The 264351-nt window shown below is 42.9% G+C and overlaps 1 protein-coding gene across 4 annotated transcripts; it reads right to left on the bottom strand.

Annotated features, from left to right (window-relative positions):
- Positions 1–31870: 31870 nt before the first annotated feature.
- On the bottom strand, positions 31871–244659 carry ARHGAP28 (Rho GTPase activating protein 28). Of its 4 annotated transcripts, none has more exons than XM_040432823.1 (15): positions 244312–244659; positions 88760–88956; positions 85850–86067; positions 77792–77879; positions 75009–75151; positions 67896–68061; positions 67723–67814; positions 64327–64404; positions 61137–61299; positions 56350–56432; positions 52487–52684; positions 49588–49731; positions 44798–44925; positions 35218–35276; positions 31871–33235 (listed from the first exon to the last, which is right to left on the bottom strand). In XM_040432823.1, exons 2-15 carry the CDS (start codon positions 88926–88928, stop codon positions 33144–33146), a joined length of 1821 nt encoding a protein of 606 aa, XP_040288757.1. In that variant the 5' UTR covers positions 88929–88956; positions 244312–244659; the 3' UTR covers positions 31871–33143. The 4 variants fall into 4 exon arrangements, with proteins under 4 accessions (XP_040288757.1, XP_040288755.1, XP_040288759.1 ...); XM_040432821.1 differs by lacking the exon at positions 244312–244659 and adding an exon at positions 204563–204859; XM_040432825.1 differs by lacking the exon at positions 244312–244659 and adding an exon at positions 133574–133659.
- Positions 244660–264351: the final 19692 nt, after the last annotated feature.

Raw genomic sequence — 264351 nt, 5'->3', positions numbered from 1 at the left:
AGCTGCAGTTTCTCTCTCTCTCTTGCTCCCTGAGACTGCATGCAGTGAGAGGGGAAGGGAAGGAGAAGCGGAGAGGCATCTGTTTTTGGCTTAGGGAACTGAACACTTTTATGACATCTAGAAGATCTGCACCTGCCTACTGAGTGATTATAATTTTTTTTTGTGTTACAATAATTATGCATTCAGCTGTCAAGCCCTCTGACAGAGGTTTGTCTCTGTGTGGAACATATGATTAGGCATGTTTAACTTCAGGATTCTTTCACTGGTAGTGTGACCCAAACATACACATTGGCCTAAATCAGGCAATGTTTATCTAACATGTATGGGACCTTGACTAGTGGACACAGGCAGTTTAGTGATTATATAAGCAATGATGGACCTGATACCAATTCTGTATAGGAATCTTGTTTATCATTTTAGGATAGTTAAGGCAGGGTTCACATCTGCGCTGTGAACTCCGGCAGTCTACCTAATACAAACAAAGCAGATCTTCTGTTTTCTTACCTTTAGGCCTCATGCACACTGCCGTTTTTCGGGTCCGCATCCGAGCCACAGTTTTTGCGGCTCGGGTGCGGACCCATTCACTTCAATGGGGCTGCAAAAGATGCGGACAGCACTCCGTGTGCTGTCCGCATCCGTTGCTCCGTTCCGTGGCCCCACAAAAAAAAATAACATGTCCTATTCTTGTCCGTTTTGCGGACAAGAATAGGCATTTCTACAATGGGCCGCCCGTTCCGTTCCGCAAATTGCGGAAGGCACACAGACGGCTTCCATTTTTTGCGGACCGCAAAAAACGGAACGGTCGTGTGCATGAGGCCTTAGTATAATAAAGGAATCTGTATTCAGCTCTCATTGCTGAGCAACACACTGTAGACTGGACTAGTTCAGGTAATGTGCACTGCTAAGAAACTATACTTTTTGTCAGAGTTACCAGCAGCCAACATTTTTATGGACAAATTGGAAAACCAAAAGGAATCATAAATATAAAAAGTGATAGTACTAATACTAGCAGCATTTACTGTGAGCTGAAACATGTTGAGAATTATACTCACAATGACCTGCACAAGCCCCGCTAACTTCAAAAAATTCAAGTGGAACACTCCCTATTTTTATGTACTGTTAAGGAATATGGATGGCTGGAAGCCCTGTCTTTCTGTGTTCTTGTGCTGCAAACAGCCAACAGCATTGTATAATATATCACTGATTCCTGGGCGACAGCAAAATAATGACAATGCCACCAATGCCCCCTTTAGTGGGCACAGGGTATATTAGAGAATTATTAACAAATGTCCTGTTAGCACAGTAGACAGGAAGACACAGACAGTGAGCCCTAACTGGAACCGAGCCGCTTTCCCTGCCTACTTGCAGTGCAATCCCTAAACAGCAAGTCCACAACGTGGCAACGTTCCCTGCCATGCTAGGTGCAAAACAGACTGACACAGAGACAAACAACGCTGAAAACGTGGTCGTATGGGAATGGGTCGTAAACAGGCGGACAGTACAGTACAAAATCATGAGAGAGGGTAGTCAGAAGAGCCAAGCCAAAGTCAGAACCAAACAGGAATCACAGTAGCAAATCACGAAAGAGGGAGAGAGGTGCAAAGCAAGCCGAGGTCAATATAACAAGCAATCCAAATCCACAAAAAATGCAACCAGGAGAACAGCAAGGGAGTGAAACCTATAACTGGCAAGGGTAGATTGCCAGCAGGGGACCTATAAGGTTCTGATCCAGGGACTCGGCACTCTGGACCAGAATACAAGTAGTCCTAAGATAGACAGGCAGAGCAATCACTCAGCCTGCATCATAAACATACACAGGTTATACCTATAACTCACTAATCACCAGCGAGCACGTGCTGCAGGAAGGAGTAGAGCGAGTGCTCAGTTGCTACAGACAGGGGGTGTGGATTAGGCAGCTCATCATACAGGCGCGACTCGACAGCACGTCTCACGTCGCAGCCAGGTAAATTAGTAACATTACCCCCCCTTTTACGCGGGACCACTGCACCCTCAACCTGGGGTGCAGGCCTCAAAGGAAACTTAGTAAGAAATTTCCTAATAAGGCAAGGAGCATGGATATCCCCAGTCGGCACCTATGTCCTCTCCTCAGAACCATATCCTTTCTAATGTATCAAATATTGAAGAGAATCCTGTACCTTCTGGGAGTCAAGAATTCTCTCCATCTTGTACTCAACCTCATCAAGGATAATAATCGGATCAGGAGGTTTAGGTGGAGAAATTGTAGGAGGCACATATCTTCAGTTGTGGACTTGGGGAATACATAATGAATTCTGAATGATGATGGCAGCTGCAGGCGGAAGGATACCAGATTAATGACATATATATTAATATTAGTGATAACCGAGCATGCTCGGCCGAACACCAGTTCGGCTCGAGCATCTCGATGCTTGGCACATGGCGGTAATCTGGCGATCTATATTTTTAGCGCAACCTGCAAAATTTTACAGACCCAAAGTCCTTCTAAGGACTATTGTGTGTGGCAGCAATATCTATTTTTTAGCACATCCTGCGCTAAATAGCGTACAATAGTTAGGCCGCTGCAGACAGCGTCATTAGATGTAAAGTGTGCGCATCCCATAAAAATATCTGTGACATCCAGTGTACTTTTTCCGTAGCCGGTGTCCGCTGCGGTCAGTGACATTAGCTGCGCCACATCTCCTGTGTAAAGTGTGTGCATCCCAAAAATATCTGTGACATCCAGTGTAATTTTTCCATAGACGGTGTCCGCTGCAGACAGTGACATTAGCTGCGCCACATCTCCTGTTTAAAGTGTGCACATCCAAAAAATATCTCTGACATACAGTGTACTTTTTCAATAGACGGTGTCCGCTTCTCACAGTGACATAACCAGTGACATTAGCTGCGCCACATCTGCAGTGTAACGTGTGAGCTGAAAAAATGTATCGGTGACATACAGTGTACTTTTTCAATAGATAGCGTCTGCTGGGGACAGTGACATTACCAGCGCCACATCTGCAGTGTAACGTGTGCACAGAAAAAAATTATCTGTGACATACAGTGTGCTTTTTAAATAGACAGTGTCCGCTTCTGACAGTGACATAACCAGTGCCACATCTGCAGTGTAACGTGTGCACTGAAAAAATGTATCTGTGACATACAGTGTAATTTTTCCTGTAGACATTGTCTGCTGCGGACAGTGACATTAGCTGCGCCACATCTGCAGTGTAACGTGTGTGCTGAAAAAATGTATCTGTGACATCCAGTGTACTTTTTCAATAGACGGTGTCCGCTTCTGACAGTGACATTTCCAGCGCCACATCTGCAGTGTAACGATTGTGCTGAAAAAAATATCTGTGACATCTAGTGTAATTTTTCTGTAGACAGTGTCCGCTGCGATCAGTGACATTAGCTGCGCCACATCTCCAGTGTAAAGTGTGCGCACCCAAAAAATATCTGTGACATCCAGTGTACTTTTTCCGTAGACGGTGTCCGCTTCTGACAGTGACATAACCAGTGCCACATTTGCACTGTAACATGTGCGCAGAAAAAATTTAGCTGTGACATACAGTGTAATTTTTCCGTAGACGGTGTCTGCTGGGGACAGTGACATTACCAGCGCCACAACTGCAGTGTAACTTGTGCGCTGAAAAAATGTATCTGTGACATCCAGTGTACTTTTTCAATAGATGGTGTCTGCTTCTGACAGTGACATTTCCAGCGCCACATCTGCAGTGTAACGATTGCGCTGAAAAAAATATCTGTGACATCCAGTGTACTTATTCCGTAGACGGTGTCCGCTGCGGACAGTGACATTAGCTGCGCCACATCTCCTGTGTAAAGTGTGCGCATCCAAAAATTATCTGTGACATACAGTGTACTTTTTCAATAGACGGCGTCCGCTTGTGACAGTGACATTACCAGCAACACATCTGCAGTGTAACGTGTGCAGTTAAAAAATTTATCTGTGACATACAGTGTACTTTTTCTGTAGACAGTGTCTGCTGGGTACAGTGACATTACCAGGGCCACATCTGCAGTGTAACGTGTGCGCTTCAAAAATGTATCTGTGACATACAGTGTACTTTGTCAATAGATAGTGTCCGCTTCTGACAGTGACATTCAGGGCTGGCGCCACCAGTAAAGCGTCTTAGGCAGTCGCCTAGGGCGCCATTTAGCAGGGGGCGCCCGTTGCAGTGTAAAAAAAAAAGTTAGTTATATAAGTTCGGGCAGCGCCCCTCATGCTGCGCCTCCTAAACGGCTGAGCGCTTGCCGCTGTAAAGAATCTCCGGCCGCCGGCCCAGTGCTGCACAGCCTGCCTGCGTCTGCTGTCATGCTGTGTCTGCTCTGTGCTGTTGTTAATGTAGCGTGGCCGAGCTCTGTTCGGTCCGCGGTACAGGAGCTTTTGTTTCCTGTACCCGGCCGGGTGAAAGGAAGTGCTCACTTAGTGTGCACTTCCTTCCAGTCCGGCCGGGTACAGGAAACAAATGCTCCTGTACCGCGGACCGAACAGAGCTCGGCCACACTACATTAGAGGGGGGGGGGATATGATGATGTCATGAGTGACAAGGGAGTGGGGGGGCGGAATGATGAGTGACAAGGGAGGGGGGGAATGATGAGTGACAAGGGAGAGGGGGGGATGATGAGAGTGACAAGGGAGTGGGGGGGGAATGATGAGTGACAAGGGAGTGGGGGGGAATGATGAGAGTGACAAGGGAGTGGGGGGGGAATGATGAGTGACAAGGGAGTGGGGGGGGAATGATGAGAGTGACAAGGGAGTGGGGGGGAATGATGAGAGTGACAAGGGAGTGGGGGGGGAATGATGAGAGTGACAAGAGAGTGGGGGGGGAATGATGAGAGTGACAAGGGAGTGGGGGGGAATGATGAGAGTGACAAGGGAGTGGGGGGGGGAATGATGAGTGACAAGGGAGTGGGGGGGCGGAATGATGAGTGACAAGGGAGGGGGGGAATGATGAGTGACAAGGGAGTGGGGGGGATGATGAGAGTGACAAGGGAGTGGGGGGGAATGATGAGAGTGACAAGGGAGTGGGGGGGGAATGATGAGTGACAAGGGAGTGGGGGGGAATGATGAGAGTGACAAGGGAGTGGGGGGGAATGATGAGAGTGACAAGGGAGTGGGGGGGGAATGATGAGTGACAAGGGAGTGGGGGGGGGAATGATGAGAGTGACAAGGGAGTGGGGGGGAATGATGAGAGTGACAAGGGAGTGGGGGGGGAATGATGAGAGTGACAAGAGAGTGGGGGGGGAATGATGAGAGTGACAAGGGAGTGGGGGGGAATGATGAGAGTGACAAGGGAGTGGGGGGGGGAATGATGAGTGACAAGGGAGTGGGGGGGGCGGAATGATGAGTGACAAGGGAGGGGGGGAATGATGAGTGACAAGGGAGTGGGGGGGATGATGAGAGTGACAAGGGAGTGGGGGGGAATGATGAGAGTGACAAGGGAGTGGGGGGGAATTATGAGTGACAAGGGAGTGGGGGGGAATGATGAGTGACAAGGGAGTGGGGGGGAATGAGAGTGACAAGGGAGGAGGGGGGGTAGAATGAGAGTGACAAGGGAGGAGGGGGGTAGAATGAGAGTGACAAGGGAGGGGGGGGGTAGAATGAGAGTGACAAGGGAGGAGGGGGGTAGAATGAGAGTGACAAGGGAGGGGGGGTAGAATGAGAGTGACAAGGGAGGGGTGGTAGAATGAGAGTGACAAGGGGGGGGGTAGAATGAGAGTGATAAGGGAGGGGGTAGAATAAGAGTGACAAGGGAGGGGGGTAGAATGAAAGTGACAAGGGAGGGGGGGTAGAATAAGAGTGACAAGAGAGGGGGGTAGAATGAGAGTGACAAGGGGGGGTAGAATGAGAGTGACAAGGGAGGGGAGGTAGAATGAGAGTGACAAGGGAGGGGAGGTAGAATGAGAGTGACAAGGGAGGGGGGTAGAATGAGAGTGACAAGAGAGGGGGGGTAGAATGAGAGTGACAAGGGAGGGGGGGGGTAGAATGAGAGTGACAAGGGAGGGGGGGTAGAATAAGAGTGACAAGGGGGGGGTAGAATGAGAGTGATAAGGGAGGGGGTAGAATGAGAATGACAAGGGAGGGGGGTAGAATGAGAGTGACAAGGGAGGGGGGTAGAATGAGAGTGATAAGGGAGGGGGGTAGAATGAGAGTGACAAGGGAGGGGGGGTAGAATAAGAGTGACAAGGGAGGGGGGGTAGAATGAGAGTGACAAGGGAGGGGGGGTAGAATAAGAGTGACAAGAGAGGGGGGGTAGAATGAGAGTGACAAGGGAGGGGGGGTAGAATAAGAGTGACAAGGGAGGGGGGGGTAGAATGAGAGTGACAAGGGAGGGGAGGTAGAAGAGAATGACAAGGGAGGGGGGGTAGAATGAGAGTGACAAGAGAGGGGGGTAGAATGAGAGTGACAAGGGAGGGGGGGTAGAATGAGAGTGACAAGGTAGGGGAGGTAGAATGAGAGTGACAAGGGAGGGGGGGTAGAATAAGAGTGACAAGAGAGGGGGGGTAGAATGAGAGTGACAAGGGAGGGGGGGTAGAATGAGAGTGACAAGGGAGGGGAGGTAGAATGAGAGTGACAAGGGAGGGGGGTAGAATGAGAGTGACAAGAGAGGGGGGGTAGAATGAGAGTGACAAGGGAGGGGGGTAGAATGAGAGTGACAAGGGAGGAGGGGTAGAATAAGAGTGACAAGGGGGGGTAGAATGAGAGTGATAAGGGAGGGGGTAGAATGAGAATGACAAGGGAGGGGGGTAGAATGAGAGTGACAAGGGAGGGGGGTAGAATGAGAGTGATAAGGGAGGGGGGTAGAATGAGAGTGACAAGGGAGGGGGGGTAGAATAAGAGTGACAAGGGAGGGGGGGGTAGAATGAGAGTGACAAGGGAGGGGTGGTAGAATGAGAGTGACAAGGGGGGGGTAGAATGAGAGTGACAAGGGAGGGGGGTAGAATGAGAGTGACAAGGGAGGGGGGGTAGAATGAGAGTGACAAGGGAGGGGAGGTAGAAGAGAGTGACAAGGGAGGGGGGGTAGAATGAGAGTGACAAGAGAGGGGGGTAGAATGAGAGTGACAAGGGAGGGGGGGTAGAATGAGAGCGACAAGGTAGGGGAGGTAGAATGAGAGTGACAAGGGAGGGGGGGTAGAATAAGAGTGACAAGAGAGGGGGGGTAGAATGAGAGTGACAAGGGAGGGGGGGTAGAATGAGAGTGACAAGGGAGGGGAGGTAGAATGAGAGTGACAAGGGAGGGGGGGTAGAATGAGAGTGACAAGAGAGGGGGGGTAGAATGAGAGTGACAAGGGAGGGGGGTAGAATGAGAGTGACAAGGGAGGGGGGGGGTAGAATTAGAGTGACAAGGGAGGGGGGGTAGAATGAGAGTGACAAGGGAGGGGGTGGGTAGAATAAGAGTGACAAGGTAGGGAGGAGGGGGAGAAGAGAGTGAAAAGGGAGGGGGGTAGAATAAGAGTGACAAGAGAGGGGGGGTAGAATGAGAGTGACAAGGGAGGGGGGTAGAATGAGAGTGACAAGGGAGGGGGGGTAGAATGAGAGTGACAAGGGAGGGGAGGTAGAAGAGAGTGACAAGGGAGGGGGGGTAGAATGAGAGTGACAAGAGAGGGGGGTAGAATGAGAGTGACAAGGGAGGGGGGGTAGAATGAGAGCGACAAGGTAGGGGAGGTAGAATGAGAGTGACAAGGGAGGGGGGGTAGAATAAGAGTGACAAGAGAGGGGGGGTAGAATGAGAGTGACAAGGGAGGGGAGGTAGAATGAGAGTGACAAGGGAGGGGAGGTAGAATGAGAGTGACAAGGGAGGGGGGGTAGAATGAGAGTGACAAGAGAAGGGGGGGTAGAATGAGAGTGACAAGGGAGGGGGGTAGAATGAGAGTGACAAGGGAGGGGGGGGTAGAATTAGAGTGACAAGGGAGGGGGGGTAGAATGAGAGTGACAAGGGAGGGGGTGGGTAGAATAAGAGTGACAAGGTAGGGAGGAGGGGGAGAAGAGAGTGAAAAGGGAGGGGGGGGGGGAAGAGAGTGACAAGGGAGTCCCCAGAGCCAGACTGCAGCCAGAGACCAGATCATCTTATTGTCCTGGTGGTAAGTGGACAATGCAATATGTTTATTATTTAATTGTTTAGTTATTAATACTACATTGGAAACTAATTTACCTCACATTTAGGGTACATTCACACATCCGTGTGTGTTTTGCGGATCCACAAAACACGGACAGCGGCAATGTGCGTTTCGCATTTTGCGGACCGCAAATTGCCGGCACTAAGAGAATATGCCTATTCTTGTCCACTATTGCGGACAAGAATAGGACATGTTCTATTTTTTTCAGGATCGGAATTGCGGATCCGGGTCCGCAATTCCGGATCGGGGCCGCACGGCATAGAAATGTATGGGTCCGCAATTCCGTTCCGCAAAAAAAGACAGCTACAAGAAGCTGGATTAACCCTAAGGGAAACATAGCAGTTCTTTTAATTTAAAAGCTGAGAAAGGGGTGGAACATGATATGGGCAGATCATCTGATAAGGGGATGGGGGGGGGGGCGGCAATTTTTATCTTGCCTAGGGCGGCAAAAATCCTTGCACCGGCCCTGGTGACATAACCAGTGTCACATCTGCAGTGTAACGTGTGCAGTAAAAAAATGTATCTGTGACATACAGTGTACTTTTTCCGTAGACGGTGTCTGCTGGGGACAGTGACATTACCAGGGCCACATCTGCAGTGTAACGTGTGCTCTTCAAAAATGTATCTGTGACATTCAGTGTACTTTGTCAATAGACGGTGTCCGCTTCTGACAGTGACATTGCCAGGGGCACATCTCCGGTCTAACGTGTGCGGTTAAAAAATGTATCTGTGACATACAGTGTACTTTTTCCATAGACGGTGTCCGCTGCGGACAGTGACATTACTAGCGCCACATCTGCAGTGTAACGTGTGCAGTTAAACAATTTATCTGTGACATACAGTGTACTTTTTCCGTAGACAGTGTCTGCTGCATTCAGTGACATTACCAGGGCCACATCTTCAGTGTAACGTGTGCGCTGAAATTTTTTATCTGTGACATACAGTGTACTTTTTCCGTAGACGGTGTCTGCTGCGGACAGTGACATTACCAGCGCCACATCTGCAGTGTAACGTGTGCGCTTCAAAAATGTATCTGTGACATACAGTGTACTTTGTCAATAGATGGTGTCCGCTTCTGACAGTGACATTACCCAGGGGCACATCTGCAGTGTAACGTGTGTGTGCTTCAAAAATGTATCTGTGACATACAGTGTACTTTGTCAATAGACGTCTGCTGCGGAAAGTGTCATTAGCTGCGCCACATTTGCAGTGTAACGTTTGCGCTGAAAAAATTTATCTGTGACATCCAGTGTACTTTTTTGCGTAGACGCTTCGGACAATGACATTACCGGTGGTACCTCTCCTGTATAACGTTTCCTCATCCCAAATACCTGTGACATTCCCTGTAATTTTTTATTAGCCGCTGGTGACAGCATTGACATTATCTGCGGGATATCTCCTGTATGATGTTTCCACATCCCAAATACCTTTTTAAGCACAAGAAAAACAAACTCTTGAGCATCCACAATCACAAGATGATGACGGTGGGGAACGGCAACTACTGTTTAATGAGGTGAATGATGATGAGACACAGTTGCCAATAACTCAACGGCAATTACTGTCTCAAGAGGTTGATGAAGAGGATGAGACACAGTTGTCAATCACTGAGGTAGTGGATAGGTCAACAAGTCAGGAGGATGAGCAGAGTTGAGGAAGTGGAAGAGGAGGTGGTGGACGATGAAGTCACTGACCCAACCTGGGAAGGTGGAAAGCCGAGCGAGGACAGAAGTACAGAGGGGGAGGGATCTTCTGCACCGCAACAGGCTGGAAGAGGCAGTGGGGTGGCAAAAGGGAGAATCCGGGCCACACCAAAAAGGCCAGCATCTGTTCCCCGGAGCACCCCCTTGTGGGGTTAAAATAGCAGTCTGGCGCTTTTTTGAGGAAAGTGCGGACGACAAAAGAATTGTAATTTGAAACCTGTGCCATACAAAAATGAGCAGGGGCGTGAAGACTAGCAACCTCACCACCACCAGCATTATCCGCCACATGACATTAAAGCAACTTAATAGGTGGGCCGAATGCCTGGGTCCACAATGTGTGTCTGCGGGTCATGCCTCTTCTTCACTTGTGTTACGTGCTGGCCAATCCCCTGTCGAAGGCGTAGGCCCGGATGCCTCCCGCCCTGCTCCTGGAACTTCGCAAGCACCATCAGCTACCACATCCACTTCCATGTCCCAGCGCAGAGTACAAATGTCCTTACCCCAGGCAATTGAACACAAGCGCAAATACCCAGCCACCCACCCACAGGCCATAGCACTAAATGTGCAGCTTTCCAAGTTACTGGCCCTGGAAATGTTGCCATTTAGGCTTGTGGACACTGAGGCCTTCCGCAGCCTGATATCGGTGGCCATCACGTGTTACGCAGTACCCAGTCGCCACTATTTTTCAAGGCCGTGCCCGCCTTACACCAACATGTGTCCTGTAACATTACACGTACCCTGACCAACAAAGTTACTGGGAAGGTCCACTTAACCACAGACACATGGACAAGTGCATTCGGGCAGGGACGCTCCATTTCCCTTACGGCACAATGGGTGAATGTTGTGCAGGCCGGGATACTAAAATGAGCATGCTGATTCCAAATTTGAACTCGGAATTTGCCTGACACGTCTAGATTTTAACCCCTTAAGGACCCTGAGATTTTCCATTTTTGTGTTTTTGCTTTTCACTGCCCGCTTTCCCATAGTCCTAACTTTTTTTTTCTATTCACATAGCCTTATGAAGTTATGAGGGCTTATTTTTTGCGGCACAAGTTGTACTTTATAATGGCACCATTTACAGTTGCATACCATGTAGTAGGAATCGGGATAAAAATTCCAAGTGGGGTAGAATTGGGAAAAAATGCAATTCTGATAAAGGTTTTTATTTATTTTTTACACTGTACACTATGCGGTAAAATTTACTTGTTATCTTCATTCTCCAGGTCGGTACGATTCCAACGGTACCACACTTGTATAATTTTTCTTGTGTTTTAATACAGTTTTTTTTTTTAAACCTTTGGGGAAAAAAAAACATTTTATTTTATAACCATATTCTGACCCCTATAACTTTTTTTTTATGTGTACGGGGCTGTGTGAGGGCTCATTTTTTGAGGGACGGTCTGTTCTTTTCAGTGATACCAATTTGAAGTTTGTGCGACTTTTTAATCACTTTTTATAAAATAATTATTGGGTAGTTGAAGTGACAAAAAAATGAGAAATTGGCTGTTTTCATTTTTTTCCCGTTACGCCATTTGCCGTATGCCATTAATGCCCATGGTGATGCCCATGGTGTTTATTTTTTTATTATTTAAGTATTTTTATTTTACGGAAAGGGGGGTGATTTGAACTTTTATTTTTTTAAATATTTTTTATATTTGCAAAAAAAGTTTTACTTTTTTTACGTCACTTTGGGTGACAATAATTGGCAATCATAAGATTGCCTATTGTGTTCATTGATGTCTATATAGACACCATTGAACACTTAATTTGCACTATACCAATACAATGCTGCCACCTAGTGGCCTGCATTGGTATAGTCATCTATTAGGCACCGAAGCCTGCTTGAGGATTTAGCCTATTAGATCAATATAATAGGTTCCCCGATCTCAGCCGAGGAACGCTGTTACCAGAGCGGAAGTGCGTGACTTCCGCTTCCGAACTGCTCAGATGTCGTTGTCACATTTGACCACGGCATCTGAGAGAGAACATTTATGTGATCAGCCTTATGGCTATGGCGCCCGCTGCACGTGCGAGCGGGCGCCATGTTTGGGGACCGGACTTTTGCTGTACATGTACAGCGGTGGTCCTTAAAGGGTTAAGTTATACATGCAAAGCCTATCAAGTTATAATATTAATGCATTATATTGGAGATATTCCGACCTGTTCGGACACACTCAGGCTGATGTCGTGATCAAGTGATCTGTTATAGTGCTATCAGTTTTGAAACTTAAGATGGATAAAAGCAAATGTGTTAACAATCCAGACAATTTCTGCTACATATGTGGCAAATACACTACTTATGATGTCACGGTGGGGAGTGTTTTTTTGCCCAATAGCAGACGAAAAGGTATTTTTTGCGTGGTGTAATGGCCGTAACTTGGCGGCGGCTTTGGAGCTCGGCAAGCTCACACACATCTCATGCCTAGCCCACGTCTTAAAATTAGTGGTTCAGCGGTTTCTCAAAACCTACCCCAATTTGCCTGAGCTGCTGGTAAAGGTGCGCCGCAAGTGTGCACATTTCCGCAAGTCATTACCAGCTTCAGCCGGTCTGTCAAGGCTGCAGCAGTGCTTGAAATTGCCAGCTCACCGGCTGTTGTGCGACTTGAGCACGCGCTGGAACTCGACGTTCCACATGTTGGTGTGGAGTGGGCCTGGCATGCATGTTGGTACCTGCATTCCTTGGATATAATGGAGGCCATTTTGGCACCAAAAATGACAGAAATTAAAGCAGGCCCAGCATGCATGTGGAACCTACACTCGCTGAATTAGAATTTAGTGTTAGGAACCCGTCTTAAAGAGATCGCCTTGATGTGCGGCAGACGGGCTCAAATAATTTTGTACAAAATGATTTGCCAAGCATCTCTAATTTATTAGTATAGCACTTGCAATTATTATACAATTTTGTACTTTATTTGGTTTGCAGAGGGCTGTTGCATTGCATGTTTTGTTTTACAGTGTTGTTCTCAGCCATAGCAATGTGCCCCTGTGCTTTGGGATGTGCTGACTGACCCCCTTTTTCTTTGCAGTTTGTACTGGAGGTGTGGCTGACACCTCAGTCGTGCACTCCTGACCAGCTCGTCTGCCCCATAGGCTGATTTTAATTAGTGTGAGTATATAGCTTGGCCTGCTCTCCCTCACTCACTGGAAGCCATTTGGCACCAGGAGAGAGATAGTTTGTGGACTCTCATTGCAGTCTTTGGTGGCCATTTGGCACCAGGAGTGGTGTGGAGTGGGCCCGGCATGCATGTTGGTACCTGCATTCCTTGGATATAATGGAGGCCATTTTGGCACCAAAAATGACAGAAATTAAAGCAGGCCCAGCATGCATGTGGAACCTACACTCGCTGAATTATATGGTAGCCATCATGGCACATAACAGGTAGAATTTAGTGTTAGGAACCCGTCTTACAGAGATCGCCTTGACGTGCGGCAGACGGGCTCAAATAATTTTGTACAAAATGATTTGCCAAGCATCTCTAATTTATTAGTATAGCACTTGCAATTATTATGCAATTTTGTACTTTATTTGGTTTGCAGAGAGCTGTTGCATTGCATGTTTTGAATCAACACAGATGGTGAGCGGCGATAACGCTATTATCAGCATAACCATCCCACTTCTGTGTCTACTCAAACGCTCTCTGCTCACAATTAAGGACGACGCTTTGCATGTGGAAGACGTGGAAATGGTGGAAGACATTACACAGGGTGATAGCCAGACCACCCTCAGTTCGTCTTCTCAGCGCGAATTGGACAATGAAGATTAGGAGGAGGAGGAGCAGGAGATGGTTGCCTCCGCTACAGAGGGTAGTACCCATGGAAGTTTAATTCCATCTGTTCAGCATGGGTGGGCAGAAGAGGAGGAAGAGGCTGAGGAGATTGAGAGTGATCCTCCTAATGACGACAGTGAAGTCTTGCCTGTTGGTACTCTTGCACACATGGCTGGCTTCATGTTAGGCTGCCTTTCCCGCGACCCGCGCGTTATACACATTTTAGACAATACGGATTACTGGTTGTTCACCCTTCTCGACCCCCGCTACAAATAGAACTTCTCATCTCTCATTCCTCTGGTGGAGAGGACAAGCAAAACAGTGAAATACCAGAAGATCCTTGTTAAAATATTTCTCCAAAAATTTCCATCTGACAACGCTGGCGGCAGAGTCCGTAGTTCCTTGGCCAACCGAGGAGGGGAGACAAGGGGAACACACAGCAGTTCCCACAGAGGCAGGGCAACACTTTCCAAAGCCTGGGACAGTTTCATGACACCCTGCCAGCACCCTCACCCTGATGCGCGGCCTAGTGTCACAAGGAGGGAACATTTTTGGAAGATGGTGAAGGAGTACATAGCAGACCGTGTCAGCGTCCTCAATAATCCCTCAGTGCCTTACAACTACTGGGTGTCCAAGCTGGACACGTGGCACAAACTGCCACTCTACGCCTTGGAGGTGCTGGCCCGCCCTGCCGCCAGCGTTTTGTCTGTGCGGGTATTTAGTGCTTCTGGTGGCATTATAACAGATAAGCGTATCCGCCTGTCAACTGAAAATGCTGACAGGTTGACTCTTATAAAAAAGAGCAAGGCCTGGATTGACCATGACTTCTCGACTCCACTAGCGTTGAGCGAGCATGCTCGGTTGAACAGTAGTTCGACTCGAGCATCGCTATGCTCTGCACATCGCGGAGTTTGGCCGAACAACGCGTGTGCTTGAGCACGATTCAGTATAGCTCGAGTCAGTATATTTAAATCTATTTTATCCTCTATTTCTATGCAGGAGATCACTGTACAGTGAGGGAATCCCTCAGTGTGAGTCCGCAGCTTAGGAGTCCCTGCTCTTACTCCATATATAGCTATGTCCATATATGGAGTCAGTGCTTGGGGACACCCCAGTGTATTTAAATCTAATTTAGCCTGTATTTCAGAAAAGTTTCTGGATACAAACTTACAACCTTCTGCATTAGAGGCAAGGCACTCAACCACTATATATGGAGTCAGAGCAGGGACTCCTAAGCCAAAGAAGAGTCCCGACACCCACCCCTCTTCAGAACAGGGGGTGCCTGGGGTTCTCCCATTGACTTCTATTGTGCTCAAGTGCGAGCACAGTGCCCGATCAACACTAGACTCCACCAGAGGAAAGCTGATGAACATAAAGGCCCTTTAAATGTGTTGTTTATAATGTACTGAATACACTGTGTATTCTCATGCACCCCTTCCACCACAAACAAGGGTATATGGTTGAATCTTCCTTTTCTCATCCTCCTCCTCCTCTTCCATCATATCAACATGCTTATTCGTCGCATATATGCCCTTCGCATATAATGTTTTACAGGGTCAGATCAGCTGCAGGCCCTCGCATATAATTTTTTAGAGGGTCAGCTCACCAGCAGGCCCGCACCTAAAATCTATTACAGGGTTAGCTCACCAGCAGGCCATCACATATAATTTTTTAGAGGGTCAGCTCACCAGCAGGCCTTCACCTACAATCTTTTACAGGGTCAACTCACCAGCAGGCCTGCACCAAAAATCTTTTACAGGGTCAGCTCACCAGCAGGCCCTCGCACAAAATCTTTTACAGGGTCAGCTCACCAGCAGGCCCTCGCACAGTGGCGTAGGGATCGCCATAGCAACCATAGCAGTGGCTATGGGGCCCTACGCCACTGGGGGCCCGTCCGGGCCGCCTTCTGTTAATTTTTTTTATTTTATTTTTTTACACACACTACAAACAGCAGCCAGGCCCGAGCCGCGGACCGCCCGCCCACTACACTAGTGTAGTGGGCGGTGAGCGGGCGGTCCGCGGCTCAGGCTTGGCTGGGGAGGAGTCAGGACACGCAGGGCCGGGCCGACACAGAGGCTGGGGAGGCTCCAGCCAGGCCACTGAGTAAGGAAGATCATATTCTAACCCCCCAGGCGTTCCCATGGTGACGGGGACGCTTGCCTGGGGGTTAGAATATACCATCGGATCTGAGTTTTCAAACTCAAATCCGATGGTATATTCTAACCCCCAGGCGTTCCCATGGTGACAGGGACGCTTGCCTGGGGGTTAGAATATACAGGGCCACGCCGCTCACAGGAGGACATTTATAAACTAATTAGTAACTTGAACTTTAATCATTGACAGTGCTGAATGGTGATCTCTTTACTTGCATTGGATACCTTAGCTCTGTCTTAGCTCCGGTAACGGTAACAGCAGGCAGTGCGGGGGGGCGGCGCTCACTCACGGATGTCACACGCCTGCTCCTCCCACTAGGCGGCGCAGGCGCGTGACGTCAGTGAGTGAGCGCCGCCCGCCCGCACTGCCTGCTGTACCGTTACCAGAGCTAAGGTATCCAATGCAAGAGATCAGCATTCAGCACTGTCAATGATTAAAGTTCAAGTTACTAATTAGTTTATAAATGTGCTCCTGTGAGCGTCGGGGAGGGGGATCTGTGGATGGCACTATTTAGGGGAGGGGGATCTGTGGATGGCACTATTTAGGGGAGGGGGATCTGTGGATGGCACTGTTTAGGGGAGGGGGATCTGTGGATAGCACTGTTTAGGGGAGGGGGATCTGTGGATGGCACTGTTTAGGGGAGGGGGATCTGTGGATGGCACTATTTAGGGGAGGGGGATCTGTGGATGGCACTGGGGGGGGGGCCATAAAATTATTTTTGCTATGGGGCCCATGCATTTCTAGCTACGCCCCTGCCCTCGCATATAATTTTTTACAGGGTCAGCTCACCAGCAGGCCTTTTACCTACAAACTTTTACAGGGTCAGCTCACCTGAAGGACCTCGCATATAATGTTTTACAGGGTAAGCTCACCAGAAGGCCCTCGCATATAATTTTTTACAGGCTCAGCTCACCAGCAGGCCCTTATCTACAATCTTTTACAGGGTCAGCTCACCAGCATGCCCGCCTTAAATTCTTTTACAGGGTCAGCTCACCTGCAGGTCCTTGCATATAATGTTTTACAGGGTCAGCTCACCAGCAGGCCTTCACCTACAATCTTTTACAGGATCAGCTCACCTGAAGGCCCTCTCATATAATGTTTTAGAAGGTCAACTCACCTGCAGGCCCTCACCTACAACCTTATAGAGGGTCAGCTCACCAGCAGACCCTCACCCACAATCTTTTACAGGGTCAGCTCACCTGCAGGTCCGCACCTACAATCTTTTAGAGGGTCAGGTCAGCAGCAGGCCCTTAACCATCATTTTTTCGATGGTCAGCTCAGCCCTTTCACTTAGTACAAATTTTTATGATCAGTCAGCACAGTGACTTGGTCTAAATAGTGCCATCACTCAAGATTGCCGATATCATACTTTTTCTCAGCAGGGAATTGAAACCTATAACTGGCAAGCGTGTATTGCCAGCAAGAGATTAAGGCTACTTTCACATCTGCGTTTTAGCTGGATCCATCAGGGGATCAGCAAAAATGAATCTGGCCAATAATACAACCGTCTGCATCCGTTATAGTCAATAGGGACGGAGCGGCATTCCGGGGGCACAAGTGAACTAGCGGCAGGACGGATCTGACAAGCTGTTCACCCGCCGGAACAGCCTGCTGGAGTCCCGTGCCGCTAATGTGAAAGTACCCTAAGTAAGAAGCTATAAATCATCAGATATTAAGTGCTATCTAATATATAAAGCTGAGTGTATGTGTGTGTGTGCATGTATGTTCGCTAAAGAAATCCGCACCGTCGCATTTACAATCATGAAATTTGGCACAAAGGGACATCAGGTGTCTGGGAAGGTTTTAGACCAAGTCTTAGCTCTCTAGCACATACCGTTCCTGAGAAATTCCCAAATAATGCATTAGCCAATAGAAACCTGGTCACATGACCCTTGCCAGCCAATTGAAGCTCGCAGGCCAGTCTCCACATACACACAGCTTTACACCAGGTTTCCATAACAACCCAGCCATTTTTCTTCACTGCTGTAGATGAGCTTTAAAGGAAATCTGTCACCAGGATAATCGCTATTGAAGTAAAGCCATGGAATAATAGAACTTATTTCTTTATTTCAAGATGTGCCTTTGTTCCAACAATAGATGTTTTGATCCTCTAAAAATCCAGTTTATTTGGTATGCAAATGAGTCAGTAAGGTGCCCAGAGGGGTGTCACTCTTGCAGGAAGGAGTCCAGACACGCCCCTTGCCACAATGAGTTCCCCCTTAAAAGACAAACTTAAAACCCCCGCCCCCAGCTCCCGCTAAGCCACGCCCCTTATCCGATTAGGCCACGCCCCTCCCACTCCTTCCTGCAGCTCACTCTCAGACAGCACAGTGCTGCTATCATAGAGTGAGCTGTTAAAAAGGACATGCCCCTGATCCGGTTAGGCCACGCCCCCTCCCACTCCTCAGCCCACAGGGATTGAAAAAATGAAGTTAAAAATCAACTTCTAGGTCCCGCTAAGTCATGCCCCGATCTGGTTAGGCCACGCCCCCTCCCACTCCTTAGCTGACAGGGTTTGAAAAAATGAAGGTTAAAATCAACTTCTGTCAGCTGCAGGGGTGGGAGGAATGGTGACTTTCTCCCTGCAGCTCACACTCAGACAGCACAGTGCTGCTGTCTTAGAGTGAGCTGTTTAAAAGGACACGCCCTCGATCCTGTTAGGCCATGCCCCCTCTACTCCTCAGCCAACAGGGATTGAAAAAATGAAGTTAAAAATCAACTTCTAGGTCCTGCTAAGTCACACCCCAGATTCGGTTAGGCCATGCCCCCTCCCACTCCTCAGCCGACAGGGATTGAAATAATGAAGTTAAAAATCAACTTCTGTCAGCTGCAGAGGTGGGAGGGACGGTGAATTTCTCCCTGAAGCTCACACTCAGACAGCATAGTGCTGCTGTCTTAGAGAGAGCTGTTCAAAAGGAGACGCCCCTGATCCGGTTAGGCCATGCCTCCTCCCACTCCTCAGCCGACAGGGATTAAAAAAATTAAGTTAGAAATCAACTTCTAGGTCCCGCTAAGCCATGCACTGATCTGGTTAGGCAAAGCCCCCTCACACTCCTTAGCTGACAGTGGTTGAAAAAATGAAGTTAAAAATCAACTTCTGTCAGCTGTAGGGGTGGGAGGGATGGTGACTTTCTCCCTGCAGCTCACACTCAGACAGCACAGTGCTGCTGTCTTAGAGTGAGCTGTTCAAAAGGACATCCTTGTGTCCATCTAGGCCCTATGCCAAACGGAGGACAGGGAGTCTGAAAGCCGGGCTGTCTGGCCTAAAACTGGACCTCTGGCCACCGTAGGGGCAGGCTGCTGTGGAGGTCACAGTTAAGGGGATGGTCCGCTATGGAGGTCAGTGTTAAGGGGCAGATTGCTGTAAAGGCCACTGTTAAGGGGCGTGCCCCTGTGGAGGTCACTGTCAAGGGGGTGGTCTGCTGTGAAACTCACTGTTAAAGGGGAAGGCTGCTGTAAAGGTCAAAGTTAAGGGGGTGGGATGCTGTGGAGGTCCAATTTCAAGGAATGGGGCACTGTGGAAGGATCAATGTGCCCCGTCCCTTGAAATTGGACCTGTCTTAGAGTGAGCTGTTCAAAAGGACACGCCCAGGATCCAGTTAGGCCACGCCACTACCACTCCTCAGCTGACAGGGATTGAAAAAATGAAGTTAAAAATCAACTTCTAGGTCCCGCTAAGTAATGCCCCGTTCTGGTTAGGCCACGCCCCTCCCACTCAGCTGACAGGGATTGAAAAAATGAAGGTTAAAATCAACTTCTGTCAGCTGCAGGGGTGGGAGGAATGGTGACTTTCTCCCTGCAGCTCACACTCAGACAGCACAGTGCTGCTGTCTTAGAGTGAGCTGTTCAAAAGGACACGCCCTCGATCCTGTTAGGCCATGCCCCCTCCCACTCCTCAGCCAACAGGGATTGAAAAAGTGAAGTTAAAAATCAATGTCTAGGTCCCGCTAAGCAACACCCCAGATTCAGTTAGGCCATGCCCCCTTCCACTCCTCAGACAAAAAAAAGGGGACAGGATGTTGTGTAGGCCACTGTTAAAGGGGCGGGCGCTGTGGAGGTCCCTGTTAAGGGGACAGGGAACGGTGGAGGTCACAGTTAAGAGGACGGTCAGCTATGGAGGTCAGTGTTAAGGGGTGGGTGCTGTAGAGGTCACTGTTAACCCCTTAGGGACGCATGACGTACCGGTACGGCATGTTTCCCGAATCCTTAAGGACCCATGACGTAACGGTACATCATGGCTTTAAAATGCAATTGCGGCGCCGCGGGGGTTAATCGGTACAGGATGCCGGCTGAAATCATTCAGCCGGCATCCTGTCACAACGCCAGGGGGGTCGTGTGACCCCCCGTATCGGTGATCGCAGAAAACCCCAGGTCAATTCAGACCTGCGGTTTGCTGCGTTTCCGGTCCATTCGGGTCTCTGGTGACCCGATGAACCGGAAAAAGACTGCGATCGGTAGCGTGATTACACACCACCAATCGCAGTACGAAGATTTGGAGAGGCGGTGCTGGCCGTGGTACTGAATGCTGCTGTCCAGGGTGCTGATTGGTGCAGGGGAGAGATGCGCGAGATTCAAACTTCCTGCGCTCCTCTCTCCCCTCCTCTTCCTGTTCTGCACGAGCACCCTGCAGCACCGTCCAGCACAGCTCCTGAGTCCCCCCTAATCGTCATCCATCACCCTCCTGCACCCATCGCCCTCCAGGTAGGTTAGGGTCAGTGAGGGAGAGGCACCGTTAGGCAGTGATAGAAGGGAAAGGTTAGTTAGGAAAAAAAAAAAAACTTTATCTAAAACTTATTGTTTTATTGCTTTGAGACCCTAGACCCCCCTGCCACTTCCCCCCCCCCCCCCCACCACCAGACCCCCCCACCACCACTTTTTTTTTTTTGGGCGTGCGCTGACTGGCTGGCACTCTTAGCGTCCGGCCACTGTTAGCGCATCGCCCACCCCACCGCTGATCAGCGTTGTACCGCTAATCAGCAAGTTTGAACTTTTTTTTATTTTTTTTCCTAACACTTGCACCAACACCCGTGCCCCCACACACACGCACATACACACACACATACCCATGGCCCGCTGGATGTTCTCAGTGGAGGAGCCATACGCCCAGATTGCCTCCGACTGCCCCAGTGAGGATGAGGATGACCCCACGTTCCTCTTGTCATCCGCATCCTCCTCATTATCATCTGATGACGATGAGCCCCCAAGGCGGCGGAGACGCCGCCAGGCGGAGCCAGGGGCCCCACATGCTAGGGATCCTGTGGCCCACCCTAGTACAAGCCGCCCTGGGGTTCGTACTGGTTTCCCGGCCCACCAAATAAGCCCACCGGAGCCCCCTGTTAAGGGAGCGAGGCACTGTGGCAGTCAATGTTAAAGGGGCAGTTGCTGTAGAGGTCTCTGTTAAGGGGGACGGGAATGGTGGAGATCACAGTTAAGGGGACTGTAACCTATGGTCAGTGTTAAGGGGCTGGTGCTGTAAAGGTCACTGCTAAGGGGGCGGGCCCCTGTGGAGGTCACTGTCAAGGGGGTGGGGTGCTGAGGAACTCATTGTTAAAGGGGCAGGCTGCTGTGAAGGTAAAAGTTAAGGGGGTGGGGTGCTATGGAGTTCCCATTTTAAGGAGATGCGGAACTGTAGGGGGGTCAGTGTTAAGGGATGGGGTGCTGTGGAGGTCAATTTTAAGGAGGCGGGGTACTGTAGATGTCACTGTTATAGTGGATACTATCGATATCTTTTAATGACACACACAAACATTAAATAAATTGGATGAAATATACCCGTGCGAAGCCAGGTCCTTCAGCTAGTTTTATATAAAACCCAACAGATAATAATACATTGTGTGTAGGGTTGACCGAACCTGTACTGTAAAGTTCGGTTTCGTACCGAACTTTAGGATTTTTGGACCCCAGACCCGAACCCGAACTTTTCAGTAAAAGTTTGGGTTCGAGTTCGGTGTTCGTCGATTTAATGGCGCTTTTTGAAAGGAGCAGCCAATCAACAAGCGTTTTACACTTGTGCCCTTAGAAGCCATCACAGCCATGCCTACTAATGACATGGCTGTGATTGGCCATTGCAGCATGTGACCCAGCCTCTATATAAGCTGGAGTCACGTAGCGCTGCACGTCACTCTGCTCTGATTAGTGTGGGGATAGGATGCTGCTGCTGTGAGGGAGAGAATAGGAAAGAATCTTTAATCTGAAGTGCTTGTTAACTCAGCGATCTACATAGATTTAGTTTTGTGGGTGCAGTGCACAATCTTTTTACCCTGCCCTTGGCCAGTGACACAGAAAAATAACTTTTATCCGTCTGTTAGTTAGGTGGGTGGCGGCGGCCATTTTATGCAAGCTCAGTGCACCAGCACAGCATATGTGCATTTGTGACATTCAAATACAAGCTTGAAATACTGCAATAATAATCTGGGTTTAAAAAAAACACTGATTTTTGACAATATCCTACATCTGTGGTCTATGCTGCATTTGTTAGTGTGACATACAAGCTAGAAATACTGCAATAATATTCTGGGTTTAAAAAAACACCCATTTTGGGCAATACCCTACATCTGGGGCCTATGCTACATTTGTTAGTGTGACATACAAGCTATAAATACTGCAATAATATTCTAGGTTTAAAAAAAACACCCATTTTGGGCTAAATACTAAATTTGCGGCCTTGGCTGCATCTGTCAAAGTGAAAAACACGCGTTAGATACTGGTGTTCTATTCTGTTATTAAAAAAACACAGATTTTGGACCAAATACTAAATTTGCGGCCTTGGCTGCATCTGTCAGTGTAAGATACAAGCTTGATACACTGCAATAATATTCTGGGTTTAAAAAAACACCCATTTTGGCAATATCCTACATCTGGGGCCTATGCTGCATCTGTTAGTGTGACATACAAGCTAGAAATACTGCAATAATATTCTGTGTTTAAAAAAACACCTATTTTGGGCAATACCCTACATCTGAGGCCTATGCTGCATTTGTTAGCATGACATACAAGCTAGAAATACTGCAATAATATTCTGGGTTTAAAAAAACACCCATTTTGGGCCAAATACAAAATTTGCGGCCTTGGCTGCATCTGTCAGTGTGAAATACACGTGTTAGATACTGGTGTTCTATTCTGTTATTAAAAAAACACCCATTTTGGGCAAGATCCAAAATTTGCGGAGAATGAGTAGAGCGTTGAATAAGGGACGTGGCCGCGGTCGTCCTGTTGCAGGGAGAGGACGTGGTCGATCTGTGCAAGCTACACGCACAAGTGAAACACCTTCCTCAGGTGCGAGTAGGCGACAGAACCTTCAGCGTAATTTGGTCGGGCCTAATGCGTCTCTACGAATGGTGAGGCCGGAACAAGTACAGGCGATAGTAGATTGGGTTGCTGACAGTGCCTCCAGTTCCTTCACATTGTCTCCCACCCAGTCTCCTGCTGAAAGATCAGAGTTGGCACCTGTAGCCGATGTCCATCAGTCTTTCACCTCACACCCTTGCAAATCAGCCAAGCAGTATGAGCCCCAAGTCATGCAGCAGTCTCTTCTGCTTTTTGATGACTCTGCTAGCAGGGTTTCCCAGGGCCATCCACATAGCCCTGCCCCAGAAGTGGAAGAGATTGAGTGCACTGATGCCCAACCACTTATGTTTCAAGATGAGTACATGGGAGGACCACCGCAGCACGTCTCGGATGATGACGAAACACAGGTACCAACTGCTGTGGCTTTCTGCAGTGTGCAGACCAACAAGGAGGGCAGGGGTGAAGACAGGGTGGAAGATGATGTGGAGGATGATGAGGTCCTCAACCCCACATGGAATCAAGGTCATGCGAGTGACCTGTGTAGTTCAGAGGAAGAGGCGGTGGTCGCACAGAGCCACCAACACAGCAGAAGAGGGAGCAGGGTGCAAAAGCAAAGCGGCCGTCCCCTAGACAGTACGGATGCTACTGCCCAATGCAGCAAGGGACCGAGCACACCAAAGCCAGCTCCAAGGAGTTCCCTGGTGTGGCAGTTCTTCAGACAATGTGCTGACGACAAGGCACGAGTGGTTTGCACGCTGTGCAATCAGAGCTTGAAGCGAGGCAAAAAATTTCTCAATCTGAACACAACCTGCATGACCAGGTATCTAAGTGCATAGCACGAGCTGCCGTAGAGTAGACACCTCAAAAACAAAGAAAGGTCTCTGGCTCCTCCTGCTTCCTCTTCTGCTGCAGTCTCGGCCTCTTCACCCGCAAACAGAGCATCTGCCAGCAACACCACCACCTGGGTCACCAAGCATCTCCACAATGTCCCACAGAAGCATTGGGCCCTCCATCTCCCAAACACTAAAGCTAAAGAGGAAGTACCCCCCTACCCACCCACGATCCCTGGCCCTTAATGCCAGCATTTTAAAACTACTGGCCTTTGAAATGCTGTCATTCTGTCTGGTGGAGATGGAGAGTTTTAAAAGCCTTATGGCGGTGGCTGTCCCACAGTACTTCGCGCACAGCCGCCACTACTTTTCTAGGTGAGCCATCCCTTCCCTGCTCCACCAAATGGGGGACAAAATCAGGTGTGCACTGCGCAACGCCATCTGTGGCAAGGTTCACCTAACTACGGATACGTGGACCAGTAAGCACGGTCAGGGACGTTATATCTCCCTAACAGCACATTGGGTAAATGCAGTGGCGGCTGGGCCTTAGGCGGATAACAGTTTGGCGCATGTCCTTCCACCACCGAGGATTGCAGGGCGCTTCTCTTTTCCTCCTGTTGCTTACTCCTCCTTCTCCATTTCCTCATCCTCTACCGCCTCCTCATCCGGTCAACGTAACACCTTCACCACCAACTTCAGCACAGCCAGGGGTAAACGACAGCAGGCAGCTTTAAAACTTATCTGTTTGGTGGACAAACCCCACACCGCGCAGGAGCTGTGGACTGGCCTTAAACAACAGACAGATAAGTGGTTGGTGCCAGTGAGCCTCAAACCTGGACTGGTGGTGTGCGATATTGGGCGAAATCTCGTAGCTCTGGGACTAGCCGGTTTGACGCACATCCTTTGCCTGGTGCATGTGCTGAATTTGGTGGTTCCTTAAAAATGACCCCGATATGTCAGAGCTGCTGCAGAAAGTGCGGGCCATCTGTGCGCGCTTTCGGCGTTCTCACCCTGCTGCTGCTCGCCTGTCAGCACTGCAGCGTAACTTCGGCTTTCCCGCTCACCGCCTTATACGCGACCTGCCCACAAGGTAGAACTCCAACTTGCACATGCTGGCCAGACGCGGGCGAGCAGCAGCAGGCGATAGTGGATTTTCAGCTGCAGCACACACGGGTGAGTCGCTCTGCAGAACAGCACCACTTCACCACCAATGACTGGGCCTCCATGCGAGACCTGTGTTCCTTGTTGCGCTGTTTCGAGTACTCCACCAACATGGCCAGTGCCGATAATGCAGTTCTCAGCGTTACTATCCCACTACTATGCCTCCTTTAAAAAAAACGCTTCTGGCGATGATGGAAGAGGATGTGGCACAGAAGGAGGAGGAGGAAGAGGGATCATTTCATAGGGTTTCCGGCCAGTCATTCACAAGTGGCTCCAAGGGTGGATTCCTGCACCCACAAACGCCAGATACACAATTGTCCATCTAGGGCACAGTTCTGGAGGATTACGAGGTGGAGGATGAGGAGGAGGAGGAGGAACCGTGTTCACAGCAGGGTGGCACCCAGACCAGCTCATGGCCATCACTGGTGTGTGGATGGGGGGGATACAGAGGACACAGACGATACACCTCCCACAGAGGACAGCTTGTCATTGCCACTGGGCAGCCTGGCACACATGAGCGATTACATGCTGCAGCCTGCAGTGTCTCCGCAACGACCGCCGAGTTGCCCAAATTCTAACTTGTGCTAATTACTGGGTGGCCACGCTGCTGGATCCCCGTTACAAGGACAACGTACCGTTCTTAATTCCCTTCACTGGAGCGTGATCATAAGATGCGCAAGTAGAAGCGCACGCTGTTAGATGCACTGCTGGTGGCATTCCCACTTGACAGCAGGGGCACAGTGGAAGCATAAGGCGAAGGCAGAGGAGGAGGCAGAGGTCGCCAACGCAGCTGGGGAACCACCAGCACCTCAGAAGGCAGGGTTAGCATGGCCGAAATGTGGAAAAGCTTTGTCAGCACGCCACAACAACCAGCACCACCAGCTGATATGGAACATCTTAGCAGGAGGCAGCATTTCAGCAACATGGTGGACCAGTATGTGTGCACACGCCTACACGTACTGAATGACTTGTCTTCCCCCTTCAACTTCTGGGTCTCCAAATTGGGCACATGGCCTGAGCTTGCCCTTTACGTCTTGGAAGTGCCGGCCTGCCCTGCAGCCAGTGTATTGTCTGAACGTGTGTTTAGCACGGCAGGGGGCATTATCACAGACAAGCGCAGCTGCCTGTCTACAGCCAATGTTGACAAGCTCACGTTCATTAAAATGAACCAGGCATGGATCCCACAGGACTTGTCCGTACCTTGTGCAGAATAGACATGTATACCGGCCTTACCCAGCCATTGTTATACTACAGCGCAATTGCTCATTGTTGTATTTTGGATATTTCCCACTCTTTTGGAGTCTACCCTAATAAAATAAAAAAATTAATTAAATAAAAAACAGTGTTGGCTACCTCTTCCTCCTCCACCTCCGCTTCCACCTACACCGCTACATCCACCGCCTCCACAAACTCCTACTCCATATGGACCTCCACCTCATAAATCAAGATCATTTTTTTTTATTTATACGTATTTTATTTTTGTCATTTCACTCATTTTTCTGTTACATTTTTGGGTGAAATTCACAAACTTTTGGGTGTGATACACCCCTGCTCTACCTAGTAGACAGGTAAAAAAAAACACTAATTTGCCTGTTACATATTCGGGTTAAATTCACCAATTTTTGGGTGTGATATACCCCTGCTCTACCTAGTAGACAGGTAAAAACATTTCACTAATTTGTCTGTTACATTCTCGGGTGAAATTCACAAATTTTTGGCTGTGATATACCCCTGTTATACCTAGTAGACAGGTAAAAACATTTCACTAATTTGTCTGTTACATTGTCAGGTGACATTTTACCAATTTTGCCGTATACAAACCCCTGCTCTGCATAGGTGACAGGGAATTAAATTTCAAAAATTCTTCTTTAATTGACGCGCGCCACCTCCTTTACTTGTAAGCTTCGGCTTGAATAATTTGTCCCACTTTTCCGCTCGATCAACATTTAATTTCATCCATTGACCTCCCTTGGATGTGGTATATCTTTCTCGCGCTCCTTCTCCGGCGTGGAACCCTGATTCGCCGATAACCGTGATCAACATGGTAGGCGCAGAAAAGAACATCGAAAGTTGATAGAGAAGATATCCAAATGGATCGTGGACGTCACAAGGACGTGCGATCAGGCAGAAGTTATCTAGAGTCAACAAAGCGGCAGCAGCGTCTCTCCTGTCTAACGTTTCCAAATCCTAAATACCCCAGTGACATTCCCTATAATTTTTTAATAATCATTCCAATAACAGGGTATCTTAAGAGTCCTGTATTGTTATTTATCGTCACTATCTCACCGAGTCGGGAGTGGTTAATTGCAGCGTGCCCCCTCCTTAACTTAGAAGCTTCTGCTTCAATACTTTGTCCCACATTTCCGCTCGATCACATTGAATTTCATCCATTGACCTCCCTTGGATGTAGTATCCCTTTCTCACGCTCCCTCATTCGCCGCTAACCGTGATCAACATGGTAGGCACAGAAAAGAACATCGAAAGTTGATAGAGAACATATCCAATTGGATCGTGAACATCACAGGGACTTGCGACATAGTGGGGCGGTATGTGTGCACACGCCTACACGTACTGACTGATGGGTCTGCAAATTGGACACATGGCCTGAGCTTGCCCTTTACACCTTGGAGGTGCTGGCCTGCCCTGCAGCCAGTGTATTGTCTGAACGTTTGTTTAGCACAACTGGAGGGGGTTATCACAGGTTATATTTCCCAATGTTTTGGGGTGTACCCTAATTTAAAAAAATAAATAAAATTAAAACCAAAAAACAGTGTAGGCTACCTTCTCCTCCTCCACCGCAGCTTCCACCTACACTACCACATCCACTTCCTCCTCAACCTCCCACTCCATATGGACCTCGTCCTCCTAGATCAAGAGTATTATTTTTTATTTTTACGTATTTTATGTTATTTTAAGTCATTTCCCTATCCACATTTGTTTGCAGAGCACTTGCCATGCTCTTAACCACATTTTAATGCCATTTGCAGCCCTCTAGCCCTTTCCATGACATTTTTTGAGCCATTTTAGTACTCCAAAGTTTGGGTCCCCATTGACTTCAATGGGGTTCGGGTTCGGAGTCAAGTTAGGTTCCCGAACTCGAACTTTTTTGTGAAGTTCGGCCAAACCCGTTGAACCAGAACATCCAGGTGTCCGCTCAACTTGTGTGGAGTAGGGCAGAAATACTGCTGAATCAAACATCCATAAAAGTTATGAAGTCAAAACATTATAATGATATAAAACCAAAATACTTTTTTTTATCTATGAGATACAAATCTACTGAGCATTTTCCATGGCTTCAGAGAGGTGATTATGATACAGTCAGTATGGCTTTGCTATCTTTCAAAGCAAGATTTAGCTCTACATTAAGTTAAGCTGCACTTCCATAATCTCTAGTATTTGAAGGCTTAAAGGAAATTTCATTACAATTGGGACATGAAAGGGTGTTCAGTGATATCATGAGATACAGATAACAGTCATTTAAAGAGGTTCTCCCTGCCTCCCCCTTTTATAAATGAGCTAGTATACATATGTTTAAAGGGAACCTGTCACCTGGATTTTGGGTATAGAGCTGAGGACATGAGCTGCTAGATCGCCACTAGCACATTCGCAATATCCATTCACCATAGCTCTCTCTGCTTTTATTGTTTCAAAAAAACGATTTTATATATATGTATATGAGGCAAGAAGCCCAAGGAGCTGTTACTAACGTTTCTGGAGCCCATCCACGCCCACTGTGAAGGAGCCCAGCACTGGCCGCATCCTCTGAATCTCCTCCTTGCATCTGGACATCACAAAGCTAGAGTGCCGTAATCTCGCGATGCGCGAGCTAGCGCATGCGCAGTGTCGGCATAGTGTTCCTTCCCTGTGCTGGCATCAGCCTCAGGGAACGAACTGCACATGCGCTAGCTTGTGCATCGTGATAGTACGGCGCTCTAGATTTGTGACGTCAGGGAGCAAGGAGGAGATACGGAGGATGCAGGGTGGTGATGGGCTCCTTCACAGTGGGCGTGGCTGGGCTCAGAGTCAGAGAACGCTGGACTCATCTCTCAAGCATGGAGGAGACTCATCTAAGGTTCATTTACATACATATAAAAAAAAAAAATTGACACAATAAAAGCACAGAGAGCTATGGGGACTGGATATTGCGGATGTGCTAGCGGCGATCTAGCAGCCCATGTCCTCAGCTCTATACCCAAAATCCAAGTGACAGGTTCCCTTTAAAAAACTTACATATGTATTTGTTGATGTACTTTTAGCCTCAGTTACTTTTTCAGTTAGGTCATATTTTCCCTTTATAAGACTATGATCCCCCAACGTATCCCTACCCACTGGATACAGAATACGTTTCTGATTGGTGGGGAGGTCTGACCGCTGGACCATCATCAATCACATAAACGGGGGTTACAAGTCCTCTGAATTTAGAGGTGGTCAAGCATGCACACTGCCATTCCATTCACTCTCTATGGGACTGCAATAGCTGAGTATAGCTCTCACAAGAATAAACGTTGGGGGCATTTATTGCAGGTACGGTAAAGTCGGGAAATCAGTCCCTTCATTTTCTCCCTTCTGTTTAAATAATTTTCATGTAGTGATTTTAAATGCATGTTGGTAAAAAGGGTATTTCACCTTTTTATGTTGATGACTTATCCTCCAGACAGTTCATCAATATCAGATGATGTAGATGTGAACACAACCTAAATTTAAAGACTATGTATTACTATGTTGCTGTAACTACTTCTTTATAAAAAAAAACATATTGGAACTTTATGGCTATTTTGGCGTGCAGCGGTACCATTTTTTAAGAACTCAGCATAGCAAGATACATGCATGGACCTTGTATGACAAGACACAGAGTCTGGGCTACCACATTGTGTCTATATGAGACTTTATTCCTCTCTAAATAGAAAACTCAGATTAAGAAAAAACTGGTTACAGTATAGACGCATGGCAGGCCATGGCTCTATATATTAGATCTGTGCTGAGGTTTACCCATCCTGAATGACATACTTCCTTATTTCCTGGGGCTGTCCGACAATTATCCCTGAATATAAATAGGTAAATATGCCATGTCATAGCTAACCTGGATTGAAAGCCTAACAAAATTAGGATTACGTTTGGGAATCTATAGTGAAGTATGACTGTTGAGCGGTATCTGTTGGAGGTATCTGTAGGACATATAATTTTTTTTTTTTAATAATCACATTGATGAAGTCTGTTTTCCCGAATCACTACGGATTTTCAAAAGGAATGGGCTCTATAAAGTCCAGTAAAACCCACTTAGCTATTGCACATAGATTTCAAAGTTTTCACAACATTGCAGCAATAATGATATTGATATTAATGGTCTTTTAGTAAGTAACGTAAAAAATTTGGTAATAGAAATCAGTGATGACCTGGGATTACAGACTTCTCATCAATAGGATTTTCTTATACAATGCTTTCAAAAAGACTTCAGACTCTTTAAATTTTTTCACGTTTTATGTTATGGCCTTGTGCTAAAATAAAAAAAAACACATCGAGTTTCCCCCATCATTCTGCATAATACCCCATAATGACAAAGTGAAAACAGAATTTTAGAAATGTTTGCACACTTATTTAAAAGGAAAAGCTAAAATATTGCATGAACATAAGTATTTAGAACCTTTGCTATGACACTAGACATTTCTTTCTGGGGCCTTGCATTTTTGGATCATCTTTGAGATGTTTCTATACGTTGATTGTAGTTCACCTGTGGTAAATTCAGTTGACTGGACATGATTTGGAAACACACACCTATTTATATGTAAGGTCTCTGCTGACAATGCAAGCCAGAGCAGAAACCAAGCCATAAGGAGGAAAGAACTGCCTGTAGAGCTCAGAGACAGGACTGTACGGAGGCACAAATCTGGAGAAGGGTCCAAAAAGTTTTGCTGCACTGAAAAGTTTCCAAGAGCACAGTGGCCTCCATCAGTCTTAAATGGCAAAAGCTGGCTGCCCCACCAAACTAAGTTAATCAGGGGGAAAGTGCCTTGGTAAGAGAGTAGATAAAGAACCTAATCATCACTTACTGAACTCCAAAGATGATGTCTGCAGAGGGGAGAAACTTCCAGAAGGTCAACCCTCACAGCAGCACTCCACTAATCTGGGCTTTATGGCAAAGTGGCCAGAAAGAAGCCTCTCCTCAGTAAAGGACAGATTAAAGCCCACCCGGAGTTTGCAAAACAGAACCTAAAGCCTCAGACTGTGAGAAAAAAGATTCTCTGGACTGATGAAACCAAGATTGAACTTTGTGACCTCAATTCTAAGTGTCATGTCTAGCACTGCTCATCACCTGCTAATATCCCTACAGTGAAGCATGGTGGTGACTTCATTATGCTATTGAGGTGTTCATCATGCTATTGGGTTGCTTATCAATGTCTGGGGAAGGGAGACTGGTCAGAGTTGAGGGAAAACTTAAAGTAGAGATTTTCCTAATGAAAACCTGATCCAGAGTGCTTTGGACTTCAGATTGTGCCAAAGGTCCACCTTCCAACAAGAATATAACCCTAAGCACACAGCCAAGTAGTAGCAGTAGTGGCTTAGCGACATCTCTGTGAATATTCTTGAGTGGCCTAGCCTGTGCCCTGACTTGAACCCAATTGAACATCTCTGGAGAGACCTGAAAACGGCTGCCTCTGACGGTCCCCATCCAACCTGAGAGAGCTTAAGATGATCTGCAGAGAATAATAGCAGGAAATACCCGAATCCAGATGTGCAAACCTTGTGGCATGCCACTTAAAAATCACTTTAACTTCACTTCCTGAAAATGCACGATTTTATGTTTTATTTTTCAATGAATTGGCAAAGACTTTTAATATTCTGTTTTCATGTTGTCATTTTGGGATAATGAGTGCAGAATGATGAGGAAAAACTTGATTTTTATTTTATTTTAGTACAAGGCCACAACATAACAAAATGTGAAAAAAGTGAGAAGGTCTGAAGACTTTTTGAATGCACTGTAAGTTTCCATGACATTCGATGATTTTCAATGAATTTCTCATTTAAGTCCCTTTTATAATGGCAGCTGTGAGGAATATGAGCAAAATAAGAAAACCAATGACCAAAGTCTATTCTCCCGAAGGGTTAGGTGCCTCTCTGTATATTATGACACAATGCAGCACCTTTCTATTGAACACTGGATTTATATAAGTTATGCTTATACATGTGAATTCATTTTCATACAAACCTGCAATAATAATGCATTCCACAATTAAAATAAACAAGTCACGCAAGAATCGTTTCAACACAAGTCTAAAACATACATGCCAGTTGGCAAGGTGCCTGGATATTTCAATTTACAACATATCCCCTGGCAGAAACACTCATGGCCTATGGAAGAGGCACCCACTATTGTGAATGTTAAAAACATATTATGTGAATACTGAAGTAATGACAGATGGTTGACATATGTTACCATATGTGCAGAGGAAATGTTTAAAAAATACAAAAAAAACAAACATTATGGAATATCTACAAATAGATATAAAATGTAACTGTACAAAAGTAGTGGTTCCTATACAAAAGGACGTACAACAGTTATAGTCAAGATTTCTTCTGAGATGCTGAGTAAAGCATTCATGTCACAATATAAAGAGTTTCTAAATGCATCAATGTGACCCATGAAAGGGTTCAATGTCTGTCCAGCAGTAAAAAGGCCAACATTACATCAATGTCAACAATAATACTTGTAGAAGGGACAGTCAGTAAGGACTGAGGATCGGATCTGACAGCCCCAGCATTCTGGTAGTGTTTTACTTAGTCAACAGAACCAAGGACTCCCAGTCAGACTCCCAAGCTGGTACTTGCCAGGTCTTGAGCTGCAATCTGACGAGAGCAGGTACATTCAGCTTAGAATGGCCGTTAAATGTTTTACTTAAAAAAAAAATTGCATAAATTATATTCCACTAAGAGCAAAAATAATATGCTCATTCAAGGGCCACATATTTTCTCCACAGATTTAGTGTTCACTTTCCAAAGTACCCATGTCTTCATAGTCTATCATCTCAAGCAATGTCAGTCATAGTACATAGCACCGGTACTGCCCTCAGTCCAATACATTCCATCAGTGTGGCTTGAAGATGAAGGAATTGCTGCACAATCCATAGTTCTCAGCTGTTTTTGGGTTTTAATATCCATTCTGCATTAGGATTTACATGATATACATCCAGCATATAGGTGTCTGGGTCTAAGCAGTGTTCACCTAGAGAAGAAAAGAGTGGTGTAGTCAGTGACAGATGGATTACATTTTGGGTAAAAACAAAGTCAGATTGCATGCTCACCCGGCTGTTCAAAATCCAAGGGAGGCGCGGATAGACGTAAGGAACCAAGCGTCAAATGCAAAGAATCAAACAGAAGAAAAATCCAGCTTCCCAAGAAAAGTGATAATCTTTAATACATATGTGCCTTACAAGCCGACATACAATACATACATGTCTACGTGTTTCAGATCACAAAAATGTGGACCCTTACTTATGACTAAGTAATTTCATGAGTAAGAGTCCACATTTTTGTGATCCGAAACGCGTAGACATGTATGTATTGTATGTCGGCTTGTAAGGCACATATGTATTAAAGATTATCACATTTCTTAGGAAGCTGGATTTTTCTTCTGTTTGTTTTTTTACATTTTGGGTAAAGATCTGTGAACACTTTATAGACATATTGTATTATGTTACTAATCATATTACTTGTTAGCATAGCTGTAACCTTCTGACTGACCCAGGATTCTAGGATGGAATGTACTATGATGTCATACATCAGTTTTAATAAATAGTGCACTGGAATAAGATCTAACAAATTTATTATAAGAGGCTCGGGTCTCTTAATACATTTGGTGCATTTTAAGGCAGTCCATACAGGGCGGTTGCAGGGACGTTGCTGGCGGGGGCCCCTGTCCCCACAGTTTCCCTGCCAGAGCAGAAGTGAAGGCATTCTGTTCCTATTCATGTAATCACTGAGACCAAGCACTGGCATCAGCAGTCACCTGGGTAAGAATGGAAAGTGAATGCAGAGGCTCAGTGGTCATATGGCATCCATACACACATAACCATAGGGTTTGGACATCATCACTTCCAGTCCAGTGGTGAATGAAAGTGGTGGAAATGGAACAGCAGGGCTTTGAAAGGTAGCATTATTTTATTTTCGTGTCTGTCATGAATTATTTTTATTTAGGTCAGACAACCCATTTAACAGATACTGTCGGTAGTGCTAAAGCTGTAGCAGGCTTAAACAAAGGTTGTAAACTGAGTCGGGCAATTACAGAGGCATTTATCATTGCTGATTTACAGATGCCCTGAGCTTTGGAAAATTGTTGCTCACTGCCCGTTTCTTGGTTATGATCCAAAAGTCCGGCTATTATTAAACCAGAAAACAGGAAAAAGGGCATCAGATGGAAAAATAAGAGTAACGACCTGGACAAAGCTATAGTGCATTACAGAATGATTTCTAAAGCAGTAGTAAGCTTTATATAGTGGTTGTTTAAGTTCCTAACTGATAACATTTTCTGGGCCATTGTAACTTGTAACCACATTCAATTTATAATGCCAGTGGTGTGGAAAATGTCCTCCTACAGGTGTCGTGGCCTGCTTCGAATCTGATACTTGGTACCTATTATTACTAACCTCAGCTGATGTTTTTAGGTTTCTAATGTGAGAACACATTACTGCAGCATTACAGATAGTCTTGAAACATTCTGGCAATTTTTGAGTCGTTTTATTTCTACTTAAAGTAAAGCTGTAAGGAGATTTCTGCTGCCCTATCTGAGAGCAAGAATGGAGGAAGAGAATCTGAGCTTTGTGATAAACAGGTTTATATGATTTAAAGCAGAAAGGACTCCTAATAGAGACAGTGAGAGTCCTAAATTACTCCGCCCACACACAGTGATTGACAGCCTTCTGTGTACACACTGATACAAGACGAGATGATCCTACATGGGTGGAGTAATCAGGACTCTAACTATCTCTACTCATCCTGTTCCAATCATTTAAATCTACAGTATATATCACAGAGTTCAGCTCCTCTCCCTCTATCACCTCCAGCTCTTAGATAGGGCAGCAGAAATCAACTGACAAGTCCCTTTTAACCTTGCCTGCTACATTCATACAACCATGGTAGATCATGAATATGATTCAGTCGAGCAAGCTATGGCATCATACATAATGTACAGCTGACAATCATGCTTACCTATGTTTCCTCCAATTTCATATAAACTTTGGTTGAGTGATTTATCAGAAGTGCCACGGCTGAAAAGCAAAACAGAACATTTCAGGCCTTTGATTGGAAACATCTCTATGTAGTTTGCTTTCATTCTAAATATGTAAAACCAACCTATTGTATGAGATTCTTGGCCCCAGCTGTCATCTCTGCGTTGTATTCTCTGGGGTGTACCACTAATTAGTTCCAGAATTCTAACCAGACATTCTGGTGCAAAAATGTTTGGTTCCCCTCTTATTACTATAATGAATATAGCCCTCAACAAAGATTCTCGATTCATTAAACAAGAAGAGAAAGCCAGATGCCACCAATAATATTTGTATAATGTTTACAGGCAAATAAACAAAATCAGAAAATAATCTCTAGTAAAAATGTAACTGCACCAGCTGCAATGCAGAGTTAATTCAATCACTTCGTAAGAAATACTGATTCCATATTGCCTGCTATTAATTGTGCTTGACCTTCTATACACTGTGTGCAGAATTATTAGGCAAATGAGTATTTTGACCACATCATCCTCTTTATGCATGTTGTCTTACTCCAAGCTGTATAGGCTCGAAAGCCTACTACCAATTAAGCATATTAGGTGATGTGCATCTCTGTAATGAGAAGGGGAGTGGTCTAATGACATCAACACCCTATATCAGGTGTGCATAATTATTAGGCAACTTCCTTTCCTTTGGCAAAATGGGTCAAAAGAAGGACTTGACAGGCTCAGAAAAGTCAAAAATAGTGAGATATCTTGCAGAGGGATGCAGCACTCTTAAAATTGCAAAGCTTCTGAAGCGTGATCATCGAACAATCAAGCGTTTCATTCAAAATAGTCAACAGGGTCGCAAGAAGCGTGTGGAAAAACCAAGGCGCAAAATAACTGCCCATGAACTGAGAAAAGTCAAGCGTGCAGCTGCCAAGATGCCACTTGCCACCAGTTTGGCCATATTTCAGAGCTGCAACATCACTGGAGTGCCCAAAAGCACAAGGTGTGCAATACTCAGAGACATGGCCAAGGTAAGAAAGGCTGAAAGACGACCACCACTGAACAAGACACACAAGCTGAAACGTCAAGACTGGGCCAAGAAATATCTCAAGACTGATTTTTCTAAGGTTTTATGGACTGATGAAATGAGAGTGAGTCTTGATGGGCCAGATGGATGGGCCCGTGGCTGGATTGGTAAAAGGCAGAGAGCTCCAGTCCGACTCAGACGCCAGCAAGGTGGAGGTGGAGTACTGGTTTGGGCTGGTATCATCAAAGATGAGCTTGTGGGGCCTTTTCGGGTTGAGGATGGAGTCAAGCTCAACTCCCAGTCCTACTGCCAGTTTCTGGAAGACACCTTCTTCAAGCAGTGGTACAGAAAGAAGTCTGCATCCTTCAAGAAAAACATGATTTTCATGCAGGACAATGCTCCATCACACGCGTCCAAGTACTCCACAGCGTGGCTGGCAAGAAAGGGTATAAAAGAAGAAAATCTAATGACATGGCCTCCTTGTTCACCTGATCTGAACCCCATTGAGAACCTGTGGTCCATCATCAAATGTGAGATTTACAAGGAGGGAAAACAGTACACCTCTCTGAACTGTGTCTGGGAGGCTGTGGTTGCTGCTGCACGCAATGTTGATGGTGAACAGATCAAAACACTGACAGAATCCATGGATGGCAGGCTTTTGAGTGTCCTTGCAAAGAAAGGTGGCTATATTGGTCACTGATTTGTTTTTGTTTTGTTTTTGAATGTCAGAAATGTATATTTGTGAATGTTGAGATGTTATATTGGTTTCACTGGTAAAAATAAATAATTGAAATGGGTATATATTTGTTTTTTTGTTAAGTTGCCTAATAATTATGCACAGTAATAGTCACCTGCACACACAGATATCCCCCTAAAATAGCTAAAACTAAAAACAAACTAAAAACTACTTCCAAAAATATTCAGCTTTGATATTAATGAGTTTTTTGGGTTCATTGAGAACATGGTTGTTGTTCAATAATAAAATTAATCCTCAAAAATACAACTTGCCTAATAATTCTGCACTCCCTGTACAGCAGCGCGTAAAAATGTCACTTATCAATGGCACTTGTCTTTGAACAACTAATATTCAGAAGAGACTAAGAGCTTCTGAGCTATTTCAACAATGACATTTTAAGACTACAAACACAAAATATACAGTTGCAAGAAAAAGTATGTGAATCCTTTGGGATGATATGGATTTCTGCACAAATTGGTCATAGAATGTGATCTGATCTTCATCTAAGTCACAACAATAGACAATCACAGTCTGCTTAAACTAATAACACACAACAAATTAAATGTTACCATGGTTTTTTTTGAACACACCATGTAAACATTCACAGTGCAGGTGGAAAAAGTATGTGAACCCTTGGATTTAATAACTGGTTGAACCTCCTTTGGCAGCAATAACTTCAACCAAACGTTTCCTGTAGTTGCAGATCAGACGTGCACAACGGTCAGGAGTAATTCTTGACCATTCCTCTTTACAGAACTGTTTCAGTTCAGCAATATTCTTGGGATGCCTGGTGTGAATCGCTTTCTTGTGGTCATGCCACAGCATCTCAATCGGGTTGAGGTCAGGACTCTGACTGGGCCACTCCAGAAGGCATATTTTCTTCTGTTTAAGCCATTCTGTTGTTGATTTACTTCTAGGCTTTGGGTCGTTGTCCTGTTGCAACACCCATCTTCTGTTGAGCCTCAGCTGGTGGACAGATGGCCTTAAGTTCTCCTGCAAAATGTCTTGATAAACTTGGGAATTCATTTTTCCTTCGATGATAGCAATCCGTCCAGGCCCTGATGCAGCAAAGCAGCCCGAAACCATAGTAGATTCACTAACAGGGATGTTAGCATATGCCAGAGACTTTTGTAAGTCTTTAGCTGACACTCTAGGATTCTTCTTCACCTCATTGAGGAGTCTGCGCTGTGCTCTTGCAGTCATCTTTACAAGATGGCTACTCCTAGGGAGAGTAGCAGCAGTGCTGAACTTTCTCCATTTATAGACAATTTGTCTTACCGTGGACTGATGAACAGCAAGGCTTTTGAAGATACGTATATAACCCTTTCCAGCTTTATGCAAGTCAACAATTCAACAATCGTAGGTCTTCTGAGAGCTCTTTTGTGCGAGTCATCATTCACATCAGGCTATGCTTCTTGTGAAAAGAAAACCCAGAACTGGTGTGTGTTTTTTATAGGGCAGGGCAGCTGTAACAAACACCTTCAATCTTATCTCATTGATCGGACTCCAGTTGGCTGACCCCTCACTCCAATTAGCTCTTGGAGATGTCATTAGTCTAGGGGTTCACATACTTTTTCCACCTGCACTATGAATGTTTACATGGTGTGTTCAATAAAAACATGGTAACATTTAATTCTTTGTGTGTTATTAGTTTAAGCAGACTGTGATTGTCTATTGTTGTGACTTAGATGAAGATCAGATCACATTTTATGACCAATTTGTGTAGAAATCCATATCATTCCAAAAGGTTCACATACTTTTTCTTGCAACTGTATATAGGCAGAGTGTCTGTGCAAAGATCCTTTTGTGAGGAGCGCTTAAAGGAAACCGTCATCAACTTTATGCTGACCTCACTGAGGGCAGCATAAAATAGTGACAGAAATGCTAATTTCAGCAGTGTGTCACTCATGAGCTAAAAGTAAGTCATTGCCGAGAACCAGCATCATAATCATTGCAGAACATGCCTTTAATAGAGTCAAATCTACCTGAGAAGAGTCATGGTTATTCATAATCTCCTGCACTCTCACCCATCTGCTGATCATTGGCAGTTCTCTCCTACAGAGAAAGGGAGAAAACTAGGTAGAAGACTGTCAGTCATCAGCAGGTGGGCGGGAGAGCAGGAATTCAGGAATAACCAGGACTCTTCTCAGGTGGCCGTGACTCTTTTCCAGGCCCAGTCTGCAATGATTGTGAGGTTGGTTCTCGGCAACTACTTACTTTTAACTTTTAAATGACAGATCGCTGAAATCAACTCACCTGTCTACTTTATACTGCCATTAGTATGGGCAGCATACAGTTGATGACAGGTTCCCTTTAAAGGTTAAATATTTTTGCAATCTTTCTTTGCTCCTATTCATCCAATACATTTTGAATAAAACCCTCATGCTGTTTTGTGTATACAGCTTTATGGTTACAAACAAATCCATAGAGGATATGTTTAGTGGACAATTTCAAACAGTCCAAACAGCCCAGCAGAATGTAATCCAGGCATGGTGTGGATTAAGCTTCACCCTCTTCCCCATTTTTCCTCTCCCACTGTAGGTTAGAAAATGAGGGGAAAGATATGATGTAGTAACCCACGGGTAGGTTCACACAGAGTTTTGTTGGAGGAGGTTTTGAGTCAGATTTTCCTGCAGGTGATTCAGCCAAAGCCAGCAGTGGATCCATCAGGAAGGAGAAGTATAAGTCCTTCCTTTATATTTCTGATTCCTTTTGAAAACCTGCAGAAAAATCTATTTCAAAACGTACTCCAAAAAAATTCTGTGTGAACCTACCCCATGACTGTAACGGTTTATTTAGAGCTTATACCTCTTGATATGTACACGTTTGAACAGGAGCCGTAGACACAAAATGGTAGAAGATTTTTAATCAAGACTTACTCTAGAGAAACCCAATTTAATGAAGTGCATGCACACCAAGCCTGACTGCATAGAACAAACATTTCTCCAAAACCCAAATTCCTCTTGTAATTATTCACTGTAATAGCATTCAGTTTTCCTAATAAATAATGATTTGACCCTACTGTATACTAAACAGATTTGGAAACCAAGACGGCAGCACACAGGTATAACACATGAGATAGTGGGGCCTAAGATAAACGCATGTAAACATTAAAGCCTGCCACAACAGAGTTTACGGATTTGCTGCTCCAACTCTGATTAAAAGAGGGTTGCAACTTTTTTAAAGTGTTAGTTCTCTCCTACTAAGGCTTTTGGGAGTAATAGACATCACCCCTATAATCCAGTTTAACATAGACATTTTATACGTAGATGCTGTTATGGAAAGCACCAATCAAAATGTTACTTTAATGCCTTCCTGCCTTACTTCTTTCTTAAAGTGGTTTACAGGATTAGAATAAAGAGGTCTTCTTCACTCATGTCCATTAGTGCACCCCCATTCAAGTAAATAAGGCTGTGTTCAGAAGTGAAACTTGATGCTTTTGGGCCCCAGTGCAAAATTTGTAAGAGGGCCTCCTCTTATTATATGTCATTTATAATAACTGTCTCTTCTTTATAGTAACGGTCTCTTCTTGCTATGTAGTACCATAATGAAACCTTGGACAGGAGTTCTGCTGGTTACTTTAAAGGGATTGTACATGTTGCTCTATTATAGCTATAACCTGCTGGCCGGCTGTTAGAATTGTGAAAAAAAACGAACATTACATTCCTGAGCCCCCTCTAATACAACATTGCCATTCTGTCTTTTTCCCTGGTCTGCAGCCATGACAAATTGTTTTGGCTTATAAGAAACGTTTGTCCAGCTCATCTAATCAGCATGTAATATCCCCTGTGCCCGGAGTCAAACCAGCAAGTTCCTGGATGTGTAGGCAAAGTGAAGTGAAAAAGACGATTCCGGCACTGTATTTTCTTCCCATAAAATCTTCCTCTTTATTAAATCACAGCATGTGCGGACAGTATCACAAACAAGTAGTTGTTTTGACGCGTTTCGGAGACCTTCTCCTTAGTCGTAACAATGTTGTCTGAGGGTTTAGAAAATTTAAAGACCCATGTACCCTCCCCCAACTGGTGGGTGGTGGTAACATCATGTCATAGCTTAATCAACCCAAAGACTCACACCTGGAGTATCATTCTCAGTGAACATATTAGTTAAAATAGCCCCACACGATGCGCTCCGCACTACCCTGCGCTTGGACTATGCATGTCATCATGGCTAGAAGCCTTTGCATATCAAGAGAGCAAGCACAAGCGCAAGGTGTGAGGAGACGCATCATGTGAATAAGGCATGTACAAAATATCAATAACAAATAAAATATACATACATATAACCTGTAGAGAACTCTACATGCAAAATGGGTGGAGAGATGGATTATGCATGGCCACAATCTCCTAGTTATTATAATATGAATGGACATATTGGGATTTGCTTGTAAGTAAACCATAATAGACAGACATATAATATGATATAGTAATTATCATCCAATGGCAACTAAAAGGTTAAATGCTAACTTCAGATATAAAAATAAAATTATTGGTAGATATACATCAGTTCTTTCTTTTGATTAAGACCTGTTGGCACCCTTGTATTTAAAAGGAAAATCCAAAAGGCCTCTCTCAAAAGTATTTTCTTTTGGTGGTCCCCTCCCCTGGCTGGCACCATTACCTTCTCAATTGCAAATGCACGGAGGGAACCCGTACTACGATTGTGTGTGTGGATGAAGTGTTTGGCAGCACCAGATATATTAAGAATAGATGGATTTGAAATGTAGTTCAAATGTTCTAATATTCTGTTTTTGAACTTACGTATGGTGCTGCCAACATACAGTACAGACCAAAAGTTTGGACACACCTTCTCATTCAAAGAGTTTTCTTTATTTTCATGACTATGAAGGCATCAAAACTATGAATTAACACATGTGGAATTATATACATAACAAACAAGTGTGAAACAACTGAAAATATGTCATATTCTAGGTTCTTCAAAGTAGCCACTTTTTGCTTTGATTACTGCTTTGCACACTCTTGGCATTCTCTTGATGAGCTTCAAGAGGTAGTCCCCTGAAATGGTCTTCCAACAGTCTTGTTGAGTTCCCAGAGATGCTTAGCACTTGTTGGCCCTTTTGCCTTCACTCTGCGGTCCAGCTCACCCCAAACCATCTCGATTGGGTTCAGGTCCGGTGACTGTGGAGGCCAGGTCATCTGGCGCAGCACCCCATCACTCTCCTTCATGGTCAAATAGCCCTTACTTTCAAAGTTTTCCCAATTTTTCGACTGACTGACCTTCATTTCTTAAAGTAATGATGGCCACTCGTTTTTCTTTACTTAGCTGCTTTTTTCTTGCCATAATACAAATTCTAACAGTCTATCCAATAGGATTATCAGCTGTGTATCCACCTGACTTCTCCTCAACGCAACTGATGGTCCCAAACCCATTTATAAGGCAAGAAATCCCACTTATTAAACCTGACAGGGCACACCTGTGAAGTGAAAACTATTTCAGGGGACTACCTCTTGATGCTCATCAAGAGAATGCCAAGAGTGTGCAAAGCAGTAATCAAAGCAAAAGGTGGCTACTTTGAAGAACCTAGAATATGACATATTTTCAGTTGTTTCACACTTGTGTGTTATGTATATAATTCCACATGTGTTAATTCATAGTTTTGATGTCTTCAGTGTGAATCTACAATTTTCATAGTCATGAAAATAAAGAAAACTCTTTGAATGAGAAGGTGTGTCCAAACTTTTGGTCTGTACTGTACATCAAATTACACTCCACACACTGTATGACATAGATCACCCCCGTGCTATTGCAATTGATGATAGGGAAGGTTGTGGAATGGTCAGCATTGTGGAAACTTTTTTTGACTGATACATACTTGCATGTTTTACAAGGATGGCTACCACATTTCGTGAAGACTTTGTAATTGATCCACATGCTCTGTAATTTTTTGTCTTTGTTGGCCATGTACAGGGAAGGGGAAAGGGAACTCGCCATGGTTGATGCTTTTCTAGGCACTATTTTACAGCCATATTTTAAAACATTGTACAGAATATTGTCATCAAATAAAATAGGCAGACACTTCTGCACAATGCTTCATATTTTATTGAACTGCCGGCTGTATGTCAAAACCAATGTTGGTGGGTCTTTCTCTGCTATTTCCCATTTGTATTTATCCTTTGCTTGCATGTTATCCCTATTCATAGCTTTCTTACTGGTTTTATTTGCTGTTTTCATATATTCGCTGGCTTTTTGGTCTGCAGTTTTATTAAGGGTATTTTTAGATCCAAATAATAGATCGCATCTAGATTTGTTTAACACAATATTAATCCCTCTTTCGAGCATCCATTTCGAATATCCTCATTGCATACATTTTTCCTATATTTGCGTCCTGCACGTTTTCTTCGTTTCTTGATGACTTGCCATCAGTTGATTTCTCGTTATTTTTATTTCTTTTATAGTAAGACGGCTTTACTGTGATATTTTCACGTTCACTAGCAGGCAAGCTAATGTCATCCTGTGAGGCTTGTGAGGCATCCGTATATTCTGTAGAGTTCAATTCAGACGAGAACTGACTCTTGCGGTTCTCTGCGTCTTTCGTTGGTATTTACCATGGTGCTTTAATATGGACTTTGGGGTGGAGCAGAGGTTCTCCCTCCTGCCCCATTCATACACCTGATTCCGTGCATAGTAGTGGAGATCTCGCTGAAATTTTGAGTGTTTGGTGCTCATGATTTTATCTTCCAGTTGTTTAACTGATGTCATAATTTTTTGCTCCATCTCAGTATAATCAGCTTCTCCCTCATATTTGATTAGACTATCTTTCCTGGATTTCAGATTGTAATGATTGTAGTTTCTCATTTTCACAATCAATAATAAGCGCCATAAGTTCCAATGAACAATGTGACAGAATGCTGTTCCACTTGGTAATAAAGGTATCGGAAAATATGGTGGTGGGCATTTTTTTGATCCTTAATCCGCGCGGGATCATCGATTTCTCTGTATATTTGACAAATGTCGTATAGTCCCACCATACGCGGGTTTCTTTCTTGTGATTTAATAAAGAGGACGATTTTATGGGAAGAAAATACAGTGCCGGAATCGTCTTTTTCAATTCAAATTGTTTTGGCTGCAGTGGTGATATTCTGTATGTCACTGCGGCCAATCTCTGGCATCAGTAGTCTTAAGCCATACATTGATAAGGCCAGTGATTGGCTGCAGTAGTATATATGATGTTGCACTGCAGCCAAAACAATATGTCACAGCTGCAGCCTGAGGAAAAGGATAGATTGGTGGCACTGAAACAGAGGGGGCTCAAGAAGGTAAGGTAAGTTTTTTCATTATTATAACAGGCTGCCAAAGGTTACAGCTATAATAAACCAACTTGGACAACCCCTTTAAAACATCAAAAACAAATTTTAAAATATTGAATTCTACTAATTTTGGGCTAAAAATCGGACCCCCGCCTGTCAGATGCTGATGATCTATCCAGAGGATAGATCATCAGTTTAAACAAACTGCAGAACCCCTTTAAACATAGACCACTGTTGAAAAGTGGCTCGGACCAAATGTCACAGAAAACGGCTCAATCGCCATGACTTTTTTAAGCCACAATACTGATGTAGGTATCTGATTTGTGTTTAAAGCAGTATGCCAAAAGGTTCCTGGGATATTGTATTAATTCTTTTATGTAAACCTACTTTAAAATAGGTAGTCCTAAATTCTAATTAATTACATTAAAAACAGATGTAAGACAACGGATCATCAAGTCATATGACATAACAATTGTGAAGCTATTATGTTGCATAAAATGAATATAAAGGGAAGGAAGCGGAGGGACAGATCACCACAGCACCTGTTTTCACACTGAAACCGCGCCAGGATGTCTTTGGCTTTTGTCCGAGTGTTCAGCTGGATTGCCATGGAAACCTTTGAGTGCAATGGAGCATAGACTCTTATCACTCCTTCAGGTACATCACAGTGCTGAAATATAAAAGCAGAATGGAGCTGTAATAATCAGAACACAGGGCGCTTTCTCCTTTGGGCTCAGAGGCGATGATGGATGTAGTATAAATTAAACCCCCCCAAAAAAACATCTAGACACTGTCATTCTTGGATCTTCAGTTTACAATGTTACACAACACATATTTTATAGGACTTGAGTGCAAATCTAAAAACATGTCACTGAAAGAGATAAAAGTATGGATAAAGGTGGGATTATGTAAGAAATTATTGCAACCAATCAAACAGTTTATCTTATAGTCTTCACTATATACTGAGTTCTCAGAATCAGCACCAGCAAGAAGCAGAAACGTTATACTAGGCATACACATGATATTAAATATCAGATACTATCAGATGTTTGGGTAAGATCTCAAACTAAAAGGACAGTAATCACATTAAAAATGGAAGCTCCACCAGGGATTGATTAGTAAATGTGCCACAATCCACGTCTAATCTCACTTTTAGCCCTTAAACATAGACCACTGTTGAAAAGTGGAGCTGACCAAATATCACAAAAAACGCCTCAATGAGAGAGAACTGATCACTGGACTGGGAATCCTAAACCTCATTCTTCATAATTATACATTCTACAGCTAGGTCCAATACAATGCGTTTATTTGGTCAGATTCAGAGAATCTACCAGTACTTTTTTAAAAGATAGCTATTACAGCACCTTTTAACCTACCACCCTTCTACTGTATTGTATTTTGCATAGTGTTTCATTGACTCCCAAAAATGTCATGGCAGATGCAACTCATCTGACACCGAACACATCTCAATATTCTCAGAACTGTTAATTAGATAAGCTATCAGGGAAGTATTCACATTGCACATGGCACGTACCAAGTATCAGAATAAGGGTCCATTCACACGTCCGTTTTTTCTTTCCTGATCTGTTCCGTTTTTTTCAGGAACAGATCTGGACCAGATCTGGACCCATTCATTTTCAATGGGTCCTGGAAAAAATCGGACAGCACAATGTGTGCTGTCCGTTTCCGTTGTTCCGTTCCGGATGTCCGAAAAAATATAAAACATGTCCTATTCTTTTCCGCAAAAATCGGATCCTGGACCAATACAAAGTCAATGGATCCGCAAAAAACGGAAGACATTCGTATGTCATTACGTATGTCATCCGTTTTATGCGGATTCCGTTCCTGGAAATTAGGCTTCCTCCCCAGTATTAAATGTGACCAGTGCGGCCCCCCTCCATCTATATTCATTGGTGGCCAGTGCGGCAGTGCGGATTCCCAGTAAGTTTTCTACAGATCCGATTTTTCATTTCGTGAAAAACTCAGATCCGACAGTATATTCTAACACAGAGGCGTTCCCATGGTGATGGGGACGCTTCTAGTTAGAATATACTGAGAACGGTGTACATGACTGCCCCCTGCTGCCTGGCAGCACCCGATCTCTTACAGGGGGCTGTGATCTGCACAATTAACCCCTCAGGTGCTGCGCCTGAGGGGTTAATTGTGCATATCATAGCCCCCTATAAGAGATCGGGTGCTGCCAGGCAGCAGGGGGCAGACCCCCCTCCCTCCCCAGTATTAAATGTGACCAGTGCGGCCTCACCTCTCCCCCCCCCCCATCATTGGTTGCCAGTGCGGATTCCCAGTATTAATAAATGTACCCAGTGCGGTCTCACCTCTCCCCCCCCCCATCATTGGTTGCCAGTGCGGATTCCCAGTATTAATAAATGTGCCCAGTGCGGTCTCACCTCTCCCCCCCCCATCATTGGTGGCAGTGCGGATTCCCAGTATTAATAAATGTGCCCAGTGCGGTCTCACCTCTCCCCCCCCCCATCATTGGTGGCCAGTGCGGATTCCCAGTATTAATAAATGTGCCCAGTGCGGTCTCACCTCTCCCCCCCCCATCATTGGTTGCCAGTGCGGATTCCCAGTATTAATAAATGTGCCCAGTGCGGTCTCACCTCTTTCCCCCCCCCATCATTGGTGGCAGTGCGGATTCCCAGTATTAATAAATGTGCCCAGTGCGGTCTCACCTCTCCCCCCCCCCCCATCATTGGTGGCCAGTGCGGAGAGTTCCGATCGGAGTCCCAGTTTAAATCGCTGGGGCTCCGATCGGTTACCATGGCAGCCAAGACGCTATTGCAGTCTTGGCTGCCATGGTTACTTAGCAATAAATACAAGCATTATACTTACCTGCGACTGCGAGCTGCGATGTGTGTCCGGCCGGGAGCTCCTCCTACTTGTAAGTGACAGGTCTGTGCTAAAAGCAATGGGCCGCACAGACCTTTCACTTACAAGTAGGAGGAGCTCCCGGCCGGACACACATCGCAGCTCGCAGTCGCAGGTAAGTATAATGCTTGTATTTATTGCTAAGTAACCATGGCAGCCAAGACTGCAATAGCGTCTTGGCTGCCATGGTAACCGATCGGAGCCCCAGCGATTTAAACTGGGACTCAGATCGGAACTCTCCGCACTGGCCACCAATGATGGGGGGGGGGGGAGGGAGAGGTGAGACCGCACTGGGCACATTTATTAATACTGGGAATCCGCACTGCCACCAATGATGGGGGGGGGGGGGGGAGAGGTGAGACCGCACTGGGCACATTTATTAATACTGGGAATCCGCACTGGACACCAATGATGGGGGGGGGGGGGAAGAGGTGAGGCCGCACTGGCCACCAATGAATATAGAGGGGGGGGGGGCCGCACTAGTCACATTTAATACAGGGGAGGGAGGGGGTCTGCCCCCTCCTGCCTGGCAGCACCTGATCTCTCACAGGGGGCTATGATTCGCACAATAATTGTGCAGATCACAGCCCCCTGTAAGAGATCGGGTGCTGCCAGGCAGCAGGGGGCAGTCATGTACACCGTTCTCAGTATATTCTAACTGGAAGCGTCCCCATCACCATGGGAACGCCTCTGTGTTAGAATATACTGTCGGATTTGAGTTTTCACATGTTTCCGTTTTTTGCGGATCCGCAAAAAACGGATGACATACGGAAACATTTTCAGGAACAACGGATCCGCAAAAAACGGACCGAAAATCGGGATGTAGCAAAATACGGACGTGTGAATGTAGCCTAAATGGGAAGAGTTCTTTAGGGAAATACCATCCAATCTTGATGTCTTGTGACCACATTAGATAAATGACCGTTCCATACAGTTTCTAGCTGACTTTATCAAACTTCCTGCTGTATTTTCCATCTTATTTACATTACATACATTCCTTTGCCTAGTCTGGTGCATGTTCTTATATAGATGGCATATGATCAAAGTCAGCACTGTAAACATTTGCCTGGAAAATGAATGCACTCCCTTTATACTAACACTTTGTTCTAATGTAACTGAAGTCCAACTAACATTATACTAAGCTTCTAAATTGATAAGCCCACCAAGAGAGAAAAGTCACTATTCATTTTCTTACAAAATAGTGTCTGCAATGTTGTTAATTATTTTGGAGACCCTCCTGAACACATCCCTTATATCATAGTTTACTGTCCCCCATGAAACTAACATGAAGGTAGTGGGACATACGTATTTATTAACTGTAATCAGATATCAATGCTTAAATGTGTAATTGCTATTTATTTAATACTGTGTAGGGACAGGGATGTTAAACATTTTTGTAATATGGTTTATTAGGGAAAGATGTTTCTTTGTACTAGAAAACTGGATGCAAACAGTCTTCACAGCAAAGCTCTAACTAAGCATTGCCAAGTAGACTCTGTCTTCAGTTCAACTCAGCACTGAAGATGCTTGTGTGTAACATACAGAAGCTTCCAGCCTGCCTCTTGTCACTACCACAGTCGCTGACTATGTGGATGGGACCCATCACTGCCCATTACGCTGCATATCTGACTTGTTACACACAGGTGTCTTCAGTGCTTAGCAGAACGCTGAAGACTAAACACAGACTCTTCTTAGCAATGATCAGTTAAAGCTTTGCTAAGAAGACTGCTTACACCTTGTTTTCTAGTACAAAGAAACACATTCTTCCCAGTATATTCCAACAACACTGTCCCTACAATATATCTAAAATAAGCTATAACAATTGTTATATTTTAACACAATCAATCTTAAGAGGTAGCGTTCTGGTGGCTCCTCTGCAGCGAAGTCCAGGATGATGCTCTTAGAGTTGACCCTAGCCAAAACGGGTTGGTTTATACAGTGCCACACCCACTACCCGTAACACCCAACAGGATGTAGACAAGTCACAATGCTAAATGAGGGAGGTCTCAGAGGTCCTAAACACTGATTATCACCCACTCACACAACTACCATCTAAGAAGAGTGTAGGTACTTACTGTTACACACAGATAAAAGCCTAGGGCGATGGTCACAACGCTTTGATTTTCTTTTAGTGTACAGTATCACAAGGCAATGAGGACCATGACATGGGCTGCAAGGTTCTGTATACAGGTTATCCTGCTGATTTTACAGTAGCAGCAAAGTAGAAGAGGATTCACAGGCTGCACAAAAAATCCACAGCAAGTCAATTTATGCTAAGGATTTCCACAGCAAAAACTGTGTATCAATAAGTATGACCTTTTTTTTTTTTAACATTGAATGACTGCAATCTTTCATTGGCTTGCCGTGTGCATTAAAAGTATCTAAATGTGAATTGACACAGATAGAAATGTTATTTTATCTAAGGATGAATATTAAGACACACCTCTCTTCTTTCAGGCCTTTCACGCTCCATAGTCTTTCTCCTTAATAATTTCCTTACGCTCTTATCGAAAATAAGCTGTTTCTTGTTATTGTTCAACGCCGCCTCATTCATTTTCCGTACTTGCGAGATCAGAAAGGCTGGAACCTATATTAAGACAGGAAGCAAACCTTAAGATGTCTGTAAAACAGTTTTTACTATATCAGTGCTTATACTATTACTCGACAGCAATAAAAGTAATAAGTAGCAGACTTGTTTGTGTAATTTGGTGGAAACATCCTGTGATTAGTGCTTGGTTTGCATTACAAATGTAAGTTCCTGGAGGTTTAGTGCTTCTCTTTATATGCCTTTGTAGCTAAAAGGTAAAAGAGAGGTTTATACACAGCGTGGAATGGAGTCTATCTGCAGAGAACAGATGTGTGCAACAATGTCTATTTCAGCTACATGACTGAACTAGAGCCAGTATAATATGTATAGATTGCACAGTTCCCAATTTAATACAGTACTATCATAGAGATGTACACGTAGGAGATGTTAAACTACATAAAGAGGCACACTAAATAATATTTATACAACACGGTTGTCATATGTTATAACTGCTACACAAACAGTGTTAATCGCATTACTTTAATGCCTGCTACATCCGTAGTCTACTCTCTTGGTAAAATTATCTTTTCAAGCCCTCCAGCAGCTTTGTCAACTAGACTTTGCTGCTCTCATGGGCGTAGCTATAGGGGGTGCAGAGGTAGCAGTCGCTACCGGGCCCAGTAGCCTGAGGGGGCCCAAAGACCCTTGTGCCACATAAGAAGACACACAACGCACTGAGGGAAGGGGGGCCCAAGCTGAACTCTTGCACCAGGGCCCATGAGCCGTTAGCTACGCCCCTGGCTGCTCTGATGATTATTCATCATTGCATGTTAGTCTCATGGTAGTACATGCCCCCACAACAGCCACTGCAAACAATATCTAGTGTAACATGGTGCTCATTAATTTAAATGGTGAGCATACATGGCCAGAGCTGAGGCCAACAAAGTTTTGTTCTAATGTTTAGAGAAATAGGGCTTTCTATGTTAAGCAACCCCTTTATAAAGATTATTCATAAATGGATAAACCTTGGGAAGAATAAAGTTTGGATAACCTGTCCATTTTCACAGTTATCCTAGATGTAAAACTGACACAACTTGGAAGCATTCCATAGGAACATAACTACAAAAGACCTACATTTCATCAGACCACAAATATTTTTACCTACATTAAGAGATCCAGTTTTGCTGCGGGAGAAACTACTGATCCTATTGTGCTTTACCTCTTGTGAACAAGCTGATTTATGGATGTTTCTATGTTTTGCCCCATCTGTAAACACCCCAAGATTTGTTCTGTTGAACTCTATAAACAATGCAGTGGGCAAGAATTAATGAAAGGAGGTCACTGGACCTTCTTTCTTCCAATAGTGTTGAGACTCAAATATGGGACCCACACCTATCAGGCATTTATGGTAAATACTGTGGATCCTGTGGAATACCTCCTTAAAGGGGTTGTCTCATCACAGACAATGGGGGCATATTGCTAGGATATGCTCCTATTGTCTTATAGGTGCAAGTCCAACCACTGGGACCCGCACCTATATCGAGAACAGAGCCCTGAAAGTGGTAGAGGGCACACTGCGCATGAACAGCCACCTTCCATTCATTTTCTATGGGGCTGTCAAAAATAGCCGAGCGCTGGCTTGGCTATTTCCGTCAAGCCCATGGAAGTGAATGAGAGAAGTGGCCGGCCATTTACTTCTATGGGGAGCGCGGTAGGACCAGCAACTATAAGACAATGAGGGCATATCCTAACGATATGCCCCCATTGTTTGTGATCAGACAACCCTTTCAAGCATCATAAACCACTAAGTTCCACAATGTGTTTAATTTGACATTTGACACCAAACTGTGTAAATTAAATCAATGACAGCAAATGCATTTAGTAGGTGATATTCCTATTTCAGTACTCTAGGGGTTCTCTGGGAATTAAGAAAATAAAATTACCGTACTGAACTCCTCTCTGTACTTTATGTCTCCTCATTAACTCCATCCTTACAGAGATTCAGCTGAAGATCTTATCAGCTATATTCAGGATCAGGGTTGAGTGAATCAGGTTCTGATTGCTGTATCCGAACCTGATTCTTTTAGTAACTACCTTAATAATATGGGCTCCGTCTTACTATGAAATGTATGCCCTCCGTGGAGGTCTTTCTGAAGTTTCTGCAAATAATGTGAGACTTACTTTGCCTTGCTTCTATCACATATCAGTTTGTTTTTTTGGCATAAATTACTGTATCAAAATACAAAGCTGAACTTGGCTTTGTTAATGAGGCACAAAGCCGATTTTGTCTTAGTATTTTGATACACTAATTTATGCCAATAAACTTACTGGCGTGATATAAGTGAGACAAAGTCTTGCAATATTTACAGAAACTTCGGAAGGACCTCCGCAGAGGACATATATTTTACAGTAAGATGGAACCCATATTAATAAGGTAGCTTTCAAACGAATCGGGTTCGGATACAGCAATCCAAACCCAATTCTCTCAACCCTATTCAGGATCATAATCCATGACAAGCAGAGCAGAGAGGACACTGAGGCACCTCTTTAGCTCAGTGTTCTGAAGTAGCCTGTCCTGCTGTGTGATGTGGACAGATTTTTTTGTGTACTAATAGGACTGCGGCCATTTTATTTACCTTGATGATAGAAACCCCAAACAAAACAAGCCATTTTAAATAATGAAAGATATTAGGAAATGTATTTATATTAAAGTAATATTTACATATTTTAAGTAATTTTATTTGTATTAATTCTTGGAGAATCCCTTGAAGAACCTTTTTGTTCTATAATCTTAACATAAAAATGTATTTCTCACCGTCCATAAAATGTCCTGGTACCTAATTAAAATTCGGACAATGTGTGCAGTAGATGCTGCCGCCTTCATCTCTTCTTGGCTGGGACTTTTGCCTTTGTAAATAAACAGGTTTGGTGCAAGGATCATTGATACGTTCCACAAACTCATTTTGTTTTTTACTTCATTTGACACAACTTTTTTAAGGAAGTGCAGTAAAGCCTAATAAAAAAAATACAATGAAAACAATGTAGAAATAATGTTATTTCTTATAAAGTACAGAACAGTAGAAGATGGAATATAACAGATGTTACATATCTTGTCATAGGTGTTTATGAGCCACCCACAACCTCTATCCCCTCATAAACATCTGACAATCTTTTCTAAATAGTTGATATTGCTGGTATTGCTCAAACGTATCACAGTCCAATTTATAAAAGACCCTGCAACAAGCAGGAATTATGTCTGGTATGAGGGCCTGACATCCTGCACCCCTGACAATTAGCTGTTTACTTGTAGATCCAGAGCAGGAACCACACAGTATGTCCATTGTGTAGTGGACAGAGCTGGTTACTGCAGCGCTGCTTTCCTTCACTAGAATGGGAGCAGCATTGCAGTTACCAGCTCTGTTCACTAAACAATGAATGGAGCTGTGTAGTTTTGGTGCCAGAACAACTCAGGAACAGCTGATTGGCGAGGGTGCTGGGCGTATCCTGAGGATAGACCATAAATATCACCGCAAAATGTAGATACCGGCCGTGTGCGTTCCAACCCTATGATAGAAATGCTTATTCTTGTCTGCAATTGCAGACAAGAATAGGACATGCTCTATCTTTTTTGCAGGGCCGCGGAACGGAAGTACGGACACTGTGTGCTATCCACATCTTTTGTGGCCCCATTGAAGTGAATGTTTTCCCACCCGTTCCACAAAATTGCTGAACGGATGCGGACCCAGAACTACAGAAGTGTGAATAGATCCTAAAGTGAATGTATCACGCTATTAATAACTAAAACAAGTATTTTTCTAATTGTTTTTTTATTTTGTGGTTTTAGCTTTTTTATTATTATTGTACATGACTATGGGGAAAAGTCATCTTCTCTGAGCTGCTGTTCTTTTTCACAGCACTTACAGATACTTACAGGAGAAACCACATAGACATAGGAAACTGGGGTCTGTATTTTGACTTCTACGTAAGCTGTTTGGCTACCCTGTGACATACATCATGCAGAGGTCACTGTGCAGGAAGGGGGAGGAGGATAGATAATGTGGACTTTGTCCCTCACCTATTGAGAATGGTGGTCCTGTGTTATCTATATACAGTACTTTGAAAAATTATTCATACCCCTTGAACTTTTCCACATTTTTTCATGTTGCATCCACAAACTTAAATGTATTTTATTGGGATTTTATTTGACAGACCAACACAAAGTAGCAATAATGTGTGAAGGGAAAACAAAATGATACATGATTTTCACATTTTTTAATAAATTTAAATCTGAAAAGTGTGGTATTCATTTGTATTTAGCCTCCTGTACTCTGATACCCCTAAATAAAATTCAGCGTTACCAATTGCCATCAGAAGTCACTTAATTAGTAGAGTCCACCTGTGTGTAGATTATTCTGAATACAACTACAGCTGTTTTGTGAAGGCCTCAGTGGTTTGTTAGAGAATATTAGTGATCAAACAGCATCATGAAAACCAAGAAACACACAAGGCAGGTCAGGGATAAATTTGTGGAGAAGTGTAAAGCAGAGTTAGGTTCTAAAAACACAAGATCTGAACATCTCATAGAGCACTGTTCAATCCATCATCCAAAAATGGAAAAAGTATGGCACAAATGCAACCCTACCAAGACATGTTCATCCACCTAAACTGACAGCCCAGGCAAGGGAGGACTAATTAGAGAAGCAGCCAAAAGATTAAGAGGCCACTATGAAGGATCTGCAGAAATCCACAGCTCAGGTGGGAGAATCTGTCCACAGGACAACTATTAGTCGTGTACTCCACATATCTGGCTTTTATGGAAGAGTGGCAAGAAGAAAGCCATTTTTGTAAGTAAGCTATAAGAAGTCCCATTTGTATTTTGCCACAAGCCTGAACACACCATCCCCACCGTGAAACATAATGGTGGCAGCATCATGCTGTGGGGATGCTTTTCTTCAGCAGGGACAGGGAAGCTGGTCAGAATGGATTAGAAGATAGATGGAGCTAAATACAGGGCAAACCTCTTAGAGGCTGCAAAAGACTTGCGACTGGGGCAGAGGTTCACCTTCCAGCAGGACAATGAACATAAACATACAGCCAGTGCTACAATTGAATGGTTTAGATCAAAGCATATTCATGTGTTAAAAAGGCCAAGTCAAAGTCCAGACCTAAATCCCATTGAGAATCTGTGGCAAGACTTGAAAATTGCTGGTCACAGGCGCTCTCCATGCAATCTGACTGAGCTTGGGCAAAAATTTCAACCTCTAGATGTGTAAAGCTGGCAGAAATATACCCCAAAAGACTTCCGGCTGTAATTGCAGCAAAATATGGCCCTACAAAGTACTGACTCAGGGGGGCTGAATCCAAATGAAGGCCACACTTTTTTATTTATTAAAAATTGTGAAAACCATGTATGATTTTCTTTTCACTTCACACATACTTGCTACTTTGTGTTGGTTTATCACATAAAATCCCAATAAAATACATTTAAAAATGTTCAAAAATTCAAGGGGAATAAATACTTTTTCAAGTGACTGTATATTTCATTGTAATGATAATGAGATGACTGCTGAATAGGCTCCGGGGAAATGGCAGAAACATTATTTCAAAACTATTCTTCACAGATAAGGACTTTAAAAATGAGAAAAAAACTTTGCTTAGCATAAATTGCATGGACAGTATGCAAAAGTGGACCCTAACCAACCAGTGCATATCATATAACCCAGGTTTCTGAGATCTAACCCCAGTCTTTGCATATCCTGTTCATGGATGTAGTGTTAATTAGCATACAAAGCCATTTTGTGAAGCCTTCAAATCAGAATCATGCATTTTACAAAGTTTTTCCGCCAATCTGGTTAATAAAAACTCCACATATTCATATACCTCACTTTCAGGAATAAGCTTTTCCTGTTTTTCCTTTTTTTACAGAAATACTTTCTATTCTTGAAACAGGAAAGTTTACTATTTGTTGATTCTCCTACCCATTTCTTGCACAACTAAAACATTTTGGGAGCCAACTGAACCTACTTGAAAAGGGATGGGGCAACCTTTCTTATAGGCCCCATGGCAGGCTTATTGGCTGCCTCTATGGCGTATTCCTGACTTTCATATCATGAAACGTTCATATCATGGACAATATCATTGGTAGCAGGCAATGTTCACCATCACTTTAGTCTACATTCAGCACAGGACCGCTCAGGATGACCTGTTTTAACATTATTGTCTAACTCATTTTGTCATGCTGACAGGATAATGTAATATATAATTTATTTAATCATCACCTAAACTACTATTTCATAACAAATTAAATATTATATATCGGCAACAGTTGTCTGGCATAGCTCTTTTTTGTGCTCATTCACAAAGTGGAGGATCATCATTTTGTCTCTACCTATTGCTACCCTCCAATATCACATCACTATTAATTACACTAATAACTGTTGGAAGGGTTCATATTTCTCAGTGATTTTCTATGATAAGATGCCATTATGAGATCTACTTAGACTGTAGCTTGTACCAAGGATTTATTGGTATATGCTGCCAAGTGCAATATCTGGATTTTCTTTCTGGAAAACAATGCACATATAATCAACATGTGAAATGATTGTAGGGAACTTACGTCTTACTCCTGGAAGGAAATGCATAGAAATATTTTGTGATACTGTTTGTAATTTAATTTACCTTGGCAGTATCTCGGTTGGCATCTGGCAGAAGCATGATTAATAGATGTAGAGCCTGCAGCTGCAATTTGATCTTGGAGATTTCTAAAGAAATGAAAATAATTGAAATAAGAATTCTTATATGAAAGTCTGAAATTTGATTAGTTACCCAGAAAAAGGCTTGCTGTGCGCTCCTGAGGATTTGTTTTATAAAATATCTCGGAGCTGAAAGATTACCCTGTTATAAGGCAGCCTTTTACATCACTTGATGACATATACTGTACCATGCTTTATCTACCGAAAAAGTTTGGCACAATGGACTTATTTATTACATGTTTGACCTACAATGGTATGTACAGTGACACGGTTGCAACAATATCTGCAAACAATGACTTACACGAAAAAGCACAGGGGTTCTCCTAATGGCATTCTTAAAAGTTAAATATTACCTAATGTCCAGACTCTGAGAACATTCTCATCTCACTAGGATTTAGTCATGTGGTGGACAAGCTAAAGACAAAAAACGTTGGCACCCAATTGTCCCAAATGGCTACACAGTTTGGTATCTTTATGCTTACACAGTATATGTTTGCTCAGTTTTATAGCTCTTTAGTGACACCACTTTTTTATCAATGTCTTGTATAGCATGGGCCACAAAAAACAGAACCCTGTTTCCTTGTGTGGTTCGTACAGGAAAACAGATAATGGAGGAATTACACATTTACAGAAGATGCTAATGAATAACATCTCACCAAATCAGGTATTCAGGTACAACTCTGTTGCAGGTAAGTGGCGTCTCTAATGAAATAGGCTGCTCCCACCTGCTGGGCTGCTCGAGGAGGGCTCGTGCGCAGTAGTCAAAATGTTGAGGGTAAAAACAGGTTACTGGGGTGCCATCATGGGATGGTAAAAAGATTAATAAAAAAATAAATAAAGTGCAATTTGTTTTGGAGAGTCAGTAAAACTGGTGTCGGAGGAAGGGGATTGATCCTCCAAAACGTGTTGCACTTTATTATTATTTTTATAATTTTTTTCACCATCACATAAGAGCACACCAATTTTTACCCATTTTTAACCTTTTCACTCCATTTTCATCAAAGACTACTGCAACCAAAATCTGCATACCCATAGCTACGCACCAAATGCCAAGTTTAGATCAAGAAGAGGATATTGGTGCCGCTCTGTGTGCCAATACCCATTCTGCCAATAAAGACACCTGATTAGATGGAACCACGCCTCATCAGAAATGATGTATTACAACAGGTCCCAAAGCATCAATGATAATATTAGCCGCCAGTAACAATATGCCACACACTTCTGTTTATCCCCTTCCTTTAAAGGGGTAAAGTAACCCAAGCTGTGACCCAACCAGAACCCATACCTACACATATAACCAGAGCTTCAATTTACCTTGCAATCCATTTGTCTAGCTCCTGTGTGAGCCTGCAACACACAGAGTATCATGGCGCCTGATCTTCCCTCACAAAACTACAATCCCACGATCCCTTTGGTTGGCTGCCTGATATACAGTCCAGTCATGCCCCCTCTACTCACTAATCACCAGCACACTATCACTCCATTTGTTTCACAAGACATTTAGCTGAAGGATTGATAGCAACACACTGAGCATGCTCGACCTAACAAAGGCTCAGAACTACAGGTCGCTGCCATGGTAATTTATGAGGAAACAGTGGATAGCAGAGGAAGAAAACTACTTTTATAACTACTGAACGGTAAATATATGAAATTTACATTATATTAGGTAATTATTGATGATAAATTAGTCTAAAACATACAAACCGGATTCCAAAAAAGTTGGGACACTAAACAAATTGTGAATAAAAACTGAATGTAATGATGTAAAGATGGCAAATGTCATTATTTTATTTGTAATAGAATGTAGATGACAGATCAAACGTTTAATCCGAGTAAATGTATCATTTTAAAGGAAAAATACGTTGATTCAAAATTTCACGGTGTCAACAAATCCCCAAAAAGTTGGGACAAGTAGCAATAAGAGGCTGGAAAAAGTAAATTTGAGCATAACGAAGAGCTGGAAGACCAATTAACACTAATTAGGTCAATTGGCAACATGATTGGGTATAAAAAGAGCTTCTCAGAGTGGCAGTGTCTCTCAGAAGCCAAGATGGGTAGAGGATCACCAATTCCCACAATGTTGCGCAGAAAGATAGTGGAGCAATATCAGAAAGGTGTTACCCAGGAAAAAATTGCAAAGACTTTGCATCTATCATCATCAACTGTGCATAACATCATCCGAAGATTCAGAGAATCTGGAAGAATCTCTGTGCGTAAGGGTCAAGGCCGTAAAACCATACTGGATGCCCGTGATCTCCGGGCCCTTAAACGACACTGCACCACAAACAGGAATGCTACTGTAAAGGAAATCACAGAATGGGCTCAGGAGGAATACTTCCAGAAACCATTGTCAGTGAACACAATCCACCGTGCCATCCGCCGTTGCCAGCTGAAACTCTACAGTGCAAAGAAGAAGCCATTTCTAAGCAAGATCCACAAGCTCAGGCGTTTTCACTGGACCAGGGATCATTTAAAATGGAGTGTGGCAAAATGGAAGACTGTTCTGTGGTCAGACGAGTCACGATTCAAAGTTATTTTTGGAAATCCGATACGCCATGTCATCCGGACCAAAGAGGACAAGGACAACCCAAGTTGTTATCAACGCTCAGTTCAGAAGCCTGCATCTCTGATGGTATGGGGTTGCATGAGTGCGTGTGGCATGGGCAGCTTGCATGTCTGGAAAGGCACCATCAATGCAGAAAAATATATTCAGGTTCTAGAACAACATATGCTCCCATCCAGACGTCATCTCTTTCAGGGAAGACCCTGCATTTTTCAACAAGATAATGCCAGACCACATTCTGCATCAATCACAACATCATGGCTGCGTAGGAGAAGGATCCGGGTACTGAAATGGCCAGTCTGCAGTCCAGATCTTTCACCTATAGAGAACATTTGGCGCATCATAAAGAAGAAGGTGCAACAAAGAAGGCCCAAGACGATTGAACAGTTAGAGGCCTGTATTAGACAAGAATGGGAGAGCATTCCTATTTCTAAACTTGAGAAACTGGTCTCCTCGGTCCCCAGACGTCTGTTGAGTGTTGTAAGAAGAAGGGGAGATCCCACACAGTGGTGAAAATGGCCTTGTCCCAACTTTTTTGGGATTTGTTGACACCATGAAATTCTGATTCAACATATTTTTCCCTTAAAATGGTAAATTTTCTCAGTTTAAACTTTTGTTCCGTGATTTATGTTCTATTCTGAATAAAATATTAGAAGTTGGCACCTCCACATCATTGCATTCAGTTTTTATTCACGATTTGTATAGTGTCCCAACTTTTTTGGAATCCGGTTTGTAAATTATATTTATGTTCACCGGAATACAGGGGTTGTCTCATTTCAGCAAATGGCATTTATCATGTAGAGGAAGTTAATACAAGGCACTTTCTAATGTGCTGCGATTGTCCATATTGCCTCCTTTACTGGCTTGATTAATTTTTCCATCACCGTATATACTGCTCTTATCCAAAGGTTAAGACCACCCTGCATTTCAGCGGTGGAGGCCATGCTTGCACACTACAGGACAAAGCACCGGCCTCTCTGGTGGCCAAGATCATGGGAGCACACATAGGCACGCATGCCCAGCAGCTCCCGTCACAGCCACTGTCTTTCTTTGAATGAGCCTCCTCCAATCGCAATTTTTTGTTGAATCAATTACGACATGTTCATTCATTTCTTAAGATGCTCTGGTGAAATGGAAGTTGAGCACCGATTCTTTGCTATGGGCAGTGGACAGTTTTATGGTAAGACTGCTATGATGGATGATGTCCATAATCCTGTACAAACCGCACAAAGAAAAAAGGGTTCAGTTTTTTCCTGGTTCATCCTATTAAAATGTCTATATTAAAAAGAAACTGGGCTTTTTCTAAGAACATGGGTTTGTGTAGGGCAATACTTTTATTGAGTTGATTTTTTTTTATGCGTAATCAACAGATAATGCATAATAGCTATTAAAAAAACTTGTACATGTTGCTTATAGCAACCAACAAAGGATCAGATCAAATTTTTGCAGCACAGGTTGTGAATAGAAAGCAGCTCCAATGAAAATATTTAGTCTTTTTGGCAATACGGAAGAAAGGTTTGTGATATTAATTAATTATTGTCTATGGTTGTAAGGTGGCTCCTTACATGACATAGCGGGTTTGCATCAGCGTTATGAATTCCGATATTGCTTTCCGTTATAACAAGGTTATAATGGAAATAACACAATTCGTAAGACGGAATTCAAAACAGAAGCCTTTAGAGACATTCTGTTTTGATCCGTCATAATAGAGGTCTATGGGCAAGCATAATGGATTTGCTTGGTTTCCATTATGCAGGACGGAAAAAAAAGTCTTGTTGACAGGACTTTCTTTTCCGTCCTGCATAACGGAAACCAGACGGATCCGTTATGCTTGCCCATAGACCTCTATTATGACGGATCAAAACAGAATGTCTCTAAAGGTTTCCATTTTGAATTCCACCTTATGAATTCTGTTATTTTCCGTTATGACCTAACCTAAAGGAAAGTAGTAACGGAAATCATAACGTTGATGTGAGCCCGCCCCTTATTCTGGTTTGGGGGGTGTTTTGAAGCAGACAGATTCTCTTTAAAAACTGTAAGGAATTGATACAGAAAGTATACTGGAAAATGATATAACATTTGATTATTTACAGATTTATTTGCAGAAAATGGAATACCCATTTAATCCTTACAACATCACAGTTACTTACTTTCTACTAAAGCAATGAAGGCAGGGAGATACTCCATTGTAAACAGAGGTGTGGGCAATTCCCTTATGAACATTTTTAGAAGACAGGCAGCATCCGTGTTTCGAACTTTCTTCCAGTCAAAAGTGTTATTGTAAAATTTTAATTCCAATTCTTCACGAAGACTCTGTAAAAATGGAACAATCTATTAATTCAGCAACATATCCTGCTCTCTCTGGAGTTAAAAATTCTGTAATTTCTTAACAGGCCTTTACGGTAGTCAGAACTCTGCTGTTCTTAATAAAAAGCACAGAATGCTGGTCCTAAAAATGACTCGGCGTTAAAAGATGGAGCTTCATTTCAATATAGATCTACATACAGGAGTTACTTATGGCGCTTCTTGGTATGGATGCCTCACAGCAGATAGAATTTCTGTATCCTGATGTAAGGCTGAAGCTAACTCACGACAAGTATGCAACTATTTTAGAGCTGTAATTTGGCTGCAAAAACAGTGTCAAATTGCAAAAAAGTCACAGGTAAGTAGCAGGCACACGCCACTTCCATTGAGGTCTATGATGACAAAGTCCAATGTGACTTCAACCAAAAATCCATCAGCCTAAATATTACATGTTGGGGGAGATATGCTTCTTATTGCTCCTGGAGAGACAAGCCATTGGCAGGGGTGTCTGCTAACATCTTTGGCCCCTCTCCTCATTCACAACAAATGCATGCTTTAGTCGAATCGAGGGGCATGTGTGTGAGGGGATCAAAAAATATATCTCATGTGTATGGCAGATATGAGTTTTTTTTAGATCATTAGTAACTTCTGACTATCCTCCTTATAACTTTGCTCTCCTAATGGGCGAAGGAGCCCCTGACTAACTACTGGTGAAATTCACAGCTGAAAAAGTAGCGTTTGCAGGATAATTGGACACTAAAACCAAAATAAAAAAAACTTTATTAAGGTATATCAATTAAAATGGGAGGAGGAATTGTTTAACTCCATATCACAAGGCTATGTGCCATTCACCTGCCCAAACATTTATCCTTCAATCATACAGACCCCCAAACTGCATGGGGTGAGTATGGAATAACCTAATATTATAAGGAATATACTGGGCAGTCCGGATGCACAAGCTACCTACAAAAGGTTTGGCGCCAATTCAATCAATCAGAATTTGTATTTGTCCCAGTGCTTGGCATCTACTAGTTTTAGTTGCAGAAACTATTAAGTAGAATCAGGCAAATATGCTCTATTCTTCAGTGTGCCTGGTCCCGCGCTCTCCACTCTTGCTGTATTAATAACTGCTGGAGCAGCGCTCCCTCTCACTGGTTCCTACAGATGATATAATGTAACAAGTGCCCTGTATTAAATGTACATTCTACATCAAGCTATATCGCGGCTCAATGCGTTTCTGGGTCATTAGATTCTTCATCAATATTCTAACCACATACAAACATAAACACAGAGCGTGAGCCTCTGGCACTAGTGCGGCCGTAAGGCGGCTGCCGAACCTACCCTGGGATGCGTATATATATATATATATATATATATATATATATGAAGGAAGATAAAAAAAGGGTGGTATACATACTCCATCCGCATAAGGTACTAGGAGCCCACTGAGTGACGGTACATTTGCATGCACTTCACTTTCACACATTTTGAGCACACTCACCTCTCTTTGCTCGGCTTCGGCCTTGACAAGATGAGGAATTTTTAAAATTCTGGTCGAATGTCTGGGCCGTAAAGGCACACATTCACTTTATTTATTTTTTATGTTCACTGTGTGTTCCCTTTCCACGTTTTGTTTGTCCACTAGGATTTCTTGGGTACGGCACCCTTACGGGTATCCCCCTCTGGGTCTAGGGGGGTGGCCATCCCAGTTCCGCACCCCCCTGCCAAACCCCTTGGTCTCAGCCTTTGTTGTTGAGGCTCCGTGCTACACCTGGGGTGGCGCCCAGGTTGAAGCCGGATCCACAGACGCGACGTACTCTTGGCTTCGGCTGAGGCTTGCCTGGGTGTACCCCCGGCTTCGACTGGGAGTTACCTGTTTTGTCTTGGTCCCTTGCAGGAGCATTATGGCCCGGAGGGACTGGGAAAGGTTTATGGGGGGCCCTTCTTCTTTGGAAAGGGCATGCGATGGATCGTACCTTGTGCATGTATTTTGTGTGGCACACCGCCTGATTTTGTTGCATGGATGTAAAAAGCATGCTCCTCGGGCTTAAAATTATTTTTTTGTATGTGGTTAGATCTTGCATCAGCTAGAAGAGAGTGTATATAAAGGCTCCTGAAGAAGAATCTAATGATCCAGAAACGCATTGAGCCGCGATATAGCTTGATGTAGAATGTACATTTTATACAGGGCACTTGTTATATTATATCGTCTGTCGGAACCAGTGAGAGGGAGCGCTGCTCCAGCAGTTATTAATACAGCAAGAGTGGAGAGCGCGGGACCAGGCACACTGAAGAATAGAGCAGTTTGCCTGATTCTACTGAATGGTTTCTACAACTAAAACTAGTAGATACCAATGACTGGGGCAAATACAAATTCTGATTGATAGAATTGGCACCAAACCTTGTGTAGGTAGCTTGGGCAGCTGGACAGCCCAGTATATTCTTTACAATATAAAGTTATTCCATACTCACTCCATGCAGTTTGGAGGTCTGTATGATTGAGCGATAAATGTTTGGGCAGGTGAATGGCACATAGCCTTGTCATATGGAGTTAAACCATTCCTCCTCCCATTTTAATTGATATACCTTAATAAAGTATTTTTTATTTTGGTTTCAGTGTCTAATTATCCTGTAAGCCTTATAGAATTAGTGACGCAAACGCTACTTTTTCAGCTGTGAATTTCACCAGTAGTTAGATCTTAAACAGACACATCGTAGGGCATTGTGGCGATGATTTATCAAGACGGGCATCTGCTACGTCGGATGGACCCTGCGCTGCCGGAGCAGGCATTAACTTCATCATTAATTAAATGACTCCTCTGCACCAGACTAAAACCTACTTCAGGTCTTAGCTGATGTAGAGTTCACTCATCATTTATAAATGTGCTATAGCTGATTGCCCTGTCCGCACACTGCCCCTTTTTCAGAAACTGGCAAGGGTGGCTTAAAAATGCCATTTATGACTATATCTAGTCACATTGATATTTAAAAAGTTGCAAACTCATGTTTATTAATATTATAGAATTAAATAATTACCTTAACCCGAGAGGCAGAGCCTGGAACTCGCAGTATTCCTTCAGTCTCTAGACCTGTTTCCTCAAGTCGCTGCAATAACTAATGAATAATGTATTTGTCAGACACATCAATAATTAGGATTAAGGTTTCCCAAGATTTTAATATTGATAGCCATGGTAGGCCATCAAGATCTGGGAAGGGGTCCTGAAACCTTGCACCCCACTAATCAGCTGTTTCAGAGTAGCCCCGGAAGTTAGTGGCAGAACTACACAACTCTGTCTGTTGTGTACTGGATGGACCTGGTTACTGCAGTGCTGCTCCCAATGAAGTGAATGGGCGCAGCTATGCAGTTACCAACTATGTCCACTACACAATTAATAGAGCTGTGTAGTTGAAACACCATTCTAGCACCAGAGCTACTCTGAAACAACTGATTGGCAGGGATGTGGGCTGTCGAACCCCCGCCGATCAGATACAGATGGGTTATCCTAATATAAGCAACAATATTAAAATTCCAGTAAACCTCTGTAAGCACAAAATTATTAAATTATTTCCCTGAATGTATACAACATGAACATTCAGGACCATATTTCTAACAAGGCACTTCAGTGCAATACAATTTTTTTGTAAATATATATATACATATATATATATATATATTTATTTATTTATTTTTTATTTTTTTTAATTTACACTACCATTCGGCCCCTCCTTTAATACAAAAGGTTATGCCTAAAATGTAAACAAAAGGTTCAAACAAAACCCCTTTTACAAGCCAACTCTACATCAATAGAAATACCTACAAAAAGACACTAGAGTCTAAATGGCTTAAATATATAAAAACATCTTTATTACATGATTACATATAACATAACTTGATTATCAGAGATAAAAACTACAGTAGAAAAATTCAGCACCCCCAGTTAACCAGGTCACCACATGGGGATGGAAGGTTTAAAAGCCACAGCAATATGTGACCTGTCTGTGCCTGTGTAAAGCAGTCCAAACTTTGCGGCCTGCTGCCTCACCTAAGGCAGTAGTGGAGGAGAGAGGAGAGTGATTCTTTTCCCTTTAGTTTGCACTACAGCACTAGATGATGAAGGAACTGCTGCACCACCTCCACTATTCAGCCACGCACCAAGGTGAAAGAAGGAGGCAAGGAGCACGTGCTGCCTGGAGCGAGACTCAATTCGCCCGTCTACTTCTGAGAGACTGAGCGGACTCACTGGCTGCTATCATGGTCTCAGACTCCAAACTGAAGGGTGTGTGTGAGCAGAGTCCCAGAGAGACAGGATGCATAGGAAGTGGTAAAAGAGGTCCTCCCTATGGAGTCAGTCAGACAGTACTGTAGCCTGTTTTGTGTGGAGGAGGCTAGAATGGAGTGAGGCGTCAGTAATCTAGGCTGAACACTAACCCTAACTCTTATCCTATCCTTATCTCCTACACCTAATCCTAAACCATTATCCTAGCCACTAACTCTAATTGATAATCCTAATCCTAACCTCTAATCCAAACCCTAACCTTAATCCTAACTGTAATCCTAACTACTAACCCTAATCCTAACCTTAACCCCAAACCCTAACTCTAAACCCCAATCCTAACCCATACTGCAGCATTTAGGCTAAAGGAAGTGCTTACTCAATGTAACTATATAGCCTGGGGCCACATGACCATCAGAGACATCACTCACTTCATTCTAGCTTCTACTGAGAGGGGATGTGATGAATGGGAGCTCAGGGGCCAATTGGAGTTGCTTCCTGGACAGTGTCTATATTAAATTTGACTATAACCACCTAATTTTTAAGGCTACATGCACAAGAACGCGAAAACTGATCATGGGACGGCCCACATGGCTATTTTTATAACAAATTGAAGTCTATGGGGCTATTCACATGCCCGTTTTTTAATATCTAGTAAATAGTTGATGTAAAAAAATAGGATATGTCCTATTTTGGGCCGTTTTCAGGGCCAGATGGACCACACTGAAATCAATTAGAACCGTTTTTAACCCCCATTTATTCAGGAGTGCACCAGTCCACCAGCTATTAAAATTGGTACACTAGGGGGAAAATGGCCTTTCAGGAGTTAAAATAAAAAATACCTCAACCACTTGCACATGCGGGGACACTCGCTTCTCACTAGATGCAGCAAGACCTGACACTCCCAGTGTGATAACGTCACATGGTCACTCTGGGAGCGTCAGGTCTTGCTGCATCCAGTGAAGACCTCAGGTGAGTATTTTTTTTTTTGTCGGCAATAATAAAAATAAAAAAACGGCGGCCCACTATGGGGGACATTATAAATGCTGATGGAAACTATGGGGGGCATTATTTATACTGCAGGAGTTGGGATTAAATTAAAAAAGCCAATGAAAATCATTCATTTTTAATGGCCTTTAAAAAATTATGCAAAATGGATGCAAATCTGTCATTAAACATGGACAGACAGAAAATGGATGCACAAATGGTTGAAAAATGGCCATAAAAATTTTTACAGTGTTTCTGTTTTTAACAGCTGTCATGTGCATGTAGTCTAAGAAAGTCCCCTTGTACTGCAGTGTTTAGAGGGTTAAAATGGGTAAATTGATCCAATGCTGGAATATGGAGTCTGCAAGAGGTAGGGTCCAGGGACTGTTTGTTTACATTTACTTCCTGCAGATTGATCTGTCTGCCCCTGTAGCTCTGGTTCTGGATGTCATGATATCTGGACCCCGTGACCCTGGTTCTGGAGGTGGTGTCTGGCCCCTCTGACTTAGCTCTGGAGATCATGTCTGGCCCCTGTGGCCTTAAAGCTCATGTCTGGCCCCTGTGGCCCAGGTTATGGAGGTCATGCCTGGCCCCAGTTTCTAGAGTTCATGTCTGGCCCTCATGGCCATGGTTCTGAAGGAGTGTGGCAGCAGTGGGCAAGTTCACACTTGACGGTTTTCCAGTTACCATGTACGTCATATGCATTAAGGAGATGTATGGAGCAAGCTCACCTGCTGAGCTCACTCTATATATAGCGGCTATGATGCTGATCCCGGTCATTAAACCCCTCAGATTCAGCTGTTAATACTGACCGCAGCATCTGTGGGGTTAAGCACAGGGTTACGAACTCACTTTTACTGTAAGTGGGTGGAGCTTAGCAGGAGGGTCTATGGCCATGCGCAGAAAATTGTACAGATATCAAGGGGAGCGCCCTACAATGCCTAGGACATCATGACTAAATACAACCCTGGAGAAGATGCTTCAACAAACTCTTTCAGTTTGTAACATCAAATAAATTTTTCTGTTTGTGTGTAAAAACCATACTCATGAGAGAAAAATACATTAACTATAGTTATGTTGGCACAGAGCAATTGAAAGCACAGAAAATAAAAGATTTGCTTTATATTGATGGTAAAATATAATCCCGCACCACTGTATACTGTATACTTACTTTTTGAAAGATCAAGGGGACCTTTGTACCAGGCACTTTCTTTTGATCATTTTCTAATAATGTTGTCAAAGGTACTCCGAAAAGGCCATTTTCTAAGCAAAGGCACAAAGCAAAATCATTACCGACTTGAAACCAAAGTTTTATTACAAGACACTGATGAGACGATATTTTACCTCTTCCTTTAACACGTAGAACTCTATTTCTCTTTAATTCAATCCCTAAAGCATCATAAAAGGCTGTTAATTCGATTAGGGAGAGATAACGTATTTTCTTCATGTCTTCAAGAGATAAATCTTCAACTTCAGTGAGCCCAAATCTGCTTTTCCAAACAATGAATTTCTGAAAGATAATGACAGGAATTTTCTGAATGGTTGACTTCCAAAGTAAAATTATACCCCGTGTATGAAAGCGGTTATTTTAAGATTTCATGCATGGATACATACGATATGTATAAATTGGTATAGCTGAACCTTCAACCTCAACTGAATGTGGTCTGAAATAATAATAATGTCTCTTACAAAGGTATTCTACATACACATGTCAGAAAAGAAAGCACAACTCAGAGCTGAAATATCCCAGCATTCTTTGCTTTCTCAATTTGGAGATATAAATTCTGGGCATGTACTGTAATGTAATGTAAGAAAGTAAATTGTCCCACTATATTATAGAAGCTCAGTTAAAGTGGTAATCTCATCACAAACATTTATGCCATATCCAAAATAAAGTTTGAGAACATTATTAGAAAATGACCAAAAGAAAGTGCCTGGTACAAAGGTGCCCTTGATCTCTCAAAAAGTAAGTATACAGTAAATATCCACAGGATATGCCATAAATGACTGATAGATGTGGTTCTCAATTCTGCAACCCACATCTATCTCCAGAATGGGATCCCTAACCCCCTCCCCATTCTGACTGCTGCTAGAGCCACCTAAAATGGCCATGCATGTGCTCCGTTCACTTTTCTAGGATATACCACAGATGCCTGTGATGAGGATAACACTTTAGATTGTGAGGGACATGTTTCTTAAAAAGCTAATTTTATAAAAAAAAAACTCAATGGAATTTGGTTGGTTGAAAACCCCAAAAAATGCAAATGATGGCACATTTACCAGTTCAGAAAAGTGCCAAGAAAGGGAGAATTAGTGGGATTGGTCTCCATCTTTGCAACAAATTTATAAAAGTTTAAAGTCATAAAATGGTTTAAACCAATTGTTTTTATTTAGGACAGACAAAATGTCCTAAAATTTAATAGGGATGTGCTTTAAATAAATTCAGAGCAAATAATTCAATAACACTTCAACTTTAGGGGCTGTTCATATCTAGTTTTTAAAGTATGTTTAACGTATACCTTAGATGTACAAGAAAAAGAGTATACAATTATATACAATCTTTCTGTATTTTTTTAATGTACAGTATACATTTAACAGATGTGCACACTGTATGTTTTAATATGTCTGTATAATTTTTGTTAGAAAAAAAGTGAAACTTTTCTTGTTTTAAATAAAGACTTGAAGATCTGAAGTAAGGACAAGTGAATCAATTCATTAGAATTGAAATTTGACCCAAATTTTCTTTAAAAATACAGAATTAGTAGAATTAGAACTTCTTTATATCTGTTTGGGTAGAATTTTTCCAGAAAGAGAGAGAAGAGAGATTTCTCAGGCATTTAAAGCACTTTTGATTTTAGAATTGATTCATACCTGAATCAAATTTCTTGGCTAATTCAGGTGAATCGAACCGAAACAAATCTTAGAAATTTGCTCATCTTTAATCTAAAGGCATCATCAATACAGATATGTTTAAAGGATGGAAAGGTAATCTCTTACTTTTCCATCGATCTCTCATTGATTACAAATCAAAAAGAAGTTTAGGTTTCTAATCTTTTTTTTTTTGGATGACAGAATAACGTGATATACTTTGCTATTTTGCCCTTTAAAAAAAAATATAAAAACATTAAAAGGACACTTCTGAATTATGTTTGCCTAATTATTGGAGGGTCAAGAGATACGCTTCAACATGTTTTTACTGTATTCCAATGTATACGTTCGACGTAAAGCAAAAACAAGAACAGCCGCTCAGACTGGTGTATGAAACATCATTCTTAAAAAAAAACTCCCCCATAAAAATTGTAGTTCTAATTGCATATTGTTGTCGAGATATAAAAAAAATAATGCTATAAAAGAGTTAATACAAATATATCATACAAATAATACAACATTTATCTCATACATGGTCCTACACTTCTAGTAGGAGATGTTGTAACCTGCCATTTAAATGTAATTTTATCTTTCTCTAACCATGTATACGGTCACTGAAGACAAATTGGACAGGAAGACACAAGAATGTTACAGTTGACTGCATTCTGAAGCACAATTATACATATAAACAGACGAGTCACATTATTATGACCACTTCCTACTCTTGACATCGGTAGTATGTAGCTCATGAAGAAAGTCACGTGTCGTCAGCTGGCTTGATAGGTACATAAGGTATGTGATAGGCTGTCTGCACACATATACCTTTTTGTTGTCATGGGTAAAAGGGTCGATTTATCAGACTTGCAAAAAGGGATTATTGGCTTTCGGGCAAAGGGTGGCAGTATTTCTGAAACTGTAAACACCAATATTTTTGGGGAGAAACCAATATCATCCGGATTTTCCCCTAATATATAACACAAATAACGGCCGATCCGGATAGAAAATAATACATATCTTTATTTGTACATAATACATAAAATACAGTGGGATGCGAAAGTTTGGGCAACCTTGTTAATCGTCATGATTTTCCTGTATAAATCGTTGGTTGTTACGATAAAAAATGTCAGTTAAATATATCATATAGGAGACATACACAGTGATATTTGAGAAGTGAAATGAAGTTTATTGGATTTACAGAAAGTGTGCTATAATTGTTTAAACAAAATTAGGCAGGTGCATAAATTTGGGCACCACAAAAAAGAAATGAAATCAATATTTAGTAGATCCTCCTTTTGCAGAAATTACAGCCTCTAAACGCTTTCTGTAGGTTCCAATGAGAGTCTGGATTCTGGTTGAAGGTATTTTGGACCATTCCTCTTTACAAAACATCTTTAGTTCATTCAGGTTTGATGGCTTCCGAGCATGGACAGCTCTCTTTAAGTCACACCACAGATTTTCAATTATATTCAGGTCTGGGGACTGAGATGGCCATTCCAGAAGGTTGTACTTGTTCCTCAGCATAAATGCCTTAGTGGATTTTGAGCAGTGTTTAGGGTCGTTGTCTTGTTGAAAGATCCAGCCCCGGCGCAGCTTCAGCTTTGTCACTGATTCCTGGACATTGGTCTCCAGAATCTGCTGATACTGAGTGGAATCCATGCGTCCCTCAACTTTGACAAGATTCCCAGTCCCTGCACTGGCCACACAGCCCCACAGCATGATGGAACCACCACCATATTTTACTGTAGGTAGCAGGTGTTTTTCTTGGAATGCTGTGTTCTTTTTCCTCCATGCATAACGCCCCTTGTTATGGCCAAATAACTCAATTTTAGTTTCATCAGTCCAAAGCACCTTATTCCAAAATGAAGCTGGCTTGTCCAAATGTGCTTTAGCCCACCTCAAGCGGCACTTTTTGTGCTGTGGGCGGAGAAAAGGCTTCCTCTGCATCACTCTCGCATACAGCATCTCCTTGTGTAAAGTGCGCCGAATGGTTGAACGATGCACAGTGACTCCATCTGCAGCAAGATGATGTTGTAGGTCTTTGGTGCTGGTCTGTGGGTTGACTCTGACTGTTCTCACCATTCGTCGCTTCTGTCTATCCGAGATTTTTCTTGGTCTGCCACTTCGAGCCTTAACTTGAACTGAGCCTGTGGTCTTCCATTTCCTCAATATGTTCCTAACTGTGGAAACAGACAGCTGAAATCTCTGAGACAGCTTTCTGTATCCTTCCCCTAAACCATGATGGTGAACAATCTTTGTCTTCAGGTCATTTGAGAGTTGAGACCCCCATGTTGCTACTCTTCAGAGAAAATTAAAAGAGGAGGGAAACTTACAATTGACCCCCTTAAATACTCTTTCTCATAATTGGATTCACCTGTGTATGTAGGTCAGGGGTCACTGAGCTTACCAAGCCAATTTGAGTTCCAATAATTAGTTCTAAAGGTTTTGGAATCAATAAAATGACAACAGTGCCCAAATTTATGCACCTGCCTAATTTTGTTTAAACAATTATAGCATACTTTCTGTAAATCCAATAAACTTCATTTCACTTCTCAAATATCACTGTGTGTGTCTCCTATATGATATATTTAACTGACACTTTTTATCGTAACAACCAACGATTTATACAGGAAAATCATGACGATTAACAAGGTTGCCCAAACTTTTGCATCCCACTGTATAGTTAAAATCAGTTGGAGGTGCAAATACACATGAGGCTGAAATTGCCACACAGGAGATAACAAACAGTATAGCGCCAGAGTGTAACTCAGTCCTACATAGATAGGGGTATGAGGTCACCGCATGGAATGCATAAGATCATTGCATAGAGTATCAAATTCCAAACTGCAGATGGATAATCCCAACCTCAAAGATCCTCTGTATCTCCCACGTCCCAACGCGCGTTTCACTCAATGCTTCATCAGGGGGTAGTGCTCTAGTGCACTACCCCCTGATGAAGCATTAAGCGAATCGCGCTCTTGTGAATAAGCGACATGGAAACTGTAGAGCACCACGTGCCACTGATGTGAGAATTGAACATTGGCTAACAAACTGCGTGAGGACGGACCAACAAGCTACAGTGGAGCAGCTCACCGCCACAATGAATCAGGGGGGTTCCAGACGTGTTTCTTAAAAACCAGTTCAGCAAAACTTACTGCATATGGGGCTCTAAAACAGACTGATGTTTACTGCACCTTTACTAGCAAAGTTGCATCGGCAGAAAAGGCCTCAATTTTCGCGACAGTATGAGAATTGAACCTCTGCTGATTGGCAAAGGTTTGCATTCTCCCATGAGTCACATTTTCTGCTTTATTGAATGGATGGACGCTGCCATGTCAGGCCAGAAACATCAGAGAACAAACACTGTGCAACCATTACTGGAACCACACAAGCTGGTGTGGCAGTGTTATGGTCTGGGGAATGTTTTCTTGACATTCTTTGGGCCCACTCTACCAAATCACATAGACCACACATGCAATATAACAAAACATCACTTTATTGAAACACAATGTAACAATGACAATAAACACATATATAAAATCATGCAGATGAGTACTGTGATAGAGAACCCACTTGGCCAGTAAAGTGGATCCAATATTAGATAAAGTGACCAGTGCAAAATGGCAAGAACCAGGAATTACTGTAGGGAAAACAACTCAGACTACCAATTAAGTAAAAAGTTGAACCAACATAAGTTGGCCCATACGGGTATCAAAATTCAAATAGTGATCAATACAGTCTACTGGTGCAGCCATAATAAATGCATAAATACAAAAATAGACATAAATTGATGCATCATACTAACCCGGGAGGAAGGGGGGGGGGGGGGGGAAGCAGTTTCCCTGGTGTGCGTTTTGCCTCACCAAGCTTTTTCTAAGGAAGCTATTTGTAGAGCTCAAAGACAGGATTGTGTGGAGACACAGAAATAGAGAAGGGTAGAAAAAACTTCTGTTGCACTGAAAGTTCCCATGAGTATGGTGACCTCAAAAAATCTTAAATGGAAGAAGCTTGCAACAACATGAACTCTTCCAAGAGCTAGCCGCCCCACCAGACTACATAATTGGCAGAGAAGGCCCATGGTAAGAGAGGTGACCCATAATCCAATGGGTCACTCTGTTGGAGCTCCAAACATCCTGTGTGCAGATGGGAGAAACTTCCAGAAGGTCAACTATTACTGCAGCACTTCAACAAATCTGAACTTTATAGTAGAATGGCCAGTAAGAAGCCTCTCCTCAGCAAAAGACACATGGAAGCCTGTCTGGAGTTTGCAAAAAAGCACCCAAAGGACTCTCAGACTGTGAGAAACAAAATTTTCTGGTCTAATGAAAGGAAGATTGAACTTTTGGCACTGCTTATCACTAATAAATTCTCTACAGTGAAGTATGATTATGGCAGCATCAAGCTGTAAGAGTGTTCTTCAGCGACTGTGACATGAAAATGTGATCAAGAATGCAATGGACCTCAGGAGGGGCAGATTGGGAACATAAAGCGGCCCTGGGAAAAAAAAAACTAAAAGTGGTCCTATGTTTATTCACACAGTGGTTTCATGATCCAGTTGCCCAATATTTTACATCGAAAAGAAATAACATAAATCCTTGACCGTATGTTTCGGTCTGAATAGACCTTTTTCAGCAGTCACATATTATCTGTAGCACATGTGCAGCGGGTGACTGGGTGATACATCCAGCGCCCAGCCACCCGCCGCACATGTGCTACAGATAATATGTGACAGATGAAGGTCTATTCAGACCGAAACGTACGGTCAAGGATTTATGTTATTTCTTTACAATGTAAAATATTGGGCAACTGGATCATGAAACCACTGTGTGAATAAATATGTTCTTTTGAAACGCAAAACCTAGCAATCTGTGTGCCTCAAGTTCCTTTACATAGATTGTGGCTAAATCTAGCCCTTGACGGGCACCAGAAGAAAAAATTGAGCGCGGTTCTCCATTTCTCCACAACAAATTCACAGAAGGCGGGGCAATACAGGCAGGCGGCATCAGCAATATCATAGCACAAAAATACTGTCCCATCAGAACCATATACCACAGTGCAGAACAATATATTGCCCCAAAAGCCTAACCCTAACCACACAGCCAAGACAACACAGGCTTAGGGACAACTCTGGAAATGTACTTGAGTGGCCCAACCAGAGCTCTGATTTCCAGCCAATTGAATATGTCTGGAGAGGCATGAAAATAGCTGTCCGCCAATGGTCCCCATTCAACCTCACAGAGCTTGTGAGGATCTGCAGAGAAGAATGGCACAAAGTCCCTAAATCCAGGAGTGCATAACCAAGAAGATTGGAGGCTGTAATCACTGCCAAAGGTGCTTCAACTAAGTACTGATGGTCTGAATACTTCTGCAAGATTTTAGTTTTTTCTTTTCTATAAATTAATAAATATTTTGAACATTCTGTTTTCAGTTTCTCATTATGGAGTATTGAGTGCAGAATGATGTGGAAAAACTTACATGTTTTTTATTTTAGCACAAGGCTGCAACATGACAAAAGGGTCATAAGACTTTCTGAATGCATTATGTATAACCAATATTCTCATCACATGTGCCCATAAATGAAATTGCACTTACAGGTAAAATACAGTCATCCTTTTTAATTTTTTGGTTCGTCTGTTTCTCTTTATCATTTATAACGATGGACTCTGAGAATGACACCTCAAAAGACAGTTCTTCTGCTACCGCAGGGTTAATTTTTTCTAAAGTGCAGCTGTTAGCTAAAACACAAAGAGAGAGTTTGGAAATTATACTGAATTATCATTCAATCATATATCCCTTCTTTGATGATAAGACTGATGGACACAAGTAACTATACACCAAACTCCTACCATGTACTAAGAAGATTTAAAGGGAACCTGTCACCATGAAATGCAGTGCAATCTGCAGGCAGCATGTTACAGAGCAGGAGGAGCTGAGCAGATTGATAGTTTTGTGGAAAAGATTCAGTAAAATTTGTATACATTTAAGTCTCTGCTCTTTCTGATTTCATTATTCATAGGCAGTGGCGTAAATAGAGAAGTAAGGGCCCCATAGCAAGGATCAAACCAGGCTTCCCAACACAGGACAGAAGGGTTTCTGCCTAAACTCTTTTCAATGACCCTTGGGCCATTTTTCCACTGCCTCATTTGCTAAAAGTTGTTCCTTTAGAGCAGGCATTCTCAACCTGTGGCCCTCCACACTTAATGTTTTTACAATGTCTCTGATGGGTTGTTTTTGTTTTTTTCAGCCTAATGATGGCTTGCTTCACTAATAGTAACAGCTCTTTGGATCTCATCTTGAGAGTTGACAGCAACAGATTCCAAACGCAAATAGCACACTTGAAATAAACTCTGGACCTTTTATCTGCTCATTGTAATTGGGATAATGAGGGAATAACACACACCTGGCCATGGAACAGCTGAGAAGCCAATTGTCCCATTACTTTTGGTCCCTTAACAAGTGGGAGGCACATATGCAAACTGTTGTAATTCCTACACCGTTCACCTGATTTGGATGTAAATACCCTCAAATTCAGGCTGACAGTCTGCAGTTAAAGCACATCTTGTTCTTTTCATTGTTTCAAATGCATTGTGGTGGTGTATAGAGCCAAAAATGTTAGAATTGTGTTGATGTCCCAATATTTCTGGACCTGACTGTATGTATATATATATATATATATATCAGCCTAGCTATTATGCTCTCCCCTACCTTACATGGGCATGTGTGGTGCCATGGTGTATCTAGGGGGGGGGGGCTCTCATTTAGGAATTCCTTTGATTTCTTTGTCTGTACAGATCCTGAGCCTCAGGGGGCCAGTTGGCAGTCATCTGTTACAGTCTGAGTGCATGCATTCCGTCACACACACAACATGATGTCATATCCCTGAGCCTTAGGTTGAGGAGGGGGAGGTGGGCTGCTATGGGCTTATATTAGCCCAAGCCAGGACAAAGGCTCTCTCTCTCTTGGGCTCATCATCACAAACAGAGGAAGGACACACATGGAAGAGTGGACCTGAGTTGAGCCAAGCAGCCCCAAGAGAGAATCGACCCCTGCAAGATGAGCATCAGCGAGAATCTTTCCTTGGGAACGAGCAATTAACCTCTGGATGGCTGAGTAACCCTACCCTATATCACCAACGCATTAACCCCTGCATTACCTTCCCTACACTATACCACCAACAAACCCTTTCCCTATTAACCCCTGAATATTCCATTGCCACCAATTACCCCTACATTAACCCTTTCACCCCTGCCATAGCCCACAGCTACCCCTGCATTACCTTATATCACCAACAATATACATTATGCCCTGCAATATCCCCATATCCCTCCATTCTGCCCAAATAGCCAGACCCCTGCATTACCCTATACTACCAACGCATTGCCACTAATCCCTGCAATATTACCTTGTGTTAACCCTTTCACCAACCCTGAGTTAATCTTTTTCCCTACCTAGCCACCAACCCTGCATTAACCCTTGCAGGACCACTCCTGTAACTCCTGATTGTGTTTAACCTCTTGCTATCCCGTAGGGATAGTTTATAGCCAGGTGGGTGGGTGCTGCTACTGTGTGTATGTAAGTGTGATATTTTGATAGTTTGTGGGGTGGAATTGTAACTGGGAGTGTGCTGTGTTAGTGTAGTTAGGTTTAGCTGTGTTATAGTGCTGTTAGTATACTGCTGTTCGCGTCTATATGTATATATTTATATAACTATTGATATATATATATATATATATATATAGCATAAATATAAGCAAATGTAGAATTGTTATTGTTAATAAATACCTTATTGTTTAAAATACAGTTTATAGTCTTTTGTAATCGCTGTAACACAGTGCACGTAGTTCAGGAAATAGGTATAGCAATGGGTAGTTTGTATATATAGTATAAATAGGCGGAGTCATGAATAGGCGACTCACGACTATTTATGAATATTAATTATTAATATTAAAAAAATATTAATAATCAACATTCCCTTTTACAATCACTGATAACACCTATCCTGTGTAAAGCTATCACTCACTGACAGCTATCTCTGTATACACACGTACACAGAAAATGCTATCAATTACTGATAAAACCTCTCCCATGTACAACTATCAGTGACTGACAATTATCTTTGTATACACAATTACACAGAGAATGCAATCAGTCACTGACAACACCTCCCCTGTGTGTAGTGAAGTCAGAAAAAGGAGAGATTATATTGGATAAATTACACGTTTTACAGAATTTTTTCCCACAAAACCATATATCATCCTGCTCAGCTCCTCCTGCTCTATAAGAATGTGTCTGCAGATTGTACTGCATTTCATTGTGACAGGTCCTGTTTAAAGTAGTGCGATTTAATGAAAGACTAATTACAAGAACAAACTTACAAGGGATAGGTTTCCTTATGGGTTTTTTCATGGGCATCTGAATCCCATTCGTTGCAAGAGGGGACACGGGTATAGCTTCAAATGTGGGCTGCAAAAACATGAGAAACAAATATTATTAATTAGAGTAAAACAATCTACAACATTCTAAGACTTATTGACTTAAATAAAATAAACCCTATGGTCCCTGTTATTCCATATGGCTGAGAATCACTGCTTGTCTGCCATTTCCAATGAAACTGCGGACAACTTGACATACAGGGCGAGATTTATCAAAACTGGTGTAAAGGAAAACAGGCTTAGTTGCCCATAGCAACCAATCATAGCAACCAATCATAGCAACCAGCAACCGTCATTTTCCAAAAAGAGCTTTGAAAAATATTGGAATCTGATTGGTTGCTATGGGCAACTAAGCCAGTTTTCCTTTACACCAGTTTTGATAAATCTCCCCCATACTCTTCATGGTAACCATTGAAGACTTTTAGAGGTAAATACATGTATATACAGCTGCAAGAAAAAGTATGTGAACCCTTTGGAATGATATGGATTTCTGCACAAATTGGTCATAAAATGTGATCTGATCTTGATCTAAGTCACAACAATAGACAATCACAGTCTGCTTAAACTAATAACACACAAGGAATTAAATGTTACCATGTTTTTATTGAACACACCATGTAAACATTCACAGTGCAGGTGGAAAAAGTATGCAAGTGGTTAATTAAAACAGACATGTCAACAGAGGTTACACCTCTTTAAAGGGGTTTTCCAACATACTGTAAGTGAAAAGTTAAATACCAGTGAGATATTGTGCCCACAAGAAAAACACCATTCATCTGTTATTGGTGAGTGGTTAGCTGCAGTGGTCACAAAACCTCATCACTTCTGACTTGATGGAGACCCGAAAGGGTAAGGATGGGAGTTGCAGCGTTGGAATGGCAGGACTTTCCACAGGTAAGTGTTCTTTTATTTTGCGGACACACTTTCCTGCTGGTCTTTAATTTTGCACTTATATCAGACAAAGCCTTTAACCTATTAACAATAATATATTTTTCTTCCCCATCCTTGAATTGATGAATTTTATGGAGCTGGAAAGATCCACCACATTAGTCCTACAATTGCTTCTGGGGTGTCCAAGATACCCTTGTGTGTTAATCAGCAGAACTTTCCGATCCTGCAAACCTGATGTTGTATAGCGCATTCAAGTGCAAACATTAAAGGGAGTCTGTCATCAGCATTTCACTTTTTTAACCCTTCCCATAGCTCCCTAGCATGCTTACATTTAATAAAAACGTTACCTCTGGCATCAATCCTGGACTTATAGAACCATCAAAAACGATCTTTATAACTTATGCAAATGAGGGCTCGCAAGTGCCCAGGGGCGGCGTTACACTCGTAGGCGCCCTGCTTGCTCAGCCATTTCATTGCGTCCCCCCGCCCCTTCCTACCCTCCGCCCGTCCATCCTTTCCCTCTGACCGCCTTTCTACTAACTTGTTATTCCGCCGAGATCCCGCGCCTGCGCAGTCTGTCGGCCGGCGCATGCGCACTGCGATGCCCATTCCTTGTACGGCATCACAGTAACTATTGCGCATGCGCCGGCGCATGCGCATTAATTACTGTGATGCCATACAAGGAATCCTTGTAACGCCGCCCCTGGGCACTTGCGAGCCCTCATTTGCATAAGTTATAAAGATCGTTTTTGATGGTTCTATAAGTCCAGGATTGATGCCAGAGGTAACGTTTTTATTAAATGTAAGCATGCTAGGGAGCTATGGGAAGGGTTAAAAAAGTGAAATGCTGATGACAGACTCCCTTTAACAGCTCTTTTTTAAAGTGTAACTGCCAGTTTATTTTTATTTGTGTAATGTGTAGGGGCAGTGATGCAGACCATTTTGTAATATACTATAATTACTGAAATTATACATTTCTATTAGAAATAGCTCTAAAGTGGCCCATTTTAAGCCTTAGCAACACTCCTCTGTCTTCTGTTTACATAACAGTGGAGACTGACTGCGTTATGTAAACAGAAGACAGAGGAGCGTTGCTAATGCTCAATATGGGCCACTTTAGAGCTATTTTTCTAATAGAAATGTATGATTTCCGTAATTAAAGTATATTACAAAATGGTCTGCATCACTGCCCGTACACATTACACAAATAAAAATAAAACAGCAGTTACACTTTAAGTAATTCTTTAATATACTTGGTGTAGATATTCTTCCATATTTCTGACATCACTGCTTGTTAAAGCTTCATTCATTCAAGCAGATAAAAATCTATCCTTGAGAAGTGAAGATCACACAGGTGCACAGCTCAATACAATGGAGAAATCTGACAAGTGTACTACTACTGTTACTACTCATGCACCTGAGTGATCATTACAAGACCAGGACAGATTTCCATCCTCTGAAAGTAGGTAATCAACTATTCTACTAAATTACTACAAGCAGAGGTGTTGAACATGAATGCAGATAGTATGTTATATAATTGTATAGCTTTTCATGACACAATAAGTCAATATTTTAATACATTTCAATAGTAGATTCTTCAGATAGTCCCAGACTGAATATATTTTGTTTTTAATTTGCCTCCGTCTGCCTGTGAATGAGCTACGTCATAGTTTGTACTTGCAGGATGTTGACCACATTCTTGAAGCTATGTAGGAATAATATTACAAAACTCATTCATGGTCACATTTCATTTTAGAATTTCCTTCTCTGTTCCTCCACTAGAGAAAGAAGCGTTTCACTCTCAAGTGTCATTCCTTGAACTTCCTTTGCTTTATCAAGACTTCCTGTTGAATTTACAAATATTTTTTTCTTACAGAATTCCTGAGTTTTAGTCACCAAGTTAAGAACCATGTACAATAGATAATGGGACTAACTATATATATATATATATACAGACTTAACACAAACGGTAAGGTTCTTCTGTATATGTAGTATAGACACTTCACTGACACTTTAATACATAATTTAATACCAGTAATAAGTTTAGGATTTTCCATTCTGAAGCAGATGGCGTAGAATAAGAAATAATAAGTCAGGGTTATAAGATTAGATTAAGAAGATCTAGTTACCCCTCGTCTACAGCAAAGTAAAATTGATTAGGCTATGTTCACGCGGATGACAAATGAGTAAAAAACTGAGGCAGTTTATAGCTGACGTGATCACAATTAACTTAAGAAAGGGGGGTGGCGAGGGTGGCAACTGGCTCCGCATGGAGAAATAAAGGTTCAGTTTCCAAAAGTCTTCATTACTATAAGAACTGTGAATCTATGGAATAGTCACCTAAGCTTCTGGTCACAGCAATGATAGCTTTATTTTTTTTCCCCTTGGATCTACAGATCATGCCTTTGTTGGCCTTGTTTGTTTTCAACCATAGCAACTATTTAACTATGACAGAAACATATCTAGTTACAAAAGCCATTGAAATACATTGAAAATGTAGTTATCTTTTTCTTGCTATTCCATACTTAACACGTGAACCATAAAGTTTAGCTCGGCTGTATCTGTATATACTGTGTGTATATATATATATATATATATATATATATACATTGTTTGCACCTGATAAAAAAGGTTTGCATACCACATTTTCCTGCCCTTATACAAAATGCAGGGAAATTATCAAGTCTGGCATTACATATGCCAGTCTTGATTTACTGTAGCTGTTAATTTATTAAGATGTGAAGGCCTATTAAATTAGCCGTATCTCTGGTCCTCTGTGTCAGAAAGTGAAATCCATTCTGTTATGACTTGGTGCAGATTTTAGGGTACTTTCACACTAGCGTTCTTCTTTTCTGGCACTGAATTCCATCACAGGGGCTCAAAACCGGAAAATAACTGTTTACTTTTATCCCCATGCATTCTGAATGGAAAGAAATCCATTCAGGATCTATCAGGATGTCTTCCGTTCAGTCACTGAATGGCGTTTTGGACGGAGGAAATACCGCATATCAGTCCAAAATTCCGGATCAGTTATCGGAATGCCCAATCCAGCATTAATTTACATTGAAATGTATTAGTCCTGGATCCGGCATTCAAAATACCACAATGCCAGATCCATCCTTCCGAAAAAATGTGAAAAAAAAATAGAAACGGATCCGTTTGTCCGTATGGCAAGCGGAGAGACGGATCTGTTCTTGCAATGCATTTGTGAGACGGAACCGCATCCAGATGCGTCTACAAATGCTGTCGGTTTGCATGCAGATTGTCTGATCCGGCGACGGAACTGCTTGCCGGATCACTCTGCCGCAAGTGAGAAAGTAGCCTTAGTTATAATTCTGTCAGTTTCTTTCACAAATAATACATAATTGCCGCATGCTGCTAATCACCATCTGCTCCCACCTGCACCTGCTTAAGGTAAGACTTCAAAAAGTAGCACATTTTTTACACAAAGGCTGCTTGAGAATAGAATAAATTAGTGACTCTTTGATGCAGAGAGGTTGAAATGCCCCCCAATATCCACCACCATGACAGACAGCAACTGATGCTGTTTTTACCAAACGGACATCCTGTTGAACTCCTGTATCTATTTCCTATACACGGCTGCATATTAGAAGCAGTGTAAATCCTGGATAATGGCACAGCAATGCAGATCAGTGTGACAAAAGCCCAGCATTCACACTTCCTCCACTTTGCAGACATAGAACATAGACGCCTAAAGGTCAAGTAAAGCAGGATGCATGGCTGTTAAGATCTTTTGTCATATTTCATATACTGTATGATCTACAGGTCACATAGTCAATGCACCAAATTTCATGGAATAGTCACCAGCATATGCCTCCAGCCATATAAGATTTTATTACACCAACATTATAATTCTTTTATTTCTACTGTAGTTTACATATTAGGAATTGCACCATAGCAAAACTAAATGAATGCTGCACAATACCTCTCTTTGTGCATTCTTGTCAGGTCAGTCATAGCAAAGAGAAAAATCTCAGCTATTTGACCCTGTAATCAGGGATGTGTCAATAGCTTTGGATGTATACTGAAGCATACAAAGTCACCCTTTTTCAGCTATTTACAGAAACATAAACCTTTAGACCAGGGGTACTAAAGTACGTTTTGTAAAGGTCCACATACCTAAGTCTGCTGTAGGATGAAGGTCCGAGCTGCAAAACATAAAAATATATAAGGAGGGACAACACCATTGGCGTATAGCGCTGCATTTTTATATTTTTTTTTACAACAATCCACACCTCCAAACCCACCTAATCTCCTTTCTGCTGACCAAACAGTAAGAATGTCCTTTCAGTGCCCCCTAACAATAATGATGCCCCTTTAATGGCCCTTAGACAGTATGATATCCCTTTAGTGCTCCACAGAGTATGATACCCATAAGTGCACTCTCACAGCAGAGTGATCCATTGGTGCCCCCACACATTATGATGCTCCTTAGTGCCCCTGACACATTGCGGTGCCTCCTTAGTTCCTCACCCCAGAGTATGAATACCCTAAGTGCCCCCTCACAGTACTAATGCCCTGTCTGTGCCGCTTCACAGTTGTAATGCCCTCTTTGTGCCCCCTTCACAGTAATAATCCCCATTGTGCCCCCTTCACAGTAATAATCCCCATTGTGCCCCTTCATATTAATAATCTCCATTGTGCCTCCTTCACAGTAATAATGCCCCTTAATAGTAGTAATGCCCATTGTACCCCCTTCATATTAATAATGCCCATTGTGCCCCCTTCATAGTAATAATGCCCATTGTGCCCCCTTAATAGTAGTAATGCCTATTGTGGCCCCTTCACAGTAATAATGCCCATTGTGCCCCATTCACAGTGATAATGCCCTCTGTGCCCCCTCCGTAGTAGAAATCCCCATTGTGCCTGATTAATAGTAGTAATGCCCTCTGTGCTAGTAATGCCCATTGTGCCCTCTTCACAGTAATAATGCCCTCTGTGCCCCCTTCATGGTAGTAATGCCCTCTGTGCACTGTGCCCCCTCCATAGTAGAAATGCCCATTATGCCCCTCCATAGTAGAAATGCCCATTGTGCCCCCCTCCAGAGTAGAAATGTCCATTGTGCCCCCTTCACATTAGCAATGCCCATTGTGCCCCCTCCAGAGTAGAAATACCCATTATGCTCCCTCCAGAGTAGAAATGTCCATTGTGCCCCCTTCACATTTGCAATGCCCATTGTGCCCCCTCCAGAGTAGAAATGCCCATTGTGCCCCCGCCAGAGTAAAAATACCCATTGTGCCCACTCCAGAGTAGAAATATCCATTGTGCCCCCTCCAGAGTAGAAATGCCCATTGTGCCCCCCTCCAGAGTAGAAATGTCCATTGTGCCCCCTTCACATTAGCAATGCCCATTGTGCCCCCTCCAGAGTAGAAATATACATTATGCCCCCTCCAGAGTAGAAATGTCCATTGTGCCCCCTTCACATTTGCAATGCCCATTGTGCCCCCTCCAGAGTAGAAATGCCAATTGTGCCCCCTCTGTGTTAAAAAAAGCAAAAAACAAAAAAACAAACGCAGTAACTACTCACCTTGTCCCGTTCCTGAAGCTCACAGTCCTCTCTCCCCTGCAGACACAGATCACTCTGCAGCAATATGTGGGCGGAGCTTATGCAGATTTCTGGGCTGCAGGCTCCGCCCACACAGGCAAATAGCGCAATCTGTGTCTGCAGGCTGAATGGTGGAGCAGGGAGAAGTCTTCCTACTTCACCATTCAGTGCGCCGCCAGCCTGGAGGAGGTGAGGAGCACTGGGAGCTGAGCGGTGAGGGACAGGACCGCAGCTCCCTGCGCTCCAGCAATGAGCGCTTCCAACTGTATTGATGGAAGCGCTCATTGCTTCTAGGCTCTGGCACCCCGTCACAGTCGGCACCCTTAGCACGCCACTGCATGCAGGGGTTCAGACAGCTGGCAACCGCGGTCGGTATTCGGACCGCGGTCCATCAGTTGAGTACCCATGCTTTAGACCATGCATGTTTCAAAAGACCTAATATGATGCAATTGTAGTTACGTTTGTGTGTTTATATGGAACAATGAGTATTAGCATATTTTGAATACACAAAAACACACACAATGTAATTCTGTGCAATTTCAAGGGAACTTCTTATTACCTAACAGTCACTAAAATTTGAAAAATCCTCCCAAAAACATCACTTTGTTATTGTAGATTTTGAATTTATGTCTCATTTTCATTCCTTAGTGATTAATTTTAGACTAAAGGGAAACCTGTCGCCATGAAAATGAAAATTAATCTGTAGGCAAGATACTTTAGAACAGGAGGAGCCGAGCAGATATATCGTTTTGTGGGTGAAGATTCAGTAAAACTTGGATTTCATTCATTTAAAGGAAACCTGTCACCAGTTTTATGGTGTCCTAACTAAGGGCAACATAAACTGATCCCCTTACCAAAAGTGCTATACTGGCACTACTCCAAGAAGTAAAGAAGTAGCAGCCTGGTGGCACTCCTGCAATGGAGTCCATATTCCTGTACAGGGGTTAAAGGGTGAATACCAGGGGACTGCCAGGATAACACCCAATGTCAAACTGGTTGGTTGATACAGTGATTTCACACCAACTGCCGTAACAACTACTTGCACAATTAAAACGCTTTTTTTTTATTTTAAATAATTTGTTTTTGTGTCACCACATTCCAAGACCTAACAGTTTTATTTTTCCTGATGGCATAACTGGATAAGGACCTGTTATTTTGCCAGAAGATTTGAAGCTTTCATCTGTACCATTTTTTAATGCTTTTTATTTTGATTTTGGAAGGTGCGATGAACTGAAAGCATCAATTCTGGTATTGCTTTTTTTTATTTTTTATTTATTTTTTACTGTGTTTACTGTGACCAATAAATAATGTTTATAGTACATCTTGTTACAGGTTAATAACAGCAAAGTTTTCAATTATCAGTCTCACTATGAGAAATTAAAGGTTGTAATAGGCAACAAACACTGTTTTAGGGACAGTTTCTTGTGATACATTATAGCTACTCTTCTAAAAACACTACAATTAACAGAACCTCAAAAAAAAAAAAAAAAAAAAAAAAAGGTCTCGCTCGATTTCGAATGAATGTGGCATCTCTTCATACTTACTGTAGTTTCATGAATTCCAAAGATATCCCGCACATCCCTTACTGAATGTTTGTTCTTTTTCCTCATAGTCTGAGTGTAAGAATTGTATCTTTTTTGCACTGCAGCTGCCTGGGTACGAGTTAATGTGGAGAGTAAAGCCTGACCATCGTGTCCCTGAGTACCAGAAATTAGGTTGGACAAGCCTGCCTCTTGTAGCCATTCTGCCTCTAGCTCACCATCTGAAAAAAACAAGACAGACACAGAAGAGACTCATTTATGTACGGTATGTCTCTTGTTAATCAATTTTTATAACCAAGTACTGTCTATTTTTCATACATTAAACCTAAAAGTTTGATGGTTTGTCTTGTAACCTTAAGAACCTGCTAGCTCCATGAAGAGTGTGTGTGCAGTCTGAGGCCGTATGTTGTTTTTCCATGAGGATTGCTATTGTGTGGGTGTCTGGTTGCGAGTGGAACACTCAGGGGTGTCCTGTAGACCTTATAACTGACGGGTAGTGGCAGTGAAAGTGTTAGTGCATGGGTGTGCTTGCAGGCTTCAGGTGGCGATTTATGCTCGAGTTACGGCTCGGCGCAGGGCGTAACAGCGTGTGAGGACGTGAGGTGAGTCGGCCTGGAAGGCTTGGGCAACCCTTGTCACGTGATGCGGTGGGCTGGTCTGGTCCCCGGTACATGACAAATTGGTGTAAGTGATCATCCTGGGATACGTATATTGATTAGAAATACAGGGTGGGCCATTTATATGGATACACCTTAATAAAATGGGAATGGTTGGTTATATTAACTTCCTGTTTGTGGCACATTAGTATATGTGAGGGGGGAACTTTTCAAGATGGGTGGTGACCATGGCGCAGGCTTCAGGCTTTCAGTATCCGTAGTTTCAGGTGTTGCACATCTCGTATCATCTGAAGGCAATCGTCTATGCTGTGAAGATACGAGATGTGCAGCACTTGAAACTACAGACACTGGAAGCCTGTGCTAGCATTTCTCCTGCGGTGTTGCTATCAGTGTGTGAAGAGTGGGAGAAAAGGGTTGCATTGACAATCCAACACAATGGGCAGCACATTGAACACATTTTATAAGTGGTCAGAAACTTGTAAATAACTCATGAAAGAATAAAGTTACGTTAAAACCAAGCACACCATTGTTTATCTTGTGAAATTCCCAATAAGTTTGATGTGTCACATGACCCTCTTCCTATTGAAAAAACAAAAGTTGGATTCAAAATGGCTGACTTCAAAATGGCCGCCATGGTCACCGCCCATCTTGAAAAGTTTCCCCCCTCACATATACTAATGTGCCACAAACAGGAAGTTAATATCACCAACCATTCCCATTTTATTAAGGTGTATCCATATAAATGGCCCACCCTGTACATATGAAAAAATCACATCCAATGTCCTAAATTTTATAATATGCTTGTGGCGTTTATACCTTACCTAATGTAATTGTAAAATGGATATAATTGACTAGAATCTATGTAGAGATATATTTATGCAGATTCATTTCGCATAAAAATAAACATGTAACAACAATAGAAAATATACCTGCCATTCATTTTCATTGGAGAGACACAACTCCTGTGTGGGATAGTTTCCAACTACAAACAAGCCTAAAACTGTTTCCGTTCTTATAGGAATCTCTTACCAGGAAACTCGATGTTAAGCCAGCAACAATTTTTTTGTAGGACTAGCTCAGCTGAACGTAATGTTACCTTTCACTTACTGATCTATTGCTTAATTCTGGAAAAACGCTGCAAATAAACAGTTAAGTGCACCAGGGGCAGGTCCAAGCCACTCTGTGTACCCCTAGTCCTCCTGCTTCCTCTTCCAGTCTATTGACAGGACCAGGTGAGATGACTATCCAAGAATCCAGACCTGTCAATCAAGAAGGTCAAGAAGGGGCAGACAGAGGAAGCAACAGATGCACAGACTAGCTTTGGTCCACCCTCGGTGCACTTAACTGCTTACTTGCATATGGATCAAATGTACTTTATCTCTAGAATGAAGCAACAAATTACTAAGTGAAAGGTATCATTACATTCAGCTGATCTAGCCCTACAAACCATTGTGCCTAGATCAACAGTGAATTTCCTGGTGACAAGTCAATGGGATTTTGTTGAGAATAAAAAAACACAAGCCAGAACATATGTGAAAAAAGCATTAATCACTTCCACTGACCTCCTGTTGATTCTCCAGTCCCCACTGCTCTCCTTGCTTCTTCACCCACCACATGCTAAAATCCCAGGAAAGCCTTGCTCAGTCGATCATTCGCTTAGCGGTGACCTGCCTCTACCAGTGATTGGCAGAACAGCCTTTCCTGACATTTCTCTGGCAGTACAAAAACTGAATAAATGTAATCCCTAATTTTAAAAGACTACACTGAGAGCTGTCTCTAATTGACAAAGAGTTTATTTTTACTGGCATTTTTCCTAAGCCAGGAAATGGAGAGCGGCGGGGATGGAAGCAGCGATGGAACAGCAGTGGTGGAGATTGATGGCGGTGAGTAATAATTTTATTTCTAAAGGTTTCTCCTACATTTTTATTAATTATCTACAGACACTCCCCTTAAAGAGGACCTTTCATGGGTCCGAACATTGTAAGATAACTATCTGGACATGTAGAGCGGCGCCCAGGGATCTCACTGCACTTACTATTATCCCTGGGCGCCGCTCCGTTCGCCCGCTGTGGCCCCGTTACCTTCTCTTGCTCTGTATTGTAATTGCTACTATCGGTTCACCAGGGAGGAGTCTGCCCTGTTTCTCCCTGGGCGTTCCTTCTCTCACCACACAAATTCTACCACACTAATCTGATTGCTCAGCTTATTTTATTAGACGCCCATGAGGCTACACTTCACTATCCTTTTCTGCTGCGTTAATGGAAACGTTCTAGTGACAGAAGATTAACGCCCATACCATCCACAGGCTTTACATCCACGAGCAGACTGTCGTCTGACCCATTCTCGCTGTTCTCTTTGATGTTCTTGAGTTCACACCAGAAATCTTCCATTGATGAGTTGTCCATGGAAGTCTCGGAGATGGATCGGTTGAACACAGGGGTGTGTGCGGATTCATCAGAAAGCATCCTGTTGATTCTTCGCGAATTGCTTTTTCTGGACGACAAAATTGCAAACAAAGAATGCAGTAATTCTGCTAGAACAATATAATTATATCCATCCATTTCCTATGACTCATGAGAAGGCAGAGCAAGACATCAACACTGCTATTACATTACAGTATATATGTTTCTTGACAGTGTTTTGTTTTTTTTGATGCATGACAGCTCTTATGGTCTACATGACGTAATGCAGTGAATAGCTATGATATATTAGTACCTATTCAGGCACTTTCCTAGCTGATTCACCCCGGAGGGCGACTGCTGAGTTCTCCCACTTCATCTAAGCTGTCATAGAAACCCTATCCGAGGAGAGATTGCTATAAAATGCTTAAAGGGGATGTCTGGACAGCCTCACTGCCTGGATAATCACAGGGACGGGGGCAGCGCGGTGGCTCTGCTCTGTGTGTATTCCATTCAGTTATTAATGCTTGTCCTATGCATAGCCCCTCCATTTACATAAAGGACCCTGCAGTCCTCCTGCTGAGATCTCATTCTTATCATATTAAAGGGTTTCTATCACTTCGTTTCACCTATTTAGCTTTCAGACACTAGCGATCTGCTAGTGTCTGCTCTATCAAACCATCCTAATATAAGAGCTTATTGTCCTGCCGTTTAGCTAAAAAAATTACTTATATAGATATGCAAATGAGCCTCTAGGTGCTATGGGGGCGTGATTAGCACCTAGAGGCTCCGTCTACCTTAACAAACTGCCGCCGCCCAGCGCGTCCCTCCAGCCCGCCCATCTCCTCCGGAATGCGATGCTCCTCGTATTTGGCGCATGCGCAGTGAATGTATGACCGCTTCCCTGCTCAGACATCTCCACTGCGCCTGTTCCTCGGAGCACTATGACGTCATCGGCGCAGTGGAGATGTCTGAGCAGGGAAGCGCTCAGACATTCACTGCGCATGCGCCGAATACGAGGAGCATCGCATTCCGGAGGAGATGGGCGGGCTGAAGGGACGCGCTGGGCGGCGGCAGTTTGTTAAGGTAGACGGAGCCTCTAGGTGCTAATCACGCCCCCATAGCACCTAGAGGCTCATTTGCATATCTATATAAGTTATTTTTTTAGCTAAACGGCAGGACAATAAGCTCTTATATTAGGATGGTTAGATAGAGCAGACACTAGCGGATCGCTAGTGTCTGAAAGCTAAATAGGTGAAACGAAGTGATAGAAACCCTTTAATACTAAAATTGTGTAAAGATTGAAAATGATTGACAATGGCACAATGTGAAGAACTAAACGGAATAAAATATCAATGTTTTTGAAATGAAAGCAATTGTTTTGAATTCAATGAAACATAAAATAAATGAGATACATAAATTTTGTAGGATCTATTGTAAAAAAAAACGGTTCCCTCACCGGATAACTACATCTTCATGAAGAAATAGCTCTGCCTCTCATTTCCTTATCCACTTTCTTATTTCCTTGCATAATCAAGAAGGAATGTAACTTTCAAAGCTTTTAAATACTAGGTAGAGCTGTTCAGACATCTGCTTCCCATTAGTTTTATGTCGACATTAAGAAAACCAAAAACACTGGCTTTGTAAAAATATCGAACAGACGCAGAGGTATTTCAGCTACGTGTAATTTAGGGTATTGCTCATAGGCATGGCTTTGGATGATAATCTGCCACATCTGCTGATGTACCAGTCTGATTTTACACTAAAACTTATCAAAGTACCAAAACCCAGTTTATCTACCTCCAGTTTTAAAGGGAACCTGTCATGTTGAACAGGCTGTTTGAGGCACAGGCAGCATGCTATAGAGCAGGATAAGCTGAGCAGCTTGATATATAGATTTATGGGAAAAGATTCAGTAAAACTTGTATTTCATTTATTTAAATTCCTGCTCAATCTGGGCTTTGAAGTCAAGGGGGTGGTCCTATCAGTGATTGACAGCCTTCTCTGTATACACAGTCATAGAGGGAAGGCTGTCAATCACTGCTAGGACTGTGTCCTAGACTTCCAAGCCCAGAATGAGCAGGAATTCATATGAACACAGTACATGTTATACTAAATATTTTCAATCTGCTCAGCTCCTCCTGCTCTATAACATACTGCCTGCAGATTACTTAGAGTTTTCATGGTGACTGCTTCCCTTTAACTGTTACCAAACATGGAACAGACTAAAAATTCATCATTGGTTATGTTAAAGGGTAAACAGCTTACACACCACATTTCCGACTGTAGTCATCTATGGTCTGGTTATAAGGCTTTTAATTGTATAACCAGTTATTGATCATATTTGAGAAGAAAAAAAAGATTTTTATTGTGATTATGTGATCCTTGCTATTTGATTGGGGTCTATTAACTGAAAGATAGCTAACCAATCATAGACGCTGCAGAGGCTCTAAAATATGTATGCCCATACAGAATATCAAAGGGGTTGTCCAAGAATAGCAAAAGGATCAGCTATTTCCTCCAGAAATAATCTTTTCTATGGGCCGTGTCTATCATTTCAGACAAGCCCTATTCACATGAAGCTGCAATATCATACACAGCCCATAGACAACATTGGATCTGTTTTCTAATCTTAGACAACCCCTTTAAGGAGGACCTGTCACCTCTCCTGACATGTCTGTTTTAGTAATTACTTGCATTCCCCATGTAATAACATGTAATAACAATCAGGGACGTTGCTAGGTGAAAACATTCGGGGCCTGGGCCCCTGATGTTTTGTCCCAGGGCCCGAATGTACTGCCTGCCAGCAAGATACAACTGTAACTGTATATACAATTGAATCTAAAGCACTTGAAGAGATGAAGGACCTGTGATGACATCACAGGTCATGTGACCACTAAAACAGGCAATGTTTGAGAAGGACCTATGATGATGTCACCATCATGTGACCAGTGCAGGAGAGGACAGCAGTGAAGAGGAGAAGTCCTGGGGGAAGAAGCTGCGGTGATATCTGCTACATGAGGAAAGTGAAGGGACAGGCAGAGCAATGCTGGGAGTTGTGGTTACTTAACTGGGACTGTAAGTTAGGACTAAAGGGAGGGATGTTATTTACATGGGACTGTATGTTGGAGGTGGCTGAGGAGGGGGTGATGTTATTTACCATATTTTTCGCCCTATAAGACGCACCGACCCATAAGACGCACCTAGGTTTTAGAGGAGGACAATAAGAAAAAAATATTTTTAACCAAAAGGTGTGCTTTTGGTGGGTTTTGAACTAATGGTGGTCTGTGGATGACAAAAATAAATGGAATAGGACAGCACCACTTACTGGGATTGATAGTCCATGGTATGGCGGCGGTGCTCGTGACGTCAGGTCCCGGCCTCAGGGACCCCTCTAACGTAGAAAAAACTTCAGGAAAGTCACGGCACTCCAGTTCTTGAATCAAAACTTAGTGTTTAATTACACCGAAAAAATACAGCAACGTTTCGACACACAGATCTTTCTCAAGCTACATGTAGCTTGAGAAAGACCTGTGTGTCGAAACGTTGCTGTATTTTTTCGGTGTAATTAAACACTAAGTTTTGATTCAAGAACTTGAGTGCCGTGACTTTCCTGGTCTGTGGATGACACTATTATGGGGGATCTGTGGATGACACTGTTATGGGGGATCTGTGGATGACACTGTTATGGGGGGGATCTGTGGATGACACTGTTATGGAGGGGATCTGTGGATGGCACTGTTATGGGGATCTGTGGATGGCACTGTTATAGGGATCTGTGGATGGCACTGTTATGGGGGATCTGTGGATGGCACTCTTATGGGGGATCTGTGGATGACACTCTTATGGGGGATCTGTGGATGACACTCTTATGGGGGATCTGTGGATGACACTCTTATGGGGGATCTGTGGATGACACTCTTATGGGGGATCTGTGGATGACACTCTTATGGGGGATCTGTGGATGACACTGTTATGGGGGATCTGTGGATTGCACTATTATGGGGATCTATGGATGGCACCGTTATGGGGGATCTGTGGATGACACTGTTATGGGGGGGATCTGTGGATGACACTGCTATGGGGGATCTGTGGATGACACATATATAGCATCTTATGCTATATATATGTCATCCACAGATTCCCCCCCATAACATTGTCATTTACAGATCCCCCCCCATAACAGTGTCCATGTGTAAAATAGTGAATGACCCCCAATACAGGGGGTGGGGGCCGGCATCTGGTGTTGTAATGGCAGCGGGGCCCGGTGCAGTCACTGTATTTTATTACACCGTGCTCCGCTCACTGTAGTATTAATAGGTAACGTGTAGGCATGGGCGCTGTTTTAAACTATAGTAATCTTTTGCAGCATAGAGAAATCCATGTAGTCAGTGGCGTACCTACCATATAGGCAGACCACACAGATGCTATGGAGCCCGTGAGAAAGAGGGGCCCGAAGTGGAGGATAGGCTCCGCCCCCTAGTTGCTCCTGTCTATCTTTCTAAAGCTAAAGGACCTTTGTTGAAGTCATCACAGGTCCTGGAAGGGAACTGCACAGTGTAAAGTGTAGTTCCCAGGTTAAAACAGTGCATCTGCCAGGACCTGTGATGACATCATCTTCAACATCACAGGTCCTGCAGAATATAGCAAAGGAACTGCACCAAAAATGGTGTAGTTCCTATGTTTGAAAGGTACATCTGCAGGACCTGTGATGACATCATCACAGGTCCTTCAACCCATATCAGCAAGTATTAGAAGTTCACAAGTTAATCCATACAGACTGGAGTGGTAAGAGGAGGTCCTCCACTTCTCGTCATTTACCCCTGCCCTGCTTTTACTCATTGCTCACTCATGTATAATACTTCAGACAGTTACAGTGACCACCAACTCATGTACCTCACACACACAGTGACCATAATATATAACTAACCACATATTTCTGTAAACACTGCATCTACAGTATTATACCTTGTATGTCTCATATCAATACACTGCTCTGTGTATATATATATATATATATATATATATATATCCAGAAAATGAACGGCACTCCGGTAGGTTAAGAACAAATGATTCCTTTATTCACCCATGCGGTGCAACGTTTCGGCTCCAAACTAGAGCCTTTTTCAAGCACACACACACTGCATATATTACACAGTATTATAGATGCAATATGTACAGATATATAGTATATACAGCAGTGTACTGATATATGAGGTACGAGGTATAATAGATGAAGTGTGTACAGATATATTGTATATACAGCAGTGTACTGATATGTGAGGTACGAGCTGTCAATACACTGCTGCATTTACTATATACCTGTACACACTGCATCTATTATACAGTACCTCATACCTCACATGTCAGTACAGGCTGTATATACAATATATCTGCACAAACTGCATCCATTTTACCTTGTGCCTCACATATTACACTACTGTATATACTATATACCTGTGCACACTGCATATATTATACCACGTACCTCACTTATCAGTACACTGTTGTATATATTATATACCTGTACACACTGCATACATTATACCCTGTACCTCACATATCAGTACACTACTGAATATACTATATACCTGTACACACTGCATGTATTATACCTCATACCTCACATAACAGTACACTGCTGTATAGACTATACATCTGTACACACTGCATCTATTGTAGCTCTTTTGTGTGCCAGGGCTGTTTTGTAATCCTACTCCGGCCCTGATGGCATAAATTATAAAACGCAACAGCAAGAATAGTTCATGGAACAAAGGGAAAGGCCTGGAATGGGCAGTGGGAGGGGCTATAAAAGGGGAATGGGGGCCCAACTTAGATTCTTGCTAAGGGGCCCAGTGATTTCTATGTACGCCCCTGCATGTAGTACAGTATTGAAACTCCTGTAAGCAGGCCGGGCAGGCGGCGGCAGCGTAACGTCATTCACTATGTCACGCGCCTGCTGCTCCGCCTGCTTCATTCATAAAGTGGGAGGAGCAGGCGCATGACGTTATGAATGACGTACTACATGGTTTTCTCTAAGCTGCAGAGGATTACTATAGTTTAAAACAGCGCCCATGCCTACATGTTACCAATTAATACTACAGTGAGCGGGGCCCGGTGTAATAGAATACAGTGACTGCACCGGGCCCCGCTGCCATTACAACACTAGATGCCGGCCCACAGCCCCTCCTCCTTCCCTGCTGATACACCGCCGTCTGCGCTGTGCAGCATCGCGGTCGGCGATGTATCAGTGTAAATGGCAGTATTCGCCCCATAAGACACACTGCCATTCCCCCCCACTTTTTTAGGGAAAAGTGAGTCTTATAGGGCAAAAAATGTGGTACATGGGAATGAATGTTGATGGTGGCTGTAGGACGGAGTGATGTTATTTACATGGGACTGTATGTTGGAGGGGGATGGGGGAGGGAGTGATGTTATTTACATGGGACTGTATGTTGATGGCAGCTGTGGGAGGGAGTTATGACATTTACATGGGACTGTATGTCGGAGGGGGCTGGGGGAGGCAATGTTGTTATTTACATGGGACTGAATGTTGAGGGGGTGATGTTTACATGGGATTGCATGTTGGAGGCGGCTGGGGAGAGGGTGATATTATTTACATGGGACTGTATTTTGGAGGGGGCTGTAGATAGAAAGGGATGTTTTTTTACATGGGACTGTATATTGGAGGCGGCTGGAGAGATGGTGTGATGTTATTTACATGGCATTCTATGGCGGAGGGAGGGAAATAGTGTAATTTACATAAGACTATATATTGGAGGGGCTGAAGAGAAGGGAGTGATGTTATTTACATGGGACTGTATTTTGGAGGGGGCAGGATAGATAGTTTGATGTTATTTACATGGGACTGTATGGTGGAGGGAGGAACTACAGGGGGCATTATAAATACTAGGGGCACTTCAGGGTGAGCATTATAACAATAGGGGGCAGTATAAATGGGGGCACAGTAGGGGTACTATAAATACAAGGGACATTATAGGCGTTCTTATTACTACTGGGGGCTCTATAGGAGGGACTTATAGATCCACCTTATTTCTACTAAGAGCATTATGGGGCTCCTTATTACTACTGAGGGTTCTGTAGACAGATTTATTACCACTGTGGGGGCCTTATTTCTAGTGGTGGCTCTGTTAGGGTATTATTAAAACTGGAGGGCTCTTCTACTAATGGAGACACTCTTGTGGAGCATTATCACTGTAGGGGACTTATTACTAATGAGGGCATTTTATTGGTAGGACTTTGAGGAGCACTATTACTATGGGGGGGACTAACTGTATGGCACTCATTTTTCTTCAGGGTAGTATTTGGAGGTATTGGGGAGCGAGCGAGCAGCAGGATAACACTGTTGGGACTCGAGGTTGGGGGATGATGATAGAAATGTGAGGAAGCTAAGATGTCTGTGTATCACACTGCAGAGACGAGTCACGGTTGAGCGAAGTTGTCCGGACCAAATGGAGAAGTCGATGAGAAGATCTACATCAGAGGAGACGTCACCTGGGAGGTCCTAAATGTAAGAGGTATGTGCTGCTCTATAGCAAGTACAGCAAAATGTGTGCGGGGGGAGGGTCGATTTAGAGAACATGGGATATTTTCAGTCCCTAGCAACGCCCCTGATAACAATGCTTGAACATATTTTCATATAACTCTATGTTGTACTATTCCTATTTGAGGTTTATGGATGAATTACCAGCAGTCTGCAATAAGGGTTCATCTGGGCATTACCAGTTGGCAATCTGTCCTTGCACAGTCTGCCACTGGCACCACTGATTGAATAGTGTGAGACTGTGTAGATACATACCCCAACTAGAAACACCCAGATGGACCTTTATTGTAGACCAATGGCTGTTAATTCATACATTTCTAGTAGGTGTAAAAGAGGAATAATACAACATAGAGTTGTATGAAAATATTCTTCAGAGTTATTACTTTGAGAATGCAGGCATTCACTAAAACAGACATGTCAGGAGAGGTGACAGGTCCTCCATCAATCAAAATAATTGTTAGTAAGTTTTACAAATACGATTAGACATGATGCATTGACTTTTATGTATTTTCTAAAATTCATGTTATTTTGGGGGAGAATTATTTTTTTCTGATATATAATGAATAACTATAATGAAAAACAAACATCACAGGGTGAACACATATTCTATAAAATTCGATGTAGATACAGAAATGTATTCTCATTGCTCTACAATATCCAAGAGAAAGAATAAGTAAGGGGAGGAAAACTGGCATCTGCCTAATGGAGATTTATGCCTTCCTCTGGATCAACATTTCAGTATAATAAGTCTTACTGGAAAGACATGTCTTTTTTCGACATTACCAGGTTACTATGTTTACTCTTTTATGATTGTCGGTCACTATGGTCAAATCTACTTCTAATCCTCGAAAGAGGTGAACTGAGAAAAAACAGATTTAGGAATACTACAGATGTAATGAACTGTTCAGCTATGCATCACCCCCAAGAGGGGCAGCACTGGGTGGCCCTGAGCATTAACCGCCTGCAGATCCTGACTCCATCCATGACATTCGGATCTTTTTTATGTATTCCTTGTTCCCCTGTTGGCGTTTAGGAGAAATTAAGAACATACAGTAAAGATCATACCACAATGTGCATTTCATTTAATAAGCGTGTTTTGGGGAAAAAAAAATTGCAGTGTTTTAAATGTGAATTCTTAGATATTTTAATGTACTTGAAGCTTGAAAAGCAGAAAAATTCTTGAACTCAACACTTTATCTGATGCAGTGAATCACCAAATTTGGAAGAAAAGTCTTATTTCTTCTAAACTGAAAAGCTACATTTTTTAAATGTTTGTATACATAGTCAGACATACAAACCGATTAGCTGTCGGAAGGACAAGGCTCTTCATACTATATCACGCACAGCGCCATACATTATGTAGTGCTTGTGCATGGTATTGCAGCTCAATCCCATTCATTAGAAGGTGGGCTGAGCTGCATAAAGGCCATATGACTGGTGGACGTGACATAACAGGTCGAGTAACAGGCCATAGCTCTCAACCGAGAGCCATGTCCCCTTCCAACAGCTGATCTGTGGGGGTGTTGGGAGTTGGGTCACCACCGATCAATCGTAAGGTCAGGTCATTAATGTTTAAGCCACAGAAAACCCCTTTTATTCTATACTCTGAAAAGGGTTTACATGTAGGGTTACTAAACAACTGTTTGGGGAGTTCCCAAAGAGACTAATCATATGATGTGGACTTAATGGGCAAGAAGTTCCACCATCCATGTAAGGTCAGCCGGTATGAAGATGCTCACATATAAACCTTTTAAAATAATACTTTAAGCATGGTTCAGTTATAACTATAAGCTTTGTCTAGTCCCACTTTAGCATAATATGTACTCTATACAATATAGAGAGGACTAACATGCTCAGTGACTACATAGCTATGATTATGATGAGCTCAGGCATTTTCTGGAACTAATAAAGAAGTGAATCATCAGTATCTCTAGAGGGCTTGCATAAAATCCCTACCCGCAAAGCAAATATTTACAGCTCTATAATCATAAAGGCATGCTAACCCTTGCAAACAATTGTTACATTATAGGTGTAATCTGAAATACTATATGGATTCTAATTACAAGAAATGAAATTAGAACTTTCCTTTAACAAAAACTAAAATACAATGCATTTGGGAAGTTTTCAGACCCCTTTTTTCACATTTTGCTAAAATAAAAACACATTTTTACAAAACAAGTTTTTCCCCATCATTATGCACACAATCCCTCATAATGACACATGAAAACAGAATGATTAATTACTAAGTGTGAGGTCAGAACTGATGGATGTCTGCACTCTAGATTACCTGAAGTCAAAACATAATTCAGAAAAGGGTAATCCTAAAACATAACATTTATTAATAATGCAGATAAAATATAAAAAAGTCCTAAATATAGTGTGCAAAGACAAACATTGGGATAGAGGGTAGTGGACCCCCAATTGGTACAATGATTAGTATCCCAAATGAAAAACATACAAAAAGTAAAGTGCACGGCGGCACTAGTAACCAGCAGGTCCTACCGGTACCAAGGGACGGTCACCAGATCCTTCACCACAGGCTGTATTCGTGATATACCCATCCAAAGATGATGTCCAAATAGACAAAAAAGATGGCAGTAATACACAGCGATGTAGGGTCCCTGTTAAATCCCTATGGCTGTCTAGCCATTCAACCCTATACTAAATAATGAGTAGCAGCCTGACCACAGGGCACTCGTCCTAACAAAGACGACCCCGTCCGGAACCTGTCCCTTAGTCTAAAAATCTATATGTCCCTAAAAATACATGAAACACTCCCTACACGCATGTTTCACTGCCATGACAAAAAGCAGTTCATCAGGGGAGATGGAAAAAGTATTAGGGATCAATCCTTAGATGAATGATTAATCCCAAACCGCAAGTTGACGTGATAAGTCAGCTGGTCGAGAGGGATGCCAAGATGGTGGAACCCTCCAGGGGCAACCTCAAAGTTAAGAGGTAAAAGGTGGTGCAGAATAAAGATGAATATGCTGGCACATGGGACGCCAACTAAACTAGCGCTCCCACCTCATTTAAATAGTTACCTAATTCCCGCTGCCGCCACCCACGATATCAGTGGCCAATGAGCGCACCCGCCCGCCCGCACGTCAGCGCGGCGCATGCGCTCATTACAGGACAAGAACAAGGTATGAAGCGCAAGGAAGTGCCTGAACAAGCATAGCACTCTTGCGCATGCGCAATCTCGTACTCAGTCTCGCGAGATCGCGTTAGCCGGCCGGAACGACAACGGCATTAGAAGCAATCCACGATACCCCTTGCTCCTACATACTCACAGGTGGTGAGATGATCGGACCTCAAATCACCACCAGAGTACATCGGCCCACGATTGGACCCAATATTAAGGAAGGCATTAGAGGCTATTTATCATGTGAAAGATAAAATAGACACCTGGACAGTGGTCCAACAGCAGAAACAGACTATGGCATTAGTAAATAAGTATTATAATAGTCTTCCGTCAGAGAGTACATTGTTGGTGGCCAATAAAAAAATAAACAAGTCATAAATGATAGCAGAACAAAATTGTCAAAAAGCAATAGTGAGGTAAGGCACTCACTAGTACAAGGAAAAAGGGGTATAACCCCTGAGGCTATATATAGCAGGTTATAAAGACATGGGCATTGAGAGGCTGATCATAGCTAATCAGGCAGGTTACAGTCATGATGATAGTAACTAGGGGCAACTGCTGGTTCACAGGAAACAACTATAGTTCAGTTGTTCATTGAGACCTGTCGGTGTAACTGTCCGTAGGAGAAAGATCCAGCGCGCCTCGCGCTGTAGTAAGATCTTGTCCCAGTCTCCCCCACGTTTAGGGGGGCTAACGGCTTCAATGCCCATGACTTTAATGACCCTAGAGTCACCTTGATGAAATTCACATACATGACGAGCCACAGCAGTGTCTCGTCGCTTCTCTAGGGCGACGACTCAAGCAAGTGTTTGGTGTGACAAGTGGAGAGAAGTGACTGTGCACTAGTAAATCCTTGAGGCTCTGGCCCCTCCTAAATGTCACCTGTGGGTACTCGTGTAGAACATCACGAACATCTGGGTCCATCAGGAGGATAGGCCAGTGTCGCCCAAGGATCTCTCGAGATTCCTTAGTAGAGCCGTCAAATGTGGTGATGAATCGTATCTTCCTATCTCCTTCCTGCTTTTTGGGGTATCAAAAGTGTATCTCTAGGAGTATTGGCCGCCTTCTGGAAGGCCTTTTTCAAAACTTGATATGGGTAGCCCCTAGCCCGAAATCTCTGTCGGAGATCTTCAGCCTGATGTTTAAATTCTTGCTCCTCTGAGCAGTTCCTTCGCAAGCGTAGGTACTGCCCATAGGGGATTCCTCTCTTCAATGGCAATAGATGACTGCTTTGCCAGTGAAGGACCGAATTAGTAGCTGTTGTTTTCCGAAAAATATTTGTGGAAAGCTCCCCCCCCGCCCTTCTTGGATATACGTACATCCAAGAAGGGAAGTCATTTATCATCAACCTCATAGGTGAAGCGGAGGCCGATAGTATTATCATTGAGAGATTCCACAAAAAGTTTGAAGGCCGATTCACTGGCATTCCAAATTATGAGAATATCATCGATGTACCAGGCCCATAATGTTATGGGCCCGGTCATCGAATCACCCTCGCCAAAGACAGTGGTAGCCTCCCACCAGCCCAGGAGCAGGTTTGCATAAGACGGCGCACAGGAACAACCCATGGCCATACCCCTGAGCTGGTGGTATAGGCGACCGTCAAACATAAAAAAATTATGTGTGAGCAAAAACCTGAGCAATTGAGAACAAATTCATTATGCGCCATGAACTGCTGCCCACGCATGCTCAGGTAATAGCCCACTGCCTTCAGTCCTGCCTCGTGTGGTATGGAGGAATAAAGAGCCTTTAATGAAAACAGAATGCTCAAAATATTTGCCAATTTTTTGAAAAGGAAAAATTTATATCTGACATATTCAGACCCTTTACTCAGTACTTAGTTGAAGCTCCTTTGGCAGCGATTACAGCCTCCAGTCTTCTTGGGTATGATGCCATAAGGTTCACACACCTGGATTTGGGGAACATCTGCCTTTCTTCTCTGCAGATCTTCCCAAGCTCTGTCAGGTTGGATGGGGAACGTCGGTGGGCAGCCATTTTCAGGTCTCTCCAGAGATATTTGATTGGGTTCAAGTCAGGGCTCTGACTGGGCTACTCAGGGACATTTACAGAATTGTAGTTAAGCAACTCTTATGATGTCTTGGCTTTGTGCTTGGAGCCATTCTCTTGTTGGAAGGTACCTTCAGCCCTGTCTGAGCTCCAAAGCACTCTGGGTCAGGTTTTTATTAAAGGGGGTTGGCCACTTTCTAGTTATTGCTCACCAATGTGTTTGTGAGATGATTACATGGAACTTACTAATATAGTCTTTGTTGAAATTCTGTACCATTTTATATATTTCATAAGGTATGGCCCCTTGTTTATGCTGTTCACATATAGGTCTTGTCCATAAAATGGCCGTGGATAGAGGGTCATGTAACCAGGCAGATCACCTCCATTATGTCTCCTCTATTCATATACACTGCACTTGCACTAAACTCCCAACAGAACAAATGCAGATGGTAAGTGCAGATGCAATTCAGTGGAGGAGGCATCACATGGAGGTGACTTGCCTGGTCACATGACCCTGCATCAGCAGCCATTTTATTGACAGGACCTCTGTGTGGACAGCACAATTGACTTGGCAAACATACCTTATGAAATATAGAAAATGGTGCAGAATTTCAACAAAAGCTAAATTAGTAAGTGCCATATAATCATCTTTCCTACACATTGATCAACAATAACCAGAAAGTGGCCAACCCCTTTAAGAATATCCCTGTACTTTGCTCCACTCATCTTTCTCTCAACCTTGACCGGTCTCCCTGTCCCAGTGACTGAAAGGCAAGCCCACAGCATGATGCTGCCAGCAGCATGCTTTATTGTGAGGGTGGTATTGGAAAAGTTTTCAGCAGTGCCTGGTTTCCTCCAGAAAAGTTCAGCCCGGGATATCTTGTTTCTCACAGTCTGAGAGGTCTTTAGATGTTTCTGGAAGTTTCTCCCATCTGCTCACATAATTTTTGGAGTTCAGCTAGTGTGACCATTGGGCCAAATGTCCTTTTCCCCTGATTACTTGCATTGGTGGGGCATCCACACAATCCTGTCTCTGAGCTCTACAAGCAGTTATTTTCTCCTCATGGTTTGTTTTCTTTGTTTTTTCCCCCCTCTAATATGAATTGTCAGCTGTAAGACATTATACAGACAGGTGTGTGTCAGGTGTGTTTTTTCAAATCATGTCAAATGAACTGAATTCACAGGCAGAATCCAATCAAGGTGTAGAGACATCTCAAAGATGATCAAGGGAAATGGGGGGCCCTCAGAGCTAAATTTAAAGTATCATAGCAAATTCTCTGACTAGTTATGTCCATGCAGAATTTTAATTTTCTCTTTTTAATTATATTGAAAAATTGTCACATTTTCTCAATATGGGACATTGAGTGCAGATTGATGGGGAAAAACTAGATTTTTTATTTTATTTTAAAACAAGGCCACACAAAAAAAGTGAAAAAAGTTAGAGTCTGAAGAGTTTCCATATGCATTGTAGATCTTTGTAGACCTGACTGGTCTGAGAAAATGATGTCTCTAACCTGGGCACACACAGCCAATGGATGGACACTGGACCATAGCAGTGAGAAAGTTGTTCATTGAAAGGTACTGAGCAGTATGTGTCATTCATCATGCTAGCCAAACAGCCAGAACTGTCAAAATACATATAAAAAGGAGGGTGGAGTGTAAACTATAATTACTTTATTGGTCGCACCTTAAAGTTCGATCATAATTTAATAAGTCCCAAAAAGTTGTAAAAACTAAATTAAAAGACATAAAAATAGCTATTATGTAGTTTAATTAATATCAATACAATCAAAATACTATATAAATCACTGCATCAAAAGAGGCAGGGATTGTATAGAACACTCAAATGTATTTTATTCTGATAAAAAATATTACTGCCTCATAGATCAAGGCTGCAATATCAGCAGTAATAGGCCCAAAAAAAAAAAAATATATATATATATATATATATATATATATATACAGTACAGACCAAGTTTGGACACACCTTCTCATTCAAAGAGTTTTCTTTATTTTCATGACTATGAAGGCATCAAAACTATGAATTAACACATGTGGAATTATATACATAACAAACAAGTGTGAAACAACTGAAAATATGTCATATTCTAGGTTCTTCAAAGTAGCCACCTTTTGCTTTGATTACTGCTTTGCACACTCTTGGCATTCTCTTGATGAGCTTCAAGAGGTAGTCCCCAGACTTTTGGTCTGTACTGTATATATATATATATATATATATATATGATAATCAGAGGTGTACTTCAGCACAGAGTATTTCAGCACAGAAAAGTGATTAGGTTAAAGTTTTTTCCAGGAATTAAAAAAGTTAGGGCTGTTTCACATAAGCGGATGCCGTGCATGTCATCCTCAGCGTAGATGACAGCCAAGCCCCGCACTGGACAGCAGAGACATGGAGCATTAACATGACTGATAATGCTCCGTGACTCTCTGTGATCTTTTTACTACAAAATCACAGTGAGATAAAGTTGTCACCGTGATTTTGTAGTAAAAAGATCACAGAGAGGAGCGGAGCATTATCAGTCATGTTAATGCTCCGTGTCTCTGCTGTCCAGTGCGGGGCTTGGCTATCATTCACGCTGCGGATGACACGCACGGCATCCGCTCGTGTGAAAGAGCCCTTATCCAGGAATAAATAACTTTTCACAGGTGCCTGCAGCCTGCATCCACTATGGAACAAATCATACTTACCTGCTCCCTGCTGCTACCATGCTTGTTACCATATGTCAATCTTCCAGTCCCTGGCTTGCTTAGTTTCTCTCTGGCAAGGACATGATCACATGTTTCATTGCAGTCAATGACTGGCTTCGGCAGTGACATGCCCACAAAAGACAGCAGAGCAGGTGGCCATGCCCATGATGGGGAGGATGTAAACAAGCCAAGGACCTGATAATGTACACACAGGAGCCAGCGCGCAGTACCAGAACAGTGGGGAGCAATTAATGATATGATTCTTTCCATAGTGGAGGCAAGCTGCAGGCATCTGTAATACGATTTGTATTCCTGGACACGAGTTCTCCTTGGGCTTTGAGAAAAGGACCTAGCAGTTTAGCCTAAGCAGAGCTAAGGAAGCAGGGTGAGGGCAACAGGATGAGGGCATAGTCATGTTTGAAAGCATTACAATATAAGCTTTAAAACTACAGCTCATTTTGAAAAATTTGGTGTCTCATATAGCTAAACTCAAGAAAACATAAAAAGTTATGACCACTGGAACACAGAGGGAGAAAAAGGCAGGTCCTTAAAGGGGTTGTCCGCTTTCTACTATTGATGACCTATCCTCATGAAACATCATCAATATCAGATCACCCCTGCCAATCAGCTGTTTAAAGAGGAAGCAACGCTCGCACGGGGACTTAAAAGTAATTACAAGTATGATGTCCCCATTCATTTATATGAGATGGCTTCTGTCTGTTCAAGTGAATAGGACGAAGCTATGTGAATGGCGACGCTATAGTTGTAATTAGAGTGCGCGCTGCTGCAAATGCTGCAACAAGAAGGTAAACAGAGCAAAGAAGACAGCGTGAACTATGATTTACTGAGCCACACAATGTGGAATGAGAGACATCTGTGATGGATGTCAATTAACTGTTTCAATTTTCCATTTTCATTGGTTTTCCAGGAGTTCAATATTGATGACCTATCCTCAGGATAGATCATTAATATCTCAATGTTGGCTGTCCAACACCCGCCAATTAGCTGTTTGAAGAGTACCCGTGAGTGCCACAGCCTCCTCCTAAGCCAGTGATGTAACATTCATTGGTTACTGATCAGCTGTTTGAAGAGGCCGTGGAGCTCCAAAAAGTGCTGCAGCCTCTTCCTAGGCCAGTGATCCCATGTTCATTGGTCACATGACCTATTTACAGCTCACTTAGGCTACATTCACACTTGTGTTTTGGGTGGATCCGTCATGAATCTGCAAAAACGGATCCGTTACAATAATACAGCCGCTTGCATCCGTCATGAACGGATCCGTTTGTATTATCTGTAACATTGCCAAGATGGATCTGTCATGAACTCCATTTAAAGTCAATGGGAGACGGATCAGTTTTCTATTGTGCCAGATTGTGTCAAAGAAAACTGGTCCGTCCCTATTGACTTACATTGTGTGCCAGGATGGATCCGTTTGGCTCAGTTTCGTCAAGCGGACAGCAAAACGCTGCAGGCAGCATTTTGGTGTCCGCCTCCAGAGCAGAATGGAGACTGATCGGAGGCAAACTGATGCTTTCTGAGCTGATCCTTTTCCATTTAGAATGCATTAGGGCAAAACTGATCAGTTTTGGAAGAGAGCGCATGACGGATATCGCAAACGGAAAGCCAAGTGAATGGTACCAAGCCCAGCCACTATACAACGTATACTACTGTGCATGGTTTGCTGTGAGGAGTGCTAGAGCTCTGACAGCATCTTCAAACAGCTGATCGGTAGGGGCGTCTAGTGTCAGACCCCACCAATCAGATACTGATAACCTATCCTGAGGATAGGCCATGAATACTGAACTCTTAATGCAGGAATAATTTAGGAAAAATACAGTACTGTAATTGTAAAGGATGCAAACTCTATATAAATTGTGAGAACTGTAGGCTGTATACAATTAAGTTATTAGTTATTATTATACCAATAACCTCCAATGTCATACATATATACAAGTGTATAAAAAGAGTAGCACCAAAGTTTGGGTTCACTTATGTTTTGTATTTTAACCTTGAAGATAAACTACATAAGATCTACTGGCTTTTATCTACCATCACCAATGTTAAAAGTAGCCAACACAGCTTGTTTAATGTAAACACACTACATACAATGCATGTTCTCTGCACATGTTTGTCATGTATATAATATAGACACAACCATAATGCTAATTACCCTAAGTATAAGAGGAATGTTGACCTGTCCTACTAGTCCACCTGCTTGCAACACACAAGGTCAAGTAGTGAAAGGGTTACATGTCACTCTTCCAAATTATTTTTCCATTCCCAAGCTTAGAGGTCCAAAATGCTGGTCTGGATTTCTCTCCTTGTTCTGAACTCATCAGACTTACAAACTTTCATCAGTTTTCACTTACTCTTGCTGAACGTAAGCAGTGGAGATCTAAGCTACAATGACATATTTGTACTATTAAGAAATTCATTGCTGAGTGATTAGGTAAACTTGATCTGCAAATGTACAAGGGTTTTACAAAAAATTCTGCAGAACCATAAATGATGCCAGTCAGAAAAATAAACCAGCACTTATGAAATATTGGAGCATTTGTCCCATAACTCCATGCCTGCAAGTTGTAGACCGAAGCGAAAGTAATTCAGATTTTGCGCAAACAAATTATGGACTTTAGCACAGTCTCTGTTTTTAATCCCGCTACAGAGACCATTTTGAATATGTGGCAGTAGAAAATGAACTGGTTTGTGTCTTGCTGATGTAAGGGCACATCACACTGCCCTTGGGCATAATGAGACAGTAGTCACATGACAAACGAGGATGTAGGAGTCAAGCATGGGGGTATAAGAGAAAACTACTATTAGGGTAAATTTGAAAAACAAAAATAAAAAAAAGGAGGAATGGTAGATGGAGTACTTGATAAATAAACTTTAGAGTTAAAAGTAGTTTATAGCATAACCCCTTTAAGCATACTGTTAAACAAAACAAGCAATGCAACAGCTCACTGCAAACCCTTTAAGCATACCTTAGGTGATAGCAGGGGCATTGCTAGGGTCTGAAGACATCCGGGGCACGAGCCCACGTGAATCCACGCCCCCATCCCATGAAGCCACGCCCTCATGGCCACGGGGGGGGGGGGGGAGCCTTCACAGTATTTATTAACCCCTTTCAGCAGTCCCCCCTTCAGTGAATGGGGGACTACTGAATGGGGTTAATAACTACAGTGAAGGTGAAGGGCCTAGCCGTCTGGGCAACCCCACAGATCATCCATAACAGTGCCATCCACAGATCCCCCTCCCATAACATTGCCATCCACAGATCCCCCTCCATAACAGTGCCATCCACAGATCCACCTCCATAACAGTGCCATCCACAGATCCTCCTCCATAACAGTGCCATCCACAGATCCCCCTCCCCATAACAGTGCCATCCACAGATCCCCCTCCATAACAGTGCCATCCACAGATCCCCCTCCATAACAGTGCCATCCACAGATCCCCCTCCATAACAGTGCCACCCACAGATCCTCCTCCATAACAGTGCCATCCACAGATCCCCCTCCCCATAACAGTGCCATCCACAGATCCCCTTCTTATAACAGTGCCATCCACCACAGATCCCCCTCCCCATAACAGTGCCATCCACCACAGATCCCCCTCCCCATAACAGTGCCATCCACCACAGATCCCTCTCCCCATAACAGTGCCATCCACCACAGATCCCCTTGCCCATAACAGTGCCATCCACCACAGATCCCCCTGCCCATAACAGTGCCATCCACCACAGAACCCCCTCCCCCTAACAGTGCCATCCGCTCACAGGAGTGTACAACTGTACATTAACATTTTAAACTGTATCCGTATCCTGCAAGTGCAACTTTAACTTTATAAATCAGATTCAGCGCTCATCTCTAGTCTTACTCAGTCTCAAGCTCAGCTAGTCAGCTCCAGTAACAGGCAGTGCGGGCGGTGCTCACTCACTGACATCACGCGCCTGCGCCGCCTATTGGGAGGAGCAGGCGCCTGACGTCAGTGAGCAAGTGCCGCCCTCACTGCCTGCTGTTACTGGAGCTGCAGTAAGAATCTAGTGAAAGATGAGCGGGCGGCCGCAGCTGATTTCAAGTTAAAAGTTAAGTCTGCAGGGCAGGTGCCAGGCGGATTAGGATTACAGTTTTTTAGAGTTAAAGCGGCGGGGCCGGTGTAGCGCAGGAGAGACAGAGGGCCAGCTGGCCCTGCCAGCATAACATTCGGGGTACTGGTCAAAACATCCGGGGCTCAAGCCCTGAATGTTTTGACCTAACGACGCCCCTGGGTGATAGTCATGCAGGTTTCATGACCAAGACAAACAACAATGACCAAGACAAAATACTCCCCAACTCGTTCCCCCTACTCTGAGTGATGGGTGTAAAACCCAGTCAGGAGACTGCTAAAGCTGTTATGAATCCTGGGGTGGATTAAAAGCTGGATTTCTTAGTCATGCGATCTGCATGACCAGCACATACAACATTCCCCCATCACCTTTATAGCACTGTCGGCAACGTTGAGAGATCAAAATTGCTGAGTGTCTCGATTTAAAAGCAGAATACTTGGATAACTCCAAATATGACATGCAGTGACTTCTGCAAATAACTCTGGTTAATTTTAAAGCGTCACTAACTTTTCAAAAACATTTTGATATGTCATAGAGACATATCAAAAGTTTTGATTGGTGGCCATCTGAGTGTTGAGACCCCCACCAATCTCTTACACAAGAGAGGATAGAAGTATGCGCATATTGCGCTCTCTCTCCTCGCTGTATCAAACGGGCTCCATAGAGGTCTATAGGCCTGTGACGAATACCACACCTTGTGCCCGCTTGACGTCAACTACGTCGAGCTCATGAGACGCAGGATTGTCCCTGGTTACCAAAAACGTGACGTTACGCCCTCCAGAGGAGCAGGTAAGATCCGCTTGGTACAATTTACACACACACCTCCTGTCCACGCGGGCCCATTGAGGCAACAAGCTGCCGCAGTGAAAACAGCGCCGTCTCAGCCCTGGAAATCCTCCACCAGCTTCTTGTTTGATATAAGCCCGGTCCGCTAACGGGATTATATAGGGTCAGAAACCAACCCGCGGTAGCTTATAACTAAGCCAAAACACGGACGTGGGGATTCGTGATCGAGATACAAGATAGCACAAGATTAAATTATATATTTAATCGCCGTAAGGGCACACTAGATATAACACAATATACACAGAGAATATATACAATGGTCTGAGGTTACAGATACAGATTATATGGGTACAACAGGGTTAAGCAGTGTAAAAGTCAGTTACTGGGTAAGATGAAAGTTCCTTTTGGTTGTGAGATGTTCTTTGCTGGAGTCCACATGAAGGGCCATAATCTCAGCTGGTTCCTGGGTCCCTCTAAACACATCACACGATGTGACCCTTCTTCAGAGAAAGACACGCCCGCTTGCTGGCACAAGACTTTTAACTGGTAGCTGGCCCCTCCCATCCTGGCCTTTGGGAGGGGTCCACTCCCCCCCTGCTGGACTGGCTGCAAATGACCCACAAAACCCTTTAGGGTTCATAGCTCCAGTCCAGAAGGTCACAGGGAGATGGTTCTGGGACCAACGTATCCGCCTGGGTTCCGGCTACAACTAGGGTCCAAACATGGTGCCGCTATTGGGTTTCTGTGGGGAGATATGGATATCTCCCTTCCCTGACATGCCACCCTCCAACAAAGCCCATGGGCACGTACATCGTGGCCACTGGGAAACAAATATGTATCCAGTTTGCGCCTGCGATGGCCGGGCGATTCAGAATTCCTTATGAAATGTAGGTGCCAACATGTCTGGCAGGTATCATTGATCCTGGGCAAGAGCTAAGACCTCCTGCTGGGGGTTTTACTGCAGGATTTAGGCCTGGACCCCTGGGGGCTTTCTTGCTGGTTAGCTGACCATCAGATGGCTGAGTGGGGTGGGAACTTATTTTGCATGTACACTAAAGAACCTGCCAAAAGGTGAATCAAATGACAAGCAGGGCGGGGGCTCTGAAGCAGGGCCCTCCTGTGGAGTTCACTACCTCTGCTATCTGTCAGCAAAAGGGGGTGTGAGGACATGGCTGACAGTAAATATTAATCCATATTCCTCACAAGGCCCATCTCAATTTCGTCCTCAGCAGTGAGGAGAGAGCTTACAATACGCATGCACTTTTCTCCCCTCATTCTAGCGATCAGCTGGGGTCTAAGCACTCAGACACCTACCACAAAAGTTAGTGACCCTTCAAAGGGGATGTCTCACAAAAAAAAATTCTACAGTTTTCAAACCAGCACCTGAATCTGAATTCTTTAGAAATAGCATAGCCACTGAGTTATTCAATAAAATGTATATGTATAGCATGACCTGCTCTTTGTTCTTTTTCTTATTTCATTGTCCTGCTCACTGAGGTGGCCGCACATGTTCAGTTTCATCCTTTAACTGCCTCCTGAGCTCTGATAGGGAGTGCATGGACATGCCCCCTGAGCTGTGATAGGGAGAGCATGGACACGCCCCTTAGCTGCAACAGAAAAGACACTCCCCTTGAGCTGTCAGCTTGATATAAATCTAGCAGAGCAATGCATGTGGAGATCTCTGGATCCATGTGAGGTGCAGGGCTGGGTCTAGCTTTGTTAGAAAGAGATTGTCATGTACTATATGAAGTCTGATTTTCATTTTTTACATTAGTCATGGGATAACCCCTTTAATTTGTTTTAAAAAAAAGATGTTCTATGAAAGACATTTACACCATATACATTTTGGAAATGGGCGTTCATTCCTAGTTACTCTCCATTACAGTCAATGGAAAAAGAGCTGAGCATGGTCATTTTAACCACAAATGGGGGATCCCTTTTTTTTGGTAACAGTGGAAGTCCAAGATATTGGTACCCTGATAATCAGAATGAACATATACTGAATTGCTTGAGGGTTTTATACCATAGTGACATAACATGGCAAACAGACAGAAACGTTGAAAAAAGGAAGCAGCCTGCTGTATCTTGGAGCAGAATTCACGCTGATTCTCCCATTGAAATGAATGGGAAGCTGAAACAACAAGCCAAAAGCTGCCCCAAAACCACGCAGAAAATCAGCAAGGATTCCATGCTGATTTTTCTGTCATGTGAACATACCCTAATCATTTTATGTCTAAACATTTAGAAATTATAGTTATAATATAACTAGAATATACTCAAGTTCATTCTTGCCAAATGCATTCTGTCAAAGGGTCAGTGATTTACTGGACAGTAGAGTAAACAAAGGAGCAAATGTGAAGAAATCGCACATTTTATTTAGCATGTTCTCTAATCAGCTGAGTATATATAAAAAGCCATGTGTTTCCCCTGGTATACAGCAAACTCTTGTTCATCTAGATAAGTGACAGACCCTGGTCGGAGTGCTACAGAATAACACTGAAACAAAAATGTACATTTTCCTGTAACACAGTAAAAAGCGTGCATTGTTTTCTAAATGTCAGGAGAGCATAAAGAAACTTTGCAAGATTTCAGGTTGATAAAATGAAGAGCTGAACCCTCCTCTTCCAAACAAGGACAATGACAACATACTATAAAACAAAGCACAACTACACTACACAGGCACCCACACAAAACTGACAAGCTACATCGTTTACATTCACTCACATTAGTCCCTAGGCCTACAGGGACTTAAGGGCCCTTTACATGGGCCAAGAATGCACAAGATAATCGCTAACAAACAATTATCTGACAGTGTAAAAGTGCGGTGTAATAGATCATTCATGCGGACACAAAAAATAGTTTCTGGCAGCAGATCGTGCGGCGTAAACATGCTCTGCTGCTGGCAAACAGTGATTCTCTATGGGGATGAGCGATGGAATTAACAATCTACATGCAGCAGTCAACCTCCACTGACAAGCAGGCGATTTTTGGGAAGAAACGCTTCCTTTCTAACAATTTGCTGCTGTATCATCCTTTGTAAAGGGACCTTTAAATGGGCCATAAACATTGGACGCACACTATACGGACAAAAGTATTGGGACACAGATCTTAATAATTGAATTCCGATGTTTCATTCAGTCCTATTGCCACAAGTATATAAAATGAAGAACCCATAAATGCAATCTGCCTTTACAAACCTTTGTGAAAGAATGGGTCCTTCTAGGATTCCACCACTGCAACAAGTCAGTTCATGAATTTCTAACCTCCTAGATTTTCCACCATCAATTATGAGTGGTAATATTGCAAAGTGGAAGTGTTTAGGAGCCACAGCCATGAAGTGGTAGACCACCTAACGTTACAGAGCAGGGTCAATGGTTGTATAAAGTCACCAACGCTCTGCTGACTCAATAACTGCAAGGATCGAATCCTCTTCTGGCGATAACATTAGACCAAACCGCTGCTGAATTTTATCCTCGAGATGACAAAAAACTGCTAGAAGAGTCCAACAGCAGCTTCCTACTCTCTTCATGGATTTATGAGTAATGGATGTTTTTTTTATTTTAAGGCAGTGCCTCCACTTAAAAAAAAAACTGGGAAAATCCTTAAAATAACTGATTACAAAAAATGATCCATGTTTTTATATTTCATTTGCAGCTAAGTCACATTCACTTTTAAAAGTAATGCATTTCCTAAAACAGACATGCCAGAAGAGCTGACTGTGCCGTCAGTTTTGTAGATGACTGAGCTCATCACTGCAAGGTTGCTCCCACTGAAGCCAAGCTGTCTGGTTGCGGTGCCGGAGCAATTGCCGAACAGCTGATCAGCCAAGGTTTGGGGCGTTGGACTTCTGCCGATCAGCTAGTGATGGCTAATCCTAAGCATGGGCCATCACTTAAAAGATGGACAACCCTTTTTAAAGTGCTGCACATTCCTGCCTGGATCAGTCTTTTAGCCATGAACATTATATAAAACACTTTATTGTGTTGCCAAATGTCACCGAGGCGCCTATAAAGTGCTGGGTGTCATTTTCACAACGCGCTAGATGTGATAGCTTCTTTCATAACATCTATGTTTATGGTGTTTATATGATTTCTATGTATATTTTATCATTTAGATTTGTTTTGTGAACGTCAAACATTATCTTTGACCGCAGAGCGGTTGCTCATTTTAATTACACACATCTACCAATTCAAACAATTCAGAGAGTAATACAAATATGCACCTTATACAAGACTCCCCACACTGTACACTATATGGAAAAACAAGCTTTGCATCATATATGCCCGAGCTGACAGACATTGACGAATTTGTCTTCAAAAATGTAGACAATCAAGAATGAAGAGATAAAGATGTAACCACATAGGTGACACTAATCTCATGTGCTGAGAATAGATATGTCAGACAACAGGTTTGCTGGGTATTTCTAACAAACTGAACCAAAAAGAAAAAAAAGGTTTAGAAAATCTCACAAAATGAAATATCTTTGGAGTACTGTCATTATTTACTGTACTTAGTTATGCAACCTAAGTTCAGATACAAGTCATGTATAATATAACAATGGATCTTCGGGATTATTTCTGTAAATGCATGGCTTAGTCCTGATAAAACATAGTATGGGTGGACAACTGACACAACTTCTGAAAGCGGGGATTCTACCATAACTGGGTAAGGACTGCCTGCTGTATGTCTATGACAGGCAGTCCAGGCAGTTACCCTGCCGTATAGTGTCTGTGCTTGGCATCGTGCTCAGCCCCATTCACTTCAATGAAGCTGATCTGCCCCTAGGCCATGCGACTGATGAACGCGATGTCCTATGGCTTGGGCAAAGCTGGAGAAGGCCGCGGTGCTAATGCTAGTGCTGCTGACTGCGGGGTCCCACCGATCAGATACCGATCCTCATTTTTCTAAGGTTCTTTTGAAAATGAATGTAGCGATCTGATTGGTTGCTTTGGTCAACTGCTCTTCTTTTCGCTTCCATCAATTTTGATAAATATCCTCATTTATTGCTAACACGCTCTCATGATTAGCTGTATGCCCTGTATAATATACCTAGAGTGCAGTATAAAAAGTATTTTCATGATATACCATTCAGAACATTGTGTATGCCTATTTCCAGTCCACAAATGGCTCGTTACCCAATAAATCTAGTAGAGCAATTGGAGCAATGAATGGAGAGATCTCTGGATCCATGTGAGGTGCAGGGCTGGTTCTAAGTTTGTTACAAAGAGACTGTCATGTACTATGTGATCTCTTATTTTCATTTTTTCTATTATCATGGGATAATCCCTTTAAGCCCCCATGTGTCACATGTGGGTGTAATGCACTCCTGACCCTATAAACCACAAGGGTGCTCAGATCTCCCACAAGATAAGGACGCCCGTCTTCCTCATTTCCTGCTGCTGATGCCAGATTACATAATTCCAACTATTAGGAGCAAAAAAATGAAGATCTCCCCAGTACTGATCATTATCTCACCTGCATAAAAAGTTTCCAATTCTGTTACTTTTATGGCTATGTTTATAGGGAGTAAATAGTGATGAAACAAAACCTGCAGGGATCGCAGGGACATATTTTGGTACGATGAGAACTGTTTTCCTGTTTCCATTTCAGCAAAGTATGGAAGTGTGCTATTAACAGGTCAAACAGATGTCCAGCATGTGGTAAATAATGAAATAACTCTAACTGTTCATAAACTTCAGCAGTGACTTTTTCATATAAAGGGACATATACAGCTGAAACTCGAAAAATTTGAATATCGTGCAAAGTTCATTTATTTCAGTAATGCAACTTAAAAGGTGAAACTAACATATGAGATAGACTCATTACATGCAAAGCGAGATATTTCAAGCCTTTATTTGTTATAATTTGGATGATTATGGCTTACAGCTTATAAAACCCCAAAGTCACAATTTTGAGGTACCCTTTGCTCAGGGGGTATGGATTAATTAGCTGACTAGAGTATGACACTTTGAGCCTAGAATATTGGACCTTTTCACAAAAATTCTAATTTTAAGCTGCATTAATGCAATTCCTTTCAATTTGCATTACTGAAATAAATGGACTTTTGCACAATATTCAAATTTTTCGAGTTTCACCTGTACAACTGACATGGTGTCCAGTTTGTTAGGGTATATTTACACAATGCAGATGTGTTTCAGACATTGATCCAACTGTCCCAGTCATCTGAATGGGGTCTGCAGAATTCCATGCACACTGCAGAAACAATCCCATTCAGATGTATGCAATGGAATTTTCAATTGCAAAAATGTCTGCAATGAATCTGCTACCTGTAAAGATATCCTTAGAGCACTTTTACATGGGCTCATAATCAATCACCCAAGCATTGCCACTTGTAAACATCCCCATGATCACTCACAAATGCACCAGGGTTGGCAAGAATTTTTCTTATCCCAAAATCATGGACATTTTTTACGGACAAATGGGAGAAAATAACGAATGATAAAGATTATAAGTAATACAGGTCTATAACTCATTATACTGATAAGAACTCATTACCAGCATTTACTGTGAACTGTAAAATGATAATTGAAAACCGCTATAGAGACAAAGATAAAAAAAACTAATAATAAAAAAAAACTAATAATAAAAAAACCTATAAAGCTGGCTTGGAATCATGCATATGTGTACATATGACAGTAGCAAAACCTGATTGTGACAGTACATACAAAGGTTGGGAAAAGAAAAAAAAAAGATTTATATATATATATATATATATATATATACACTGTATATATAAAAGGCCTGCACGATATATCGCCAAAGCAATCGTATCGCGATAATCGACGATTGCGATATGGCGATTTGGCCGACCCAAAAATGCTTCGATTACCTACAATGAAACACCCACCGCACAGCGCGGTCGGCGGGTGTATCAACAGAGGGAGGAGGGGCTACGGGCCGGCATCTGGATTAGGAATGACAGCGGGGAGTCCCTATATTCTAATGCACCGGCCCCGCTCGCTGTTGTATAATCTTATCTAACCTGCATTGTTAAAATATAATAATCATTTGTAATCCAGCTGTATTTCTTACAGCTAAGTTCCGTAGCAGAGAGGAGGGAGGAGGCAGGCAGGAGGCAGAACGGGAGGGCGGGCAGGCGGCGCGTCACTAACTACATCATGCACCTGCGCCGCCCACTTTATGAATGAAGCAGGCGGTGCAGCCGCGTGACATAGTGAGTGACGCGCCGCCCCTCCGCCCTCCCTCCCAGCCTGCCTCCTCCCTCCTCTCTGCTACGGAACTTAGCTGTAAGTAATACAGCTGGATTAGAATTGATTATTATATTTTAACAATGCAGGTTAGATAAGATTATACAACAGTGAGCGGGGCCGGTGCATTAAATTACAGGGACTGCACCGGTCCCCGCTGTCATTCCAAATCCATATGCCGGCCCCCACCCCCTGTATTGGGGGTCATTCACACTGCAGGGACACTGTTATGGGGGGGATCTGTGGATGGCACATAGCATAAGATGCTATATATGTGTCATCCACAGATCCCCCCATAGCAGTGTTATCCACAGATCCCCCCCATAGCAGTGTCATCCACAGATCCCTCCATAGCAGTGTCATACACAGATGCCCCCATCACAGTGCCATCCAGAGATCTCCATAACAGTGCCATACAGAGATCTCCCATAACAGTGCCATCCACAGATCCCCCATAACAGTGTAATCCAAAGATCCCCCCATAACAGTGCCATCCAGAGATCCCCCATAACAGTGCCATCCAGAGATCCCCCATAAAAGTGCCATCCACAGATCCCCTCTATAACAGTGTCATCCACAGATCCCCTCCATAACAGTGCCATCCACAGATCCCCCATAAAAGTGCCATCCACAGATACCCTCCATAACAGTGCCATCCACAGATCCCCTCCATAACAGTGCCATCCACAGATCCCCCATAAAAGTGCCATCCACAGATCCCCTCTATAACAGTGTCATCCACAGATCCCCTCCATAACAGCGCCATCCACAGATCCCCCATAAAAGTGCCATCCACAGATACCCTCCATAACAGTGCCATCCACAGATCCCCTCCATAACAGTGCCATCCACAGATCCCCTCCATAACAGTGCCATCCACAGATCCCCTCCATAACAATGTTATCCACAGATCTCCTCCATAACAGTGCCATCCACAGATCCCCTCCATAACAGTGCCATCCAGAGATCCCCCATAACAGTGCCATCCACAGATCCCCCATAACAGTGCCAACCAAAGATCCCCCCATAGCAGTGTCATCCACAGATCCCCCATAACAGTGCATTCCACAGATCCCCCATAACAGTGCCATCCACAGATCTCCTCCATAACAGTGTCATCTACAGATCCCCCCCATAACAGTGCCATCCACGGATCCCCCCATAACGGTGCCATCCAGAGATCCCCCATAACAGTGCCATCCACAGATCCCCCATAAAAGTGCCATCCACAGATCCCCCCATAACGGTGCCATTGAGATCCCCCATAACAGTGCCATCCACAGATCCCCCATAACAGTGCCATCCACAGATCCCCATAACAGTGCCATCCACAGATCCCCTCTATAATAGTGTCATCCACAGATCCCCCCCATAACAGTGCCATCCACAGATCCCCTCCATAACAGTGCCATCCACAGATCCTCCATAACAGTGTCATCCACAGATCTCCTCCATAACAGTGCCATCCACAGATCCCCTCCATAACAGTGCCATCCAGAGATCCCCCATAACAGTGCCATCCACAGATCCCCCATAACAGTGCCAACCAAAGATCCCCCCATAGCAGTGTCATCCACAGATCCCCCCATAACAGTGCATTCCACAGATCCCCCTATAACAGTGCCATCCACAGATCTCCTCCATAACAGTGTCATCTACAGATCCCCCCATAACAGTGCCATCCACAGATCCCCCCCATAACGGTGCCATCCAGAGATCCCCCATAACAGTGCCATCCACAGATCCCCCATAACAGTGCCAGCCACAGATCCCCATAACAGTGCCAGCCACAGATCCCCTCTATAATAGTGTCATCCACAGATCCCCCCATAACAGTGCCATCCACAGATCCCCTCCATAACAGTGCCATCCACAGATCCCCCATAACAGTGCCATCCACAGATCCCCTCCATAACAGTGCCATCCACAGCAAATAGACCTCTATCGCATCGCATATCTTTATAGCAATTTTGGGGCCTTATCGCATATGTATATTATTAAGTCCAACTATTCCAGTGATGGATCAGGTAATGTGCTTGCACAATGTTATAAACTTGCAATAACGTTATCACAATATAACAATATATAATTATGACAGTACAGTATATTGAAATGTTATTTACTCTTGATATGATATACAGTTGCAAGAAAAAGTATGTGAACCCTTTGGAATGATACGGATTTCTGCACAAATTGGTCATAAAAAGTGATCTGATCTTCATCTACAGTAAGTCACAACAATAGACAATCATAGTCTGCTTAAACTAATAACACACAAAGAATTAAATGTTACCATGTTTTTATTGAACACACCATGTAAACATTCACAGTGCAGGTGGAAAAAGTATGTGAACCCTTGGATTTAATAACTGGTTGAACCTCCTTTGGCAGCAATAACTTCAACCAAACGTTTCCTTTAGTTGCAGATCAGACGTGCACAACGGTCAGGAGTAATTCTAGACCATTCCTCTTTACAGAACTGTTTCAGTTCAGCAATATAATTGGGATGTCTGCTGTGAATCGCTTTCTTGAGGTCATGCCACAGCATCTCAATCGGGTTGAGGTCAGGACTCTGACTGGGCCACTCCAGAAGGCGTATTTTCTTCTGTTTAAGCCATTCTGTTGTTGATTTACTTCTATGCTTTGGGTCGTTGTCCTGTTGCAACACCCATCTTCTGTTGAGCTTCAGCTGGTGGACAGATGGCCTTAAGTTCTACTGCAAAATGTCTTGATAAACTTGGGAATTCATTTTTCCTTCGATAATATCAATCCGTCCAGGCCCTGACGCAGCAAAGCAGCCCCAAACCATGATGCCCCCACCACCATACTTCACAGTTGGGATGAGGTTTTGATGTTGGTGTGCTGTGCCTCTTTTTCTCCACACATAGTGTTGTGTGTTTCTTCCAAACAACTCAACTTTGGTTTCATCTGTCCACAGAATATTTTGCCAGTACTGCTGTGGAACATCCAGGTGCTCTTGTGCAAACTGTAAACGTGCAGCAATGTCTGTTTTGGACAGCAGTGGCTTCCTCTGTGGTATCCTCCCATGAAATCCATTTTTGTTTAGTGTTTTACGTATCGTAGATTCGCTAACAGGGATGTTAGCATATGCCAGAGACTTTTGTAAGTCTTTAGCTGACACTCTAGGATTCTTCTTCACCTCAATGAGCAGTCTGCGCTGTGCTCTTGCAGTCATCTTTACAGGACGGCCACTCCTAGGCAGAGTAGCAGCAGTGCTGAACTTTCTCCATTTATAGACAATTTGTCTTACCGTGGACTGATGAACAGCAAGGCTTTTGAAGATATTTATATAACCCTTTCCAGCTTTATGCAAGTAAACAATTCTTAATCGTAGGTCTTCTGAAAGCTCTTTTGTGCGAGGCATCATTCATTCACATCAGACAATGCTTCTTGTAAAAAGCAAACTCAGAACTGGTGTGTGTTTTTTATAGGTCAGGGCAGCTGTAACCAACACCTCCAATCTCATCTCATTGATTGGACTCCAGCTGGCTGACACCTCACTCCAATTAGCTCTTGGAGATGTCATTAGTCTAGAGGTTCACATACTTTTTCCACCTGCACTGTGAATGTTTACATGGTGTGTTCAATAAAAACATGGTAACATTTAATTCTTTGTGTGTTATTAGTTTAAGCAGACTGTGATTGTCTATTGTTGTGACTTAGATGAAGATCAGATCACATTTTATGACCAATTTGTGCAGAAATCCATATCATTCCAAAGGGTTCACATACTTTTTCTTGCAACTGTAGGTCAGTTATAGTATTCTGACATCTCTATTCAGCTTGTCGGCTGGTTGAATTAGTTATGGTAGTCTGACATATGTTTCCAAACTGTATTACCTATTTAGTTCAGTCAAATGTTCAATTGGTGAACCGATTGTTTAGATAAATCAGACCTTCCAAGGTAAGTGAGACTGTGGGGTCTCCTGATTCTGGTAAATGATTACACTCTCGGCTCTGTGGATTCAGATGAAATCGATGAATTTTCAAAGGTGTGCGGTCTTTTCGGGCGTGCGCGGCCTCCTATCTTACTCCTCGGCATGCCACGTGGTATCCCAGATAGTTTAGAGCAGTGGCAGCGGCCAGCTTTATAATATTATCATACGCTGTCTCCGTGACTCTCAACTTGTAGTTTGCTACATTCAAGGAGTAAGACCCGCATCAAACAATATCTTCCCAGAGTGGGAAGATAATAGCCACTATTCGATATCAGTGACAACCTGACTACCTGGATATCTCCTATATTGGATATCTCCTATAAACCTGATTATTTGGATATCCTATATTTTTTGATGCGGGTCTTACTCCTTGAATGTGAACCACATTAGCAAACTACAAGTTAAGAGTCACGGAGACAGCATATGATAATATTATAAAGCCGGCCACTGCAACTGCTCTAAACTATCTGGGATACCACGTGGCATGCCGAGGAGTAAGATAGGAGGCCGCGCACGCCCGAAAAGACCGCACACCTTTGAAAATTCATCGATTTCATCTGAATCCACAGAGCCGAGGAGTGAGATAGGAGGCCGCGCACGCCCGAAAATTCATGCTTTCTTCTGAATCCACAGAGCCGAGAATATAATCATTTACCAGAATCAGGAGACACCACAGTGGTAATGTACTGATACATTTTATCAAATTGACATTTTTGCTGAGACAATATAGCGATGTTTTATGCCCCATGTACATTAGTAACAACAAAAAGCCGATGACCTATATTTTTCTTTTCAATCACTTGCCTTGGAAGGTCTGATTTATCTAAAAAGTCGGCTCACCAGTTGAACATTTGACTGAACTAAATACAGACAGTTTGAAAACAGGTCACACTACCATAACTAATTCAACCAGCCAACAAGCTGAATGGAGATGTTAGAATACTATAACTGACCTATATCATATCAAGAGTAAATAACATCTCAATATACTGTCATAATTATACAGTATATTGTTATATTGTGATAACGTTATTGCAAGTTTATGACATTGTGCGAGCACATTACCTGATCCATCACTGGAATAGTTGGACTTAATAATTTATATACAGTATATACCATCATGTCCATAAATATTGGGACATCGACACAGTTCTAACATTTTTGGTTCTTTACACCACCACAATGGATTTGAAATGAAACAAACAAGATGTGCTTTAACTGCAGACTGTCAGCTTTAATTTGAGGTATTTACATCCAAATCAGGTGAACGGTGTAGGAATTACAACAGTTTGCATATGTGCCTCCCACTTGTTAGGTGTCCAAAAAGTAATGGGACAATTGGCTTCTCAGCGGTTCCATGGCCAGGTGTGTGTTATTCCCTCATTATCCCAATTACAATGAGCAGATAAAAGGTCCAGAGTTCATTTCAAGTGTGCTATTTGCATTTGGAATCTGTTGCTGTCAACTCTCAAAATGAGATCCAAAGAGCTGTCACTATCAGTGAAGCAAGCCATCATTAGGCTGAAAAAACAAAACAAACCCATCAGAGAGATAGCAAAAACATTAGGCGTGGCCAAAACAACTGTTTGGAACATTCTTAAAAAGAAGGAATGCACCGGTGAGCTCAGCAACACCAAAAGTCCCGGAAGACCACGGAAAACAACTGTTGTGGATGACCGAAGAATTCTTTCCCTGGTGAAGAGAACACCCTTCACAACAATTGGCCAGATCAAGAACACTCTCCAGGAGGTAGGTGTATGTGTGTCAAAGTCAAGAATCAAGAGAAGACTTCACCACAGTGAATACAGAGGGTTCACCCACCAGAAGATGTAAACCATTGGTGAGCCTCAAAAATGGGAAGGCCAGATTAGAGTTTGCCAAACGACATCTAAAAAAGCCCTGGAACAACATCCTATGGACAGATGAGACCAAGATCAACTTGTACCAGAGTGATGGGAAGAGAAGAGTATGGAGAAGGAAAGGAACTGCTCATGATCCTTAGCATACCACCTCATCAGTGAAGCATGGTGGTGGTAGTGTCATGGCGTGGGCATGTATGGCTGCCAAAGGAACTGGTTGTCTTGAATTTATTGATGATGTGACTGCCGACAAAAGCAGCAGGATGAATTCTGAAGTGTTTCGGGCAATATTATCTGCTCATATTCAGCCAAATGCTTCAGAACTTATTAGATGGCGCTTCACAGTGCAGATGGACAATGACCCAAAGCATACTGCAAAAGGGAAAGAAGTGGAATGTTATGCAATGGCCAAGTCAATCACCTGACCTGAATCCGATTGAGCATGCATTTCACTTGCTGAAGACAAAACTGAAGGGAAAATGCCCCAAGAACAAGCAGGAACTGAAGACAGTTGCAGTAGAGGTCTGGCAGAGCATCACCAGGGATGAAACCCAGCGTCTGGTGATGTCTATGCGTTCCAGACTTCAGGCTGTAATTGACTGCAAAGGATTTGCAACCAAGTATTAAAAAGTGAAAGTTTGCTTTATGATTATTATTCTGGCCCATTACCATGGTCATTTAACAAGTGTGAGGCACATATGCAAACTGTTGTAATTCCTACACCGTTCACCTGATTTGGATGTAAATACCCTCAAATTAAAGCTGACAGTCTGCAGTTAAAGCACATATTGTTTGTTTCATTTCAAATCCATTGTGGTGGTGTATAGAGCCAAAAATGTTAGAATTTTGTCGATGTCCCAATATTTATGGGCCTGACTGTATATATATATATATATATAAAAATATATATAATTAGGTTTTTTTATTCTTACTTTTTTCATATCTTTGTCTCTATAGCGGTTTTATATTGATATATCAATTTTCATTAATTAATTTTTTTTTATTATTAATTTTAAATATTGTCATATATCCTTCCTTGTACCACACCAGTAAACAGAGTGCCATCCATCTATTTCCATTATCCATTGTATTCTTCTGATACAGGCGTAGGGTAAAGCCTGGGATTGAGCACCTAATCGATAAGTCTGAAATAGGTGAGCCACTGACCATTTTTTTTATCTGTAAAATGATAATTACCACTAAAATAATCCAGTCATAGACACCTCAAATTTTTTTTACAAACACAGGAAAAAAGTTGCCTATTTTTACAGACTAAATATAAAATATAGGTTCGTTGTGCACACCTCATACGGGATATGTATACATATATATATATATATATATATATATATATATATACATACACACAGAGGCTTCCTTGTATATGTATTAAATATTTATATATTGAATATAAAGGCTCTGGTGTTCAAAATAGTCGTCAAGGGAAGAACTTGATATAGTAACTGTAATAAGATATAACTCGAATATGATTCGATCCTTAGGGTAATTGTCTCTTAATAGAACCTAATATTTCACCGATGAACTATTAGTGAAAAAAGTGATAATATAAAAAATAAGTTATAAAAGTTAATTCATCTAACGTATGAATCCAAAATGACACTACAATAGGATAGGTGCAAACCGTGCAAAAATATGTGCAAAATAATGTGAATTTTATAATCTGTAAACAGAGTAATAATGTGAACCTGCAAAAGGAAAATAATTATAAAACCATCCACAATTGGACCTTTTTACAGTTACTATATCAAGTTCTTTCCTTGACGACTATTTTGAACACCAGAGCCTTTATATTCAATATATTGTTATACATGTATAATAAATATTTAATACATATATAAGGAAGCCTCTGTGTATATATATATATATATACATATCCCGTATGAGGTGTGCACAACCAACCTATATTTTATATTTATTCCTTTGCTTCATAGACAGTGTGTGTCTATATTGGTTGAAGCACCCGCTCCATATAGAGCAACAAGGTGAGCCGTCATAATCTAATACAATTTTATTTTTACAGACTGTCCAGAAATTTGTGAACGCTTGACAACCCTGACAACTTTTATGCCACAGAACAAATCCAAGAATCGAAAAAATTGAGAATATAGTGTTGATGACTGCTCCATGTAAATGGAGGTAAACGAGTTCCAATCTACAAGCTACATTGTCAGTTAGTGCTCGTTTCAGCCATAAAACCAACGATACTAATCCTAAAGCTGGTGCACAGATAAAGAATATTATAATGCACTATTGAAGGGATTGTCTCACTTCAGAAAATATCATTTATCATGTAGACAAAGTTAATACAAGGCACTTACTGATGTACTGTAATTGTCCATATTGTCTCCTTTGCTGGCTTGATTGATTTTTCTACCACACATACTGATGCAAGGTGGCTGGGACAGAAGCTGCTGCGCGTGTGTGTGCCTATGCGCACGCCCACAGTCTTAACCACCAGAGAGGCTTTTTTCCTATACTGTAGTGTGCAAGCATGGCCACCACTGCAGGATTGCTCATGTCTGCACTGCAACAGTGGTCGAAACTCCTAGAAATGACGAGTATATAATGCAATGGAAAAATGAATCCAGTCGGCAAAGTAGACAATATGGACAATCCCAATACATTAGTAAGTGTCTTGTAGTAACTTCCGCTACATGATAAATGCCATTTGCTGAAGTGAGACAACTCCTTGAACCCTATAAGCCCAAGACTCATTATAGGACAGTATCTGAAAACTTCATTCTGCTGCTGAAATCCAGTCTTTTCTTACATTATAGAAAAACATGGTTCAGTTGTTTTGCTAACTGTTTCAAGCAGGACTCAAAGATTCCACTGGAATTCCAGATATCCTGTGAAAGAGGAAAGCAGGTCAGCGCGACATACTATAAAGTACAACAACTTGAGGAAGTGATAAGCATGTCAATCAGATAACAGCACAAGTGTAAGTATACACACTTATCGCTAGACATATTCTGTCTTCTCTAAACACGTATTCATACATTATTTCGTTTCCTTCACTATGAAAATAACAGTTACTATATAGGTTTTTGCAGAGATGTTAAGATTCAAAATATTCTCTGTTTTATTAGGGAAATCACCAATGCCCGCAGGGTACACAGACAGCTTAGCTCTGTTCACAACTGCGTTAGAGGCTCCATCACATATTCAATCATTTTTCCAAAGGCCCAAAGCACAGGTAGAAGGCTAAGACAGCTGTAAGGATTCTGGCAATAACTTATTTGAGTCTTAGTTCTTTAAACTCCTGTAAGCAACACATGGAGTTCAAAGTAGAATTTTCAACTTTTGAGTGAAATTAGAATTATGGAAGTGTACCACTACTTTAGAGGCATCTTACGTTATAAAATGCATACCCAAAGAAAATTTCTGTCTAGCACTGACTCGAAAAATCCAAGAGCTTTATTATTATGTATGAAAAAAAGAAAGGTAAGGCTTCTTTCACATTGGCATTATGCTTGACCAGCACGCTGCGGTTTTTGTCCGGCCGCCTCTCGGCATGTTTGCCGTGCTGCAGCCACATGTCCCGTCCATCCCCATTATAGTGAATGGGGCCAGGCCGGACTTCTGGCAGCACATGAGTGCGAGCGTTAGTATGGATCCGGCAGGCTGTTCCCCTGCCGGCACAGCCTGCCGGAAAAGCCTAACGATAATGTGAAAGAAGCCTAAATACTAAGGGGCACATTTATTAAGAACAACATTTTAGACGCCGGTCTTAATAAAGGCCCATAGCTGGCGGTGGATCCCGCGCCAGTTCTTAATGTAAGACAGCTTCCGAGCTTCCATGATAAATGAGACGACCCTGCTGGTCTGTCCCCTTCCCCACCCACTCCACGCCCACTTATTTAGACCTGGCGTGAGCTAGGCGAAGTCGCAGATTGCGGTGCATCTAGCTTTTGTGCCGCGATCTGTGACTGAAATAAGCCTAATTTAGGTGTATTTCAGAATGATAAATGACCCTCTCCACTTATGAGTTTCAGGTTAACAGTTTAGACTGAAACATATAAGTACGATTCTCCAGTGCATGGACATGAGGAATGACATCCAGGCACAAATATATTGAGTGACAGACAATAGGAGATATTTATTCACACAAACCAGTACAAGTCTGAGCCCTAGAAAATCACCCTTTTGGAGGATCGGATGAGCTGATTCTAAACTTACGATCTTGTTTCAGAGAACTGCATAAACAGCAATTTTACTGTTATAATGTAAGGGGAGATTTTCAAAACTACAGAAATCTAGAATGTGACTGGTTACTCTGGGCAACTCCTCCACTTTCCCATTGTACTAGTTTTGATAAATGTTCAAGTTGCAGCACTGGCAGCCAGAGTGATCTGAAAATACAGCAGGGCAGATGAGGAATAAGTACACTCCCTAAATCTGCCCTAAGCTGTTAACGGCGGATTTTTATTCTTCACTGCCTCCTTGGACTAGTTTCAGATCACTCTTGGTGTCAGTAATAACAATATAACAGGGAAATCCCTAATATTTTATGTATAAAAACAAGAACAACAAATTAGATTCTCCCCATGCTTATTCCCCTAAAAACCATAGTGAATACAAAGAAATATACTTTATTAATCTACTTGGTTTATGTGTAAAAAATTTGGGATCTTTCAGATCTATGACTGTTATTTTCAAGGGACTTCCTGGTTTCAAAGACAGTAAACAGTGCAGACAGTGATGTGTGTGGAGACCCTACTGAAGATAAAGCTGGCATGTCTTAAAGAGGACCTGTCACCACTCCTGACATGTCTGGTTTAATAGCTACATGCATCCCCATGTAATAACAATTCTGGAGCATCTATTCTTATGTCTGTATGTTGTGCCGTTCCTTTATTATTTCTACTAGAAGTTATGAATGACTTGCTATTAGCCTTCAGTAGGGGTACAGAGGGGAGGTAACCATTTGGGGGGTGTCCCTGCACAAACTGAAAATGGTAGCACTGATTGGATAGAGTGAGTTTGTGCAGGAAGACACCCCCAACTTGTTACCACCCTTCTGTACCCTTACTGCAGACTGCTAGCAATTCATTCATAACTTCTAGTAGAAATAATAAAGGAATGGAATAACATAGAGCCGTAAGAATAGATGCTCCAGAATTGTTATTACATGTGGAATGCATGAAGCTATTAAAACAGACATGTCAGGAGAGGTGACAGGTCCTCTTTAACCACCTCCGGACCGCTGTACGCACAGACGCGTCTTGGAGGTGGTTGATTTATTCCTCCTGGACGCGTCGGCGCGTCCTCTCGCGAGACGCGAGATTTCCTGTGAACGCGCGCACACAGGCGCGCGCGCTCACAGGAACGGAAGGTAAGAGAGTTGATCTCCAGCCTGCCAGCGGCGATCGTTCGCTGGCAGGCTGGAGATGTGTTTTTTTTAACCCCTAACAGGTATATTAGACGCTGTTTTGATAACAGCGTCTAATATACCTGCTACCTGGTCCTCTGGTGGTCCCCTTTGTTTGGATCGACCACCAGAGGACACAGGTAGCTCAGTAAAGTAGCACCAAGCACCACTACACTACACTACACCCCACCCCCGTCACTTATTAACCCCTTATTAGCCCCTGATCACCCCATATAGACTCCCTGATCACCCCCCTGTCATTGATTACCCCCCTGTCATTGATCAACCCCCTGTAAAGCTCCATTCAGACGTCCGCATGATTTTTACGGATGCACTGATAGATGGATCGGATCCGCAAAACGCATCCGGACGTCTGAATGAAGCCTTACAGGGGCATGATCAATGACTGTGGTGATCACCCCATATAGACTCCCTGATCACCCCCCTGTCATTGATTACACCCCTGTCATTGATCACACCCCTGTAAAGCTCCATTCAGATGTCCGCATGATTTTTACGGATGCACTGATAGATGGATCGGATCCGCAAAACGCATCCGGACGTCTGAATGAAGCCTTACAGGGGCGTGATCAATGACTGTGGGGATCACCCCATATAGACTCCCTGATCACCCCCCTGTCATTGATTACACCCCTGTCATTGATCACACCCCTGTAAAGCTCCATTCAGATGTCCGCATGATTTTTACGGATGCACTGATAGATGGATCGGATCCGCAAAACGCATCCGGACGTCTGAATGAAGCCTTACAGGGGGGTGATCAATGACTGTGGTTATCACCCCATATAGACTCCCTGATCACCCCCCTGTCATTGATTACACCCCTGTCATTGATCACACCCCTGTAAAGCTCCATTCAGATGTCCGCATGATTTTTACGGATGCACTGATAGATGGATCGGATCCGCAAAACGCATCCGGACGTCTGAATGAAGCCTTACAGGGGCATGATCAATGACTGTGGTTATCACCCCATATAGACTCCCTGATCACCCCCCTGTCATTGATTACACCCCTGTCATTGATCACACCCCTGTAAAGCTCCATTCAGATGTCCGCATGATTTTTACGGATGCACTGATAGATGGATCGGATCCGCAAAACGCATCCGGACGTCTGAATGAAGCCTTACAGGGGCGTGATCACTGACTGTGGTTATCACCCCATATAGACTCCCTGATCACCCCCCTGTCACTGATTACACCCCTGTCATTGATCAACCCCCTGTAAAGCTCCATTCAGACGTCCGCATGATTTTTACGGATCCACTGATAGATGGATCGGATCCGCAAAACGCATCCGGACGTCTGAATGAAGCCTTACAGGGGCGTGATCAATGACTGTGGTGATCACCCCATATAGACTCCCTGATCACCCCCCTGTCATTGATTACCCCCCTGTCATTGATCACACCCCTGTAAAGCTCCATTCAGACGTCCGCATGATTTTTACGGATGCACTGATAGATGGATCGGATCCGCAAAACGCATCCGGACGTCTGAATGAAGCCTTACAGGGGCATGATCAATGACTGTGGTTATCACCCCATATAGACTCCCTGATCACCCCCCTGTCATTGATTACCCCCCTGTAAAGCTCCATTCAGATGTCCGCATGATTTTTACGGATGCACTGATAGATGGATCGGATCCGCAAAACGCATCCGGACGTCTGAATGAAGCCTTACAGGGGCATGATCAATGACTGTGGTTATCACCCCATATAGACTCCCTGATCACCCCCCTGTCATTGATTACACCCCTGTCATTGATCACACCCCTGTAAAGCTCCATTCAGATGTCCGCATGATTTTTACGGATGCACTGATAGATGGATCGGATCCGCAAAACGCATCCGGACGTCTGAATGAAGCCTTACAGGGGCATGATCAATGACTGTGGTTATCACCCCATATAGACTCCCTGATCACCCCCCTGTCATTGATTACACCCCTGTCATTGATCACACCCCTGTAAAGCTCCATTCAGATGTCCGCATGATTTTTACGGATGCACTGATAGATGGATCGGATCCGCAAAACGCATACGGACGTCTGAATGAAGCCTTACACGGGCGTGATCAATGACTGTGGTTATCACCCCATATAGACTCCCTGATCACCCCCCCGTCATTGATCACCCCCCTGTCATTGATCACCCCCCTGTCATTGATCACCCTCTGTAAGGCTCCATTCAGACATTTTTTGGGCCCAAGTTAGCGGAATTATTTTTTTTTTTTCTTACAAAGTCTCATATTCCACTAACTTGTGTCAAAAAATAAAATCTCACATGAACTCACCATACCCCTCACGGAATCCAAATGCGTAAATTTTTTTAGACATTTATATTCCAGACTTCTTCTCACGCTTTAGGGCCCCTAGAATGCCAGGGCAGTATAAATACCCCACATGTGACCCCATTTCGGAAAGAAGACACCCCCAGGTATTCCGTGAGGGGCATATTGAGTCCATGAAAGATTTAAATTTTTGTCCCAAGTTAGCGGAACGGGAGACTTTGTGAGAAAAAAATTAAAAATATAAATTTCCGCTAACTTGTGCCAAAAAAAAAAAAATTCTATGAACTCGCCATGCCCCTCATTGAATACCTTGGGGTGTCTTCTTTCCAAAATGGGGTCACATGTGGGGTATTTATACTGCCCTGGCATTCTAGGGGCCCCAAAGCGTGAGAAGAAGTCTGGTATCCAAATGTCTAAAAATGCCCTCCTAAATGGAATTTGGGCACCTTTGCGCATCTAGGCTGCAAAAAAGTGTCACACATCTGGTATCGCCGTACTCAGGAGAAGTTGGGGAATGTGTTTTGGGGTGTCATTTTACATATACCCATGCTGGGTGAGAGAAATATCTTGGTCAAATGCCAACTTTGTATAAAAAAATGGGAAAAGTTGTCTTTTGCCAAGATATTTCTCTCACCCAGCAAGGGTATATGTAAAATGACACCCCAAAACACATTCCCCAACTTCTCTTGAATACGGCGATACCACATGTGTGACACTTTTTTGCAGCCTAGGTGGGCAAAGGGGCCCATATTCCAAAGAGCACCTTTAGGATTTCACAGGTCATTTACCTACTTACCACACATTAGGGCCCCTGGAAAATGCCAGGGCAGTATAACTACCCCACAAGTGACCCCATTTTGGAAAGAAGACACCCCAAGGTATTCCGTGAGGGGCATGGCGAGTTCCTAGAATTTTTTATTTTTTGTCACAAGTTAGTGGAAAATGCTGATTTTTTTTTTTTTTTTTTTTTCATACAAAGTCTCATATTCCACTAACTTGTGACAAAAAATAAAAACTTCCATGAACTCACTATGCCCATCAGCGAATACCTTGGGGTCTCTTCTTTCCAAAATGGGGTCACTTGTGGGGTAGTTATACTGCCCTGGCATTCTAGGGGCCCAAATGTGTGGTAAGGAGTTTGAAATCAAATTCTGTAAAAAATGACCTGTGAAATCCGAAAGGTGCTCTTTGGAATATGGGCCCCTTTGCCCACCTAGGCTGCAAAAAAGTGTCACACATCTGGTATCTCCGTACTCAGGAGAAGTTGGGCAATGTGTTTTGGGGTGTCATTTTACATATACCCATGCTGGGTGAGAGAAATATCTTGGCAAAAGACAACTTTTCCCATTTTTTTATACAAAGTTGGCATTTGACCAAGATATTTATCTCACCCAGCATGGGTATATGTAAAAAGACACCCCAAAACACATTCCTCAACTTCTCCTGAATACAGAGATACCAGATGTGTGACAATTTTTTGCAGCCTAGGTGGGCAAAGGGGCCCATATTCCAAAGAGCACCTTTTGGATTTCATAGGTCATTTTTTACAGAATTTGATTTCAAACTCCTTACCACACATTTGGGCCCCTAGAATGCCAGGGCAGTATAACTACCCCACAAGTGACCCCATTTTGGAAAGAAGAGACCCCAAGGTATTCGCTGATGGGCATAGTGAGTTCATGGAAGTTTTTATTTTTTGTCACAAGTTAGTGGAATATGAGACTTTGTAAAAAAAAAAAAAAAAAAAATCATCATTTTCCGCTAACTTGTGACAAAAAATAAAAAGTTCTATGAACTCACGATGCCCATCAGCGAATACCTTAGGGTGTGTACTTTCCGAAATGGGGTCATTTGTGGGGTGTTTGTACTGTCTGGGCATTGTAGAACCTCAGGAAACATGACAGGTGCTCAGAAAGTCAGAGCTGCTTCAAAAAGCGGAAATTCACATTTTTGTACCATAGTTTGTAAACGCTATAACTTTTACCCAAACCATTTTTTTTTTACCCAAACATTTTTTTTTTATCAAAGACATGTAGAACAATAAATTTAGAGCAAAATTTCTATATGGATGTCGTTTTTTTTGCAAAATTTTACAACTGAAAGTGAAAAATGACATTTTTTTGCAAAAAAATCGTTAAATTTCGATTAATAACAAAAAAAGTAAAAATGTCAGCAGCAATGAAATACCACCAAATGAAAGCTCTATTAGTGAGAAGAAAAGGAGGTAAAATTAATTTGGGTGGTAAGTTGCATGACCGAGCAATAAACGGTGAAAGTAGTGTAGGTCAGAAGTGTAAAAAGTGGCCTGGTCTTTCAGGGTGTTTAAGCACTGGGGGCTGAGGTGGTTAAAGACCAATGGAAAAGCACAGCACACTTGCAGGAAAGATTTTAGTTTCATTGGATATTTACTGCATTATGATGCATTGTGTTGATGCTGATGGACAATCATTTAAAATACACCCACATGTTAAAATATAAATAAAGTCAGTAATAATAAAACAATAAACAATGCTCCATAAAAACACAAAATAAGCATTTACTTAAAAGGGTAGCCCGTGTTGTCCATGAGAACATCCTATGTCAGAAAACTATGTATTTGAATAGGGGAATTTCTTTGATTCATAAGTTCCCTTTTAGCAGGAAGATGGAAGTACTGTATGTTAGCTGGTACAACTTATCTATCCTAAGACAATCATGTAGTTTAGTTTTAGATTGGTGGGATACAGCTAAAGGTTAATAACAAGAGATAAGCAAATTTCTTAAAATTTGATTTGTGTCTGAATCAGTCGATCGATTCAATTTGGCCTTCATTGCCTGGAAAACGCTCTCTCTTTCAGAAACAAATCATAAAAATTCAAATTCTTTTGAACCAATTGACCTTTTCATTTCATGAATTTTAGAACTGATTCACTCATCTCTATTACTGACCTTTTACATAAAACATTTGAAGAAACATAAAAAAAAAAATAATGAAATTACCAAGGAGTTCTGGGAAAGCAAAAATTTGGAAACAAAAAAGGAAAATAAAAATAAGAAAACAAAAAAATGTGTACAACCGTTCACCTTTTATCTAATGCTTAAAATTGGTTCAATGCTCAAAAATCTTATAAAATCTTTGTTGCTACATTTGCATAAATATTATAATGTATTACATATTATTAGACAAGTCAGTCAGAAATGATGTCTAGTTTTCTATGAACAGTCAAGGCAATAGCTCTTATGGGACAATACAATATCTAGAAAGTCTATGAGAAAATCTTTTAGTGCACATACCTTTGCATGCTCAGTTGTTCAGAGATATTAGACCACATTAGTTCATAATGTGTATATATAGTTTTGGCAGTAAAAGGTATCAATGTTAAAATCCAAGGAGTGGATGTTGTGTTCTCCAGCTCCGCAGAACAATGAGAACTAATCTGCTCGTGAAACAATACAGAACTTGCTCCGTTACTATTTAAGGAGTTTGTGAAGGCAACAAAAAGGTTTGTAGTGTTTTCCTGTTTGTGACAAGGCGCTTCCTAAAATACTGGATTAAAGCCTAATTAGCCGATGGCAGCCTATTTCTTCATCAGTGTCAAAAGATTCCGAAAAAAGAAGTAGACCTCTTCAGTGCACGAGAACGCAACAAAGTTACTACCTTCAGATGCAGCAAAGTGTCCTAGCCTGCACTTGTCCAGGTCACTGGTAGTAAGTGAAGGAGAATGTCTGTACTCTGCAGTGACGAGCCAGATCTGGCTGGAAAGTAAGGAAATATAACATCTCTGTACTTTTTTTTTTTTCTTTTGCTTCAGGGGAGTTTACGTGGATAGCAGCCAACGAAAAAGACATTTGAAAAATTACTCCAAAGTAAATCTGAGTAAAGTAATACAACACCACAGCAATGCAAAATACCACAGTACGCATTTTTCATTGGTTCTTTAAAATAAATAAGATGAATATTGCATACTAATTGTTAACTATAATACTTACGTGCTAAATCTAAATGATAGTACTTAAAACAATACTACAAATGAGAATGATAGGAATTCAGATTCTATGTACACATATGATGTTTTTTGTGCGGTATGTCAATCGATGTCAAATTTTAAACCTACACTGAAACAGAAAGGAGATCCTGGAAGATATTAGTTACGTGATAGGAAGATAGCAGCAGAACTCTGAGTGGGGACTTAAATGAGAACGAGCTGTAAAGATTCCACAAGTCAACATTTATCCATATTATATGTACATGTATACTGTAAAGTGATATCTCTGCTACCTACACCAGAAATATACAATTTGCTGCCACACATATTGGTAAATGTGTTGGACGTGGGTGACCTGCCCACAATCTCTCCCATCACACCCACGCTCTGGCCAATTTTTGGTAGAGTGGCAAGGAGCTGGTGCATTCCAAATTTGCTACTTTTTGTCGTTATGCGCTGCCTTTTCCCCCTTTTAAAAAGTGGATGTGAAAGTGGTTGTGGTGAAGTATGAGAATTACTTTCATGCCAGATTTATCTAATACTTTTTAAAAACTATTTAAAAAAAGATTATAAAATCACTCCCATGGGGGGGTTTGTAGGAAAAATGGAGTAGTATTTCTAGAAGTGTTAAGTTTAAAGATGTGCCAAATTTACCAAACATTCAACTTTGGTGCACCTTTCACAAACTCAAAGCAATTGATAAATTCCCCCATAGTTTCCAAAAAAGAAGAGACCTACTGAGAGAGAGTATAGGAAACAACAACAGTACCAAAAGAGACTAAACACTGGTATTTACTACAAGGCTTTTATGGAAAGGTCACAAAGAAGATGTTTCTGAAAATGTGCCAGATAAGGCCTCATGCACACGACCGTTTTTTTTTTAAGGTCTGCAAAAATGGGTTCCGTAGGTCCGTGATCCATGACCATTTTTTCGTCCGTGGGTCGTGCGGAGCCAAACGGATCCGTCCTGAATTACAATGCAAGTCAATGGGCACGGATCCGTTTGACGTTAACACAATATGGTGCAATTGCAAACGGATCTGTCCCCCTTGACTTGCAATGTAAAGTCATGAGTACCTATTATACCATCGGATCTGAGTTTTCTCCAATCCAATGGTATATTTTAACTTGAAGTGTCCCCATCACCATGGGAACGCCTCTATGTTAGAATATACCATCGGATTTGAGTTAGATAGTAAAAACTCATATCCGACAGTATATTCTAACACAGAGGCATTCCTATAGTGATGGGGACGCTTCAAGTTAGAATATACTTTGAACTGTGTACATGACTGCCCCCTGCTGCCTGGCAGCACCCGATCTCTTACAGGGGGCTATGATACGCACAATTAACCCCTCAGGTCCTGAGGGGTTAATTGTGCATATCATAGCCCCCTGTAAGAGATCATGTGCTGCCAGGCAGGAGGGGGCACACCCCCCCTCCCTCCCCAGTTTTAAAATCATTGGTGGCCAGTGGGCCCCCCCTCCCTCCCCTGTATTACTGTAGATTCATTGGTGGCCAGTGGGCACCCCCTCCCTCCCCTGTAGTACTGTAGATTCATTGGTGGCCAGTGGGCCCCCCCTCCATCCCCTGTAGTACTGTAGATTCATTGGTGGCCAGTGGGCCCCCCCTCCCTCCCCTGTACTACTGTAGATTCATTGGTGGCCAGTGGGCCCCCCTCCCTCCCCCTCCTAATTAAAATCTCCCCCCCTATCATTGGTGGCAGCGGAGAGTTCCGATCGGAGTCCCAGTTTAATCGCTGGGGCTCCGATCGGTAACTATTGCAACCAGGACGCTACTGCAGTTCTGGTTGCCATGGTTACTTAGCAATTTTTAGAAGCAATATACTTACCTGCGATGTCTGTGACCGGCCGGGCGCTCCTCCTACTGGTAAGTGAAAGGTCTGTGCGGTGCATTGCTTATAGCACAGACCTGTCACTTACCAGTAGGAGGAGCGCCCGGCCGGACACAGACATCGCAGCCTCGCAGGTAAGTATAATGCTTCTAAAAATTGCTAAGTAACCATGGCAACCAGGACTGCAGTAGCGTCCTGGTTGCCATGGTTACCGATCGGAGCCCCAGCGATTAAACTGGGACTCCGATCAGAACTCTCCGCTGCCACCAATGATAGGGGGGGGAGATTTTAATTAGGAGGGGGAGGGAGGGGGGGCCCACTGGCCACCAATGAATCTACAGTAATACAGGGGAGGGAGGGGGGGCCGCACTGGCCACCAATGAATCTACAGTACTACAGGGGAGGGAGGGGGGCCGCACTGGCCACCAATGAATCTACAGTACTACAGGGGAGGGAGGGGGGCCGCACTGGCCACCAATGCATCTACAGTACTACAGGGGAGGGAGGGGGGCCGCACTGGCCACCAATGAATTTAAAATTGGGGAGGGAGGGGGGTGTGCCCCCTCCTGCCTGGCAGCACATGATCTCTTACAGGGGGCTATGATATGCACAATTAACCCCTCAGGTGCAGCACCTGAGGGGTTAATTGTGCGGATCACAGCCCCCTGTAAGAGATCGGGTGCTGCCAGGCAGCAGGGGGCAGTCATGTACACAGTTCAAAGTATATTCTAACTAGAAGCGTCCCCATCACTATGGGAACGCCTCTGTGTTAGAATATACTGTCGGATCTGAGTTTTCACGAAGTGAAAACTCAGCTCTGTAAAAGCTTTTATGCAGACGGATCTGCGGATCTGTCTGTGTGAAAGTAGCCTACGGCCACGGACGCGGATGCCAATCATGTGTGCATCCGTGTTTTTTCACGGACCCATTGACTTGAATGGGTCCGTAAACCGTTGTCCGTCGAAAAAATAGGACAGGTCATATTTTTTTGACGGACAGGAAACACGGATCACGTATGCGGCTGCAAAACGGTGCATTTTCCGATTTTTCCACGGACCTATTGAAAGTCAATGTGTCCGCTAAAAAAAACGGAAAACGGAACAACGGCCGCGGATGCACACAATGGTCGTGTGCATGAGGTCTAAGGCTGTGTCCAGATCTGTTATAAACTCCATTTTTATGTTTCAGCAGAAAAACAGAACTCAAGCTGTGACAGATCCATCACGACAGATCTGTGCCCACCTCACCCCACTGACTTACAATGGCGTTCATTGGTTTCCATCATGGTGTCTGCCATTTTATTGGAGGCTCTGGTGCAGATGTGAAGAGAGCCTTATCTTGCTGTAATGACACTACTGATATGGAAGATTTTTACCATACCACATTGTTCTAAAATGGAATAAGAACTATTATCAAACATTGCGATCTCTCTGTAAGCTGTCCTTAAAAAATATTTTTTCAATAAATACCATTATGTTTGTTTATAGCATTACACAGACCATACAATGACAGTATTGTTGAAGTAGGGTTTCATTCGCTTATTATGGTGTTTCTTCAGTGATATGTGTTTATAGTACACAATATGATTAGACTTTAATTACTAAAAAATCTGTCATGCTTATTGCGATAGACAAATATAGCCTTGAATCTACATTTACGGTAACCAATTGTAAACTAGTTGGTAACAATAACTAGGTTATAGAGAATGCATTTATTACACCAAGCACCATGCACAGTGAAGGTCACAATACACAAAAGTGAAAAATCTTATGAAGAACCGTAGGGTAAAAAGAGGAAAGAGTGAGAGACCACCTGCAGTGCTTCAACTTTGTAGTCTAGGTGTAACTTGGCACCACAATAGCACGGGTTAATATATATACAATATAACTTAGTTAACTACCAAAATTTCAATGAAAATGTCTTCTAGGGGGATGGTCTTCTCAAAGAAGTACAATATAAATAGCACATATTATGGTCCATATTGATAGTGGTCTTCCAAAGACGAGGTCTTTGTAGAGATTTTACTATTTCTTACCATTGGTCACAGCAATTTTTTATTTTAGTGGCCTACACAGTATTCATCATACCCTTTAACATAAGTGTTCTAGTTGGTAAATGTGGTAAATTCTTGGTTGTAATATCTCACTAGACCTGGCCACTAACAAATGTTGTTTTATATATGAACACTTAGGCTCCATTCACACGTCCGCAAAATGGGTCCGCATCCTTTCCGCAATTTTGCGATCAAATGATTGCGAACCGCAAGTTTGCGGCGGGTCCCATTCATTTTAATGACAGGCGAACCTGAAAAACCTTCAGCTCATATTTGCAGCCAAGAAATAATTACTAGAAGTGCACAAAGAGTCCCACAACATGGACAGTGACATACCAGATGTAGTATTTGAATTTGCGATCTCCATTCATAATTTTTTTCAATGCGAAATATCGGCAATATCATTTTCGAGTACGCGCGTGTGCAAATGCACTATACAGTACCCAAATGCACTATAAAGAAAGTATATTTGGCATATACACCCCGCTTCAATCAGTTTTTTGGGGGGACGACTGGTATATCACACCAGTAGAAATTATTTGTTCCAATAACGCTTGTCCCTCTATATACCTGCAGTATCGCAGCAGAACCGCACACAACTGCCGCACAATACAAATGCACTGTAATATACTTTCTAACATAGAAAGTATATTATAACATTGTACAAGGAAGGCAATCCATTAGAATATACATGAAGATAAAACGTAACCTTTAATAATGTTACTATGAGGGTTCATTCACACGTCCGTAAGTGTTTTGCGGATCCGCAAAACACGAACACCGGCAATGTGCATTCCACAATTTGCGGACCGCACATCACTGGCACTATAATAGAAAATGCCTAATCTTGTCTGCAATTGCGGACAAGATTAGGATATGTTCTATTTTTTTGCGGAAACGGAAGCACGGATGCGGAAGTCCGGATCCGCAAATGCGGATGAAGATCCGCAAATGCGTATGCGGACAGCACATTCCGGCCCCATTGAAAACTAATGGGTCTGCACCCGTTCCGCAAAATTGCGGAACGGATGCGGAACCATTTTGCGGACGAGTGAATGGAAAAGATATCCCTCAAAATGAAAATAAATTTAATTATTAATATTAAGCAAAAAGCATAGATATGGTAGGCAATAACAAGTGCTCGGCGGCACTAAATCAGGTGCTCGGCGGCACCAAATCAGAAACCATATGTCCTACCACAATCCGGGGGTTCCAGTGCACATCCATGAATCCCAGAGGGAAAGCAAAAAACATCTATCCCTGGGCTAGATGATGATGTGGTATTGAAGGACAGGTTGGGCAAAGAACTGTCCCTGATATTGCCCTACAAGGGGGTGCTATTCTGGCCCTGATAGCCTAACCACAGACCACCCGTCCTGATAAGAGCGACCCCGTCCGGAACCTTACCCTATATAAAAATGGCCCTAGTAAGCCCCTAGGCCCCTGACTTCCAGGTGATCACTATATAGATCTATGTGTTTTTGACTCATTATAAAAGTATATTATAAGTATATCTCACCCCTCTGTGTATCACACCTATCGATAGCACACCTATACCTGTCCTTAAAAATACTTTTGTGGCCCTATTAGCTAGCGTTTGGTGTCCCTAACAGTCTGTCCCTGCTCCACACAGCAACCTCTCCCTACACTGCCAAAACACTGAATGTAAAATGGCGGCCAGATCAGGTTTATTTATAAGGTATGTCCATGTGCTGAAACGTCTCAATTGGCTGTCCTGTACCACCTGATAGATGTGTCATGGGTCAAAGTTCTTCACAATGTAAAAGAATATGGCGGCGCGAATATCTCCATATGTTCGCATGTTCGGCGAATACGCAAAGTTCGCCGCGAAATGACCACCGGGCGAACCGCAAGGCCATCTCTACTGACAGCTCATAAACACACATTATAGCTAAATTTTTATTAAACTGGTATGAATTTAGCTTAAATAAGTGTTTATGAGCTCTCAAGTGCTTATAAGTCTGTGGGTCAAGACCAATTGAAAAAATGATTTGTAGCCCAAAATGAGTGGAATGCAACAATAAAAAACTGCCCCCAAAGATGTCCATAGTCTTTAAATCTCAGCTGTTTTGGAACTTACTGGTTCCAGATCTTCCACTTCTACTGAAAACTAGATACCGATAAGGGTCCATTCACACATCCAATGTGCGTTCCGCATTTTTCGGACTGCACATTGCCGGCACTAAGAGAATATGCCTATTCTTATCCGCTATTGCGGACAAGAATAGAACATGTTCTATTTTTTTCAGGATCGGAATTGCGGACCCGGAAGTGCGGGTCCGCAATTCTGATCGGGGCCGCACGTCGTGCGGCCCCATAGAAATGTATGGGTCTGCAATTCTGTTCCGCAAATTTCGGAATGGAATTGCGGATGTGTGAATGGAGCCTAATTGGAAGTAAATGGTAAATATTTCTGGGTGATGACACTAGAGAGTAGCAAGGGACTTCTTGGGAGGTGGCTGAACTGGCATTGCCTACTCAATAGATTTAGTTTAATTTTCTGATAAATCCAGTGTTTAGCATACACTTTCAGCATTAGTTACAGTATTTTATATAAAAATTGCCCTTTAGTATGTTGTAAGACATTCATTGCTACTGAAATCTGCTCAATATCAAAGGGACTTTTCAGCAAAGTTTCAATCACTCTGATACAATTTACTGAAAAGATGCATGGCGGGGGCTTTAAAAAGGGAAGAAGTTATAAGTCCTTATTTATGTGTACAGAATAATTAGATATCATTAATGTTAGTTTCATTGTGATCGAGCTCTCAAAGATGTAAAGTTTTGTTATTTTTGAATTTCGCAATGATTATGAGACACTACAAATGGGTTTTTGAAAAAGGAGCAGTTGTCAACATAACAGTAAACAGGGTAAATTAAATAGGGAAAGTTTTTCATCTAGACTCCACCATAAGCATGCAAACTTTGATTACACCAAGCATTCATGTTTATTTCAATGGGGAGGGGAATATGCTGCTTCTATACACCTCTGACAGTGTCTTATATTCTGCAGAAAAAAAGAATCAAACATTTTGAAAATGAAAATGCCCAATCTCTCTTCTCCCACCTACAGGCTGGGTAGAATCATATGGCCCTCATACAGATCGTTGTCTTATTCCATCAAAGAGTCTGCTGACTCTAATCGTATGTATATATATGACTAGCAGACTGATATTTAATTTTGTGGGAAAACATTCGGCAAAACGTGTAGTTTATTCATTTTAAATTCCTGCTTATTCTGGGCTTTGAAGTCAAGTAACAGCTATCAGTCCTATCAGTAAAAGCCTCACCGCTATGACTGTGTATACAGAGACAGCTGTCAATCACTGATAGGACCGCCCCCTTGACTTTAAAGCTCAGAATGAGCAGGAATTTAAAGGAAAACAATTACAAGTTTTACTGAATCTTTTCCCACAAAACTATATATCAATCTGCTCAGCTCCTCCTGCTCTAGAACACACTGACTGCCGATTGTACTGCATTTTATGGTGACAGGTTCTCTATAAATAACACACATTTGTAATAGTTTTGCTGCACATAAGACCTATTACACAATTTCTCTCAAAATTTGCAGAATCGAAGGATCTGTAATGTGTCCCTTACTAATGATATGTTCTTCCTAGCATCAATTTATTTTTCCCCTGCTCTCTATGCAATACTAACTAGGAAATGTTGTTTTCCCAAAGGAATCTGGACCAGAGGGATCTGCTGGCAGATTACACTGCATGATGAAAAGTTCTCTTTAAGATTATGTTAATATTGTATATAAAGGTTCATTTTAACAAAAAAAATCTGTATTCCTGTAATTGCTGGCCTCATGCCCTTGGGATCAGTGAATAAGGGTGGAGAAAGCAGTATCTCACTATGCAAATATGTCCACCCAAGAATTCCCATTTAGTATTATTTCACAGTTGGAATATGTTCATCAACCTACACCCTCTTTGCATTGGTTGAAGCTAATGTTAGCTAAAATGTACCCTTTTCTACTTATTTTTGTTATAGGATAAGGGAGATAGTGAACATAATCCCACAAATGGATCAATAGTACAAGCCAAGATAAAAAACCTTGTCATAGACAGTATTTAACCAGAGAAAATGCCTCTTTACCCAGTTAGCAGTCCTACCCCCTTCCTTAACTGCTCAGTGTCTCTTCGCTGATTAAATCCTCTTAGGATGACTCCTCAGCTTCACTGAGAGATCAGGTTACATTCTGTTGATAGAAGTCTATAAAGAGGGGAAGGGTGAAGCGGGGGAGAGAGCTGCTGGAAGGAGACTAAGGCATAGAAACACAGAGATGCTGCAAGGAAGCTTTTCCTCCCACCTCAGTGCTGCTTCTATGGGTGTACTACAGAGAGATAGGGAAGCAGGATCTCCTCCTCAGTATGTGTGCCTGTTATGGGGGAAATCATGGCAGCTCGTTCCCTGCCCCCTCCTCTCTCCATAGACTACTTTCATACGGTCAGCATTTTGCATAATCATTTGTACATTAAAACCAGGAGACAAACAGACAAAATATATCATAGGAGTGTGTTTTGGACCCGCCCTGGGTTTTGACTTATAGATGCCAATGTAAAATACTTACCAAATACTGGCCATAGACTATTATGGTAAGCATGAAACCTGATCTACCAGTGAAACTAAAAAGGCATCTCCTCTCTGAAGACAGATATGATTACCAAATTCAGAGAGAGAACAGCTAAGTGTGGCGGAGGAGGGGCTCATAAGTGGACATAAAGGCATTTTTCTCTATCTTATCCTTACTTTTCAATATGGAAAGTTGTTCATAATTAGAGGTACTCTTTAATTCCATGTTCTGTAATGTTCTATACAAATGGGATCAGGGGCGTCACTAAAGGCTCATGGGCCCTGGTGCAAGAGTTCAGCTTGGGCCCCCTCCTCCCTCAGTGCTTTGTGGCCAGGGCCCGGGAAGTACATAGCCTTCGTGCTGCCTGAGGCAAAAATTGAAACGGTACTCCCCATGCTAAATTCTTGACCTAACCCCTTCCCTTCAGCCAGAGGTGTAACTTGACCAGCATGCACTTTCTATAACACTGGTGTCTTCTTATGCAGCACAAGGGTCTTTGGGACCCCTCAGGCTCCTGGGTCCGATAGCTACTTCTAACTGTGCATCCCCTATGGCTTAGCCACTTAATGGGATATAATCAATTAAAGTACAGAATGCTAAATATGTAATGAACATGGTTTATCATATCAGGTTCGAAAATGATTGCTAATATTCTTTTATTTTAACACAACTTTTTAACATATTTCCACTGAAACTACAAAATCACCTTATACGTTGCGATAAGACTTAAATAAATCTGCTTATCTGTGGAAATCCGCAAACTTGTTTAGATTTAGATAATTGTATCCAGGCAGGGTAATGCTCGGTGACCTGAACAGCCTTGACTACATCCTGTACAATGGGGCAGATTTACGAATGCTGCTTGATATTTAGACTGCGTAAACGTAAATATGATGCAACCCTAGACATTTATCACAGTAGTGTACTTAGCACATCTTGCTGGAGGTTAGAAGCTTTATTCTTCCTTGTGCTAGCTCAAGGCTTACTGGTTTACTTGAAACCATTTTTTTACGTTGAAAAATAAAATCACCAAACAACGAGTGCATGCCAATAATGACCACTGAGGAAGGGGCAAGTTCAGACCCCGAAACGCGTTTGGTTTCAGCAGCTACCATCATCTAATGGATTCCACACTACTATATTTGTAGACATGAACACTACAAATATTAGCTATACTTCGTTTCCAGTTCAAGAGGCACACGCTTAAGCAGCAAAATAATCTAAGCCAACACGTACTCTCCGATCACGTGGATATTCTCCGATCACATGACCTGGATCACGTGGAACAAGGCGGAAGGTCCTAGATACATACCTGGCGTCTGACCGTATGCAGACCGGATCATCCAGGTGAACCAGAATCGGTTTAAACGTTTCCTGGAGGGGTAAAGTACTCATGGTTCATGTACACACTATATGTACCCATGCTAATGTCATCTTTTAGCTGCCATATTGCCTATTATAGTGCATGCCCCTTAGTGAAGCAACGATATATAGGAAGCAGGCTGCATTAACATTTTCCGACACACAGCATTATATCTCATATAAGAGATCTGTTTTACCTGGATACCCTGATCATCTGAAGACTTTGCAGGTCACGGTATCGCGGACTCAAATAGACCTATATATCCAAACTAGAGCCCTTGAGCTCCAACAATTTGGGCTCCTACTGTACAGCATCAACTCTTTGGAGCATTCAGTGACATTTTATATATATATATACACTCACCTAAAGAATTATTAGGAACACCTGTTCTATTTCTCATTAATGCAATTATCTAGTCAACCAATCACATGGCAGTTGCTTCAATGCATTTAGTGGTGTGGTTCTGGTCAAGACAATCTCCTGAACTCCAAACTGAATGTCAGAATGGGAAAGATAGGTGATTTAAGCAATTTTGAGCGTGGCATGGTTGAGTATTTCACAATCTGCTCAGTTACTGGGATTTTCACGCACAACCATTTCTAGGGTTTACAAAGAATGGTGTGAAAAGGGAAAAATATCCAGTATGCGGCAGTCTTGTGGGCGAAAATGCCTTGTGGATGCTAGAGGTCAGAGGAGAATGGACCGACTGATTCAAGCTGATAGAAGAGCAACGTTGACTGAAATAACCACTCGTTACAACCGAGGTATGCAGCAAAGCATTTGGGAAGCCACAACATGCACAACCTTGAGGCGGATGGGCTACAACAGCAGAAGACCCCACCGGGTACCACTCATCTCCACTACAAATAGGAAAAAGAGGCTACAATTTGCACGAGCTCACCAAAATTGGACTGTTGAAGACCGGAAAAATGTTGCCTGGTCTGATGAGTCTCGATTTCTGTTGAGACATTCAAATGGTAGAGTCCGAATTTTGCGTAAACAGAATGAGAACATGTATCCATCCTCTGATGGCTACTTCCAGCAGGATAATGCACCATGTCACAAAGCTCGAATCATTTCAAATTGGTTTCTTGAACATGACAATGAGTTCACTGTACTAAAATGGCCCCCACAGTCACCAGATCTCAACCCAATAGAGAATCTTTGGGATGTGGTGGAACGGGAGCTTCGTGCCCTGGATGTGCATCCCTCAAATCTCCATCAACTGCAAGATGCTATCCTATCAATATGGGCCAACATTTCTAAAGAATGCTATCAGCACCCTGTTGAATCAATGCCACGTAGATTTAAGGCAGTTCTGAAGGCAAAAGGGGTCCAACACCGTATTAGTATGGTGTTCCTAATAATTCTTTAGGTGAGTGTATATATTGTAAGGGATCATCTCTTTTCAGGTGGTCACACTCACAGATATCTTCGCAGACACGATTATAATGTCCCAACTCTTGCTTTATTTCAGACACTTTAGCAAAGCACAGGTTACAAAGTCGCAGCTTCAACTTATCACGTGTGACATCCACACAAAATAACAAACCCTTGCCCGGCTAGGCTCTAACTAAACACATAAGCGTATCCCTGACTCACCTAGAGAGCCCTGTTCACACATGGAACACAAATGCGGCTTTCCTCAGCCATTCAGTCCAGCAACCTCCAGGCTGTGACACTTCAATACCTTTTGGGGGATTGTGGCCCAGTAGTCCTCCCGACTCTGGCCTCGTGATCCTTGTTTCACAGGTGTCACCGCGTCCCCCAAAGTTCAGGCTATCGCCTAGCCTCGTGGCCCCTCAGCCCACCCGGCTGAGACCACTCACACAGAGCCTCACCAGGACTCTGCTTCACAAGACACTCCAGAGTGAGACACACCCAAGATCCAGTAGCAAGAATAAATAGGATCCCTGGACATAAGCATGCCTCAAGTCCCAGACTGGAACCTGGGGAAACAACACCTCAATGTTCAACTTGCCACAATATATATATATATTTTTATTCTTTTTCATTTTTTTTATTTTCTTTTTAATCATTCTCTCATGGCGCCATTATGTGTGATGTAATGTTTTATTCATGACATTGTTCTTTAAGATTGTTTTTAAGTGATCCACTGAAGTGGACCATGTTACCACTGTTATTATCAGTTTATATTGAATATTTGCTTGAATACTGTTACAACATCCTTGTCCATCTGGTACCAGATAGTTGAGTGCCCCCTACCACTTGACATATCTGCTATTTCACTTTCTCTGCGACCAGGGGTAGGTCGTAAGGGTTGTGCACCTATTCCACTGATACGAGAGGTCAGAGCCACTGTACTATATTCTTTTCTCTGACTTAGCGCATCTTGCTGGAGGTTAGAAGCTTTATTCTTCCTTGTGCCAGCTCAAGGCTTACTGGTTTACTTGAAACCATTTTTTTACGTTGAAAAAAAAATCACCAAAAAACGAGTGCATGCCATTAATAAATCTAGTAGAATTTTTCACCTCGATAAAAAAACAAACAAACAATTTTCCTAGACTCTTTTGAAAAGTGACTACTGAAGCGCAAGAAGTGACTTAAACAGAAAATAACGTAATGGCATGTGCAAGCGTTTTTTTGGCTCATTTTAGGACAGAATTCTGACCCTTTTAAAATAGCAAATCTGCCCAAACGTATCCACTTCTCGGCTGTGAGCAGGACTCTCTATAGATCAGTTTGCAACCACTAAATGTAAACAAAAATGTTCTCATTCACTGACAGCAAACAAATCTAAGGCATTGAAAAATGACATATACTAGTCAATAATTTATAATAACTAATAATAATCACTGTGCCCAAGTGTACCAAAGCAACAGACTTAGGCTACTTTCACATCTGCGCTTTGTATTCTGGTTTTGAGATCTGGCAGAGGATCTCAAAACCGGAGAAAAACGCTGCCGTTTTGGCCCCATGCATTCTCAATGGGGACAAAACAGATCCGGTTTGTTCCGTTTTGTGACCGTACACAAAATCGCTGCAAGCTGTGGTTTTGTGTCCGGTCTGTGAAACTGAACAAACCGGATCCGGCACTAAAAACAATGTAAGTCAATGGTGTCGGATCCTTATTTTTTTTTTACTGAAAACGACTGATCCATCACCCATTGACTTACATTGTTTTTAGTGTTGATCCGGTTTGTTCAGTTTCAATTTAATACAACCGCATCCTGATGTATTAAGTCGAACTGAAAAGTTTTGCTCCGGTTTTGAGATCCTCTGACGGATCTCAAAACCGGAATACAAAGCGCAGAAGTAAAAGTAGCCTAATAGAGGCCATCCCAAAATGACAACTTAGCACCTGTCTATGAGATGTTACATAGGTTTAACTGAAGGGGAGACGACCTATGGCAGTGATGGCTAACCTTGGCACTCCAGCTGTGGTAAAACTACAACTCCCAAGATGCCCCCCTTGCTTGGCTGCTCTCAGAACTCTGTAGACATAAATGGAGCATGCTGGGAGTCGTAGTTTCACCACAGCTGGGGTGCCAAGGTTAGCCATCACTGACCTATGGGAACCCACTGATCATGAGATCAGGGGTCCAGTATCTGCCAATTTGAATGGAATAGCGCTCTGGCACTCCCACTGCTCACTGACACTGATCAGACTGTTGTCATTCTGGGACATCACTTAAAAAAAATTATAAACTGGCCACTATATGTGAGACACCACTCTAACCTGTTATAGGGACTAAAAATCATTAGTACTAATTCATTTATGATGTAATTCATTTTGATGGCTCCTAAACATAGTACGTTATGTCAACAGACAGATAGGGACTACAACACAATGCACAGGAAACTACAGAGGTCAGAAATGGAAAATTCCATCAAATTGCTACTGTCAACGGTATAGTTTAATTCCATTATACTCATTTCTGAAATTTCCACTGCCGAGTTCAACTTAGGCTGGCACATCCCAGGTCATTGTCATACTACAGCTGACTACAGACTAAACAAGCGTGTTCACCGCAGCAGTAAATCTCTTCTACAGCAATCATAAAGATACCAACTATACTGGTTCTAGCTCACACCTACATCTACTGAGTTTTCACAAGGCAATACCACTTCCTTATTCTCCCTTACAAGAACTGAGGTATCCATCAAGATTGTGCCAAACTTAGTAAGCTGTTTAGATGCCATAATGAATCTGTATCAGATCTCTATGAATTAAAATATTGGGAGCTACCAGGACCCACTGGTATAGAGCAGGTACAATGCACATGGAGTGGACGCTTTCAGGTAGACGACGGTTAGCTGATGTCTACCTGTAGGTGTCTGAACTCTCAGGGGGTGGGAGCCCACTGAGCGACAGTACATTTGTACGCACTTCACTTTTCTAACATTTACGCACATTCACCTGTTTGCCTGGGACTTCAGGCTAGGCAAGATGAGGAATTTTTATAATTCTGGCTGAATATCTGGGCTGTAACTGGCACACAATTAGTTTTATCATTTATTTACTGTGTGTTCATGTTTCACATTTGTCACAAGGACCATACAGGTTGTGGTGCCCTTATGGCATTTCCATCCTGGAGGCCTGGGGGATTGTGTGTGACCATTGGATTCGTCACCCCCCTTCCCAACCGCCCCCAAACTTATGGTTCCTCCTTTAGGAGGCCCTTTTATTATTCTTCTGCATTTTTGTGTGGCATGCTGCACTTATTTGCACTTAAGTGAAGAAAGTAGCAAACTTAGGTTTTTAATAAAACAAAGAAAAAAACTTGGTGATTTACTAATACTGGTACAGTGTGATCTGTATCCATCAACAGGGGTAAGAGGTAAGTAAGGCTTCTTTCACATTGGCGTTAGGCTTGAAAGACACTGGAAGTTTTTGTCCGGCCACCTCTCGGCATGTTTGCCGTGCTGAGGCTGCATCTCCGGCCCATCCCCATTATAGTGAATGAGGCCGGGGCGGACTTCCGGCAGCACACGTGTGAAAGCCTTAGTACGGAACAGCCTACCGGACAGTACTAACACCAGTGTGAAAGAAGCCTAATGCAGCTGAACATGAAATGAAGCGGTCACATCCCGTCTGGATCCAGTGCAGTGGAGAGGGCGGCATCAGTGGAGCGAGGGAGGGTAAGTACTATGCAAAAGGGCTTCCCTCCACAGGTTAGCACCATACGTTAATTAGATGAAATGCCTGGAGAACCCCTTTAAGTGAGATATCATTTTCTGATGATACTTTCCCTTTTACAGTAGAAGGGTTTAGCCAGCTGATAAATTACAGAACACTTTATAAACATGATTAAATTCTATTCCATTTTCCAATGACAATTAATTCTGACGAAATCTAACATCCAGACAATTGCATTCATCGAACAACTTGCTTGCTGGCCTCAAAGTAACTCGTTTAAAGACGTATCACAAAAGCAGATATGTGTGACATTGGCTCTAATTTGCTTCTGTGAGAAAATCTTCATCTAGGTATACTGCACTGCTGCCAAAATTCCCAGCCATTAATCCTTTAAAATGGTCAGTGGCAAGATATACACATGGCAATAAATGAACAAGACAAAAGAAGTAAAAAGTATGTCAGAAAGTGACACAAAAAATGTTGTCTTGTTTCAATAAAATGCATAGTACTATTTGTTTGGAATATGCACAGGAGCCTTTAAATGGCATCTGTCAGAAGATTTGCACCTATGAAACTGGCTGACCTGTTACATGTGCGCTCGGCAGCTGAAGGAATCTGTGTTGGTCCCATGTTCATATGTGCCCGCACTGCTGAGAAAAATTACGTTCTAAAATCTGCAAATGAGCCTCTAGGAGCAATGGGGGCGTTGCCTTTACACTTAGAGGCTCTGCTCTCTCTGCAACTGTTGCTCCCTCTCCAAGTTGATTGACAGGACCAAACAGTGTAAACGTTATCACACCTACCTAACCCTGTCAATCAAAGTGGAAAGGGCAGAGCTCCTAGAAGCTCATTTGCATATATTAAAACATCATTTCTTCTCAGTAATGCGGGCACATATGAACATGGGACCAACACAGATGTCTTCAGCTGCCAAGGACACGTGTAACAGGTCAGCCAGTTCCATAGGTACAAATCTGCTGACAGATGCCCTTTAAGGTTAATATAAAATATGCCAATAATGTAAGATAATGTCCTAGAAAATACAGGCTCTATAAACATAGAAGCTTTATTGTACAGTCAGTGCTATGTTCACGTCACCTCAATAAATAGGTTTCTACTCTCCAACTCTCAAGAGATTGCCAACCTTTTGTAGGTCACAAGACTTTCAAACACAGCAGATGGTGTTGGACCACACTAAGCATTAGAAGGGAAAAAGCCTATTAAAGATGTGATGGATTGATATGGCTTTTAACCTGCTCTTAACTCCCAGTGATATGTGTTGACCCTGCGGCCACACTTTAGCAGTGCTACAACATCTCGGGTGACACAAATGACCAATAGGTTTTCCTGTGTTTAGAACACACCAAAAATGTACTGATAAATGAATTGAAATTGTGAGTCCATATGGGGACAGCGACTGGTGTGAGCGCTGAACATTTCTGGGCATGGCAGCATAAGCTGGTACTTTATAAAATGAATTGTGGCACTGGTTGGGAAACATTAATTATACACAATATACACAATTCTGCTTTATTAAAACATTTTAAAATCTAGAACCTAACTGGCTGAAGGATATCACCAACATTTTACCACTGTTTTATAAGAACATTGTAAAACAGTTAAAGGGGTTGTTTGACCCAAAATTAAACTCAAGCAGAGACAAAATACTGTAAATGGAGTCATTCAGCTACTGAAGGTCCCTTCGACCCAGCACTCCTGCCTTACCTTTTTCTTTCCCCGTCAGTCGTGAAGTGATGCCATGCTGTTCCAACTAGTGTGACGGCTGCAGTAAATCACTGGCCTCAGTGGTTATGTATGTAAGAACAGCACGTACGTCTCTGGAGTGACACAGTGTTCTTGCACATTTGTATACTGAGGCCAGTGATTAGCTGCAGTGGTCACGTGAATGGAAAGCTCAATAAATTCTTAATTTGTACAAGTCCTAGATTATGTTTTCTCTTGTAATTTCTGGACACAGACAATTATCATGGAGATGATACTGGGAGGTATCTATAGGGGGTTCAGCAATAGCAGTCCCACATGGGCACTACTGGTATGATATCAAGTAATGTGGAAAGACACATGTATTTCCACTAATTCTACCAGCCATTAGTCTAAAGAATCTCATATTTCCGTATTTCCTTTAAAGGCTATGGACACCTCTGCATCCACTTTTTTCTAGTTGATCTGAATGTGTTTTGTGTTAAAAAAAACTATTTTGTAATTGAGTTTAAGTAAAGTGCCTAAGTCCTAAGCCTTTAAAGGGGTAGTCTCATCTTAGACATGGGTAGCATATCTCAAGGATATGTCACCAATGTCAGATAGGTGTGGCCCCCCAGGTTTCATCACATTATGAACACTATTAAATGAAAGTTTACTCCTAAAGAATCCATTTTTGAGGTATGCTTGTAGTTTTTAAGCACAGCAGCAATGCCCTACCTTATGTCTCTATTAGGTTCCTGCTTTCATTGTTGGGTTGTGGTTAATGTTGTGTGATTGAATTTGAGAGACTGTAGCATGACTCGCCACCACATAGGGAGAGACAGAACGGTACTATCAGCCTAGGTGCCCAACACGTTCTGTGATTACAATAAATTGCACCATATGAAATAATTGGCTAAATGTTTGCCATAGACATAGGCAACTATATGCCTATACTTGCGTCTGCATGTTAGACATTTTTCCTGTACTGCATACAGTTTAATTGCAAGTGTTGCCGTTTTGGCTCATGAATCCTGATTTACACCAGCCAAACAAATTTCTAATAGACACTATAGATTTTGTCTGGGTTATGAAAGTCTATCTGCATGATAGAGGTGTACATCGGCATATTTTCAAAGCGTACAGTGCCTTGCAAAAGTATTCACCCCCCCCCCCCTGGCTTTTTTTGTATTTTGGTGCCTCACAACCTGTAATTAACATGGATTGTTTGAGGATTTGCATCATTTAATTTACAGAACATGCCCACAACTTTGAAGATGTTTTTTATTTATTTATTTATTGTGGAGCAACAACAAATAGGACAAAATAACAGAAAAAGTCAATGTGCATAACTAGTCACCCCCCTAAAGTCAATACTTTGTAGAGACACCTTTTGTGGCAATCACAACTCCAAGTCACTTTGGATAAGTCTCTATGAGCTTGCCACATCTTACCACTGGGATTTTTGCCCATTCCTCCTTGCAAAACTGCTCCAGCTCCTTCAAGTTGGATGGTATACGCTTGTGAACAGCAATCTTTAAAAGGGATCCTGTCACCAGTTTTATGGTGTCCTAACTAAGGGCAACATAAATAAGTGACTGATTCTCTTAGCAAAATGCTGGGTCACTTTCTTTAATTGACCCAGTCAATCTGCCAACATCTTGTATTGAAAAGCTCCAGCTCATAATGATGAGTCCTGAATATTCATGAGCTCCTGACTCTTCCCGCCTACCTGCTGCTGATTGACAGTCATTTTCCATATGAATCAGCAGCAGGTGCGCAGGGGAGTGGCTATAGCTGTTAATTAAATAAACGCTGGACTCAATGACATCACGCTGGACTCAAATCAGCTCATTAGCATGCGGCATGTGGCATCTTTGAGTGTATATTATGAGGTAACCATCTGTCACACCAGTAAGTGAATACATGTAAGGCACTTTTTAGTAGTTAATGATTGTATATAATTAGTTAGATTATAATCAAATATCCACATGACAGGTTCCCTTTAAGTCTGACCACAGATTTTCTATTGGATTGAGATCTGGGCTTTGACTAGGCCATTCCAACACATTTACATGTTTCCACTTAAACCAGTCTAGTGTTGCTTTAGCAGTGTGTTTGGGGTCATTGTCCTGCTGGAAGGTGAACCTCCGTCCTAGCCTCAAATCACACACAGAGTGGTACATGTTTTGCTCAAGAATATTCCTGTATTTAGCACCATCCATCTTTCCCTCAACTCTGACCAGTTTTCCAGTCCCGGCTGCTCAAAAACATCCCCACAGCAGGATGCTGCCACCACCATGTTTCACTGTGGGGATGGTGTTCTTTGGGTGATGTGATGTGTTGGGTTTGCGCCAGACATAGCGTTTTCTTCGATGGCCGAAAAGTTCAATTTTAGTCTCATCAGACCAGAGCACCTTCCTCCATACATTTTGGGAATCTCCCACATGCCTTTTTGCAAATTTACAACGTGCCTTTTTGTTTTTAGCTGAAAGTAATGGATTTCTTCTGGACACTCTGCCATATAGCCCAACTCTATGGACCGTACGGCTTATTGTCATCCTATGTACAGATATTCCAGTCTCTGCTGTGGAACTCTGCAGCTCCTCCAGGGTTACCTTAGGTCTCAGTGCTGCCTCTCTGATTAATGCCCGGTCCATGAGTTTTGGTGGACAGACGTCTCTTGGCAGGTTTGCTGTTGTGCCATGTTCTTTCCATTTGGTTATGATAGATTTGATGGTGCTCCTGGGGATCATCAAAGATTTGGATTTTTTTTTTTATAACCTAACCCTGACTTGTACTTCTCAACAACATTGTCCCTTACTTGTTTGGAGAGTTTCTTGGTCTTCATGGGGACTTTCAAAAATGGTGTGTATATGTAATGACAGATCATGTGACACTTAGATTGCACACAGGTGGACATAATTTCACTAATTATGTGACTTCTGAAGGTAATTGGTTGCACTAAAACTTTTTATGGGCTTCCCAACAAAGGGGGTGAATACATACGCACATGCCAATTTTCTGTTTTCTATTTCTAAACAATAGTTTTATTTATATATTTTTCTCATTTCACTTCACCAACTTAGACTATGTGTTCTGATCCATCGCATAAAATTCAGATTAGCAAAACATTGAACTTAAGGCCGTAATGTACCAAAATCCGAAAAAAATCAAGAGGGGTGAATACTTTTGCAAGGCACTGCATATGTCAAAAAGATTCAACAGAAACATGTTGTAAATTGAGCCGTATCTTTGTCAGTTTGTTATAAGAGAGGTCTCATAAAAGAGTTTGCTCACGTACAACCCATATATAGATTACTATATTTGAAATAAATCTATAGTAACTGAATAAAGGAGACATAAAATTTATATGTAGTCCTCAAAAGAAAGCCAAGAACAAAAGCATCCTCTAAAGGCAGATTTTTATTATTCCCAGACAGCCATACAGACAATTGTTTTAACCTCCAAGCAAAGGCTTGGAAGCTTGAAAAGGAGCCATCTTTTTAACCCCTTCCCAACCGCCTCACATAAATTTATGTTGGTGGTCGGGCATTTAAAAATGGTGCCCGCTCGCAAGCGGGCAGTCGCCACAGCTGCTGGGTGCCTGCTGTTTTAAATAGCAGGCACTCTGGACTAATGTATGCAATCAACAATAACATTGCATGCAAAAATACCCATACTATTAAAATACCAAAATATTTATCTCATACGGCAAACGGCAAAACAGAAAAAAACTTAAAAATGGCCAATTTGCCGTTTTTGGTCGCTTCACCTCTAACAATTTTTTTTATAAAAAGTGATCAAAAACTCTTGCATACCACAGAATCTTATCAATGAAACGTACAAATCACCCTGCAAAAAACAGCTCTATGCACATAAAAATAAAAAAGTTGTAGGGATCAGAATATAGCAATAGACAGAAAAAAAAAAAAATTCCCACATTTTTAATTTATTTGCAGGATTCAAACGCAAGAAAAACTGTACATATGTGGTGTCTTTGTAAAAGTAACAGGTCAATTTTACCACATAGGAACTCTTACCGCATTCTCCATAGGGTTTTGTCCTACCTCTTGGATTAGTAAGAGGGTCAGTAGTGAGTGTGCCCCTAGACCCAATTATACCACCTTATGGTTACAGTCTATTAGAAGGCACAGAGATTGGGGGTTACAGAGTTCCTTAAAGTACCAAAGCTTGGCGGCTACTATTAGCAATGGAAGTCTCTCATTAAGGGTACATAGTGTATTTGTTACAGGGCCACAAGGGCACACAGCATATTGGTTACAGTCTCTTAGAGGATATACAGCTTGTTGGTTATAGCACACTATTGGTTTCAGTCTCTCTAGGCCACAAATTGTATTGGTCAAGGTTTAACCACATAAAGTGTGTGTTTGTGTGTGGGGGGAGTACTGTGGTACTGTATTTTTGAGACTAAAACTGACATGAAAGGATACCATATTACATCTGTTTTGTCATAAGTATTCACAGGATCTGTCATAATGGGGGCGATTTCTCATGAGAGTATTTTTTAAAGTCAGTTTTGCAGGACTCTGTGTTGCTGAAATTTTGGGTAAATTTATCAAATGTCACAGGATGTTTATTAAATTTGGTGCATCTTTAAGTCTCACAATTCTGTCTTGAAATGATACTCCACTTTCTACACCAACCCTTCACTATAGAAAGATTCAGACAATATTTGGAACTTTTCAAAAAGTCTCAGTTGATATATCTGTTTCATCAATCAATTCGACAGGGTAAAGAAGCCCACATTACTACCCACTATTAAAAACTGGAGTGAGTGGAGCAAAAATGCGAAATGTCTTAAAATTTCTGTGCATGTAAGCCCAAAAGTCTCATAGCCCTATTTTGAGATTCTTTTGATAATGTATCTCCATCATTTGATTTTTGATAATTAGTAATTAGTTTTCAATCAATTTAACTCAGTTGCAAAGGAAAAAAAAAAGTGAAAAATTGCAACCAACCCCATTTTGTAGAGCTACAAAAGAAATGAGAACATTACTTATAGAGCTGATAATATAAAACAGAGTCCAGACGTAAGGGAGTATGTGCAAGTCGCTAGGGATCAGGCTATGTAAATGCGGTTATCTGTTCTGGCAATGGTATTTGTCTGGCAGAAAACCACATTTATGTCGGATCCCAGGATCTGGCGGTGCTATGCTGGATATGGTAACTTCAGCAGTCTGCTCTCTGCCTGAAAAAACTAATGGATTTACATGCCCAAGATTTGAATGTAGTCTAACATTCTTTAACCTCTTCCGGACCCAGGGCGTACAGGTACGCCCTTATGTCCTGGTACTTAAGGACACAGGGCGTACCTCTACGCCCTGTGTATTTTCGATCACCGCCGCGCGGCGGGCGGTGATTGGAACCCCGTGCCTGCTCAAATCATTGAGCAGGCACCTGGGGCAAATGCGCCGGGGGGTCCCCATGTATGCGATCGCAGAAAACCGCAGGTCAATTTCTGCGTTTCCGGGTTATTCGGGTCTCTGAAGACCCGATAACCCGGAACAGGATGGTGATGGTGGTGTGATTTTACCCTTCCAATCACCATCCTGCGATCCTGAGTGGTGATGGTGACATCACCTCTCAGGATCGCCTCTGATTGGTTGGTGGGCGGGCCGGCGGGAGATTCAAAAGATGCAAGCGCTCTTCAAAAGGAGCTGACTGCACGTCGTCGTCCATCGGTGCCAGCATCACCCCATCTGTGCCCCCCAGGACCCGATCTGTGCCCCAGCACCCCCCATCTATCCAGCAGGTACATAGGGAAAGCATAGGGAAAGTTTGGGTTAGGCAGGGAAAATAAAGGGAAAGTTAGTTTGATAAACTTTTATTGCATCACCCTAAGTTAGGGTGTCTGGGGTACACAGCACAGCTGTGTGACCCTAGAACCCCCAGGGGTGCTGCCGCTTGCCCCCCCCCCAACTTTTTTGGGGTACAGGATTTTTTTTTTTTTTTTGTGTACGCTGACTGTGGCCAGCACTCTTAGCGTCCGGCCACTGTTAGCGCATCGCACACCCCACCGCTGATCAACTTCGGACGGTTGATCAGCGGTTTGGATTTTTTTTTTCCACATTTTTTGCCCTTTGTTTTAGTTATTTTTTATTTATTTTTTTAGTTTTAGGGTGAGTTCGTGAACACCCGTGCCCCCACACACACGCACACCAAATAAAGATTTACACACACGCACATACACACTCAGACACACACTCTCCTATGGCCCGCCGGACGTTCTCGGCCGAGGAGGCATACGCCCAGCTTGCCTCCGACTCCGAGAGTCCCAGTGAGGACGAGGATGACCCCACTTTCCTGTTGTCATCCGCGTCTTCCTCATCATCTAACGATGATGATGAGCCCCCAAGGCGGCGGAGCAAGGGGACCGCCATGTTAGAGACCCTGTGGCCCAGCCTAGTATGAGCAGCTCTGGGGCTCGTACTGGTTTCCCGGCCCACCAGTTAAATCCACCGGAGCACCCTGCTGGTGAACTAGTCTGGTGTAGCCCAGAGCGATACGAGCCCGTGATTCCTGATTTTGTAGGCCAATCAGGAATCCAGATTTACACAGTGGGCTACACTGAATATGACTTTTTTTGTAATTTTTTCAGTGACCCACTGGTAAATCTGATGGTGGAGCAGACAAACCTGTACGCCCAACAGTTCGTTGCTCAACACCCGGGCTCCTTTTTGGCCAGGCCCGGTGGCTGGACGCCGGTCAGTGCAGCCGAAATGAGGACATTTTGGGGCCTTGTGCTGCATATGGGCCTGGTCAAGAAACCCAGTGTCAGGCTGAACTGGAGTGGGGACGTCCTATACCAGACCCCACTTTACAGTACGGCCATGACACGCTCCCGGTTTGAGGCCATCCGGAAATGTCTGTATTATTCAGATAATGCAGCATGTCCCCCCCGAAGTGATCCTGCCCATGTATAAGATACGGCCGGTCATCGATCACTTTGGGGCCAAATTCATGGAGGCCTATGTACCTGGATGGGAGGTCGCGGTTGATGAGTCTCTCATTGCGTTCAAGGGGAAACTCATTTTCCGCCAGTATGTGCCCTCCAAGCGGGCGAGGTATGGCGTGAAGCTATACAAAATTTGTGAGAGTACCTCAGGGTACACTTACAAATTTCGTGTACACGAGGGGCGAGATTCCCGGATTCAACCCCCAGAATGTCCCCCCACTCTGGGTGTTACCGGGAAACTTGTGTGGGACCTTATGTACCCACTGCTAGATAAGGGTTACCACCTTTACGTGGATAACTTTTATACCAGTATCCCCTTGTTCCAGTCCCTTGCCGCCAGATCCACGTCTGCTTGTGGGACCGTGTAGAAAAATCAACAAGGCCTCTCTGCCCACCCCCTCCAGGTACCTATCCCCAGGGGTGAGACCCGTGCCCTTAACACTGGAAACCTGTTGCTGGTCAGGTATAAGGACAAGAGGGATGTCATTATGCTGTCCACAATTCATGGTAACGGCATCACCCCTCTCCCTGTGCGAGGTACCGCGGCAACGGTCCTCAAGCCCGCTTGTATCGTCGACTACAATCGGTATATGGGAGGATTTGATCTCTCTGATCAAGTCCTCAGGCCATATAACGCCATGCGCAAAACCCGGGCATGTTACAAAAAAGTTGCGGTCTACTTGGTACAGGTTGCCATGTACAACTCTTTTGTGCTGTCCCGGAGCGCTGGCAACACATGGAAATTCCTCCAGTTCTATGAGGCATTCCTCAAGGCCCTGATCTTTTCGGACCGGGAAAGAGCAGGCCGGAGTACCTCGGGAACTGTAGGCGCCCGGATCGTCCCTGGCCAACACTTTCCTAGTGTGGTCCCCATACTGGAAAGAAGGGACGAACCCCCAAAAAAGTGCAGAGTGTGTCGTAGGAGGGGGATACGGAAGGACACCATTACTCAGTGCGACACGTGCCCCGATCATCCGGGCCTCTGCATTGACGGTTGCTTCAGGGAGTATCACACTTCCATGGAATACTAAATTTATATCCCAATTTAGCACTGACATCGGATAAAAAAACTGGTTGAGTGACTTGAAACTTAGATTTTAGAGATACAAAAAAAAAAATTTTGTATCAAAAAGGATAATATAGTCTAAAACCTAAATAAATGTAAAAACAGTAGACTTATTAGGTATCGCCGCGTCCGTAAGAATCTCCTCTATAAAAATACCCCATGACCCAACCCCCAGATTAACACGGTCCAAAAAAAAAAAAAAAAACGGTGCAAAAAAAGAATTTATTGTCACCTTACATAACAGTTAATAATTAGGCAAAAAAATTTAATTCTCAAATTTCATCCCCATTTGCCAATAACTCTTGTGCAACACCTAAAGGGTTAACGAAGTTTGTAAAATCAGTTTTGAATACCTTGAGGGGTGTAGTTTATAGAATGGGGTTATTTTTGGGTGGTTTCTATTATGTAAGCCTCGCAAAGTGACTTCAGACCTGTAGTGGTCCCTAAAAATTGGGTTTTTGTAAATTTCTGAAAAATTTCAAGATTTGCTTCTAAACTTCTAAGCCTTGTAACATCCCCAAAAAATATCATTCCCAAAATAATTCAAACATGAAGTAGACATATGGGGAATGTAAAGTCATCACAATTTTTGGGGGTATTACTATGTATTACAGAAGTAGAGAAACTGAAACTTTGAAATTTGCTAATTTTTCCCAATTTTGGGTAAATTAGGTATTTTTTTATGCAAAAAAAATTTTTTTTTTACTTCATTTTACCAGTGTCATGAAGTAAAATATGTGACGAAAAAACAATCTCAGAATGGCCTGGATAAGTCAAAGCGTTTTAGCACTTAAAGTGACACTAGTCAGATTTGCAAAAAATGGCCTGGTCCTTAAGGTGAAATAAGGCTGTGTCCCTAAGGGGTTAAAGGCTATGAACACATTTGGAAACAATTTTTGTTTATGATTGCATTTCACTAATTTTTGGCTAAAAATCATATTTTCAATTGACCTTTATTAAATATATTGAACCATTCTGTCACAAAAGGTTAACCGTCTTTCTTTCTTTTTCTTTTCAATTTTCTTTTTATTAATTTTATAATAATTCCGTTACGCAAACAGAATACAATGGGGACAAATAAACATTTGTGATACAAGATACATAATCCATGAGGCTTTATAATGTTACAACAACATGGCGAATAAGTGTCATATCAAATCGCTCTGTGAAGAAGGGGCCGGGATAGAATAACCCAACCATCTAGTGGATGTAGAGGAAAAGCCCTTGAAGCGCATGGCTGCATCTAAATAATATAATGTGAGGGCGCGACCATGGGGTACAAGCCCTGTAAAATAAAATGCTGGCCAATGTCAAGCACGACCAACACTGTGAGGTGTCTACCTAATATTGGTGAGTGGTAGTGCAGATAAGGCGACAAGGCCGAGATCTAATACAGTATAACTATGTATCGAGTATGCAACCATAAACATAGTACATAATATAACAAGAGATAGGGAAAGAAATGGGGAATAGGAGATGGCACTGGGATAAGGGGAGGGAGATGAGAGGGCTGGGATCCAGATCAGAGGTTTAAAAGTTTAATGTCAGACCACAGCGATTTGTGAAAGAGATGTGAGTTGTTGCAAGGCCTGAGAGGTTGACCGGAACTCAATCCAGTCCTGCCAAGTTTTTTGAAACTTATGATGAGAACGTGATTCCCACGCTGACAATTCTTCCATTAGGTAGATGAAATTAACCTTTTGTAGCCAATGAGCCACATTAGGGGCTTTTGGTTGGTTCCAATGTTGTGGTATTAAGGATTTGGCTGCAGCCATGAGGTGTTGGAAAAGAATACTTTTCCGGGCGGGGATATCTTCTAATCTAATGTTAAGATGGATGGAGACTGGTTTAGGATCTGAAGTTAGAGAGCAGATTTGTCTGGATAGTCTCAGGACTTCAGACCAAAATGGGGTTAGGACAGGACATGACCACCACATATGTAAGTATGAGCCTTGTGCAGAGTTACATTTCCAGCACACATCTGTGTCAAGGCAGCCCATTTGTTTAAGCCTGACTGGGGTTCGGTACCATCTAGAGATGAGTTTAAAAGAATTCTCCTGTAATTTTGTGCAGCGTGAGATGCCGTGGGAGTACTTGTAAATCTGTTTGGATTCCTGCGGAGTCCATGTGGTAGCGAGATCTTTACTCCACTCTGCAATATAGTACCTGTCCGTAGGGGAATTAATGACTTGTAAGATAGAATACACTTTTGAAAGAAGATGTGGTGGAGGTTTTAAATGTGAAGATAATTCTTCAAAGGGCGTAGGTAAGGCGATATGAGTTTAGTTATGTGTAATCTTTGTATATGTTGAAGGGATGTTTTGTCTAAAGGGTCTTCTCCAGGGTCATTATTGAGGAAGTTAATGAGGGGTATTTTTTTTAGTTCTGGAAGATTTAGTTTAATTTCTTTAAACTTTGGAAGATACAGTTCTGAAATGTCTGCTATTGTCATCAGAGGGGAGAGGTTGGGGCTGATATCTTTTTTATACTTATTCCAGATCTTTAAGGTGGTTTGGGTAATGGAATTCGAGGAGAGTTGGCTAACCGTCTTTCTAACTGTGTGTCTGGTACTTTCACTTTCACTTTGTGCTAGTCATCTAATAATCCTCATCTCTTCATCTCTAAACTACTGAGAGGTCACTTATTTAAGCCACATTCTTATCAGTAAGATAAGAACAAAGCTACAATGAGCGTTTATAAGGTCAGAGAGCAGAGATAAGGAGCCCCACCACTCCCCAGATGACGGAAAATACAAAAAGTCCACTGGCTGCTACTACAGCATCTCAGCTCTGTAGACAAAAAAGGATTCCATATTTTTAATAAAGACCAATTGAAAAAATGATTTTAGGTCAAAATAAGTACAATGCAATAAAATTGTCCCTAAAGGTGTACATATACTTTAAAGATTATCTAAATTGAAAAGAAAGGGCTCATGCTGAATTGTTGCATTTGTATTATAAAAGGCAAATTAATACAATTATGTTGAGAAACAAGTCAAGATTAAAGGGATTCTGTCATCAGAATTTAGGCCTATAACCTAAACATATGGCGAGGTCCCTAATAATACACTGAATCCTAAAGTGACCTTATCAATTGCGCCTGTGGCTCTATAATCATATAAAACAGGTTTATATCACCTGTCACTCACGTCATAAATGTGTCCAAGGGGACGTCTCATGATCCAGGGTGCACGGCTGCAGCCATCTCGTTTCGGTGCCCAGCGCCGCCTTCTGAATTGAAATCGCCGCCTTCTGAATTTAAATCCCCGCCCTCCCATTCATTAGAGCCGCCTACCTCAGATCATCTCCGCTTCTCTAACGTCCGCTTAACGAGGCCACTGCCAGGAGTCCGCACGGGCGCATCAGGTTATACCTCTAGTGCGCACGCGCAGGATCTGGCTGAGGAGAGCAGACGTTAGAGAGGCGGCGATGAACTGAGGTAGGTGGCTCTAATGAAAGGGAGGGCAGGGATTTCAATTCAGAAGGCGGCGATTTCAATTCAGAAGGCGGCGCTGGGCACCGAAACGAGATGGCTGCAGCCGGGCACCCTGGATCATGAGACGTCCCCTTGGACACATTTATGACGTGAGTGACAGGTGATATAAACATACAATGGAGGATGCCCACAGCGGACCACATGTACCACAAAGACATCCTACACAGGATAGCCAAATGTGTGGATGTGATTGGCTATATAAAACAGAAATTTACAGAAAATGGTGCACTACAATGGTAAATGCAATTGACAATATATGGCTAAACCCTCACACTGATATTAAAAGACTTTCGCCAATATATTCTTATATCAAAAACATACCGGAGTCTGTGCACCCCGTCAAGGTCTCTCAAAGTGGCACAGGACCTAACGCTAAACTACCTATGCCGTATGGGCAATTACAGATAGGGGCATAAAGTCTGACACACAGCGAACAGTTCCCAGTTACCTCCAGCGTGAAATCAAAAATACAATGGGAGGAGGGAGGAGGCTGTGAGTCCCACCTATCACTGACTCATGTGACACAGGCGGCACAGGTGCACCTGAATGTTACCCATAGATCAAAATCAAGGCACATTCAAACCTGGAGCTGCCACACCTCCAGGCTTGCATATACAAACAGAATAACAGAATAAAGTGGTCTCAAAAGGCAGAAAACGCTCAAAACCCCATATGCTGTTGCGCATTTCTAACCGGGGGAGCAAATCCTACACATGTGATACAGCAATCCCTAGCAAAAATGCATACAATGGAGGATGCCCACAGCGGACCACATGTACCACAAAGACATCCTACACAGGATAGCCAAATGTGCGGATGTGATTGGCTATATAAAACAGAAATTTACAGAAAATGCTGCACTACAATGGTAAACTCCAGGTTTGAATGTGCCTTGATTTTGATTCATTCACCTTGATTGGAACATTCAGGTGCACCTGTGCGTCCTGCGTCACATGAGTCAGTGATTAGTGGGACTCACAGCCTCCTCCTATTGTATGTGTGATTTCATGCTGGAGGTAACTGGGAGCTGTTCGCTGTGTGTCTGACTTTATGCCCCTATCTGTAATTGCTCATACGGCATAGGTTGTTTAGCGTTAGGTCCCGTGCCACTTTGAGAGACCTTGCGCGAGCTCCGGTATGTTCTTGATATAAGAATATATTGGCGAAAGTCTCATTTTAATATCAGTGTGAGGGTTTAGCCATATATTGTCAATTGCATTTACCATTGTAGTGCACCATTTTCTGTAAATTACCTGTCAAAGAATACCAAAAACTCATGTTCAATAAATAGTGAAAGCGGCTATAGCCTTTATGCATGATGACAGTATCCAGACGATCTTGGTGAAGTCTGGTGTATGTAGTCCATGAATCCGTTGGAAGTGTTGCAGTTGATTGGTCATTTGTCACAGATGGGCACTGTTGGTCTTAAAGGGGATGTCTGGCCAATTAACATTTTCTAAAGGATCCCCAAAACAGTGTCAAATAGAATAAGTGATAATGACTTTACAGATCCCACACTGCCCCCATACAAGTGTTTCCCCATCACTGCCTGATATGGGTCACCTCTGAAACCAGTGATTGGCTGAATGGTCATTTCCTGCATATCGAAAGGGACCAAGAGGCAAAAAGCAGTGGGAAACTTAAAGGGGTTTTCCGAGATTTTTCAACTGATGACCTATCCTCAGTATCTGATATGTGGGGGTCCGATACCTGGGACCTCCATTGATCAGCTGTTTGAGAAGCACTATGGCCTTCTCTCTGCTCACCAAGCGCAGTGCCATACATTGAATAGCGACCATGCTTGATATCATAGCTCAGCCCCGTTCACTTCAATGGGGTCGATCTGCGCCTAGGCCATTTGACCGATGAACGTGACATTCCATGGCCTAGGCCAAGCTGTGAGAAGGCCATGGTGCTACTGTGAGTGCTGGTGCCTTTTCAAACAACTGTTCGGCGGGGGTCCCAGATTTATCCAGCGGATAGGTCATCAGTTAAAAAGTCTTGGAGGATAACAAATGTCATCAGTGGACAACCTCTTTTAGGTTTAAGCTGCACCTAGGCCATTTGAACGATGAACGTGACATTCCATGGCCTGTGAGAAGGCCACGGTGCTACTGTGAGTGCAGGTGCCTTCTCAAACAGCTGATCAGCGGGGGTCCTTGGTCTGGGACCCCCACGATCGTATACTGATGACCAGAGGATAGGTCATCAGTCACAAAGTCTTGGAAAACCTCTTTAATACCATTCTGAGCCTGTTTTAACAAAATGTCATCAGCGGACAACCCCTTTTAGGTTTTAATTTAATAGGTGCATGCGAACAATGTCATTGAAATTACATTACTCTCTACAATTCTGTTGCCCACTCCTAGCTTGTTTTTAGGATTTACTGAGGCAGGTTATTGGATTGTGGTCCGGGCCTACAAAATATCGACAATCCGATTAATGCTATTAAGCATATTCCCCTATGGAGCAGCAGACGGCATGATACAATTTAGTTTATGGACACAGAACAGACACCGTCTAATGCACACATTACCTCAGGGATACTAAATGCTTCCTCAATCAATAAACTCTAATTGGATGCACATAATTTAGTATTTTGTAAAATAAATAGCACTGCAGCAGCGGCTTAGAAAGGAAGAGGAACAGGGAAATCAGTGCCCAGAGCTCGTCCTTAAGTTATTTATAACGCTGAATACAGATGCTTCCTTATCACACACTTCCTTGTTTTCCTCCTTCGTTTGAATAAGTCTTTTGTGACATAGACAAACCTTACCATAGCAAGCACAAATATTCATATATTTACTGCAATAAATGTTAGTGAGATAAAGCACCGGGACAGATGTACAGAACAAATTGTGCACTAGAAGTTCTGCTGATTCTGCATTTTTCCAATTATTATCAGTGCTATTGATTTATTCATACTTGACAAACGGCAAGAATTTGATTAACCATAATTCACAAAAATGCAGTTCAGCCCTTAAAGGGAAACCACCACATTGTGTATCTGTGGGCAGTATGATATAGAGCAGGAGGAGCTGTGCAGTATATAGGTTTGTGGGGAAATGTTTTTAAAGGAAATAAAGGCAATATGTCATCAGAAAACTGTCTATGGTTTAAATCAACTATTTACGTTAAACATATTTTTAACAAATTTTTGGAAATGTCGTTTTTAATTTTCCATATTAATAATTTTAAGAAAAATCCTAAAATCTTACAGTTTTTGCACTGGTCCCCAAACCTAATAATTGGAACCACTTCATGGTCTGTACAGATCACTTTTCAACAGTCATCTTACTACCATCAGAAGCAGGATTACAATGACCAGTAACACTTCTGTAACTAGGTAAAACAGGATCCGCCATTCTCAGCTCATCTACTCTTTCCATGCACAGTGACCTCTGCACAGGTCACAGAGCATGCCTAGAAAACTTTCATAGAAGTCAATGAGTCCCCTCCAGACTATTGGGTCGGTGGCCCATGGTGAGTACTGTAAGGCATATCTCTAAGAGCTCATGCACACAGCTGTAGCCGTTTTTGCAGTAGGCAAATTGCTAATCCGCAAAACACGGATGCCAGCCATGTGCCTTCCACATTTTGCAGAACGGAACATCCGGCCCATAATAGAACAGTCATATCTTTGTCCATAAGGCAGACAAGAATAGGACATGATCTATCGTTTTGTGGATGCCACGGAACGGATATCCAGATGCATTTTTGTGCGGCCCCACTAAAGTGAATAGGTCTGCATCCGAACCTCAAAAAAATGCGTATAGGATGCAGACAAAAAATATGTTTTTGTGCATGAGCCCTAAATGTTGTTAGCACCAGCTTAGGCAAGATGGCCGCTCCCATAATCATGTTCAGGAAATAGAATAGAAACATCTATAATTAGAAAAATAGAAAAAAGGGATATGTGTCACTATTTTAATGGCAAAAAAAATTATGTGACATATTGAGGGTTGTAGTACTTCCAACAGTCTTAGAACACAGTTCCAACAATGTACAGTGCAAATCTTGTTGGTTTTGTATGGGTATAGGCCTGGTTTATATTTAATGTACTCTTTTATTCTTCCTGCAGAATCTGAGGCTGATAATACCTTTGGTAAGTTAGCTATAATACGCTACTGCGGCGTATAGATTTAGGGAAACGACCGACCAGGTTATGGATGGTGTTCTAGCAGTATTCCACTCACAGCAGTAATATCTATAGCTTTTGATAACAGACTTCATTTTCTTAGCCTTTATACAGGGTGGGCCATTTATATGGATACACCTTAATAAAATGGGAATGGTTGGTGATATTAACTTCCTGTTTGTGGCACATTAGTATATGTGAGGGGGGTACTTTTCAAGATGGGTGGTGACCATGGCGGCCATTTTGAAGTCGGCCATTTTGAATCCAACTTTAATTTTTTCAATAGGAAGAGGGTCATTTGACACATCAAACTTATTGGGAATTTCACAAGAAAAACAATGGTGTGCTTGGTTTTAACGTAACTTTATTCTTTCATGAGTTATTTACAAGTTTCTGACCACTTACAAAATGTGTTCAATGTGCTGCCCATTGTGTTGGATTGTCAATGCAACCCCTTTTCTCCCACTCTTCACACACTGATAGCAACACCGCAGGAGAAATGCTAGCACAGGCTTCAAGTATCCGTAGTTTCAGGTGCTGCACATCTCGTATCATCTGAAGGCAATCGTCTATGCTGTGAAGATACGAGATGTGCAGCACCTGAAATCTTGGTAGCTCATGCAGAGATGGTTAGTAGCTTGAGGCCTAGTGGTGAGGAGTGAAGTGTATGGACTTTGTTGCCTCTCTTAGACTAGACTGAGCTAGGGATGGAGCTAACAGTCCACATCTCAGCTTCCTAAGGAGCTGTACCAGAGTTAGGTTAGCTAGTTCAACAACTCCTATACATACTAGGGATACAAAGCATAAAATTACATATAAGTGAATAAAAAAAATGTGGGATAACTGAATGTTATCCCACAAAAATATGACGCCGATTTTCTGACATAAAACATTGCCATTAGTGTGCACATCCTCTTGCAGTGCAGGGGTAAAGTCTAGCAAAAAATGCTGCTCTTTGATAAATTCCCTCCTAAATATCTATCATCTCAGCTCCTTCTAGTCTATAGCATGCCGCCTGCAGATCAGACAACATGTTCAACATGACAAGGTCCCCCGAAAGTTTCTGCCTACATTGTGTCTGTATGTGGCTTGCATACAAAAACCTGTGAGGGAAAAATGACTTCTCTCATAAAAGATGACAAAACAAGAAAATAAATTTCCTGACTTCCTTATGTTTTTTTCCAATTGTCAATTTTCTAGAAACAATCCATATACTCCAGACACTGATGTCACCCCCCCCCCCCCCCCCCCCACTGTACCAATTTCCATGGGAATATGGAAAGTGTTGGAGAGAAGGTCAAGTCCAACATTTTCCTTGTTGGCTTTGCTAATTTCACCTCTTCATAAAGCCATGAAATTATCCAGAGGTAGACATAAACAGCATACTGAGATAGAAAGAAACTCACGGTACCAATGCCAAGAGGTAATGTTGAATTTAGGAACATGAATTTAGGTAATGTTGAATTTAGCAAAAAATACAAAGCAACACCAAAAGTAAAAAAAAATATTTACAATTACATTTTTGTGGACAAAAGTAAGAGGACAATCCTCCTAATTTTCGAGTTCAGGAGTTTCAACCACACCCATTGCAAACAGGTGCATAAAATCAAGTAGACAGCCATGCACTGTATTGTGGCTGGTGTGAAATATTGTGGAGATTAAATCATGGTATAGGGTTGTTTTCAGGGTTTTGCTAAGCCCCTTATTTCCACTAAAGGGAAATCATGAGGCTACAGCACACAAAAACATTTTAGAAAATTGTAAGCTTCCAATTTTGTGGCAATAATTTGGGGAAAGCCATTGCCGGTTTCTGTGCACAACGTGAAGTTCATAAAGACATGGGCCCTGATTTATCATGCTTTCACTCCACAATTTTGGCTTAAAAAATTCACAAAATAAGGATTGCTTGTGGAAAAATGTAGCAACTTTTTGCATTTTTACACAATTCATTCCAGTTTCTAAATATGGGTGGGAAAGTGGGCGTGGTTAGCTCTACTAATGAGTTTGATTCCAGATCTCTGATCCTTTTTAAAAATAAAGTCGCAATCTCACTCCAGTAGGTGGGTGGAGAAGGAAAACTGGAGTAGCTTTTACAGGCAAAAATGTTAGGTTTAAGAATGAGACAAATTTATCAAGCATGCCACATTTGATAAAGTATGTCAACACAGACTCGAGGAAAACTGACTTCAAATGTTACCCTCATGATAAATTCCGCCCATGGTATTGATTTTAGTGTGGACAAGCTTGAGGGACTTGCCCAGAGCCAAGACATCAAACCCCATCCAACACTGAATGGGCACAAATTCTTACAAAATCTTATAAAGTCCTCCCAGAAGGGTGGAGGCTGTTGCAGCCTCAATAAGGGGTACAACTCCAAATTTCCTCCTGTGATTTTGGATTGACATGTCAAACAAACTTATGGTGAGATGTCCAAATAATTTGGGCCATATAGTGTAATTTACTTCAACTTTTTCATGATTTTTTTTTTGAACTCATACAATCAACAATAAAGTTAAAGTGTAACTGTCATTCCTTTTTTTATTTTTGTAATGTGTAGGGGCAGTGATACTGAACATTTTTCCAATATACTTTAATTACGGAAATCGTACATTTCCATTAGAAAAATAGCTCTAAAGTGGCCCATTTTGAGCCTTAGCAACGCTCTTCTGTCTTCTATTTACATAACACACTCAGTGTTGAAGTCTCCACAGTTATGTAAACAGAAGACAGTAGTGTTGCTAAGGCTCAAAATGGGTGACTTTAGAGTTATTTTTCTGATGGAAATGTACGATTTCAGTAATTAAAGTATATTACAAAAATGGTCAGTATCACTGCCCCTACACATTACAAAAATAAAAAAAAGGAATGACAGCTACACTTTATTTTTTTTATTTTTTATTTTTTCGTTTTGAAAATATTTTATTCTGAATCATGAGCAGAAAATACAAAAGATACATCCACCCCACATTGGGGCACTTGTTATACAAATCATACATCTGAGAATGTAAGCATATTTAAGTACCAACAATGCAGGGAAAAGGGGAGGAGAAAAGAAAAAAGGGGGGGGTTGACAGGGGGGGAAAGGGGGAAGAGGAGTTACTCCTACATCCCTGATACAACTGTTGTTTAGCTCTATTTACTATTAGGATGAGAAACCTCTATATTTGTTCCATGGGGACCATATGGCTAAACAATCGATTTGACAAGACCGTTAGTAATTTACCAGAAACACATGAAGCGTAAAACTGCCAATAGCAATAAAACAGATTTCTTCCTCATTTAAGCTATTAACATGCTCCACCTGATAAGGGCCCTTTTACACGGGCCTATTATCTTGAATGAGCATTAGTATGAATGCTTAGTAATGAATGTTCTCGGTGAGTGGCCCATGTAAAGGAGCCATCATCACACAACAAATGAGCAAATCACTTGTTACGTGATAGCATCATTTATGTGGTACCTAGAATCGTTGTTTGTCAGCAGAACACCACCCTGTGTTAACAGGAGATGCGCTGCCGACAAAATGCAAGGTGATTTTACTTGCATCGGATCATGTTAATGAACCTTTAAAATAGCATCGATCAACCTGTATACTGTATATTGGCCCATGTAAGAGGACTCTACTTTTATTATTTCTATGGAGGAAGATACAATAAGTGATTGATCAACACATCTGGTGATATTTATCATCTGATCTGGATCCTGTCTAAATCCAACAGACAAAAAAGCCATATCTAAGGCTAAAGCAAACCTGTCAGGTGTTTTACGCTTCCCTATTTGAGAACAGCATATGACATGCGTCTCTCGTGCCAAGGCAGTACTGTTATGCCTCTATACAAATCACTTGTGAGACCACACATGGAATAAGGGGGCAGATTTACTAATACTGTCTAAGATTTAGACAGTGTAAACTGAGACTAGACAGTAAAAATGTGCCAGATTTATCACGGTGCCTGATGCTGGGTGTTAAATGTGGTGCATCTTTAGACTGTATAGCCCAAGTTTATACCACCTAAAAGTGCACAGTATTGCAACTTAAAGGGGTTGCCTCATTTTAGAAAATGGTATTTATCATGTAGACAAAGTTAATACAAGGCACACAATAATGTATTGTAATTGTCCATATTTTCTCCTTTGCTCGCTTGATTTATTTTTCCATCGCATTATACACTACTTGTTTCCAGAGGTTACGACCAACCAGCAATCCAGCAGCAGCGATACTTGCACACTACAGGAAAAAGCGCCGACCTCTATGGTGGCTGGGACAGCGGGAGCACACATAGTCATGCATGCGTGGCAGCTTCTGTCCAGGCTACCTCGTATAGGCACTGTAGCAGTGTATAATGTGATGGAAAATGAATCAAGCCAGCAGAGGAGGCAATATGGACAATAACAATGCATTAGTACATGCCTCATATTAACTTTCTCTAAATGATAAATGCCATTTGCTGAAGTGAGACAACCTCTTTAAGCCATGCTCCATTTACTGCTAAGCTAACCCCCTTTATGCTAAGACTCGACTACTTGCCAGGGGAAGCATAAAAAGTGTCTAATAAACTTAATAAATGTGGTGCTCCACATGTGCGCGAGAATTCTTGTTTAATTTCTTTGGTAAATCTACCACAAGGTGTACCTGTATGTAACAAGGAAATAATTGACTACAGTAGAGGTGGAAAACTAAAATAATTAAGGGAATTGGGTACACTGTGGTACCAAGACAGGTTTTCCAAAATTGGAGTTATTCGATTGAGAAAAAAGATGGCTTAGAGTGAGCTGATTACAATGTATAAATAAAAGAATAGACAGTATTATAATATACTAATATATGAAAAGACAGAGATCTTTCTATTTTTACTCCTAGGCCTGCAACCATGACATTAGGACATCATCACGTGGTGAGCACGGTGACATCATCGCAGGTCCTTTTGCAGGTCCTGCAGAAAGAAGAGAATACCGGCTGCACAATCAAGTGGATGAGTTGAGTTATTTTAAATTATTTTTAACCCCTCAATGGCCATTTTATTTAGCATTCTGTCTTAAGAATGCTATTATTTTCCGTTATAACCATGTTATAATGAAAAATAATAAAATTACCCGAACACCGAAATTCTGTGAAAAAGTCCGGGTTCGGGTACCCGAACTCGCAAAGTTCGGTACGAACCAGAACTTTGCAGTTCGGGTTCGCTCAACCCTAGTTACTAGTACTAGAATTCTAGAGATGGGATATTCATCTAAGCTTGAAAAGGTTTTGTTCCCCTAATATGGAGTAATTGGCAACCACATCATAGGGCTTTTTTGTCTTCTTCTGCATTAACACAATAGGATTATATTTTTGACTTGATGTACCTGTGCTTGTTTTTAACTTAATCAACTATTGCAACTAATATATAGAGGTAGAGAACCTGAGCTCTGTGATTTTTTTTTGTGACTGGAGATGGATTTCTGAGTAAAAAGCAAAGTCACTTCTGGCAGGACTCCCAGGAGAAACAGTGAGAGTCCTTATTACTCAACTAACACAGGATGGCTGGCAGATTTCACTGTATCAGTGTGTGTACACAGACAGCTGTCAATCACTATGTGTAAATGGCGTGATCAGGACTCTCACTGTCTCTCCTGGGAGTCCTGCCAGGATTAACTTTGCTTTTTACTCAGAAATCCTTCTCCAAACACAAAAAAACATCACAGAGCTCAGGTTCTGGTTTCTCTCTGGGATTTTTATGGTGTTAAATAACTTTGCCTAATGTACTATTGCTTATGTCATGAAAATCTCAATAAACTGAATGGTCCATTTGAAGTCATTGAGCAGACAGATCCAATAATACAGCATTACAGTAAAAGAAAATCTAAAAAGATCTCACATACGTGTTTTTTTGGAGAGCTAGAATCAAACCTGCTAGGCCATAGATGAAGGCGAAGGTGTTTTTCTATATGATACATCAAGGTCCAACTTCTGGCACGCCACCAATCAGCCTCCTCAATGTTTACTTGTCTGCTATCTAGACAGTAGTTTAATTGCACCTCACCGATCAGCTTCTTCAATGTTTACCTGCATGCTGTCTACACAGTAGTGGTGGTGCACCCCACCGATTATCCTCTTCAATGTTTACCTGCATGCTGTCTACACAGTAGTGGTGGTGCATCCCACCGATCAACCCCTTCAATGTTTACCTGCATGCTGTCTACACAGTAGTGATGGTGCATCCCACCGATCAACCCCTTCAATGTTTACCTGCATGCTGTCTACACAGTAGTGGTGGTGCACCCCACCGATCAGCGTCTTCAATGTTTACCCGCATGCTTTCTATACAGTAGTGGTGGTGGTCCACCCCACCGATCAGCCTCTTCAATGTTTACCTGCATGCTGTCTACACAGTAGTGGTAGTACACCCCACCAATCAGCCCCTTCTTTTTTTTAATTTAAACTTTATTTTCATTTTGAAAAGCCATAAAAATTGATGCATAAAATTAATACATATTTTGAAAAAGTCATAAAATTAATACATAGGCCAATATTGAACTCATCAGTGAATATAAAGTGACAATCATAAAGTTAATACATATGCCAATATTGGCACGTAAGTGTATATGAATTATTGATCATAAATATAATTATACCCCCCCCATTGGCTGTCATTCCCCTCGATTCGTTCGAGTACAACATACAGTAAGTACATTAAATATAGCAAAAAATTCCTACGTGGCTCTGCGTGCAACTCTCCGATTCCTTCCAATATCCTCATAAATTTTTATTTGTTGGAGGTACAGACCCCACTCCCTTGAAGAGGGCTGGGAGACAGAGCCCCAGTACTTAACCAATATAGCTTTCACTACCATCAATCCTCTCATCCAAATCCGTCTAACCCGGGGGGGGACTTCCATTTCTGAGCCATAATCCCCAAAGATCACTATCAAGACCCCCGGGTTATAGTTCATTAAAGATTCCCTTTGTAGGGCATAGAAAACCTCATCCCAGTATTTCCTTATTTTACTGCAGCTCCAAAGCAAATGGACATAGTTCGCATTTACATATCCACATTTAGGGCAGCAACAGTCACGGTCCCTATTTTGGGGGAATTTTCCTTGGATTTTGGGCGTATAATACAGTCTATGAAGGATCTTAAATTGAATTAATCTATGTGCACTGGAAACTGTTGCCCTTCTCACATTCCTATAGATAGTGGGCCACTGTAAAGGAGGGCAATTCAATTCTTGCTCCCATCTACTTGGGCTTTTAAAAGGCGTTACAGTTGCCAGTGCCATTCGGAGTTTAGCATATAGTCTAGATATTTTTACCTTCTCATCCTTCTGGGCGACGCAGTAATCAAAGAATATATTCTCTCGCGGAAAAATAAGGCCCCTATTCCTAGAGGCTTCAAAAACATGCTTCAAACGTGCATACATAAATACCTCTAATGGTGAACTATCCTTAAAGCCGAATTCCAAAAGTGTTTTGAAACGACCTAAATAAAAAAGGTGAGACACCGTATAGATGCCATTTCGTGACCAATAACCAAAATCTGTAATTTTGAAGAATTCCTCCAACCCCCTGTTCCCCCACAGAGGGGTGAAAGCAAACGGACCGGAGACTTTAAGGATCTCCTTCAGCCTGTTCCACACCCTCTGTAGTGAGCAAGGGATCAGCAAGGACTTTCTCATTCCCATAAACCCAGTTTCCAAATATGCAAAAATATTCTCTATTGGACTATCAATAACTTTATTTAAATACTGTAAAAGTAAACTCTCTTTCCAATAGCAACACCGCTGAATCTGTGCACAGAAATAATAACCCTGAAAAAAAGGTAATGACAGCCCACCATCTGCCTCCGACAACCATAGATATTTTTGCTTTATACGCACCCTCTTTCTGCCCCAAATTAGATCGTTAATCAAGGTCTCCAATCTGTGAAAGAAGATATCATCAATCCAAATGGGTGAAGCACACACCGGGAACAAGACTATAGGCAGAATAATCATCTTGATCAATGCCATTCGATCTGACTGTGCCAGTGTCAATTTCCGCCAAGCACCAACTTTGGTCCTAACTTTATTCAACACTGGGGCCAAATTAAGCTCATAAAACCTACTTATGGGGACCCCGATCCTAACCCCCAAATAACTCAAAGAATCATTAGGAGCCAGGACACGGACTCGGCTCCCCACATCTACAGCTTTCCGGTTCAGCGGGAGGAGCGATGACTTTGTCCAATTGATCATATAACCAGATAATTTACCATAATGTTCTATTACCTCTATGACATACGGAAGGATTTTCCATCCCTGATCCAGAAACAGAATCACATCATCTGCGTACAGACTTATTTTATCGCTCACTCCCGCCACCCCGAAGCCTGCTATACGATTCTCCAAACGGATACGACAAGCCAACGGTTCAATAAAAAGAGCGAAGAGGAGGGGAGACAGGGGACAACCCTGTCTCATCCCTCTCCGCATCATAACAGGAGAAGTACCAATACCATTGACATTAATATATGCAACCGGTTGTTCATATAACATTTGGGTCATTTCCAAGAATAGATTCCCGAGGCCAAAATGAGACATAGTAGCCCAGAGAAAAGACCGCTCCATCCTGTCAAACGCCTTTGCTGCGTCTAATGACAGGACGGAGTGGTCTCCACTGCCCCCGAGTGACAAATTCAGGTAAACCCTGTATATGCTCGTCTGTATTTGGCGGCCCGGGATAAAACCCGTCTGGTCTGGAGGCACCAAATCGGCTATAACTCTCTTCAAGCGGTTAGCCAGAATTTTTGCAAAAATCTTATAATCCGTATTTAGGAGCGATATAGGTCTATATGACCCCACATCGCATGGATCCTTCTCCCTTTTCAAAACCAGGATAATCACTGCCTCTCTGAATGATGGTGGTAAAGAGCCGAATGCGCATGATTCGTTAAAAACTTGTAAAAGAATCGGCAAGAGAGATTTGGCGTGGTACTTATAGATTCCAAACGGCAATCCATCTGGGCCGGGAGATGAGCCATACTTTAGGGATGGGAGAGTCGCTTGGAGTTCCTCCAAGAGAATGGGGGAGTCCAACCTCTCTCTATCTTGAGTAGATAGCTGGGGGAGCGCCAATTGTTGAAGGTATTGGTCCATGTCAGTACAACTGATTATAGACTCAGGTTTATAAAGGGTAGAGTAATATTTCACAAATTCCTCTCTAATCTCATCTGCGGATCTTACACCAATTCCTTGTGTATTCCTAATTTCCTTTATGGTGGAATCCTCTCTCTGATTAGCCACCAAACGGGCCAAAAACCTACCCGTTTTACCAGATTCGCAGAACCGATTCTGGCCTTGAAATAGAAGCTTATGGTGTGCTTTTTTATATAAAAGTGTTTTAAGCTGAGAATTAGCCTCTTTTAATTGGCCGATGAGTTGCTCCTCATGACAGTCAACCAAAGCGGCACGCAGATTCCTTATTAAGTCTGTCAGTTGTTTTTTCCTACGTCGTGATTCCATTCTAAATCCGTGGATTTTATTAAAGTACAGCCCCCTAATATGGGCCTTCAACGCGTCCCACACATAATGAATATGAGTTGAGCCGACGTTGAAGCCCCAGAATTCCTGTATATCCTCATCTACCCGAGATTGCTCTCCTATGACCTCAAACCAATGCGGGTTCAATTTAAAGGTTCTTCCTAAAGTTAAAGCCTCCACAAAGGTAATCAGTACTGGGGAGTGGTCCGAGATTCCATGAGGTTCGTACCTCATTCTCAGGACGCAACCGCACAGGTCCCGACTTGCGAAGGCCAGATCAATACGGGACATAGTCCCATATGACCGGCTAAAACATGAGAAGATTTTTTTATTGCCATAGAGGTGACGCCAGATATCCACCAGCGCCAATTCCTCACACACAGCAGTCAGAGGGGACCCACTATGAGCGCGACCAGAGATCGAAGAGAACCGATCCAATTCAGGGTCAAGTACTGCGTTAAAGTCACCTACCACCAACAACGCACATTGATTTTTAGAAGCTATATAATGGGCTAAATGGGATAAAACCGTTGATTTAAATGGAGGGGGGATATAGATAAAAGCCATTATCACCTCCTGCCCTTTCCAATACCCGTGAAGAAATACATATCTCCCTTCTTTATCAATGGCGCTATCTAACGGTTGGAACTCCATCCCTCTGTGAATATATACACTAACCCCTCTTGCATAGGAGGAGAAACAAGCATGATACTCCAGGGAAGCCCAGTTCCTTTTCAATGTGTGAATCCTATCTGCAGTTGCGTGGGTCTCTAGTAGTGCCACAATCGCGGGCAGGTGTCGGGTCACAAGGTCAAATACCACCATCCTCTTCACTCTGTCTCCCAAGCCTCTTACATTCCAACACTAGATATTACACGGCATATCCAATAAGTAAATATATTCCTAATCTCAGCGGAGAGGCACGCATAGCCACAAAACAGAGAACGACAGCCAATCCCTCCCTTAACCCCACCCCAAAAAAACAAAAACCTGCATGGTTGATAGGGCATTTCGCTATACCCATCAACCTCTCTCCTTCCACCTAACCTCCCCCCCCAACACCTCCCCGCATCATCCTCCCTCCACACCGCCTCTTCATATTATATCATAGACCGCTAGAGTCCAACCATTGCGCCGCCTCCGCCTGTGTGGAAAAGAAGCGGACAGAGTCATTATGTACTACTCTTAGTTTAGCGGGGTATAACATTGAATACTTAATCTTGGCAGCAATCAGTCTTTTTTTAACCTCAGAAAAGGATCTTCTCTTAATTTGGGTCTCTCGGGAGAAATCGGGAAATATTGCTATCAGATTACTGTCAAAGTGTATTTCTGATACTTCTCTTTTGCGTCTAAGCACCCAGTCCCGGTCCTTTGAGGAAACAAATTTTGCTAATATTGCCCTGGGAGGGGCACCTGGAGGTTTTTTTTTTTAAAGGGGATTCTGTGGGCCCTTTCCACACAGAAGGAAGATGCATCGTAGTCTGGCCCCAAACTTTCTACCAGCCACTTCTGAATAAATTCCGACGCATTATCCTGTTCTGCCCCTTCTGGAAATCCTACCAAACGCAGATTGTGTCTACGTGATCTATCCTCCAACTCTACCACTTTCCTTCTTAACCAAGTTCGGTCTTCATCTACTTCTTCTAATCTGTTCTTTAATATACCATTCTCTACAGTGACAGAGTTAACTGCAGTTTCCATTTCTTTCACCTTTAGTCTCAACTTCGTCATTTCATCTCTAATTATGCTAACATCCCCTTGTACTACTGCAAGAGAAGAAGCCAACTCTGCAACCGAAGCACTAGTAGCATTTACCACTCCCAGTATATCCTGCAGTTTGTTATTAATGCTCTCAAAGCCTTCACTATGGGAAGAGCTGGGCTTTGATAAACCCTGTTCTAAGCGGTCCAAGTTGTCTGAACCTAACTCAGCTGGGGGGGCCGATCTCTGTACCCCTCCTCTAGTTTTAGGTGGTGGTGACTTCAGAAATTTATCTAATCGAGCCTGTGGGCTTCCCCCTGATCCACTTTTGGGAGAGGTCAAACCACCTGATTTACGATATTTTGGCGGCATTTTTGTGTATATAAGTCAATATATTGCCTCTATGTACGTATTTCCCACACAGCGATATCTCGTATGTATATACACGGAGCTCCACCCATCAATGTTAACAAGCACACATAGGAGAGAGATACAGATAATGGTTAGATATAAACAGCGGAGGAAGAGGTAATCACTGAGTCGGTGTAAATACCAGATACCCAGGGTAATACAAAATAAGTGGTTACCTCCCCCAGGTCATATTGCCAGCATTTATATAACGGCCATATAGTAAATAAGCAATCCCAGTTAAACTCTAAACTAGGTGTTGAGGCTCAACTTTAGGGTATATGTTCCAGAAGAAAAGTGCCGGAGCAGAGTGTCCAGTGGACGCACCTTCTTAAGTTCAGTCTGCTCACACCGAAATTTGGATTTTCCACCGCACGGATGCGGTATCGGAGTGCCCCACACAGAGCAGGACCTATCAAAAAGGACCAGTATGACCACAGATATAAGAAGGCACAGTCCAGAGAACTATAACACGGAAGGGGCCTTTATAAGGCAAACTGTTCATCTGTATTTGCAGAATGAAGGAGAGATCACCTGAGATTCCAGCCACAGACTCCAGTGACCACCGCAAATCACACACCCCCAGGACTCGCAGCTCACGGTCTAGGACTCCGGTGACCACCGCAAATCACGCGGCCCAGAAGCAGCAAACAGCCGAAGTCTTCCACAGGTACCGAAGGTCACACAGCCGGCCAGGGGCATCGCACTGCTACCATCCCCAAACTGCTGCGGGGGTCAGCACAATCGATATCAGAGGCATCAAACATCAGAGGCATCAAAGGCACCCAAATCACCCGCAGGCACCGATCCCCTATTTCAGCCACAAAAGCTAGAGCCCGATTTATCTGAAGGCTTACCGGCTCCAACCCCCAGGACCACACAGGCAACAAGGCGGCGTGCAACGAGTCACATCAGGGAGCGGGCGTCGGGTATCGGGTCAGAGCAGGCAGTGTTCAGGTGGCCGATAACAGCAGACAGCGGCGGCTAGATAAAGCAGGCAGGGTAAAGCAGGGGTCCGGAACCAGTGTGATAGGAAGCTCACCAACTCCAGCACCCGACACCTCAAAGGCAGCGAGACCCCCTCAGCTGGTCACAGCAAGCCGCCGGCAGTGAATCAAAGCAGTCAGCTTACAGCTTGCAAGGGAACGCAGCAGGCGGCAGGATGCGGTAAGTCAAAGTTCCATCTAGGCTCGACTAGCCAGGCCTGGCCGGGGGGCGGCGTTCCTTGAGATCCACATCAGAGCGAACGAGGTGAGGCGGGTAGAGAGAGGAGAGGGCTGTCGGAGGGGGAGCGCGGCACTCCTACGTCATGCCGCTACGGTAACCTCCCATGTAACCGTACTCTTCTTACCGCCCTCCTGAATTCAAGTCCTCAGGATGGTGATACAGTTGAACTGTACCAATCAGCCCCTTCAATGTTTACCTGCATGCTGTCTACACAGTATTGATGGTGCACTACATCGGTCAGCCTCTTCAATGTTTACTTTCATGCTGTCTACACAGTAGTGATGGTGTACCCCACTGGTTAGCCTCTTCAATGTTTACCTACATGCTGTCTATAAAATAGTGGTGGTGCACCCCACCGATCAACCTCTTCAACGTTTACCTGCATGCTGTTTACACAGTAGTGATGGTGTACCCCACTGGTTAGCCTCTTCAATGTTTACCTACATGCTGTCTATAAAATAGTGGTGGTGTACCCACCGATCAGCCCCTTTAATGTTTACCTTCATGCTCTCTACACAGGAGCGACGGTGCACGACACCGATCAGCCTCTTCAATGTTTACCTGCATGCTGTCTACCTAGTAGTGGTGGTGCACCCCACCGATCAGCCCCTTCAATGTTTAGATGCATGCTCTCTACACAGTAGTGGTGGTGTACCCCACTGATCAGCCCCTTCAATGTTTACCTGCATGCTGTCTACCTAGTAGTGGTGGTGCACCCCACCGATCAGCCCCTTCAATGTTTAGATGCATGCTCTCTACACAGTACTGGTGGTGCACCCCACTGATCAGCCCCTTCAATGTTTATCTGCATGATGTCTATACTGTAGTGGTGGTGCACCCCACCAATCAGCCCCTTCAATGTTTACCTGCATGCTGTTACACATCTCCCTATCAAACTTTTGTTCCTGAGTTAGGCCCCTTTCACACGGGCGAGTATTCCGCGCGGATGCGATGCATGAGGTGAACGCATTGCACCCGCACTGAATACCGACCCATTCATTTCTATGGGGCTGTTCACATGAGCGGTGATTTTCACGCATCACTTATGTGTTGCGTGAAAATCGCAGCATGCTCTATATTCAGCGTTTTTCACGCAACGCATGCCCCATAGAAGTGAATGGGGTTGCGTAAAAATCGCAAGCATCCGCAAGCAAGTGCGGATGCGGTGCGATTTTCACTCACGGTTGCTAGGAGACGATCGGGATGGAGACCCGATCATTATTATTTTCCCTTATAACATGGTTATAAGGGAAAATAATAGCATTCTGAATACAGAATGCATCGTAAAACAGCGCTGGAGGGGTTAAATTTTTTTTAAACTAAATTTAACTCACCTTAATCCACTTGATCGCGGCCCGGCATCTCCTTCTGCCTCCTTTGTTGAATAGGACCTGTAGTGAGCATTAATTACAGGAACAGGACCTTTGATGATGTCACTCCGGTCATCACATGGTACGTCACATAATCTTTTACCATGGTGATGGATCATGTGATGACCGGAGTGACGTCATCAAAGGTCCTGTTCCTGTAATTAATGCTCACCACAGGTCCTGTTCAACAAAGGAGAAAGAAGGAGATGTCGGGCATCGCGATCAAGTGGACTAAGGCGAGTTAAATTATTATTATTATTTTTTTAACCCCTCCAGCGCTGTTTTACTATGCATTCTATATTCAGAATGCTATTATTTTCCCTTATAACCATGTTGTAAGGGAAAATAATACAATCTACAGAACACCGATCCCAAGCCCGAACTTCTGTGAAGAAGTTCGGGTGTGGGTACCAAACATGCGCGATTTTTCTCACGCGAGTGCAAAACGCATTACAATGTTTTGCACTCGCGCTGAAAAATCGTGGGTGTTCCCGCAACGCACCCGCACCTTTTCCCGCAACCCCCGTGTGAACCCAGCCTTATACTTTTTATTAATTTGCAAATTAGGCCTTTGGACTTGGAGCAATGAGGGCATCACTCCTTTCTGTGGCCAGCCCCTCCCTTGCTGGTTTCCCACTGCAAGGCCCTGACAATTGAAAATGCAAGGGAGGGGCTGGCAACAGATTGGAGGGAGAACCTTGAATGTTGAATTGGTGAGTGCTTTTTGCATTTCGACTGATCAACTTCGGTTTATAAGGCTAGTTTTATATCTGCGGCACGTAGATCCAGCCGCCTGAACCGGCAGAGAATGCCGGGAATCGTCCGGACACAAACCGCTCCGTATTTTTGCCAGAATGCTGTCAGATCTCTGCTAGACCCCTTTATACTTACTGGGGCCAGCAGGCCTTCTGTCTGTATACGGCAGCACCAGATCCGGAAAATTACGACAAAAACGCCACAGATGTGAAACTAGCCTAAGTATTAAACAGTTAAACATGATGAACTTTGGCCTTTTTGCACCCAACCATGTATCAAAGATATACTGTACTTTAAAAGATACAGCAATGTAAACTAAAAGGGGTATCTGAGATATTTTTTTCTGCTACCTATCCTCTGGATAGGTCATCATTATCTGATTGTGGGAGTCTGACACCCTAAACCCCTGCCGATAAGCTTGAGAAGGCTCACAGTAGCGCTGCCTCCTTTTTTTTAGCTTTCCCTAGGCCATGTGATGTCACTTTCACTGGTCATATGGCCTAGACACAGCTCAGCCCGACTGATATGAATGGGGCTGAGCTGCGATACCAGGCACAGGTGCTATACAATGTACGGCACTGTCCTCGGTGAGCATAGAGAAGGCCATAGCGCTACTGTGAACGCTGGTGCTATCTCAAACAATTGATCGGCAATGGTCGTCAGGATAGGTCATCAGTAAAAATATCTAGAAAAACCTTTTTAATCCATACAAATACCTTCTGTAATTAAATGATACCAATATTATACAGCAGAGTGGGAAATAATGCAGTATACAAGTACAGGAGCAAAATGCATGCAAAAATACACAATACTAAAGACAGGAGATACGTTTTTGTTTCAGGTGGAGTCCCTGTATGTAAGGATCTGGTAATCATTTCCCCCTCCTCATCCTCTTAATGACTATTAGGCCAATGGCCCACTGTTCTGTTCGCTAACAATATAGTCCCATTCTATAGAAAAGTCTTGCACAGGTTATCACCACCCAGTACCAGAGGGAATGGGATCAACCAGAGCCCTCTTCTGCCACGAGCTCCATAGCAGCCACATGGTCTGTCTGTCTCAACAGTATTTATGCAGTTGTTCTGCATAACTCAGAAATTCCTGCCGGTGACAACCTATGGGATCAAAATAGATGTAAAAAAAAAAGTGGCGACAAAAACAAATTATATATTTAAGTAATTAACATTTCAGACAACATGCCTTCACATTTAGGCCCCAGTTTGGGTTAAAAATAGAAATTCTATCATATTACTAAACCATAGTAATGGCACCATGCTGTTGTGTAGAGTTCTCATACGTAAGCTTACCACCTTTTGGCAAAGCGTAGCTGCTATGTTGTGCCAAGTAAAACATCCAGTTCCTGCTCTTAACATCGTAAGTGCCTAACTTACAGATGATTTTACTCATAAATACATTTTATAAAGTTGTCTGACATCCTGATCACTAAAGCAGACCCCAGTAAATGAGCCAAAAATGTGCACTCCGAACACTGTTTAGATAGCAGCAATCAAGGAGTCTACAGCAAAGAGAAAAATATTGCCGTCCTCATATGTGTTTTATCCATTGTATTGTTCGTAATTGTAGATCAGTACAGAAGTAATAACTAAAAGCTACTAACACAATATCCAAGGTCTGACATTCGCTTCATTGTGTTGGCGGTATTGTTGGAAAAAACGTAACTGTAGCTGCAGTCACAATGAGGGTCAACCATGGTGAATCCTGTAGTTAGAATACAGAGGAAAACATACAAGTAACTTTAGCATAAAAACAAGTCATTAAAAAAGGAGCGCACACGTCAAAAAACAACACAGGACAATATATTTCTCATATACTTCGGTTCCTAACCATTAAAAGGGTTGTGTCATCTCACACATTGGTGGCATATCGCTAGGATATATAATATAAAATAATAATAATAATAATCTTTATTTATATAGCGCCAACATATTCCGCAGCGCCTTACAATTCAGCGGTCCATGTCCAAACAGTCATAAAAAACATAGCAACAGACAAGTTGATTACTACAACAAGAGGAATGAGGGCCCTGCTCGCAAGAGCTTACAATCTAGGATATGCCACCAATGTCAGATGAGACCTGCACTGTTAGGCTGGGTTCACACGGGCGTCGCAGGAAAAGATGCGTTGCGGGAACATGCGTGATTTTTCCGCGCGAGTGCTAAGCGTTTTAATGCATTTTGCACGCGCGTCAGAAAATTCGGCATGTTTGGTACCCAGACCCGAACTTCTTAACAGAAGTTCGGGTTTGGGATCGGTGTTGTGTAGATTTTATTATTTTCCCTTATAATATGGTTATAAGGGAAAATAATATCGTTCTTAATACAGAATGCTAAGTAAAATGTCCATTGAGGGGTTAAAAATGATAAACAAATTTAACTCACCCCATCCACTTGGTCGTGTAGCGGATCTCCTCTTTTTTCTTCAGGACCTGGGTGATGTCACTGCACTCATCACATGGTCCATCACCATGGTGATGGACCATGTGATGGATCGTGTGATGGACCATGTGATGCGCGCAGTGACGTCATCAAAGGTCCTTTACCCAGGTCCTGAAAAAAGAAGAGGAGATCCGCTACGCGACCAAGTGGATGGGGTGAGTTAAATTTGTTTATTATTTTTTAACCCCTCTTCCTAATTTACTTAGCATTCTGTATAAGGAATGCTATTATTCTCCCTTATAACCATGTTATAAGGGAAAAAAATAAAGATCGGGTCACTTGCTTGCGGATGCTTGCGATTTTTATGCAGCCCCATTAACTTCTATGGGGCCTGCGTTGCGTGATAAATGCACAATATAGAGCATTCTGCGATTTTCACGCAACGTACAAGTGATGCGTGAAAATCACCGCTCATGTGCACAGCCCCATAGAAATGAATGGGTCTGGATTCAGTGCGGGTGCAATGCGTTCACCCCATGCATTGCACCCGCGCAGAATTCTCGCCCGTGTGAAAGGGGCCTTAGAGTAGCTCATTTTAGTATTCACTCTAAGCTCCAAATTATAAAATTATAGCTATATCAATAACAGTATACTGGAGAGAAACAGGTGAGACAGATATGAAGTTTCATGCCGCCAGAATGTTCTCTGAAGGCTCTGGTTCTAGAAGTCTTTATTTATATACCATACAGAACCAGCCAGTTACTAAGCATAGTAGATATTTGCATATATGCTTTAGTACTAAGCATGCATATAAAATATGACTGTAGATAATAAGTCACGAGGCTCACACTGCAGACCCTTGTGAATTTGACCAGCAGGCCAAAGGTGCACAATGAACTTTGCCCTATTTCCCACCCATGCCACAAAGTCAAAGCAGTGGCCAGAGTATAAACAATAGAAACATTTCTCATAAAGAAATATACAACTTTCACTCTCACTGCATCCAATTTGGGCAGTCATATGTACAGTAATTTAATTTAAAAAAACTTTCTTCAGACTTTTCAGAAGTTTTGCTTTAAATGGGTTTTCCATTATGAGCTTTTCGGACAATAAGTGAGGTGTGGGGGGAATTGTAATGTAATGAAATATCTAATCACTTTATTTCCCTACTCCCTCTAGTCCTACTTTTCGATGCCATGTCGATTTGCATTTATCGCACTTCTTTCATCCGTTATCTACCGGTAACATGGTAGAAGCTGCGTACAACTGCAGTTACAATATGGTTTGCAGGACATAAAACTTGTAGTTTATTAGGTTCCATCCAAACCAGCATACTATATTTTACCTTGTCAAATGCTGGGATTCCTTTAAGAAGGGCAGAGGCCTCTTTTCTAAACATGTGCATTTTTGTAGGTAACTCCAACCTTCATTTAATCAAACATAGCCGACCCTGTTCTGATAGACAAGGCAGCTGGCCAATTATGCAGGGAATGAAAGGATCAAAGAATACCCTGACATTTTCCATCATCCCTGCATGTGTCCGTATCCCGGAGATCAGGAGAGAAATGGGAGACCCCACCTCCGGCTTCTATGAAAACACAGATGACTACACGCTCAACCGCTACAAAATTCCCAGCAGCAATGCCATGTGTGCACGAGTGCTGGGAAAAAATGATAACACGACTGTAACTTAAAAAGTTCAGAAAAAGTTTAGAGCTATACTGATTTACCTTTCTTCAGTACAGTCTTATCATAAAAGAAGCTTGATTTATTTATTTTAAGCACTTATATAGCACTACTATATTTCGCAGCGCTTTACAGACATTAGCATGATTGACACATTATTGTTTCGGACTAAGGCTAGTTTTACACTAGCATTTTTTAGATCTGGCAGGGAACAGCCTTGCCAGAAGCTACTGCATCACCGTAAGACCCCGCTCACTATAATGGGGATCGGCGGAGATACGGCCAAAACCCGGCAAATATGCAGAAAATCGGCCGGAGGAAAACCACAGCGCATAGCAATTTTAGTCCAGCCGATTCCCAGCATGTTTGTCAGTTTGCAGCCAGATCTCCGCCTCTCCCCATTATAGTGAATGGGGTTGGCAGGTGTCAAGTAGCATCCTGCAGTGCTGGCTCCAGACATAGATTTCTAATGCTGGCTCCTACAGGTAGAAATGACTGCAAAATGGCATTGGGTCAATATATTTTATACACGTTTATGTGCACATCTCATCCTAATGTTTATCCCCTTTTGGGTAATTGGACTTGGTTTTCATTTGCAATCATTGCCCTATACGGTCACTTATGTTGCCACAGTTCAGCTCTTTGATTCGGTGTGGGTATGGGTTCCTCCTTGTTTTAAATCATTTACTGTGATATTTTAATATTTCAATAAAGATGATGGATTTTTTGTTCTGGTATTATTTGTGTGGTGTTGTAATCTATGGCGGTGGTAGTGTGAAACTAGACCAACCACCAACAAGAAATGCTCCATGTAGAACCAGAGAGATGAGGCTATGCAGGAGATGCCTGCTATCACATCCATACTGCATAGCAACCCAATACTGGATCCTTACTGGCGTAGCTCCCAAAATTTTAGATTGTGAGACTTGATCAAAGATCAGTTTGTTGGTATGTATGTAACGTGCAAGTAGATGGTGACAATAACACTAAAGGTGGATTCAGACGGGCCAACTGAGCGTCCGATTGTCGGGAATGAAGTGTTCCTTCCTGACAGCCTGATTGCTATAGTGATCCCTTGTCCTCATACAGAATGGCTTCTGGGCAGAATATCACTGTTTAGACTGTTTATCAGTGGTGCCTGCATGTAGTGTTATGAACATATATACTGTAGGATGATTTGGTTATACCTTGGCAGCCGTGAGCAGACTATGCCTTTAATTCTTACATTACAAAAAAACAGGTGTTTGGAGCCGCTAGTTCTATTTGATTATATGGTCACCTAAGGTCCACTCATTTCTCTGGCCAGTCCCTCTCTGAATGCTTTGCCAATGCTTGGCCTATCAGCCTCTCCCCCACACTGGCCCTTCTTAACCTCCCGGTAAGCAACTGCCCGGTAGCAAAGCACGACCTAACCTCTCTACTCATTACAGCAGCCAAATGACTCCACTATACTGGTTGAGCACTAAAGTGCCCACACTGAGAGATTGGACGAGGAAGGTACAGGAGACTTATAGGTTAGAGGAACTCACAAGCTGGGAAGCACTAACACATGATACATTTACTTAGTCAGCAGGGATAGAAAAGATCTGTGATACTACATCAGCACCCTTACCGGGACCATCCTCTCCATCCTCCCCACAGTAACCCATTCTATTCCTCGCCTTTACTGCTGCCCGTGGTTTGATGTCATATATGCCATGTTACCCTGTTACTGATTTATATTCTCCCACATGCCTTATTTGCTGTACTTGGCACCGCTGTAATTGTTCTGCAATGGCTCATGTTTGTAACTAAACCTTGTAACCTCAAAAATGTGACCTTGTTGGCAATGTTGCCACTCATTTTATGCAATATTATCCTTTTCACTATTCTGATCCTCATTATATATGAAAATCAAATAAAGATTGTTTAAAAAAAAAAAGCAGTGAGGGAGGGGCTGACCAGAGAAAGGAATGGGGCTTGGGTGAAACAAGAGCAATGGTGACGTCCTCATTGTACCGAAGGTCTAATTTGCATAATAAGAAAAAAGTATCATAACTTGGGAACGGAGCCTCAGACCAACAAAAGAAAAGCAGTGTGAACTACAGCTACGTGTCTATGAAAGCAGTTTGAGAGGGAGATACCTGATGACAGATTCCCTTTAATACAGTGCCACCTGAGGATCCATAGATCACAAGCATCCAATACTGAACGTCGGCCTTGTGCCTTACGCACATGGAGTTCTCCAGGTTCTCTGAATCCTTTGATGATATTATGTACTGTAGATTGTGGAATATTCAAAGTCGTCGCAATTTTACATTGAGTAGCATTTTTCTGAAATTGTTCCACCATTTTTTAGACAGTTTTTTGCAGATTGGCCAACTTCTGCCCAGCTTCGGAGAGACTCTGCTTCTCTACCATGCTCTTTTTTTAACCCAGTCATGTGACTTAGCGGCGAATTGCTCCTTCAGCTATTTTAATTTAGTACCACTTACTTTTCCAGCCTTTTGATGCCCCTGTCCCAACCTTTTTGAGATGCGTTGCTGTTATCAAGTTAATGTTTTTCATGAAATGGTAAAATGTCTCACTTTAACATCCGATATGTGTTTTATGATCTACTGTGAATAAAAAATGGGTCTGGGATATTTTTTAAATCATTGCATTCTGTTTTCATTTCCATTTATTGACATTTTACACAGAGTTGCAAATTCCCAAGATTGCTGAATCGTTTCTAGCTAGATGCTAGAAAACAATGCCACGTTCTACTTGACCTTGTATGAATCCTTCGCACACTGCCCTAGAGATCAGACCTGGAGATCACTTATTAAGAAATTCCTTCCAATATTTTCTATTAATACATTTCATGGCTCTGTATTATAAAGAATGGTTAGGTCCCGAGATGAATGCCAGGTGTAATTTAGGCAATGCTACCACTCATTGCTATGCTCGTGTGCTCTAGTCCAAGCAAACAAGATGAATATACAAGTGACAAACACAAAGCTGACAAACATGGATGGTGAATGGAGGACAGTGCAGGAATATTTTGTAGACACTTGTGTCTATGGGGGTGGCCAATTAACTAAAAGACTATCTCTGTATATCTTTCCAATTTGCCATCTCCATTAAGGCTTGGGCTTTACACCTTTTGTAGTGTGATAGCCAGAAAAACACCTTTCCAGCAACCACTAAGCTCAATAGAAAGAGAGTTGCATGTATGAGATTTGTTTAAAAGAATATCTTTGATTGGTACTGCAGCTCAGCCCTATTGACTTGAATGAGGCTTAGCTGCGACTAGGCCATGTCATTGATGTACAGTGACGTCACATGGCCTAGGATTGGCAGGGGTCCTGGGTGTCATACCCCCGACAATCTGATATCAATGACCTATCCTGAGGATTAGTGTTGAGAGAAGCGAGCTTCGGATGCTTCATCCAAAGTCGCTTTGTTCCAAACTTCGGAATAATACTGTACGGAGATTCGTCAGAATTAGAATGTATGGTCTCCGATGAGCCGAAGTAAGTTATTCACGAAGATGCGCATGACTTCGTTAAATAACTTCGGTAGTTGATCTTTAAAGTGAAAAACCACTTTAAAACTTGAAACCAAACTCGGCTTTGGTTCCAACTAGTACCTCGGACCGAAGCCGAGTTCAGTTTCAAGTTTTAAAGTGGTTTTCCACTTTAAAAATCAACTACTGAAGTTATTCAACGAAGTCATGCGCAACTTTGTGAATAACTTACTTTGGCTCATTGGAGCCCATACATTCTAATACTGTACGGAGATGGATCTCCATACAGTATTATTTGCTTCACTCAACGCTACTGCGGATAGGTCAATAGTAATGGAATAGAGAGATGGCTTCATGGGAAAGGGGACATGGTCTAATATGCAACACTGCAATTCTGGTGTAAAATGCTTTCTTAAACTAAGTCAACCAATACTTGGTAAAAAGTTAGACAATATTATCTAGCCCTGCATGAATTTATCATCCCAGAGCAACTGTGAAAATGTTGGTGCCAGTCTAGACAACCTAAGATTACACCATCTATATGATTAGTAGGGCTACATGCCTACATGTATACTACTGTATGTATTTTGTGGTCCACAAACCGCGGATCCGCATAAATTATGGTTACCAGCCGTGTGCATGCTGCATTTTCCTAATAGAAGTGCCAACAATTCTTGTCTGCAAAATGGACAAAAATAGGAGATGTTCTAAATTTTGCGGAAAGATGTGGGCAGCACATGGATGTCATCCGTGTGCATTTTTTGCACCCCATAGAAATGAATGTGTCCACGTGTGATCAAAAAATAAGAGCAGATCGGACATGGACCCGACATACTGTCCAGAGACTCATTTTTCTTTGAAGTTTAAGTGAGGACAACAGATCAGCAGATTTATTGTAGTACCTAGCTGATAAAGTATAGGACCTCATAAATAATCTGGGTAATTAAGAGTCTCACTAGGAGCAATCCTGGACATTGAACTATATAATCACCTGATTAGGGTATAATTACAGGGTAATGGAATGTTAATTTACTTCTCACTTGCTGATAACTTTGTTTAATAAGTGTATAGCCGACGGGAAATTATATTTACCATACCATTCTATACTACATCATAAGGAGTTGTCCAGGTTCTAGATACTGAAGATCTATCCTCAGGATAGGTCATTCATATCAGATCAGTCATGGTCAACCAATTGACACCCCCACTGATTAGGTGTTCTCAGGAGCTGTGGCATTCACTTCAATAGGATCTGCAGTAAGTTGTAACGGGCACTAAACAGTGGTCAGAGCTTTCTGCTTCCAGCTTCGTCTACTGAGTTTTTTCTGGTGAGCTGCTGAGGGCAGCTATTTGGTGGGGTCCCCCCTAACTATCTGATATTGATGACCTATTCTTTGGATAGGTCATTAAAGGGGTTATCCCATCTTAGACAATGCGCGGTGCGCTCCCATTCACTTCAATAGGAGAGGCGGGTAGCTGCGCCTGGTGGCGGGGTCCTCCAGCCACAACTCTCCCCGGCTCCGTTCTCCTTGTAGGTGCGGGTCCCAGAGGTGGGACCCGCACCTATCAGACAATGGGAGCATGTCCTAGCGATATGCCCCCATTGTCTAAGATGGGATAACCCCTTTAATATCTGGAATCGGGACAACCCTATTATAGTAACAAAACACGTTTATGGCATATCAATCAGAAATGAAAGTACTCAGAGGTTTTAGTAACTGCCCTTGAAGGGGTTCTCTGGGATTTACATATTGACAACCTATCTTTAGGAAAGGTCCTCAATATGAGATCGGAGGGGGTCCAACTCCTGGTATCCCCTCCAATCAGCTCGCGTGAGCGGCGCAGCCATATCACAGCTTACCAAGCTCAGCTCCATACATAGTATAGCAGCTGTGCTTGGTATTGCAGCTCAGGCCCTTTCACTTGAATGGGGCTGGGCTGCAACTAGGCCACGCGAAGAACATAATAGTATGTCCTAGGAAGAGGCTGAAGCACTCATGGAGTGCTGTGGCCTCTCTATATAGTTGATCAGCTGGGTGCTAACAGTTGGACCTCCACCAAACTCATACTGATGACCTATCCTGACTATAGGTCATTAATATGTAAATCCCGAACAACCCTCTAACCTCAGAGGCCACATATCAGCTGCCAGTTTTCCATTAAGAATGGAAAATGGAACACTTCTTGAGTTCTATGTGTGCCCAACCTTGCCAATTGAAAATCAAGTTTATAGTCTAGTGGAGTAAATATATGAATTAACCTTGTTACAAGCCATACATAATAATAGCCAATAAATCCATAGTTGGGGCCATAAAACACAAACAGAGAGAGAAAGACCACCAGTCCTCAAGATAATGTACAGGTAAAACATACAGTAAATTTCAATAATACATGGTTTAAAATTGCCAAGTAAAAAAAGCCTAATGCTCCTTACTAACACTGTGCCTATACAGAGTGCCCTACTTAAAAATAGAGATCTCCAACTTGTAACCTGCCTCTAACAGTCCCTGGTATGTCCCTCAATTATAAAAGGAAGATATAATAGGCACTACAGCAAGGATAACTGGGGAAGAAGAGAAGGGCAGGGGGAAGAGGAGGCTACCATAACCCATTGTAGGCTGTTGAAAGTAGCACCATCTAGTAACCAAAAAATACATACAGTACATGTATACAGCCAAAAAGGCTTAAAAGTCAGTGGTACTTATTAAAATACATTGGGCCCCACAGATTATATACACCTATATACAACAAAAAACAAGTAGGTAAAAGACACGTAGAGTCCCAACACCATAGGGTAACATCACCTGCATTCATGGTGATTCCAAGTAAATGAGTTATGTGGCCTATCAAAAAATGTGGGCTCTACACAACTAAGGCCTTATTCAGACACCATTGATGTGTGCTGTCTGTGTTCTCCACGTAAAGCACACGTACCCATTGACTTGTATGAGTATATTAAGACATCCGTGATTTACCACAGTCCGAGGGTCTGGGGTTCCACTAAGGAAGCATGCCCTATTTTTTTTTTGTGTTTATGGATCAATCCTGCCCATTATAATATCCATGAAATATGGATGACACACAGAGGGCAAAAAAAAGAACATACGAACCAAACATGGACCCTTAACAGACATCTTCACTGATAAACCATTAACCATCTTGTCACTGATGTAATCACAGACAAGAAAAGGGTACAGACCGCTGTAAAAATTAGTGACTGACTGCATGACCATTTCCTGCATGTCGAGAGGCAAGGACCAGTGGGGGACCAGGAAGAGTCATAATGTGTATAATGTAAATTATTCTTTTAAAAAAAATTTTTTTATCCAATTCCCAGCCTTTCTAAATAATTTTCTTTCCCAGTCTTTAAAAAGAAAAATCAAATGAATCTCGCAGTTGTAATTACTTGCCACCATGACCCCTGACGCACACAGATGATCTCACAGACTTTAGAGCAAACTGCCTCTAACATAGACAACACACAGCACACACATACATACATAGCACTTGAGTTACAATATTGCAATCAAGGCACCGATCCAGTGCATCAAGGCTAACTACTGTGTAACTATTGTCTGAAACTCCTAATGGAAAATTCATCTTTTGATAAAGTTCTTCACAGCCATTCATCCCCTTATTTGCTTGAGGTTTGGGGTGTGGGAGATCAAAAGAAAACAATGAGACATCACTGGCTCCAACCACACTTGTCACTTCTTTTGGAAACATTTACAATGCACGTAGGCTGGGTCTGGGAAAGTCTTGTTCTCACACCCAGAAGAACCTCACTACCATACTTCTCTGTAACATCTCAGATTCTAGATAAATAAAGCTTGAGGAGCTGGAGATAATGTGGACCTTCCCTTAAATATCAGTAAACTCTGGATAAAGAGAGAGAGAGAGAGAGAGCCTAACATATATAGGTGTATTATTTACCATTTGGAATAATCCTATAGATTATGGAAATCTCAAATATGATCATTTTCCTGCAGATGTCCTACTGTCCCACCAGCAGATCTACAATATAGGAATCCAGCTTCATCATGTTGGTTGTCTGACGTAGCTAGAGGGTGATGGTGATTTCCATTTCACTGCTCTGCTCTTGTGGTGCTGACAATTACAGATGAAACGACATAAGAGGCCAATCTACACAAACCCCGTGATTCATTCTGTGATGCAGGGTATTCATCTTGGACACGTCAAAGCTTCTGTGGTAAATGCGGACTATTTTCAGTCATCAGCTTTGTGAATCATCAAGGTCTCTTCTTGTCAACTGGTTTACTATAGATTTTTCCTGCAGCATTCATCCTTAATGAGAGTGTAAAACTCAGTTCTCTCTTTAGTGCAAGTGTCTTCTAATGATAGAGCCGGGCATCTGCGGGGACGTCATATTTTATGGCTTTCTGTGTCTGTGCCCCTGCAGGGCAATGTCGTGGAATTGTATTCCCCAGCCGCCATATGCGCCATTACCAGATTGTTCCTATCTGTTGTGTGTGATTTCAATAAAAGAAATACATAAGGGAGAAGAAGTATCTAGAGAAACAGTATATGAACCCATACTAAAGAGGTTCTGGTGACGGATCTCTATGGTACATTATTAACATATGGTCAGCAAGGTCCCATTCACACCATCTGTAGTGTACGTCAGGGCATGTCAAGAGGATTTCCCAATGTATACATCTAATGGATGCCTCAGCTGAATGCTACTGCATTATACAGTGTCCTTTGTCCATCAGCTTCCATGTTAAAGAGGACTATGCTATATTATCCTGCAAAAAGGGGATACTGGCATCGACCAGCCCAGTGGAGGGCAAAAGAACACTCGTTTGGTTTCTGTTGGATAGATGGATGCTTACAAATATGCTTTCCTACTGTATATGTTAAAAGTATATGACAAGGGCAGTGTGACACCAACTTGAGGACCTCACCAATCAGGAGAAACCTGTAGAATAAGCCTGATCTTAGACATTTATAGCTTATGCACAGGAACCCATATATCTATCATATTCATCTCCACCCTCACCAGTCTCCAGAACAGGGGTCCCTAAACCCCCATCTTGCCTGGTGAAGTGGGCTATGGCTGAGAATGAAAGTCAGTGTCGGACTGGGGTTCCTTGGGCCTACCAGAGAAAATTATTTATTCTTGGGGCCAAAACTCTATATCATCAATAGAGCCTTAAAGGTTTTAATCAAAGAAATAGACCCTAGTGGCAAGTGATTGCCTCCAAAGGCAGCTTCAAATTAGTTTTTTTTCTTCTGAACCTTTAGGGTCCAATAGGTTATTAGAGCCTGGGCCTACCAGAAGATCCTCTGGTGCTTTGGTTGGCCAATCCTACCTTGGGAGAGGTTTCCGGCTACTTGGCTGTTACCATAACTCTCATAGAGTGAATGGACCCCCACTCCCTTCATTCTATGTCAGGATGTGTGCAGCTTGAAGCCTTCTCCCCAAGTAATGGTGGTGGTGGTGGGAGGGGTTAAAGTGGAGTTCACATGTATTCATTTTAACAATAATCTGCCCAAGTACTATAGCAATAATCATATCCTATTACTGACCAGTATAATTATTTTCCTATGCAGACCTTATGATCCCTGCAATGGGATACCCTTATAGAGGTTGTGCGGCTTCATTCTCCAGGATGACAATATTTTTTTTACCGTTCCTATGATAACAAAATAGTTTGTATCTGCAGAGCTAAAGTCCGGTAATGATGTGGCCTCCATTTCACTGGGGCAGAATTGATATGAACTCATTCTGACATACAGTACATTTCCTGTAAGTATAAAGTCCCATTACTTACTATGCTAGGAATATAACCATGTTTTGAGGCTTTTAATAAATGTCCTGTTGAAATTACAGATGTAGCAGAGCTAAAACTGACTCTGATTACTCTGATAACACGTCACAGTGTTATCTCGTGCCGTCTCATGACAAAAGCCATTGAACTACATTGAAAGAGTTAGTTAACCTTTTTGTGCCATTTTCTACTTAACGAGTTAACCATCAAGTTTAGCTCAGCTGCATCTGTATGTAGAGTCTATGATGTGGTAGATGCCACTGGCTGTCACAACTCAGGGGACATGTCCTTTCTGCTGCAGCTCTTTCCCTGTCACAGCTAAGCGTGAATGTCCTTTCTGTTGCAGTTCTATCCCTTGCACAACTCAGGGTGTGTGTCCTTTCTGCTGTAGTTCTCCCTCTGTCACAGCTCAGGGGGGTGTCCTTTCGGCTACAGCTCTCTGCCTATTACAGCTCAGGGGGTGTCCTTTCTGCTGTAGTTCTCCCTCTGTCACAGCTCAGGGGCGTGTCCTTTCTGCTACAGCTCTCTCCTGTAACTGTCATAACTTCTAACACTAGATAAGACTGGTGGCAGTTGAAGTATATACAGAGTGAACAGCAGGAGGCACCATAATAATGAAATAAAGAGAATATCTGAGAACTGGAGCATTATTGTAAAAGAAAGTAAATTACAAACAACTAATTTTCATGCTGAATTATATTAAAATAGCATTTAATGGTGGCATAACCCCTATAAACCAGTCCTGATATATAATTGCTACACCTCTATCCAAATGCCACTGCCTATATTTGACACTGAATTTAAGCCAAGATGTCTTGCAGTGTCATTTATTAGCCTTAACGTCTTAAAGCACAGCTGCCACTGACCTTTTGCTTTAAGTAGTTAAGAAATGAGAAGTGATATGACACATGAGCAATCTGTGGTGCTATTCTTGGCCATAAGAAAACGCAAAACCTGATGGTCCCTGTAAAAGTCAATGGGATCTGACAAGATTTGTTGGGATCCTTTTGAAAATGTGTATAGCTGGAGCCTATTAGACCAAATAAATCTAAAGAATCTGAATGATTTGCAGGGTAAGGGTCCATTCACACGTCCGTTTTTTCTTTCCTGATCTGTTCCGTTTTTTCAGGAACAGATCAGGACCAGATCTGGACCCATTCATTTTCAATGGGTCCTGGAAAAAATCGGACAGCACAATGTGTGCTGTCCGTTTCCGTTGTTCCGTTCCGCATGTCCGAAAAAATATAAAACATGTCCTATTCTTTTCCGCAAAAATCGGATCCTGGACCAATACAAAGTCAATGGATTCGCAAAAAACGGAAGACATTCGTATGTCATTACGTATGTCATCCGTTTTATGCGGATTCCGTTCCTGGAAATTAGGCTTCCTCCCCAGTATAATGTGACCAGTGCGGCCCCCCTCCCTCTATATTCATTGGTGGCCAGTGCGGCAGTGCGGATTCCCAGTAAGTTTTCTACAGATCTGATTTTTCACTTCGTGAAAAACTCAGATCCGACAGTATATTCTAACACAGAGGCGTTCCCATGGTGATGGGGACGCTTCTAGTTAGAATATACTGAGAACGGTGTACATGACTGCCCCCTGCTGCCTGGCAGCACCCGATCTCTTACAGGGGGCTGTGATTAATAAATGTGCCCAGTGCGGTCTCACCTCTCCCCCCCCCCCCCCATCATCGGTGGCCAGTGCGGATTCCCAGTATTAATAAATGTGCCCAGTGCGGTCTCACCTCTCTCCCCCCCCCCATCATCGGTGGCCAGTGCGGATTCCCAGTATTAATAAATGTGCCCAGTGCGGTCTCACCTCTTCCCCCCCCCCCCCATCATTGGTGGCAGCGGAGAGTACCGATCGGAGTCCCAGTTTAAATCGCTGGGGCTCCGATCGGTTACCATGGCAGCCAAGACGCTATTGCAGTCTTGGCTGCCATGGTTACTTAGCAATAAATACAAGCATTATACTTACCTGCGACTGCGAGCTGCGATGTGTGTCCGGCCGGGAGCTCCTCCTACTTGTAAGTGACAGGTCTGTGCTAAAAGCAATGCGCCGCACAGACCTTTCACTTACAAGTAGGAGGAGCTCCCGGCCGGTCAGACATCGCAGCTCGCAGTCGCAGGTAAGTATAATGCTTGTATTTATTGCTAAGTAACCATGGCAGCCAAGACTGCAATAGCGTCTTGGCTGCCATGGTAACCGATCGGAGCCCCAGCGATTTAAACTGGGACTCAGATCGGTACTCTCCGCTGCCACCAATGATGGGGGGGGGGGGGAGAGGTGAGACCGCACTGGGCACATTTATTAATACTGGGAATCCGCACTGGCCACCGATGATGGGGGGGGGGGGAGAGGTGAGACCGCACTGGGCACATTTATTAATACTGGGAATCCGCACTGCCACCAATGATGGGGGGGGAAGAGGTGAGGCCACACTGGTCACATCCGCACTGGCCACCAATGAATATAGAGGGGGGGGGCCGCACTAGTCACATTTAATATAGGGGAGGGGGTCTGCCCCCTCCTGCCTGGCAGCACCTGATCTCTCACAGGGGGCTATGATTCGCACAATAATTGTGCGGATCACAGCCCCCTGTAAGAGATCGGGTGCTGCCAGGCAGCAGGGGGCAGTCATGTACACCGTTCTCAGTATATTCTAACTAGAAGCGTCCCCATCACCATGGGAACGCCTCTGTGTTAGAATATACTGTCGGATTTGAGTTTTCACATGTTTCCGTTTTTTGCGGATCCGCAAAAAACGGATGACATACGGAAACATTTTCAGGAACAACGGATCCGCAAAAAACGGACGAAAAATACGGACGTGTGAATGTAGCCTAAGAAGAAATAAAAACAAAGGGGGGGACGTATTATGTTGGGACTTTTCAAAGTCAGTTTTGCTTTAAGTGTGCATAGGTAAAAGGTATGCCAAATGTATCAAAAGTCATATACTGTTTGATAAATCAGAAATATTTTTAAACCCTTTTTTCTAGAATTGCTTCTCCAGTTTTCCGATGTCAGAACTTTACTGGAGTAAACTTGCGAGAAAAAAAAACACCACACCCACGTTTCATCCTTTTTCAAAACTGGCAAAGTTGATGTAAAATGGTAAAAAAACCGCACAGTTTGGTACAAATCGGCACTTGGGTCAAAATTTGTAACTTTTTTACGCCAGAAAAATGTCGTACAAACTTTGGGGTAATTTATTAAGACCAGCATTTTAGACGCCGGTCTTAATAACCCCTGCACTGGTGGTGGATCTTCCAAAATGATGTAGAGGCGCCAGCCTCTACATAACTTCAGCGCATCCACTGCCGATCTAAAACTACGCCAGCTTCCTTGCTAGTGTAGATTTAGAACATTTTCTACGCCTAAAACAGACCCACCCCAATTTTTAGACTTAGCGCCAGTGGGGAAAAGAAAACTGGCATATATCAATTAGTAAATGCCCCCTATATGCATTCCCCCTATAGTATAGATCATTTATTTAGAAAAAATTATAGTATACTTATATATTATAATTCTAATACTTATAGTAATTCTGCAGAAAACAGCAGATTTATTAATCCTAAAGCTGATGTAAGCTTAGACCGGCTGTCTAGACCTGCTCCAGATTTATCACAGGGGCACAAAGCGGTTTTCTTCTGGGCGATGCTACGCATATTTTCCGGGTTGCGGCCAGATCTCCATGGGTCCCCATTATAGTTAACGGGGGCCGGATGGAGACTTACAAGCGCTGGAATGCAGAGAGCGCTAGTCTGAAACTAGCCTTAGTCCAGGCTCAATTTAATGGATTGAATCGAGAAATCATACACCCAACATCTCGTGCACTATGCGTTTCCACTCCCTGAATACATGGAAACATCTTAATAACTAGCTTCCACTTTAAATCAACTTCTTGCGACTTGTCTTCAGCTCTTGTATCTTTCTTTATAATATATTTATCTACATTTCCCTTTTGTTGTGTCGCAGTTGGCATTCTGCCATGGATGTACGTGAGAGAGGTCTCTGATGAGTGTAAGTGGCAATCTTTTGTACAAGCAATGGAAGATAGTGAACTTGCTATAATCATTCCCCTATCGAGACAAGTTGCACATGGAATTCCAGTGAGGAAGATGCAATGGATATGCCTTTAGGTAATTTACTGAATGCACCTTGAGAAATGAGAGGTCAAAGGAAAATCCTCTGTCCTGCTCTGTGATGCATGTTGGTAGTGTCTAGACTCCATGCGCAGTAAGAACATTCTGACGCCACATGGTCATGTGACATGCTAAAGTCACATGGCTTTGAGGGAGACACAGGTTGTGCCAGAAGGGTAATATTTGCATCCCTTTCACTGTGGTAATAAAGATTAGGCTAATTTCACACTAGCGGTTTTGCTGAATCCGCCGGGGCTCAGCAAAAACGCGTCAGTTACTGATAATACAACCATCTGCATCCGTTATGAACAGATCCAGTTGTATTATCTTTAACATAGCCAAGACAGATCCGTCATAAACTCCATTTTCTATTGTGTCAGATTTTGTCAAACTTGCATTGTGGGTCATGACAGATCCATCTTGCTCCGCATCCCAAGACGGAAAGAAAACAGTCGCTTGCTGCAGTTTGCTCTCCGGTATGGGAACGCAACTAAATGGAACGGAATGCTTTTTGGTGCATTCTGTTCTGTTCAGTTACATTTTTTCCCCATTAACAATGAATAGGAACAAAACGGAAGTGTTTTTCTCCAGTATCGAGCCCCTATGACGGATCTCAATACCGGAAAATAGAAACGCTAGTGTGAAAGTAGCCTTAGTAATATAATACAAAAATAAGAATAAATAATCCCTAATAATGGTGTTTAGGCTGAGGCGCATGGTTACTTTGAAACTGAGGCATTGAATGTCACATAACCCTGTGACATTACAAGGAGTTTGAACACTACTGATGCATGTCTGACAAACAGGATAAGACTGAAGGACACAGGATGTGAGATCACAGGAGTTGAGGAGTTACAAGATTAAAGGCATGTGGAAATAACAACCATAGATAACTTACAAAATACCCATATAACAATAACCACTAGATGGCAGCAAAGTAGACTAAGCATAGTGAATCACATATAACACAGAATACAATAAGGAATTCTAACTGAGCCATTAGCTGGTACAGCACAGTTGGATACAACATGCGGGAACTCAATAACAGTTATTACTTGGCCAGCAGGGTCTCAGCTTGCAATATAATTACTGACAAAATACTGACCCACATGTCAATCTCAGTTACCATAGATTATTTGGAATCAGCTCATATGTAAAGATCAGTGGAGGCAGAACTATGTTTAGTCTTTGCATTATGGTGTTGAACCAAAAACATTTGCTAGTAAAGCCTTTCTCAAAGACACATTTCTAGGAAACATTGTTGGGCATGTTTCTAAGAAAAAACAAGTCACAAGGTTGCATTGGAAAAAAGAAAACTCTACTGCCGAGTTGACATTGAGTTCTAAATGCTCCAAAGTAAAAGAGCAACAAAACAGTGACAATAAGGTATGATAAGTTTACATTTATGGAACATTTAGATGCTCATGTAAAAAAAAAAAAAAAAACATGCAGAGAATGTATTGTCCTAAACCTGGCCTTAGAATATCATGTAAATATGAGAAGAATGTAGAGGACTTTAGGAGATACGTTCTGACATTTGACAGATGTCAAAGTGCTATGCAAACTACAAGCTATCAATTAAACTTCCAGCTCATCTTAGAGTACAGTACAGACCAAAAGTTTGGACACACCTTCTCATTCAAAGAGTTTTCTTTATTTTCATGACTATGAAGGCATCAAAACTATGAATTAACACATGTGGAATTATATACATAACAAACAAGTGTGAAACAACTGAAAATATGTCATATTCTAGGTTCTTCAAAGTAACCACCATTTGCTTTGATTACTGCTTTGCACCCTCTTGGCATTCTCTTGATGAGCTTCAAGAGGTAGTCCCCTGAAATGGTTTTCACTTCACAGGTGTGCCCTGTCAGGTTTAATAAGTGGGATTTCTTGCCTTATAAATGGGGTTGGGACTATCAGTTGCGTTGAGGAGAAGTCAGGTGGATACACAGCTGATAGTCCTACTGAGTAGACTGTTAGAATTTGTATTATGGCAAGAAAAAAGCAGCTAAGTAAAGAAAAACGAGTGGCCATCATTACTTTAAGAAATGAAGGTCAGTCAGTCAGCCGAAAAATTGGGAAAACTTTAAAAGTAAGGGCTATTTGACCATGAAGGAGAGTGATGGGGTGCTGCGCCAGATGACCTGGCCTCCACAGTCACCGGACCTGAACCCGATCGAGATGGTTTGGGGTGAGCTGGACCGCAGAGTGAAGGCAAAAGGGCCAACAAGTGCTAAGCATCTCTGGGAACTCCTTCAAGACTGTTGGAAGACCATTTCAGGGGACTACCTCTTGAAGCTCATCAAGAGAATGCCAAGAGTGTGCAAAGCAGTAATCAAAGCAAAAGGTGGCTACTTTGAAGAACCTAGAATATTACATATTTTCAGTTGTTTCACACTTGTTTGTTATGTATATAATTCCACATGTGTTAATTCATAGTTTTGATGCCTTCATAGTCATGAAAATAAAGAAAACTCTTTGAATGAGAAGGTGTGTCCAAACTTTTGGTCTGTACTGTATGTTCACACACAGCAGATGTTGAACCCTGTAAAAATTTGCTGTAAAATCTCTTGATTCAGATGGTTGCATTTTTTGTCTGTGTCCCATACATATGGGCAACAGACTGCACAGAGACACATGGTCTAAGTGGGGTTCCTTGGGCCCACCAGAGAAAATTTTAAGGGCCATAAGATCTACATCATTAATAAAGTCTAATAGATTTTGATCCAAAGTGATCAGTTACTGGTCCCAAAGGCAGCTCTAGAAGTTTTTTTGTCTTGGACGTTTCGGGCCCACTATGGTATCAGAGTCTGGGCCCACCAGAAGATCCTCTGGTTCTCTGGAAGGCCAGTCCGAAGCAGCACACAGACCCATAGACGTCAATGATACAATTCACTTCTCCATTTTCCGCATGAACAGAGGGGACTATGCAGAGAAACTTCAGTACGAACTACTTTGGTCCATGTCTCATAGAACATGGACTTGGAAACCAGTGGAGACAATTGTCAGCGGCGGTTGCTAGGTCCATGTCATCTGAGGGGTACAATGATGGGGAGCAGCGCAATCGCCGTTCCCTGTCACTGCACCCACTATTTAGAAAGAAAAGCAACTTTTTTTAAAAAAATTCGGCGAAGCAGCCAAATTGAATTTTTGAATACTTCGCTCATCTCTAATAATAACATATAATCAAGCAAATGTTTGTTCTGATGACAGTTTCTGTCAGCTCCATCATAAGCATGTGCAGTCGGCTGAGCATGCATGTTTATTTCGATGGGAAGAGGAGAAGAAAGGATCGGCCATCCTGACAGTACCACTATACAGTAAACTGCTATTAGCACAGAATGATGACTGTTCCATAGTCAGACTCGATCTCTATGGTATACTTAGAGATGGGGGGGTCATGTGATGGATCACATGATCTCAGAAACTGAGCTGAACTGTTAGTATAAATGATTTGAGAAATTTCCAAGCATGACCTTGGATTTTGGAAAATCCTTTTAATTTTGCACGAAGAGACCCTTCAAGTTAACCAGTGAATAATATCTCAAAATTCTGCCTTCCCAAGATCTGAAGCTCCATACAGATGTTTCCACTACCCCGTATCAGTGATTTATTAGACTTGTATGTACCTAATCTTTTACAATCATCCTTATTTTGTCTTCCTTATCACATTTACTCTGTTCGGATTTGATTTCAAGGTCGGGAAAAGAAAACTTCATCTGGAGCCAGCGGATCAAAGCCTTAGGTTTCCTTCAGTGTAATTTTAAGAACATTTGATGAAATATGGAGTCGTTCTCTTTGTATGGTTGGCATTCCTCATGGCCACATGCTGAGCTAATAAACCCTGTGTGGATGCTGATCCCTGACAGCACATATGGCAAGTTCCAGCCATGACTTCAGGGCAGCTGGTGTGTGTTAAGATTAGAAATTGGAGACAGTTTGGTGGTTACTCCTCAAGAGTCATCTTTTCTTATTTTACTAATGTCAAAGCCTTCTGAAACATGTTATTCCTCAAAGCCTCCATATGCCAGCTTTCTGTGCCGCAAGTTTTCATTTTTCTGAAACAAATCTAATTCTGCGCATACTACACACGTATGGGCACACACGCGTCCCGGCTCCTAGCCTGTAAGCTCTGCGCTCCTCAGTCACTCACTGATGCTTCCTGCTTTAAACTATGGTAATGGTCTGTCTGGACCAAGCCATGTCCTGTGTGGTGTGGGTAATGTGGTGGAGCCTGCGTCACGGATTCCATCAAAAAAGCCTTCTCTACAACGTCAGACACCAGGATGGAAGCCCAACAGAGCCCGTTATAGACAATGGGAAGTCAAGGATCTGGAAATAACTGACGATGTGAACTAAGCCTTAGGGTGCATTCGCACGACCGTATTTTTGGCTCCGCATCCGTTCCGCAATTTTGCAGAACGGGTGCGTCACCCATTCATTTAAATGTGTTCATTGTGTGCTGTCCGCATCCGTAGATCCGATCCCCGGCACCGCAAAAAAGGTAGAGCATGTCCTATTCTTGTCCGCGGACAAGAATAGGCATTTCTATCATAGGGCCGGCTACATTCACATGGCCAGTATCCCTGTTTGCGGACTGCAAAACACATAAAGTTGTGTGAATGTTGCCTTAGATAGACACATGTGTTGAATTTATCAGGCATGGATAGACACCTAGATGGATAAAAGATAGATAGATAGATAGATAGATAGATAGATAGATAGATAGATAGATAGATAGATAGATAGATAGAATAGATCATAGATAGATACTGTAGATAGACAGACATAAAGATAGATGATACTGTAGATAGATAGATAGATAGATAGATAGATAGATAGATAGATAGATAGATAGATAGACAGATAGAAATATGGAGAAAAACAATACTTCAACCAGACCATAGACAAGCTGCCAGCAACCAGAACTGAGAGCCAGGGTCATGGGTAGATACAAAGAGAGAAAAAAGTTGCAGCTCTCCACAGAAGTCCATTCAAAAGTAGTATAATCACCCACATATAGCCAGCAGGAGTTCAGTCCTATCACATGACCTTTTCCATGGTAGATAGATAGATATATGAGATAGATAATAGATAGATAGATAGATAGATAGATAGATAGATAGATAGATAGATAGATAGATAGATAGATGGATGGATGGATAGATAGATAGATAGATAGATAGATAGATAGATAGATAGATAATAGATGGATGGATGGATAGATAGATAATAGATAGATAAATAGATAGATAATAGATATAAGGTAGGTAGATAGATAGATAGTAGGTAGATAGAAGGTAGGTTGGTAGGTAGATAGATAGTAGGTAGGTAGGTAGGCAGATAGATAGATAGATAGATAGATAGATAGATAGTAGGTAGATAGATAGTAGGTAGGTAGATAGATAGTAGGTAGGTAGATAGATAGATAGATAGATAGATAGATAGATAGATAGTAGGTGATTTGCAGCCCTGGTCCCAAGTTCTAATCTGGCCAAGGACTACTTCATGGAGCCTCACTAAGAACAGCAAGTGATGATGATGTCTGTACAGCACTACAGAATATGTCAGCGCTATATAAGTACAAAAAAGATAGATTTAAAGATTGTTTTGAGCTTCTTAATAAATAATATCCAGTTGAAGCCATAATGTGACTGCAGACCTACCTCATGTACACACTGCCCACCACAGTGACAGCGGCAGAAAACTTTCCAGTCAGGGATGACTACATGCCTAAGTTACATTACAGGGGGAAAAAATGTCACCACAATTATCGTACGATCTGATTGCATCAATGCCATTAGACCCGTGCGTTGGTGGAGATTACCTGATGGTGAGGGGGGACCGGCTGGCTGGCATTGCCCCTGGCACTGGGCTCTCCTCCGCTCTCGGTGTTTTGGATGCAGTGTAAGAATGGTATCCTGTGAGGACCACACTGGCCGAGTCCTTCACCTCCATTATAAGGGCAGATACATGTCGTGGGGTCCCTGTCACAGACACATGGCAGCCCTCCCCCGCAGCCCTGGGTGCCCGCTGCCCGCCTTTGTCATGAGGGAGCCGGAGACTGGGGTGAGAGCAGGACAGGACGAGGACTCGTTCAAAAACACCGCCCCCACTCCGGGGAAGTGCTGTGTGCGGGAGCAGCTCTTTGTGCTCTCCATTGTGCTGTGGCCCTCACCATCATGGTGCTGTCACCCACTGGTCACCACAATGCACTACAGTGTCTCCTTCACACCTCAAAGTGGGCTCCTTCCTGACACCAAATACTACACTGACATTATCTGAGGAAGAGCACAGACAACAGGACTTCTGACAGACAACAGGACTTCTGACAGAAAACAGCACTTCTGACAGACAACAGCACTGCTGACAGACAACAGGACTTCTGACAGACAACAGGACTTCTGACAGAAAACAGGACTTCTGACAGAAAACAGCACTTCTGACAGACAACAGCACTTCTGACAGACAACAGCACTTCTGACAGAAAACAGGACTTCTGACAGAAAACAGGACTTCTGACAGACAACAGGACTTCTGACAGAAAACAGGACTTCTGACAGACAACAGGACTTCTGACAGACAACAGCACTTCTGACAGAAAACAGGACTTCTGACAGAAAACAGGACTTCTGACAGACAACAGGACTTCTGACAGACAACAGGACTTCTGACAGAAAACAGGACTTCTGACAGACAACAGGACTTCTGACAGACAACAGGACTTCTGACAGAAAACAGGACTTCTGACAGAAAACAGGACTTCTGACAGACATCAGGACTTCTGACAGACAACAGGACTTCTTACAGACAACAGGACTTCTGACAGACAACAGCACTGCTGACAGACAACAGCACTTCTGACAGACAACAGGACTTCTGACAGACAACAGCACTTCTGACAGACAACAGGACTTCTGACAGAAAACAGGACTTCTGACAGACAACAGGACTTCTTACAGACAACAGGACTTCTGACAGACAAAAGGACTTCTGACAGACAACAGGACTTCTGACAGAAAACAGGACTTCTGACAGACAACAGGACTTCTGACAGACAACAGGACTTCTTACAGACAACAGGACTTCTGACAGACAACAGGACTTCTGGCAGAAAACAGGACTTCTTACAGACAACAGGACTTCTGACAGAAAACAGGACTTCTTACAGACAACAGGACTTCTGACAGAAAACAGGACTTCTTACAGACAACAGGACTTCTGACAGACAACAGGACTTCTTACAGACAACAGGACTTCTAACAGAAAACAGGACTTCTGACAGACAACAGGACTTCTGACAGACAACAGGACTTCTGACAGACAACAGGACTTCTTACAGACAACAGGACTTCTGACAGACAACAGGACTTCTGACAGAAAACAGGACTTCTGACAGAAAACAGGACTTCTGACAGACAACAGGACTTCTGACAGACAACAGGACTTCTTACAGACAACAGGACTTCTGACAGACAAAAGGACTTCTGACAGACAACAGGACTTCTGACAGAAAACAGGACTTCTGACAGAAAACAGGACTTCTGACAGACAACAGGACTTCTGACAGACAACAGGACTTCTTACAGACAACAGGACTTCTGACAGACAACAGGACTTCTGACAGACAACAGGACTTCTTACAGACAACAGGACTTCTGACAGACAACAGGACTTCTGGCAGAAAACAGGACTTCTTACAGACAACAGGACTTCTGACAGAAAACAGGACTTCTTACAGACAACAGGACTTCTGACAGAAAACAGGACTTCTTACAGACAACAGGACTTCTGACAGACAACAGGACTTCTGACAGACAACAGGACTTCTTACAGACAACAGGACTTCTAACAGAAAACAGGACTTCTGACAGACAACAGGACTTCTGACAGACAACAGGACTTCTGACAGACAACAGGACTTCTTACAGACAACAGGACTTCTGACAGACAACAGGACTTCTGACAGACAACAGGACTTCTGACAGAAAACAGGACTTCTGACAGACAACAGGACTTCTGACAGACAACAGGACTTCTTACAGACAACAGGACTTCTGACAGACAACAGGACTTCTTACAGACAACAGGACTTCTGACAGACAACAGGACTTCTGACAGAAAACAGGACTTCTTACAGACAACAGGACTTCTGACAGACAACAGGACTTCTTACAGACAACAGGACTTCTGACAGACAACAGGACTTCTGACAGACAACAGGACTTCTTACAGACAACAGGACTTCTAACAGAAAACAGGACTTCTGACAGACAACAGGACTTCTGACAGACAACAGGACTTCTGACAGACAACAGGACTTCTGACAGAAAACAGGACTTCTGACAGACAACAGGACTTCTGACAGAAAACAGGACTTCTGACAGACAACAGGACTTCTGACAGACAACAGGACTTCTGACAGAAAACAGGACTTCTGACAGAAAACAGGACTTCTGACAGACAACAGGACTTCTGACAGAAAACAGGACTTCTGACAGACAACAGGACTTCTATCAGAAAACAGGACTTCTGATAGAAAACAGGACTTCTGACAGACAACAGGACTTCTGACAGACAACAGGACTTCTGACAGACAACAGGACCTCTGACAGACAACAGGACTTCTTACAGACAACAGGACTTCTGACAGAAAACAGGACTTCTGACAGACAACAGGACTTCTGACAGACAACAGGACTTCTTACAGACAACAGGACTTCTGACAGACAACAGGACTTCTTACAGAAAACAGGACTTCTTACAGACAACAGGACTTCTGACAGAAAACAGGACTTCTTACAGACAACAGGACTTCTGACAGAAAACAGGACTTCTGACAGAAAACAGGACTTCTGACAGACAACAGGACTTCTGACAGAAAACAGGACTTCTGACAGAAAACTGGACTTCTGACAGACAACAGGACTTCTATCAGAAAACAGGACTTCTGATAGAAAACAGGACTTCTGACAGACAACAGGACTTCTGACAGACAACAGGACTTCTTACAGACAACAGGACTTCTGACAGACAACAGGACTTCTGACAGAAAACAGGACTTCTTACAGACAACAGGACTTCTGACAGAAAACAGGACTTCTTACAGACAACAGGACTTCTGACAGACAACAGGACTTCTGACAGAAAACAGGACTTCTGACAGAAAACAGGACTTCTGACAGACAACAGGACTTCTGACAGAAAACAGGACTTCTGACAGACAACAGGACTTCTATCAGAAAACAGGACTTCTGATAGAAAACAGGACTTCTGACAGACAACAGGACTTCTGACAGACAACAGGACTTCTGACAGAAAACAGGACTTCTGACAGACAACAGGACTTCTGACAGACAACAGGACTTCTGACAGAAAACAGGACTTCTGACAGACAACAGGACTTCTGACAGAAAACAGGACTTCTGACAGACAACAGGACTTCTGACAGAAAACAGGACTTCTGACAGACAACAGGACTTCTGACAAACAACAGGACTTCTGACAGAAAACAGGACTTCTGACAGACAACAGGACTTCTAACAGACAACAGGACTTCTGACAGACAACAGGACTTCTGACAGAAAACAGGACTTCTGACAGAAAACAGCACTTCTGACAGACAACAGGACTTCTGACAGACAACAGGACTTCTGACAGAAAAATATTTAACCACTATGTCAGTAGTAATGGGCATAAGATGGGCATCCTACTGGGTGCCCTCTCCACATGGGACGTTGGGGACTTGCGCAGATTCCTTAGTAACGCAGGGATTTTTCATTTTTTTACCTTTTCATTTTTCACTCTTTTTTTCTCCTCATATACTGTAGTTGTTTTGCATGGAACAAGTTGTACTTTCTAATGGGACCATTTTCGATGGCATACGATGTAGTGGGAAGCTGAAAAAAATTCTAAATGGGGTGGAATTGGAAAAAAAAATGCAATTCCGCCACTATTTTATGGGTTTTGTTTTTGTGGCTTTTCCCGTGCGATAAAAGTGACACGTTAACTTCATTCTGCAGATCAGTACAGTGATAACACATTTTTTTTTGTCGTTTTTTCCATTTTCCTTGTGTTTTAATACTTAAGGAAAAAAAATAGTAAGGCCTCCTGCACACGACCGTAAGTGTCCCGTTGCCGCATTGCGGACCGCATTTGCGGATCTGCAATACACGGGCACCGTTCCGTAGGCATTCCGCATCATGGAGGCGGACCCATTCACTTCAATGGGTCCGCAAATCCAGAGATGCGGAATGGTGCAGAACGGAAGCACGGAACGGAACCCTGCGGAAGCACTACGGAGTGCTTCCATGGGGTTTCGTCCTGTACTTCCGTTCCGCAAAAAGATAGGACATGTTCTATCTTTTTGCGGAACGGCTGGATCGCGGACCCATTAAAGTGAATGGGTCCGCAATCCGCTGCGGCTGCCCCGCGGACGGCGTTCGTGCATTGCGGCCCACATTTTGCGGCCACAGGGCGAACACGTTCGTGTGCAGGAGGCCTAAAAATGTATCTGCCATATTCTGCTTGTTACATCTATGAAGCCATGAGAGCGCATTTCTTGTTGGATGATCTGTAGTTTTTACTGATACTATTTTGGGGGGCAGGGTGTATGAAATGTAATTACTTTTTATTAATTTTTTCTTTTTTTTTTATTGAAAGGCAAAACGACCAAAAAAAAAAGAAGCAATTTGAGCACTTTTTTCCCGTTACTCCATTCATCATATGGCGTAAGGGTGGGTTCACATCTGCGTTCTGGATTCCGTTATGGCTTTCCATTATAAAATGGTTATAACAGAAAATAACGGAATCCATAAGACGGAAGGACGGATCCGTTATGCTGCCCATAGACTTGTATTACGACGGAATGCAAAACGGAAGCCTTTAAAAGGCATTCCGTTTTGCTTTCCGTCTTAATAGAAGTCTATGGGGAAGCATAACGGATCCGTCTGGTTTCCGTTATGCAGAACGGAGAAAAAAGTCCTTTCGACAGGACTTTGTTTTCCGTCTTGCATAACGGGACCCAGATGGATCCGTTATGATTCCCATAGACTTCTATTAAGACAGATGAAAACGGAATGCCTCTAAGGGTCCATTCACACGTCCGTTTTTTCTTTCCTGATCTGTTCCGTTTTTTCAGGAACAGATCTGGACCAGATCTGGACCCATTCATTTTCAACGGGTCCTGGAAAAAAACGGACAGCACAATGTGTGCTGTCCGTTTCCGTTGTTCCGTTCCGCATGTCCGTTTAAATATAAAACATGTCTTATTCTTTTCCTGAAAAATCGGATCCTGGTACAATGCAAAGTCAATGGATCCGCAAAAAACAGAAGACATTCGGATGTCATTACGTATGTCATCCGTTTTATACGGAATCCGTTCCTGGAAATTACATTTTAATTTTTTTTTTTTTTTTTTTTTTTAAAGAAATCCAAACAACTTTATTTGCTTATTGAAATTTATACATGTTTCCGTTTTTTGCGGATCCGCAAAAAACGGATGACATACGGAAACATTTTCAGGAACAACGGATCCGCAAAAAACGGACAGAAAATCGGATTATAGAAAAATACTGACGTGTGAATGTAGCCTAAAGGCTTCCGTTTTGACTTCCTTCTTATGGATTCCGTTATTTTCTGTTAAAACCATGTTATAACGGAATACAGAACGCAGATGTGAACCCACCCTAACACTTTTATATTTTTACAGTATGAGCATCTTTGGACGAGGTTATACCAATGAACTTTTTTTATTTATTAATTTTTTTAACGGGGAAACGAAAGAGGGTGGTTTGAAGGTTTCTGTCTTTAATATATATATATATATATAATTTTTTCCCTTATACTATAGACTGTAATGATTTACTATTGCAGTCTATGGGAAAATCACTGCATTCCTATTAAACCCTGCACCAGGCAGAACTTTATTTGATAGGTATTTTAGTATGGCAGGCCTCAGAGCCTTCAGAAGACCCCAAACTGCCATAGCAGCTGAAACGCTCCACCAGCCCCATCGAGGGGGGGGGGGGCGGTCATTCGACCACTAGGTTCCTATTAGACAACTGCTCAGATACCATGGTCAATTGAGGTCAAAGTGGTCTCTGATCATGGACTTTGCCAATGGTTGTCTGTATCCAAAACAGAGTGGGTGCCATCTCTAAAGAACCACCATCCGCCACACATGTACAATGGATGCCAGGGGGGTTAAAAAAATGACGTCTTCTCTTTCGGTGATGTCATCGGCGCAGGCGCACTGAGGGAGTTCTGAGGAGACGAGCCTCCTCATCTCAGAGCGCCTGCGCCGATTGAACAGAGGCGCGCGATTTTTGAACTACTGACAGGGCCGGCCGGAGGAGGAGATCACGGCTGGCCCTGTCAATCAACACGGCGAGGGGGCGGTTTTCTGCTGCGGCTACCAGCAAGTAGACGCCCTACTTGCTGGTAGAGACCGCATTTACATATTAAAAAACTTCGTTTTATAAAGAAACGGCCGCATGAAAGTAAGTAATACCATTATATTCTCCTATATCGCGCTATAAGGAATGTAACTATCCAAAAAAAAAAAAATGACTTTTGCGGGGTGACAGAAGCCCTTTAACCCCTTACTAGCCTACCACTTCCCCCTAAGTTAAGCCGCCCCACTCCATCGCTCTTCTTACAATCAGAGCTCGGCATACAAGGTATTGCGCCTGGTGAAAGACTCCCTTTAAGGCCCCCTGCACACGAACGTGTGCTTCCCGTTGCCGTATTGCGGACCGCATTTGCGGATCCGCAATACACGGGTGCCGTTCCGTGGGCATTCCGCATCATGCATGCGGACCCATTCACTTGAATGGGTCTGCAAATCCGGAGATGCGGAATGGTGCGGAAGGGAAGCACGGAACGGAACCCTACGGAAGCACTACAGAGTGCTTCGGTGAGGGTTTCGTCCCGTACTTCCGTTCCGCAAAAAGATAGAACATGTCCTATCTTTTTGCAGAACGGCCGGATCGCGGACCCATTAAAGTGAATGGGTCCGCGATCCGCTGCGGCTGCCCCACGGACTGTGTTTGTGCATTGCGGCCCGCATTTTGCGGGTCGCAGCACAACCACGGGGTGCACACGTTTGTGTGCAGGGGGCCTAAGGATGTAGTTTGTGTTTTATTGGTTTTCCAGGACTTTTTGATGACCTACCCTTAGAAGACAGACCCTTGTTCTGATATTGATGACCTAAAGATAGCTAATTAATAAGTATGTTTTTGAAAACATTGACGTTAAATGGCTTGCACCAACCCTTTTCCATGTTCTGTGCAGTAGAATGGTAGTATTGGACTAAAGAATACAGTAAACAGGACAATTTACAGACCAAAAGCTTATTCCATTGACAAATCACCTCACCTAAGCGTTTTGTATTGTTTTTTGCTGCAGAAATTTACACCAAAAACACCCACAAAAATACTGCTACAAATGGCAATTTTTACAAATACAACTCTGTGAAACCATCTGTAACCCCTTCTGTCCCAGCACCGTGTATGTACAGTGGAAGGAGCCGTTTTAAATATGGCACCCGTGCCATGTCGCAAGCGCAGGAGGTGCCATAGCCGCCAGGTCTCAGCTGTTTCAAATAGCAGGGGCCCTGGGCTGATGTCTATGACCGGCAGTAACACTGATCGCGGACATTGAAACCTTTAGGCTACATTCACACGACAGTGAAAAAAAACATCTGTTAAAAACGGACACACTGTCAGTTTTTCATGGCCATTTTGCATCAGTGTGTGCATCCATTTTCTGTCCGTGTGTCCGTTTTTAATGTCTCTTTTGCATCCGTTTTGAATCAGTTTTTGGAAAAATAGATGAATTTGATTGCCAGTTATTTCTAGACCCACCCTTCTGAGAACACCCACAGGATGGTAGGCCCCCAGCTAATATAATATCCCCCATAGTGTAGGATTTTTTTTTATGCTGCCCCCAGCTTTAATAATGCCCGCATGTAGGCCCCCAGCTAAAATAATTTCCCCCATAGTGTAAGAATTTTTTTTTACTGCCCCCAGCTTTAATAATGCCCCCGATTTTGGCACCAGCTAAAATAATGTCTTACAAGGTGTAAATAATTTTTTATAGTGCCCTCGGCTTTAATAATACCCCCATGTAGGCCATCAACTAAAGTAATGTCCCCCATAATGTAGGATTTTTTTTTTTTACTGTCCCCAGCTTTAATAATGTCCCCTATGTAGGCCCTCTGGTAAAATAATGTCCCCCATAGTGTATGATTTTTTTTACCGCCCCAGCTTTAATAATACCCCCAATGTAGTCCCCCATCTTAAATAATGTCCCCCATAGTGTAGGAATAATTTTTTTTATGTCCCCAGGTTTAATAATGCCCCCAATGTAGGGCCCCATCTTAAATAATTTCCCCCATGGTTTAAATAATGCCCCCATCATGGCACACCGCTGTTTTATTTTGTGTTGATTTTACAAAAGAAAAACAACAAAAAACCTCACCTTATCCACTTGCTCGCGCTGCAGCAGTCTTTTCTCTCTTCACTGAACGGGACCTGCCGAAGGTGCACGATGACGTCACTGCGCGCTCACTTACGTCACCATGCATATCGCAGGTCCTTCGGCAGGTCCTGCTCATTGAAGAGAGAAGAGACTTCTGCACCCGCGAGCAAGTGGATGAGGTGAGGTTTTTTTTTAACCCCTCCTGGGTAAAGTGTACCCGTTTTTAACGGCCATTAGACAGGTGCACTCCTTCAGTCGGCCGTTAAACACGGTCCCATTGATTTCAATGGGTCCGTCTGACCTATTTTTGGACGGACGCTATTCACTGGCCAATAAAAGAACGGCCATGTGAATAGCCCTATAGACTTTCATTGGTGCTAAAAATGGTCGTGTGCATGAGGCTTTAGATGTGATGGTCAATTGTGAAGTTTATTCCACATGAAAAATTTGCCACAATATCCTTATGTCTTACATGTAGAGACTTGCTGTGGATTTCACATTGTGCAGCGCAAAGGGTGGAATACGCAACAGTTCTGCATCGAAATGCATGTAAGGGCTTGTTCACACGACCGTGTGAATCCCGTGCCCATGCAGTGGACCACAAATTGCGATCTGCAATGCACGGGCACCGTCCGTGGGGCAGCCTCATGGGGATCGCAGACCCATTCACTTGAATGGGTCCACAATCCGTCTGTTCCACAAAAAGATAGAGAAAGTTCTATCTTTTTGCGGTGCGGAGGCATGGAACAGAACCCCAGAAAGCACTCCGTAGTGTTCCATTCCGTGCCTCTGTTCCGCATCTCCGGATTTGCGGACCCCTTGAAGTTAATGGGTCCGCATCCGTCATGCGGAATGCACACGGAACAGTGCCCGTGTATTGCGGATTCGTAAATGCGGTCCGCAATACGGCAAAAGGCAGCACACGTTCATGTGAATGAGCCCTAAGGGTGGGTTCACACTAGCATTAGAGATTCCGATATGGCTTTCCGTTATGGTTATAACGGAAAATAACAGAATCCATAAGACGGAAGGATGGATCTGTTCTTCTGTCCATAGACTTGTATTATGACGGAATGCAAAACGGAAGCCTTTAAAAGGCATTCCGTCCTAATAGAAGTCTATGGGAATCAAAACGGACAAGATTAGGCATATTCTATTACAGTGCCGGCGATGTGCGGTCCGCAAAATGCAGAACACACATTGCCGGTGTCCGTGTTTTGCGGATCCGTGGATCCGCAAAACACACACGGATGTGTGAATGGACCCTGGACGTTTGGATTTTGCGGCAGATTTGTCTTTGGCCTAAAATTCAGGTTTGTGTAAATCCAGATCACAGAAATAACACCTAGATAGTACCGTGTTTCTCTGAAAATATGACAGGGTCTTATATAAATTTTTTCTCCGAAAAAAGGGTTAGGGGTTATTATCGGGGTAGGGCTTATTTGGGCTCCATGAACAACAATCACACATTAATGCTTGGACAAAAAATCTAGATTTATTCAAATACAGTATAATCACAGTGGGTGGCACAGTACTACGGTATGATACCGGTACAGTAATCTGGCAGGCAATGCCACACTTCTTTCTGGCACCGTACGTACACTGCTCCTGAGCCCCTAGGCAGCAATGTGTACGGCACGTTACCAGGGAGATCCGGCGCGAGAGATGACAGGGTGCTGATTGGTGGAGGCGGGGGAGGGAGCAGGATGCGCTCTCCACCAATCAGCACCTCCAGCTCCAGGCAGCAGAGAGGAGAAGGACATCCTCCTGCTGCCTCATTCAGCTACGGTAGGGGTTGTAACGGACCGTTTCAGCAGACAAGGGGTTAAAATCCGTTTAGGCGATAAGCCCCTTTCTGAGAGACAGGCACAGCTACTGCAGGATACACCAACCTCCCGAACTGGATACAAAATAGCACTCCAAACTGGAACCTCACGAATAGCTGCTAGCAGACGAACAGGGATCTTACACTTCTGGCAATCGGTCCTCTAACAGCATACAGCGAATCCCCCCAATAACGAGACAAGGCTCCGTGTTGAGGGTCAAACAGTGGTCTGACTGTACTTCACGTACAGCCTCTTTTATTCATAAACCACAAACATAGTACTGCCCACAGGGGTTTGAAATACAACCAATCAGTAATTTACAACACATACAATGTAACTACAGCAACTAATCGTTCACGCCCCCAGAGGACCAGAATGAAGACTGTGACATAGGACAGATACAACATATCCCCACAATGCATCATGGTTCCCTCCTCTCTGTCCCGGAGACAACCGAGGCGTAATACAATTATCTCTCAAGACAAAGAGAAGTCACCAATACACATGTGAGGACAACAGGACAGACATCACCCTTTAAACACACAATGGGACAATGGCACAATAGAAACACACCCAGTATTTCCTCCCAAGCTGACAAGTTACACTTATTATAAATTGTTACAACTTTGTGAGTTTACATTGGCCATACATATAACTAACATCAATTTAAACAGTATAACTTGGGGACAAACCTATCCAAAATTCACTTGAATAGGTTCAGGGGTTTAAAAGTTAGTATAAGGCCCATAATCCAGGGGCAAGAGGCCAGCAGCCAGTCCTCTCCAAAACCCAGTGGCGAGGTTGGTTTCGCCACAGGGGTAAATTAGAACATGCGGGCTGGCCGCAGTACAAGGAAGAGAAGCCGTCCAGCCCGCCCAGCGATGTACCCGTTCGGTACCGTAGATGGAAGCATGGCTGCCGGCATAATTTTGCATTTAGTAAAGCCGCCAGCCGCGATGTATGCGCAGGCTAGCGGCTTCACTGAAGGCTGAGTGTTGGCAGCCTGCGCTGCTGTACCGTAACTCCTGCCCGCCTCCGATCAGCTGGGAGAGCGCCGAGGCCCTGCCCACCCGCCCTGGCAGCTCAGGAGCCATTAGTGAGCGCTCCTGAGCTGCTGAATACATAAATATAAAATTCATCTAGGGCTTATTTTTGGAGTAGGGTTTATATTTAAGCCCTACTCCCAAAACCCTGCAAAATAGGGCTAGGTCTTATTTTTGGGGTAGGTCTTATTTTCGGGGAAACATGGTAGTAGTAGTAGTATTGTGGCTGTAAAATGACACCACTATCACTGAAAACTGGCAATTAAAACATAACTTTTAATCAACTAATTAAAAATACAATCTCTAAATTACTGATAGGGTCCTACCCGCAAGTAAGTGAAAAATATAATATACTTGTGTCCGGGTAGGTAACCTAAAATTATTATGGGCAGGGGAGGCTATCCCTAAATGCCCTGATACTCCCTACACGGATGCAGTAGAAAAATGTCTGAATCCAGCGCAACAGGCGTACAGTATGGCTTTAGGGATAAAGTACAAATCTTACAGAGTTTAGATGTGACGTGGGCAAAAATCTGTACTACTTTCTCTTTTGTTTCAATCTCTGCTGGTAAAGAATTTTCCACCCTGCTCGTTAGCTCAGTGATTATTCATTTTTGATTGCTTTCACAGTTGTTAATGCAATGAAAAGCCCAATAAAGTTGAATATTCATTTGTTTAGCCTGAGGACACAGTCATCTGACGGGAGAAAAACAAAATATCAGGGGATATGGTGCCCTTGTAATTTCTCCCGTACACTGTGAATAAAAAATCTTTTGTGTATTTTATTCCCCTCACTCATTTATCTGTGATTCTCAGGCAACTGAATCGGACCCCAGCTGCAAAATACATTTTACAATTTTTTATATCTTTTTTTCAGCACTGCTGCCATGCATGATCTCATACGTAATGTAAATTCCCTGTTCGTCTGTCATATCTAAAAGGTAAAGATTCAGATCCATTATGATTATATAATTTCCTAACATGCATCAACAGATACAAATGTTCATACTTCTAGATCGATAGATTAAATACTAATTGATCCATGAAGATCTAAAGTATTTTTTTAGTCGCATCCATATTTTATACAGTACAGTGTATTACACCATTTTTATGGATACATCTAAGGATCCCTGGGAAAAAAAATTATCCAATAGGTACAAATATCATATTTAGTGTTGAGCGAATCAAAGTTCATGAAGTGGACTTCGATCCGAATTTCAGGGAAAATTTTGATTCGCCATGAAGCCGAATTTCCTCATGCATCGTGATAACAAATAGATTTTCCCTAAAATGGGGCAAAAAATAAACAAAAAATCATGCTTACCTCATACATTTGAGTGCGAAGAGCCAGCTCCGCCATCTTGATTGAAGATCCCACCAAAATCCCGTGCGTGGTGACCCTGTCATTGCACCCACTATTTACAAAGAAATGCGCTTCATAATGAAGTAATTCAGCAAGAAACTAATTTTAATTTTTTTTAATCGGAGCGAAGCAGCCGAATCGAATTTTCCATAACTTCACTCAACACTAATCATATTATATTTTGAATGTGCAGACTACAGGAGCAAGTGACAATGATCACAAAGTTCTGCTGAAAATCGGGGCCATCCAAGCTCAGACTGGTGATGAAATACCAAATTTCTATGTTTAGTGCCAGAATCTTCTGATATGATATTTTCAATTTATGAAAAAACTGAGAGCTATGTTATATTAGGAAGCCTGGGGACATCAGCATGTAAAGAAATCAAAATTACCTAATCCACTACTCTTTCACACGGGCGAGTTTTCCGTGCGGGTGCAATGCGTGAGTTGAACGCATTGCACCCGCACTGAATCCTGACCCATTCATTTCTATGGGGCTGTGCACATGAGCGGTGATTTTCACGCATCACTTGTGCATTGCGTGAAAATCGCAGCATGCTCCTCTTTGTGCATTTTTCACGTAACACAGGCCCCATGGAAATGAATGGGGATGCGTGAAAATCGCAAGCATCCGCAAGCAAGTGCGGATGCGGTGCGATTTTCACGCACGGTTGCTAGGTGACGATCGGGATAGGGACCCGATCATTATTATTTCCCCTTATAACATGGTTATAAGGGAAAATAAAAGCATTCTGAATACAGAATGCTAAATAAAATAGGGCTGGAGGGGTTAAAAAAATAAATAAATAATGTAACTCACCTTAATCCACTTGTTCGCGCAGCCGACATCTCTTCTGTCTTTATCTGTGAGCAATAGGACCTTTGATGACGTCACTACACCATGGTGATGGATCATGTGATGGACCATGTGATGAACGCAGTGATGTCATCAAAGGTCCTATTGCTCACAGATGAAGACAGAAGAGATGTGGGCTGCGCGAACAAGTAGATTAAGGTGAGTAAATAATTTTATTTTTAACCCCTCCAGCCCTATTGTACTATGCATTCTGTATTCAGAATGCTATTATTTTCCCTTATAACCATATTATAAGGGGAAATAATACAATCTACACTACAACTAACCCAAACCTTAACTTCTGTAAAGAAGTTCGGGTCTGGGTACCACAGTCGGTTTTTTATCACGCGCGTGCAAAACACATTGCACCCGCGCGATAAAAACTGAACATCGGAACGCAATCGCAGTCAAAACTGACTGCAATTGCGTTCCTACTCGCGTGGGTTTGCCGCAATGCACCGGGACTAATCCGGACACGCCCGTGTGAAAGAGGCCTTAGGCCCCTTGCAGACGAGCGTGTCCGGATTAGGTCTGGATGCGTTCAGTGAAACTCACACTATTTTCCAAGCAAGTTCAGTCAGTTTTGTCTGCGATTGCGTTTAGTTGTTCAGTTTTTTCCGCGCGGGTGCAATGCGTTTTGATGCGTTTTTCATGCACGTGATAAAAAATGTAAGGTTTACAAACAACATCTCTTAGCAACCATCAGTGAAAAATGCATCGCACCCGCACTTGCTTGCGGATGCAATGCGTTTTTCACGCAGCCCCATTCACTTCTATTGGGCCAGGGCTGCGTGAAACGCAGAATATAGAACATGCTGCGATTTTCGCTCAAGTAGAAAAGGATTCTTTACGGTAAGAGCAGTGAGACTATGGAACTCTCTGCCTGAGGAAGTGGTGATGGTGAGTACAATAAAGGAATTCAAGAGGGGGCTGGATGTATTTCTGGAGCGTAATAATATTACAGGCTATAGCTACTAGAGAGGGGTCGTTGATCCAGGGAGTTAGTCTGATTGCCTGATTGGAGTCGGGAAGGAATTTTTTATTCCCCTAAAGTGGGGAAAAAAGGCCCCTTTCACACAAGCGAGTTTTCCGCACGGGTGCAATGTGTGAGGTGAACGCATTGCACCATAACTGAATCCGGACCCATTCATTTCTATGGGGCTGTTCACATGAGCGGTCATTTTCACGCATCACTTGTGCGTTGCGTGAAAATCGCAGCATGCTCCTCTATTCAGGTAACGCAAGCCCCATAGAAATGAATGGGGTTGCGTGAAAATCGCAAGCATCCGCAAGCAAGTGCGGATGCGGTGCGATTTTCACGCATGGTTGCTAGGAAACGATCGGGATGGAGACCCGATCATTATTATTTTCCCTTATAACATGGTTATAAGGGAAAATAATAGCATTCTAAATACAGAATGCATAGTAAAACAGCGCTGGAGGGGTTAAAAAAAAAAAAATCGCGTAGCCCGGCATCTGCTTCTGTCCCCTTTACTGAATAGGACCTGTGGTGAGCATTAATTATAGGTCAAGGACCTGTGATGACGTCACTCCGGTCATCACATGGTACGTCACATGATCTTTTACCATGGTGAATCACCATGGTAAAAGATCATGTGACGTACCATGTGATGACCGGAATGACGTCACCACAGGTCCTGTTGCTGCACAGAGATCAGATGAAGCCAGAAGGAGATGCCGGGCCGCGAACAAGTGGACTAAGGTGAGTTAAATGATTTTATTTATTTTTTTAACCCCTCCAGCGATGTTTTACTATGCATTCTGTATTCAGAATGCTATTATTTTCCCTTATAACCATGTTAGAAGGGAAAATAATACTATTTACAGAACACCGATCCCAAGCCCGAACTTCTGTGAAGAAGTTCGGGTTTGGGTACCAAACACGCGCGATTTTTCTCACGCGAGTGCAAAACGCATTACAATGTTTTGCACTCGCGCGGAAAAATCCCGGGTGTTCCCGTAACGCACCCACACATTTTCCCGCAACGCCCGTGTGAAAGAGGCCTAAGAGATGTTGTTTGTAAACCTTCAGTTTTTTATCACGGTCGTGAAAAACGCATCAAAACGCATTGCACCCGCGCGGAAAAAACTGAACAACTGAACGAAATCACAGACAAAACTGACTGAACTTGCTTGCAAAATAGTGCGAGTTTCACTGAACGCACCCTGAACGCATCCGGACCTAATTCGTCACACTCGTGTGAAAGAGGCCTTAGCCATTGCCTAAAGTGCTTATTTAGCTGAGCACTTAAAGAGGACCTGTCACCGCTCCTAACATGCCTATTTTAATAGCTTCATGCATCCCCTATGTAATAACAATTCTGGAACATCTATTCTTATGACTCTATGTTATTCCATTCCTTTATTATTTCTACTAGAAGTTATGAATGAATTGCTAGCAGTCTGCAGTAAGGGTACAGAGGGGAGGTAACCAGGTGGGGGGGGGTGTACCTGCGCAGTATGAAAATGGCAGGACTGATTGGATAGAGTGAGTCTGTGCAGGGATACACCCCCAACTTGCTATCACCCACTGGCGGATCCAGGGGGGGAAACGGGGCAATTGCCCCCCCCCCCCCCGAGCTGGCGGCACGGCTCTGCTCACTAGTGGGGGGCAGCGACAGTAGGGAGATGAGCGCTTCCATTGTGGAAGCGCTCATCTCCATTGTCATCTGTATCGATACAGATGGCTGTGCTGCGGCGGGGCAGGGGAGGGAGAGGCATGTCCCTTCCCCTTCATCTGATAGGTTGCCGGCCTAGTGCTTGCAGCCTATCAGAGGCCGGCACAGGTGGCGCAATGACGTCATTGCTCCACGCCTGACCCGTACAGCGCAGGACACAGGCCGGAAGAGGCCTGCATAGCATCGCGGAAAAGGAGGTAAGTATAAGTGTTTTGTTTTATTATATGTACAATACTTTTACTGGCACATTGGGGGGGGGCTCTTGTTACTGACACATGATGGGGGGGCTCTTATTAGGCCCCTTTCACACGGGCGAGTATTCCGCGCGGATGCGATGCGTGAGGTGAACGCATTGCACCCGCACTGAATACCGACCCATTCATTTCTATGGGGCTGTTCACATGAGCGGTGATTTTCACGCATCACTTGTGCGTTGCGTGAAAATCGCAGCATGCTCTATAAACTCTGCGTTTTTCACGCAACGCCGGCCTTATAGAAGTGAATGGGGTTGCGTGAAAATCGCAAGCATCCGCAAGCAAGTGCGGATGCGGTGCGATTTTCACGCATGGTTGCCAGGTGACAGTCTATTCACTGTATTATTTTCCCTTATAACATGGTTATAAGGGAAAATAATAGCATTCTGAATACAGAATGCTTAGTAGGTGATCAATTGAGGGTTAAAAAAAATAATAATAATTAACTCACCTTCCCCTCTTGTTCGCGTAGTTCCCGGTCTCTTCTTTCCTTCTTTAATGATGAACTACCGGCTAGGACCTGTGGTGACGTCAGATCACATGCTCCAATCACATGGTCCATCACCACGGTGATGGACCATGTGATTGGAGCATGTCATCTGACATCACCAAAGGTCCTTTAGCCCACAGCTCATCATTAAAGAAGTAAAGAAGAGACTGGGAACTACGCGAACAAGAGGAGAAGGTGAGTTTATTTTTTTTATTTTTTTTAACCCTCAATTGATCACCTACTAAGCATTCTGTATTCAGAATGCTATTATTTTCCCTTATAACCATGTTATAAGGGAAAATAATAACATATACACAACACCTAACCCAAACCCGAACTTCTGTGAAGAAGTTCGGGTTTGGGTACCAAACATGCATGATTTTTCTCATGCGAGGGGAAAACGCATTACAATGTTTTGCACTCGCGCAAAAAAATCGCGGGTGTTCCCGCAACGCACCCGCACATTTTCCCGCAACGCCCGTGTGAAAGAGGCCTTACTGGCACATGATGGGGGGGATCTTATTACTGGCACATAATGGGGGGGGGCTCTTATTACTGGCACATGATTGGGGGGGGCTCCTGTTACTGGCACATGATGGGGGGGGCTCTTGTTACTGGCACATGATTAGGGGGCATCTATGGGGGCACATTTTACTGGCACATGATTGGGGGCACATTTTATTGGCACATTATTGGGGGCACTTATTACTGGCACATTATTGGGGGCACTATAGGGGCATCTACTGAGGCCACAAAGAAGGGGTATTTTATATGGGGGGCTCTGTACAGTAGCATTTTATACTGGGACACATTATGGTGGGTACTATGGGGAAGGGGGGAGAAGAGTACTATGGGGTCATCTATGGGGGGCACTAAGAAGGGGTATTTTATACTTGCAAATTATGAGGGACACTGAGGGCATCTACTGGGGCACTATATATGGAGCATTTTATACTGGTACATTATGGGGGGCACTAGGAGGAAGGGGGGAGAGGAGCACTATGGGGGCATTTACTGAGGGCACTATATAGGGGTATTTTATACTGGCACATTATGGGGGCATTATGGGGACATTAGTTCAACTGGAGGCATTACAAGGGCGTATTTTTTGCACTGTCACATTATAAGGAGAATTATTTCTACTGGGGGGGGCATTATGGTGGGCTTTATTACTCCCCCATGGTATGAGCCCCCTAGTAGCAGCACCAGCCTCTCCCTGCTCTGCGACCCCACTGCCCCTTCTCCAAAACCTTATTATGAAATCTTTCTCATTAGGATAAAACACAACATCAGCTCCACCGAGTCCCCCAGCCAAAGTGCTGAAGTGGTGTCCGAGATCCCCAAGGGCAAAACCACGTAATTGTAAGTTTTCATGTGAAATATGTTTATGTTATACACATATAGCATACACTGTGCCACACAATATACAGTATACCGCTACACTGTGTAGTCTGTTCTATAAGCACCATTGTTTTGTGGTGGCGGAGAGAAAATAATCTGGAAGTGCCCCTCCCGAGACCAGGCTCTGGATCCGCCACTGCTACCACCCCTCTGTACCCTTACTGAAGGCCAATAGCAATTCATTCATAACTTCTAGTAGAAATAAAGGAATGGCACATCATAGAGCCATAAGAATAGATGCTCCAGAATTGTTATTACATGGGGAATGCATGAAGCTATTAAAACAGGCATGTCAGGAGAGGTGACAGGTCCTCTTTAAGATTTAAATTTTTGTATAACTGTTCAAATTTGAGAAATTCTCATCAACTGTAACAGTGTGCTTCGATCAAATGATCAGAGATAAATCGTTAGTTTTCTGACAACGTGCATGCCTGTCTGAAAGTCAGTCATCCGCACTTAGACGCTGCCACATCCCCTCTTCTAACCATAAGGCTAGGACTACATGGCAACAATAAGTCGCGCAATATATAGGTACAACTACACTGCAACATGTAGTGTCACGTGACATTCATGACGTACCAATGTTGAGCAACATATTTTATAATGCTAGTCTATAGTGTCGCACTGTGACATGCGAAATGCTGTGACTGCGACACGACATCTTGGATGGGTTTTTTATGACTGTCGTGTCGCAGTCGCAGCATGTCACATGTCGCAGTGCGACACCATAGACTAGCATTATAAATTTGTTGCGCGACATTGGTGGGACAAATAGTCACGTAACAAATGTCGTTGTGGAGCCCTAGCCTAAATCTGTCAGTTTTTAGCAGTTTCTAGGGGCATGCAAACAACAATCATGATAACAAGCAAATATTCGGCAATTATTGTTTTGTATAATTGAATATATTTTAAACGCAAACGACTCACTAAATCGTAACTTGCCACGCATTAATGGAAAAATACCTGCCTGTCTAGTAGGACCTTAGGCATAACTCCCAGCCTTCCCTTGTTTCCTCAATTGTTCTGCCAAATGTACCCCAAATTAGCAGTGTTTTTTCTGATACTGTATACTCAAAATGGGTGATTCTGGGTATGATTAAGGGGTCATGCACAGGAAACAGCAGATACATATGGGCACTGGCCGTTCTGTATGACGAATGTGGACCCATTCACTTGAATGGGTCCACAAACCGCAAGATACGGAGGGGTGCGGATCTGAGGCACCATGGAGCACTACCGTGGGATTTCGGTCCACGCCACCAACTGCAAAATATAGAACATATTCTATTTTTTTGCGGTGCGGTCTGAAACTTGCAGATCGCAGACCCATTGAAGTGAATGGGTCCGGATCAGCAAACAGCGGGCACACAGCTACACGGGCACAGGACACACATGTTCGTTTGCATGAGTCCTAAGGTAAATGCCTAGCTATTGCGATTTGAGGGACACATCCACAGCTGAAAAGAAAATACTAGAAAGCCCTTTAAGACGTAAAAAAAAGTACTTGTTTTTCGTGACGCCAGTTGCAATGCTACATCTGGTTCTGCTGTGCTGACAGATTGGCTAGATAATTCAGCTTTCTCTGGGTGTTGCAACCTCTCTTGTAGTCTGACTCTAGGTTTTGCTATACCAGGGAGTCTCTCTCTCCTGGCACCTGAGGCTCTAAGATTCTGCCTCCATATCCAGCTGAAGGTGCTCCAGCTGGCCTGGGCAAGGCCACGTCCAACAGGGACTTCCACCTGCTACACACCCTCTCTTTGCAGGGGGTAAACTCCAACTCACTCTAACTAGAACTCCTCCCTCCCTGCAGCAGGTGGGGAAATGCCCACCACACCACAGAGGAGGGTTAGAATGGAAAGGAAGGTTCCGCTCTAGGTACCTGTAGCTCTCCCATTTTTGCTGCCACCTGCTGGTGGGCCAGGCATATTACATGTGAACAGTTACAAAATAAGAAATATGAATACACATTTTGCAGGACCTGGAAATTAATACATAGGAGATAGTGGCAAGGTGCAAAAGTGGTAATGCACCTCTGGGGCGTTACACTATCTATAACAGTAAACTTAACCTATATGAGAATAGACCGCTTACACCCAATTGACACTATTTGGGCTGAAGGTTTTAACATAGCAAGACTGAAAAAAGACACTAGTCCATAAGGATGAAGTTATTATGCTACAGCGTTGATCCAGAAGTAGGCAAAAACACTATGGAGTAATTGAAAAATTAGTTCATATTAGACCTCTTGCACTCGACCGTAGTTTGGTTCCGCATCCGAGCAGCATTTTTTGCGGCTCAGGTGCGGACCCATTCACTTCAATGGGGCCGCAAAAGATGCAGACAGCACTTCGTGTGCTGTCCGCATCTGTTGCTCCATTCTGTGGCCCCACAAAAATTATAGATCATGTCCTATTCTTGTCCGTTTTGCGGACAAGAAATGGCATCTCTATAATGGGCCGTCTGTTCCATTCCGCAAATTGCGGAAGGCACACGGGAGGCATCCGTGTTTTGCGGATCCACAATTTGCGGACCGCAAAACACGGCACATTTGTGTGCAAGAGGCCTTAGGGAGGGTGTCTAAGGAATTCCTCCTGACTAGTGTTGAGCGAACTTGTGTTTTAAGTTCGGCGTCTAAAGCTCGGGTTCGGGTTATCGAAGTATCCCGTTATGGATTCTGCTACCACGGACTATAACGGAATTTAAAATCCATAAAGGGATACTTCAATAACCCGAACCCGAACTTTAGACGCCGAACTTAGAACACAAGTTCGCTCAATACTACTCCTGACCTCATATTATTTTAGTTCAAAGGGGGAGAGGTATGAGTTTCCCCAAAGACCTCTAAGGCCCTGTTCACATTACATATTCCTTGATGTATAATTTCAATGGAAGGCTCTGCGATATGACACAGCATAGCTAATACAGTGGCCCATAGATCCCAATTGAAAAACAAAACATATACCACAAGGTATATTTTTTTCGGTGGCCCGCTGTATAGGAAAGTTCAGCAGATTTTCAAGGCTTATCCGCCTGACAGAGGCCAAAAGGACACTGGAGCTGTTGAATACAACATTTTTGCTAAATAACTGGATCAATTAAAGAAAATTACCCAATATTTTGTTAAAGGGGTTGTCCGAGTTATCTTTTTATTAGAAACATAGAATGTGTCGGCAGATAAGAACCATTTGGCCCATCTAATCTGCCCAATATATCTGAATCCTATGAATAGTCCCTGGCCCTTATCTTATATGAAGGATGGCCTTATGCCTATCCCATGCATGCTTAAACCCCTTCACTGTATTTGCAGCTACCACTTCTGCAGGAAGGCTATTCCATGCATCCATTACTCTCTCAGTAAAGTAATACTTCCTTATATTACTTTTAAACCTTTGCCCCTCTAATTTAAAACTGTGTCCTCTTGTGGTAGTTTTTCTTCTTTTAAATATGCTCTCCTCCTTTACCGAGTTGATTCCCTTTATGTATTTAAAAGTTTCTATCATATCCCCTCTGTCTCTTCTTTCTTCCAAGCTATACATGTTAAAGTCCTTTAACCTTTCCTGGTAAGTTTTATCCTGCAATCCATGTACTAGTTTAGTAGCTCTTCTCTGAACTCTCTCTAGAGTATCTATATCCTTCTGGAGATATGGCCTCCAGTACTGCGCACAATACTCCAAGTGAGGTCTCACCAGTGTTCTGTACAGCGGCATAAGCACTTCACTCTTTCTACTGCTTATACCTCTCCCTATACATCCAAGCATTCTGCTGGCATTTCGTGCTGCTCTATTACATTGTCTTCCCACCTTTAAGTCTTCTGAAATAATTACTCCTAAATCCCTTTCCTCAGATACTGAGGTCAGGACTGTGTCAAATATTCTATATTCTGCCCTTGGGTTTTTACGCCCCAGGTGCATTATCTTGCACTTATCCACATTAAATTTCAGTTGCCAGAGTTCTGACCATTCTTCTAGTTTTCCTAAATCCTTTTCCATTTGGCGTTTCCCTCCAGGAACATCAACCCTGTTACATATCTTTGTGTCATCAGCAAAAAGACAAACCTTACCATCGAGGCCTTTTGCAATATCACTTATGAAGATATTAAACAAAATTGGTCCCAGTACAGATCCCTGTGGAACCCCACTGGTAACATGACCTTGTTTTGAATGTTCTCCATTGACTACAACCCTCTGCTGTCTGTCACTCAGCCACTGCCTAATCCACTCAACAATATGGGAGTCCATGCTCAATGACTGCAGTTTATTGATAAGTCTTCTATGTGGGACAGTGTCAAAAGCCTTACTAAAATCTAGATATGCGATGTCTATTGCACCTCCACCGTCTATTATTTTAGTCACCCAGTCAAAAAAATCCATAAGATTTGTTTGACATGATCTCCCTGAAGTAAACCCATGTTGTTTTTCATCTTGCAATCCATGGGATTTTAGATGTTCCACAATCCTATCCTTTAATAGGGTTTCCATTAATTTGCCTACTATTGATGTCAGACTCACTGGTCTATAGTTGCTCGATTCCTCCCTACTACCTTTCTTGTGAATGGGCACGACATTTGCCAATTTCCAATCTTCCGGGACGACTCCTGTTACTAATGATTGGTTAAATAAATCTGTTAGCGGTTTTGCCAGCTCACCACTAAGCTCTTTTAATAATTTTGGGTGTATCTCATCAGGCCCCTGTGACTTATTTGTCTTCACCTTAGACAGCAAACTTAGAACATCTTCCTCTGTAAAGATACATGCATCAAATGATTTATTAGTCATCCTTTCTAGTGGAGGTCCTTCTCCTTTTTCTTTTGTAAAAACTGAACAGAAGTATTCATTAAGGCAGTCGGCTAGCCCTTTATTCTCTCCTACATACCTTCCGTCCTTTGTTTTTAATTTAGTTATTCCTTGTTTGAATTTCCTTTTTTCATTTATATATCTGAAGAATGTCTTATCCCCTTTTTTCATAGACTGAGCTAGTTTTTCTTCTGCCTGCGCTTTAGAAGTTCTTATAACTTGCTTGGCCTCTCTGCCTAATCTTGTAGATTTCTTTATCTTCATTGCTCTGGGTTTTTTTTATAATTACAAAATGCTAGCTTTTTATTTTTAATGATTTGGGCCACTTCTGCTGAGTACCACAGTGGTCTCTTCCTTTTTTTGCTTTTACTGACAAGTCTAATGCAATTTTCTGTTGCCTTCAATAATGCACCTTTTAAGTAGTCCCATTTCTCCTGGACTCCATGTAATCCGTTCCAGTCTGATAAGGACTCATTTATGACTAATTTCATTTTTGAAAAGTCTGTTTTTCTAAAATCTAAAACTTTTGTTTTTGTGTGGTGGGACTCTTTCACAGTTCTTATATTAAACCACACTGACTGGTGATCACTAGATCCCAAGGTTTCGCCTACAATGACATCATATACCGAATCCCCATTTGTGAATACCAAATCCAAAATGGCCTCCCTCCGAGTTGGCTCCTCAACCACTTGTTGTAGAGATAACACCAGTAGGGAATTTAGAATATCTGTACTCCTGGTAGAACTTGCTATTTTGGTTTTCCAGTTTATATCTGGAAGATTGAAATCTCCCATAATGATAACTTCTCCTTTCATTGTCATTTTAGCTATTTCTTCAACTAGTAGATCATCTAGTTCTTTAACTTGACCAGGTGGTCTATATATCACACCTACACGAGTTACTGCATGGTTAGCAAACTGCAACGTAACCCAAACTGACTCTATGTTGACCTCACCAACTTGTATTAGGTTAGATTTAATGCTATCTTTCACATACAGGGCCAATCCTCCTCCTTTCTTGCCTTCTCTGTCTCTTCTGTATAAAGAGTACCCTGGTATGGTTATGTCCCAGTCATTTCTTTCATTAAACCATGTCTCCGTAACAGCCACTAAATCTACATTCTCAGATGCCATTATTGACCCAAGTTCATTGATTTTTTTACCTAAACTGCGAGCATTTGTAGACAGGACTCTGAGCTTATCATTTCTTAACCTCTGTGCTTCTGACCTGTTCTGGCATTGTTTCGGGGGGCAATTGGACTCTTTTATTTTCACTCTTTTGCCCCCCCTTCCTAGTTTAAATACTCTTTCGCAAATTCTTGGAGTTGTTCACTAAGTACATTTGTTCCTTTGAGAGAAAGATGCAAACCATCTTTTTTGTACAGTTCCTTTCTATTCCAAGTAGAGCTATCATGAGAAACAAAGCCAAATCCTTGCTCTTGACACCATTTACCAAGCCATATGTTGAACTCCTTTATGCGCCTCTGCCTATCATTCTGAACATTATGCACAGGCAGAACTTCAGAAAAAGAAATGGTGGATGCAAAATCCTGTACGTCATTACCAAGTGTGATAAAAGATTTTTTCACCTCTGACACTTCATTGCAAGCCAGGTCATTTGTCCCTAGATGGACAAGAACATCCACGTCCCCTTCCTGCTTTGCTTGCTGGCTTCTAGCAGTAGCCCCAGGGAGACATCTCACAAAACCATTTTCTTTAAGCTCCACACTTCTTATGATTGAATCACCCAGCAACAGCTGCTTCCTTTGAGACTTCACTTTATCTTTTTTGTCCTTGGCTGCAGTCTTGCATACATTAGACATAGGAGTCGATGGTTTCTCACCCTCTGTGCTTGAGTCCATATCCATGTTGTCCTTACATTCTGAGAGTGCTGCAAATGAATTATGGAGAACCACCGACTGTGGGACATGTCTTCCCACAGTCTCCTGCAATTAGATATTGCAGGAGACTGAAGAGATTGAAGAGAGACTGCAAGAGATTGGCTTAGAATCTGCAACTGGCTCATCTGTGTTGTTTTTTCTGACCATTGCTTGAAAAGAGGTAAGGAATTTGGTCAGGTGTTTGCTATTGTGCGTTTTCTAATGAGCCTAGCTCACTAAGGTGTTACATTTGTTGCTGGGGGAGGAGTTTGGGAAGCAGTGTGTGTATATATAGAGACAGACTCATTAGCTGGCCTAATTCAACAAATGTAACACCTTAGTGAGCTAGGCTCATTAGCAAACGCACAATAGCAAACACCTGACCAAATTCCTTACCTCTGTACATTAAGTACAGTAAAGAGATATTGCAGGAGACTGAAGAGATTGAAGAGAGACTGCAAGAGATTGGCTTAGAATCAGCAACTGGCTCATCTGTGTTGTTTTTTCTGACCATTGCTTGAAAAGAGGTAAGGAATTTGGTCAGGTGTTTGCTATTGTGCGTTTGCTAATGAGCCTAGCTCACTAAGGTGTTACATTTGTTGCTGGGGGAGGAGTTTGGGAAGCAGTGTGTGTATATATAGAGACAGACTCATTAGCTGGCCTAATTCATTAGCTAAGGCCTCATGCACACGACAGTTGTTGGGTTCCGTGTCCGTTGTTCCATTTTCCGTGATTTTCTGCGGACCCATTGACTTTCAATGGGTCCGTTGAAAACTCTGAAAATGCACCGTTTGTCATCCGCGTCCGTGATCCGTGTTTCCAGTCCGTGAAAAAAATATGACCTGTCCTATTTTTTTCACGGACAACGGTTCGCGGACCCATTCAAGTCAATGGGTACGTGAAAAAACACGGAGGCACACAAAATTGTCATTCGCGTCCGTGATCCGTGTCCGTTTTTTTCCTATCATTTTCAAGGCAAACTTGACCTAGATATTTTTTTCACTTTTCATTGTCTGGTGATCCTCCAAAAATCAAGGAAGACACACGGAAAAAAAAACAGAAACGGATCACGGAACCCCGTTTTGCGGACCGCAAAAAAATACTGTCGTGTGCATGAGGCCATACTAGGCAAATGTAACAGCTTTCCAATTAACTCACTTTATCTCCAGTGGCTGGTTTCTCAGATTTCACTGAGGGTCACATGCAGGGGCGTAGCTATAAAGGGTGCAGAGGTAGCAGTCGCTACCGGGCCCAGGAGCCTGAGGGGGCCCAACGACCCCTGTGCTGCATATGAAGACACCAGTATTATAGAAAGTGCATGTTGTTCAAGTTATATCTCTGGAGGGAAGGGGTTAGGTCAAGTATTTAGCATGGGGCGGAGGTGCCGTTTCAATTTCTGCCTCAGGCAGCATGAAGGCAATGTGCTTCCCTGCCCCTGGCCACAAAGCACTGAGGGAAGGGGGGGCCCAATCTGAACTCTTGCACGAGGGCCCATGAGCCTTTAGCTACGCCCCTGGTCACATGACCTGTGAGGTCAGCTTCTCTCCCTGCTCTGATAATGGTGCACAAGCCTGAGAGATCTGTACACAAGACCTGTGCTCGCCACGCCTACCTGCACTGCCGGCTGCTGCTTATTGCTCTCTCCCAGGATTCTTAACCCCTTCAGCTGCACAGACTCAGGGTCAGGGATGAAGTGTTTACTGTGTAGCTGGGCACAGGAGCTGAAAGAGAAGTTCTGCAGAGCATTGCAGGTAGGGGAAAGATCCTATGTATATTAGCAGTGTCATTGTAAAACTAGGACTTGTAGTTCTATACATACAACATGCTGCTGAGTCTCCCAGCAGGCAGACATGTCACTCAGGGCAGCACTTATATTCACTCCATTAGCAGTGTCATTCTACAGCTGGGACTTGTAGTCCTACACATACAACATGCTGCTGAGTCTCCCAGCAGGCAGACATGTCACTCAGGGCAGCACTTGTATTCGCTCCCTTAGCAGTGTCATTATACAGCTGGGACTTGTAGTCCTACACATACAACATGCTGCTGAGTCTCCTAGCAGGCAGACATATCACTCATGGCAGACTTGTATTCACTCCCTTAGCAGTGTCATTATACAGCTGGGACTTGTAGTGCTACACATACAACATGCTGCTGAGTCTCCCAGCAGGCAGACATGTCACCCAGGGCAGCACTTGTATTCACTCCCTTAGCAGTGTCATTATACAGCTGGGACTTGTAGTGCTACACATACAACATGCTGCTGAGTCTCCCAGCAGGCAGACATATCACTCATGGCAGACTTGTATTCACTCCCTTAGCAGTGTCATTATACAGCTGGGACTTGTAGTGCTACACATACAACATGCTGCTGAGTCTCCCAGCAGGCAGACATGTCACTCAGGGCAGCACTTGTATTCGCTCCCTTAGCAGTGTCATTATACAGCTGGGACTTGTAGTGCTACACATACAACATGCTGCTGAGTCTCCCAGCAGGCAGACATATCACTCATGGCAGACTTGTATTCACTCCCTTAGCAGTGTCATTATACAGCTGGGACTTGTAGTGCTACACATACAACATGCTGCTGAGTCTCCCAGCAGGCAGACATGTCACTCAGGGCAGCACTTGTATTCGCTCCCTTAGCAGTGTCATTATACAGCTGGGACTTGTAGTCCTACACATACAACATGCTGCTGAGTCTCCCAGCAGGCAGACATGTCACTCAGGGCAGCACTTGTATTCACTCCCTTAGCAGTGTCATTATACAGCTGGGACTTGTAGTGCTACACATACAACATGCTGCTGAGTCTCCCAGCAGGCAGACATATCACTCATGGCAGACTTGTATTCACTCCCTTAGCAGTGTCATTATACAGCTGGGACTTGTAGTTCTACACATACAACATGCTGCTGAGTCTCCCAGCAGGCAGACATGTCACTCATGGCAGACTTGTATTCACTCCCTTAGCAGTGTCATTATACAGCTGGGACTTGTAGTCCTACACATACAACATGCTGCTGAGTCTCCCAGCAGGCAGACATGTCACTCAGGGCAGCACTTGTATTCGCTCCCTTAGCAGTGTCATTATACAGCTGGGACTTGTAGTGCTACACATACAACATGCTGCTGAGTCTCCCAGCAAGCAGACATATCACTCATGGCAGACTTGTATTCACTCCCTTAGCAGTGTCATTATACAGCTGGGACTTGTAGTTCTACACATACAACATGCTGCTGAGTCTCCCAGCAGGCAGACATGTCACTCATGGCAGACTTGTATTCACTCCCTTAGCAGTGCAGGAAAAGGGCCAGAGATTGTTTTTATTGTAAGTAAACAAAGGGCCAGAAGAGAACCAGGGAAATGAGGAAATAGATATTTTTTTGCCTAAAACTTGCTTAACTTAGGTATATATTGCTGACCATCAGATTTACAGTGCTATATATTTTTTTCCCCATAACTCGGACAACCCCTTTAACCACCTCCGGACCGCCTAACGCAGGATCGCGTTCCGGAGGTGGCAGCCCGGCGCAGAGTCACGCATATATGCGTCATCTCGCGAGACGCGAGATTTCCTGTGAACGCGCGCTCACAGGAACGGAAGGTAAGAGAGTTGATCTCCAGCCTGCCAGCGGCGATTGTTCGCTGGCAGGCTGGAGATGTGTTTTTTTTTAACCCCTAACAGGTATATTAGACGCTGTTTTGATAACAGCGTCTAATATACCTGCTACCTGGTCCTCTGGTGGTCCCCTTTGTTTGGATTGACCACCAGAGGACACAGGTAGCTCAGTAAAGTCCCACCAAGCACCACTACACTACACTACCCCCCCCCCCCCGTCACTTATTAACCCCTTATTAGCCCCTGATCACCCCTGATCACCCCATATAGACTCCCTGATCACCCCCCTGTCATTGATTACCCCCCTGTCATTGATCAACCCCCTGTAAAGCTCCATTCAGACGTCCGCATGATTTTTACGGATCCACTGATAGATGGATCGGATCCGCAAAACGCATCCGGACGTCTGAATGAAGCCTTACAGGGGCGTGATCAATGACTGTGGTTATCACCCCATATAGACTCCCTGATCACCCCCCCTGTCATTGATTACACCCCTGTCATTGATTACCCCCCTGTAAAGCTCCATTCAGACGTCCGCATGATTTTTACGGATCCACTGATAGATGGATCGGATCCGCAAAACGCATCCGGACGTCTGAATGAAGCCTTACAGTTTCTGATCAATGACTGTGGTGATCACCCCATATAGACTCCCTGATCACCCCCCTGTAAAGCTCCATTCAGATGTCCGCATGATTTTTACGGATGCACTGATAGATGGATCCGATCCGCAAAATGCATCCGGACGTCTGAATGAAGCCTTACAGGGGCATGATCAATGACTGTGGGGATCACCCCATATAGACTCCCTGATCACCCCCCTGTAAAGCTCCATTCAGATGTCCGCATGATTTTTACGGATGCACTGATAGATGGATCCGATCCGCAAAACGCATCCGGACGTCTGAATGAAGCCTTACAGGGGCATGATCAATGACTGTGGTGATCACCCCCCTGTCATTGATTACCCCCCTGTAAAGCTCCATTCAGATGTCCGCATGATTTTTACGGATGCACTGATAGATGGATCGGATCCGCAAAACGCATACGGACGTCTGAATGAAGCCTTACAGGGGCGTGATCAATGACTGTGGTTATCACCCCATATAGACTCCCTGATCACCCCCCTGTCATTGATTACACCCCTGTCATTGATCAACCCCCTGTAAAGCTCCATTCAGATGTCCGCATGATTTTTACGGATGCACTGATAGATGGATCGGATCCGCAAAACGCATCCGGACGTCTGAATGAAGCCTTACAGGGACGTGATCAATGACTGTGGTGATCACCCCATATAGACTCCCTGATCACCCCCCTGTCATTGATTACCCCCCTGTCATTGATTACCCCCCTGTAAAGCTCCATTCAGACATCCGCATGATTTTTACGGATCCACTGATAGATGGATCGGATCCGCAAAACGCATCCGGACGTCTGAATGAAGCCTTACAGGGGCATGATCAATGACTCTGGTGATCACCCCATATAGACTCCCTGATCACCCCCCTGTCATTGATTACCCCCCTGTAAAGCTCCATTCAGACGTCCGCATGATTTTTACGGATCCACTGATAGATGGATCGGATCCGCAAAACGCATCCGGACGTCTGAATGAAGCCTTACAGGGGCGTGATCAATGACTGTGGTGATCACCCCATATAGACTCCCTGATCACCCCCCTGTCATTGATTACACCCCTGTCATTGATTACCCCCCTGTAAAGCTCCATTCAGACGTCCGCATGATTTTTACGGATCCACTGATAGATGGATCGGATCCGCAAAACGCATCCGGACGTCTGAATGAAGCCTTACAGGGGCGTGATCAATGACTGTGGTGATCACCCCATATAGACTCCCTGATCACCCCCCTGTCATTGATTACACCCCTGTCATTGATTACCCCCCTGTAAAGCTCCATTCAGACGTCCGCATGATTTTTACGGATCCACTGATAGATGGATCGGATCCGCAAAACGCATCCGGACGTCTGAATGAAGCCTTACAGGGGCATGATCAATGACTGTGGTGATCACCCCATATAGACTCCCTGATCACCCCCCTGTCATTGATTACCCCCCTGTAAAGCTCCATTCAGATGTCCGCATGATTTTTACGGATGCACTGATAGATGGATCGGATCCGCAAAACGCATACGGACGTCTGAATGAAGCCTTACACGGGCGTGATCAATGACTGTGGTTATCACACAATATAGACTCCCTGATCACCCCCCTGTCATTGATCAACCCCCTGTCATTGATCACCCCCCCTGTCATTGATCACCCCCCTGTCATTGATCACCCCTCTGTAATGCTCCATTCAGACATTTTTTTGGCCCAAGTTAGCGGAAATATTATTTTTTTTTTTTCTTCCAAAGTCTCATATTCCACTAACTTGTGTCAAAAAATAAAATCTCACATGAACTCACCATACCCCTCACGGAATCCAAATGCGTAAAATTTTTTAGACATTTATATTCCAGACTTCTTCTCACGCTTTAGGGCCCCTAGAATGCCAGGGCAGTATAAATACCCCACATGTGACCCCATTTCGGAAAGAAGACACCCCCAGGTATTCCGTGAGGGGCATATTGAGTCCATGAAAGATTGAAATTTTTGTCCCAAGTTAGCGGAACAGGAGACTTTGTGAGAAAAAAATTAAAAATATCAATTTCCGCTAACTTGTGCCAAAAAAAAAAATTTTCTATGAACTCGCCATGCCCCTCATTGAATACCTTGGGGTGTCTTCTTTCCAAAATGGGGTCACATGTGGGGTATTTATACTGCCCTGGCATTCTAGGGGCCCCAAAGCGTGAGAAGAAGTCTGGTATCCAAATGTCTAAAAATGCCCTCCTAAAAGGAATTTGGGCACCTTTGCGCATCTAGGCTGCAAAAAAGTGTCACACATCTGGTATCGCCGTACTCAGGAGAAGTTGGGGAATGTGTTTTGGGGTGTCATTTTACATATACCCATGCTGGGTGAGAGAAATATCTTGGTCAAATGCCAACTTTGTATAAAAAAATGGGAAAAGTTGTCTTTTGCCAAGATATTTCTCTCACCCAGCAAGGGTATATGTAAAATGACACCCCAAAACACATTCCCCAACTTCTCTTGAATACGGCGATACCACATGTGTGACACTTTTTTGCAGCCTAGGTGGGCAAAGGGGCCCATATTCCAAAGAGCACCTTTAGGATTTCACAGGTCCTTTAACTACTTACCACACATTAGGGCCCCTGGAAAATGCCAGGGCAGTATAACTACCCCACAAGTGACCCCATTTTGGAAAGAAGACACCCCAAGGTATTCCGTGAGGGGCATGGCGAGTTCCTAGAATTTTTTATTTTTTGTCACAAGTTAGTGGAAAATGCAGATTTTTTTTTTGATTTTTTTTTTCATACAAAGTCTCATATTCCACTAACTTGTGACAAAAAATAAAAACTTCCATGAACTCACTATGCCCATCAGCGAATACCTTTGGGTCTCTTCTTTCCAAAATGGGGTCACTTGTGGGGTAGTTATACTGCCCTGGCATTCTAGGGGCCCAAATGTGTGGTAAGGAGTTTGAAATCAAATTCTGTAAAAAATGACCTGTGAAATCCGAAAGGTGCTCTTTGGAATATGGGCCCCTTTGCCCACCTAGGCTGCAAAAAAGTGTCACACATCTGGTATCTCCGTACTCAGGAGAAGGTGGGGAATGTGTTTTGGGGTGTCATTTTACATATACCCCTGCTGGGTGAGAGAAATATCTTGGCAAAAGACAACTTTTCCCATTTTTTTATACAAAGTTGGCATTTGACCAAGATATTTATCTCACCCAGCATGGGTATATGTAAAATGACACCCCAAAACACATTCCCCACCTTCTCCTGAGTACGGCAATACCAGATGTGTGACACTTTTTTGCAGCCTAGGTGGGCAAAGGGGCCCATATTCCAAAGAGCACCTTTCGGATTTCACAGGTCATTTTTTACAGAATTTGATTTCAAACTCCTTACCACACATTTGGGCCCCTAGAATGCCAGGGCAGTATAACTACCCCACAAGTGACCCCATTTTGGAAAGAAGAGACCCCAAGGTATTCGCTGATGGGCATAGTGAGTTCATGGAAGTTTTTATTTTTTGTCACAAGTTAGTGGAATATGAGACTTTGTATGAAAAAAAAATAAAAAATAAAAAATCATCATTTTCCACTAACTTGTGACAAAAAATAAAAAATTCTAGGAACTTGCCATGCCCCTCACGGAATACCTTGGGGTGTCTTCTTTCCAAAATGGGGTCACTTGTGGGGTAGTTATACTGCCCTGGCATTCTAGGGGCCCAAATGTGTGGTAAGGAGTTTGAAATCAAATTCTGTAAAAAATGACCTGTGAAATCCGAAAGGTACTCTTTGGAATATGGGCCCCTTTGCCGACCTAGGCTGCAAAAAAGTGTCACACATCTGGTATTGCCGTACTCAGGAGAAGGTGGGGAATGTGTTTGGGGGTGTCTTTTTACATATACCCATGCTGGGTGAGAGAAATATCTTGGCAAAAGACAACTTTTCCCATTTTTTTATACAAAGTTGGCATTTGACCAAGATATTTATCTCACCCAGCATGGGTATATGTAAAAAGACACCCCAAAACACATTCCTCAACTTCTCCTGAATACAGAGATACCAGATGTGTGACACTTTTTTGCAGCCTAGGTGGGCAAAGGGGCCCATATTACAAAGAGCACCTTTCGGATTTCACAGGTCATTTTTTACAGAATTTGATTTCAAACTCCTTACCACACATTTGGGCCCCTAGAATGCCAGGGCAGTATAACTACCCCACAAGTGACCCCATTTTGGAAAGAAGAGATCCCAAGGTATTTCGTGATGGGCATAGTGAGTTCATAGAAGTTTTTATTTTTTGTCACAAGTTAGTGGAATATGAGATTTTGTAAGAAAAAAAAAAAAAAAAAAAGAAATCATCATTTTCCGCTAACTTGTGACAAAAAATAAAAAGTTCTATGAACTCACTATGCCCATCAGCGAATACCTTAGGGTGTGTACTTTCCGAAATGGGGTCATTTGTGGGGTGTTTGTACTGTCTGGCCATTGTAGAACCTCAGGAAACATGACAGGTGCTCAGAAAGTCAGAGCTGCTACAAAAAGCGGAAATTCACATTTTTGTACCATAGTTTGTAAACGCTATAACTTTTACCCAACCATTTTTTTTTTACCCAAACATTTTTTTTTTATCAAAGACATGTAGAACTATAAATTTAGAGCAAAATTTCTATATGGATCTCGTTTTTTTTGCAAAATTTTACAACTGAAAGTGAAAAATGTCATTTTTTTGCAAAAAAATCGTTAAATTTCGATTAATAACAAAAAAAGTAAAAATGTCAGCAGCAATGAAATACCACCAAATGAAAGCTCTATTAGTGAGAAGAAAAGGAGGTAAAATTCATTTGGGTGGTAAGTTGCATGACCGAGCAATAAACGGTGAAAGTAGTGTAGGTCAGAAGTGTAAAAAGTGGCCTGGTCTTTCAGGGTGTTTAAGCACTGGGGGCTGAAGTGGTTAAGGGGATCTGTGATTATTTTATACTGTCCTAAATTAAGACAGCAAAAAATAAATAAATAAGAAAATGGCGACAGATCCTCTAAGAAAATGGCAATAAACTCAATAAGCTTTTGCCCTAAAATGCCCTAGCATGAGCTCAAATTCAGATTTATATCCATGGATAAAGCCTCTATAGGGATTCTACAACACTCTGCCTGCTTACTAAACTGTATCACATCACGTAAATCAAATGTGACAGAAACTGTAATATATGGACTTCATACATAGAATCTAATAACATACCGACCAAAGCCAAGCAAAATATTTAATTCATGCCAAATATCAACGTAATCTATCTGGATTATAATCAACATAAAACTGTATAAATTAAATTATTCAGATAATATGAAATCTGATATAGTGTCTGTTTCTTCTTATGAGTTACTTTATTGTTGACAACCTATTGTAATTAAAGTTACTCTGTCACCAATATGTTGCCTATATAACTAATACTAAGGTGCACCCAAACATCGTTATATGCAAATGAGGCACAAAGTGCCCAGCAAAGTATTTTCAAACTTCTAAAGAGCCCAAGCCCCCATCTTCAAAGTGCCCAAACCTGCCTCGTCAGAGAGCCTAGTACTTCCCCTGTGTGATCCTAACTCCGTGTGATGTCACTGATGCCCCCCCTCTCTGCCTGTGATGTCACCTCTTCTCTGTGCCCACATCCTGTGCAGACGCAGACTGGTAGTCTGCCTGGGTCTGCGGCTGCGCACCACAGTACATACAGCGGTCATCAGCCCTACTATATGAACTGCGCCTGTGCAGTTGCACTGGCTTTGTCACTGCAGGACTGCCAAAAGTGTAATGATGGCCATCTCAGTGGTCTTGCAGTGATGAAGCCAGCGACATAGCAAAACTGAAAAAAGACACTAGTCCATAGGGATGAAGTTATCATGCTACAGCGTTGATCCAGAAGTAGGCAAAAACACTACGGAGTAGTTGAAAATTGCTTCATATTAAGGAGGGTGTTGAAGGAATTCCTCCTGACCTCGTATTATTTCAGTGGAATGGGGGAGAGGTATGAGTTTCCCCAACGACCTCTAAGGCCCTGTTCACATTACATATTCCTTGATGTATAATTTTAAAGGAAGGCTCTGAGATATGACACAGCATAGCTAATACAGTGGTCAATAGATTCCAATTGAAAAACCAAAACATATACCACACGGTATATTTTTTCCGGTCGACCGCTGTATAGGAAAAGTGAATTCAACTGTATCTCCATCCTCAGGCAGGTGATACAGTTGAATACTGTGGCAGGGGCTGCAGTATTTTGTGCTGCCCCGTGGTATTTGGTTCTGTCTGAGTGGTATTTTGTGCTGCGCTAAGGTATTGCTGGCTCCACCTACTGCTGTTGGCCCTGCCTTCTGTTAGTTTGGATTTGCCTACAACAAGGGGCCACTTTTAGGTTTTTTTCCAGGGCCACTTTAAGTTCCCAATCTGCCCCTGCTTGTGAGGCCAAATGAAGTTTAAAAAATAAAAAACCATACTCACATCACGATCCCCTGCTGTCGTTCTGGTGGTATCTCTGCTTCTTGGCCCAGGCTCAACACACATGAAGCAGCAGGAGATGCCTACTTAGCCAATCAGTGGCCACGTTAGTGAACCTCCTCAGCCAGTGACTGACTAACCAGGAATCGCCTGCCTTTTCCTGAGTGTCGAGTCAGGACCAGAAAGCAAAGCCCAGCAAGTGCCAGTAGGTGTTGGAACGAGTAATGCTTATTTTATTTATTTGACACCATTCTGTGCCTTGTCTAAAAATATTTATCCTGCACCCCCTTTAATAAAAATGGTCAGTGATTGGAATCCCCCTTTTAAGCCAGAGCAGGAAATCACTGTGAAGACCAGCTCTCCCTGTAGACAAATGTATTGTATGAATATGCTTTGATTTAAATGGATTCTGTGCTCACGTGGCCAGTGTCGGGCTGGGGTAACTAGGGCCCACCAGTAAAAATGTATTTTGAGGGCCCACCATACGGATACATTGAAATATAATAAATAATCTAACAAATTTTTTATATAAACATAGGCTGGTTGAGGTGCTGTACATTGAATATATGTATGTAGTACAGTAAATCTAATGTGTTATGTGCCACTTGTGCAGGGGGTGGGAGACTAGGGGCCCACATTGCTCACGGGCCCACCGGGGGATTCCCCTGTACCCCTGTGGGCCAGTCCGAGCCTGCACGTGGCAGATTTGTGCCCTTATGTTGCAGGAAAATGGTTGCATGCCACGTGGTTCCCTTGGCGATAATTAGTGCTGAGCGAAGCGAAGCATTCAAAGCAGAGTTTAGTCCAAAGTTTAGGAAAGCATCGATTTGCAATGAATCCGAATTTCCTCACGCTTCATGGTAATGAACTAGTTTTTCCTAAAATGGCGGCTGCACATGTTACAAAGCAAAACTAAGTGTAGAAGAGACAAGCCTGGGAACGCAAGATCACCCATAATGCTGTGCAGCCAGCCAATCCGCAGGTAGTCATTCCCTGTGATGTCACAGCCCTATTAAACCCTCATCCCGCGCATCGCCGCCATTGTCCTGTGAGATGAGCAATAGTGCTGAGCGAACTTGTGTTTTAAGTTCGGCGTCTAAAGTTCGGGTTCGGGTTATCGAAGAGTCGCGTTATGGATTCTGCTACCATGGACCAAGTTATGGTCCTTAGTAGCGGAATCCATAACGCGATTCTTCGATAACCCGAACGTTAGACGTCGAACTTAAAACACAAGTTCGCTCAACACTACTGAGCAAGTACTCATGTGCTCATTTCTGAAAATGAATTAATACCAATAAGATGGAAGCCTTTATTATTCCAGTGCCCAGCATGCCAACCAATACCATCCAGTCTACACCCCTTAGGAGGGCCAGGTCTTATGATGACCATCCTCATCTTTTGCTGGCTTTACTTCCTGGAAAAGTCTGCAAGATGCAGAGAGAGGAGGAGCTGGATGTTCTTGATGACATATTCTGATCGATATTAGGTGGAAAAGCAGATGGCAGAAGAAGGGCTCCCACCTGTAGGGCAGGAGAGCACTGGGGTTGGAGAAGTGGATATGCCAGCATATTGTGCCCCCACCTAACCAGCCAATCCCCATACCAGCAACATTCCCTGTTTAAAGGCGCATTAAAATTATTTTGCGGCCATTAACAATGAAGACCGACTATACAGTGTGGTCTTCCTTGTTAAAGGAAAGGCCGTGCAGTTCTTCACCTCAGCACGGCCGCTCCGTGTGGCTGTACCCTAAGGCAGAGTGGCCTGAGTATACCTGATTTATAGTGATTTGTGACAAATTAATTTGTAATGAATCAAATTTCTTGGGGAACTTCGACGAAGCTGCCAAATTGAATTTTTCAAAACTTCACTCATCTCTAGTGATATTAGCTGAATATGGGGGTTCCCAAAACTGGGTCCTTGCAATCAGCTAGTCATGAGATATTTGGATTTGGATTTTATGGAATACATAAAGTAAACCTATTGATATGCCTTCACTTTATGATTGGTGTGTGTGTGTGTCTGTGGGGGATCTCTTGCACCTCCACCAATCCTGAGAATGAAGGTGACACACCATCAGTATAGTGCAGTATATACAGTATTTCCCTGCACATCTGGGTAGCTGAGGAACACCGATCAGGGGAGAAACAGCTATCAGGCACAGCACCCAAAAATTGGGCCCTGACAAATTATAAAGCAATCACATTTCCTATCCATACACCTTTACTTAATGACATAGGAAAATCCCTTTAAAGGGGTTGTCAACCGCCTTCCTACTGGACAGACTTGTGAAGGGAAACTTCTCTCTTTGGCCTCCACTGCTCTGCTCACGTCCCTGGATTTAAACTGTTTGGCAATGCTGCAGCCAATAACTGCCCTTTGCAGGTCTTGCCAGGCAAGGGGAAGTTTGCTAAATTCTCCCCCCCTGCAAATGTGACAACCCCTTTAAGCACTGTTAAACACAGCACATTCTGAGCTAGATATACTCCCTTCATCATTCAATGCCATAACAAAACATTATAACTGCAACAGCACTCGGCAAACCAAATAAAGTACAAAAAAAGTATTCTGATGCTAATGCTATTTGAGATTCTTGGCAAATACATTTTGTACAAAATTATTTGGGCCCGTCTGCCACACGTCAAGGTGATCTCTGCAAGACGGGAAACTAACACAAAATTCTACCTGTTATGTGCCATGACGGCTATCATAAAATTCAGGGAGTGCAGGTTCCACATGCATGCTGGGCCCAGTCTGATTTTTGTCATTTTTGGTGCCAAAATAGCCTTCATTGAATACTTTTTTGTACTTTATTTGGTTTGCAGAGTGCTGTTGCATTGTTTTTTTTTTTCTTTGTGTTTGTAGCCATGGCAGCGTGCACCTGTGTATTGGGATGTGCTGACTGACCCCCTTTTTTCTTTGCAGTTTGAACCGGAGGTGGGCTGATTCTATTCAGTTGTGCACTCCTGACCAGCCTGTCTGCCCCATAGGCTAATTTTAATTAGTGTAAGCATTGCATTTATTGGAGGCCATTTGGCACCAGGAGAGGTATAGAGTGGGCTTGGCATGCATGTTGGTTCCTGCATTCCCTGAATTAAATGGAGGCTATTTTGGCACCAAAAATGATAAAAATCAGAGTGGGCCCAGCATGCATGTGGAACCTGCACTCCCTGAATTTTATGATAGCTATCATGGCACATAACAGTTGTTAGTGTTAGGTTCCCGTCTTACAGAGATCGCCTTGATGTGTGGAAGACGGGCCCAAATAATTTTGTACAGATTACTTTTTTGTACTTTATTTGGTTTCTAGCCGTGGCAATGTGCACCTGCTCATTGGGATGTGCTGACTGACCCTTTTTTTCTTTTCAGTTAAAACATTATAACTGGTACATTAATAATACTTAGTAAATTGATCAGTTACAAACTTGAAGACTAGTTAAACATATGGATGGTTGAAAGGGCATTCTTCAATGCATTCAATGGCCATGAGATGCCACAATTTTAAACATAAAAATATAAGCACATTAGGGTAAGTTCACGTGCATCAGATTTGTTTCAGAAATTTCTGCAGGTGTCTCATCCATCTGAATGGAGCTTGCAGAAATCCATGCATATGCTGAATAAACACCTCCAATTATACATATGGAATGAAATGGAAATTTCCATAGTGTGCGCACGCAGTCCAGACACAATCTATAAGTCTACACTGGCCCTAACTTAATATACAATATTGAATTGTATCCATTCTCAATACAAGAAAGTAAATGTACACTTACCAATGAAGAAAATAACTGGAGGAGGATGTCATAACCGCAATTCCAGAATCCATGCTGACATCAACTGATTTTCTCTGATTCTATTAAACTGTACTTGGACTGCCAAAAAGGGGTTTATCCAGATTTAAGGCAAAGCAAGCAGTTCTATCACGATGGACGGTAATGCCTGGAAACTATTTTCCTGACCGTTGTAATCCTTGTGGATATCGTTATTTCAGCTATTAGATTTATGGCATGTTTCCAGCAATGTGATAATTTTCCTCCGTACATTAGTTCATTATGTTTCCTTCACTTCTGCTACATAATCTTAACACATGTCCTGACAACCCTTCCTTTTCTTGGCTCGGCCACCGCTCTCTCATTTCAGTGGATGTCTGGCTGACGACTCGGCTGCCTAGATATATATTCAACATTTCTACACCATGGGTTATTCATTATCAAAAAATCTAGCTCTGGTTAATATGTGCTTACTTTAACAGCTACAAAAACACACAGATGAGAATGATAGGAAGGATTCAGTGTGCATGTGAATTGCAATGGACATGATGTAATGCAGGAAAGAAATCTGCTCAGCACAGAATTTAATAGGGAAATCTGGTTTAACAAAATACAGTATCTTTATATGAAACCTCCCATGTAATGCAAATTGAATCAATATCTTGTCTAAATCCTCACCCCATGGTGCCCTGTCCATTATACTAGCTTCCTTACACTTTGAATGCAGTGATCCTTATTCGGGTTACTCTTAAAGGGGTTGTGCAAGAATAGAGGGGGGGGGGGTGGACCTGTCATGACCTAAGGGCAGTCGGCCACCCCTGCCCAATTTGGCAAATTGGCTGCAGGCAATTTTAAACCAGATGTTTACAGCGAGGGATCCCCAGAGGAGCAGACCAGGCCTAGAAGAGAAGGAGCGAGACCCAGCACCAAGAAGCAGATAAGAACCAGGTCTGGCCAAGTGGAGGGGAGGATGCCAAAAAAACAAACAAACCCATTCTTGCACAACCCCTTTAATGTTGGGACAATGTTTTATAAAGAAGATAAGAAGTCAAAACTCTAAATACTCATCAGGTCTCGGGAAAATGGGAAATGATTCTTGGGCAAGCAGAATTTAATGGTCAGAACTAGTATCTTCTCCAAGCAACAGAGGTCAGGCACTGGCAATCTCTGGTATATGATGGTAAAGCTAAGGGTAATGTGTCATCATGCCATGTTCTGGCTATCATGGAGCAGTCTGGAAGAAATTTAAATAAAAAAATTGTAATAAAAAAGTCACCATTGTTGGAAAAAGTGGAACAGGTGCTTCAAAAATATGGCACTTATTCTGAATAACATATTTCTCAACGTATTTACACCACATAACTGGCATCAATACACTGATAAATCTCCCGCATATAGCTCTAAATCACTGCTTCCCTTCAGATAACTTATTACAAAGCTGGTTGCCTGCAGCCGCCACTAGGGGGAGTTCAGTGCACAGGAATTTATACAGGTACCACTGACTGAAATAGAAGCTGCAATAATCTCTTTGCACTTAGCTCTCCATAGTGGTGGTTGCATGGAAATGCAGTATTTTCATGTCTGGAAGAAAAGCCTGAGTTCAGAGCTGGCTGCTTTCTTAACTTAAATAGCACTACACCTGTCCACAGTCTATTTACTCTAATGGGCTGAGCTGTAATACCAGACACAACTGATGGACAGGTGTGGCACTGTTTCCAAAAGATAGCAGACATGGTTTTCTAATCTTGCACAACCTCCACAAGAGAGAGCATTATTCAATAAACCTAAAAGGTCCTATTTAAAGTTCAATGTGTTATCATTTTGGTGTTTTTTATTAGTTTACTTTAGGATTACTTGAATATTTATTGTACAGCTGGCGACTGCAATGATCAGTTATTATACTTCCACATGAATGATAAAACATTGTGTATAGTAAACAGAATTGCTTGTCCACATACCCCTGTAAATTAAAGTACACCGCTGACATTACAGGCTGGGCGCGTTATTTATGGGTGTGACAGCATATTGATAAGGACTCTCTACAAATGGAGGCAGGTATTGTGCTCCTCAGTTAATATAGTTAATGGAGAAATCAATACACATTTCCAAGCTAACTGCCAGATTGATCAGACAAGTAGCTACAGAGCTTCTGTAATGCAAGCACACGTAATCCCTATTTAGAGGACCAATGTACTTCTGCATTCTATAATCCAATTATTCCCCACACAAGTCCCTAAGTGACTTGTTGACTGTTCTAAATCAAGTATAGGCTAGTTGTAATACAATCTGCTTCATCTCCTTTATAACCAATATTAGACATGTACTTGTAAGGTTCTTCTCCTACAAGAAAACATAGGGGGTCATTTATTAAGACTGGTGTTTTAGATGCCAGTCGTAATAAAGCCCTAAAGCTGGCGGTGGATCCGCCAAAGTTATGTATAGGTGCCGCCAGTCTGAAATAGGTGTAGAAAATGGTGAATGAGACAGGTCTGTGGCCCGTCCTCTTCCCTGCCCATGTCACGCCCACTTATTTAGAGCTGACATGAGCGGCGAAAAGCCAACTAACCGCAGCAATCTGCACTTAATTTAGGCGTATTTCAGTTTGATAAATGACCCCCATATTCTTTTGCACTAACGCACAGTGTTGAGCGAATCGAAGTCCACGAAATTCAATTTGCCAGAATTAAAGCGAATTGATCTTCCCTGAATTAAAAATAAATAAATCATACTTACCTCCTCTGTTTGAGCCGGCCACCATATTGATTGAAGATCTCACACAAAATCCCATGTGTGGTGACATCATCACGGGCTGTGCGAGATTTCGCGTTACATCTTCAATCAAGATGGCGGTGGTATGATTTAATTAAATTTTTTTAAATTTTACACTTTGATGTTAATGTCAGATGCCGCAATCAACTATGAATGCGACAACTGAGGGGTACAATGACAGGGGTGGCGCAATTGCCGCTCCCTTTCATTGCACCCACTACTTAAAAAGAAGTAATTCGTCACAAAGCAAATTTTTTGGGTAAAATCCGGTGAAGCAGTCGAAATACATTTTTCAATACTTCGCTCATCACTAGTTATAATGGTACGTTACTGAGTGATACTATTGACCCTGTTACAGTTGCAATACCACCCAAGTCGATCTGTTGAACTGCTATTTGATTCTACGCTCAGCATACCAAAGCATTTGGGACAACTGCATGCTTCCAAGTTTGTGGGAGCAGTTTGGGGAAGGTCCTTTTCTGTTCCAGCATGACTGTGCCATACTACACAAAGTAAGGTCCATAATGGGATGGTTTGGTGTGGAAGAACTTAACTGGCCACACAACTTTGGCCTCAACCCAATCCAACACCTTTAGGATAAAAAACAATGGAGATTGTAGGTCAGGTCCTTTCATTCAACATCAATGTCTGACCTCACAAATGCTCTTCTGGATGAACTAGCAAAAATTTCCACAGACACTCTACAAAATCTTGTAGAAAACTTTCCCAGAAGAGTGGAAGTAGTTTTAGCTGCAAAAAGGGGACCAGCTATAAATTATGGCTATGGATATAGAATCGGATGCTATAAAAGCTCCCAGGGGTGGACTGGTAACTTAAAGTGGCCCGGGGAAAAACAGTGTTGTTGTAGATGGGTCCAAATTGATAGAAGGCAGGGCAACACAAATAGATGGGGCTAATACAAGTTGATAGAGTCAGTAATACCACAGTGCAGCACAGAATACCTCCCCAACAGAAGCAGTCCCTCTGTGGTGGCCATCAATAGCTGCCATGTTCTTTCCCCCTCCAGTTGTCCCTAATTAAGATATGGAGCAGGGGGCTTAGGATGTGAGATGTGGGCCACAACACCAAACCAGCCCTACCTTTAGCTTGCTGCCTGGACTGCACCTAATAATGACCACTATTGTGTCCCCAGTAGTATGAACCCAGCCAGCTTCATTGAGGAGGGCTCAGGCAGGGGTGGATTGGCCATAGACCCTACAGGGAAATTTCCCGGTGGGCCGATGCCCAAGGACCCATCTGAGTCCTCCTCACAGCCAGCCAGTGGAAGTTTTTGGGGATGTATTTTGTGCTGCTGGTGGCAGTAATTTGTGATGGACTGCGGTATTTGGCTGTGTTGGGGGTGGCATAAAGTGCCATAATATGGTATTACTGGCCTCGCCTACTTGTGTTGGCCCTGCCTTCCATAAACTTTGACCCAACTACACTTTTAGTATTTTTTCCACTTTAATTTCCCAATCCACCTCTGGGCTCCGGTGGCCCTGTGGTGCACAGGCTCACTGGGAAAATTCCCTGTAGGCCAATCCGCCCCTAAAAGCTCCTATAGGTGTAATGTGTAGGTGTCCATATAGTGTAGCTGTACACTGCTCATATACAGTGGATATAAAAAGTCTACACACCCCTGTTAAAATGTCAGATTTCTGTGCTATAAAAAAATGAGACAAAGATATATCATTTCAGAACTTTTTCCACCTTTAATGTGACCTATAAACTGTGCAACTCAATGGAAAAACAAACTGAAATATTTTAGGTGGAGGGAAGAAAACACAAAAAACTTAAATAATGTGGTTGCATATGTGTACACACCCTTTTATAACTGGGGATGTAGCTGTGTTCAGAATTAAGCAATCACATTCAGAATCCTGTTAAATAGGAGTCAGCATACACCTGCCATCATTTAAAGTACCTCTGATTAACCCCAAATAAAGTTCAGCTGCTCTAGTTGGTCTTTCCTGAAATTTTCTTAGTTGCATCCCACAGCAAAAGCCATGGTCCACAGAGAGCTTCCAAAGCATCAGAGGGATCTCATTGTTAAAAGGTATCAGTCAGGAGAAGGGTGCAAAAGAATTTCCAAGGCATTAGATATACCATGGAACACAATGAAAACAGTCATCATTAAGTGGAGAAAATATGGCACAACAGTGACATTACCAAGAACTGGACGTCCCTCCAAAATTGATGAAAAGACAAGAAGAAAACTGGTCTGGGAGGCTACCAAGAGGCCTACAGCAACATTAAAGGAGCTGCAGGAATATCTGACAAGTACTGGCTGTGTGGTACATGTGACAACAATCTCCCGTATTCTTCATATGTCTGGGCTATGGGGTACAGTGGCAAGAAGAAAGCCTTTTCTTACGAAGAAAAATATCCAAGCCAGGCTACAGTTTGCAAAACACATCTGAAGTGTCTCAAAAGCATGTGGGAAAAGGTGTTATGGTCTGATGAAACCAAGGTTGAACTTTTTGGCCATAATTCCAAAAGATATGTTTGGCGCAAAAACAACACTGCACATCACCAAAAGAGCACCACCCACACAGTGAAGCATGGTGGTGGCAGCATCATGCCAAGGGGCTGTTTTTCTTCAGCTGGAACTGGGGCCTTAGTTCAGCTAGAGGAAATTATTAACAGTTCTAAATACCAGTCAATATTGGGACAAACCTTCAGGCTTCTGCTAGAAAGCTGAACATGAAGAGGAACTTCATCTTTCAGCATGACAACGACCCAAAGCATACATCCAAATCAACAAAGGAATGGCTTCACCAGAAGAAGATGAAAGTTTTGGAATGGCCCAGCCAGAGCCCAGACCTGAATCCGATTGAAAATCTGTGGGGTGATCTGAAGAGGGCTGTGCACAGGAGATGCGCTCACAATCTGACAGATTTGGAGTGTTTTTGCAAAGAAGAATGGGCAAATCTTGCCAAGTCAAAATGTGCCATGCTGATAGACTCATACCCAAAAAGACTGAGTGCTGTAATAAAATCAAAAGGTGCTTCAACAAAGTATTAGTTTAAGGGTGTGCACACTTATGCAACCATATTATTTAAATTTTATAATTTTTTCTTCCCTCTACCTAAAATATTTCAGTTGGTTTTTCAATTAAGTTGTACCGTTTATAGGTCAAATTAAAGAAACCTGACATTTTAACAGGGGTGTGTAGACTTTTTATATCCACTGTACCTTCAGGCAGGATGTTGATGGGTGCTGCATATAAATATGAGTTGAACCACATTGCCTATTGTGTAGAACACAGCTTATATATTGCAGTATTAAAGTGCCCTCACACATAGCGGAATTTTCCTCTACAAAACCAACAGGTGCGGAATTTACAAAGTTGTAGTTTTTGTGGTGAATTACATTGCAGATTTTTACACAATGGAACAGGAGGGGTATTTTCTTTGTGAATAATGTTGCAGATTTCTGTGCGAATTACATCTCCATTGAAATGAAAGGAAAGGAGACATTCAACCACATGCAATTTGCCACAAAATGTTATTAGTGTTCTGTTCCGCTGCAGAATTAATATTAATAGAACGCAGGTATTGACACATCACCCCATAGGATAACATAGGAGTTGTCTGTATGTTATGGATTTTGTTGCGGAAAACTCCACCACTAGTGAGGGCACCCTTACTTTAAATATATGCCTGTGCAGGGGTTAATGGTTTACAGGGGCGGACATACCGCCTGTGCAGCCGGTTCAGCTGCACAGGGGCCCAGCATGGGAGGGGGCCCTGCACTCACCTTTCTCTTCCAGCCGACATCGAGCACAGCAGGATCGTTCAGTGCTCGGGAAGGAAGGTGCTGCACTGTATTGAGAGGAGATGAGTACAGCTTAAGGACCTTTAAAGATGTAATCAATGGGAGGAGCCAGAGCAGAAAGACTGTACATCCAACACTGGTATAGGGAGATGCGAGTTTTTGAGAGAGGAATGGAGACACATTTATTTAGATAGGTACATTTAATGAGGCGACCACATGCACTATTGCTGGTTGTAAGAATAGTCAGCAGAGGACACAGTAAGAGTAAAAGGAGCTGACCAAAACTACCCCCCCACGCTACACTTTATAGTTACTGACCTTGACCCCTCCACTTCCATTAAACACCAGCAAACCACATTACTTTCAAAGAGGACCTAGCTATTATTCTTTTTCCGATTTGCTGTTGTCTAAACCTGGTGTGCGCCTTATAGTCCGGGGCGTCTTATAAAGCTAAAAATACGGTAAATATACTTGTGTGGCCACTAACATAGTTCAGAGGCATAGCTATATAGGTTGCAGCCATCACAGTTCGACCGTCGACCTAAGCTAGGGGCCCACAGGGCCCTACTTGCCGGTAGCGCACTGCTAACTACCGTATATTTCACTTTATAACTCGCAGTGCATCTTATAAAGTGAATACTAGTGAGCTCACTAGTCTGCAGGAGGTGGGGGAGTGAAGTTCTGTGAGCGCTGCACTCACCCATCCTCCCTGGTAATCTCTTGGCCGCGCTGCACTGTCCCTACTGCGGACAGCATCAGGACGTACAGCGCACACTATGACCTGACATTGTACACAGTCAGGTGACAGTCAGGCACTGCAGTGCGGGCCAGAGGAGACCAGTGAGCTGGGACTGCAGGAAAGCCTGCCGAACATATAAAGCATTGGCGGAGCAGGAAAGGTAAGTTGATTTATTTATTTATTTTTATTCTGATCTGTGGGCTGATCGGGGTCTGAGCATCTAATATGGGGGTCTGAACATAAATAAGGGGGCCTTTGCATCTGATATGGGGACCCTAGCATCAATATGGGGGCCTGAGCATCTGATATATGGGTCTGAGTATCTGATAAGGTGGTCTGAGCATCTGATATTAGGGTTTGATCTAATGTGGGGGTCTGAGGATCTAATATGGTAGTTTGATTTGAGGATCTGATATGGCGGTTTGATTTGATGATCTGATTTGAGGTCTGATATGGGGGTCTGATCTGAAAAGAAGGGGGTATTTTTGTACTGGTGCACATTATAAGGGGGCATTTTTCTACTGGCACACATTGTAATGAGAATTATTACTACTGGAGGACATGATTACTAGTATAGGCACTATAGGGCATTATTATTATGGGGGCACCCTGGCACAGTATCAACTTAGCGGAATTATTTTTGGAGGACATTATGGATACACTATTAGTGTCAGAAATACTATTTCCTGGGTGCAGTTATTTTTATTTTGTTACTTTGTTATTATTAATTAATTAACTTATTTATCATCTTCTTGTTAAACTCTACAGGGACATGAGATGGCTGAAAGAAATCATCATGGTAGTCTGGTCTGAAGGAGAAGATGAGGAAAGAGAATATCTACATCATAGAAGACGTCACTGGATGTAAGGCCTAGTTCACACGAACGTTTTTTTTGCGAGTGTACGGGCCGTTTTTTTTGTGTTCCGTATACGGTCCGTATACGGAACCATTCATTTAAATGGTTCCGCAAAAAAAACGGAATGTGTTCCGTATGCATTCCGTTTCCGTATTTTCGTTTTTCCGTTCCGTTGAAAGATAGAAAATGTCCTATATTTGGCCGCAAATCAGGTTCCGTGGCTCCATTAAAGTCAATGGGTCTGCAAAAAAACGGAACACATTCGGAAATGCATCCGTATGCCTTCTGTATCCATTCCGTTTTGCTGAACCATCTATTGAAAATGTTATGCCCATCCCAATTTTTTCTATGTAATTACTGTATACTGTATATGCCATACGGAAAAACGGAACGGAAAAATGGAACAGAAACGGAAACACAATGGAAACGTGAAAAAACGGACCGCAAAACACTGAAAAAGCCATACGTTCGTGTGAACTAGGCCTAAGAGGTATATGCTCTGTATTCTCCTGTATGTTTTGTAGATGTGTATGTAATGGTTTCCAAGTAAGTCTTTAATAGTAGGGCTGTAGGGAAGCTGTCTTACATTTAGAACTGGCACTGGATGTGCTGAAGTTATGTAGTGGCCGGCGCCTCTACATAACTTTGGCGTATCCACCGCCAGTTATAGGAGTTATTAAGGCCGGCTTCTAAAATGCCAGGGGGCACTTATACTTTAAACGTAATACAAAAACATGATGTGAACCCCACATAAAATGTACATTTTTTTTTTTTATTCACAGTGATAAATTAAAGTTTGCATGGGATTTTAGGCCCAACCAATGACTCAGTAACATATAACCAAATACAGTGGTCCCCTAAGGGTTATTCTCATCTCAATTAATGGGGTCATATAGCTAGGATATGCTCCCATTGTCTGATAGGTGCGGGTCCGCCCTCCATTCATTTTCTATGCGGCCGCTGACTCGGCTATTTCTGTTGGGTCACAGAAGTGAATAGGAGCGGTGGCCGGTCATGCGCAGTACGCTCCCATTCACTTCTGTGGGGAGAGCGCTTGGTGGTGGCCGGACCGGAGTCCTTCAGCCACCACTTTGCGGAGCTGTGTTCCCGATATAGGTGGGACCCGCACCTATAAGACAATGAGGGCATTTCCTAGCGATATGCCCCCATTGTCTGAAATGAGACAATCCCGTTAAGTTACAATATTAATTGGTTCCAGGACGACCATTGTATGAAACTATTGGAACTTGAGTCCATAATTCTATTGAAAACCAGTAATTGGTTCCAAAGCCCAAAAATGTAATCCCAGAAATAAGAAAAAGTAAAACAGATAAAGTCCCTACGTAAAACAGGCAGGAATAGGTACTGGAAGCAGTAAATGACCTGGTGAGGACATATGCTACTTCAGGGCCGTGCATAGTAAATACATGTACCAGAAAAATAAAAAGGAGTCACAGCTTGCCTGGTATCCAAAAGAGCAGCTCATTCTGGCATAGACAAGGGGCAGTACATAAACATAACATGTAGTACCACAGAGGAGCTACTAGACAAACAGTAAAGGTATTTTGGCCATGATGGCCAATTGGCCATATCAATTGGTTAGATCTGAGTCATTGTATGTTGAGTCTAGCTTCAACTTATGATGGCCCAGAATTATCCATCGTACGTATCTTGAGGGATCACTCTATATAATTAATAATACACAGACACAAGAATTTGGATTAATTGGGCCGCAGTGCTTTATTACGGGATGCATAAACAAATTACCAATGCCAAACAGTTCAGCTAAATAAATTCTGAAGCAAATTAACAAAAATAAATATAATTACCGTACGTAATCTATGGTGACTCAGTCCACTAATATACACGAGATGACAAACCTTAATGAAAAGAAATTGGGTGGGAGGGATGGGGCTTCTTCTTCTGTTACAGTCAAAGGATGTACTGACAGTATTGTACTATCTTTTACATTGGACTTAATTAGCTCCAGACGCATCTTGACCAATTCAGGATGACAGCCATGATGAAATTATGGATTCTTCTAGAAGCTCCTTGCTCTGAATAACAAAAGAAGTTAACCTTTTCAACTCTAAACCTGTATGTACTATTAATAACTTGGAAGAAACCATTATGTAATTTTTGACAAAATCCCATGTGCACCTTCTATTTAATATTCCAGGTGCTTAACATTAGTTAAAGGGTTGACCGGGAATAGAAAAACATGGCTACTTTCTGATCAAAGAGGACTTTTTTTTAGCAACACTGAAGGGTAATGTACCATCAGCACTGCTATATCACGTGGTTGGGATGTCTGACATTGGGTGGGGAAGGCACTGTGGAAGAGAGTTACCATCTGCTTCGAAGAGCAGCAACACATGGTGAGACCTTGACGTCCGGGGGACCAAGTGTAGTGTTGGAACCACTCAGCAATTACAAGACACAATTCTCCCACTGATCACCAGGGATTGACCTCCACCACTTCCTCTTCTCTCCTCCTCTCCATACTGCAAGAGATGCAGTACTGTACTCCAGTAATTTGCACCAATGAGTTTTGAGAACTCAACTAGCCGCTCCATTCGTTTTGGGGGTCTCCGCCCCCTTTCTCATGAGGGTCCTAGCAATACTGTGGATAGTGGATAAGTTATAACTCTTGCTATAACTGGAACACCTCTTTAATGTTCCTGAAACTCTTGCCTGCTTAAGGCCTCTTTCACACGACGTTTCCCCCCCCCCGTTTATGGGCCATTTTTTGCGTTCCGTATACGGTCCGTATATGGAACCATTCATTTCAATGGTTCCGCAAAAAAAACGGAATGTATTCCGTTTCCGTTTTTCCGTTCCGTTGAAAGATAAAACATGTCCTATTATTGCCTGCAAATCACGTTCCGTGGCTCCATTCAAGTCAATGGGCCCGCAAAAAAAAGGTACACATACGGAAATGCATCCATATGTCTTCCGTATCCGTTCCGTTTTTTGCGGAACCATCTATTGAAAATGTTATGCCCTGCCCAATTTTTTCTATGTAATTACTGTATACTGTATATGCCATACGGAAAAACGGAACGGAAAAACGAAACCGAAACGGAAACACAACGGAAACAAAAAACAGAACAACGGATCCAGAAAAAAAAAGAAGCAAAACACTGAAAAAGCCATACGGTCGTATGAAAGAGGCCTAAGGCAATTCCTCTAGGTTGTGGCCATGCTCAAGATTATAAGTAGAAATCTGCTTCAGAAGACACAGACATCTGCAAAACATTTGACATATGTTAGAAGTTAAAATGTATTCAGGCTTGTGGCACACTCTTGGATATGATGCAGGAAGGATTGACAAGTAAAATAGGGTAATATATTGGTTTTGCTGTACTTGTTGTAGTGGTGCAGCCCATTCTAAATGTTTTTAGCAGGGTCCATGTGATGTTGGCTATAGGCTGCATTACACTGGGCGATATTTCGGCTGATAATCGCTAACAAGCATTCACAAGAATGCTCATTAGCAATCATCTTGCAGTGTAAAAATCAATGATCATCTTGCATGCTTAAAAATCAGTGCTTGCTGGTGGCAGATCGTGCTGTCTAATAGCGATCTGTCCCCGGCAAACCACTAGACAGTATGGGGACGAGCGATGGCATAGCGATTGCTCCTCCCCATACTGTGGATGAAATCGCTGCATGTAATAGCAGTGGAAGCGATTTCCAGGAGGGAACTCTTCCCTCCCGACGGCCGCTTGCTGATCTGCCTGTCTAATACAGGCTTAAAGGGGTTGTCTAACTTCAGCAAGTGGCATTTATCATGTACAGTCATGGCCAAAAGTTTTGAGAATGACACAAATATTAGTTTTCACAAAGTTGTTTCTGGGATGTAGTGAAATATAATTACACGCACTTCATACGTTTCAAAGGCTTTTATCGACAATTACATGACATTTATGCAAAGAGTCAGTATTTGCAGTGTTGGCCCTTCTTTTTCAGGACCTCTGCAATTCGACTGGGCATGCTCTCAATCAACTTCTGGGCCAATTCCTGACTGATAGCAACCCATTCTTTCATAATCACTTCTTGGAGTTTGTCAGAATTAGTGGGTTTTTGTTTGTCCACCTGCCTCTTGAGGATTGACCACAAGTTCTCAATGGGATTAAGATCTGGGGAGTTTCCAGGCCATGGACCCAAAATGTCAAAGTTTTGGTCCCTGAGCCACTTAGTTATCACTTTTGCCTTATGGCACGGTGCTCCATCGTGCTGGAAAATGCATTGTTCTTAACCAAACTGTTGTTGGATTGTTGGAAGAAGTTGCTGTTGGAGGGTGTTTTGGTACCATTCTTTATTCATGGCTGTGTTTTTGGGCAAAATTGTGAGTGAGCCCACTCCTTTGGATGAGAAGCAACCCCACACATGAATGGTCTCAGGATGCTTTACTGTTGGCATGACACAGGACTGATGGTAGCGCTCACCTTTTCTTCTCCGGACAAGCCTTTTTCCAGATGCCCCAATCGGAAAGAGGCTTCATCGGAGAATATGACTTTGCCCCAGTCCTCAGCAGTCCATTCACCATACTTTCTGCGAAAGATCAATCTGTCCCTGATGTTTTTTTTGGAGAGAAGTGGCTTCTTTGCTGCCCTTCTTGACACCAGGCCATCTTCCAAAAGTCTTCGCCTCACTGTGCGTGCAGATGCGCTCACACCTGCCTGCTGCCATTCCTGAGCAAGCTCTGCACTGGTGGCACTCCGATCCCGCAGCTGAATCCTCTTTAGGAGACGATCCTGGCGCTTGCTGGACTTTCTTGGACGCCCTGAAGCCTTCTTAACAAGAATTGAACCTCTGTCCTTGAAGTTCTTGATGATCCTATAAATTGTTGATTGAGGTGCAAACTTAGTAGCCACAATATCCTTGCCTGTGAAGCCATTTTTATGCAACGCAATGATGGCTGCACGCGTTTCTTTGCAGGTCACCATGGTTAACAATGGAAGAACAATGATTTCAAGCATCACCCTCCTTTTAACATGTCAAGTCTGCCATTTTAACCCAATCAGCCTGACATAATGATCTCCAGCCTTGTGCTCGTCAACATTCTCACCTGAGTTAACAAGACGATTACTGAAATGATCTCAGCAGGTCCTTTAATGACAGCAATGAAATGCTTAAATGGGCTTAAGTTAATTTTCATGGCAAAGAAGGACTATGCAATTCATCTGATCACTCTTCATAACATTCTGGAGTATATGCAAATTGCTATTATAAAAACTTAAGCAGCAACTTTTCCAATTTCCAATATTTATGTAATTCTCAAAACTTTTGGCCACGACTGTATAGAGAAAGTTAATACAAGGCACTTACTAATGTATTGTGATTGTCCATATTGCTTCCTTTGCTGGCTGGATTCATTTTTCCATCACATTATGCACTTTGCATTTCAATGGTTACGACCACCCTGCAATCCATCAACGGTGATCGTGCTTGCACACTATAGGAAAAAACGCCGGCCTGTCTGGTGGCTGGGACTGTGGGAGCACACACAGGCTAGTGTGTTTTCCTATAGTGTGCAAGCATGACGACCGCTGCTGGATTGCAGGGTGGTCGTAACCATGGAAACAAGCAATGTATAATGTGATAGAAAAATGAATCAAGCCAGCAAAGGAAGCAATATGGACAATCACAATACATTAGTAAGTGGCTTGTATTAACTTTCTCTACATGGTGAAGGACATTTGCTGAAGTGAGACAACCTCTTTAACCACCTCAGCCCCCAGTGCTTAAACACCCTGAAAGACCAGGCCACTTTTTACACTTCTGACCTACACTACTTTCACCGTTTATTGCTCGGTCATGCAACTTACCACCCAAATGAATTTTACCTCCTTTTCTTCTCACTAATAGAGCTTTCATTTGGTGGTATTTCATTGCTGCTGACATTTTTACTTTTTTTTGTTATTAATCGAAATTTAACGATTTTTTTGCAAAAAAAAGACATTTTTCACTTTCAGTTGTAAAATTTTGCAAAAAAAACGAGATCCATATAGAAATTTTGCTCTAAATTTATAGTTCTACATGTCTTTGATAAAAAAAAAATGTTTGGGTAAAAAAAAAATGGTTTGGGTAAAAGTTATAGCGTTTACAAACTATGGTACAAAAATGTGAATTTCCGCTTTTTGAAGCAGCTCTGACTTTCTGAGCACCTGTCATGTTTCCTGAGGTTCTACAATGGCCAGACAGTACAAACACCCCACAAATGACCCCATTTCGGAAAGTACACACCCTAAGGTATTCGCTGATGGGCATAGTGAGTTCATAGAACTTTTTATTTTTTGTCACAAGTTAGCGGAAAATGATGATTTTTTTTTTTTTTTTTCTTTTCTTACAAAGTCTCATATTCCACTAACTTGTGACAAAAAATAAAAACTTCTATGAACTCACTATGCCCATCACGAAATACCTTGGGGTCTCTTCTTTCCAAAATGGGGTCACTTGTGGGGTAGTTATACTGCCCTGGCATTCTAGGGGCCCAAATGTGTGGTAAGGAGTTTGAAATCAAATTCTGTAAAAAATGACGAGTGAAATCCGAAAGGTGCTCTTTGGAATATGGGCCCCTTTGCCCACCTAGGCTGCAAAAAAGTGTCACACATCTGGTATCTCTGTATTCAGGAGAAGTTGAGGAATGTGTTTTGGGGTGTCTTTTTACATATACCCATGCTGGGTGAGATAAATATCTTGGTCAAATGCCAACTTTGTCTAAAAAAATGGGAAAAGTTGTCTTTTGCCAAGATATTTCTCTCACCCAGCATGGGTATATGTAAAAAGACACCCCAAAACACATTCCCCACCTTCTCCTGAGTACGGCAATACCAGATGTGTGACACTTTTTTGCAGCCTAGGTGGGCAAAGGGGCCCATATTCCAAAGAGTACCTTTCGGATTTCACTCGTCATTTTTTACAGAATTTGATTTCAAACTCCTTACCACACATTTGGGCCCCTAGAATGCCAGGGCAGTATAACTACCCCACAAGTGACCCCATTTTGGAAAGAAGACACCCCAAGGTATTTCGTGAGGGGCATGGCAAGTTCCTAGAATTTTTTATTTTTTGTCACAAGTTAGTGGAAAATGATGATTTTTTTTTTTTTTTTTTTTTTTTTCATACAAAGTCTCATATTCCACTAACTTGTGACAAAAAATAAAAACTTCCATGAACTCACTATGCCCATCAGCGAATACCTTGGGGTCTCTTCTTTCCAAAATGGGGTCACTTGTGGGGTAGTTATACTGCCCTGGCATTCTAGGGGCCCAAATGTGTGGTAAGGAGTTTGAAATCAAATTCTGTAAAAAATGACGAGTGAAATCCGAAAGGTGCTCTTTGGAATGTGGGCCCCTTTGCCCACCTAGGCTGCAAAAAAGTGTCACACATCTGGTATCTCCGTATTCAGTAGAAGTTGGGGAATGTGTTTTGGGGTGTCTTTTTACATATACCCATGCTGGGTGAGAGAAATATCTTGGTCAAATGCCAACTTTGTATAAAAAAATGGGAAAAGTTGTCTTTTGCCAAGATATTTCTCTCACCCAGCAGGGGTATATGTAAAATTACACCCCAAAACACATTCCCCACCTTCTCCTGAGTACGGAGATACCAGATGTGTGACACTTTTTTGCAGCCTAGGTGGGCAAAGGGGCCCATATTCCAAAGAGCACCTTTCGGATTTCACAGGTCATTTATTACAGAATTTGATTTCAAACTCCTTACCACACATTTGGGCCACTAGAATGCCAGGGCAGTATAACTACCCCACAAGTGACCCCATTTTGGAAAGAAGACACCCCAAGGTATTCGCTGATGGGCATAGTGAGTTCATGGAAGTTTTTATTTTTTGTCACAAGTTAGTGGAATATGAGACTTTGTATGAAAAAAAAAAAATAAAAAAAATCAGCATTTTCCACTAACTTGTGACAAAAAAAAAAAAATTCTAGGAACTCGCCATGCCCCTCACGGAATACCTTGGGGTGTCTTCTTTCCAAAATGGGGTCACTTGTGGGGTAGTTATACTGCCCTGGCATTTTCCAGGGGCCCTAATGTGTGGTAAGTAGGTAAATGACCTGTGAAATCCTAAAGGTGCTCTTTGGAATATGGGCCCCTTTGCCCACCTAGGCTGCAAAAAAGTGTCACACATGTGGTATCGCCGTATTCAGGAGAAGTTGGGGAATGTGTTTTGGGGTGTCATTTTACATATACCCTTGCTGGGTGAGAGAAATATCTTGGCAAAAGACAACTTTTCCCATTTTTTTTATACAAAGTTGGCATTTGACCAAGATATTTCTCTCACCCAGCATGGGTATATGTAAAATGACACCCCAAAACACATTACCCAACTTCTCCTGAGTACGGCGATACCAGATGTGTGACACTTTTTTGCAGCCTAGATGCGCAAAGGTGCCCAAATTCCTTTTAGGAGGGCATTTTTAGACATTTGGATACCAGACTTCTTCTCACGCTTTGGGGCCCCTAGAATGCCAGGGCAGTATAAATACCCCACATGTGACCCCATTTTGGAAAGAAGACACCCCAAGGTATTCAATGAGGGGCATGGCGAGTTCATAGAAAAAAAAAATTTTTGGCACAAGTTAGCGGAAATTGATATTTTTAATTTTTTTCTCACAAAGTCTCCCGTTCCGCTAACTTAGGACAAAAATTTCAATCTTTCATGGACTCAATATGCCCCTCACGGAATACCTGGGGGTGTCTTCTTTCCGAAATGGGGTCACATGTGGGGTATTTATACTGCCCTGGCATTCTAGGGGCCCTAAAGCGTGAGAAGAAGTCTGGAATATAAATGTCTAAAAAATTTTACGCATTTGGATTCCGTGAGGGGTATGGTGAGTTCATGTGAGATTTTATTTTTTGACACAAGTTAGTGGAATATGAGACTTTGTAAGAAAAAAAAAAAAAAAATCCGCTAACTTGGGCCAAAAAAATGTCTGAATGGAGCCTTACAGAGGGGTGATCAATGACAGGGGGGGTGATCAATGACAGGGGGGGTGATCAATGACAGGGGGGGTGATCAATGACAGGGGGAGTGATCAATGACAGGGGGGTGATCAATGACAGGGGGGTTGATCAATGACAGGGGGGGTGATCAATGACAGGGGGGTGATCAGAGAGTCTATATGGGGTGATAACCACAGTCATTGATCACGCCCGTGTAAGGCTTCATTCAGACGTCCGTATGCGTTTTGCGGATCCGATCCATCTATCAGTGCATCCGTAAAAATCATGCGGACATCTGAATGGAGCTTTACAGGGGGTTGATCAATGACAGGGGGGTGATCAGGGAGTCTATATGGGGTGATCACCACAGTCATTGATCATGCCCCTGTAAGGCTTCATTCAGACGTCCGGATGCGTTTTGCGGATCCGATCCATCTATCAGTGCATCCGTAAAAATCATGCGGACATCTGAATGGAGCTTTACAGGGGGTTGATCAATGACAGGGGTGTAATCAATGACAGGGGGGTGATCAGGGAGTCTATATGGGGTGATAACCACAGTCATTGATCATGCCCCTGTAAGGCTTCATTCAGACGTCCGGATGCGTTTTGCGGATCCGATCCATCTATCAGTGCATCCGTAAAAATCATGCGGACATCTGAATGGAGCTTTACAGGGGGTTGATCAATGACAGGGGTGTAATCAATGACAGGGGGGTGATCACCACAGTCATTGATCATGCCCCTGTAAGGCTTCATTCAGACGTCCGGATGCGTTTTGCGGATCGGATCCATCTATCAGTGCATCCGTAAAAATCATGCGGACATCTGAATGGAGCTTTACAGGGGGTTGATCAATGACAGGGGTGTAATCAATGACAGGGGGGTGATCAGGGAGTCTAAATGGGGTGATAACCACAGTCATTGATCACCCCCCTGTAAAGCTCCATTCAGATGTCCGGATGCGTTTTGCGGATCGGATCCATCTATCAGTGCATCCGTAAAAATCATGCGGACATCTGAATGGAGCTTTACAGGGGGGTGATCAGGGAGTCTATATGGGGTGATCACCACAGTCATTGATCATGCCCCTGTAAGGCTTCATTCAGACGTCCGGATGCGTTTTGCGGATCCGATCCATCTATCAGTGCATCCGTAAAAATCATGCGGACGTCTGAATGGAGCTTTACAGGGGGGTAATCAATGACAGGGGTGTAATCAATGACGGGGGTGATCAGGGAGTCTATATGGGGTGATAACCACAGTCATTGATCACGCCCCTGTAAGGCTTTATTCAGACGTCCGGATGCGTTTTGCGGATCCGATCCATCTATCAGTGGATCCGTAAAAATCATGCGGACGTCTGAATGGAGCTTTACAGGGGGGTAATCAATGACAGGGGGGTGATAAGGGAGTCTATATGGGGTGATCACCACAGTCATTGATCATGCCCCTGTAAGGCTTCATTCAGACGTCCGGATGCGTTTTGCGGATCCGATCCATCTATCAGTGGATCCGTAAAAATCATGCGGACGTCTGAATGGAGCTTTACAGGGGGGTAATCAATGACAGGGGGGTAATCAATGACAGGGGGGTGATCAGGGAGTCTATATGGGGTGATCACCACAGTCATTGATCATGCCCCTGTAAGGCTTCATTCAGACGTCCGGATGCGTTTTGCGGATCCGATCCATCTATCAGTGCATCCGTAAAAATCATGCGGACGTCTGAATGGAGCTTTACAGGGGGGTAATCAATGACAGGGGTGTAATCAATGACGGGGGTGATCAGGGAGTCTATATGGGGTGATCACCACAGTCATTGATCACGCCCCTGTAAGGCTTTATTCAGACGTCCGGATGCGTTTTGCGGATCCGATCCATCTATCAGTGGATCCGTAAAAATCATGCGGACGTCTGAATGGAGCTTTACAGGGGGTTGATCAATGACAGGGGGGTAATCAATGACAGGGGGGTGATCAGGGAGTCTATATGGGGTGATCAGGGGTGATCAGGGGCTAATAAGGGGTTAATAAGTGACGGGGGGGGGGGGTGTAGTGTAGTGTAGTGGTGCTTGGTGGGACTTTACTGAGCTACCTGTGTCCTCTGGTGGTCGATCCAAACAAAGGGGACCACCAGAGGACCAGGTAGCAGGTATATTAGACGCTGTTATCAAAACAGCGTCTAATATACCTGTTAGGGGTTAAAAAAAACACATCTCCAGCCTGCCAGCGAACGATCGCCGCTGGCAGGCTGGAGATCAACTCTCTTACCTTCCGTTCCTGTGAGCGCGCGCGCCTGTGTGCGCGCGTTCACAGGAAGTCTCGGCTCGCGCGAGATGACGCATATATGCGTGACTCTGCGCAGGGCTGCCACCTCCGGAACGCGAATCTGCGTTAGGCGGTCCGGAGGTGGTTAAGTCTCTGTGCTGCTATGACATCACAAATGGATTTACTCAGGTAAGCTTCTGTAAAATCGCAATTAAGATTTACTTTAGCATACTGCTGTGACATCAAAAAATGTGTGAATGATAACTATTGTGATATCACAACTATCGGGGCGTAGCTATAGGTGCAGAGGTAGCAGTCGCTACTGGGCCCAGGAGCCTGAGGGGGCCCAAAGACCCATATGCCGCATAGGAAGACATGAATATTATAGAAAGTGCATGCTGGTCAAGTTACACTTTTGGCTGGAGGGAAGGGATTAGGTTGAGAATTTGGCATGGGGGATGCCATACCTACCAACCGTCCCGAATCTGGCAGGACAGTCCCGGATTGCAGTGGCTGTCTCACGGTCCCGGTACGGGGAGGTATATACCGCTTTCAGGCAGCTGTCCCTGATTACATAGAAAGCAGAGACAGTGGCTTGTAATGATGAAGCAGAGAGCAGTGTGCTCCCTGCTTCATCATTCCACCCCCTGCCTTCCACACTG

Source organism: Bufo bufo, chromosome 5 (genome assembly GCF_905171765.1).
Source record: "Bufo bufo chromosome 5, aBufBuf1.1, whole genome shotgun sequence".
NCBI classification, from domain to species: Eukaryota; Metazoa; Chordata; class Amphibia; order Anura; family Bufonidae; genus Bufo; species Bufo bufo.
Note: the sequence above shows the minus strand (reverse complement) of the source record. Positions and strands in the feature narration are given on the sequence as shown.

Bases quoted from the DNA above. Each gene is read 5' to 3' on its own strand.
- ARHGAP28 (XM_040432821.1), bottom strand. From the start codon at position 204,693: ATGGAGGTGAAGGACTCGGCCAGTGTGGTCCTCACAGGATACCATTCT. The intron at 64,405-67,722 runs GTAAGTATACAG...ATTATTCATTAG, and splicing joins TCCCCTTGATCTTTCAAAAA to TTATTGCAGCGACTTGAGGA. The intron at 33,236-35,217 runs GTAAGCATGATT...TTTCTTCTCTAG, and splicing joins TGAAATTGGAGGAAACATAG to GTGAACACTGCTTAGACCCA.